Source organism: Primulina eburnea, chromosome 4, assembly GCF_022965805.1.
Source record: "Primulina eburnea isolate SZY01 chromosome 4, ASM2296580v1, whole genome shotgun sequence".
Lineage (NCBI taxonomy): Eukaryota > Viridiplantae > Streptophyta > Magnoliopsida > Lamiales > Gesneriaceae > Primulina > Primulina eburnea.
The window spans coordinates 38,216,727-38,449,659 of record NC_133104.1 but is presented as its reverse complement, the minus strand read 5'-3'; the positions used below and the strand labels follow the sequence as shown (position 1 = coordinate 38,449,659).

At 34.6% G+C, this 232,933-nt stretch overlaps 17 protein-coding genes, 4 long non-coding RNA genes and 6 pseudogenes across 34 annotated transcripts; 19 read left to right on the top strand and 8 right to left on the bottom strand.

The window, feature by feature from the left end:
• Positions 1-462: 462 nt before the first annotated feature.
• On the top strand, positions 463-6,753 carry LOC140831157 (CSC1-like protein At1g32090). 2 transcript variants are annotated; one of them, XM_073194950.1, is made up of 11 exons: positions 463-1,024; positions 2,009-2,161; positions 2,913-3,048; positions 3,315-3,416; positions 3,560-3,679; positions 3,817-3,897; positions 4,360-4,700; positions 4,892-5,137; positions 5,263-5,587; positions 5,687-5,920; positions 6,325-6,753. In XM_073194950.1, exons 1-11 carry the CDS (start codon positions 711-713, stop codon positions 6,667-6,669), a joined length of 2,397 nt encoding a protein of 798 aa, XP_073051051.1. In that variant the 5' UTR covers positions 463-710; the 3' UTR covers positions 6,670-6,753. The 2 variants fall into 2 exon arrangements, with proteins under 2 accessions (XP_073051051.1, XP_073051052.1); XM_073194951.1 differs by having other exon boundaries at positions 861-1,024; positions 2,032-2,161.
• Positions 6,754-8,007: 1,254 nt separating this feature from the next.
• Positions 8,008-10,299, top strand: LOC140829853 (uncharacterized). The gene is made up of 3 exons (XR_012117567.1): positions 8,008-8,353; positions 8,868-9,061; positions 10,224-10,299. It is a non-coding gene; the product is annotated as an uncharacterized lncRNA (long non-coding RNA).
• A 1,248-nt stretch (positions 10,300-11,547) lies between these two features.
• LOC140829852 (uncharacterized) lies at positions 11,548-14,305 on the top strand. The gene is made up of 3 exons (XR_012117566.1): positions 11,548-11,768; positions 12,066-13,174; positions 13,582-14,305. It is a non-coding gene; the product is annotated as an uncharacterized lncRNA (long non-coding RNA).
• A 119-nt stretch (positions 14,306-14,424) lies between these two features.
• LOC140829851 (uncharacterized) lies at positions 14,425-15,911 on the top strand. Its single transcript, XR_012117565.1, has 2 exons — positions 14,425-14,589; positions 15,346-15,911. It is a non-coding gene; the product is annotated as an uncharacterized lncRNA (long non-coding RNA).
• Positions 15,912-21,345: 5,434 nt separating this feature from the next.
• On the top strand, positions 21,346-30,592 carry LOC140830276 (uncharacterized; annotated as a pseudogene).
• Positions 30,593-31,125: 533 nt separating this feature from the next.
• On the top strand, positions 31,126-32,877 carry LOC140831156 (UDP-glucosyl transferase 73B2-like). Its single transcript, XM_073194948.1, has one exon. It carries the CDS (start codon positions 31,263-31,265, stop codon positions 32,760-32,762), a length of 1,500 nt encoding a protein of 499 aa, XP_073051049.1. The 5' UTR covers positions 31,126-31,262; the 3' UTR covers positions 32,763-32,877.
• Positions 32,799-45,727, bottom strand: LOC140831155 (protein ENHANCED DISEASE RESISTANCE 2-like). Of its 4 annotated transcripts, none has more exons than XM_073194943.1 (23): positions 45,575-45,727; positions 44,906-45,427; positions 44,597-44,671; positions 44,453-44,506; positions 43,542-43,607; positions 43,318-43,421; positions 42,480-42,547; positions 42,290-42,406; positions 42,115-42,155; positions 41,927-42,027; positions 41,325-41,420; positions 40,868-40,932; positions 40,725-40,796; positions 40,425-40,580; positions 39,549-39,781; positions 39,440-39,479; positions 39,204-39,355; positions 38,986-39,087; positions 38,778-38,822; positions 38,558-38,698; positions 33,771-33,866; positions 33,577-33,678; positions 32,799-33,149 (listed from the first exon to the last, which is right to left on the bottom strand). In XM_073194943.1, the coding sequence occupies exons 2-23, from the start codon at positions 45,047-45,049 to the stop codon at positions 33,027-33,029; spliced, it is 2,193 nt and encodes a 730-aa protein (XP_073051044.1). In that variant the 5' UTR covers positions 45,050-45,427; positions 45,575-45,727; the 3' UTR covers positions 32,799-33,026. The 4 variants fall into 4 exon arrangements, with proteins under 4 accessions (XP_073051044.1, XP_073051047.1, XP_073051046.1 ...); XM_073194946.1 differs by having other exon boundaries at positions 39,204-39,346; XM_073194945.1 differs by having other exon boundaries at positions 44,906-45,417; positions 45,575-45,716.
• An 11,013-nt stretch (positions 45,728-56,740) lies between these two features.
• LOC140831154 (uncharacterized) lies at positions 56,741-59,448 on the top strand. Its single transcript, XM_073194942.1, has 3 exons — positions 56,741-56,930; positions 57,416-57,915; positions 58,740-59,448. Exons 2-3 carry the CDS (start codon positions 57,569-57,571, stop codon positions 59,218-59,220), a joined length of 828 nt encoding a protein of 275 aa, XP_073051043.1. The 5' UTR covers positions 56,741-56,930; positions 57,416-57,568; the 3' UTR covers positions 59,221-59,448.
• A 3,552-nt stretch (positions 59,449-63,000) lies between these two features.
• Positions 63,001-66,899, top strand: LOC140831153 (growth-regulating factor 4-like). Of its 3 annotated transcripts, XR_012117799.1 has the most exons (6): positions 63,001-63,246; positions 63,645-63,963; positions 64,357-64,711; positions 66,022-66,485; positions 66,597-66,754; positions 66,840-66,897. XR_012117799.1 is itself a non-coding variant. In XM_073194940.1 (5 exons), exons 2-5 carry the CDS (start codon positions 63,732-63,734, stop codon positions 66,602-66,604), a joined length of 1,059 nt encoding a protein of 352 aa, XP_073051041.1. In that variant the 5' UTR covers positions 63,001-63,246; positions 63,645-63,731; the 3' UTR covers positions 66,605-66,899. The 3 variants fall into 3 exon arrangements, 2 of the variants coding, with proteins under 2 accessions (XP_073051041.1, XP_073051042.1); XM_073194940.1 differs by having other exon boundaries at positions 66,597-66,899; XM_073194941.1 differs by having other exon boundaries at positions 63,001-63,963; positions 66,597-66,899.
• Positions 66,900-67,404: 505 nt separating this feature from the next.
• Positions 67,405-70,147, bottom strand: LOC140831152 (pyruvate kinase, cytosolic isozyme). The gene is made up of 3 exons (XM_073194938.1): positions 69,747-70,147; positions 68,748-69,209; positions 67,405-68,446 (listed from the first exon to the last, which is right to left on the bottom strand). Exons 1-3 carry the CDS (start codon positions 70,005-70,007, stop codon positions 67,634-67,636), a joined length of 1,536 nt encoding a protein of 511 aa, XP_073051039.1. The 5' UTR covers positions 70,008-70,147; the 3' UTR covers positions 67,405-67,633.
• Positions 70,148-84,546: 14,399 nt separating this feature from the next.
• On the top strand, positions 84,547-90,229 carry LOC140831151 (protein Brevis radix-like 1; annotated as a pseudogene).
• A 2,918-nt stretch (positions 90,230-93,147) lies between these two features.
• Positions 93,148-101,146, bottom strand: LOC140831150 (cyclin-dependent kinase F-4-like). The gene is made up of 18 exons (XM_073194937.1): positions 100,950-101,146; positions 99,332-99,728; positions 98,686-99,254; positions 98,518-98,596; positions 98,330-98,398; positions 98,158-98,247; positions 97,934-98,072; positions 96,901-97,003; positions 96,771-96,823; positions 96,630-96,696; positions 95,883-95,991; positions 95,418-95,483; positions 95,168-95,236; positions 94,959-95,025; positions 94,763-94,879; positions 94,155-94,186; positions 93,936-94,017; positions 93,148-93,594 (listed from the first exon to the last, which is right to left on the bottom strand). Exons 3-18 carry the CDS (start codon positions 98,691-98,693, stop codon positions 93,389-93,391), a joined length of 1,356 nt encoding a protein of 451 aa, XP_073051038.1. The 5' UTR covers positions 98,694-99,254; positions 99,332-99,728; positions 100,950-101,146; the 3' UTR covers positions 93,148-93,388.
• Positions 101,147-103,297: 2,151 nt separating this feature from the next.
• Positions 103,298-106,994, top strand: LOC140831148 (uncharacterized). 2 transcript variants are annotated; one of them, XM_073194936.1, is made up of 4 exons: positions 103,298-103,411; positions 104,987-105,158; positions 105,357-105,644; positions 106,216-106,994. In XM_073194936.1, the coding sequence occupies exons 2-4, from the start codon at positions 105,012-105,014 to the stop codon at positions 106,831-106,833; spliced, it is 1,053 nt and encodes a 350-aa protein (XP_073051037.1). In that variant the 5' UTR covers positions 103,298-103,411; positions 104,987-105,011; the 3' UTR covers positions 106,834-106,994. The 2 variants fall into 2 exon arrangements, with proteins under 2 accessions (XP_073051037.1, XP_073051036.1); XM_073194935.1 differs by having other exon boundaries at positions 103,302-103,411; positions 104,976-105,158.
• Positions 106,995-110,035: 3,041 nt separating this feature from the next.
• On the top strand, positions 110,036-112,602 carry LOC140831147 (uncharacterized). 2 transcript variants are annotated; one of them, XM_073194933.1, is made up of 6 exons: positions 110,036-110,093; positions 110,360-110,445; positions 110,677-110,772; positions 111,874-111,977; positions 112,045-112,181; positions 112,363-112,602. In XM_073194933.1, exons 2-6 carry the CDS (start codon positions 110,386-110,388, stop codon positions 112,443-112,445), a joined length of 480 nt encoding a protein of 159 aa, XP_073051034.1. In that variant the 5' UTR covers positions 110,036-110,093; positions 110,360-110,385; the 3' UTR covers positions 112,446-112,602. The 2 variants fall into 2 exon arrangements, with proteins under 2 accessions (XP_073051034.1, XP_073051035.1); XM_073194934.1 differs by lacking the exon at positions 110,036-110,093 and adding an exon at positions 110,110-110,253.
• A 1,112-nt stretch (positions 112,603-113,714) lies between these two features.
• LOC140831146 (replication protein A 70 kDa DNA-binding subunit A-like) lies at positions 113,715-117,447 on the bottom strand (annotated as a pseudogene).
• Positions 117,448-122,720: 5,273 nt separating this feature from the next.
• Positions 122,721-125,348, top strand: LOC140831145 (hypothetical protein At1g04090-like; annotated as a pseudogene).
• A 475-nt stretch (positions 125,349-125,823) lies between these two features.
• On the top strand, positions 125,824-133,914 carry LOC140831143 (uncharacterized). Its single transcript, XM_073194931.1, has 5 exons — positions 125,824-126,218; positions 127,028-127,158; positions 132,207-132,329; positions 132,554-132,681; positions 133,596-133,914. The coding sequence occupies exons 1-5, from the start codon at positions 126,002-126,004 to the stop codon at positions 133,885-133,887; spliced, it is 891 nt and encodes a 296-aa protein (XP_073051032.1). The 5' UTR covers positions 125,824-126,001; the 3' UTR covers positions 133,888-133,914.
• A 197-nt stretch (positions 133,915-134,111) lies between these two features.
• On the bottom strand, positions 134,112-137,988 carry LOC140831144 (protein CYCLOPS-like; annotated as a pseudogene).
• A 3,386-nt stretch (positions 137,989-141,374) lies between these two features.
• Positions 141,375-144,314, bottom strand: LOC140831142 (ATP-dependent Clp protease proteolytic subunit 4, chloroplastic-like). Of its 2 annotated transcripts, none has more exons than XM_073194930.1 (3): positions 143,830-144,314; positions 142,167-142,671; positions 141,375-141,659 (listed from the first exon to the last, which is right to left on the bottom strand). In XM_073194930.1, the coding sequence occupies exons 1-2, from the start codon at positions 144,270-144,272 to the stop codon at positions 142,185-142,187; spliced, it is 930 nt and encodes a 309-aa protein (XP_073051031.1). In that variant the 5' UTR covers positions 144,273-144,314; the 3' UTR covers positions 141,375-141,659; positions 142,167-142,184. The 2 variants fall into 2 exon arrangements, with proteins under 2 accessions (XP_073051031.1, XP_073051030.1); XM_073194929.1 differs by having other exon boundaries at positions 141,375-141,669; positions 143,830-144,313.
• An 8,933-nt stretch (positions 144,315-153,247) lies between these two features.
• LOC140829850 (uncharacterized) lies at positions 153,248-154,498 on the top strand. 2 transcript variants are annotated; one of them, XM_073193132.1, is made up of 2 exons: positions 153,248-153,438; positions 153,661-154,498. In XM_073193132.1, the coding sequence occupies exons 1-2, from the start codon at positions 153,285-153,287 to the stop codon at positions 154,389-154,391; spliced, it is 885 nt and encodes a 294-aa protein (XP_073049233.1). In that variant the 5' UTR covers positions 153,248-153,284; the 3' UTR covers positions 154,392-154,498. The 2 variants fall into 2 exon arrangements, with proteins under 2 accessions (XP_073049233.1, XP_073049234.1); XM_073193133.1 differs by having other exon boundaries at positions 153,270-153,438; positions 153,670-154,498.
• A 7,737-nt stretch (positions 154,499-162,235) lies between these two features.
• LOC140831141 (uncharacterized) lies at positions 162,236-166,089 on the top strand. Of its 3 annotated transcripts, none has more exons than XR_012117798.1 (9): positions 162,236-163,153; positions 163,264-163,453; positions 163,583-163,660; positions 163,907-164,270; positions 164,398-164,510; positions 164,792-164,956; positions 165,079-165,218; positions 165,311-165,731; positions 165,824-165,974. XR_012117798.1 is itself a non-coding variant. In XM_073194927.1 (9 exons), the coding sequence occupies exons 1-9, from the start codon at positions 163,050-163,052 to the stop codon at positions 165,984-165,986; spliced, it is 1,410 nt and encodes a 469-aa protein (XP_073051028.1). In that variant the 5' UTR covers positions 162,238-163,049; the 3' UTR covers positions 165,987-166,089. The 3 variants fall into 3 exon arrangements, 2 of the variants coding, with proteins under 2 accessions (XP_073051028.1, XP_073051029.1); XM_073194927.1 differs by having other exon boundaries at positions 162,238-163,153; positions 165,639-165,731; positions 165,824-166,089; XM_073194928.1 differs by lacking the exon at positions 163,264-163,453 and having other exon boundaries at positions 162,239-163,153; positions 165,639-165,731; positions 165,824-166,089.
• A 1,590-nt stretch (positions 166,090-167,679) lies between these two features.
• On the top strand, positions 167,680-171,660 carry LOC140831140 (protein root UVB sensitive 1, chloroplastic). The gene is made up of 7 exons (XM_073194926.1): positions 167,680-168,541; positions 168,629-168,904; positions 169,538-169,594; positions 169,782-169,980; positions 170,124-170,239; positions 170,661-170,837; positions 171,302-171,660. The coding sequence occupies exons 1-7, from the start codon at positions 167,741-167,743 to the stop codon at positions 171,590-171,592; spliced, it is 1,917 nt and encodes a 638-aa protein (XP_073051027.1). The 5' UTR covers positions 167,680-167,740; the 3' UTR covers positions 171,593-171,660.
• A 1,773-nt stretch (positions 171,661-173,433) lies between these two features.
• Positions 173,434-175,877, top strand: LOC140831139 (probable carotenoid cleavage dioxygenase 4, chloroplastic). Its single transcript, XM_073194925.1, has 2 exons — positions 173,434-174,871; positions 175,394-175,877. Exons 1-2 carry the CDS (start codon positions 173,460-173,462, stop codon positions 175,752-175,754), a joined length of 1,773 nt encoding a protein of 590 aa, XP_073051026.1. The 5' UTR covers positions 173,434-173,459; the 3' UTR covers positions 175,755-175,877.
• Positions 175,878-193,757: 17,880 nt separating this feature from the next.
• Positions 193,758-196,318, top strand: LOC140831138 (uncharacterized). The gene is made up of 3 exons (XR_012117797.1): positions 193,758-194,454; positions 194,563-194,593; positions 195,421-196,318. It is a non-coding gene; the product is annotated as an uncharacterized lncRNA (long non-coding RNA).
• A 788-nt stretch (positions 196,319-197,106) lies between these two features.
• LOC140831137 (probable carotenoid cleavage dioxygenase 4, chloroplastic) lies at positions 197,107-199,489 on the bottom strand (annotated as a pseudogene).
• A 1,868-nt stretch (positions 199,490-201,357) lies between these two features.
• LOC140831136 (WAT1-related protein At4g19185-like) lies at positions 201,358-205,483 on the bottom strand. The gene is made up of 7 exons (XM_073194923.1): positions 205,123-205,483; positions 204,369-204,431; positions 204,156-204,272; positions 203,791-204,076; positions 202,939-203,094; positions 201,881-202,032; positions 201,358-201,784 (listed from the first exon to the last, which is right to left on the bottom strand). The coding sequence occupies exons 1-7, from the start codon at positions 205,314-205,316 to the stop codon at positions 201,586-201,588; spliced, it is 1,167 nt and encodes a 388-aa protein (XP_073051024.1). The 5' UTR covers positions 205,317-205,483; the 3' UTR covers positions 201,358-201,585.
• A 9,340-nt stretch (positions 205,484-214,823) lies between these two features.
• LOC140831134 (uncharacterized) lies at positions 214,824-218,176 on the top strand. 2 transcript variants are annotated; one of them, XM_073194921.1, is made up of 3 exons: positions 214,824-214,979; positions 216,263-216,555; positions 217,563-218,176. In XM_073194921.1, the coding sequence occupies exons 2-3, from the start codon at positions 216,291-216,293 to the stop codon at positions 217,844-217,846; spliced, it is 549 nt and encodes a 182-aa protein (XP_073051022.1). In that variant the 5' UTR covers positions 214,824-214,979; positions 216,263-216,290; the 3' UTR covers positions 217,847-218,176. The 2 variants fall into 2 exon arrangements, with proteins under 2 accessions (XP_073051022.1, XP_073051023.1); XM_073194922.1 differs by lacking the exon at positions 214,824-214,979 and adding an exon at positions 215,036-215,092.
• Positions 218,177-232,933: the final 14,757 nt, after the last annotated feature.

The window sequence follows — 232,933 nt, the reverse complement described above, 5'->3', positions numbered from 1 at the left end:
GGATTTGAGAAGATGAATCTTTAATGTAAATAAATATAATTACAATATATATACATATACATACATACATACATATATATATATATATATATATATATATATATTAATTTAAACGGGTAATCGGGTCGGGTGTGGGTCGGATTATATCAAACCCGCCTCCATACCCGAACCCGAAAATCCCCATACCCGATTACCCAATTATTTAATCGGGTCTAAAAATCTCTCCATACCCTCTTCTATTCGGGTCGGGTATCGGATCCTCCATCGGGTTCGGAGGAAATTGCCATCCCTACTCGATTGATAATTAATTATATAAAAAGGTATGTAAAGTGGAATCCATTTTCTTTATTTGTTTTACCAAAATAGACTCGCTTGACTTTCCAAAACACTAAAAATAACCCATAGATACTCCTACTGTATTCTACTGTATTCCCCTCTGACATCAAATTCTTCCCCTCAGTTACCAAATCCGAAAGCAAACCTCGTTCCACCCCACGCTCAATGGTCCCAAGTTTCACACTTTTTGCCCACTCAAACGCCATTAAATCAATAAAAAAAACCCGAATTTCCAACACCAGGTAAAGGCAATAAATTTATCACAAAGTGGACAACCCATGAACCAAACTTTGTAGCATCTCACCAAGAAAGTATTCTTTCCACAACCTACCTTTTCATTGTCCTCCGTGTAAACCAGAGTGTAAGAAAAAGAAATGGCGACTCTGGAGGATATTGGGGTGTCAGCACTGATTAACATACTGGGTGCCTTTGCATTCTTGCTGGCTTTTGCACTGCTTAGGATTCAGCCAATCAATGATAGAGTTTACTTTCCCAAATGGTACATTTTAGGGAAGAGGACCAGTCCCAGGACTAGGTTTGGTGTGGTGGGCAAATTTGTGAATCTTGATATCAAGACTTACTTCACTTTTCTTAACTGGATGCCTGAGGCTCTGAGGATGAGCGAGTCTGAGATTATTAGCCACGCTGGACTTGATTCTGCTGTTTTCTTGAGGATCTACACTCTTGGGTACTCCAAGATCATTATTTTTCTTATTTTTATGCTTTATTAATATATATTTTCCTCATTGGATTGTTTTGAGTGATGTAATGCTATATTATTGTGGTTGAATGGTGGAATTTGAAGTTTTTAGTTCAATCGTTTGCTTGCTTTGCGGGCTGTGTTATTTGGACTATTGATCGGATTATGCTGTTCCTTTTTCGGAAATTATTTAGTATATTTTTCTTCTGCTTTCTTGGATATGCTCTTTTGTCTTCGTCGAAGATTGTGGAATCTAGTATTGCATGATGTTTTTTTTACATCCACGGCCTGCAACGTTTTCTAATTTTCTTTCTCGTGAATGATTTTTTTAATCTTGATTCTGCTATTTTCTTGAAAATCTAAAGTTGTCCACTGTTAATTGAAAACTTTGGTCCGGAAATTGATGGTTTTGAGTGCGTTTTTACCTTGAAGAATTGTAGCATCTTCCATCTTGTACTTTTTGATTTGTTTTAGGATTTCGTGAGTATCTGGGCTTTGAGTTTGTCATACCATAACTTTGGCATTTTCTCCCCTAGATTTCATTTGATTCACGATATTTTGTTGCATAAAAAAAAATTAGAAGATTTTATCTTTACCTCCAAATTTAGCCACATAAAGTTGAGGGTGCATTATTGCCCCTCGGAAAACCTTCTCGATTTTTTCAGAAATCTTTCGTTTTATTGACATTGTGTATCTATGACGCTAAAAATTTTAACAAACGGTTAACTATAACTCTTGTGAGTCCGAACTTCATGATTCTAGCTTTAACTTGAAAGAGAGCATGTAACCAATGTATATTGCTTGGTATCTTTTGATGTTTATTTATTCTCCTTTAAACCAACATCCTCTTCATTGGAAAAATCGCATTTCTGTGAAATGTGATCTCTTCAGCCTTCTTTAATCTTGAATTTGAATTTCAGTGTTTTATTTTTAGATTATTTACACATTTTTGGTCGTCTTCATAACTAACAGACTGAAAATATTTGGGCCTATAGCCATTGCTGCGCTCTTACTTCTGATACCTGTGAATGTATCTGGTGGAACTCTGTTTTCTCTTCGCCGCGACTTGGTTGTCAGCGACATTGACAAGCTTTCAATATCGAATATTCGTCCCAAATCTTATAAGTAAGTCTCTTGCGCGTTTCATTGAAATACACAATGTAAAATATCACCATCAAAATAAGATACTATAGGCATTTTCAATGTATATGTTGGCAAGGTATCCCTTTTAATTATTCGCACAAAAAAGTCTTTATTGGTCACTCAATCACTATTCAGAGAAAAGTGGTTGAGTTGATATTATAATATCACCTTTCTCCATCTGATATTTTAATATTCCACAGATAAAAGAATTAATCACTTCCGTTTTACCGAAATTCAGGCTTTACTCGGTGTATTTCTTGACAGAACTGTATAGTTTTCACTCTAGTGATCTATCTCCACCATTAAAATTATGAAATTTGGATGCTTCTGTTATAATTTCTAGTAATCATGCTAGAGCATCGAGTTAGCTAGATAGTTGCACTCATTACTTCTCTGAAGTTCATGGTTTGAAAAAAGTTAGAACTTTAAAGAAGATCATTTCACATTATTAAAGTGTACCTTTCATATTTTCACACAGTTGGCAGTAGATATCAATACCAATGCATCTTCTCGTCTCCTCTTTCTCCATCAGTTGTGAAATGATTTACACCATGAACTATTGTTCATTTACAAAGAGTTTGCAGAACATACATACCATGTTTTTCTAACTCGGAGCTGAATTTATATTTAATCCATTCATATTGCAAATTGTATCATAGCATCAAGTGGGGAACGTGGAAAAAATTAAATTTGGTTTCTCTCTCACGAAAGATGCCTTGTAATTGAATTTCAGGTTTTTTATCCACATATCAATGGAATACATATTTACATTTTGGGTTTGTTACATGCTGTATAATGAATATGGTCGAGTTGCTTCAATGCGACTAAACTTTCTGGCTTCACAAGGGAGGAAGCCTGAACAATTCACGGTGAGTTCAGCTGCCATCGAGTTTACAAACTTGTACATCCTTTGGTCGTTCAAATGTGAGTCTTGATTGGTAAAAACCGTGGTATATCATGTATGAGTTATTTTAGATGCCGACGTTGACATTTTCCCATTATGGCACAAAATTTCTGCATTAATGATCAAATGTATTTGTATCTGTATTTTGTATGGTAATTAATGAAATATTTTCATGTCTCAACAAAAAGGGAAAAAAAGAAGAAGAGAAAAACTGACTTGCACTATCCTCAGGTTCTTGTTAGGAATGTTCCCGGTGCTTCTGGACGTTCAATATCTGATAATGTCGAGACTTTCTTTCAGAAAAATCATCCAGATCACTATCTATGCCACCAGGCAATGAACTTCTGCTTTCAAATTTTATTTTTTGAAAAGATTTTTTCCAAAACTCTGGTTCTGACATAAAATCCGTTTACTATTCAATCAATTTTTAAGTATTTTTCATCTTTTGTTGACTTTTGCTTTGTTTATTTTCCCAGGCTGTATACAATGCTAATAAGTTTGCCAAAATGGCTCGAATGAGAAACCGACTTCAAAATTGGCTGGACTTCAATCAACTTAAGTTCGAGAGACATCCAGACAAGAGGCCAACCAGAAAGGTATCCTCCTTTCTCTTTAAAATCTTTGAAGTGAAGCATTATGAGAAACTTTTAAGTATTCATGTGTGGTATACTATTTCTGTAATTGCTTTACAGCTTGACATGTTTGTACTGTTTCCCGTGTTCTTGTCTTTCAGAAAGGCTTCTTTGGACTTTGGGGTGAAAGGGTTGATTCTATCGACTTCTACAAAGAGCAAATCAAATATCTTGACAAAAAAGTAAGTTGTACTAGGTTGAAATCAAAGAATAAATTCTACAATCAGATTTGGTATTATTAAGATTATGATATATCATTGATTAAGTTGATTGTAAACAGTTGTACAGATTATTTTCTTATCATATTTATCATCAGTTATTTTTGCCTATACAAAGAAATGCTGATTGGTATTTGTATGGATTGTATTCTATAATTAAGTACAATCAAATCATATTTCTATGGTAATCTGTAACTAATTACGACCAAGACCTACATACCATTGTATAGTAATTGTTTTGGCCATCTGATCGTGGTACCTAAAGTAAAGGTTTTTATGGTCGACTCGGATATATCCTATGCTGTCACTTCGTCATTGCCCAATGTTTTTTACTGTTATTCAAAATTCAACCATCCTTATTTATTAGTTCTAATTAAGACAAACTGTTGTTTATATTCTGATGATTTACTTATCACTTATCCTCAGTTAACTTTGGAGCGTCAAAAAGTTCTGAAAGACTCTAATTCTGTCACACCAGCAGCATTTGTGTCATTTAATTCAAGATGGGGGGCAGCTGTTTGTGCACAGACACAACAAAGCAAAAATCCTATTCTGTGGTTAACAAATTGGGCCCCTGAACCCCGGGATGTGTACTGGAAGAATCTAGCTATACCCTTTTTTTCACTTAGCATTCGAAAGCTTGTGATATCAATATCTGTATTTGCATTAGTATTCTTTTACATGATTCCAATTGCTTTTGTTCAATCGTTGGCTAATTTGGAAGGGCTAGAGAGAGTGGCTCCTTTTCTCAGGCCCGTAGTTGAATGGTACGTGACCATCAAAACAAAAAATAAATACATAAAAAGCAAGACATGCTTTTCTTCTTCCTATCCTCGTGAGATGAAATTTTTTCATGGCCCATGAGCGAGACTTGATTTCTGTATAGCCAACTATTTTTTGATATGATTCTTTGTCATACTATACAATTTTGTAATACATGGATGAATCTGTTTTGCAGGTCGTTTCTCAAGTCATTTATGCAGGGTTTCGTTCCTGGTCTAGTCCTTAAAATCTTTCTGTATTATCTTCCTTCAATTTTAATGGTCATGTCAAAAATAGAGGGGCACGTAGCATTATCGGTTTTGGAACGGAGAACTGCCGCAAAATACTACTACTTCATGTTAGTCAATGTGTTCTTAGGCAGCATAGTAGCTGGAACAGCATTCCAGCAACTTCACGCTTTCCTTCACCAATCAGCTACCCAGTAACGTCCTTGCATTTCTTTTGTTTAGGTTATATATATTTTGTGAAAATCAGAATCATATTTTCCACTTTGACTTTTGTTTTGATATATGTTTTATAAGGAATGAATCTTTTTCCGGGTTGCAGGATCCCACGAAACATTGGTGTCTCGATACCAATGAAGGCTACTTTCTTTATCACATACATAATGGTCGATGGCTGGGCCCGTATTGCCTTTGAAATTCTCCGATTAAAAGATCTAGTCATTTTTCACCTAAAGAACATGTTTATAGTAAAAACCGAAAGAGACTTAGACAAGGCAATGGACCCTGGAGGCCTTGATTTTCCTGAGGCTCTACCTAGTCTTCAGTTGTACTTCCTTCTTGACATTGTGTACATGGTTGTCACTCCTATACTTCTTCCTTTTATACTCGGATTCTTTGCCTTTGCATATTTCGTTTATCGTCATCAGGTTAACACTGCTAGAAAATCACTCTATTTTTTACTCATTCTAAATTGAATAATGTTCTTTGTACTCAATTTTATACATTCTTCTCGTATTATATTCCAGGTGATTAATGTGTATGAACAACAATACGAGAGCGCTGCTGCGTTTTGGCCACACGTTCATACACGTATAGTAGCTAGCTTGCTTATATCGCAACTGCTACTATTAGGCCTATTAAGCACAAAAAAGGCAGCAAACTCCACTCCTCTACTTGTAGTGTTACCTATATTGACTCTAAGTTTCCACAAGTATTGCAAGAATCGATTTGAACCTGCATTCAGGAGGCACCCTCTTGAGGTAAGATTGTAGATGTGATATCCTTGGTGCCAACCCATAAATCAAACGTTTTTGTTTGGGATCAATAATTCTCCTTGTTGTGCCACTTGATTGTCTGTGCGACACAATAATCAAAACACGGTGTTTGATCTACTTCTAGTTTAAAGATTCGAGTTGCATTGTTAATTTGTTATCACTCTTTTGGTACAACAAATACTCCACATTATAATTGTATGTCACATGTTCCGTATGAGTTACGAGGTGGGTCGCCTATGTGTCATTATGTTCAAACATGATACTTGGTACTTAAGTTACATTTACCGTCAACTATGATTTTGGGATGGTGACAAGGCTCGATTCTATAATTTTGAATCATTGGCTGATAAATTTTGATTGATCGATGTTTCTTTCGTTTTCATCTGCAGGAAGCCATGAACAAAGACATACAAGATCATGCTTCTGAATCTGATGTCAACTTAAAATCTCTTTTAGCTGATGCATACTTGCACCCGATTTTCCAGTCATTTGAAGAAGTTGACTTGGTTGAAGTAAAAGTTGAGAAAAACCCGGATGATATTGCCAGCTCTTCTCCAAGCTCGCTTAGTTCTCCGTCCCCTCAACATGCTCATCATCTCGAAGATGAAACATCAGACAATGTCCAACGTTATGAAGTCGAACCGCCTCACACCACCTATCATTATGAAGTTGAATCACCAAATTACATGTATGGGTACCACTTTGAATCGCATTATCACGGATATCAGTATTGAAGTCTCATATATGTATTTAGCTTCTTTCCCCCTTTTGTTGATTCTTGTGCAATGCAAATTGGTTGCTGTTTGTATTCATTTTTCCATCTATTCGTGGAGATTTTTAACTTTGGAAATGGCTAATTTTTAAGACAATCGACATCCCAATAATTTTTTTTTTTAATTTTATACCACATTTTTTAAAAATAAGAAATTTAAATATAAAAGCACAGAGTTCTCCTGAGTCGGCTATGAGCTAAACATAGTCATGTAGCTTTATTAGCTTTGCTACAGGCGTGCCTTTTAATATTTCAATATACATTATTTTATGTTGCCACTTTACAAGTGTCACGCCTCGGGACGGGGGTTGGTTGACACCGGCGTTGCTCTCAAACTTACATTCGAAAGTAACAAGCCTCGGAAGTACGAAATTCAAAAACCGGTCTTTTATTCATAAATACTGAATATATCAATGTCTGATACAAACTCCAATAATTAATGTTTTACAGCGGAAATGTAAAACAAACCAGACATCATAATGTCTTACATCATAATGTCTTACAGACGCAGCAGAAAACAACATAAATAAAACTGAGAATTAACAATCTTCTTCACCAGCCCCAGAACTGGATCTGCTCCTCTTCTTCTAGCCTTTCTTCATCGTTCTTATCTGAGATGTTTTGGTGGGTGAGTGATATGGTTGTCACTCAGTAAGCGGGGGCGGGAATAACTCCGAGTTTTCGAAATCATTTTCATACAGAACAGTAATACGAAAATATACAGAAATTCTTATTTTCATAACAGAAATCAGTGTTCAGTGTTCAGAAATCAGTAATCGGTATTCAGTAATCGGAAATCAGAAGTTTATCAAATAAGCACTGAGCACATTCGTGAATTTCATGACTAAACTGATATCAGTCCCCTATATGTTCTCTCTTCTAAGGGTTGAGGCCGGTAATCAGTAATCAGTAATGTTCAGAAAATATATTCCTACCATTAGTTCACTAAGTTTCAGTGCTTCGAAATCAGATAACAGGATTCAAGAATATACTTTGCTTTAAAACAGAAATCATCAAACGGTTTTCAAGATATTTATACATAAGCCCACTTACTGTAATTCGCTTAAAGAATTTCGGTTGAGGTCTGGAAATCTGCTTGCCTTGCTACTCGATCTTACAGCTTCGAAAATGCACCCTCTTAGCTCTAATTTCAAGTGATAATTCAAGATTTTGGTAAACCAATTCAGCTGTTTGAGGGTGCTATTTATAGGTGAAATTCTGACTGTTGGCCTCCCAATTAAGGCCATAATCGGACATTAACAATCTTTACTTCGTGTTAAATGCTTCAGTTACAAGTTTAAGCTGAATCAGTAACTGTCTGCTGAAATTCGCTCTTCTGCTGCTGGATTCAGTCTGCTGGATTCTAATCTGCTGGATTCTGGTCTGCTGGAAAATGTCATCTTCTGAAATATGAGTTGCTGCTGATATTATGCTATCTGCTGCTACTGCTGGAATTTCAGGTTATCACAACAAGATTCCATGCTCGATGACTATTAATTTTTTATGCCGCAGCATATGATAGTGGAGATTATGCTTAAGATTACTCAACTTTTTTCCAGCACTCACCCGTTTTCTGCAAACATATTCCTTTCTGAATTTTCAAACCTCAAGATGTTTGAATGTTGGCTATGCTATGTCAAGTTATGGTACGTTTCCCAATTTCAAATCCAAAAATCTAGTAAAATAAGGTGCTTAGTAAAGTTTACACTTGATTAAAATATGGCTATCCTGTTTGGAATCTAGGAAAGTCACCCCTATCTATGTCCTAATTTTGTGTTGTATCTTGTATTGTCAGAGAAAACCCACTCAACTTCAAGTGGGAATTTTCCAGGTTAATTATTGTAAAATTATCTTTGCGCGCATTTCACAGGCTTATTCAGTTGACCATGGTAAGTCCTACGCAGAATCTTTTGGTAGAGGCAACGGTGAAGCTTTCAAAGTCTGTAATTTCCCCCACACACACACCCATATGTATGTGTGTCTTGGCATGTTGTTTGTCTTCCGTGGTTCTTGATTGACTCCACTGTTCCTTAAATGTTTTATTTGCCTGTATCATGTAGGACAAATGTGGTTTGTTATTGGAATATCGTTTCTCCAATAACTGACAATACCGGAACTTAATGACAAAGAGAATGATTCTAATATTATTTGTTCATGTAGGTATAAAATCAAGTGATTAAACTGATGTCTTTCGCGGTCTCGAAAGTTTCACAACCAGCTGTTCATTCTGCACAAGTGTTCAACCAATTTGAAGGACACCCTTTGATGCAATAATGTCTCCATTGTCTATCCTATTGAGACTTGTGAGTTTCGAGTGAGAGAATGGCAGAAACCAGCACTCAGATTCTAGAAATGTCACGCCCCAGGACGGGGGTTGGTTGACACCGGCGTTGCTCTCAAATTTACATTCGAAAACAACAAGCCTCAGAAGTACAGAATTCAGAAACCAGTCTTTTATTCATAATACGAAATAAATCGATTGTCTGTTACAACTCGAATATTGATGTTTTACAGCGGAAATGTAAAACCTGACATAACAGTGTCCTAACAGGTACAGCGGAATTAACATAAACATAAACTAATACCAATAATCTTCTTCACCAGCCCCAGAACTGGTTCTGCTCTTCTTCTTCTAGTATCTCTTCCTCGTTCTTGTCTGAGATGGGTTTGGTGGGTGAGTGATATGATTGTCACTCAGTAAGCAGGGGCGGGAATAAATCCCAGTTTTCGAAATCGTTTTCAACAGAAACATTAAAACAATAATATACAGAAAATAGTATTTCCATAACAGAACTCAGAATTTAGAATTTACAGGTTTCAGAATAAAATCAGAATTAGTAAGCACTGAGCGCGTTAGTGAATTTCATGGCTAAACTGATATCAGTCCCTATATGTTCTCTCCTCTAAGGGTGAGGCCAGAATCAGAATTCAGAAATGTTCAGAATATATATTCATACCATTAGTTCAGTAGGGAGTTTCAGTGCTTCAAAATCATATATCAGAAATCAAACATGCAGAACTGAACTTTAAAACAGAATTATCAAACGGATTTCAAGATATTTATATATAAGCCCACTTACAATAATTTGCTTAAAGAATTTCGGTTGAAGTCTGGAAATCTGCTTGCCTTGCTACTGGATTTTACAGCTTCGAAAATGCACTCTTTTAGCTCTAATTTCAAGTGATAACTCAAGATTTTGGTAAAACAATTCAGATGTTTGAGGGTGATATTTATAGGTGAAATTCTGACTGTTAGCCTCCCAATTAAGGGCTATAATCTGACATTAACAATCTTTATTTCACGTTAAATGCTTCAGTTACAAGTTATGGTCTGAATTAGTAACTGTCTGCTGGAATTTCGTGTTGCTGCTGGATTTTATCTGTTGTCTACGGCTCGATTTCAATCTGCTGGAAAAATACCAGCTTCTAAAATATTAGCTTCGGCTGGAATTTTTAACTTCCGCTGAAATTTGCTAGCGGCTCCTAGTGCTAGAATTTCAGATTCTCACAAGAAAGGTCGAAAGACTTGAGAGGAAGGTGAGGTTACACCGGATGTTCAAAATGTGGGAATGAAAATTCAGAGAGGTGCAGACAGGGACGGATCCAGGATTAAAAGTTGGGGGGGGGCTTGAACTCAATATGATAAGTTATATATTATTAAAAAAAATTTACATTATATCGTTCAACGAAGTTGTGCCCTACGAGATTTTAAAACATAAAATTCATCAATAATAGATTTTACATCAATATGTTTAGCTAAATCTCGTTCAATATAGAGTGTCAAACAATCGGTAAGAAAGTCATCCTCCATTTTATTGCGAAGTGCCGTCTTCACATGCTTCATTGCTGAAAAAGCCCACTCAGTAGTGGTAGTAGACACAGGTAATGTCAAAACAAGATGAATCAATCTAGTCAACATAACATAAACACTTGACCGTCCACTCTCGGTCAATTGCTGACACAACTCAACAAGTGTAGAAACCTTTAAATTCTGCATTACATCAAGTTTATAATGTATCAATTCATACTCCAAAGCAACAATTTCTTGAGCTGTGAAAAATCTCCAGGATAAAACTTCTTCGCAAGCTTGCAAATATCATCACTGTTAAATGAGTCAAATGAATTTTTAGGATCTAAAGCTGTACTAAGAGAAAGAAGTTCCACCGATGACTCATTGAACCGAGTATTTAACTTCATCAAAATGAAATCTATTGCTGCATTAAAAACATCAAAGTGGTAATGATGTTCTATTGATGTTCCATTTTGAAATAGTTCAAGTTATAATCCTAAACAAGAATAAAATAATTATTAAACAAATAAACAAGTAATAGTCAATCAACAACTCAACAACAAACAATCAAGAAACCACAAATCACGCACAGAGAAGCTATAAAAAACAAAATAAAAAATGTATAGCCGATTCTTACATGGATTGTTGTCTTGCCGATGAGCAATTCGATTTCTTCGGGAGTCCGCAATTCTATTCTGTCGCTAAAGGGCTTGGGACTTGGGAGAGAAATTTTGTAGAATTGAGGTGGGGTGGATCAGAGGATATGAGATGAATTTGGTCTCATCCTCGTAAATGGACGGGACTTGATTGGACTAAGACATTGATGTACGACGATTTTTAAAACAACCGTTGCTATTAGCCACGGTTTTTCAAAAAACAGTAGCTAATAGCGACTGTTTGAATTAAAACCGTCGCCGATCCATATCGGCGACGTTTTTACTAAAACCGTCGCAAATATTAGCGACGGTTTCTGAAAAACCGTCGCTAGAAAAAAAAGTGGGCTGGGCTACAGCCCAGTACAACCCTTGAATAAATCCGTCTCTGGGTGCAAATATGTATAAAGCGTATGGAGGATTCGAAGAGAAGCCAACTAAGGGAGAAGTTCTTGTTTGGTATTTGTATGGATTGTGCTCGTGTTTTGTTCATACCGTATTGATTCCTATTGTGTTCCTGCTTATCATCAGCCAAACGATGCCTGGTGCACCGGAGCCAAATCAAGGTTGGTTGAAGAGCCATAATGGTTTGAAATGCAAGCAGAGTGAAATGCAACTGTAAGTTATAGGAAGTAGTTAACTTTTCAGAGTTTGTTTCAAGAATTTGAGGAGGGAACAGGCGAATAAACTTTTCCAAAAATGATGCTTATCATCTGTGTTGTTTTTGGATCTTGGGAGTAAAAAAAGATTGATTTATTTCGAGAATTCCAAGAAAAAGACATTCAAAACTATACATGTTCTATGATTCTTGATGTTTCTGGCCGGTTCGAGGTGTTTTATTTTGCTTAGAGTTCGGTTTACCAAGAGAGACTATTGTTCAAACAGAAACACTAGTTTTCATGTCTTAAATTACAGATATGAAGGGCTGGTATACCGGGCAGTTGAAGTCGGTAGCCTGAATTTCTCCTCACTCCATTGGACTTCAATTTCTTGGATCACAGGACTCATTCTCTCAGCACCAATTCTGGGCTTTGTTTCAGTAAATCTTGACCATGGTCACAACCCACAGCAGATAGCAGGGGCAGCCAGAGGCAAGCATTTCCTTGAGAAAAAAATTATGTTGAATTCCAACTATTCCCACGCTGAATTTCCTTTCGCAAACTTGAATTTCCTGAATCTTCTTATAGCAATCCCATCATATCAAAACTATTTGTTTGATGTCATGCTTAATATTAAAAATTTCTGGATCTGTCTCTATCCACATGCATCGGAGCCCTTTTCTGCCTTCCAGCTGGATTCTTCAAAAAGTCCTGGATCTTCCCACCGTACATTGCCGCGACCGTGGCAGCAAGAACAGTCGTAGGAGCCACCCATGCCCGTACCTCGGCCTGATGATCCGTGGATTCACGGGATCCACCATCCGTAAACGCCAGTTTGCCGACAGAAGATCATTTGGAAGTTGGCTATCTCAATACTCCACCGCAGCAGGCTGCTTAGGAGCAGCAAATAATGGCTTCTTTTAATATCACATGCTTAGCCAATCTGATCACTTTACTGCTTTGTGGGTTGTCTCGATTTTCAGCGGCTTAATATGGGGTATAGGAATGATCCACACTTTCAGCACAAATAGAGCTACTTCAAGTTATGCAGATTGGCTATCGAATTCAAATCCCCTGATCCATGTTTTGTCTATTTTCAATTATCCTCAAGCACCAGGGAGTCTAGCAGGAGTTTTCCACTCATCTTTCACTACAACATGCATTTTTGCCGGAGGGTGGCTTTATGCAATAGGGTAGCTATGCATAAAAACTGAGAGCATTTGTATCTTTGGTTAGCATATTTCTTGTGCCCTTTATTGTCTCTCCCGTTGGCACATCCACTGCAGCAAATCATGAGGGCAGATGCTGAAAAAATGCAGCTTCTTGGGTTGACGTTCACTTCAGGGTTCGGATTCTATTATAAGACGAGCATTTGGAGCACAGGCAGCATTCTTCTTTTTGCTGCCGTCCAAGGAAGTGCAGCAGGTTTGTTCTCATACATCTTGTTATATCTATATCTTAGCTATATACAACCAACTATGCGTACTGGAAAGCTGATTAATAAAAAAACACTGGAGCATGCATTCTTGGCTGCTCCTCTGACCGGAATCTGTTCTTGAAGTTAAATAAAGAACACAGCTCTGCACCTCTTGTTAGGTCCCTCCCAGATATACACAATTAAATGCCAAAAAAAAAACCATGACTAGGCCGATAGCCTTTTCCCCACATTAACTTAATACATGAGCCCAAGAGAAAAGGTCAAATTGAAGAGTTGTAAGAGATTCTTATTGCTGTAAGTCAGTCCTTAACTGCCTGCTTTTGAAGTCGAGGTGGGATTGTCATAATTTACAAAAAAAACTAAACATATACTTCAAGAATCATGCATCTTGCAGTGCCACCAAACTCACAAGTCTAACAGGCCTGCTGCACGAATTCGGAAGGGTCCTGTAACTGCTCACCGGCAGGCAAAGAAGGCGCGTTTTCGGTATGGTTCTTGTGGGCTAGGGCTCTCGGAGCTTGCGCTGGATTTGCTTTAGCAACTGCCCTGCCTGGAAAGATTGGAAAAACATTTGGAGTGTCATTTTGTGCTGGAATGATTGGAATGATCATTGTAATATTTGGAAACATAAGCAGTTTCAGAGGAGCCAAAGCTGCAGGGCATGTAATCAGAATTCAGAAGTGAGAATGCTTCACCACTTCATGAACATGAAGTTGGGAGTGATCGTACGAAAGGATCAGTTACAATGGAGGATCCAACTCAAAGGAAGGTCGAAGTTTGAGCTTTGCTTCTTCTTGTTTTTCCTTTCTCCTCTGTTTTTCTTTTGGATTTTTATTTTTCGTTTAGTTTTCTTTTAATAAGTTGCTTATAAATGTAATTGTTTCTTGCAATACGAAGTGGTTTACACAATAATGGTATTCAGAAGAAAAATTAAGGCTTTAATTATTTTTATTTTTTTGTTTCTATTGAATGTTATAATTTATTTATATCTTTTTTAACAAACAAAAGCTTCCATGAATTTTATTTTCTAAAATATTCCTCTAAACTTCTTACCTCAAACTCCCAATATAGCCACACAAATCCATTTTTTCTCCCAAATTTTGCTGATTTAGAATCCTCTTGATCGACACACATACAAACACACAACCAAGACTTTTCCTAAAAAGGGGGGAAAGAAAATAAGAATTCGTAATACAAGAAAAAATCAAATAAAGACCATTAACGTAGTCAAATCAAGCAAGATTCGGTCTTTTAATTAAACCTCATCTTCCATGAAATGACTTAAAATAATCCAGACCAATCATTTCCTCCTTTTTAAAGGGTTTCCCAATAAAAGCTCTTTTAGAATTCTCGTTGTAATAAAACATAAAAAAGGGGAAATCCAGTGCTCCTAGAAAGGGAGGTAAGTTTTCTTGATGTTTTTAATGTTAAAATTCAAGGTTTTCCCACTACAATTATTGCATGATATCATTGTTTTGGGAAGAATATTAATCATTTTCTTATCTAAATTGAAATTATTCTAGGGAAAAAAACTTGTGTGAGACGGTCTCACGGGTCGTATTTGTGAGTCGGATTTCTTATTTGGGTCATCCATGAAAAAATTTTATTTTTTATGCTAAGAATAACACTTTTTATTATGAATATGAGTAGGGTTGACTCGTCTCACATATTAGGATCTGTGAGACGGTAGACCCACTCATTATTATACATGTGTGCATGTTTGTATTACACATCAAATTCTGGTTTTTGCCTTTTACATGTTAAGGAATTTTCCTTTCAGCAACTCAAGAAATTCCCTGTTTTAATATATATTATAATGCAATTGGTTAAAGATAAGCTTCGGGTAACTATACAGAATGAGATTACATTTTTCAATAGTATGTCTCTTGAGAGACGATCTCACGAATCTTTATCTGTGAGACAGGTCAACCCTACCGATATTCAGAATAAAAAGTAATATTCTTAGCGTAAAAAGTTCTCATAAGTTTTTGCCTTTGAAAATTTATTGAACGAAAAAATGTTATCAAAATGATCGGATGGTCATCACCCGCCTGAAGTAGTCGAATAAACATTTTTTATAGATGTGTTCGAATTCACGTTAAAATAAAAATAATTTATTATAATAAAAATAAATAAATAATGGGACAGTGAAAACCAGGAACCCAACAAAATCTTGGAGGAAGAACGAAGGCACGCACCGTCGCCATGCACCACTTGGCTGCCAACCCACGTGCCACCATCTTTCTCCTCTTCGCCGCCGCCTTCCTCCTGCTTTCCACCCCGATGATGGCCAAGAAAAATGAGAAGACGATCTCGATAACCAACATCCACCCGAACTACCTCAGTCTGCGCTGTTTTTCCTTCGAAGACAGCTTCGGCGTGATTCACTTGAAGTCATGGCAGCAATATAAATTCAATATCAGCATACGCGTCTTCTATCCCTCGGCCACCATGTTCAACTGCTCCACCAACATGGGAAACTTCGTGGCCTTCCGGTACGACTACGGCTGCAGCGACGACAAGTACACGTCGTGCGATTGGAGGTTCAATGAGGACAGCGCATACCGTTTCGAGCCACAATGGGGAAATTGGACAACTTATGATTATGATCCCAATTATGAGTCACTCATTAGAGGTGGAGTCATCAAAGGCTACTATGCTAACTGATCAGTACACAGACTTACATATACATATACATATATATATATATATATATATATATATCTGTGTGTGTGTGTGTGTACATTATTGTCATTTGATGAAAATTTTTAAAAAAAAATGTAATAAATACTTGTTAGCTACGTACGTATATTTGTAGATCATGAATTGTAATGGATGCACAAACTTATATGACGATGCCTTTATTTGTTGAGTGAGTGTGATATGAAGATTTTCAAGTTTACGATTGTATTATTACTAGTATAATGCATTGCACGTAATATCAATTATATTATAAAAATTAAAAAAATGATTTTCTAAAAAAAATGAATCATTTTGTTATTTATCTGGGCTTAATTTCTTGTCATATTAAACGATTTATAAGAACTTATATAACTTACTTTCAAAATTGTTTTCCAAATTAAAATTCAAACAGTTGATTTTATGTTATACAACATATTCAAACACCACATATAAAGTACAATAACCTAAAAATTAACCAAATTATGGATTTATCAATGTCATAATCTGAAAAAAAACGAAGCATATTAAAGACAAATAATTATCAATTGAAAATTACTGTGAGTAACTCATAAAAATAATATTAAAACAAATGAAATAGTAATATTGATAGTAAAATATAACTTATAATATTTAATTTAATCTCCTAAAATTTTTTATTTTTTATTTTTATAATTCTGTATCATAGATAATAAATTCTATATATGGATCTTTCATAGACTAACATTGATGACTATTAATTTCTTGTTAAATAAGTTTTTAAAATAATAAATAAATCAACATATATAAAGAAATGCACATTCAAATAAGCTTATATGATAATATCAAATAAACTCATATGATAATTATTAAATATATATTTTAAACTATTGGTACAATGACATTTATCCACACTTTTATAGGTATATAGATTTATTACTTAATTAGAAATTGTACTAAAAATATAATTACAAAATTACAATAAAATCATTAAAAAAAATGTAAAGAGAAAATTAAAAGGATAAAACATTTAAATGTAGTATAAAAATGAGTTATTTGATAAAATTAATATATGAGTTACATTCTATTATTGAAGTGTGTATAAAAGGTTAATTTTGTCATTGCACAATTAGAAAACAATGCCCTTTTATCCACACTTTTATTTTATTTATTTATAGATATATAGATATAGATTGAAATATAACAAAATAAGTAGACGTTCATATATATTTTTGTGATACTATAATTTATTACTTAATTAGAAATTGCAATAAAAATATAATTACAAAATTATAATAAAATCATTGGAAAAACATGTAGAGAGAATTAAAAGGATAAAATATTTAAATGTAGTAGGATAAAATATTTAAATGTAGTATAAAGATGAGTTATTTGATAAAATTAATGTAGGAGTTACATTCTAATCTTGAAGTGTGAATAGAAGGTTAATTATGTCATTGCACAATTGGAAAACAATGCCCTTCATCCACACTTTTATAGGTATATTGATTACTGATATTTCCTCACACACAATAAGATATAAGTTTATATGTTTTTATTTTTATTTTCTAACAGAAATGAAATTATACCTAAAATACAACAAGAAGAAATAAGACTCACTTAACAAAAGTCTAAATTCATTAACATCATACAAATACATGACTCAACAAAATATGATAAAATAAAAAATATGTCGCAAAATGATCATAAAGACAATGATACATCACCGAGTAAACCTTCTTTGTTCATGTGGTCTCGCAAATTTGTGTTCTACCATCCTTTTTCCTTTGAATAGGAAAACTTATTAGTTGTTTCAATAATAATCATGATAATATTGTAAGGCATAAATATACTAATAAAATATTTTTGCTTATAAGTCAAACAACTCAAAATTATGTTAACAAAACATAATTCAAAGGCTAGTTAATGGGTCTTTTGCAGAATCATCAATTGTGACATTTCTTATGACACTGACCACACTTTGACATTTGGAGTATTGCTTGCGATGGTATCTTTTGAGTTCTTCTTCGGCCCGATTGGCTTCAAACATCATAAGGATTGATTATAAATGTGTTGTTGCCATTGGATTCATGCATCTTGAACATAGGTATCAGATTTAGGAGTCTTTTGTAAGTTTCACGATATAACTGTATCGTAAAGTATTTGTCACAAAAATCATATAAAAAAATGATTTTGACTCTATTGCACCACATGAGTGCTTGCATGGAAGTCTATTAAGTTGTCAGGCTCTACATGAACAACTCGTATAATACAAAAAACAATAGATGATTTATCTCCATCCACAACATTAAAACTCCAACCACATGCCTTACACACTTGAAAACTATGAGATTCAACATGTTTTTTTTTTCAAGAACATTCTCTTTTGATGGACTCAATCTTTTACCCATCCTCATCATCGCTTTAAGTCATCTGTGCATCATGCCTTAATTTGAATGTATGTGGTCCATCATGCCCACAATAGGAAGAAATCGTGCAGCTTTAACCCAACTATTCCAGAACTCAAATATATTATTTTTTTTATTATACACTACAAGAAAAACGCCATACAACAACACACATACGACAACGGTTTTTGTGCAAAACCGTTGTCGTAGAGTTTTTCACAACGGTTTTAGCCAAAACCGTTGTCTTTTGGGGATCAAAGACAACAGTTTTTTGTCAAAGACAACGGTTTTAGGGTCAATGACAACGGTTCAATGAACCGTTGTCTATTAGCGTGTTTTTTTTGGAAAATAAAACCGTTGTCGAATAACGTGGTTTTTGGACAAACAACAACGGTTGGGGGAGACGGTGTCAAATTTAGCGACGGAATTTCAAACAACCGTCGCTAAAATTAGCGACGGTTTTAAAATAACCGTCGCTCAAATAAGATCAGCGACGGGTTTGAATAAACAGTCGCTAATTATAGCGACTGTTTCAAATCAAACCGTCACATGCTTAAAATTAGCAACAGTTTCATGCCATTCGTCGCTAAATTTAGCAACGGTTTTTAAAACACCGTCGTCATATTTCGCGACGGTGTAAATTCCAACCGTCGCAAAATTAAAACATGCGACAGTATTTCAAAACTTGTCGCTAAATTTCGCGACGATAAAATCCAAACCGTCGCTAATTTAAATTTTGGCGACGATTTTACAACAAACCGTCGCTAACTCACTATAAATACCCGTGTTCCACTCCATTTTCTTCACAACACTTAACTTTTTCTCACTACTTCACAACATTTAATATTTTTCAACACTTAAAATTTTTTTCACTACTTCACAACACTTAAAATTTTTCTCTCATACACAATTTTATCACTTCACACAACACTTAAAATTTTTTTTCTCATACACATTTTTATCACTTCACACAACACTTGAAATTTTTCTCTCATACACATTTTTATCACTTCACACAATACTTAAAATTTTTCTCTCATACACAATTTTATCACTTCACACAACATTTCAAATTATTCTCATACACAATTTTATCACTTCACAACACTTAAAAATTTTTTCTCTTACATTTAAAACACTTAAATTTTTTTTCTTTTACACGATTATAGTTTCGATTGTTAGTTTCTTTTAGATTTATTAAATTATTAAAAGATTTTTTTTATTTTTCGAAACAAATTAGCGACGGAATTCATGATTAAAGACCGTCGCTAAATGTTACGACGACGACGGTCTTTATATGCTGACCGTCGCTAAATTTAGCAACGGTTGTTATATGTAGACCGTCGCAAAATTTAGCGACGGTTATGATTAAAACCGTCGCTAATTGATTTAGTGACGGTTTTAAATACCGTCGCAAATTCTTTCTACCACAACGGATAAAAACCGTTGTCGTTGAATGGACTTTCAACAACACTCTCAGTTACAACAGTTTTTAAAAGGCTACGACAACGGATAAAATCCGTTGTCGTTGCCCGTTTTTCTTGTAGTGATACCCCGTCGATTTCCAAAAAACCATGCATTTGCACAACTTTCTAGAGAGGAATTGACTATGAAGTCTCTTGCAAGTGACATTGATGTTATTATTTGTTAATGTGCTTTTCAAACTCTTGCCTTGATGGGGCATATGCAGCTTTTTGAACAAAGATGGCCGATATTTTGTGTTGTGAAGTGAGTATCTTTGCATGAACTATATTAAAAAATAGAGAAAAGATTATAAACTAGAATACATAAAATAATATTTTAAAATGTTTCTTAACACAAATATACAATTGCTTACAAACCTGTTTCACGAAATTAGCTATTTGTGATGATTGCTTGACAATATTAACTCAACATCCTTGATTATTCCAGGATGCCTATCAAATAAAAAAGTGTACTCATCGAACCACATACATTATGTAAATCAGAGCATCTATAAGTTTGAAAGAAAATCATCCCCAATTATCATCATTTTCAGCATTCATTGAATATGCTAATGTAAAAAGATCCTCATTTACATCTTTTGCAACAACAAAAGAATTTCCCTTGTATTTATTCTTTATGTGAGTGTCATTCAAGAAAACCAATGGCCTACATCCACTGACAAAATCATTGCACATGCATTGAAACATATGAATAATCGTTTAAATTTATTACTACAAGGGTCAATTTCACACTTAACAATATTTCAGGATTAGTTTATTTAATGATACTACAATATCATCTTAATCTATAATAAGACCTATCATATGCACCATGAATGTCATGCATAGCCATTCCTTCATTTTCCAGACCTTGTGGTAAATAAGCTCAACCTCATATTCTCTTTGTATATCTTTCAACATCATGCATGGTTGATACGATGAATCTCCCCTCAATCTCTCCATCACAACATTGGAAACCTATGCAACATCAGCTCGGGGATGTCCTCTATTATGAATATTGTCATCTTCACATGTATGTATTAGATTACATTTTCTAATGCCAAAAGATTGTCAGCTTTGTGTATACAAGATTAACCTTCTCATTATCAATTTTTCTATATGAAAAATAATGACTCGTAGCAATTGCATAATTTTTAGAATAAACTTGAAATCAACAACATCCTTTAATATTTGATCATTTTCACAGATGCAACTACGAACTTCTTAACAAAGCAACTTCAAGATGACCATCATTACTGCTCATCGTCTCATCTTCAGATTCAACCATATTTTAAGTAATTCAAAATTTTGTTAACACTTCCATTTTGTACCTTTTACACAATTATTACTATAAGACACATAAAATAATACTTGTGTTCTGGATAACAATGCAAATGATCAATTATTTTACAAACATAACTAACACATCTAGATTCACAAGAAGCACACTCACAACAGATCTTCATGAAGCATACGATAAAAAAATGTTATCGTCAGTAGTTGCACTCTGAAAATGCATTAAAAACCAAAAAAAAAAACATCAACAAAAATTATACCCAATTTGGCCTCTCATTTGGTCTTTTTTCAATGTACTCATGTTAATATTGTCAGTCTCATAGATGTGTAAATATGGGTCATGATACGAACGTCATCATTTTCATTCAACGTCACATAGATCTTCTGATGGGGGCTAGATATTGCAAAGACATAGTTTGTGGAGAAATATCTTCACATTTTCTCCCAAATAAGAAATAGCTCCGTCAGACTGAAGCCATTAAAGATTGAAATCATATAGAGTTCATTTTTAAACTCACAGCTACCCAAGAATGAAAAATTTGATGATCCAGATTCCATTTTTCCAAGAAATCAAACAAAAACATGTGTCAACTTAGTGGTTAAAAATTTTATATGGAAAAGATTTACTAAATACAGAATTATAAACAAAAATATTCACACAAAATTAGAAAAAAATGATATTTATAAACTTATTCATAAAACATTCATCAAATCTAACAAAAATCTTTATAAATCCACTACTAGCATATAAATATACACACAAGACTATATAATCAAAATACAATACCATCGACAAAGTAAACTGATAAATAACATATGATTTAATAACACGTCATAAAATAGAATTGTATACTCTTTCAAATATTGTTTGTCCTTATCTAATATATTATGGTGAAAATGTCTTGAAAGAGTGAAACACAATTTAATTTGCAAATTCTTAAGCCTTTATGTTTGGCTACATGCCAGCTTGCTCCATGCATGTAGAATAGAATTAGTCAACTTATATAAATCGAAACTCTTCATTTAATATATTAAAAACATATTATGATATAAAAATACTAAAACTTTAAGAATTTCAATTTCTGAAAATGATAATATGAATAATATTCAAAATTGCGACAACGATAAACTCAAAGGAACCCACACTTAAAATTTCTAAAAAATAATATTTGCAATAGTTTAATTAACAGACTAAAGAAGACACTGAATTGGCACTAAAGGACAACAGGCAGCTGATGGTCAGTCACTTCTTCTTCTATTATGTTCTTGTTATGCATTTGTGTTGGTCCCATTTACAGTAATTTGAGATAATAAACTCGAAAATAAAGAATAAACTGGACACTGAGATTACGTGGAAACCCCCTAAAAATTATTAGAGTAAAAACCACGGCCAAGATGAAAAGAATTTCACTATAATATTTTGTGGTGTAAAACTTACTCACTGTATTCCAAAGAGAACACACACTCTCTTAATGCAGGAGAACAAAACACCTCACAAATATTATAGAACTAAGCACTCAAATGCTTATAAGAATGAGAGAAAACTCGAAGAAGGGATGATTTGAAATGAAGGAATGAGGCACATATTTATAGTAAAATTTCGAAGTGTGAAACCGCGTATAAAACACGTTCCGTCTGAATATCATTCGTCAAAAGATTGCAAAAACGTGTTTTTTTCCGTTTTCAAATTCTTTAGCCCCATTGAATGCTACCATCAAACAAATGCATGTGCAATAAATTCATTTCCTGTACTTGCCGACATTTCTCCCACTTGGAGATTTGATTGAGAATCAAACACACCTCCATACATCATTTCAATCTTGCCATTCTCTGCTGCTTACATTTCCGCTAGGCCACTTGAGGATCTACACCACTCAAACTTAACAGTGTCACTGGCTTGGTAAGAAAATCAGCTATGTTATCCTTTGTATTGATCTTCTGCATATCCACGCTTCCTTCTTCTACTACTTCCCGCACAAAGTGAAATTGTACTTCCATGTGTTTTGTCCTGGAATGAAATGCTGGATTCCTTGCGATGTGAAAGGCACTTTGACTGTCACAAAACAAAGAAGCATTATCTTGTTTGTACCCGATCTCCTCTAATATCCTTTTAATCCATATTGCATCATTACAAGCTTGAGAAGCTGCCATGTATTCTTCCTCTGTTGTAGATAACGCCACAACTGTCTACAATTTTGAAACCCAGCTTACAGCTCCCCATGCAAGTATAAACACATAATCAGTAGTAGGTTTCCTCTTATCAGGATCACCTGCATAATCTGAATCGACATAGCCCCTGAGTGTAATCCCATCTTCCATAACATAATGCAACATTCGAGGTACTCTTAATGTATCTAAGGATCCTCTTATCAGTGCTCCAATGCTCTCGTTCAGGGTTCGCCATATACCGACTAACTGCTCCCACTGCTTGAGCAATGTCCAGTCTTGTACAGATCATGGCGAACATCAAACTTTCCACTGCTGATGCATATGGTACTCGAGACATCTCCATCCTCTCTGCTTCACTGCTATGACATGTCTCAGAGGATAACTTGAAGTTAACAAGAAGAGGGGTCGATATTGGCTTGCTATCTTGCATGTTGAAGCGTTGCAAGACTTTCTTCAAATAATTTTTCTGGGGAAGCCAAATCTTTCTGTTACTTCTGTCTCGGTGAACTTGCATCCCTAGAATCTTGTTTGCTGGTCCCAAGTCCTTCATATCAAATTCCCTAACCAGCTGTACCTTCAATCCTTGAACCTGATCTTTGTTGGGGGCTGCTACCAACATGTCATCCACATATAACAGCAAAATAATATAACTATCACCAGACCTCTTGAAATAAGTACAAGTGTCTGCACTCAGTCTGTTGTATCGAAGGCTCATGATATAGGAATCAAATCTCTTGTACCAACACCTTGGCGCCTGTTTGAGACCATATAGAGATTTGTTCAACCTGCAAACCTTGTTCTCTTTGCCTTTTTTTCCGCAAAATCTTCTGGCTGGAGCATATATATTTCTTCTTCAAGATCTCCATGAAGAAATGCAGTTTTCACATCTAGTTATTCTAGATGTAGGTCAAACACTGCACACAATACCATCAGGAGAAACTATCTTATTGAAGTCAATGACTTCTTTTGAGCATACCTTTTTACCAACAATCTAGCACGATGCCGCTCCACTTGGTTATTCCCATCATGCTTGATTTTATAGACCTATCTGTTTCCAATGGCTTTCCTTCCTCGTGGTAGTATAACAAGATTCCAAGTTTTATTCATGTCTAATGCCTCCAACTCTTCTTGCATTGCTATCATCCACAAGGATACATCCGAGCTTTGAGTAACCTCGTGGAAACTCGATGGCTTACCATCCTCTGATAATAGACAATATGCAATATTTCTTTCAGTGATATAATCAGAAAGCCAACCTGGTGGTCTTCTATCTCGAGTTGACTGCCTCACATTGAAAACCTCAGACTCAACATGTTCTTGTTCTTCGTGCTCTAATACTGCTTCACAAGAAACTTGACCTTAGTCCGTCTTATTTTCCACCTAAAAAATAATAGTTTCTGAATTCGGTGTGCCTTTGTCTCCCTTTACTTTATCTTCCTCAAAGATAACATCTATGCTGATGACAAGCTTGTGAACAGTAGGATCCCACAAGCGAAACCCCTTTACTCCATCAGCATAAACCAAAAAGATACATTTTCTGGATTTCGAATCCAACTTCGATCTTTCTTTCTCATTGTACAAAACGTACACAGGACTTACAAATGTATGCAAATGAGAATAATCTATCAGCTTCCCGGTCCACATCTCCATCGGAGTCTTCAGATCAATCGACACTGAAGGAGAACCATTGATAATATAACAAGCAGTTTTGATTGCTTCCGCCCAAAATGACTTTTCTAGACCCACAGTCCTCAATAAAGCTTTTGTTCTGTCCAACAAGGTTCTATTCATCCGTTCCACCACTCTATTCTGTTGAGGTGTATAAGCCGTCGTGAATTGTCTTTTGATGCCCTTATGTTGACAAAATGCATCAAACTCGTCACTGGTATATTCTCTTCCATTGTCAGTCCTCATAAACTTGATTTTCTTTTCATTATCAAGTTCAACCCGCGCTTTGAAATCTTTGAAGATCTGGAGAACATCTGATTTCTTCTTGATTGGATACACCTGACATCTCCTAGAGAAATCATCCATGAACGAGACAAAGTATCTCGCTCTTCCTAGAGAAACAACTGGTGCTTGCCAAACATCCGAATGAATCAGCTCCAATATGATTTTGCTCCTGGCAGTAGAAGTGTCAAACTTTAATCCGTGTTGTTTACTTGTAACACAATTCAAAGGTAGTGACACTTTTGTAAGTCCCGGCAGCAGCTTCCGTTCTGAGAGAATTTTCAACCCTCGTTCTGACATATGCCTGAGCTTTCTATGCCATAACACTGTTAATTCTTCTCCTGACCAATTGATGCAACAGCTAGTTCTGACTCTTTGTGTGTTTCTTCCAGAAGTACATACAGATTTGTAGCAACTTTTTCCACCTTCATAACCACAAGCGCACCCTTCACAATTTTCATGATCTCGTTCTCGATACGAGTTTTTCACCCAATGTCATCCAATTGCCCCAAGGACAAAAGATTTTTCTTCAGTCCCTTCACACGTTGTACCTCATGTATGGTGCAAATGGTGTCATCAAATATTTTAATTTTGATAGTGCCGACCCCAGCGATCTCTAAGGCATGATCATTTCTCATGAATACAGATCCTCCTGAGACTGATTCATAATGATCAAACCATTCTCTCTGAGACGTCATGTGCCATGTCGCTCCTGAATCCATAATCCATGTGTCACAAAATTTGTGTATGTCTTCTGCAACGGTTGTTGCTTCGCTGAATAATATTTCACCACTGTCTGAAGTACTGGCCACATTTCCTTGAGAACTCTTCGCGATACTCATACACTCTTTCTTGAAGTGCCCTTCACCGCCACATTTAAAGCAGTAAATATTTTGCTTCTTACTTCTCAACTTTGATCTACCTCGTCTTTGGCTCCCACTGGAGTCACGGTCCATAAATATTCCTCTTATCATTGGTAAAGCCTCTGTCTGCTTTGAAGTTACCAACCTATCTTCCTTGTTCTTACGCCGAATTTCTTCTCCGAGAACCACAGTTAAGACATCGTCGAATCTTAGAAAGCCCATAAGAATATTGTTGGTTATGTTGATGATAAGTTGATCATATGAATCTGGTAGACTTTGAAGTAGAAGCTCCGCACGTTCATTTTCCCCTGTTTTATGCCCCATGGAAGTGAGTTGGGCAAATATAATATTTAATGTGTTGATATGGTCGGTCATCGATGAGAATTCCGCCATCCGAAGAGTATAAAGCCTTCTCTTTAGGAAAATCATGTTGTATGACGACTTGACCTCGTACATCTTTGTCAGAGTATCCCAGATAACTTTGGTTGTTTTTATCTCAGATATACTTGTAAAAACTTTGTCTGCTATAGCCAAATGTAAATTGGCAACAACATTATCATTCATCTCATTCCACTTTCCATTGTCCATAATTTCCACCGGTCTATCTCCAATAGCCGCCAAGCAATTCTCTTTTCTTAAAACTACTTGTATCTTTATTTTCCACAGCATAAAATTGATTCCATTGAACTTTGTTATCTCGTACCTGCCAGCCATTATGTCTACAACAATTTAGTAAACTGGACAAAATAATCATGCCTTAAATAAAAAAAATCTCAAAAAATCTTTTCTGATGTGGAAGATCAGTCTAGGCTGCAACGACATACCATACTCAGAATTTTAAAAATTTTAAACCAAAGCTCTGATATCACATGTTGGTCCCACTTGCGGTAATTTGAGATAATAAACCTGAAAATAAAGAATAAACTGGACACCGAGATTTAAGTGAAAAACCCCTAAAAATTATTAGGGTAAAAACCACAGACAAGATGAAAAGAATTCCACTATAATATTTTGTGGTGTATAACTCAGTCACTATGTTTCCAAAAAGAACACACACTCTCTTAATACAGGAGAACAAAACACCTCACAAATATTATAGAACTAAGCACTCAAATGCTTATAAGAATGAGAGAAAACTCGAATAAGGGATGATTTGAAATGAAGGAATGAAACACCTATTTATAGTAAAATTTTGAGGTGTGGAACTGCATATAAAACACGTTCCCTCTAAATATCCTTCGTCAAAAGTCTGGAAAAACGTGTTTTTTTTCCGTTTTCAAATTCTTCAGCCCCATTGAATGCTGCCATCAAACAAATGCATGTGCAATAAATGCATTTCCTGTACTTGCCGACAATTTGGTGATGATGTACTAAGTAAACAAACATTATCTATTCCAAATTCCAGAGTTTGTAAGCAACAATTTCTGCCACTAGAAATTGAATTTCCCACTGCTGGGTTGGATTCTGTACCAGGAAAATCTTCATATAACTGTTTTTATTCCTTTTTCTTTTTCTTATCCCACGTTGTTTTCATGATCCCTGGAAAGTATTTAACTTCTAACGTTTGACCGACTTAATCAGTTTGTGTTTTTTTCAGGTGATGGCGAGGGAGGGGGATAAATGACTGGGAGTATGCAACTTCTTCGTGAGTTCTGTGACTTTTTCATTAGTCTGGAGAAAGCCACGCGAACTAGAATTGTAGGCGAAGAACTCGTGTCAATGCTTTGACAGATTTCATAACTTTACTTTCTGCAGTTTTCTGGTGTTACAAAAACATAGATTCATGTAATATGGGACCCTGGTCATAATGGTCATAAAAATATGCTCCATTTGTCCAAATTATATTATGTCGACTTAGTAAATGGTTGTGTCCTTTCATCTAGTGTTGGTAGAATTTGTGTTTTGTAAATTGTGTGGGTTATGTTGGTCCCAAAGTAGTTGAAGTTAGCGATCATTCTTCCTCATTTTGCTTTATGTTAAATTAGAGCCGGTGATTCAAAAAATAACTAGTGGCATGCTCAATGACTTGATCCAAGTTAATTTGGCATGCCTCTATTTTTCTTTGAGTTTACTCTCTGTGTCTCCTCTAAATTGCGCATGTGTGCCTCTTAACAGTGGAACGAAGCTCAATCACCACCACCTAGTTAATTTCTAATGCGACCCCTTCTTATTATTTAGCTTTTTTTTACTTTTCTTATGCTAGTTGTTTGATCATAACGTTTTTCGGATTTTAATAATATGAGTTCATCCTTATCTTTTTTATCTTTTGGGTTTTCATTATTGATGATGCCCGGCTAGATTGGGTGAATTTGGTTGGGAAACTTACCGAGCACAGATGTGTACTTTACCTGTGAAGATTTTGACCTGATGGGATGAGTTTGGCCTGATCTGATGGGATGAGCCCAGGTGGTCAGGCCTGATAGATGAGCTCGGGTGGTCTGGCCTGATCTCCGGGGTGGTCTGGCCTGGTCTCCCAGGTGGTATGGCCTGCCTTGATGGGATGACCTTGAGTGGTCTATCCTGGTCTGCCCTGGTGATCTGGTCTGGTTTCCTGGGTGGTATGGCATGTCCTGGTCTGCCCGGGTGCTCTGGCCTGGACTCTCGGGTGCTCTGGTCCTGCGTTGGTGTGATGACCCCAGGTTAGACAATCTGCATACAATCAACAAGATAATATCAGTAGGGCGTCGGAAGGATTTTCGGCATAGCCACTCCGACGATCAAGTCAGTACAAAGTTCACCAAGTAGAGAGAGCATTTATTGAATGCAGTAGATTGTCATGTCTCTCAAATGAGTATACCTAGGTATTTATAAGGGAGAAGATGACATCGATCATAGTGTATGTACATTGTTCCTGATTAGACATATGCTCATGCCATGTCTTCCGACAACTGCCCATGACATGTCCTCTAACGACTTCCCATGCCATGTCTTTTGTCAGTAGGCATGGTGACCCATACTGGTGAGCCCAAACTGGTAATTAAGAAACCTAAACTTTGGTCGGGAGTGAGGACATTGGTCGGATGAGAGGACCTTGGTCGGGCTAGAGGACCTTGTCCAGATGAGAGGGCCCTGGCCGGGCTAGAAGATATTGTCTAGGCAAGAGGAACCTAGCCGAGCTAGAGGACCCTGTCTGAGCTGAAGGACCCTGGTCGGACAAGAGTACATTATTCGGGCGAGAGGATCTTGGTCGGGCGAGAGTACCCTGGTAGGGCGAGAGGACCCTGGTCGGGCGAGAGTACCCTGTCCGGACCAGAAGACCTTGGTCGAGCGAGAGGACTCTATCCGTGCTAGAGGACCCCGGTTGGGTTAGAGGACCCTGGTCGGACTAGAGGACCCTGTCTAAATTTTATCCATGCTCTACTCTTTGGAGCAAATTGGAATTTGGCTGGGTTAAGTTTTATATTTCCACCCGAGTCCAAGAATGACCTAAGTCCTTTCCAGAGCATCAATTACGAATAGAAATTAGAATGTTGATGTTCCATAATCAGTCCAGCATGTGTTACCCTAAATTATTTTGTGCCTCATTCAGTTTCCTAAACCGTACAGTTCTTCCCAGAAGCTAATGAAGTAACATTTGCACGAAAATCAGCATTTTCTGGAGCTTCTGTGAAGCTAGACTACTTAACAAAGCCATCATTATTTCAAGATTTTGGCTTCGAATCAAAAGTTAAAATGCCTGACTGTGTGAAGCCCCAAAGATGAACTTTTCCTGGACGGATATCCGTATTTCAAAGTTAATGGTGCCCCTTTAACACCCATTCTCCTCTATTTGAATATTATTTGAAGTGATTCGTGCTTGATACCTCTGTTTTTTTCTGTCAATAAATGCTTGTGGTGGAAGAACTGTATAAAGAAGCTGTGGTGAACACTGCTCGAAGACTGATTATTTTCAATGGGCAACTTAACATAATAAGATCTGGTTGTATCCTTCTCTCTATAACTATATATTAGTTCTATGAATCTTCTTAGCAAGTACCATGCCTCGTGGACATGAATATTGCCTCGGTAATTTACATTTTGCGTCTCGAAAATTCAGTAATTTATACAGTTGCTAAAGATTGCTGTTCAACCCTGGACATGAGTTCATCAACCTGAACCTATTAAGTTGTTTAAATTTTCTTTTCATTTGATACATGACAAAATTATCTACAATATTCCCTGACAACCCTGAAGATGATCCACCATTTTTCTATCCAAAACTGGCTGCACTTTCTCAAACATTATTTCCTAAGTTGGAGACTGTCTATTACATTCACAACTTTAAAGGAAGAAATGAAGGTGTCCTTGTTCAGGTATAATGCTACCTTCCCTGACTACTCTTCTTTGTTCAACTTAGAAGTTTTTTCTTCTTGTAATAACAGTTACAACGAAATAAAAATCCCCAAAAGATGAATTGTGGATAGTGAAATTTTTACATAGAATTTTTTTTGTAAAAATTGTTTTCCATAAATTTTCTTGGTGGGAAATTTTTACGTAGGTATTATCCAGGACCATGGACAGTTCTTAGAAAAGTGAGAAACAAACATGTTTGTGTGCATCATCAACAACTGATGCCATCGCTCAAGCAAGTTGCCTAGGAAATTCTTCCATCAGCTTGAATTATGTGTATATTATATTTGGCGAGTTTTTTTTCCCCCTCTTTCTCGAACTTCTTCGCGGGCACATTGACAAGAATATTTTCAGTGCTGAAACTACTCAACTATATAAACCCATTGTCTGATCATTTTCTAGTCTCTTTTTATATAGATAATTTTTCTCCGTTACAGAAAGATGGAAGCCAAGTAAAAAATATGGCGATTGATTACGTTTTATTCGTAATCTAACTTTTCGGCGGATAACCGAACTAGCGGCAAGTGTCCTAGAGTCTAGAATTATATGGAAACCAACTCCCAACCACACATCATCACATTTAGTTGAAAATTTGTCTTCGTTCTGACAACCAGGCATCGACACCAATGTACGATAATATAACTTTAAATCTTACAGACGGCGAAATTAACACCTACACATAAATTTATTTTTATATGTAATAAAGACTATCAGGACATTCTACGTGTCATGCAAAATATGTCGACACAAATTGAGACAATAAATATTATGACATATAGGACGAATACTATTGCGAAGAGTGGATATTCTGTCTCGTATGTGCGCTATAAAGGCGTATGTTTGTATCTTTCTTCGATGCAATTCATTCGTACCAACTACTCAAAGCTTCGAATTCTTTACTTATCCGCGAAGTCTCTGTGTTGCATATTTACGTAATAGATGGGAGGAGTTATTGCTGATATTTTGGTGCTGCCGTTTTTCGGGCAGGGCCATCTGAACCCGTCGGTGGAGCTCTGCAAACGCCTCTCTTCTTGCAGCAATTCTAAAGTCATTTTGATCATTCCTTCTCATCTTTCTTCCTCCATTCCTTCCGCTCTCCACGAGAATAACCCTTCCATTGAACTGCTTCAGATCGATTTGTCGAATCATGACGGACCTAGATCCGCTCACGGTCACAGCCCAGATCACGAGCTCGGAAATCGGAAGATGGGACAGGGGATCGAGAGATTTCTGGCCGAGAAATATAAAAGGGTTACGGGTCAGTGCCGACCCAGCTGTGTGGTGATGGACCTGATGATGAGCTGGAGTAAGGAGATTTTCCTGAGAGAGAATATACCCATCGCCTCCTTCTTTACTTGCGGTGCAGCTTCCACTGCAATGGAGTACGCTGCGTGGAAAGCCCAAGCGCATGACATGAGACCGGATGAGACCCGGGTGCTCACCGGGCTACCCGATTGTGTGGCGCTTAAATATTCGGACACCAAGAGGCGAAGCCTCGGAGGCCCACCACCACCACCTGGAGAACACGAACCAGGTAAGCATGGTCCGGACTTTGGCCTTCGTGACCCGGGTCAGACACCTCGTTGGCTGGACGATGGAGATGATTCCGCAGCTTTACTGTTCAACACGTGTCATGAACTGGAAGGCCCGTTTCTCGACTACATATCCAAGCAAGTGAACAAGCCGGTACTCGGGGTCGGTCCGTTGCTACCGGACACATACTGGAAATCAATCGGCACAGTGGTTCACGACCGAGACAGTAGATCAAAGCGGAAATCGAATTACACCGAGGATGAAGTTAGCCAATGGTTGGACTCAAAGCCAAGTAAATCAGTCATTTATATAGCATTTGGCAGTGAAGTTGGACCCGATATGGAAGAATATGAGCAATTAGCAGATGCATTGGGAGATTCAAAATGGTCATTTATATGGGTAATCCAGCCGGGTTCGGGCAGACCAAAACCACCTCCATTGGTTGGTGAGAAACAGGGTTCAGATGACAAGGATGAGGGCTTCTTTCCTGTAGGATTGGAAGAAAAGGTTGGAAATAGAGGGATAGTAATCAGGGGCTGGGCGCCTCAGTTACTGATCTTGAGTCATCCGTCCACCGGTGGATTTCTATCACACTGTGGGTGGAATTCGACTGTGGAGGCGATTGGGCGAGGTGTTCCGATCTTGGCTTGGCCGATTCGGGGCGACCAGTACTACAATGCAAAACTGGTGGTGGATTATTTGAAGACAGGAATCATGGTTGCAACTGGTGATAGTTTAACAAAGATGGTGAAGAAGACTGATATAGCTCAAGGGATTGATAGCCTGATGAATGACAAGGAAATCCTTAAGCGAGCTATCAATATAGAAGGTAAATTTGAGAGTGGCTTCCCATCGAGTTCTGTGGCTTCTATAAAGGAGTTGATCGAGTTTGTAAGCAACAATTAGGTGGGCATGTTCTATGTTATATGCGATAAGATAATATAGTGAAATATTGAGTTTCCTATTTATACAAAAGGTACTGTAAATTAGTGACTTTTCTATGTATGGTTGGTAACAAATATATTTGAATTTTTATGCACAGAAAAATGTTCCAATCTCTAAGACAATGAGATGTTGCAATTTTTCAAAGAAAAAAATAAACAAAATGAAGCAAAATCAAGACCAGAAAACCACTGAATCTGTGTCGATTTCCTATGTATTTGGCGAGGATCATGACTCGACTGGATCGGGAGGATCCGAGTCAAACTTCGGAACGATAGCAGAGGATAAGTCGAGATGACAAAGTCGGACGGCACCTATTAGCCGCTCTGGCAAGTCTTCCGTTGTATTGGCCTGAAATGCAACAAGTTATACATCAGCATTTCACAAGCTGTATGATCAATCAACCCAATTTTAACCCTGATCTTAACTGGAATTCTGCATAGTTGATATAAGTGAAAACACTTGACATCTAAACATAAGAACAAAAAAATGAAAAGAAAACAAGGAAAAAAAGAAAAAACAGCAACACACAGTATCTCATTTTTTGAAAAAAAACTTATATTCGCATCCCCATTTTTAATGAAACTTCATCCCAAACAGAATCTGTTATTTGATTATTCTAGATCAACGCAGTATTCTTTAGAATTAAAAAATACCACCTAACATAATAGTTTTACCTTGATCAGCATACAAAGTTATAAAAATAGTCAACCGTACGTAGTTCAGTCTCCAATACATAAGCAAATGTAAAGAAACTCAGCAGTTCAGATGCAAGTACCTGGACAAGAAAAGCCATGTCGATCACAAGTGTGGTAACAACACCAATTACAAGACCCAAGACTCCATTTGCCACAGTTGAAGAACCGATATCAACATCAATCTGTACAACGGACAATTATGTAATATGAAAATTCAACCTGGTGCTACCATTATTGCGTATGAAGTATATGGATGATACGCGATGAATCTTACTTCTAAGTACTTGGGACAACGGATATAGTTGCAATCAACCACTTTTCCTAGTAAACATGGGGAGCTTCCAACACTCTGGCGGACAATCCAAGAACCCTAGTCGATGCACAACACTAATTAATAATGATTTATGAAACATGATGAAGTTACAAAAGCATAAATGTGTTTGTAAAATTCATTTCACCAGAAATGAATATCAAGGGCTTGCAGTTTTGATGAAGCACGAAACATGTAAAGGTTTACCCATCGTTCAAGAAACGAAGAGAGCAACTTACAATTCTTCGAAGTTATGAACATTCCAACACAAAATAAAAATAAAATAAAATAAAATACATCCAAGAAGCTGAAGCCGCCTATTCTGTACCTAATTTCACAATACGGGAAACAAGGAAACGAAAGGCAACCTTGGCGGTAATAACCGTTAACGATTGAACATTCCAACTACGCAAATTTTGAAACTAAACATGACAGTATGGCTTAACCGAAGGAACAATATCGCTAAGAACGGACAACCATAATTTGGAGGATAAAAGAAAAGGTGGATTTATGGAAAACACTCCTATGTAATGGAAATGAGTTTGTGTTGTTTATTATTTGGTTTGATCAATTAACGCAAAAGTCACATATGCACTGCTATTTAGCAAATATTTGGTATTTCGACAGTAGGTGATCGCATCACATGACAGGGTCTAAGGACCCCCTCACTTACTATGTTGAATTAAGAAGTGGACGTGTGATCTATGGAGGTGGTGCAAAAAGGAGAATTGTTGGTAAAAGGGCTTTGAATGTGGATGGACTTCTAGAACTTCACAATGTGCTATATTTGAAGGACTCAACTCAAACTTAATAAGCGTTAAACAACTTTGTGACGAAGACTTATATGTTAAGTTTGATAAAAATAATGAAAAGTTTTTGACAAAGCTAATGTTTGTGTCATGTCATGTCAAGTACAAGATCGGCTGATAATTGCTATCAACTGGATGAGGATCATGTTTGCCGATATACCAAAGTAAGCGAATTGGACTTGTGACATCAAATGTTGGGGCATGCAAACTTCAAAACATTGAAGAACCTTAATAAATATGATTTTGGTTTAGAATGGTATAATTCAAATGGAATTTGTTGAAACTGAACTGGCTGATATTTTCACAAAACCTTTAGACTTCGAGTGATTCTCCAACCTTCGGAAGTTTCTCAGCTTGTGTGCGCAATTATCACTCACGCGTGCTGTCGTGGGTGTTGCAGCACCTATGACAACACCTTACATACATGTACTTTTGTAGTATGCTAGACATATAGCATATATATCATTCATTATGTTTTGTGTAAACTATGTACAATGATGGCTATTTCTTGGTGTGCTCTCAGTTGTTCAAACTTTCAATCAAGTAATGGAGTGTGGTTTATGCTCAATCTAAGTCATCAAGTAGTTGAGAACGTTCGTGTATTCTATGATCTTGTCAACTGTGAAAAAGTGGGTTGGAAAATTTGAGCAAAATGGAGAAAAACTGAAAAGATGAGAAAATAAAAAAATATTTTAGAAGAAAATGGAAAAATCTATCTGGAAGAGTCTTATGAAGACCGTTTTTCCAGTGTGGAAGCTACCACTTCTAAGTCAAAAAACAGATGGAACAAATTTACAAATGATGATTAACTCATCTCTCAACTCATACCCCCTTATTCTCATTGTTCTTCTTCAAAAGTTCTTGTCGTGATTCTTGCGATTTCATTATCTGATTCAATCCCTCTACTATTTTCATCTATAATCACTTGTCTTTTATCTCAAATGGCATGATGTAGGTATGATCCCCTTGATCTCCGCAGCAAGATGGCAGAAAGTTTGGCTGTTCCACCAAGTGTGACAACACCACCCACAGAAACACATATTGTTGTGAACCTTCAATTGGTTGTTGTCGAAAATGATCCTATTATGATTGAAATCATTGCCCCTGAAAAACCGGGCAATGCAATTGATTTGACAACCCACCAGATTATGGAATGTTGTGCAGAGTTTTTTCCTCCTCGTCCACCTCGAAGAAGATCAAAGAGACAAGCAGGTTATGATTCTTACTTTTTCCCATCCAAGAAATTTAAAGGGTCTTCCTCTTCCAAAAACCTGTTGGACCCAATTTCTCTTCTGGAGATGACTCGAATGATGAGGATTTTGAGTTGGTCGCAAGACCAAAACCTGCTGTCGTTGCGAACAACACAACATCTTCTACCGCTACTGTTCAATAATCTTTTGAAGAAGAACCAAAGGATGTTCCAGGACCTAGTGATCCTTTTGATTCTACTGAAGATGAACAATCCTTCGCTGAGTTTCTTGCTCGCTTAAACGAAGAAAAAGCTGCGAAGAAAAGCACCTCTGATGATGAAGAGTGTGATGAAGATATGCTACAAGAATTTGATGACAATCGCTCAAACCTTTCTGACAGTTTCTCTTCTAAATCTGATTTTAAGTCAGAGATAGTGATGGTGAAGAAAACGAGTCTGTTGATGATGTTTTTGATATGGCTTCCGATGTTGAGGCTGATGTTGTCAATACCGAAGAGAACATTGACTATATGGACTATGTTGTGAGCACGTCCTTCTCCACAAAGTTCTATTCTGAAACTGCTTTAGCTTTGTGGCCACTATACATCAATTGGGAATTTATTGAAGAAAAAAATATTGATGTGGAGGATTATAAAAAACAGAATCTAACTGTTTTCTTCAAAGATCGAGAAGTGTTTGTTACTGTGAGCACTGTGAATCCCTATGCCAGAAAACTTGTTCTGAAATTTTACTGGAATCTAATATCCAGTGTTGGAGATGAAAGATTAGTGAAGTTTGGCAGGGTGATTGTCTGTGATAAGATTTCGATTTTAATCTCTCAGTGATAAATATTTTTTATCACACCCAGCTGGAGATGAAGAATAGGAAGTTACACCTGATTTCAATGCCATGGCTGGTATTCTTACTTGCGGACTAATCAAAGGTTTTCTCAATCATCCCAAAAGGATGTTTGTTACAAATTTAACTTCATTCTATTTTATTTTATTTTATTTATTTTGCACAAGACCACAATCAGAAATTGGACTCCTTCCACCAACGTTACAATGGTTACTAAACCACAAGTCATTGTTCTCTACATGATAGGTAATGGTAGTACCACTTTCAATTTTGGCTGGATAGTATTCAACACAGTTATGGAGTTTGCAGATGGACGATTCAAGTCCACCAAACTACATTTTTCCATCCATCTAGGGAATTTTGGAGTCCTAAAGATTTGTAAAGGATAGAGATGACGAACTTTCTGATGTGGGTGACCAACTAAAGATAGCACCTGCATATTTCAAGGGAAACTGGAAGGTTGATCTTCCCTGGTTTGAGCCTGGTGTTTCCCAAGATGTTGGCAACATGGGTGCTTCATCATTTGGAACTAAACCAGCTAAAGCTAAATCTGTTTCCAAGGATTAAAGCTCAAATAAATTTTGGTCGACAACAAATTCAGACCAAAAGAGAGGTTATTGCATTTTATGAGTCCAAGTGGCTGACTATGAGTTGTTGTTGGAAGTAGGTGTTCATTTATTTGCTGAACAAAAAAGAGAGTAGAATCTGAAGCTGCTGATACAAAAAATGGTTGAATCTGATGCTGATCTTGATGGGGATACTGTAGGAGATGGTTCGTAGTTTGTTTGGATTTTCTTTGATTGTTTTTATCTCTGAGTTCTTAATTTTGTTTGTTTAATTATTTTTTGTGTTAATGAAATTTCACGTGTTACAACACCTATTTGACAACAATGCACTAACATGTTTAAATATTTAGGGGAGAAAACTATTTAACTTAGGAGGAGCTATTATACAAACGGAGATAATGCATATCAGAAAGATAATATCATTTTTTGGTTTTTCCATAAAGGCAAAAAGGAAAAATTGGAAGGACTATTTTATTCATTAATTAATTTTTCTTTGTTGATAATATTGTGATATTCGCATATGGAGTTCTGACTTTATAGTTTATAGACTATAAGATTTGCTAGAATATTGATGTTTATGATAAGATCTCTAGATATTTTATTATTGTTCAAAAGAGTTTATTTACTAATGAAATTATTGTTTCCATATTTGTGTATGACTCTATACAAGGAATAAACTCTATGACAAAGGGAAGTCTATAAATAAGAGATCATTGTTGCTGCGTGCGTGTGGTTTTTTGAGTTGAAGGAGAATAGTGAAACGCCACAGAAAAAGCAAGGAATTACCTTAGTGAATTAATAAAGAGCTCAAGCCAAAACGTATTGAAATGTTGTCGTAAAATGTTTAGAACATTCAAATCACAACACCTAATCAGTGTTTTAATTAGTGTTGTTTATTCGAAAACTTCAGCTTCACGTATGTTGCATCCGTAGTTTTGATTATAAGATTTCATATATAAGTTTGGATGCACTTTGATCCCTCACTTGTTAAGGGAGTTGGCGTTTATTGGTTCAATAATATTGATTTTTGTAAACTGGTATGTGCTTTTGTGAATAATTTTGCCCTGAGGCGCACACAACACTTAAATCTGATATACACAATCTTATTATTTTTGTACTTTATATTAACCAATTCTTTCAATCTTCTTGCAAATAATTTATATCCATACTGTTAGAAATAAATTCTAAGTAGTTATTAGCGACAAGAATGATAAGATCCATGATATCAAATGTAGTTGGTTCTTTCAACAATTATTCTATCAACATACATTAGTCAACACTATAAAAGGAGCAAAAGTTCTCTAGCCAAAGGAAGTAAAAGAAAGATACCTTGGGTACTGATGGAATAAGTTTCAGTCTACTATTGCGGAACTCATCATCCCCATCGACAAACCGCTGCAAGAGGGATCCCGATTCTAATTCTTTAGCCACAAAATAAAAAATCATGCTGTAATGAGTCGAGCCAGGTACCTAAATGAACTGATTTTATCAATCTACACACCATCAAATAAAATATCAGGCATTGAAATCAGGTGTATAATCAACTAACTTGTAAGTTGAAAACAATGGTGAAATATCCTCTCTCTGATGCAACCTAGAAATAGCAAGACAAGGTCACTTTGTAAGAATAAAAACTTGGTAAAAAACTGAAAATCAACTCAAAATTCTTGCCCCAAAAAATGCAATCACGAAAGAATACATAGTATAGTAGATTAACAAAATGAATTAATGAAGCACACAACTCTGGAGAATATTACTTGTGCTGCACAACCATGCCGTCTTGCGACATGATCCATTCTCTTTGTATCTTTGAACCAGTCTACAGAGACAAGATCCATAACAGGTTTACCTGCAAGAATCTTAAAACAAAAAGTGTAGTAAAAATGCGGTAAGATTGATATGATTAAATTATGCCGCCTAAAGAAGGAATTTGATATGTACCTGCAATCAATAAATAAGCAAAGATAATGAATACCTTAGATTTGTCATAGCAAAAATGCTTGCTACGAACTCTGAAGTTGTTTCCATCAGATAATGTCCAACAGTCACGAGCCTTATCATTATCTTCACGTCGAAGATTACCAGAGAAAATGGATGAATCTATTTGGTCTCGAGGTTCTTCATAAGCTTCAAGCAAATAGAACGAGTAACTTGCAGTGTATACTACAAAAAAGTCTGTATATGCAATGTGTTACTGAATGCATTACGTACCAGATTCTTTGTCTTCAACCTTAACCGCATATGGTGAATCCTGTCATGCAATTCAAATGATTAAGGAAATCAAACACAAATATAAATCTCATAAACATTATAGACAAACCTCTTGATCAGCATGTTGCAAATCTTCATCTTCATCGGAGTATTCATCCATCAGTAAAGCATTTCCATTTGCAGCGTGTATTTGATCAAGAGAAGGACTGCGACGATGAATAACGGATGACTCTAATTTCTGGCTTTTCTTTGAAGAACTGGAAACGGATGTCATATTAACCATAACAGGAATTCTAGGAGCTACGGTCCTTTCATCAGTTTGAGCAAAATACTCTCGCAGTCCTGTGACAGATAAAACCTGAACATATTCACCACCACAGCAAACAACATGAAATTCACTCTGGAACTGATACTTAAGAAAATATACCAGGGTCTACAGAAAAAGTGGTTAAATTATGTCTACTTTTCCAGAGGTGTGTATGAACAAATAGCATTAAATCTCAGTCCCAAAGTTAAGAATATAGGCAATCGCATTATTCACATAGCGTCAAACTCAGAGTGCAGGTTCAAAAATATCTAAACTGCATGATATAAAAAAAATCATAAAACAAAATTATAAGCATGCCTTTGAAATAGCTTCCGAGGAATGGGAATAAAGATAATGGTATCAGACAAGACATTTTAGGCACAAAACAACTTTTCATTCTCTTGGACATGATGCCTTTTTCAAATAGCATTTCTATACCCAAAAGATACTTGGATTGACAATTCATTCAACACATTACGGACTTGCAGCAGGATCCAAGAGGTGCAGCACACTAACCACTTAATTTTCATCCACCAACATCACAGACATTTATTAGAATTAGAATGGTCGAGTAAAGTGAACGTTGAGAATGATAAATTATTGAGACCGTAGAACAGTATATGAAACGCGAGACACCTAATATATTGCAGGAAGATAAATTTAGGCATAAGATCTCACCGGCAACACCATTTAACATTTGTAGTAGACAGTGTTGCTGAAATGATGACATGTAGCCCACTCCCCAACCTTTAAGGTCAATCTGCATGAGATGCTGGACTTGTGTTCTGGGCATTCCGTTACAAGGTTTCAGAGGTGAAATATTGAATCCTCCACCTAAAATTAGAAGCAAACAAGTGTTTCAGAATCCAATAACACATTATATAAAGTTTATGACAACTATATTTAAACATACAGCATAGATAGAAAATAATCTTCAGAAAACCATTATGCAATCTAGTAAAATAGCAGTGCATTTACTTTCAATATGAGCTCGCACAAATCCTGGTTGTGGACCACAATTTGCGTGCTTCCTAGAACGGAACAACACAACTGCACAATAGAAAATGGTGAAAACAAGGAGAGTTAAGCGAATGAACAAGGACAAGACCTCAAACCTTTACCATAACTCCCATCATCATTTCTCCTCCAGTAACGAACATAGCAGAGGTCGCGAGGCCAGACAAACCTGAGTTTGGTACACATTATACTGAATCACTCTATTAATTGCAAAATGTCGTATGTATAACACCTTCAAATCTAGCGAATACATTAAAAAAAACAACACAACATTTTTGTTCAGTGAGAAACAAGTTGCAACCTTCAATTCCAATCAGTTTGGAACTATGCAAACCACATACTCTCACCAGCAAATATGAGAAGAAAATAATAAGCATATTTTTTTTTGTTTACCATAAAAGCAGAACAATGGTAAAATATGAGATAGAGGATTACCATGAATCAAGGGTATTATCAAAGGATTCGTAACCCATTTGACAAGTTAATGTTTAACTAATGTTTTGTTATGCTGATATTGGCACAGAAAAACCAACAACATTAATAATAGAAACCCAAAATTACATTGGAAACCAGTCTAATTGGAGCCGATGGTAAAGGAGAGCTGTATGTCCATCCACTTCTTCGACCAAGCTACCATACTGGAAACTACAATCCCACCTGCATAACTAATAAACTTCTGTTAACATTAATCATAAAATCTGAACTCCAAATTAATACACCATGTAATAAACTTGAATTTGCCTTAAGTTTATTTTTTAAAATGATTCCACGGAAATTTTCCGAGCTTATTTTTTTAAGCCAACAAAAATTTCAGATCAAGGAAGTAAAGGAAAATTATTTTAATTTCATTGTCTAAATTCTAGGAAGTTTCACATATATTTTGGAGAGTGCTTCATCAATGCAATTCAATGCGGTGGTTTTTATGAAGAAAACAATTAGTTCTCACTAGTCAACCCAGTCACGCAAACACATACCTGTTTATCATGAGCAGTTAGATGATTCAAGACAGATGAGTCACAAACAAATAAAAATTGTTTCATGATTCAAAGGAAGTGAACAAGGTTTTCAAAAAATTAAAACAGATACTTTTTCAACAGTTAGCAAAAAGCCAATAACAGGAAATAATCAGAGTAAGTGTTGATTTGAGAATAAAATGAACTTACTCGCATCTTTTCGTATCCATGCGCATTACTAGCTCGAATATTTCTTCGCAGGTAGCATCGACCACCCCAACAGCTTTCATTGCTCTACTACAACTCTTCGGCTACATAAAAAACTGTAACACCATAACATATCCAGTATCTACCAATGCATTTAGGCCAGAAACATCAAAAAATATAAGAGAGCATACAAGAAAATCCACTTCAAGAAGCTCCTCAAAAATCCGAAGCCCTAAAATGTACAAGAAAATAAATAATCATGATAAATGCCACATTCTTCCATTTTCAACTGCTAAAAGGTTCATACAGTTCCATTCCACCACTACAGTGGTACTAAATTAACATAACATTGGAACATCAACACACCGTTCTGGCATTGCAGAAGGCGCCAATACTTTCTAGAAAACGTCTGACTGGTAGAATTATGAATGGCCAGGTCTGAATCTAATTCCTTTGTCCAGTCAAAAATAGAGTCGGGGGGACCTGGACGTGAACATTGGTATTAAATTTCATCCGTTTCAACAAAAACCAAGAAGAGGAGGTCAACAGTGAAGACCGTTTCCAATTGTTGTTCTGCGTGTCAAACTTCGGTTAGGATAGCCTTCATCTTCAGCTGCACTACCCCTGCAGCAAATAATGACCAAGCAAAGTAAATCAAGTGGAGTATTATCAACAACAACATCCATCTGAAGTAGTTCAGATGTGCAGCTGGATGATTACATGTACAGGGGAATAATATGCATAACAGATTTTTGAAGGCCTCCACAAATTGTTAGCTTTCCACTTAAGAGAGAAGGAACAACTCTAGCTCTAAGCAATACTGCAGTTCGCATGTAGGAGATTGGGAAACTAATTGGAAGAAACATTTAAAAGTTGGTCATCAGTTTAAAATAGATTTTTTACTTGTAAAAATTGATATGATGCTTCTATTTATGGACCAATTTTAAGAAGAGATCCTAGATTGAAGAGGAAATTAATGAGAACTAAGAATAGTTCTCACAGGCTAAAAACTCCAGACAACACTGAGGAGCATGTGGGATTTCTCTCTTAAATCATTGCTATTTCACCACTCACGATTTTATTTTCAGGCCTCCAATCCCCAAAATCTTCATGTCATCAATTTTGGCATTATATTTCTATATTTCTATATTTCATCCAAGTTTACTTAGACTCATTCGCAAAGAGAAATCGCTGTTGCTAGTTAAAAGCTATTCCCTGATGTCTTATATAGATAATGTCTAAAATCTATAATTGTCCATTTCAAGCATCTAGAGATCTTTATGACACAATAAGACGGCCTTCCTGAAACAATCCTTTGTCCTTCAAAAGCTACTTCTCACCATCGGATCTACGACATCTTCTATATAAAAATTCAAAAATCACAAGACACTTACTGAATTTCATGGTCTGGTGATGAAGTGTTCCTCCAGTTATCCGTGCCGGATTTATATTCAAAAGAATGGTATTTATTACCACTAATAGCTTGTGATTCTTGGTGCTGGATGCCACCAACATGCATAAGTCATTAAGCTAATTTAAGCACAATATTAGGCTACCGATCATTTTATGTAAGAGAAAAATTATGGCTATTGGGGAGGTGGCGAAAAGATAAGAAAACCTGATCGATTACGTATTCAATCTTTTGTTTCCAGATGAGTGCATCCTGAATGTTGAAAGCTGCCATCTGGAGCAAACAATATTAATAGGTAAAACAAGATCAGTGCCAGCACTAAAATGCTGGAAAAATTACCCATAGAACTAGATGAGAGACCTAACTGTAGTACTACACAAAAGCTCAGGAGAATCTGGAGCTTATGTTCATACCAGGTTGTGTCATGAACTGTAACTTATAGATGAAAAAATTATTTCCATAAATCATTACTTAAATCAACTGTGTTTGTGTTGCTTAAAAACTGGATTGCATGGTAAGCCCTTATTACGATTTCGAGGTTGAGTATCACATGAGCTGGTAATCCTTTAAAAGTATGTATCATGATTCACAAACACTGTCTTGTCATTAAATATAATCCGTGGTGTTTCAAACACTATACTGCATAAATTATTTGATACAGTTCCCACTTTTCGGCTTAATCACACATTAGATGTTGCAAAAGTGTCTTTTCCAGGATGAACAAGCCCAATATTATCTTCTACTCCAAATATTTTACGTAAATATTCACATTCTCAAAAGAATTTCTGGAGATCGTTGTTTGCACATGGCCATTAAGAGAAAAGACACTATCAGAACAATAACTTTTCAGCGGATTAATCTGAAAAATGCCAGCAGACACTATTATTCTAAGAGCACTAATATAAGTTTTTTTCTGTGATCTGAAGACGAATATCATGAAATTATATGATCAAATCATTAACAAAAAGCTCCCATCAATTGTATGGCAGGAAAACGAACACATGTACGTGTGAATAAAGGTAAAAAGATGGCTATAATCTCTAAATGGGATCTGGAAAATAGTTGATTACCAAAAATACAATCATGGCAGTATCAATAAAATTCAAAGCACAACCCACCGTCATTCGATTGTACATCTCTTTTTTGTTGAAAACCGACAGAACGTAGACCATCTGCCAAAAAACAGAGCTGGCAATTATGAAAATATATGTGCTACATTTCGGTTGCTCTAATATGTGTAGCAAATGTAAATCACAGCTCACATGTCCATGATGTGTCTTCAATCCCCGGTCTTCTACTCTACAGTTTCCATCTATAAGAAGAGTCTTCGTGGGTACCTCATCACATAAAAAAGAAAAGGTGACTAGAAAGATCACTTCGATGCACTGTATTTCTTGCAGTCACCTTGTTAAGAAATAAAAGACCATATCTAGTTTTGTCAATCATCTACACATTAACTAGAATACTAAATCTATATTTACATTTGATCTCATTGTGGCAATCAATTTGTGACATAATTATTCGTCAGACACCTCTATACTAACAGACGTTATCTCAAGGCATTTATTTACCATATTGTCTTGGGGCTTCTTCTTGTAATAGGCCAACACTTGAGACTCGAGCACAAAATATCGCATGTGAATAAATGATCTCCCGATCTTCCTCCGTCCATACCTCGCCATCCATCCTTCATACACCACCTTCGAATTGGACATCTCCACTCAATTCACACCAACTTCCCTCCAAAAATCACTCAGTCGCCACACTGTTTTTTTCCTTATTCTTTAACAGTCATTTGTATACATACTCCTACAATTCTCTTCAAAACAGCCTTCAATTCCAAGGATTTGACAAAAATCACGCCGCCTCCTCACTGTAAAACAAAAAAAAAAGCGAGAAATTCGCAAATATTACTCCGCGGATCTTCGTGAAACAATCTTTTTCCTTTCCTTATCTTAATCGCTCAAAAGAAATCTTCACCGCAATGTTTCACACATATTCAGAAAAACTCCCATTCGCATAAACTTAAACAAAAATCTTCTCCAATCATTCCCGAAAACCTGCGATCCAATCCTCCGCAATCCTGAAAACACCTGAAATTTCAAAAACAAAAACGAGAGAATTTCCAATCGTGCACTCAAACGCATGTGCTAGCATCCAGTAAATTCGAATCACATGTATACGTAGAAACAAACACGTGCAAAAAGAGAGATATGGCGGGAGCAGTAAATAACACATACATTCGCAGGTGACAGACAGACAGACTTCCGTCAGAGATTTGCAGAATTCCTAACGTGATCTGATTTATTAACGGTGATCGTTGGATATATTCAACGGATATTATTAGGCAATGATTTGGTTTTTAGCCACCTGTATTGACACCATGTCTTTACCCATTTCTGCTCTCTGTAGATATATTTGAAAAACAAACCTATGAAATTACTTCTAGCGTTGAGTATGTCTAATGTGAGACATTTTCATTAATCTTTATCTTATCTGTGAGACGAGTCAATTCTACTGATATTCATAATAAAAGTGATACATAAAAATTAATATTTTTCATGAATGTCCCAAAATAAAAAATTCGTCTCATTAAATACGAACTATGAGATCGTTTGACACAAGTTTTTGTCAACAACTTTATGGAAAGTTATAAAAATAACAGTAAAACTTCTATGGATTAATACTCGATAAATTAAAAACATCTCTGAATAATATTTTTTCTTTGTTCTGACTTGAGTCAATTTGCTAAATTAATAATTTCGATATGCTTAGTATAATAAATTAATATTTCTCTAAAATAAAGTATAATCTTCTCATTATTATTATACAATTTAATAAATATAACACGTATAATTTGAATACGATTTTTTTTGAAATTATATTTTCTTATATGAAAATTAATTAATGTAATAATTTATACTATCATTATTATATTTCCTAATTTTTGTTCCGGCTTTCTGATGTAAAAATTTGTTCATCCCTATCGGCCCTTCTTCCTTTCTTCACCGGGAGTTCTAACTTCTGCCATCTCACTCAGATAACAATTATTTGTACAATTAATTTTTTGTTTTTAATATTTCCAAATTCTGCTTCCAGCTAACAATTATTCATACGATTAAATTTTCTTATGTTATTTATCATTATTGTTTTTGTGTTATCTTAATATTATCCATAACTAGTACTGTAATTCTATTTGAGTGATTTTGTTTATTTTGTTTAAAATTGTAGTCTATAAATATATTAGTCATTAATTTATTTTATATTGGTCTATTTGTTTTTTACGTAAATATATATTTTTTAGTTATATATATTTATTTTATATATTGCAATTTATTTTTAATTGTTATTAGCTAAGATTTTAAACTAAAGAAATCTATGAATGTCTAGTAATTAGTGTTAGGTTTGTTGGATGGATGTTACTTAATTTTCTTTGACTGTAGGATTTCATCATGGATCAAATTTTTAAGATATATATATATATATATATATATATATACTAGGAACGAACACGTGCGATGCATGTGGGTGACTAACAATGAAAAATATAATCACGAGAATTACATAATATTTAAAATCGTTTGAATAAAATTTTGTTTATGAGTGTTTATCAATCTAAATACATAAAAAAAAAACAATATATTATGACAATAAATCATATATATTCACTTATTTATATGGAAATTTTCAATCCGCGTGATTGTAATATAATGACAGCTCTCTTAAATCAACAAAAATATTTTTCATCCAAATATCATTCAAAATGAAAAAGAATAAAAATAAAATTAATAGAATAGTGAATTTTACCAAAATCAAAACCACAATGTACTTTAATAGAGTACAGAAAAATGTCAAATAAAATTATCTTAATTTACTAAATTATCATAATAATGTTAAAATAAAACCGTTAAAACTTGTTATTAAGTTAAATATCACTTATGATTTTGCTAACTTTTAATCCCTTGTGGATTTTATTTATCTTTCTATGTTTTTTTTAAATACATAGTATAGATAATTAATTTTATATCACAATCAATCATTTATAAATTAATATTGGTGATTAATAATTTCAGTGAAATAAAATTTTTTAACATAATATCACTCAAATAAATATGTGTAGTAAAACACATATATAAAATAATATGTAAATACTCAATTAAAAAATATCATATGTAAAATTGTAATATATAACAAATGATAATAAATTATAAATATAATTCATATTTATTATAATGATTATATTAATTAAAAAAATTATCAGGATTATATCATAAATTTAGTTCAAACGTAGAAATTAATTTTCATTCTTTTTAATTTATCATTACTTTTTATTTATATGAATAAAGTTGAAATAGATCAAACTAATCAAATTATACTGTAAATAAAATATAAATTTTTTTTTGCAAAAAAATCATATAGAATTTACATGAACTCAATGTTCATTTTCATTGGAAAAATATCATAAGATAAATGACATTTACTGACATGAATTTAATAAAACTTTTAGAAAAGTGTAAGCTTGAAATATATATTGAGATATTAATTAAATATCATAATTTAATAAAATAGTGTAATATTAAGGTATTTTGTAATATTTATCATTAATTCAACCAAATAATGAAATAAGGTTATTATCATTTTCAATCACAATCCTTAAATATATTTTTCTCAAATAATTTACAACACGTTATTAATTTAGTTAAATTATCATAATATTAATCGAGTTATACCTGATCACAAATCAAATGATCTCATCCTAAAACAAACCAATATAATATCATAACCACACTTTACCTCAACTATTTCATCATGACAAATTTTGAGTAGAGGTGATAATGACAATCATTTACCCACACATATGCTCCCTTGAGTTGCAATAATAATAATAATAATAATAATAATAATAATAATAATAATATTATTATTATACTATTTATTAGTAATCATGACTTAGTTAATGTGGTGTGGTACATGAATAATATTTAAACAACATGAACAATTTTGAAATTTAAAAATGAGGTTAAAAGTTCTTGATGTAACAAAACTAAAATAAATATAAACTAATATACAATTCGGAATATGAGAACTTAAAATGACTATCAAAATAAATCATCGGAAACTAATATAATCTCATAATTTTGTGAAAGATGATAAATTTATTAAATAGATTAACTGAACTGTAAAAAAGAAGGAAAAGAAATGGTAACAAAACACAAACCATCGATAAATTAAATTAATTAAATCAAAGAAACTAACGTAACATCAAATAATTAAGTTAAAAAACTAATAGAAGGAGAAAAATAGATAATCACTAAAAGATCCAATGCATTAAACAAATTAATGTAATAAAAGTAAAATAAATATACACTATATAGTTTGGATAGGGGAGCTCAAAATAACCATAAAAATACATCCTTAGCGACCAAGATATAATCTTCAAATTTTGTGAAAAGCGACAAGGAGTAACCGAACTCTGAAAAAAAATAATTCCGAAGAGGAAAACTTAAAATTACTATCAAAATAAATTATTGGAAACTAATATAATCTTATAATTTTGTGAAAGATGATAAATTTATTATATAGATTAACCGAACTGTAAAAAAGACGAAAGAAAAAAATGGTAACAAAACACGAACTGTCGATAAATTAAACTAATTAAATCAAATAAACTAACGTAACATCAAATAATTAAGTTAAAAAACTCATAGAGGGAGGAAAATAGATAATCACTAAAATAAAATGAAACACTAAAAGATCCAATGCATTAAACAAATTAATGTAATAAAAGTAAAATAAATATACACTACATAGATTGGATAGAAGAGCTCAAAAAAACCATCAAAATAAATCCTTAGAGACCAGGATATAATCTTTAAATTTTGTAAAAGTGACAAGAATTAACCGAACTGTGGAAAAAAAACAAGAAAAAGCCATGTAGAACTGCAAGACGGAAAAAATAGAAATAAATTCAATATTTTCAATGAATATTAATGCTCATATATTAATAATAAGTAATTAGTTATAGTTATTTAAGACAAGCAAAGAAATTACAAGTTAACCCATATAAGAATACAACTTGATAAGCTAGATAAAGAAGGTTAAAAGTTCTTGATGTAACAAAACTAAAATAAATATAAACTAATATACAATTCGGAATATGAGAACTTAAAATGACTATCAAAATAAATCATCGGAAACTAATATAATCTCATAATTTTGTGAAAGATGATAAATTTATTAAATAGATTAACTGAACTGTAAAAAAGATGAAGGAAAAGAAATGGTAACAAAACACAAACCATCGATAAATTAAATTAATTAAATCAAAGAAACTAACGTAACATCAAATAATTAAGTTAAAAAACTAATAGAAGGAGAAAAATAGATAATCACTAAAAGATCCAATGCATTAAACAAATTAATGTAATAAAAGTAAAATAAATATACACTATATAGTTTGGATAGGGGAGCTCAAAATAACCATAAAAATACATCCTTAGCGACCAAGATATAATCTTCAAATTTTGTGAAAAGCGACAAGAAGTAACCGAACTCTGAAAAAAAATAATTCCGAAGAGGAAAACTTAAAATTACTATCAAAATAAATTATTGGAAACTAATATAATCTTATAATTTTGTGAAAGATGATAAATTTATTATATAGATTAACCGAACTGTAAAAAAGACGAAAGAAAAAAATGGTAACAAAACACGAACTGTCGATAAATTAAACTAATTAAATCAAATAAACTAACGTAACATCAAATAATTAAGTTAAAAAACTCATAGAGGGAGGAAAATAGATAATCACTAAAATAAAATGAAACACTAAAAGATCCAATGCATTAAACAAATTAATTTAATAAAAGTAAAATAAATATACACTACATAGATTGGATAGAAGAGCTCAAAAAAACCATCAAAATAAATCCTTAGAGACCAGGATATAATCTTTAAATTTTGTAAAAGTGACAAGAATTAACCGAACTGTGGAAAAAAAACAAGAAAAAGCCATGTAGAACTGCAAGACGGAAAAAATAGAAATAAATTCAATATTTTCAATGAATATTAATGCTCATATATTAATAATAAGTAATTAGTTATAGTTATTTAAGACAAGCAAAGAAATTACAAGTTAACCCATATAAGAATACAACTTGATAAGCTAGATAAAGAAGGACATATAGAGAAATTCACAATTGGAAGTGGTATATTTATATTTAATTTAAATTTAATAAAATAAAATAATAAGTAGATAGTTATAGTTATTTAAGACAAACAAAGAAATTACAACTTAACCCATATAAGAATATAACTTGCTAATCTAGATAAAGAAGGACATATAGGGAAATTCACAATTGAAAGTGGTATATTTATATGTAAGTAGATTTAAATTTAATAAAATAAAATAATAAGTAGATAGTTATAGTTATTTAAGACAAACAAAGAAATTACAACTTAACTCATATAAGAATATAACTTGCTAATCTAGATAAAGAAGGACATATAGGGAAATTCACAATTGAAAGTGGTATATTTATATGTAAGTAGATATATATATATATATATCACTAGTTAATTTTTATATATGATACAATATGATATATAATGTTGGAGTGATATATGATAGTGGTTTACATAGACAAAAGATTTATACATTAAGTGTTATCTCGACAAATAAGTTAGATAAAGCTTTAAGGGTGCACCGATCTGATAATCTTATAACAAAATAGTGTGAAGATAAAGTAATGCATTATTGTGTTCTTGTACATTTAAATTATACGGATCTTTATGACATTATTCATTGTGGATTTTTCAAATATGATAGTCAATTAATTATGACTTTCGTTGAAAGATAGTATCGGGAGACGCATATATTCCATCTTCACGTTGATGAGACACCAATAACATTGCAAGATATTGAGTTGGTATGTGATCTAAATATTAATGGTTTTGTTGTCATAGGTGTCCATGAGTTTTTTGAGCCAAATGTTTGGCAAACTTAATATGTTGAATTGCTGAGTTTTCAGCCACATATAAATCATTATAGATGTAAAAAATTAATGACATTAGCTCTGGATCAATATTGTAAATCAAGTTTGAGTAACGAAAATAGCCCAAATTTGGAGGTGGAATGGTATACCATTGATGATTATTGAAAGATATATGACACTATGACCAATATATAAAATTATCGGAACAGTGTTCATGCCTTCATGTAAATATATCAAATAATAAAATAACAATATAAATAAAACATTATAGGGTGTGTTTGGTTGAGTGGATTAACTAAGGATAGATTAATAGTCCAATATTTATCGTTAAAATTTTAAGTTGTTTTAATAATCATTTTGACCCGGTTTAAGATCCAATTTTATTAATCAAATAATTATCCATAAAATTGGATCTTAAACCGGGTCAAAATGATTATTAAAACAACTTAAAATTTTAACGATAAATATTGGACTATTAATCTATCCTTAGTTAATCCACTCAACCAAACACACCCATATGAGTATTACAATTAAATATAAAATTCACATAATTTAAAAAATACGTTATTGTTTTTATCAATATTTTATATTTACATATTGTTACTTGAAAAATATCATAAGTTTTGATGATAACAAACGATATAGAACTGTTTCAAGATCTAACTGATATTTATGTATATTCAAAGATTTCTAACTGGACAATATGAGGTCAAGATGGACATCATTCTCAACAAGATTCAAGTTGAACCGTATTAGTCAAGCTCCATTCCAAACTTTAATCGAACCGCATCAGAAACTCAAATCGAAAATTGGTTCTTGCTGGTAATGCTTGTTCCATCAAATCTATCAGATAAAGTACCTGCCTAACAACTTGTGGTCCATTTAACCTCACCGAATAATTAGCATTTAATTACATATGTGATCCATTTAAAATTTATTATTATTATTATTTTATCATTCCTAATTTGGGCCTATCTAAAACAGGGTTATTTGACTTAAAATTTAAAAATCCATCAAACCATCCAAACATCGCCGCCAGGGAAGGCACACATCGCACGAATATATAAAATCTGAAATCTAATTTAAATCGCACAATACCAATATAAAATCCATTTATCCCAATAGTCAACCCAGAAAGCCTTTTTTTTTTTGTCCTTTTCCAATCCTTGAAGTCTTACTCATCGTCAACTCCTTTGCTTTACCTAATGCATCCACAAAATAAAACAAAACCTCATTTAGGGGTGAGTGGATGCCCAATATATATATATATATATATATATATATATACATATATATATATATATATATACAGTTTCGATATCCTGCACACCTACCGTGCACACCTATGTGAGCACCGATGAGGTGTCACTCATCTATTGGATGTGATGAAATATAGAAAAATTGCGCATCCAATGGGTGAGTGACACCTCATAGGTGCTCACAAAGGTGTGCACGGTAGGTGTGCAGGATATCAAAACTAATATACATATAACAAGTGCATATATGTAAATATCAATATGCGAAAGTAAACATGGATGCAAGCCCACGAGCAGTAAATATGTAATCGTCAATGCATTGCGTCAAACAAACAGATGATACTCCATCATGACCAACACAAACACAATGAATGGTGTGGTCACCCGAAGTCCATCCGATGGAGTAAACACTCACCTTAGGGCATGAAGGAACACATCCAATCATGTGAGCCCAAATCATATAATGGTCGTTGTCAATGATATATGTACTACCTAAACAACCGAAGGACCCCAACATACTGCAATTCTGATCCGAGAGGCCACTCGAGATAGGTTTTTTTCAAAATTAATTTAATTTTAAAAACTTTTTTCAAAAATAATTTAAAAAAAAACGTTTTCAAAACTACTGTAATCCGGGCTGAAGCAGATGCATCATATGATATTAGCGACGGAAAATATATCCAAACCGTCGCTACGTAGCGACGGTTAAGTAAACCGTCGCTAACCCGTCGCTAATATTAGCAACGGTTTAAACCGTCGCTGAAATGGACTCAGCGACGGTTTGTAGAAACCGTCGCTAAATGCGCATAATTTTCTAAGAGAATTTTGCGCGGTGCGAAAAGTCATTTTTGTTGTACTGAAGACAGAGAAAAAAACAGACAATAAATTCATCAAAAATAGGGGTGTTCATCGGTCGGTTCGGTTCGGTTTTTTATTCCGGTTTTCGGTTTTAAAAATATATAATCTGATATCCGAACCATTTTTCTTCATATCGGTTCGGTTTTCTATCAAGACGGTTCAGTTATTTCGGTCGGTTAATTATATTTTTATATAATTATTTAAATTAATAATATAAATATATTGTGAAATATAATATGTTAACTTTCTACATGTTTTCTTAATAAAATCTTTAAATATAATGTCTAAATTATTAAAGAAAACAACAATTAACTAAAAATTGTTCAAAATAGTTCTTCATTCACTAAATATCATATCAAAAATATAAAAAAAATTATTAATTTAATGAAATTTCGGTTTTTTCAGTTTTGACATATATAATCCGAAATCGAACCAAATAAAATTCGGTTTCATATTTATATCCGAATTACAAAATTCGATTTTCGGTTCGGTTCGGTGTTCGATTTCTTCGGTTTGGATTTTCGTTTTTATCCGAAGTTTGAACACTCATAATCTTCACTACAACAAAAATGGCTTTTCGCAGCGCGCAAATTATCTTTCCGTAGCATATAATGCAAGCCACAAAGTTGCAAGCCGTTGAAAGTTCAAGATTATCTGTAGCGTATATGTGCACGATGTTGATAGAATTATGCATAGCGTGCGTAGAGGTAGGTATCTCGAAATTAAAGTGTGCGTTATAACAACAAACAAGTTGAAATTGTCATATCGATGATATTGGATCGTCGATCGGGATTATGATGAGATTAATATAATGGGGCATGGATCGTGGGTTTGCAAGAGTATAAGCTCATCATGCGAATCTATTAAAGTTTCAAATACGCATTTAGCGACGGTTTTGATCGGTTACCAAACCGTCGCTAATCCCTTTTCAGCGACGGTTTAGAAAAGGTCGTTGATATTAGCGACGGATTAACGACGGTTTTTTCATCCGTCGCAATATAGCGACGGTTTGGATATGTTTTGCGTCGCTAATATCATATGATGCTTTGTTTTCGCTCCGCTCGCTCGACTAATTTCTTGAGCCTTGAGTGTAAAATAATAACTTGCAATGTCTCCCATCAAATTTTGATCGTAAGGGAAGTTATTGAAAAACTATATATGAGAAGCATACCCCCTTAAATTCTCATATATTGGTGGACCTTTTGGCTAAAAATGGTCGACGAGCTCGTTTAACCAGCTCGAAAATGAACTTGTTTAACGAGTTCAAAAACGAGCCCGCTCAACGAGCTAAGCTAGAGCCAGAATAGTTAAACATGATAAACGAGCTATTAACGAGCCGAGTTCGAGCTATTTGTGATCTTAATAATTTTAAAAGAGTCTAGCTCAAGCCTCATGTAAAATATCGAATCAAGCTCGAGTCTATATATACCTTAAACGAGCAGAGCTCGAGCCTGAAACCGTTCGACTACGCTCGATTCGTTTATATACCTAGTCAAAATGAAGTCATCTTCACAGGATCACGAATATATACTCGGATCTAAATTTTGGCAAGCGAGTGGGACGAGATCTGCTCTGGAATCTCAAATTCTCTCCATTCAACACTTTTCTCGAATGAAAAATGAGAGAAAAGTTTTCTCCATCCAAAAATCCTTCCATGCATAGGTTTTGAGGTGATTCCGACGAATTGGTGTTGGGGCTCCACCTTTCAGGCTCTCGAGCACTGGACCAACTGTCCATTCCAACTAGGGTGGCACCTGGACTACTGCCCGGGGAAGCCCGAGCGTTGTTTTCGACATTCCGAGTACATTTCCGAGCTTCTCTTGGTCCATTGACGTCGTATAATGGTCGATATCAAATTCCCAAATAGTTTAGCATGCATTAACTAGATTTTAAGAAACAGACTCCGATTGATATTTTAAAAGAGATAAATAATTATTTTTGAAATTAGATTTTAAATATTTCATTAACTTTAAAAAATTTTCAAATAATTTCAATATATAAAATAATTTTTATCTTACACACACTTGTACGTGCTGAGTGCGCTAGTTATTATGATTAAAGAGCAAGAACATATTATATCAAAGAAACCGATACGAGTCTTCTGATTAGAGTAGATAATGATATATTGTAAACGTCATTTTAATAACTAGCTAAAATGAAGCAAGTGTGATGTACGTAAATACCAATTATATGATAACAATTAAAATTTTTATTTTTTAAAAAATAATTTGAATCATTTTGTTATTTATTTGAGTTTAATCTCTTATTATATTAGACGAATACATTAATTAAGAACTTATATAATTTAATTTCGAATTTTTTGCCAAATTAAAATTCAAGTTGTTAATTTTATGTTATGTAACAAATTATAATTAGCACAATATATAGAACCAAATGAACTAAAACAAGTTTTTAAAAAATATATATATCGAAACACCACGTATAAGGCAAAATATCAATGCATAAATCATAATTTACATAAATTAAGCACATTAACGATAAATAATTATCAATTTAAAATATCGTGATTAACTCATCAAAACAATATCAAAACTAATGAAATAATAATATTGATATTAAAATATAACTCATAATATCCCATTTAAATAATATTTAAACACTTACATATTTTTTTTATCTTTTGTTTTTAGATTTTTATATCATAGATAATTAATTTTATATCAAAATTGATCTTTTACAAATTACATTGATGATTATTAATTTCTTGTTAAATATAATTTTGAAAATTGAAATAATAAATAATTCAACATATGTAATGAAATAGAATAGAATGAAATGTTAAATATTATAATGAAGGAAAAAAAGAGAAAAAATTCAAAAGTATAAAATCATAACCATAAAATATGGTTAATTAATATTAAATATTAATTAATATATTAAAATATGAAATTACCAGATATATTACTTAATAATTAAAATAAATAAATGTACGAAGAGTAATTAAATCCATTCACAGTTAAAAAAATTTCAAGCCTCGCACTGTTATAAAAATAATAATAATATGTGCCGACTTGTAAAGAGATGGAGTAGGGACTCTAATTAAACTTTTGCAGGTAAACTTTTGCATTCAATGATATCTTTATAATGAGTGAGTCTCATGTGAGACTGTCTCACGGGTCATAATCCATGAGACGGGTCAATCCTATCCATATTCACAATAAAAAGTAATACTCTCAGTATAAAAAGTGATACTTTTTCATGGGTGACCCAAATAAGAGATCCGTCTCATAAAAACGACCCGTAAGACCGTCTCACACAAGTTTTTGCCCTTTATAATTGCCGTCTCCTCTTTTCAAGGCTTGGACCCCATTCAGCTTTCACCGTTCCCAATCAATCAGTACAAATTTGTTGATTCACTTCTTTTTCTTGAAAATTTCGCCTAAAGGGCCTTTGCCCAGTTGGATTTTGCTCGCGATTATGCAAGAAACCATATGCTCTAAAGAATACAAGCATGTTTGTTGATGCTGGTATCTTTCTTCTCTCACAGCTCTTTTTACAAGAAATTTACAAATCCGGCGAAACTTTAAAATTAATCTTGTAAAAGTAGGAGCTTTTTTAAGTTTTAAATCTATTTGGTTATTACTTTAGAGATTCTGTAGCTCTGAATTATGAAGTCTTTGTTTGGGATATCCTTGCTTCCATGAAACATATATAGATCTTTGTTACTGTGTTTTTTTGTCTTTGATTGTTTTTCTCTTTTAAGTAGAAACTGTTTGGCTAATTGGCGGGGTCGCCTATAGGTGCAATGTTGACTTAGGCTTATTGATGGTAATCCTCTAATAGTATACAGATTTATCGGGTTGAAAATTGTCATACAGATTTAACCAGCTTCCATTAAAATAAACTCCAATTCCACTCCTTTTTTAGAGGGTTGACATGAATCATGTGTAATTATTGGTCGACATTTCCATACGTCGTGATAATTTATATTTGAGTGATTTTCTATCAACAGGTGGTGTGAAGCTGAGTTCAGGCAATCTTGAAAAGGAAACACGATGATCTTGCTTTGATTTCTTGTTATCGAATTGATTTTTAAATTTGAAAGGTGATAAAGTTGGATATATATTGGTCTTGCTAGAAAATTGTGTTGGTGTTTCTGGGGAAAATGGGTTCTTTCCGAGGGCATATTGTACCAGGGACGTTGTTTCTTGTCGTTGGGATATGGCATATGTGGTGTTCTGTGGCCAGATATGTATCAAATCCTAAGTCGTTTCGATTTAGAGTTTGGAACCCTGTTCCAGGTTTTAATGGGAGGATTAAGTACTTAGAGCTTTATGTTGTTACAATTGGAGGATTCATTGATCTGTGCATAGAATTTTTGTATTCAACGCATCTCAAGATCTTTGTTCATGGAGGCTTGAATCCTTCTCATATGAACAACTTCGAGCACTCTGGGATGCTACTCATGTTCTTCATCTTTGGTATCGTCGCACTGTTTTCTGAGACGACTAGGTGAGACTTCTTATTTTGGTGATATATGTCATCGCTATAATATCCAGTAACGATGTTGTAAATGTCATTTCTTCTGCAGCCAACTGATTAGTTTAATAGTAGAGCTCTTGGTTTTTCAGAATTAGATTTTGATCATGTCCTGTTGACTATATCCATCTATGTTGAAAAAAATCCCAGAAATTGCAGATACATAGGACTCGGAATTTCAGAATCAGAATATGTTTTTGTTTCATTCTTCTTTAATTTGTAGAAACTTAAAGTAGACTCATAGCTGTCAAATACTCAAATTCTTTTGGAAAAGAAGGTAATGATTGATGAGTATTGTTATAATCACTTTTCAACGCAACAGAGAAGTGAGGAGGACAGTACCAACTTGGGCAGTTTGCTTGGCATTTGAAAAAATTCGCCAAAAAAAAAAAACTTGGGCTGTGTTATCAATGAATGATGAATTCTCTAGTCTCTAGAACCCTTACTCTTGCATATTGGACACGATGCGATAGAGGCCCCTGTTATTGCTTGAGACTCGAATATAATTTTAACCATGTTCAAGTAATCAAATCCGCTACTGGTCTACTGTAAATACCCGTGAGCTATATCTAATACTCATGGACTTGATGCCACTGAAAAGTAAAAAGAAGGTAAATTTCTTACCTGATTAACCAAACCTTAGTATCTACAACCAAGAATTATTGTGTTAGGATATGCCAAATCTTAGAACTTTTTGGCCCCTCTGTATATATCATGCAGACATTGTTTTTCATTTTGATTGTTAAACTTTTACTAGCTATCAATTTCATAACATTACACTTCCTTCATTTCATCAGTTTTCTCCCTTTGCCCGATGGAGCATTAAGCTTGATAGCTTCAGCAGCTTTCACCGCAGAGTGTCTCTTGTTTTACTTCCACTCTACGACCCACAAAGGCCTTGAGGGATGTTACCACTTCATTCTAGTACTTCTTATATCCCTCTGTATACTATCTGCAATAGCAGGAGCATTCTCGCCCACCAGTTTTCCAGTTGATTTATGCAGCGGCATTGCCATTACACTTCAAGGCCTTTGGTTCTATCAGACTGCATTCGCTCTCTACGGTCCAATGGTGCCAGAGGGATGCTGGCTTCAGGATAACGAGATCACGTGTCGATCAACTGAACATGAGATCCATGGCGAGTTGCTTGCTAATTTCCAGCTATTTGTACTAGTTTTTTGCGTTCTTGTAGCAGTCGTGGGTGCATACATTTTCGCAGAGATGAGATTGAATCGTACTCCAAATCTTGTGAACTCGCCTGCTTCATTGGAACACTGAGAACACGCTCTCTATTTTACAATATTGAGCCTTCTTCTCTTTTTGTTTGGCACAGGTTGCCACGGGTTCCATGTGTGTCAGACAAGTCATAGACCAAACTTTATAGTGTACGACAGTACCAGGTAAATAAGTCCTGACCAGATTGCAATGTAGACCAGGCCACAGTTGGGTCTGGGTCAGACCCGTCGGTTTAAGGTCGGTATATTGTGAACCCATGGTCCGGCCAAGTTACGGGTGAACCCGTATTTTTTTAATAAAAAAAGATTGTTATTTGATAATAACATTTAAATAATAAAAATATATAAATTGAAAAAAGCTTGTAATTGTATAGTTATAAATAGTGTTTTAAGAACCGACCAAGATCTATTCGACCAGGAATCGGTCACGAGTCTTATTCGAAACACCCTAAAAACCCGTTTTGGTGGTCGAAACACGTAAAAACCGATTGAACCAAGTTTTCGAACTTTTTTCGAAATATTAATTTTAAAATCTTAAATTTAATATTTTGTTATATATATTATTATTTGGAATTTAGAATTTTTTAAAAATATTATTTAGTAATAAAATAATTTATTTAATTATTGTTTTTGTTTCTAAAATATATAACTATAATTGTATTTTGAAATTTGAATATATGTAATAGTTATTTAGAAACTTTGGTAAATATTTTTTTTTGTATATTATATACATGTTATACATATGTTTAGATTTTAAACTTGAATAACTATATATTTTTATTATTTATATACACATTTAAAATCTTTATAATTTAAAATATATTAATTATAATATTATATTATTATTTTATATAATATAATGGTTTTTCGATCTGATCATCAATTCAGCCGGTCTGATCGAACTATTTTTCAAGCTAAACCGATTTGATCACATGTCCGATTATGAAAATATTAGTTATAACTATAGGGTGTGTTTGGTTGATGTGATTAAATAAGGATATGTGGGGACCCGGATAGATACAATATCAGTATATAACTCAGTTCAGCGCCTGTTCTGATTAATACTCAAATCAAAACATGATCTGCTCAATGCCAATCGACATATGGTACCACAATACAATCTCAACCAATACCGAATCTGATCAATATCAATTTACGGATGTTTCGACGGCATAACAATACAGTCATGATAACCCCGTCAGTCCAAACATCACAAATATAATACCAGACTTCGTAATCAATATCAGTACACTCATACGCTCAATAACAATACACATCTGATATAAAATCTCAGTCAAATCGACCCCAAAAATCATAACAATTACATAACCCGTCCGTTCTTCAATCTGACTTCGATTCTATGATGTCTAACATGACAAGAACATCATATATGAATCATATTCAATTCTGAAAATAGCATAATGTCAAAACATATCAAAACGTAACAAAACTTACGTCCAGTTGTAGCCTACGTTGATAGGAACTCGATACCATACTCGGATTCAAAATCAAACGGACGGATTCCTCGCAAATCGAATTCTAAAATCAAGAAGTAAACTTCCCCTCAATTCTCGATTTTGCTGATTAACGTTTGTATGCATATATATATATATATATATATATATATATATATATATATATATATATATATATATATATATATATATATATATGCAAAACTCGTGCATGATAGAAACGTGGCATATTCTTGTTCTGCATGACTGGCGCATATGAGCGCTCAAAGTCCGCGCATATGCGCCGGAAGCCTTATCCAACTACTGGACTACTCGCGCATATGCGCGCACAAAAATCGCGCATATGCGCGAGACCTACTGTCTCGTGCCCTCTACCACTCGCGCATATGCGCGCATGTGCGCCAACCGTTCTGCCCTGCATGCGCCGTTCACGTCGCGCAGATGCGCCGAGCATTTCCTAGGCTACTGGATACCTCGCGCATATGCGCGCCCATACGCCGCGCATATGCGTGGGGTCTTCTGTCCACTCTGCGCATGGCTCGCGCATCACGTCGCGCATGTGCGCGAGCACACCTCTTTGCACATATATTTCACGTCTTTTCTCACCTTTCCCAATCCACTCCGTTTCGTCTATAATTTCCTTGATTAATCAATAAATCATTTCAGATTAATCTCAAATTACGGTAATTATACTCAAATCATTTCAATTACGGTAATCCAATTCTCGGGCCTTACAAGATAGATGAATAATCACATACTTATCTAATATTTGGTTAAAATTTTAAGATATATTAATAATCATTTCGACTTGATTTAAGACCTAATTTTATGATTAATTATTTGATTATTAATCTAACAAATTAAGTGGGATAAGTTATTAAATCACCACAAATTACATTTTTATCCTCTTATCTCTTATGAAGATAAATATTTATTAAATTCTAATTTTTGTGGTTTAATGATTACCGGTAATAGGGCAAAGAGTAGGGCGAAAAAGAGAGGAAAGGAAATGGAAGAACAGAAAGGAGAAGAGAAAGATGGAAGAACGATTAAGATGGTAAGAATAGTGATAATTATGTAAAAAAAACAAAATATTAGAATATAACTAACTTTATTTAACATTAAAATTAATATTCAAAATATTACTATTATTTTAATTATTAATTATTAATATTTAATTATCTATCAAATTATTTTAAAAATATTTATAATTATTTTAAAAAAAACAATTATATTGTAATTATTATTAAAATTTTATTTAACATTAACATTCAAAATATTATTGTTATTTTAATTATTAAAGTAAATACATATTTACAAATTTATTTCTAATAATATATATAAATTAATTTTAATAAATGTAAATTATAATTATAAATATTTAATTATCTATCCAATTATTTTAAATATATATATTTAATTAGCATTTGGGGCATTTTGGTCATTACAATAAAATTTACAAAATTAATCCATCATTTTAAAATCATACCAAACAACATGTTATTTATCCCACCATACTATTAATCCATATATCTCATTTTTTAATCACTCTAATTATTAATTATTTACTTATCCTATCACATGTACCAAACACAACCTTATAGTATAGATATCTATATTATATTATTAAATTTGAGATCTGCAGAGTAACTAATTTTTTTTGTCGTTGTCTGTTTTAATAATTATATATATTAATAAAGTGTTAAAATTTTAATGTAAATCACGTGTAGTTTAGGAGATAGAACCTTACTTACTTTTTTTTCTTGTTTTTTTACGAAATTAATCATTAAAATCAGGTAAAAAGTTCAAATACAAATAAAACAATCATCCTCACGATGATTGGAAAAAAAAAAGACCTACAAATGAACTTTACTTTTCTAAACATCAAGTTGTAGGTTGAATTCGTAATTTTTTCTCATTCTTTTTTCTACTTATTTTTTAATTCATATATCAAAATTACAATGTTGTCCAACATTATTTCTTATAATTATATTTTGATTTTCATTTAAATATAAATTAAATAAACTATAACTCGGTGTACTAATTATACATTATAGATCTTTAATCATATTTCAAATCAAACTGATCATATTTGTATTTTTTTTTCAAAAAATTGTCTATAATTAAACCTCAAACTCAAAATCTCGCACCAAATTCATAATCTTGATAGAATATCATCGAGCTTGTGTCCTGTCCCGACGACATAATGTAGATCATCATACAAAATCACGTGAGGGCAAACATCATTGGACCACACAAACAGCCTCGACCCCACCCCAATCCCACGTTGCCTCCCACCACCCGTCCATGCTTCCTCCAACATCAACACACAAATATCCCACCTTCTTCATCATTATCACTGAAAACCCACCATTTTCCATTATTTACTTCACCAAGAAAATGTTCCTATCATTGTACTGAACTTGAGGTCACCAACACTCTCATCTTTAAGTCTCATATTATTATTATAGCGTCTCTATGTACTCGAAGATTCCATCTTTTTTTGTCTTCCTTCAGCAGCTGCCCACTTTCCTCTCTGATTTTGAGGTTCACTTCCCATGTTTGGCCGAACCCTAGATCCGTCCCTTCACTAGGTGAATACACACTCTGTCTTTTTCCTGCACATACACTGCAAATGGTGTCTATTTGTTTGTGTTTTTATGGTGGTGTTCACGTTTTCTTGATTTTTCTCTGACTGCAGCTTTTTTTTTACAAGCGCTTGTTACAGACTTACAGTTATACAAATGTTTGTTTGTGTCTTTTTGAACCTGAGTTCAAATACCAAGTTGTTTTTCTTTTTCCTTTTCCCTTTATCCATTATGTGGAAGCAGCTTTTCTGGGAAGTAAGAAATTTCTTATCTTGGACCCCTTTTCTCCATTCCCGCAAGGATAAATAGATAAAGCAATAGGTGCACAAAAAAAGTAGCCACCGTGCACTTCTTCGTGCTTTTTTTTTTGTGACTGATTGTGATTTTTCCAATTCTTGATGCAGGTTAGGCGAGAAGATAAAGGAGGATAATTTATTTCTGAAGTTACAAGTGTCATTTTTGAAGGAGGGTTGAGTTAAAAGAAGGTAAAAATGAGTGGCACGGCTTCTGCACCTGCGGTGGTGGGGGGAGGGGGAGGGGTAGGGGAGGTAGTTTACGGAGGGTATAGGCCACCATTCACAGCAGTGCAGTGGCAGGAGCTGGAACACCAAGCCATGATATATAAGTACCTGGTGGCTGGACTTCCAATCCCACCGGACCTCATTATGCCGATTCGCCGCAGCTTTGATGCCCTTGCGTCCCGTTTATTCCACTATCCTTCGTGTAATCATCACCCTTTTTAATCGATTTCATTCAACATTTGGTTCAAAGAGACATTCTGACCGTGTCTTGATATTGACAATTGTTTAAACTTAAAGACAGAAATGGAAGTTTAATTGTGTATGAATGAGATACAGTAAGTAGTGGATTTGATAATGGTAGGGAATGAATTTTGAATTTTTTTTAATATCAGCTTGTTTGTTACAACATTGATGCTGTGGCATGTCTTATACTGTCGGTTGAGCTTATGCTACATTGGGTGACAGTGTCGAACCTAGTGCATGTCATTGGGTGCATAAAAAAACGTAATATAAGATTAGAACATAGCATGACACAGTACAGAGAATATCAGACAATCTTATTTGGTAAACTTAAATTTGGGCATTTGTTTTGTAGCGGGCTATTGTTCCTACTATGGGAAGAAATTTGATCCTGAGCCTGGAAGATGCCGAAGGACAGATGGGAAGAAGTGGAGATGCTCCAAAGACGCACATCCAGACTCCAAATATTGCGATCGGCACATGCACCGAGGTCGCAACCGTTCAAGAAAGCATGTGGAATCTCAATCTACCTCGCAGTCTTTGTCAACTGCGATATCTCACATCTCTACTGGAAGCAACAATAGCAGTGGAAGCTTTCCAAATATGTCATTATATTCTGTTGGTAGTTCTGAAGAATCAGCTCTAGGAAGAAATGTGACGAAGCTGCAGATGGAGCCTTTCTCCTATGGGATCCATAGCAAGGATTTGAGGTACTTTTGTTAAGCCTAGTCATTTGGTTAGATCAAATTAGTATTGTGGCTTATAGCTGTTGCGAAGGCACAAGTTTTGAAACTAAAAAGCGATAAATATGAGGAGTGAAAACATGTTTTTGAATGTTTAGTAAAAAAAGTACAAGTCAATAGAAAAATGTTAGAGAGGGAGGTGACCGGGTTTGCCACAGTAGCTCCCTCGAATGGTTTTGTTCATTAATAGAAATGGGAGGATCCATTCTCTCACATCATACCGCTACCAAGCAAATAACAAGAATGGAGTTACAGACACTGTCACACTGGTTATGTGATGAACGTGAGGAGCATACACCTAGGAGATGGCTGGATCATAGGAAGTGAATTTTTGCTATGAATCCTCACCATGAACCTGAAGAGTGCTACTGTAGACTTGAAGTATTGGGTAGATTAGAAGATTAAATAAACTAACTAGTTACGCAACATGCCATGGTGGTTGTGGAATTTCCTCTCTTTGAACATAATTAACACCATTTTTGGCTGACTAAATCGTGCAGTGTGGAGCCATTGGTTTGTTACCTGTAGGGGAGTGAGTAGGTGGGCGTGATTTTTTTAAAAAAAATTGATGCCATTTTTCCACTTATTGTGTCCTTAACTTTTAAACAGAAGTTGGCCTTGGACCATTTTCTCTGCTCCTATTTCTTAACCAAGACTTGCAAGCTAGATGCGAGGAAGTTGAATGACACGAAGCAATGCATGCAGAATGAAACATATTTCTATTCAAGTGGATTCTCTTGTTTTTTATAATATCAAACCTGGGATGTAAGAGAGAAAATTTAAGCCTCACACCCATCCTCACATTTGAAAATTAAACAAAAGAACTTTCTGTTTATGGTTGTGCCAGTAGGCAATAGTTAGTCATAAAAGTTAAGAATCAAAATCTAGCATTCATAATTCTAGTAATGACTTCTGAGACAACTGTCTTTCTCTTGAGATATGTTTCACAGTAGGGTATAAACTATAAACATAAATATTTCTCCCCCCATGACCTGAAGATTTATGACATTGGATTTAAAAATGGATTATTTGATGTTCTCTCCTTTATAGAAGTAGGCTGGCTAGAAGCTTGGCCCAGTTTTTTGGTGTCTATCAGGAGCTATTGACCTTTTTTAATGCATATTCAGCTGTACGGGCATGTCCCCATTGATTTACTTTTGATGAGCGCATCAACCGGTGCATCCTTGTTCTACTTGACTAAGCTTGTGCTCCTTCAAGGAAGAAGTTTGCTCTACCCAACTGATACACTTTTTGGTAACAAGATTTTTTACGTACAGGTACCTCCATGGATCAACTTCTCATTCTGATGAGCATAAATTCTCCCCGGAAGCTTCTCTGGGTTTAGGCTCTTGTGCAGGTAGCGGAACATGGTGTCACTTGCCTTCCCAAGTTTGTCCGAGCTCTTCATTGAAGCAGAGCTCTGATTCCCAGTTTTTGGGACATTCCTCTTCTCAAGAAATCATGCCACGTGCTTTTGAAACCAGTAACGATGCCATGGCAAAACAGAGGGAGCAGCACCGTGTTGTTGGGAACGAGCTTTGTTCACTGGGGCAAATTAAGCAGGAGCATCAAAATCTAGTGCACCCTTTCTTCAGCGAGTGGCCCACGACCAAAGTGTCATGGTCCAATCTTTATGATGAAGATGGGTCCGACAAGAACGTCTTCTCCTCTACTCAGCTATCCATGTCGATTTCAAGGGCGAATTCTGAGTTTTCAACAAGGAGCTCTTACTCCCCGAATGGTAAAGTTGAAATATTTCTAGTTAATCAAGATTTGATATTCTTGCAACATATTAAGATAAAACTATCGTAGAGCTGAATGACTAAATTTACGCTGATTCGATAACATGCAGACACTTGAAGGGAGGGGGACGATTCAATCAAATGCAGCCAGCTTAATTTCCCTCGTTACTCACTTATACATCGTGTACTTCAAGAGTTGAGATACTTCTATGAGATTCATGTACCGTGATTGTTGTTGAAGTTGCTCAGTTCTTAGTCTTGAATAAATGTTTCCCGACTCCACCACCTCTGATTTGGCTTTAACTTTTAAGCTTCGTGGGATCAGCTGCGAAACGTTTGGAAGTGTAATTAAGTCATTAATTACAAGCTTTTTAGATATTTTACCGACTTGAATTTGATCTATCCCAATATTTTTATGTGCTGAATCTGTGTTTGTTATGAATTTAACATAGATTTGCCTGAATCACACGTACTTCGAAGTATAATTTTTTCCCTCCTGGTAACATAGTTTAAAATAAATTTACCGGTGATTATGATTTCTGAAGACATGAGTATATATTTAGAAATAACTGTGCAGATACAATTGATTTTGGAAAAAAAATTTGAATGAGAAACTTACACAGCATGATACAGTACTTCTATTTCTTCGGATGGTTTTTTATTACAATTACAAGATATGAGTTTCTACTTGTCCAATTATTGATCGATATATGGCCGTTTTATTTTGCAAGGGAAATTAAAGAATTTATTTCAAACAAATAATGAGATTAAATGGCAATTTTGTCACTCTTCCGAGGTTTGTTTTACAATAAAGAAACATTCGCTAATTTGTGCGTCACCACATGTATATAATAGCCAACCAAGCAAAAGGTCGGAAAAGGAATGCCTCCATCTCTAATGCGTAATGTAAACCCCATATAAATTCAAAGATTCACTCAATAATTATTGCAAAATTACATCAAAAGTTCAACCCCATAGGCTTGATGAATATGGTGGACAATGAATCAATCCATATTGTCCTAAAGCAGAAGTAAAGACTTAAAATATAAAGCTCATGTTATTACTCACACGGTGTAAATATCATAAGCAAGAATCAACAGCTAGAAGTTCGTGAAAATTTAAAACTCACCATCATTGTCACCCATCATCACTTGACAGTGACGATCTTAATGATAGATGAAGTCCCAATACGGTGGAGGGCCACGACAGCGTCTCCCACCTTGCAGAGTCCTTTTGTTTTAGCGTGCTGAAGAGCAAACTCCAGAGCTTCCTCAGTTGACTCCTCGTGAGAAGCCCTAGCAGATCCTGCACAAAGAACAGGAACAAGTCCTCTGAATATAAGACTGTGCCTGGCCGGAGATTCGTCACTGCACGACCAATCAAATGAATCGGTCTTTATTTCAGGAACCACCACTGACAAAATTGGCATGCCTGGCCTGTATTTAGCCACTAGCTTCGCAGTACTGCCTCCTCTAGTCAGGACCAAAATAAGAGCTGCTTTAGCTGAATTAGCTGTTCGAACTGCTGATGATGCAAGGCTCTCCAATGGGCTCATGGGAACTGGTGCATTTGCCAATATTCGTTTAATAGCATCACTGTAATCAATTGTGCTTTCAGCTTCTATGCAAATCTTGGCCATGGTACGGACCGCAAGATCTGGATAAGCTCCTGCAGCAGTTTCACCACTGAGCATTACGCAGTCTGTACCATCAAGAACAGCATTGGCAACATCTGTGGCTTCTGCTCGAGTTGGCCTCGGAGACTTGATCATTGATTCCAACATCTGTGTTGCAGTGACCACAGGCTTTCCTTGGATATTACACTTGTATATCATCACCTTTTGAGCCAAAAATATCTTCTCTATTGGAATTTCCATGCCCAGATCACCACGAGCCACCATGAAGGCATCTGAATTGGTTAAAATTTCATCAAAATTCGCCACCCCTTCTTGATTTTCAACCTATAGAAAGACACCCAATTTGCACACATCAGTTGCCTCTAGGCAGAGCCAGGCCAGAAACCTCGTCAATGTAAAATGCATGCTTCACACAAAACAAAACGTACATTCTCTAAAAGAAAGTAAATTTGTATGTAACACTCTGGCAACATCACAAATAAAACCAAAAATTAACATAGCTATACTTGCATCATTTTCCAGAGCGTCCAAACTAGTAAGCTAGTAAAACAAATTATGCGTGGCTTGCACAACAAATAATTTTCCAAGCTTCATATATTACAGTGCCGAAGAAACGAGATCACACCTTAGACATGAGAAGGATGCTTTTGGCATGCTCACCCAGCAATTTTCTGACCTCCACCAAGTCAGAACCTTTTCGAACAAAGGAAAGAGCAATCATATCAATTTGATTTGGAACTCCCCATTTCAAGATATCTTCTTTGTCTTTCTCTGTCAAAGTTGGGAGATCCACAATAACACCAGGAAGGTTGACATTTTTCCTTTCACCTAGAACCGCAGTGTTCTCACAGCGGCAATGTACTAAGCCTTTTTCTTTGTCACAAGCCAAAACAGCGAAGGTGATAGTGCCGTCAGCACACAATATAACACTACCAGGCTTTACATCCTCTGCCAATTTTTTGTAGCTCATGCAGATCATTTCCTCATCACCTTTGATGTTGTAGTCAGTGGTTATTGTGATCTCTTGTCCCTGCTTCAGTTGGATAGGCTTGGCATCTTTTAAGAAACCTGTTCGAATTTCTGGACCCTGCATTAAAATAAACATTACATTAAGCTGCCAAATACGAGCAATGAGGGTATATAACCAGGTTAAACTCTACTGGAATCCCTATGGCTCCACTAGAATAGTCTTGAGTCACACACACACAAACACACACACAAATACTAACGCCAAAACAGAGAGAGAACATCAGATTGATATTAATCATTTGTTCAGTAACCAGAAACAAAAAAAAGACTACCGCTGAATTAATCCTTCAGTTTAAAACCCAAAAGAACACAAAGCAAGGAAGGACTAGACATAAATCAAAGCTAAAAACTAATAAGTCTAACATATAAGACCAAAGGGAAGAAATATTTTCAAAAAATAAACGATCCTGGTACGGAACCGCAGCGCAGACAAACATAAAATTGAAATGGAAAAGTGTAAATTTCGAGCAGGAACAAAAGACCAACCTAAAGGCTGGAGAAGAAAACAGTAAACCACGGAACAGATAAAACAAACAAACAAACACATAAACAAACAAAAGGAATGTAAAAAATCGAATGAATCTAACAAATAAACCTTGGTGTCGAGCATGACGGCGCAGAGTATGCCGGTGTTGTCCATAGCCTGGCGGAGGTTATTGAGTGTCTCCTGATGATATTCGTGAGATCCATGCGAAAAATTGAATCGAGCGACGTTCATCCCCGCACGAAGAAGCTTCTCCACCATGGGAACAGAACGAGACGCCGGTCCCAGCGTGCACACGATCTTCGTCTTAGGCCTGGCCACAATAACATCATCTCCACCAATTTCCACATCGTTGTTCAACTCCATCTTCATCTCGATCGATCGAAAACCTTGAATCGAATGTTCTCGGCAGATTTTGGCAATAAACAGAAATGATTATGGAGCCCGGGCGGCGAGTAAAAGGTTTGTAAAGCAAGGCATTCGTAAGTCTTGTTTGGATTGTTGGTCGTAAATATTTTCGATTTTCATCAATATACCAATATCCACATTCCTTTTTATAAAAATTAATAATATTAAAAGTAAAAATATATAGTAAAAATTAAAAAACTCAAACTTATAAAATATACTAAAGAACATACTTTATAAATTTTCTTCATTTAATTGTATTTTTTCTTCACAAATTGAGATATTTATTTATAGAATTTCTTTAGAAATAATCCAAAATATAAAAATATCATTACATATATCATCACACACTAATTTCCAATATTTACAACTCTTATTTTCAACGTTCAATAATTTCAACTCTTATCTTCAACACCCTCTTATAATGATGATCATGATACAATGACTGTCTTCATTACGTGTTTTTATACTGTCTCATTAAAAACCTTACAAGAAAAAACACATTTGGATAAAAACTATAGTAAGAGAAAAAAAGTACAGTCCCGTAAACTCTCCATCATGTTAACACGAACAATTCTTTAAAAATTTCGTAGATTGCGCATCCCAATATTATATATATGTTTTCTGAACATTGTCGTAGGAAATGCCTTTGTGAAGAGATTTGATGAGTTTTGACTTGATTGAATGTAACAAATATCAATAACTTTGTTTTTCTCAAGCTTTTGGGTGAATGCGAAGAAATTAAGGGGAATATGTTTAGTTCTATCGTTTGATGTATCCTTCTTTTATTTGAGCATCACATGCAGCATTATCTCATATAGTATCAGAGGCTTCTTGTCGAATAATAATCCACATAAGATTTGGATATGTTGGATCATTGATTTTAGCCACACACATGCACTACTCGCTTCATGTAGTGCAATAATCTCGGGCTGATTTGATGAAATTGTTACGAGTGTTTATTTTTTTGAACGCCAAGAAATTGTGGTGCTTTCACGATTAAATACATCTCCGGTTTGGGAACGTGCCTTGTGTAGATCAAATAAGTACCCAGCATTATTATGACCAATTATGCTTTGATTGGTATCTTTTGAATACAAAAATCTCAAGTCTGTCGTTCCTCGTACATAAAGGAATATATGTTTAATTTCGTTCCTGTGTCTCTTTGTTGGATATGAGCTAAATATTGTCAATAAATTTACAGGATAAAATATATCAGATCTTGTACAATTTGCAAGATACAAAAGGATACCAATAGCACTTAGATATGGTACTTCTGTACCAAGAATAACTTTATCTTCATATGGACGGAATGGATCATTTTCTATGTTTAATTATCTAACAACACTATTGGAGTATTTAAAGATTTTGATTTATCAATATATCAGGTGTAAGGACTGTAGGTCCAAAAACGTTACGTTTATTTAACGAATCTAATTCAACTTAGAATGCGTCTTTCCATTTTATCTGGTCCTGATTTTTTCATTCACCAATAGATTTTGGTTCGCGATCTTCATTGTCATTTATGAACCAGGATATCTTAATCGATCATGTCAATTATTAATATTGAAGAATTATCAACTTCTATATTTGATTCAATTGGACTTATATGTGTATAATGCAATCCAGTATGGAGCATTGGTAGTTTTTCAACTACATATTTCTTTCCTGATTTATATGTGGTAAGACACATATATTTCTCATTTCCTTCACTTATTGTCTAAGTATCATATCCATGGAAATATATGTCATTAAAATTCAACAAATTTCTTTTCGATCGTGGTGAATACAAAGCATCATTTATGAAGAATTTTGAACAATTAGGTAACAAAAAATGTACTTTACCACAACCTTTAATCAAGTCTACCGGACCTGATATTATATTTGTCATTGTTTTTGTTGGTTTTAGTTCCAAAAATATCTTTTATCTCGGAGAATAGTGTGCGTTATACCACTACTAGGTATGCAAACTTCCATGGGATTAGCTCCTCGTTTAGCTTTGTTCATAGCATTTTCCATATTTGAACGTAAAAAAAATATACAATGAAAAAAATTACTGACAATACATTTCTAATTTATTGAAAAATATAAAACATATCATAATTATACAATAAAACATTAGCATATGAACATATAAAATTCTTTACATTTCTATTCCACCAATATATTGATCATTTTTCGGAGAAATCATTCGAAAAATCTGCAGCATCAAAATGAATTGAATCATTCAAATGGTCATTGTATTCAGTTAAGTTGGTCTCTTTTTCTTTTCTTTTTATTGATTCATTATAGAACTTACAAAGGTGTTCGGGGGCTCGACAAATACGAGATCAATGTCTTGGAGTGTCGCATTTAAAACATGAACTTTCAAATCGTTTTGAGTGATTTTCATTAACACTCATTTTCTCATTATGTCTTTTTAGTGGGTTGTTCGTGACGTCCTTTTGAGATGAGTTATAGAAGTAACTATCTCGATTGTTTTCAAAACCATAGCCGCGACCGCGACCACTTCCACATTCACGTCCATGACCATGACTTCGATTTCGATCTCGACCAAACTTTGTCTTTCAATTTGATTTTGGTTTCCAGATTTAATTTCATTTTTACTTACAGCATTTACTTCTGGAAAAACTGATGATCCAGTGGATCGGGACTGATGATTTCTCATTAACAACTCGTTGTTTTTTTCCGCCACAAGAAGACATGCGATAAGTTCAGATTATCTCGCAAGTACATGCACTCTATATTGTTGTTGTAGAGTTATAATTTATGCGTGAAAAGTGAAAAATATTTTTTCGTGCATTTCAGATTCCGCAACCTCATGTCCACAAAATTTTAATTACGAGATTTATTCGATAAATTACCGAGTTGTAATCACTGACTTTCTTAAAATTTTGGAATATTAACTTATTAAATTCATCACAGGCGGTCGGAAATATAACTTCCCTTATATGTTCAAATTTTTCCTTTAATCATTTCCATAAAACAATGTGATTTTTTTCAATCACATTTTAATCATTCATCAAGATGTCGACGCAAAAATATCATAGCTTTTGCTTTTTCTTGTGATAATGAGATATCATTTTATTTAATAATCTCATTTAGACCCAATGACTAAGATGTATTTCTACATCGAGAGTCCATGACATATAATTTTTTCCTGTAATATCGAGCGCAACAAATTCGATCTTTGCCAAATTTGACACGGTGTTACTATAAAAATAACAATGCATTTTATTAATTAAGTTTTAAATTTATTAATATGACAATACAAAGTAACAGATAAACTATAAGTACAATCATTCTTAAAAAAATAAAGAAAAAACGCGATGTTGATATTCTCTGATAAATACAAGAGTAGTTATTATAAAAACCAAAATAATTATACAAAATAATCTTGAAAGAGTCATATTCTTCTTTTTCGAAAATTTTGATTGAAGAAAATTTTTAGAGAGGAAGAGTAAGTTTGGAGTTATTGAATGTGTTTATAAAATCATATTTATATGGTAAAAATTAGCCATTTATGACCGTTACAAAATCTTAAAAAAATGTATGTATATTTAAATTTATGGTAATAATATGATGAATATAATGTTAATCATGTATAAATAATTATGTATATCACACCACATTATTATAATGAGGTGTCAGGAACTCCTTTTATATAATACTGTAACATTATACAAATATATATATATATATATAATTAATATATAGCACAATAAAAATATATAAACAATGGAATGGATAATCATGTCACGTTATTATAATGAGGTGTCGTATACTCTTTTTATTAATAACATGATGTTATTTAAATATATATATACAATAATTAAACGGTAACACAATAAAAATATATAAGCAGCGTAATAATATAATCATATCACGTTATTATAATAAGATGTCATACACTCTTTTTATATAATAACATGATATTATATATTAAATATATACACAATAAAAATAAATAAAATATAAAATAAATATTCTTACTTTTTAATATTATTATCTTTTTCATGTGTTTTGGAGTTAGAAAAATATGGAGAACCTTCGAGTATCGTGCTAATAACGTGTTAAAAGTAAAAATTTTGTAAAAAGTAAAAATCTCACTCTCACAAAATATAGTAAACTATAGACATATTTATGAATTTATTTTTGGAAATAATCCAAAAATAAATATATCTTTACGTACATCATCACATAATAATTTTCAATATTCACAACTCTTATTTTCAACATTCAATAATTTCAACTCTTATTTTCAACAAATAATAATATATAAAGAGTAACCATTTTTTTATCTCTTAAATAGGATATATTGTTTTTTTAATATATATCATTGTGGATTATTGATCTATAAAAAAATATTTAATTATTTTGTACCTATTTTTCAGTTATTTGTCCTCTCTAATTAACAATATATAAATAAATGTCACATGGTCATAAATAATGGAAAATTCTAAATTTGGGCATCCATTATTTATTCAGCAGAAATGTAGCACCCTTTTTCATGTATTCATAGCCACTTAAATTTTCAAATTTAAACACAATTGATCATCAACATGCAACAACCCTGTAATGGTTCATTAAGGCTATTGAAGTGAGACTTTTCAGCTACTATATATTCTCCCTTCGTAAATAGAGCTCAAACCAAGAGGTTCGTTCGTTTTGCTTTGTTCCATGTTATGAATTAAAAAAAACGCACGGTTATGATTCGAGTTTGATGCGATATATGATTTCTGAATTATGATATTATATGACCGTGATGTGACAGGTTATAATAATTGTTACGTGACTCATTTTTTTTTAAAAAAATAACATTTAGAGAACTGTTCAGTAAACCATGAAAAATAAGATAAATTTCATTGTTATATGCCTAAGTTATGTTCATGATAAATTTATGCTTTGTTATGTTGTGATTTTTCGAAAATCACCTGTATGAGTATATATAATTGTTATTTATTTGTATTCGATCGACTCACATTAGTTGAATGTTTCACAAAATATTTACATTTTATTTCCCTCCTCAGATAAGAATGAATATCGGTTAGATGAAGATGAACAAAATATGTTTTGGGTTAGTGATGAAGATTGATCTCGAAGTTTATACACTTGTTCTAGTTTTTTTTTTCCCATTCTCTTTCAATTATAAATGCTTCTGCAATCCGTTTCGTTTTTGCATCGGGAAATTTGGCTTCAGTCCCCAGCCGCCTTTTTTCTTTGTTTTCAATCCCTAGGTACTTTTTTAGTACCACATTTCCACATGAAGTGTACCACATTTTGTATGAAATAGTACCACAATTTTGTGGGTAGGGAGTGAATGCAAAGAAATATTATGATTGGGGATTTTTAAATAACTTCCCCTTTTTGCATTGTAAGTACAATTATGATTAAGGAACAGATTGAATTTTGACTACTTGATATACTACAAGACTTATTATTTGTAATATTTAATTGTTAAACAATATGGATGTCGATGCGCTCCAATTACGAGGTGTGACATTCTTCCGAGCGGTAAAGTAGACCCTACTCCTGCGGGCAGTGCCCGCAGGGTAGATCTAACGGCTCGGAAAAATTTGAGCCAATTTTTTTTTTTTTTTTATACATGGTGGTGGGCCCGGATCACTCATGTGGAGTGATCCGGGCCGTTCTCTTCCCGTGCAACAGGGTGAAATAATCCCTTCCGAGTTATGTGATGAAAATTTAGCTTTTACATCATCTAGAATATTTGATTCGAAATCTGTCCACTTGCAACTCTGACTTTTACTTATTTTAGGTGGGTTAATTGATTTTGTCGAGCGCTTATGGCACGTTTGGTAGCAATATCTCAAGTTTGTGATGATATCTCGATTTTGTAAACCGTATTTAAAATTGTATTTAGATTGATGGATTTGAAGTCAAGGATAACAAATTCATTGGTTTGTTTAAACAAATCTAAAATAATTATTTTTTTAGTAATTGAAATTCATTCCAATACGAAGCCACGTCAAAACCAACGATCATATCTTTTAATTTAAATTCTTATTCAATTTCGTACATTGATCCTTCGACGGCGTCAACGTCCATAAATTGCTAAATGTATTATCCCCTGCTGCGCGGCGGCTTGCAACCGCAAATGGTGGAAAGTGGAAACCTAGGACAATATTTGATACAATTTTATTTAAATAAATTGCCATTTGCCACGCAATTATTCTAATTGGGTTGGACCGCTGAAACCCATTGAATCTTGGCCCGTGTTACTAGGCTGGAACAGGTGACTCCCAAATTATATCTTACCGGGCCAGAAGTTTGCATAATACATGTCCATGACAGCTTTCGAATTTTCTAAATATGGATATGACAAAAACTTATGTGAGACGATCTCACGAGTCGTATTTTGTGAGACTGATCTCTTATTTGGGTCATCCATGAAAAATATTACTTTTTATGCTAAGGCATAGTTTGGTACACATGATAGGATAAACACGTGGATACCGTTTGGTACGATGGATGAGATGTATGAAGGATGAATAGAAGTGTGATAAAAACATGATGAGATATGAATGAGTAATATATAATGATGAATAATATGTTGTTTGGTATGTTTTAAATTTTGTAGGATTATTGTGTTTATTATTACATAATCTCTTAAATACCCTTGTCAATTGCACAAATGCCTCTCACGTAGAGTAGTGTTTTCTTTTGTTGAGGAGAAGGGTATATTTGTCAAATTGCAGAGATATAACGTTAATCCACCTCACATCCCTTGAGCTTGGAGTGATTTTTCATCTAACCCATATGTAGTAGTATCACGGGCCATGAGATGATAGTTGGTTACCACAAAATTGAGAAAAACATGGGATTATTAAAAATTTGTTCTCATCCCACTTTTATCCAGCATACCAAACAGTATCGTGATATATAATATAAGGATAAGTCAAGTATAAATAAGATGTAGGATATTATATTTAATATTTGATATGATTTTAATAAGAGTGATTAAATTTATATATTAGATTATAATGACAAAATTAACCTTATCATAATAAATTTTATAATTTCAAAATTGTTGCTTGAGTTCATATTTTTTATCTGTACATGTGCCGATAGTACTTGTATGATTTATTTATTTTTACCTAATTTTATATATTATATAATATGATAATTGAGCCCTTGATTTTTTGAGTCAAGTCAAATATCAATTTTTAAGGTTAATCGAGTGATAATAATAATTTTATTGAGATTTATAAAAATTATTTATATAATTATCTCGAAATCATTTATATAATTATCATATTATATAATATATAAAAATAAATAAAATATTTATTTGATTTTAATTTCTACCTACTAGCATAGATTTATAAAAAAATCATTATAAATTGAGGGTAGTTAAGTCATTTGTAGTGTATTTTATCATTTGATTAAAATTATCACACCTTCTATTAGAGATATTTTATCCTTCTAAAAAATTATTTATCAAGGGCCCATGATATTATCATGAGCTTTTTAAAAAGGTACCAAACATGGGATAAGGAGGATTATTTATCAATCCCTCTCTTATCCAATGTACCAAACTATGCCTAAGAGTATTATTTTTTTTATTGTGAAAATCGGTTGGGTTGACCCGTCTCACAGATAAAAATTCGTGAGATCGTCTCACAAGAGACATACTCTATGGATATTCGATCCTATTCAGCTCATAGAAAAAATAATATTTTTTCATGATAAATATGTATTGAGTCCATTTGTCTCAATAATTTAGGCCAATAACTCATTTCACAAGAAACCAACTCTTAAATTTTTTGCACTTTGGCACATATACCCCCCCTTTTACTAATTTTTTCTGTAATTTTAAAGTGAAATTTACTATATCGATAAAACATTTCAATTGTTTTATGTTGCTTGTCTAGTTTGCATTCACACCATTTAATTGTTTGAGTGATTTGTATCGAATATATTTTAAATTCATCACTTTATTAATTTATATAAATGTAAGGATAGTTGTGATATATTTGACATAAAATAGTGTCATTTGAAATTTAAATTTCGAATTTATTCACAAATCAAATCTCTCCGTTCAAACAAAATCTCTCCATCCAGAACACAACCCTTAGTGGCACAAAATTTGAAGTCACGTAGAAAGGAAAACATTACAAAATTATAGGAAAATTCTATTAAAGTCAGCCTCCTCCATAACCAATCTCTTCTTTTTAACAATTCTAGTGGCACAAAATTTGAAGTCACGTAGAAAGGGAAAGCACGTGTAATAATATTAAAAGCCATAAAACCAACTATGGGAATATGAAAAAAAACTTGTGTGAGACGGTCTCACGGGTCGTATTTTGTCAGATAGATTTTTTATTTGGATCATCCATGAAAAATTATTACTTTTTATGCTAAGAGTATAACTTTTTATTGTGAATATCGGTAGGATTAACCCGTCTCACAAATAAAGATTTATGAGACCTTCTCACAAGAGACCTACTCTAGAGAATAAAAAAAGAATTGTAACTGAGAAGATTCATTAATTTAAACAAATGTAAAATTATACGGTTTTATTAAAAACACGTGATCTACTATGACCACTGGAATTATATAAAAGAAATGGATTTCGAATAGTTTTATTGTTTAAAATTAAATAATAGGTAAAATTTTAAATTGACATATAGTTTTTTTTTACACATTAGTAATATAAATTAGAAAGAATTTCAATTTCACCCCATCATATTAACATGTTATACTATATACTAAACATATAAGAGATGAATATGAAATTTATGATCTTAGTTATCTAAAAGACAAAAAACATTTGAAATCCATAGATTTGAAATTCATGAATCCAAACACAACCTAAATATATTTTCCTATAATATTGATATATATATATATAATATATATATATATATATATATATATATATATATAAAACTTGGTTATTAAGTGTATAGTATATATATATATATATATATATATATAAAACTTGGTTATTAAGTATCATACTATACAACATTATTGGTAATAACCAATTCACTTTTACAATTCAATAAATCACTTTTCATTTCATCTTCTTTCCTATATATATAACATATGTATGTATGTATGTATAATATATAAATGTTTGCTTTTAACCACCAACATTCCGAAGGTTAAATTAAAGTTAAAACTTGGCACTTTGCTTTTTCATGGTTTTCTTTCCTAACTTTTATGCCTTCATTCAAATTAAGATTTTGTGGGTCTTTGTTTAGTTGGGTACTTTGGAACAAGGGATGGTGTGATCTTAAAAATTGCTCTTTGATTTTGATCTCGGTAAATCGGGTGAGCTGGGTCGGACAATTTATTGGATCGAGCGTAAAAGTGAGTACATCGAGATGTGTCCAAACCAGAGGTTTTTCTCTCTGGAAAAGCTGGTTCTGACCTGGAGACACGAAGATAATCACGTGAATGGGCGCCAGAGAGGTGTCCGACGTTGTCACTCTGATGCTAAAGTCAGCAGATGAACGAGGAGAACCAATGTAGCAAAGAGAATATTATGACAATGGTGTATGAAATTCTAGAGAGTAAATGATTTGGGTAATATATATGTGAATGAATATCTAAATGTAAGCAAACTTGATATTTATAGCAAGAAAGTCAATGATGACCTTGTTTTCAGTACTTACTTACTAATTATGACAAAATGATTGCTCATACCCTATTTGTTGACACCAACTTTTTTGACACGCCAAACTGTCTCTTTCGTCCAGTCAAATCCATATGATTTTGAAGGTAATGATTACCAAGATAATATATTACATACTTATGCACTCGAATGCGGTACTATTATCGAGGTATCCCGGGTAGAATACCATCATCCGGGAACTCGTCTGAAAGCCCGAACTTCTAGTAGTCCATGGAGATGATTTTGCCCGGCTATTATCGGATTGGCCCAAAGATTTCATAACTTGATTCAGGACCCGAGATCATTCAAAACCCCTGACCCGGGCCTCCTCGAGGGTATCACTCTTCTTCGGACAAACCAAACAAGCTAGGTTTGTGACCCGTTTGGTTTTCTAATTCATTTTGATCATACCAAAAGTTTTTTCAATTATATTTCAAAAAAATAGTGGACAAGATCCTAAAGATGAATATGTGGAACATTGTAAAACATAGAAATAACAAACAATGTGAGCGTTACAGGTGCTAGAAATAGGTTATAAGTGTTTTAAAAAATTAAAATAATCATTTTCGTCATATCTCGTGGCCCAAATGTGCATTGTCATACTAAATTTGAAAGCAACTTTTTTATTAAAAAAAAATCTAATGAAAAAATGGAAAAACCAAATATGTTGGGTACAATAATTGTTTCTACTGAGAGAGTGATCGATTGTGGCACTTAAGCTGTTATATAGTTTAAAAAGATTTGAATTGCACTGTTATCATCAACTATAACTTTTGGTAAAGCGGTATACACTCAGTCTTACAATCAATATCCGATTCAATGTCACGTGTTCGATTCTCATTGATTGCAAAGAGTGCAATTATTGTGAGGGAATCAACAATAATTGTCTATACTATGAGAATAATTTGACTGTAACGCTTGAACTAGTATATAATTTAAAAAGATTTGAGTTGCATCATTATCACCAGCGAAACGCATTTGGTACTACAAATTTAAAAAAAAATTATATTCTTAATTGTCCAAATGAGCTAAAACTAGAAGAACAGGGCAATGTGCCTTGCCTTAGATATAAGAGAGGAAACAATGGAAGTCTTTCTTGAACCACTTCAATGTACTTTTGAAAATCGATATAATCCGACAAATACCAAGCCAAGCTAGCTCGATAGTCGTTGATAGGGACTCAATATCCACTCCATAATAAGCAAAGCGCGTAGAAGGTAAGGTACCACATCTTCGGCCCGAGTTGTATGAGGCAGAAACTCGCCGAGAGACCAAGCTTTTGGTTCGTGCCTGTTTACTTATTTATTTATTTTACTACTATTTTGTGTTCGTTTAATTTGAGTTTGTGGCATTGCTGAAAACTTGGGTTTGTATCAAAATTAATTTAACATTGACAAAATGACATTTGGTGAGAATGAACCAATGTTCCATCAGATGTTATATCTCAAATTCTAAATGTGAATGGATGGATAGTGCAACATTGTCTTACATTCATTACCCAATCAATTTTGAATTAAAGGCCGCTGCTTCTAGTTAACCCTACACCATGGACCCATATGCACTTACCCAATGGGAAAACTAGCTAGTATCAAAATAACATTACCCAGTTTTTAATTTTTTTTACATGGAAGTCAAAATAAATTTTAAACAATATACATGAATTTTTTTAAATAATACATTTTTTTTTTCATTTTATTCAAATATATCTGACTAAATGTACTTACCATTATATAAAAACGAGTTTCATAAAAAGGATTGACAAAAATTTGTGTGAGACGGTTTCACGGATTGTATTTTGTGAGACAGATCTCTTATTTAGGTCATCCATGAAAAATGACCAGTTTCACAGATAAAGATTTGTGATATCGTCTCACAAAAGATCTGCTCAAAATGATTTGCATTGTACACTACAAGAAAAGTATCATAAATTATTTTATTGAATAATTTACTTTGCTAATTAACACAATAGATCGAGATGCTTTATTTATTTAGTTTTTAAATATTTAGTTAAGTGCCAAAAATTCAATCCACTCCATTTTCACACCATCGGGGAAGCCCGTTTGGCAAATGGGAATAAGAAACAAATAAAGACAAAAGGAGGACTCGAGAATAATAAGAAAGTTGCTTCGTAGACTGATTGATTTGAAATTCGCTACCAAACAGGTCCGTAAATATTAGATTGGAAAGATGTGAAGAAAGCTTGGAGCGAGCGAATGGAGGGATGGCTATTGGCTTTTTCGATCTTGACTCTGCTTTTCTCGATTGTTGCTGAGATCTCTCAAGTCAGCAGTCACTCACTTTTTATTTATTTATTTAGGTTCACACACCATGTGTGAGTTATATTCTAAACTGAGTGTAACTGGATTGAGAGATTTGAAGCCGTGAATATATTTCAAAATCTATTCGACTGCTTGAACGAGTTTATGTTGAGTGAATTTCAAATACGCTTCTTTGCGTACGTAGATGTAATAGTGATCGTGATGGATTTGTAATACATCGATCTAAGATGAGTGTCGTTTCAAATTCGTTCTTTTCATATTTTTAAATCAAATACTTTTATCGACCAGTTCATTAATCATGATCTAATCATTCTTTTTGAATCATACTGGACACGATCCAATTAACCAAACATATTTAATTCTTTGCTTAAAGATATGTCATTAATTAGCCCAAAGAATAAAGTTGAAAGAAGACATCCCACAACTCTAGTTAAAAAGCTACTCAAGAATATGTTCTTACCCCCATCGATCTCTCCATTGTTATTATATCGAATAAACATGCATAATTTGGTAACAACCGTGAATTGGGAGATACTTCTAGTTTAAATCACAAACAAATTACACCGAGTTCGAGTTCATGTCTTCGACACTGATATTTCATGTTATCGGATATTTTACGCTAGCTCAAACGGTGTTTAATTTGAAACCAGCATACCATATGCATATAATCATAAAGTGATATTGAAAACATTGTCTGTGTGGGAATATGATTAAAGTACGTCGGCAGAATATTTTTTAGAAAATATAAACTTTGTTAATTCTATTTTTATTCATATATATATACATGGATTATATTATCGATGCTCTACTTACAAGGTAAGACGAGCGTACTACGTACGTAAGAATCGAGGGGCCTGCATGTCTTCTTTTCAGAATCTCTCCGATATATATATATATATATATATATATATATATATATATATATATATATATATATATATATATATATATATATATATATATATATATATATTTGATATCTTAATTATTCATTGGACTCGTTTTTATATTTATCCATAAGATGACACACATTTATTGAATGTAATGAAGTATATCTAAATTATACATCAAATATATGAGTATAACCTCATTTGTTGTAGGTAAAAACTTGTGTGATACGGTCTCATGAGTCGTATTTTGTGAGACGGGTCTTTTATTTGGGTAATCCATGAAAAAATATTATTTTTTATCCTAAAAATATTACTTTTTATTGTGAATATCGGTAGGATTGACCCGTCTCACAGATAAAAATTTGTGAGACCGTCGCACAAAAAACTTACTCTTTGTTATGACAGAAACACATAAATGAACACAATAAGCGGACAACATATTAAAACTATATATATATATATATATATATATATATATATATATATATATAGGGATATATAAGTAAATAAATTTATTTATATATCAAAGCAGTCTATACAAACACAATATTGGGCATATTCAAGAAAAACAAAAGTTCCAAACATGAGAAGCATGCTAGCTGGTCTATATATAGAGAAAGATTAAATATGAACGATGTATTTGAAATAACATTTATCTTGAGTGTATTTCAAATTCATCGTAATTATTATTGTATCTGTATATATCAACGAGAGATAAATTTGAAATTCAACCAACATAAATTCATTCAACTCGATCTGAAGATTACATCTAGTGTTACTTAACATTGAAAATTAACGATTTCTCCATAGGTCAACGAGCTTGAGAACTCGAACGAACATGTTAGAGTCGAACATTTTTTTTTACATTTGGTATTTAGTCATTTTCGAAAAGTCTTAATTTGTGAACGTTCTTTGTTTAGTGGACTAATAATTCCTAATTTGTAAATTTATTTATAATATTAAATAACTCTGACATAGAAATTTGTACATTTATTTATAATATTAATAAATGTACAAAAGCTGATCACGTTTTGTTACGTTGAAGAATCTCTTTATAAAAAAATATATTATAAATTTAATTAATTTTTCTTTTAATTTTTTTGTTCACTTTTCAATCTCATTTAAAATACCACATCCATTTTATTTCAAACTCAAATGAAAATAAAAACATCTTAATTATCTGCGCTTCATGTTAATTTATTGTTAATTTTTATACATGCAATATAGCATACGATTATATGTCCTGTGAGACGATCACATAAATTTTTATCAGTGAGATGGATCAACCATGTTTATATTTATAATAAAAAATAATATTTTTATATAAAAATAATATTTTTATACAAAAATTCCAAAAAAAATTATTTTATAAAATTTATTGATAAAATCGTTTTACATACAAAAGGTTAGTGATAATGGACATAAAGTATGGTCACGTACGTACATGCGCCCAACACAGATTGCCTCACGAAACAGGTGGGCCCCAATTGCCACCCGGTTAGCACAAACGTCCGATTTAAACGACCCCACCCAATTATTCTGTCTCCGCGTACAACTTCCGAACCAGGGTGTACAACTTTGATGCAGTGTTTTGGTGTTCCAATTTCCGTTAGATAACGACGGGATTTGACGGCGTCACTTTCCTATATAAATACCAAAACACAATCTCACACTTCGTTCTCCTTCCTTGTCTCCATTCTCGTTCTTGTTTCCATTTGTGCACCAGAGAACAAATATTTCCACACGTTTATTCGTAATATATATCTATTTATGCCGGGAAAAAAGATTCCCATTTTTCGAGCCACCCCCGCCGTTAACAGAGCTCCGTTCGCCGCCGCAGCCGCAGCCATGTGTCGCCGGAGAATATTTTATTTATTGATGATTCGTTGTAGCTGCATGAAGCACTGGAGAATATAATCGAGAGATTCGATTCAATTTGCTTATTCCCGGGCTAGCTACCAGCTGTTATTTGATTTTTCCGGAAGTGGGATTACCTTGTTTTTCCTCCTCCTCCTCCTCCATGTCAACATGCTTGTAGCAGTAAAATTCAACAGATTATTGGTTTCTTTGCCACCACTGCAAGAATATCGATCCGACTCTTGAAGGGTTGGTTCTGTTTTCCTAAGGTAAGACTCTAAAAAAAGTTGGTGATATCCGAAAGTTTTTCGAAATTCTTGTTCAAGTTCTGACATCTTTTACTTGAATTTTCTACTGTGTTGATTAAGGTTGTGAAGAAATAGAGATTCCAGAGGAAAAGTGAATTATTATAAGGTCCGTATGTCATGCTCACTTTCTTCAATCCGGGCCAAATTTAGATTTCTTGAAATATTCAAAGAAATAAAATTCAAACTTTTCAGAAAATGATTTAATTGAATTGTCTGTCTGAGTTTTGAGGAAGCGCTTTCAAAACGGGACAAATTTCTGCAACCTATTACAACATCCAGTACTCATTTATTGAGTCATGTTTCCCAGTCGCTTCTGGTCCCTTTTATTTAATAATTTTAAATATTATTGGTTTGGAATTATTATATATTCAAGAAAAAGGACAAAGAATGATTGTGGCTCAAGCATAAAAGCGAAAGTAGGTGATTGCGCTTGAGTGTGATCGATAATTTTTTTTTTTCAGAAATTTGGACAGAAAATCCATTTTTATTTATTCTTCGTGTTCATTAAAGGGGGGGAACATCAGACGCCACTTTGGAACTTTGTGTTCAATTATTGGTTCTTTATGTTTAACATGCAAACTACTATTAAATTATCTTCCTAATTAACCATTCATTTATTTATTTTAATGTTATGTGCAAGAGATTGAGTACCCTTTAATTTTTTCTCATATTTTGAGACTTTTGGACATGAAATCTTGAAATAATAATGTCTTATCAATGTACTAATTATAGTAAAAGAAGGAAAGATAATTATTTTTGTACTTCATTAATTAATAGTTTAGGAGGAGAAGAATATAGATATAGTTGAAATCCAAAAACGACAAAAACTCGTGTGAAACGATCTCCAGGGTCATATTTTGTGAGACGAATCTTTTATTTGGATCATCCATGAAAAAATATTACTTTTTATTGTGAATATCGGTAAAGTTGTTAACTTATTTCAATGAAATTACGTAAATGAATGGATGGATTTACAGGTGGAAAAAAAAGAAAGCAAAAGTTAAGATGCTGACATGTATCACTTGCTCAAAGCAAAGGGACGATGATGAAGAGGATGCCCCGCGTGGGACTCCCTCTACTAAAGACGCTGTCAAAAGTCTCACTACACAGGTTCTTCACTTCCACTTCTTTACCCAACATGTACATAGTTTTGTTTTATGGAAGATCTTGGATGCGGTAGCGAGTGTTGAGATTATATCGCTAAGTCGCATTATCACCATTTTCCGTCAAATGATCAAAGGATGAGACATTGATTGATTGTATATGTTCAAGTTCTACGAATAATATCATATAGCCATATTAGATACATGATATCGAAAATGCCAAATGGTGGCAAGATAAAAACATGAACTTAGCCTTAGCCATTCATTCCCGATCTATCCCATTGCCCATTGGGGTGAGAAGGAGAGTTCCGGCAAATCATGGATCTCTGTCCAAACAAGAAGGTTTAGTCCTATAATCCCGTTGATGTACAAGTGTTCTAGCGTTGGTCGCTTTTTTTTTTTTTTTAATGTACGAATTTGGTCATGTGTTTACTTACTTTTGTCGCGACTTCAATTTTGTGGGGCCATTCTAAGAAACTTTTTGTGGGTCCAAGCAAAAATTTGAATCTGGGACGTACTGTGCTGCTACGTGTTTCTTGGTTTTAGACTTTTTTGCCTTTAGGCCTTGTTTTCATTAAGAAATATGAGTTACTTCAATGGATGTGGATTGCAAATACCATTTGAAATTTGAAAAGTAGACAAATTCTGCTCCTTTTTTTAGGATGCACTTTGGTACCTGACTTGTTAGTTTGAAAACGGATAGGTTAAAATCATTCGGGAATCCAAGGATGCAAAACTTCTCTTATCAGGTAGGTCGATCGAACCGATCCAGCCGATCGATTTGGAACAAATAACAACCAAATAATAACTATGTTTGCAATTTTGCACACCTGCAGAGTTAGAAACTTTGCGCGAGATATGGAAGTTTTGAAAATTTAGGGAGGAGGAGCAATATTAGGCATATGCAATACATAAAAATAATTAAAATATAGACAGATGATAATCCTGCCTGGCTCTCTATTTCCACCCCGCTGGTTGAAGGCGACTCTTCCGGTCACAGGAAATGGCTTAAAGAAACATGTGGGGTGTGTGTGACACAGTTTTATTGGCAAAGAAAATGACTTTAATTGAAAGGGGACATTGTCACGCCACTCCTCGGATCATGTGTCCGAAAATCTTGATTGGTCCCATAATTTCTCTTGGCCCTACGTCAAACTTTTCTCTTTTGCAGCTTTCCATGCATTTTGATCATCCTTTGATACGAGGAATTCTAACTTGTAATAATATATATAATGGATTTTAAATTTTTTAGTGCTTTAACTTTATTGAATTGACCAGACTTAGCACATGAACTGAGCCAGGGTTCAAGTTCTTGGCTGGCTTTACCTTTATTTCTTTTCTTGTTTTCGGTAACAAGAATATATTTTTTATAACTAAGATTCATTTTGCTTGAAGGGTTCCTGTTTTAGTAGAACTAGAATGTCTTCATACAATATTGATTTTAAAAACATCGCATTAAAAATATTCTCGAGTTAACCGATAAATAACATCAAGACACACAGTCGGTGGTATAACATAACAGTGTCATTATGTACTTCAAATCTCAAAATTTATTTGCTTTGGTACCAATCTTTGATCTTGAATCAACTGCTCCCAAGATTCTATGAGAAACTGTGAATATTTTAATGGAATATATATATTTTTGTGGGGATCTTCAGAAAAGACAGGACATGAATACATATGGAAAAAACTCATCCTTGACGTGGAGGAAAGATTTTATTTATTTATTTCGAGAATTTTATTTTGAATCAATTCAAGGAACAGTTTTTGTAGACTCAGGAGTACTAGAGCAATCAAAAAATGAGATTTAATCAGATCTATCAGTTGCTTTGGACTTCACAAAGCAGCTATTTAGCCTGTAATGTAAGTGTCAGTACTTTGTGCTGCAAAGCTGTGTGTTTATGGGACTAGCCAAATATGAACTGCTTTTCAGGCATATTTCTATGTCAAATCTGATGAAGTAAAAGCCATTACTCATTTAATTCCAGGCTGCTACACTGTATAGTTTTCTTGGGGACCCCGTGGCACAAGGGAAACCCAGATTTGGTTGTTCAACAATATAATGCAAAAGCTTTTGTCTTGTTTTCCTTACATTAGCATTATGAAATAAAAGTATCAGTTTCTATCTCTGTACCAAGTATCTTGAGGTTGGCATGACTGGGTTTCTTCGGAGAACTCGAGGTTTCAATCTAAATCGTCAAAATCATATGCATTTGACATGAACCATGTGAATTCAAAACTATACAAAAATTTAACCTCAATTAGAAATATAGCAGGCCAAAAGGTTGAATTTTTTGACCTCTACATGCTTGGAGAATGCGTTGGACTAGAATCATTAGTTATTACACATGACTAGCCCGTTTACTCTGTGGTGAACGAGGGAATCAATCCGCATGTCTTCATGTTTTCTTATTTGTTAAGTGGAGTAGCCTACTAAAACTAAGGAAATTTTTTCATGATCAGATCAAGGATATGGCATTAAAAGTCTCAGGATCATCTTCGAAGGGTAAGCCAGGCCAAACAGATGATAATTTCAAGAGAGGACAAAGATCTTATCCCGATTTCGATACAATTTCCGAGGGGGTTCCATATGGATATGCCCAGCCGGGAAGCTCAAGTTCGACACCAGCTTGGGATTTTACAAAATCAGGACATCGAGCTAAGAGACTTGATTCAACATTCACGGTATTTGGTGGCGACAGAACCACCGGTGGACTAGAATCTTTCTCAGCTCGTGATGTAGAAATGGCACCCGAAAACGATAATGAACCGAAAGAATGGATGGCACAGGTGGAGCCTGGTGTTCAAATCACTTTTGTGTCACTCCCTCGAGGTGGGAATGATCTTAAACGAATCCGTTTCAAGTACGTATCAATTTAAAACATTGTACAAGTTTTGGAAACAATATATATACCATTTGATATTAGATGTATCATTACTGCTGTAACATTCCAAATTGATAGCCACTTCACCACTTAAAATCGGACAACATAGCCAAATGGACGTTGATTTTAGTTTAATTTGATCAAATTTTATTTGAGTCTATATTAATACAAGATCGCGCCTGCTTAACATGTGTTTCAAGCCGGGAGATGTTTGATAAATGGCAAGCTCAGAGATGGTGGGGCGAAAACTACGACAGGATAATGGAGTTGTACAATGTTCAGAAATTCAATCAGCAAGGTCTCAACACTCCAGGGAGATCTGAGGATGGAGTAAACTCACATTATCTTTTCTTGAATTTTGCTCTTTTTACTCTATAATGATACTGTATATTAATAATTCAAACTCTTCACTTGCTATTATTGCAGAGAGACTCGACATATTCTAGGCTTGGAACTGCCTTAGAAAGCCCTCGAATGACTCCATCCTGAACAGAGAATGGACTCCTAGGTACAACCTCCAAGGCAGCAGCCAATATTACAATCCCGGATCGAGTGCTTACCCCAGCTGTGGCATGAAAAGTGAGATGTCAATGGAAGCTTCAAGAATGACAACTTCTTCAAGAGACGAGGCTTCAGTTTCTATTAGCAATGCAAGTGACATTGAATCTGAGTGGATTGAAGAAGATGAGCCTGGTGTTTATATTACTATCAGACAACTTGTTGATGGAACCAGAGAACTTCGTCGTGTCAGATTCAGGTAAGTAAGTTGTGAACTCATGAAATTTCCAGAGTTGTAGGTTGAAAATGTCTGAATTTGAGTGGTTTTGTTGTAGCCGTGAAAAATTTGGAGAGGTGCACGCGAAGCATTGGTGGGAAAGTAACCGTGACCGGATACAAGCTCAATATCTTTGCTAGTTAAGTCAGAGGCAAATCAACAGCGGAACAGATACATACAATCTTAACTTTAGAAGAATCAACTTACAAATGTTCATTTAAAAAAGTTGTAGGCGGGATTTTCTGTGTAACTAGTTGCTTCTGTTCAGGTGTTTTATGGGCTTTTTTTTTTCCAAGATTTCATTGAGGCAGTGCCCATTTTTTTCTTCTTTTTTCTTTCTGGTTTAATTGGTGCTAATGACAAAAGGCAGACATTAGATTTCATGGTGTTTTACCATCTTTTTGTATGGAGCAAATCCAGTGACCACGGAGCATGAAAGTATCACAATTGTATATCTTGTCCCACACATATCACACTACGGGTATGTTTGATATGGATGATAAGCAAACGATAGATTGTTAAACTAATGTTTGTCTCATTTTTTATGGGTTCAATTAATCAAGAAGCCCGTGTAAAAAAAACCTTACTTGGTTGAAAAGACATCCCTTTGTTTTGGGTAGATTGACAATCTACTTCCTAAAATATAACATAAATTACAAATTGTTACAAATATCGTTTTATATACCAAATTGTCATCAATGCTAGTTTAGGGTATTTTTGTCTCAACAACAAAAAATGTATAAGGGTAGAATTGATAAATAATCCCTCTTATAACATGTTTGGTACCTTTTTAAAAAGCCTATGATAATATCATGGACCTTTGATAAATAAATTTTGAGAAGGATAAAATATCCTTTATAAGAGGTGTGATAATTTTAATTTAATGATATACATTACAAATAACTTAATTAGCTCCAATTTAAATGCATTTAAGTTAATGTTAAATGTTTATTAAATACATCATATATAAAAATATAGATACATATATATACACACACAAATGTATATATACACACATGTATATATATATATATATATATGTGTGTGTGTGTGTGTGTGTGTGTGTATTATATAACGTAATTTAAGAATTGAGATATGCAATTACAAGATCTTGATAACAATGAAATATAAGTTTTTGTGATAGGGTTAATTTTGTCATTACAATTCAATATATAAATTTAATCACTCTTGTTAAAATCATACCAAACATTCAACATATTATCTTATCATTATATTTAACCTTATACTATATATCACTTACTTATCATATAATATGTACCAAACTGTACCTATATATCATTATCTTGACTTTTGTCATCAATTCAATTAGATAGAATCCTATCCTATACACCAAACATACTCGAGAACAATTTTATCAATAACAAAATAATATTTGTTAAAAAATCAGAATTATTACGATTTTAGAGTTACAACTCCAGAAGATGCAAACATTTTTCCAATTCGGGTATTTGACGAGATATAATTAGGTTATGATGCGGCGGTTCAGGATTGATTTCATCCTACATGTAGGGGCACTATCCCCATGATAGAATGAAGGGCCTAAATTTAGCCACATATACATGAGGTCCACTAATTTTTTTCAAATCGCATATATGTGTGAATCTTGTCTATCCAAATCATATGGGGCACTGCCCTCACATGTAGCATCGAATCAACCGCAGTTCGGTATGCTGGATAGTACGGATTGTTTCTTTATCAGCCCACGTACAATGTTCGGCTCGTTTACTAGCAGTCCAAATAAAATCTCAAGGCCCGTGATTGATTCATATTTCTTGGGAGTCGTCATTTCTCGACCCCTCGTGAAAACGGAACGGTAACAAGGACAAAGGAACAAAATTATTTAAGAGTGGGTCTCATGTGAGACCGTCTCACGGATCTTAATCTGTGAGACGGGTCAACCCTACCTATATTCACAATAAAAAGTAATACTCTTAGCATAAAAAGTAATAATTTTCAATTGATGATCCAAATAAGATATTCGTCTCACAAATATGATCCGTGAGACCGTCTTACACAAGTTTTTGCCATTATTTAAATACCGAATTATTAATCTGTGTTCTTTATTTAAATTAAAAAGAATTAGAGTTTTGTAATTCTAGACTAATTTGACTTGATCTAATAATAAGATTTATTTCTAGACTTGGTTGACCTAATCTACTCTTGGTATTTATCTACCATGATTTGTTTGTGATATTTATCTTTAATATATAATATCTTATATTTGAATAGAGTCGTATTCCTAATAAACTCTTGTTTCCATGTTTGTAAATTTTTTTTTATGAAAAGATAATTAAGTCAAGATATGAAGACATTCCACAAGTATTTGTACATAATTTAAACCTGGTCTCTATTTATTCAAGTTATATTTGTGTGTTAAATAATTAATTTCTGCTGCATGTTATACGGTAGGGTTGACAACACCAGAGCACAACACTAACTTATGATACACACAAAATATTAATTTCATGTACGTTTATGATCAAAACCCCCTCACCATCCATCTTCAATAAGCAACCTCACCTCTTATTCCCAAACATAAATGTAAACGAGTTCAATAGAACCAAATATTACTAAAAATTTAATGTTCGAATTCGGCTCGAACTCAGATCAAAATTCGAAATTTTAATTTTTTTGGCTCAAGTTTGACTCGAATAAAGTTCAAGTTCGCATTCGGCTCGAAATGTTCAAATCTATTCGCGAACTGTTCAGATTATCACTCGAATGTTAAGGTTCGAAAGCTCAAAACATCCGAAATAATATATATAATATTATATTAATAAAATATTAAAACTCTCAAATTATCGAACAAAATAATTTTGACTCCAGTTTGACTGAGAAAAAAATTGAACATGTTCTAATTCGACATGTTTGAATACAAATCAAATATTTATTGAATCAACGAAAAATTATTGAATCGACTCAATTTGTTCAGAGACCCCCTCCCAAAAATCATACTCACACACAATTTATCACATTACAATAATTATTTTTATATTTTGTTATCTTAGCCAAGTTACTATCACTCAAATCAATCGTTACTGAAACGACAACCCACGATTTCTGGTTTTTAAAAATTTATCAAACTGAAGTTAAAATCTATTTACATTTACTATTTCAATGCATCAGATGTTACATATTATATTCGCCGGTGACCTTTTTAAAAACAGTCACCATTTTATTTATTAATATACAATCTCAAAGTTCGTTCATCATATTTAGATATCACTGCTACCAGCATTACTCAGTAATTCAGTATTGAGGCCTGATTAGAATAAAATGTTTTGACTTCGGACAAACAGAGACCAACACAAAACCAATCAGAAGACCGGAACCCAAATTGCACAAGGAGGAGTCAAATGTTATAGATAAATCAATGTTAAAGATAAATCTAAGCAACACCCAAACTTTGTGTTACCAAGCAAACAATTCCACAAAAGTTAGCAAATAACAAAATATCAAACCCTCACAACCTAGCAGAACAAAAATTATAACACGGAATTGAATAAACTTTAAATGAAAGCACATTAATAGGCAGACACAGGATAGCATCGACGGATGGGCTCAAACAGAGCGATAGCTCACAATTTTATTCAACCCGCCACTTTCCTATTATAAGGTCGTCTAGGAAGTTCCGAAGCTCGTCCAAGAAATAATTCTGATGGCCCATGCCAACCTCCAGCCTTCATAGGTGGGGGAGGCACAGATGGCTTCACAAGTGATCTACCAGAGCCCACACTCATGTTTGCCAACTTCTCAGTCGTATCAGAGATTGCACGAGTCTTTCCCCCGTTACCAGCTGCATTGCCGCAAGTAGAAAGAATTCCGTTCAAAAGTCAAAAGGATATTCTTATGCAGATTATTTTTTCATAGAAAGATAAGATTCTCAATGAGAAATTCCAGCTTCAATTATCACACTATCTAAATCATCCAAGCATTATCATATTATTATTAACAACCAGACTGGCCGGCAGCTATATGGAAAATATTATGTTCACAACCGACCCTGATAGAACAATAAGTAAAAACGAAAAGACACTGGCCAAAATTTTCAAAATGAAATATTGTTAAGGAAATCAGGCACCGCTCAAGATGTCCTCAAACCCTCTCGTCAAATAAGTAAATGATGTTACTACTTACATGGGCCATTCACGCCAGGCGGTCGATACCTTGGCTGTTGCTTCACATGGTTCTTCAGACTCTTGTCATTTTTAACCATATCCTGTGTCACAGGGAGGATAAACTTCAGAACATTCATTTTATATAAAAAACAAAATATCTAAACCACTCATACAAAACTATACGACACTATTTACCACTCATCCAATATACTCAAGGATAATCATCATTCCAACTAACCTGAGTGTTCATATCCAACTTCCTTTGCACACCTGCGGGTAAAGAAATAGAAGAGGTTACAGTCCGACGCATTCGAACAGATCATGCCACCCACAAAACACGAGCATACATACGATAAAGAATTATTTTAATCGGTATAAAACCCAGTACTAAGAAAGATGAAGGCAACACAATCACAAAGGATACTCCCCAACCCTCCCCCTGCCTCAATATTATCATCTCTCGCTTCCACGAAACAGTATTTATGATCCACACAGGTACAGAAATATTAATCATCTTGAAAAGAAAATTTTATGCCCCCCACAACAGAAAATTTTGGAGATTGGCATCTCCCTAAAAATAGTTTTAAAAATATGACCTGATATATATGTTATTAGCTTTACCAAGGTCATAAATTTTAAAAAATTGTTGTATGGAGCTTAGATTTTACACAGCTCACAGACTTTTTTCTTCAATTTTTTCCTCAATCTCAATAAAATATGTTTAAATTTTATCTTGATCGTTTGATTCTTACCATTTGTCTATCTCATAAGAGCACAAACCTGCATGTCCTGGCCAACTCTTACTCCAAATCAACAACAATTACTATTTTATTAAAAATATTATACCTGCACTCAAAGATGACTGGGATTTGGCAGTGTATAAATTGTTGCTGGGCTTTGGGATTGATAAACTAGCTGCATATCTCCTCCCGCATTTTTGCTCCAAAACTCCTCTTGTTCCCACTGCAACAACTCAAATCTTAACGCCTATGCCCTTAATATTTATCAAAGATAGAAGAGAGTATGACAATCAAACACTAACCAGAAGGAGGTGTTTTTGCAATGGTAGCTGCTTTAGCACGCAATGATGGTGGAACATAAAAGCAACTCTGAAGATTGTAAAAACAAATCTTATCATCTGAGAACATTTAAACATGTTGTACGTACAATCAAGCATATAAAATCAAAATCATATTTGTGTCAGCCAAATTTTAAAAAGAAGGGAAGTAAAAAATGATTAGAGTTTGATACCTGGAAGAAGGGGTGTTGAAGAGCCTCCAAGGCGGTTGGCCTCTTGCAAGGATCCCATGAACAAAGTGACTAACAAACAGGAAACATAATTCAAAAGTTAAGTGGCAAAAGAAAAAATTGATTCTAAGAAATAACAGGTTTCACAAATATGCGTTCATCAGTTAAAGCAATATTCGGATATGTGAAAGTTCACAGAACTGTCGGGGAGGGAGGGGTAGATGGAGGGAATGAAGACGAAATAATTTCCTACTGTGATAAGATTAATAACATCCTCGCTGACACCTGGTATCAATGACGAAAGATGGACCCCAGCGACCTGCCACATAATTATATTAGTATACAGAAGTAGCTTCAGGACTAATCACCAAACCATTGTCCCGTCGAATAAAATAGCAAAATATGAAATGAAAAATGTTTGGAATGAATATTCTGGTTGAAGTGCTTTTACAATTAGGAAAGCACACAAATCAAATGCTCACAAGAGCAATTTCTCTAGCAGCACTTCGTTTCATTTTGCAAAAAAATTACTGATAAGGATATACTGATTTTCTTGATATTAATTTTATCCTTATTCTAGAAAATTAGATTTAAACAATCAGAAATATTGTCTGAAATATCGTGAACCAATGTACACAGAAAATGATTCCCTTAATGGAGAACAAATAAATGCTCCTGACACTATTTATTGGCATCTGGAGAAAAATGTAACACTCACCAGTGGGAACTGGTAACTGATGGCATTAGCAAGTTCAATCCCCTCAGGCCATTCATTATTGGTTGGGCTGCCTATCACACAGCATATTTTGTAAATTTCATCTGCCTCACTGCACCAAAAAAATAAGAGAACATTAAGGCAGGTTAGAATTGTCATATAAGAGACAGATAACATGCTTGGAAGAGATGAAACATCTAGAAAATTATATAAGTTAGTGATGATGGCAACTAATTGGCAGAAAGGAACAAACATATCTTTAAAGGAAGTAAGGAACATAATAAAACGTATCTCAACTGTAAGAGACGCCAAATCCTAGGTTACACTAAATATCATTTAGCTCGTTAATGAGGGAAACCTATTTTAGCTGAAGTAATTAATTATGTCGATTAAATTGTGTCAAGGATTACGTATTTGTGTTGTAATCTAATCTCAAAATATGGATAGGAAGGTATCTCGTTATCCAGTTATGTTTGTTTTTTTGCGTTTGCTGACACCAAGGTTCACAATCTGTGCACTTTTCCACTTTAAAAATAGGTAGGAGTATAAAAGTACTTGGCAAGACAAGGTGATAAAAAAAACTAAGAAACTATAGCAATTTACAACTAGACTATGAGACAATAAAAATGACATGAGTCATGACTATGAGAGGCATACCATTCGGGCAGACATCAATTGCCACAGTCTACCAATCTAATCAAATCAAATTCTAGAAAAGAATAAATAAGAAGGCCTCTGAAGAAGTATAACCTTGAGCCTGGAAATAGAGGACGGAGTGTGCATAATTCAGCCATTATAGCACCCATTGCCCACATGTCTGGAACGAAGAAGAGAAAAATTTTAACATCTCATGGGAAAGTGTTATAAGGAAAACTTTTCATATATACTCACCAACCGGTGGACCATAAGTTGGTGACTGAAGCAGAACTTCAGGAGCTCGGTACCTGCATATCACAAGTTACAGCAATCTACACGAACACTAGAATAGAAATAAATAGAAAAGAAGAGAATAACCACCCACCAGCGTGTCGAGACATATTCAGTGAATGGAGGTCGAGAATTGATCTCACGAGCAAGACCAAAATCGGCAATTTTTATGACATCCTTTGATACTAGCAAATTCTCTGACATAAGCATCAACCAATAAACGGGATGGTTAGCAAAATAACATTGATCAAAGTATCACTTCGCGAGGGTTATTTTTCAAAAACAAAATTTGACCAAGGTTATTTTCCAAAATTTTCACCAACAAACAGCAAATAAATATACTAGGAAAAACCACATCTAAAAAATATGCAATGCATCGATCAAACAAATTCAGGATTAGTATGCAAAAATGAGCTGGTTCGCAAGCTATTCAATCTAACTCAAATATTATTCCATTCAAAATTATCGCACTCTACAGAACTCGACAATGTGTTCAAACTGAATTCAAGGCCAGATTATCTTGTCTGATGTGCTCATGAGTTTCAAGTTTCAACATTTTTTAATATTTTGTTAACATGCTCCAAATACACGTGCTCAAACCTGAATTCAAGTCATTGTTTGAAAAGAGCTCAATAATTAAGTTTAACCAAATGAGTCAAGCTCAAATTCGAACTTTAAGTCAAGTCTAAAATAATCCGATTTCTAACTATGGGCAGATTAAATTTTTTTTACTCAACCTCAAACATGAAAAATTAGTAATATTTCACTTGATTCAATTCATTTGGATTCCACTCTAGATGATAACAAATAAATATTTTCCAGCATGTACACATTACAGTTGCCAAATGACTTGAGGATCCACAAGTCCGTAACATAATGCATAAAAGAAATATTTATCGCACAACAAACCAAATGGAATTGAACCGAAGTTTATACTTCATCAGTTATTGTAAATAAATTCATCAAAGAATTCATAATCAAACTGAAAAAATGTAAGACCAAGTGAACTGAGAATCAAAAAATTAGCCATGTACCGAGCCCACAAGGTCGAAAAGCTGATATTATCATGAAAAGCTCCAATCTCAAGTAGGTTACAGTCAAGTTGCAGATAATAAACAAGTCTTAACCTGGCTTTAGGTCTCGATGAAAGTATCCTCGCTGGTGCATGTACGCGAGACCTTGAAATACTTGGAAGCACCAGTTTTTCACCTCGGTTTCTGAAAACAGCTTTCCTCTGTCTTTCATAAGCTGGTATAAATTGCATTCCTGAAAAAAAGTAACACATAATGAGAGTCTATATGTAGTAAGAAACTGGCAAAACAGACAGGAAAACCAAATAGAGAATGCATACCATGTACTCAAAAACAAAGTACAAGATATCATTTTCCCTAATTACTTCCTTAAGCTTTACGATGTTTGAGTGGCTCATTTTCCTCAGTGACTGACAAAAAGAAACCTGTCATTTAATCTCATATATAAAAGGAGAACTTAAAAACCAACAAAAAATGCAAATACTCAGTCACCTTGACTTCTCTCAGGCTCACACATTCTTCCCATGAGTAATATTTCTTCTTCATTTTCTTAATTGCCACCTATCAAATGAATTAGTTGTGTCAATTTCAATTTCAAAGTCTGATTTTCAACTTTGAGAGCAGGAATTGATTCAAAACAGAATGTGCCACAGTAAAAGTCAAAACTAACATAAACCTACCACTTCACCAGATTGTTTGCTCAAAGCTCGCCATACAGTTCCAAATGTGCCATTACCAACTTCCCTTATGATCTTGTATCTGCATGGGCAAATATTTAGAGGTGAAAACAATAAGAAACAAATTAATAATACGTAAAGAAAAGATTCAGGGTTTCACCTGTGAATCACCTTTCCATTTTTTGTGGTTCAACTTGTGGCACTATTACTTGGAGAACAGTGAGTAGACAACAAAAAAATTCAGCTTATAGATTCACTAAATTACTTAATATAATAACTAGAAAGGCCTGGCTGATTCAGCAATCTCCACCATCAACTTTCTAGCTGCACTCCACTGTGAGCAGGCCAAAAGGATTATGTTGGACTGGCTTGACAGCCTTATTCAGGAAGTATACCACATCAAAGACTTGAAAGGGTAGATGAGGCGGAAAAGGCGGTGAATATAAGGAGCTGCATACCATCTTGATAACTTAAACTAAACGATTGCGTCAGGTTCTACCGAATGAATGTATACTGTCTCTAGACACGAAGGTTTACCAAAATTTCCTGGCAATGTTAAAATACTGAACTTGATGCAAACCTTTGGCCAACAAAAGCTTATCTCATTCAACAGTTCATCTTTGAGAAAGTGAAAAGCAAAGTTCTGATAGAATCACACTCGGAACAATTACAGAGCAACAAGCTAACTAATGCTTAATCACACAAAAAACCGCCTTTTCGTACCCTTGCAGAAGTCGGCCCTGGTATAAAAAAAAGAAAGAAAATTGATGCCAACTACATGATCATCATTCCATATGCTCAAATGACTAGGAAATACCTCAGAAATTGGTGATCAAAGGATCTCAGATGCATGTTGTATCTGCAATGCTCTAGCAACTATATGATTATTCAAGAAGGACAAAAGAATGGGAACCGGCAGCATAAAAAGCGTCCAGAACAAACAGTGAGAGCAGCCCCTTGTAGAACTGCTCCAAAGTTCCAACAGCTATTTTAGAAGAAATACATGTTCGGTTTCCTGTGCTGATCATTTAAGAAAAGCTGTTCACTAAGTACAATTAACGAAGGAAATGAGAAGAGATGCTCTGAGGACAAAAGCCACCACTCAAGAATTTCCTGGAATGGCAAAACCCGGTGCTGGTAGCAATTTGACCAGAGGCTAATGTGCTCCATGTCCTAGATAATTTTAATCGGTTCGAATTAAAACCTAGCACAACCTGAAAGCATAAAGAAACAAACTAAGTTTGCTACTTGGAAACCTATATGCAGTTAAAATAGCTTCAGGCATACAGCGTACATGGGGATAAAGTAAAACATACACATACATTAAACTGACAAACGTAAGCAACAATAACATGGGGATTTTCAATAATAAGATCGACAAATTATGTATCTATTGCTCATTTCCAGATAATAAAATCACCACCTGGAAGTAGAAGGGGACTTGAAAGAAATCAGAAGCTAATGAAGTATTACAATAGGTATACTGATGTAAGACTGAAACCATTCAGAAATAATATAACCGTATACGACAAATATATGTAGCCCAAGTTCAGTCCTTAACTTGGCAGCATTTTAACTGGTTTTCTTGTATAATTTAAAATAACATATCCAAAAATCAATAGGCAGTCTTGATTTGAAAAGCCAATCATATTCTGCTAGAGAATATACTAAAACATTGCAAAACCTTATAGCCTCATGCCTAACCCAAACTTCATTGAGATAATATGAGTCACAACACTGAGCACCGCAAAGATTCAAAACTAACCGATAACAGAACATAGAGGGGGGGGGGGGGGGGGGGGTGTTTAACACATCAAATAACCCACCCATCACACAATAGGAATAAACATTAGCATAACATTCACACAAACATACGCAGATAAAGATGAGGAGAACAAAAATATCCAAATGCAAACAATGTTAAAAAGGATACTTCATGTAAATATTTGCATTGAAAACAGTAAAACCATATCCTATAGAACCAAAAATTCAAACCCACGCTTAAAAACTACTGCAAACATCCTACTCTTAAATTTAAAACGAAAACCTATAGTAGATCCCAGGATATTCAATACAAAATCCTCAAAAACAAAAGCCAGATCTGACCAAATCACACCATGATTATAAGCACACGTCGTACATACATACACGCACACAGGAGACCAACATGGGGAATGAATTCCAACGTATAACCCAAAAAGAAGGAAACCAAACATCCAAATTCAAACAATACCACACCGAATTCTAAAAGCGTACACAAACGGGAAACAATTGCAATCAAATCACCAATATCTCACCCCCAAACATCAAACAGAAACCTACACCAGATCTTCCGAAATCAACACAGAACCCGCGATTAATCGAAATCAGATCACAGCCCAGTAATTACAGAAGAAATACACGCGTGTATCGATATCAAACAGAGGAGTAGATACCTGCGAGGAGGACGGCATAACCTAAGGAAAATAATCCGAGAGATGCCACCCTTAATCCCGCTCTCTGTCTCCCTCCGCCGAATGATTTGATTTACCGGCCTCGTGACCACCGCCCCTTTGAATGATGATGACTTGGGATTTGGTTTAAATAGGGGAGGGTCAAATGTGAATCTTAGCTTTGCGGGCAAGAAATTGGGCAAGGAAAACAAGCCTACGATATAATCTAATTTGGGTTACTTTCCTAAGTATTTTTTATATCGATAAAACTTTGGAAAATAATAGTTTCCAAGATTATCGGTTATTATCTTTTTAATGTATAATCAATCGCGAACTTATATCTCATCTGACACTAATATTTCAAATTTAATATCAGATTTCGAGTTTAAGATTCACGTCATCTCCGGTTCAAAAAAAGAAACCATTTACAAACTACTATTTGAATATTTCAATGAATAAATATATAATGAGTGGGTCTCACGTGAGACCGTCTCACGGATCATAATCTGTGAGACGGGTCAACCCTACTCATATTCACAATAGAAAATAATATTCTAAGCATAAAAAGTAATACTTTTTAATGGGTGACCCAAATAAGAGACTCGTCTCACAAATATGACTTGTGATATCGTCTCACACAAATTTTTGCCATATATAATTAATACTACATGTTCCATTTATTAAATTAAATTATAATAATATATCGATAAGTTCCTACTAGGTTTTTGGTATTAGGGTCTTGAAAAATTAATTTCGATATATATTTATATATATGAAATTTAATTATAATAATATATCGATGAGTTCCTACTTAAAATTGATTTATATATATATATATATATATATATATATATATATATATATATATATATATATGTTGCAGCAAAGTAATTAATGAAAAAGGTGACGGCAGATTAGATCACTTAAAGACTGCATGGCCGCCAAAAGGGTGAAAATTTACGATTTGGTCGTAAATTATTTTATATATATATCTTTAAGGTGTGTTTGGTTGGGTGGATTAAATAAAGATAGATTAATAGTCAAATATTTATCGTTAAAATTTTAAGATGTTTTAATAATCATTTTGACCCGATTTAAGATCCAATTTTATTAATCAAATAGTTATCCATAAAATTGGATCTTAAACCGGATCAAAATGATTATTAAAACAATTTAAAATTTTAACGATAAATATTTGACTATTAATCTATCCTTATTTAATCCATTCAACCAAACACACCCTTAAGTGATCTAATCTGCCATATATATCTTTATTATTATTATTATTATTTAATACGTGCTTTTTATAAGTAATTTTTTTAAAAAAATTCAAAGTAAATTTAAAACCAAGTTTAAAATCAAATTTAAAATTTTGTAGTTCTTAATAAGTTTGTAATTTTTATGCATAAATTTGATTTTATGTGCTTTTAAAAAGAGAAGAGGGAGTTGTTTGGGGATTACAAAACAAGGCACACACAAGCAATATTAATTTTTTTTAGAGAGATATTGCGATCAAATTTCAAAATTATTTAATTTTCTGATAAGTTTAAACATATTGCATAGATTTGAATTTTAAAAAGTATGATACAATTTAGACAAATTACTCCAATAAATTAGCTAAAATAAACTAAGTAGTTTTACCGATACCTATAAAATGTGATATTGAAAATAATAAAAAAAAAAAGAATTTTAACAAATTGTGTATTAAATAAGAGTCCCTTACCTAATTTTAACAAATAGTTTAGGTCACATGTTGAGGTGGGAACTTCAATTGTGAGGCCAAATTGTCTATATTTGAAATTTTGACTTCAACAAAAAAAGAATACAAAAACTCTTAGGGTGTGTTTGGTTGAATGAATAAATAAGAAGATTAATAATCAATATTACGTTAAATTTAAGGTTTATAATCTTTGCCGATTTAGAAGATCAATAGTATCCTAAAATGGATCATAAAACGGGCCAAATATTATTAACAATTTACGTAATATTGACAAATACATTTATTTAATTCAACCAAATACTAAAATTCTAATCAATCAGGAAAAAAATTATTATGTAAAAATTATTTTAATATTTGATATGAGTCCGACATGAATATAAATTCATAAACCTTGTAAAAGCAAATATTTATGGAACAAATATTTTTTGGTATTTTTAATTAATTTAACAAATGTTAATTGGGCTAACAGAATGCCACGTGGATGGTTTAAGCATTCACCGGATGGCCCAAATCCCCACCAAACCCATTCTACAGGTGAGGTTTCGGTTGAACCACTCATTGGACCGGCAACATTAAGTATCGATTCCATTTGACCGGTTGAACAAGTATCCAGTCCTAAACGTGCCACGTGCTCCTCGGTCAGTTACAAAAATCCCACCACACTTTCTTCCTTTCTGTAGTCTCTGTGCTGACCACACGTTTCCCACTACGCCGGAGCTCTGGTGCAGCCCCCCCTGATCTTCAGGTAGAGTCATTATTCCTTCCGCATTTTCTTTGATTGATCTCTGTTCTCTTAATTTTGATCTAGCTCGATTGTAGTGTTTCGATTTTCTTTACTATTTGTCCATTTTCACTGAAGTCTGAAAAATTTATGCTTTTCGTAGTTTTTTATGTTGCATTTTTTGATGGATTTTGATTCAAGCATTGAATTTAGATGTTCATGGGAAATTCCGTCCGATAGTTGATTTTACAATGTAGTCCATTTGGTGCGTGTTTTCTCATCTAGTTGCTTTATTCATCGTTAACTTTTGTTAGTCAATTAGCTATATCAATTCATATATTATTACAGTTGATCGCTACTTTGCTAAAACATTGGTGTTTTGTTATACTTTCAGTGGGAGTTTGTCCAAATGTGTCTGTATTTGGAATTCAGTCCTTAGAGTTGGAAATCATGCAAAGTGTGTTAAATTTGAACCGAGTGCAATGCTTTGGACAATTGTCCAGAGATTTATACAAAACGAGACGATGCATGGTAGCTATACTTCAATTGTTTTTTAGGTTGGCCACATATTGTTGCGTTCACCGGATGAGTTATTTATTTGTTTGGGATCTAAACACATCATAGGACTTGAGACAGTTGTATAGTGGTTTATTAACTTCAAAATTGGTGAGGCTGCATCATTTCCCATTATTTCAGTTGTTTATGTTCCATCCTAAATTACAGTAATGAAAGGGGGAAGGTGCTAGGTTCCTTCGGATAATCTACTTCTTGCTCAAAGATATAATAATCATAGCTATTGTTGCAAAGCAAAATGTTTACTTCTATGCACATTACCTTTCCCATATTGGCTACACATTGAACCCTACTTGTTTCGAATTTGAGATCTTCACTTGGGCTTATTGCCCTGACATTTGTTTTCCTTTTGAGAGTTAATGCAGTGGAAGTGATAACTGGGGAAAAAGCTTTGATTGGGTCAGTATCAAGAATGTCGCTGTTGCTTACATTGTAGGCTAGAATAAAATGTTTGCGCCGAATGTTATTAGATGAGTAAAAACTGTCCAAAGTAGCTGCCGTAGGCATCGGTTTTCAAAGTATGGGTAATATAACATGTCCCACATTATCTCCACTATAAAATGTGGAGTTGTTAATAAGCCAGAGGGCCACTTCCACTTAGAGGCTTTTTTTTAGGCTTTAGCTCTTCTCTTAAGCTTATCGTTTAAACTCGCATCTTCCAATTTCTTTGACTTGTAGAATAATGAGGGAGGGGAGTCAATTTTTTTTCTATATATATCCAAACTTCTGGATTTTCGTCCAGTTACAGTTCGGAGATGGCAGTTGGCAAATTTCATTTTTTCGATAACAGACTAAATGCTTTTCCGAGTTTTTGTTCCTTTTTTAGGATCTAGATATTTTAGTTTGTTGCTTTATCTATTTGAACATATTATTTATTATTGCCACTCTTTGACGAGCGAAAGAGACAAAGTGACACTCTTTTCAAGTCACGTGAGCGAGATATTGAATTTCAAATATTTATGAACATGTTGACTTTCTGTGATATTATTTTCATTTATAAATGCTAAATAAGCAGAAAATTTTCAGCTGCGGATAAATAGCTCTGAGAAGAATGTCAATGGAATTTTTGTGCAAGCGGCTGAATGAGGATACATCTGATTGTTATTTGAGCAAACAGGACATTCAGAAATGTCCATTCTTGAGGAACATCGATCAGCCAACCAACTTTTCGTTTTCTTCTCTGAATTTTCCCGCTCCTGTAAGTTCTTCTTGTTTGATTTTTTAAACAACTCTTAGTTGTCCATCCATTTTGAAAATATTTCAACTTAAACACAATTTTTATAGGTTCCTTACTCTTTTCTGTTTTGTATTCTACTTCTCACTATCTTTCTTTTCTTTACTGTATCATAAGTACAGCTTTATGACAGCCACCGTCTTTTATTGTTTATATTTTCAGTTGAGGGGAGCCAGAGGCCCAATATTTGAAGATGGCTCCAACTTTGATTTGGCATTCAAAGTTTTTCACGGGAAAGATGGGGTTGTTCCTCTCTCAGGAAACTCACAACTTCCTGTTGACAATCTTAACACAGATGCTGTGCGAGAATTCAATCCTTTGGCCTCAAAAGCTGCCTCCATCAGTATGTCAGCATTTGGACCAGGAGGGCCCTTTGGTTTCCATTCCTTTTTTGGGAAGATTCAGAATAAGACGCCTGAGTCATCAGGAAAGGAAGAGCTGTCATCTAAGGTATGTTCTTTGGGAACCATTCTGTTATTGCTCCTACAAGGTGATACTAATGAAAGTTCTGTAAAGAATTTAGCTTATAATCTCGTTGGTGCTGTAAAAAACAGTCATACTGAAAGCTCTGATGCATTCACATTCTGACTTTCTAAACTTTAAGCAATCAATAGTTGGATGTTGAATGTGTACTTTCATTTCATTTATCTTCAAAAAAAAATTATTAAATACGAATTTATCTGATGTTCTTCACACCTTCTTTCTTTGATGATGTGCGCACCTTCTTAAATTGATGTTGATGAGAATTGTCCTTACGTTTGTTTCTTCTGTACATATCTATACATTCCTAGAACACGACTAAATGTTTTAGCTTTTAGTTTGACGATATCTATACATTCCTAGAACAGGACTAAATGTTTTTAGCTTTTAGGTCTATTCAAACACTTGTTTAGTGAAATACTTACCAGTTCAGGTTACTAATAAATGGTTTTTAGCTTTTAGGTGTCTGTTCAAACACTTGTTTGGTGAAATACTCACCAGTTCAGGTTACTAATAAATGGATCTTCCATATGCAATTTAGGGTGATTCTTCGAAGCACGAGACACTCGGAAACGAGTGGTTGAAAGCTGGAAACTGTCCAATTGCCAAGTCCTATAGAGCAGTGAGTGGAGTCCTTCCCCTCGTGGCAACAGCCCTTCAGCCACCACCTGGAATCAAGCTCAAATGCCCCTCCACAGTAGTCGCAGCTAGGGCTGCCCTCGCCAAGACTGCCCTTGTCAAAACCATGCGTCCACAGCCATTACCTGCAAAGGTATTCGTGATAGGCATGCTAGGCATCATAGCTAATATCCCACTGGGGGCTTGGAGAGAGCATACCAAAAAGTTCTCACTATCTTGGTTCACTGCAGTGCATGCTGCAATCCCGTTCATAGCCATGCTCAGGAAATCTGTATTGATGCCAAAAACAGCAATGGCCTTGACTGTTGCTGGTTCAATACTGGGGCAGGTCATTGGCTCGAGAGCTGAGCGCCTTCGACTGAGAGCCAAGGCCGAGAAGGCAAATCTCGTGACCAAGGTGACTGAGGCTCCTGTGAGTGTTGGTCGTTGTAGTGAGCAGGGAAATGAGGGAATCATTTGGGATCCACTCTTAGAAAAGTTGTCAAAGACATCATCGTCACCTGCGGGCGTTTGCTTCTGAGAAAACCTCAATTCTCTCAGAAAAGTTGCCAAAGACACCATCGTCACTTGCAGCCCTGTGTTCTTGAGAAAACCTGTGTATTAAGGATGAAATTAATATTGAATTTATGCATATAGAAATTGTGTTTCAATTCGCGTGTAAAATAAAAAATGGTTTTGTAATTTTTTCTGCTTGTTTGTCTCATGCAAATTACGAAAAGGAGTGGAGGACTTAAAGCGAGTTCAGGTAATCTTTCATCTTGAATTAAAATATTTATGTAATTGTTTAAAAATAAAAATAATTACGAAAAGGAATGGAGGACTTAAAGCGAGCTTAGCTAATTTTTCATCTTGAATTAAAATATTTGTGTAATTTTTTAAAAATGTAAATATAATTTATGAACTCTAATTCAATTAAAAAGACCGACAACTCGCAGGAATATTTCAACATATCTCATGGGATACTGTCTCATGAGAAGATCAAAGGTCCAGTTTTAATCACAAATATACGGGGTCCACCAATTCCTATGCAGGGTCCATCAAATTCTTTAAAATCAACTGTCCAGATCCTGTGGGGACGACCTAACCCAAATCGCATCTTTGCATTTCTGAAACTATCTTAGAAAATGATTTATGATAAATAAATAAAAAATCATAACTTCAAGCTTAATTATTTAATAGTATGAAATAATTACACATTAAATTTGTATGGCATCTTGCATTTAGTTAAGACTCATAATTTTTATGATTGATTTATATTTTGTGACTGCATATAATCCATTTGAATAATAAATTAATGTTACACTCGCAGTGGTTATGTAGGTTGTACATCTTTTTTTATTTTATAAAGAATTAGGACTTTATAAAAATTGAATTTCTACTGCTTAGATTATGATAGCACAACTTATTGATGAAAAAAGTTTTAAGATAACTTGCACCCGTGATACTTTGGCTTAGTCCTTGGAATGTGTTTACAAAAATGTGGTTTGATATTCTTATCCAGTTGTTCTAGTGAAAATGAGTCGAACACTTGGAAAGCAAGAATGCAAAGTGAAGTTGTTCATTTTTTTCAACAATTGTGAAACTAGTGCTTTTATATATCTCTGGAATATTATTTTTTTTGCTTAAAATGACAAGCTTGCTATTGTGGCTGAAATCACAATTAAAATTCATTCTTTAAACATGGATGACCTCTGCTCAAATTATAGATGTTGAAACACACGCACACATTTTTGTACTTGAACTGATTTTTTTCTCGATGACTTCTTGGTTAACTGTGTGAAAAATATTTGGAGGGATATGGATTTTTGGTTGATGTTGGTACCAATTATTTTCATTGGTTTGTTTTTTTTTTAAAAGATCTGGAGTTGAATTTTTAAGTTTTTAAATAGAAACCGTTATTTTTACATTTTTTATTCATATTGCTCATTTTTAACACTAAAAAAAAGTTTGTGACGGTAAAACCGTTGCTAATTTCGTCAGCGACGGATTTTACCACTGTGACTAAGTCGGCCGTCGTTGACCTTTAGCGACGGTTTTATGTTAATTATTCTATCACTAAATTTAGCAATGGATTTATTAGAAAAAATGTCGCTAAATTCCGTCGTTAAATTTAATATTTTTAAAAAATAATCAATATTTTTTTATATTTAAAACTGTATGTATCAATATATTTTTTTGAAAATTTATTTATAATATATTTGAATATTTATCAAACATAAATTAAATCAAAATGTTTCGAAAAAGAACATTAAACTAATATATTGTCGAACTGAATTCAATTGATATGCCATTAATTTTTTTTAAATATATGGATTGAATATATCCAACTAAAAGTGTTTTTAGTTTAAGCCTTCATTAAGTATATTTAGTTTTAAGTTTTAGCTCATCTACAATTAAATACATCAATCTTAGTTCACGAGGAATGAATTTATTCCAACAGAATGATAAAAATCTTCATAAAAAATATCTTTGATACCTTTTGAAGTAAATAAATTAAGGCAAACCTTTTAGTCATGTATGTACATAGATATGACATTTTTAGTAATTTAAATTTCATTAAATCAATTATAGTCACGTAGATATATTACAACGATAAGTTTTAGTTCTTATGATTAAAATCATGTAATTAATTGTCAAGATCATTCTTAAATTTTTATAATTATGTTGTTAATAAATCCTTTGTGACATTTATGTGCCTTTAACAACATAATTATAAAAAATTTAGCTATTATATTGGTAATTAAATACATAAATTTTAATTCACCACAAATGAATTTAGTCCAAGAGAAATTATAGCAATATTCATAAAAAAAATATCTTTGATACCTTTTGGAAAAATTCATGACAAAATGTCAATTTTAGTCATGTACATATGAGGTGTGACTTTTTTAGTCTTTTAAATTTTAGATTTCGTTAAATCAATTAAAGTCATGTAATTATTTTATAACGATCAATTTTATCATTTTAATCAAAATCATGTAATGAAATTGTCACGAACACTATTCAATTTTTATAATTACGTAGTTAATAAATCATGTGTGACATTCGTGTGTCTTTAACAACGTAATTATAAAAATTTAACAACTATATTGATAATTAATTATGTGATTTTGATGAAAATCTAAAAATTGATCGTCATTAACACAATTACAAGATTTTAATTAATTCAAAAAAAAATACGATTAAAAATGTCACACGTCGATTCATACATAATTAAAATTGACATTTTATCACAAATTATTGTTTAATCTGCTTCTTCAACATTATCTACATTTTAGATGCCAAAAGTGAGAGAAAATGGGAAATGTTAAAAGAGTGAGTCTCATGTGAGATCGTCTGAGACGGGTCAACTTTACCCATATTCACAATAAAAAGTAATACTCTTAGCATAAAAAGCAATACTTTTCAATAGATTACCCAAATAACAGATCCGTCTCATAAATTAACCCGTGAGACCGTCTCACACAAGTTTTTGCAATGTTAAAAATATTGTAGCCAAAATTCTGAAAATAAAATAGGAAAAGTCAATACTTTTCTAGTAGGTTAATGAAAGGATATTTTAGTCTAATAAAAATAAACACTAATCAAGACAATATATAAATATAAATATAAATAATAAAAAAGGAGTTTGAAAATCAATTTAGGATTAAAAAAAATCGTGAATCCTTATGGGCTTGATTAATCTGAGCCCAATAACAATGGCCCATTAAAGTATTTCCCCGACCAGCTTTGCTATATCCCCTAAACCCTCTCAAATTCATGACTTCTTCGATCGTCAAGGTATTTTTCTCACTCTTTAGATTGTACAAATTTGAATTTAGTCATGATTTTTGGATTGTTGTTGCAGTCGATTCTTTCGCTGTTCATTTGTTCGTGAACCTCAGGATCCCTCATTTCTGATTATAGCGTGTTTTTTTAACCATGTTTCTACCTTTCTTAGGTGCGAGAATGGAGGTTTTTTTTTCAGTTTCGTTGTAGATTGATGTATGTAGCTCTTTAACAGTCATTTGGCGATTTACTTTGTTTGTTGGATTGTGCCTTGGCAGAGAACCTTGTATAGGTTTAGGCCGAAATGGGTTGGAAAGCTGCCCAAAAACTCATTCATCACTGGAAGATTCTGAGAGGCGATAATGTGAGGAGATTAAGGCTATTTTTATTGCTCATTATTGTTATTATTATTTCTCAAAATCTTGTCTTTAACGGTGGACCAGGATATGACAGTAGGGGAACATGGACTTCGAGTGAAGTTTATGTAACTTCATAAATATTTCAGTATCGAATTTTAAATTTTCACTTGAATTTGTAATTGCACGCCAGTGTACGCATATTTGTTGTCTTGTTCCTTATTCTTCCTTATTTTCAGGTTATGATAATTAGGGGTAAAGATAAAGGTGAGACAGGTCTAGTTAAGCGTGTAGTTCGCTCTCAAAATCGTGTTATTGTCGAGGGCAAGAATTTGGTAAGTATTTTCGTTAATGTGTTCAAAAAATTTGTGTTTGAAGTGTTAATATTTTCCTTAAACTTTTTTTATGAAGAAAGCAAAGCTCGAGGAAGCTTCTTTTATTGTATTATTTAGATGTAATCATGGACGAGATAGCAATGTAAATGAGTGAATAAAATGGAACTCCTTTGGTTTTGTCATGAGCATCTCCAAATAAGTTTCAATTGAACATATGTATGTCAAACTGCATTTGTGATATTACCTTTCTATCTACTCTTCTGGCTGGATGTGTGGTATGGGAGGTAGCCCCGTCCTTTCTCATATCTTTGTGAGCATATTTTACCTTTTTCATTTTTTGTTGTGGTAGATATGTGGTAGTTTTTCCCTCAACTATATGGTTCGGCTTGTGTCATAAGTTTCCATTTTCAAACAAGGATGTAATTATTGATGGTAACGATTTTCCCATTCATATAATTATTGTCATGTCTTCTTATTTTGTAATACTTAATAGCATTCTAACTAAAAACATTATCGGGTTCTAATTATTTTTAGCATTAACTAATTGCTTTAGAACTGTTTCTAGTATTACCTAATTGTGTTGGACTATTATTAGTATTCTATTGTTATATCCACTATCCAGTATTACCTAAATGCATGAAACTATTATTAGTATTCTATTTGAGTTTGTGAATACGATTCAAACGATCAGTGGTTCTTAATAATATTTTCATAATTATCACTATTTCTCTTTGCAATTTTATGTTTTACACAAGTTTTTTGAAATACCAAGCGAAATTAAACAACTAAGAATACAAATTGCAAGGAAAATTGGTGCTGCATATAAAAATCTTGTTAAGATTGATTAATCTGAATTCAAATAAGATACTTAAATAGAATAGTAAGAACGGTTCTAACACAATATAGGGAATACTAAAAATAATTCGAATGCAATTGAGTCTCTACTGCTATTAGGTAATTTAAAAAATAGTTCGAGAAAATGAAAAAAAAAGTATAAGATTCCAATTTTGCTGGGTTTGTCTACCTTGACACTGGCTCACTCTTACCTTTTGTTTTTTATTTTCTTTACTTATCTCCTTTCTACTTATTGTCTCACTGCAGGTAAAGAAGCACATTAAGCAAGGGCAAGGTCATGAAGGTGGGATTTTCTCAGTAGAAGCTCCCCTTCATGTCTCAAATGTTCAGGTTATTGATCCAGTCACCAGGTGAGGAGACAATTCCTCATCTTATTATTTTAATAAATGAAATCCTGGTTCACATTTGCTTTTATAGGAAGCCCTGTAAGGTGGGAATCAAATACTTAGAGGACGGTAGTAAAGTAAGGGTTTCAAGAGGTATTGGAGCATCAGAATCCATAATTCCTCGTCCAGAGATCTTAAAGATAAGGAGCACACCTAGGCCAACAATTGGTATATTTCAGATTTATGCACCTTCATAAAACCTGCAGCAACATATTTTATAATAAAGCTTAAATTGTAAATTTTGTTTTCTATCAAGATCAGAATGCTAGATTTTCTACTTGCATCCAAAAGGGCCAAGTTTTTGTTGAACTATGTTGCAGTATGGTTGATTTATTTTCTTTGCGTGCAGTCGGTCCCAAGGACACCCCAATGGATCTGGTCCTGGAAAAGACATATGATACTAAAAGTGGCATGGGAATGCCAGATCTTTAAGCATCCATTTGCTCTTTCAAACTTCTTGCAGAATGGAAGCATGCTGATGGTTAGGGTTTCGTGATTGATGTTTACATTTAAACTGTTCCAACATTCTGGCATTCATCCATTACATTTTGGTGATAATTCTTCAAGCACTGGCGATTCTACTCTCTCATTAATACTTTCATTGTGTGGATCAATCTTCACATACATGAAGCACGAAAACGATGGTGCTGTTTGACTCAAAAATGAAAGATACTACGTGTACATAAACAATTCCCATGGCCACTCGAAAATAATGATCACAATAGGTTAACAAAACAAGATCATGTTCGTATAATAATAGTATGTGTGAGTTCAATTTGAATAGGTGTATTTTTAGAAGTACATTATATGCTCTTATGATGCCAACTTCATACCATTGATAGCAATAGATATAGATAATGCAAATCTTTTTATATATACATGTTAAGAGTGTGTTTGGCAAAACTTATTTAAGACAACGTATGAACGTATAATTTCTTGCATTTTATAAGTTGTTTTAGGAGTTTATAAGATGTGAGTTTTATTTTAAAAATAAGTCAAAGTGTTTGGATGAGCTTATTTTAAACATGTTAATGTGTTTTTATTTGGAGAAAAAATATTTAATATTATTGTAAATGTGTATAAGTAAAATGTTGATTAAAAAATTGTAGTTAATAATTTACTAATAAAAATTTTAACATTTTTGTTTCTTGTATCATAATAAAAAGATAGGACGAAGTTTTATTTATTTCGACAAAAATGAAATTATAAAGTGATAGTTTAAAAAGTGAGAATAATGTAGAGATTTAAGAAGATATATAAAAACATTTGAAAAAATAAAATGTTAAAATAAGATCCCTTTTTGATCAAATTTATTTCGACAACTTATAAGTTTTTATTAAATTTTTTTTATCAAATAAATTATGAGAATTTATAAGATCTAAAATTAGACCTTAATATCATATATGAGACACATCTTACCTTGTCCCATTTATCCACCCCGACTACAAGTTTGCGTCGTGAGAACCCTCACGTATGCCTGTCCCAACCTTTCAGAAGGCAAGGCTAATGCCCATCATATTTAGATCAAGCGCGCAGATGCCCAAAATGTGGAGATGGGAGTGCTCCCCACAGCAAACCCCCCATACACCACCCCCCCCCCCCCCCCCCCACAAATTATATTACACACGCAAAGGTGTCCGTATATCCCCCCTCTTGACTTACTTTATCATTCTAGAGTCTGCATAGTTGAGGGAAAACAAAGAAAGAGAACATGCAACGATTCACGTTTCCCTTGATCTCGGTTCTAAAAGAGATTGTACAGAGAAATCCAGATTGATAGGAATAATTAAAAACAAAATGTCAATAAAGTTCTTCAAAAAAAACAAAGCTACACAATCTGACACGAGTTCATGCCACAATCTATCCATACTCCACTTGTTATTTCTTAAACAAGATAAACCCTGTAACCAGCAGGAGGACAGAGCACGAATCTCATGCTTCTTCACTTAACACAACCTAATTTATGTACAGCAGAAACTCAAAACCCGCCAACATATTGCTTTGATGCCGTACCATATCTCCCAGGAGTTGCATTACCTGATACCATAAGCTGGAGGAACATTGCTTGAATTGGGACAATCCTTAGCCCAGTGTCCAAATTGATGGCATTTAAAGCACTCACCGGATGCACCCCCAGAACTCGCCCCTGGGGTTGACTTATTGCCAAAGCTGCCTCCATAAGATTGTTGCCCTGGACCACTCATAACACTAGGACAATTTCCAGAGCTATGACCACTAGCACCACAGCTATTACAACTCATATACATACCAACAGAACTAGTAGGGGGAAGTCGTGAACCACTATACTGATTAACGTACATGCCCATCTGACTCGGTGTGTCTCTTGCCACATTGATGTTACTTCCACTGTAGTTCATAGCAGATGCTCTCGATTCTTTGCTTCCACTACCAAATCCTCCACCGTGATTCAGCCCAGATGCTGAAATGGGGTTTTCACTTTTAAGAGGTAAAGAACCCGAGTCCTCTTCTTTGAACTTGGCAATGGAGTCTAGAAGATATTTGGTCTCTGTTTGGAAGTTCACCTTATCTGCTTTGACTACTGTCGACTTGACACGCTGTTCATCACTAAATGTCTCTTCCTTGACTTTTAACTTGAATGTGAATTTGGTAAACAGAACATTACGTACAAGTTCAGAAAATTTCTCATCATCTTGTTCTTCATATTTCAAATAATACAGGTCTTTTGCTGATACGCCCAATATCTCCTCTCCTGTTTCCTGAAATGCAGTCACCCATGTTAACCCAGTGTGATCCTGGATTTGCATCTGGAGAATATATCTATAATCGCATTCATCAACTAACTGATCACATCTGTCGCATCTCCATTTCCCATCTCCGTTGTTTGTAACCTTTTTGTTGCACTGACGATCCCCGATCATGATGGGGCATGCAGTATAGCAAAAGTTGTCCACTTTCATGAACGTGAGGGTGGCAGAGACTGTGATCCAATCAGGCTTCTCGGAAGTCCCTAATTTTTCATCTTTAATCTGAGTTACAGTTTTCCGTGTATCAGGTCCGGACAAAATTTGTTTCCCTGGATATAGATACAGCAGTGGTATTTTTTCCCTCGTTGTCGAACCATGTTCTGAGGTTGTGAGCTTCAACAAAATCTGGCTCTATAAACAGCTGACTAGCGGAAATGGTTCCCACAGATTTTCCATTAAAATCATTCACTCTACCAGATTTCACAGCCAAAACAGGAAATACCCCAGAGTCGCACATGTTCTGAAGTGTTTGACCTTCGGCATTGCAAAAGTTTCCCCACAAAGTTAATTCAACACTTCTGCCTGACATGTCTTTGAGTTGGAGTGTTCTTTTCTGAGTTTCTTGACCATTTTTTCTCATTATCAAGGTGGATGGACTGATAGAAGAAACAACAGCAATCACATCCACTACACTGTTGTTGTCTAGGCCTTCCATGTCACGTATGGGGAGAAAATGAAATTGCTGCTGTGGGATGGTTTTATCATCATCAGAGCAAGGCTGCACAATTGAAGTACTCTCCAGAAAAATCTCATGATCATTACGTAGGTGATTAAAAGTTTTCTGAGCAGGCTTCAGCGAACCTTTAGAAATCATATAAACTCTACCAGGCTCAATTTGATGGTAAAACTGATCTGCTACAGCATTGAAGCATGTCACTCTTATTTCTCCTCCTTCAGAATCAAGAAGATCAAATGCAAATACTTTACCATCACCTCGAATATTGCTGTAGTGCTTGAGTTCCCCTTTGGCTGTCACTCTGGCCTTAATCGTCCATCTTCCTTGGTAAGGATTCAGTGCAGCAATAGGAATAATTCTAGGAGGAGCTTCATTTTTAGCGACAGGCCCCCTGTTGGAGAACATTGGAGGCGGTTGATGATGAAGTGACTGAGGCGGCCTGACATAATTGTTAGGAGCCCGAGAAATCCCAGAACCAGATTCTGATTTCGGATACTGCTGAGGTGCATTCATTGAACCATATCTGCTAGAGTCAAGATTCCTGCTGGAAGAATTATAGGAGTGTGAGACTGCGTTCCGGCCTTCCATCACAGGAGGAGTATGAATTTCACTGCCCACATTTGGCTTTGAAGCTGAACCGGGTGCATAAAATTGTGCACCACTTCCAGAAACTGGCTGATTTGTTGGCTGAATCTGTGCTGTCGGTCTAGCAATTGAAGGCGCATTTCCGTCATTTTTGTTTGGATATTGCTTTGGTTCACCAATAGGGTCACATTTTTCTAGTATCACGTCAAGATCAATAATGATTATAATCCTGCACCAGTTTAGGGGAAAAGTATAATACACAAACTGAAACATAACATTAATTCACATGAAGTACATCAGAAACAATTTTTGGGAAAGAGGAGCATACATTACATTTTAGATTAGTATCAATCAATTCCTCAAGTCCGTGTCAATTGCAATTATTGATACGTCAAGTCCTACAATAATAAGATTCTTGCGACAATAATAAGATTTCTTGTCGCAGTTATTTATATAAACTACTCCAATGACCAAAGTTCCTGATCCATTATTGCAGCACTCTTCAACTAACATGTTAAAAGAGTGTAGCCTGACAGCATGATTTACTACTTAATAGTTTCAAATGCGAAAAAACTAATCCTTTAGTCAAAAAAATCAAACGAATCAAATCAACCAGAAGAAACCAATAGCTTATGACAGTTTTAAAAAGAAAAAGGTAAATCGTAAAAACAATCAGTAAAATACTGGGAACATAGTTAACTTAAGAATTTCAAATTCAAACGCTAAAAATAACCATCTTAACCCAAATTTAGAATTGCACAAGTACTCAATTCCTTTCCTTTACTGGAAAAGGCTAAATTTTGAGACGCGTGTGACTTCTTTCTTTACCTCGATGTTCAACTGCCCACCACCCCACCCAAAAAAAAAATTCGAGGCACAACAGAAACTGAAATGAAAACCCCAAAATCAAATAAAAAGTGTAATGGGAATTTCGAATACTGACATGCGATTCTGAATAAGATTACAAACGAACTGCGTCAACTGCACAATGGAACCTTTCTGCAGCTTTTCAGACCGTACCAATTCGTTCCGCTGTGTCGCGAGCATGCCTTGCTGAGTGAACGTACCGTCCGACAACAAGATCCGATACCGTTCGTTGTTATTGTTCTGGTTCTGTGTATTCACCAAACGTATGTCGGCAACTTGAAGCACGGGTTTTACGTCAGTCCCCTGCGCTTCGCCACTCGATAGCAGCGCAATTGAGCCTTCCGTCAAATTAATCGGTGGCATATCGTTGAAATCAGCGGTTGTTATCAGAAGAACAAATTTATTAGTTGATCTACTATGTGGATTCTAGGGGAAGATTGGGAGTTTTTGAAAACCCTAGGTGGAGGAGAGGAGGGAAGACGAAGAGGCGCGAAAAAAGTGAAAATATAAAGTTGGAGTGGAGTGGCTCTTGGGCTCTTGTTGTCTATTCTGGATGCATAGACCGAACCAAATAAAATAGGTTTTTTTTAGTGGGGTGTATTCAAGGCGAGATTTAATGATTTTCAATTATTTTTTTTAAATGAATATTTATGTAAATTTGATAGATTTTTATTGATTTTTATAGAATCACACGGATTTTTAAATAGAATTTCATGGACTTTTGTAAATTTTTTGCAAGAATTTTGATAGATATTTGTAAATTTTTTGATTAATGATATAAATTTTGTATTTTTATTTATATAATATATATATATATATATATAATTTCTTTGAACTAATAATTATTTAACACAAATAATATTTTCATTTTGAAATAAATTTACTTATTTAAAAAGTAAATATGTTTAATATATGAAAAAATCACAATTCTATTTAACAAAATCAAAATTTCAATCCCCGTGACTACTCAACATGCATAGATAATTAATCAATAAAATTTTAATTTATAAGCATATATATAAATTTAAATCAAAACATTATGAAATTTGATAAAAATTTAAGCAGTTTTTTAATTAAAAAATCTAAGTTTTGTTATTGTTAATATGATCAACGTCACTCCACATTTGATTTGCTATAATATCCTTCCATGCATTTGCATTTGCTCGTTGTTGTTCTTCAGTGTCAAATATTTGATCAAAGTTGTTATCCTCGTAAACTTGTTCTGCTGAAGGTCGTGGAAATTCATTATTTGGTTCAACTGGAAATTCATCAAATCGACACTCCTTTCGAAGAAAATTGTGCAATCTGGCACAAACTATTTCGGAGATTTTTTTAAAAATACCCAAATCCGAAAAAATCGAGGATCTCATCCCCGTTTCGGTTTTTCCTTGGGGAAACTTGTCATCCCTAACCCCTATTATGTCCAAGATATATTTGCTTACATTAGGGAACTAATAAAACTTCATTTCCAACAATTTTATTAAATGAAAATTCATTTCCTTAAATTAATAATTGAAATACCACTATTTTATCTCAGAAAAGAGAAAAAATATCACCACTCTAAATTAATCTTCACCATCATGTATCATCATAATCATTATCCTCTCATTTTTTTCGAATTACATTTGCTAAGGTTCGAAGCTACTAATAGAAAATTTGAATTCGTTTTCACTACATATTTATATCTTAAGATTTTTCTTATTATCGTTTGAAAAGTAAAATCATGTACACTACTGATGAATTATATATATTGGACATTAAAAAGTTACTAAATTTGAATAAAATATAGTTACTTAAATATAATAATATTTTCCAATTCAATTGATTATTACGAGAAGGTTATCAATAAGTTATATTTATACCGTACCTAACTTTTTCCTTTTTTTTGTTAATTAAAAATAATAAAATTTAACATTACAAAATGGTGATGCATGAGATAATAAATAATAATGAGATGGTAATAACAATGGATGCCACCGTTCTGTTTTCTATGATATTTTTAAAGCTGGGTTTTTTAGCTTGTGCTCACTTGGGAATTTTTTTTTATCTTGTTGTTATTTTCTTAGTTTATAATTTATACATGTAGTGATAATCTCGAGGACATTTTGCAAAATATATTAGAATGAAGTTTTGTTTCATAGCTTGTTTATAATGCCTTTGGAACTTTTCTGAAATTGAAAGCTCCTACCATATGAATGCACAAAATCATATTCTTGTTTTATGTATAAGGTCTGCGTTTACTGATACTTTATTTTTCGAGAAATCAACAAACATTGGCTTAGTTCAATCATACCTCTGAAATTCGAGGAACTCTCAACTTGTCTCTATACAGGAGAAAAGCGTCATCTTTGAATGAAGAATAGAGATATATGAATGAGAAAGATATTTTTTTAGATTAAAGTCTACCAAAATCTCTATGGTGAGTAGAAGACAATTTTTGAGTTTCTATAGTTGTACATAGAGTTTTAAGGTTTGTACATAAAGAATTATATTAGAATCATTGTAAATCTATGGAAACCTATGGATTTTTATAGATTTCTAAAAAGTCTAGTTTGAATACCATTAGACTTTTTAAGACTTTAGAAAAATCTAATTTAGATACCACTAAACTTTTATAGAGTTTATAAAAGTCTATGTTCAATAGCTCTAAACTTTTAAACTCTACAAAATTCAATAAAAGTAATTAAATTTTCAAGATTGAATATACACGTCATGGAAAATAACAGACTATTATTTATCACATTGAATTATTTTCAAAGAGACGGGAAAGATTAATTTATGGGGTGAAAGATAGTTTTTGTGAAAACAAATTTTCATCAATATTATCCGTTATGATTTCAGAATCAAATGTATAATACAAATGACAAAAACTTGTGTAAGACAGTCTCACAGATCGTATTTTGTGAGACTAATCTTTTATTTGGGTAATCCATGGAAAAAATATTATTTTTATGCTAATATATTACTTTTTATTTTAAATATCGGTAAGGTTGACTCGTCTCACAGATAAAAATTCGTGAGACCGTCTCACAAGAGACCAACTCAGTACAAAGTTATTTAATGTAATAAAAATAAATTTGAATGTAAGCTTTTCGAATTAATCTTGATTAAGTTATAAAATTCAGAATTAATATAAAAATGGTATTTTACGATTCGATTTTATAATTTTTTACCGCATAAATTTATATAATTAACTTTTCATTCTCAAAATATTTTGAACTAACATCATCAAAATAATAATTACTTTAAAAATACTTTCATTTTATATTTATGCGTATATCCACAACAGACATAATTTATTACTACAACTGGTATAAATTATCAAACTATTTTTTAAGATATTTTTTATTACATTTGAGGTGCGGTTCTTGATGTTACTAGGATTTGAACTTTAATTATAATTTGTTTTCCTATAACTTATACAATTTCACTTTTCATCTTGTTAACACGATTTTGTATTTTTAATCGTATAATTTGCATGTTTTTTTTTTGTTTTTTTTTTTTTTCATTTTTTGTCTTGTTAACGATAAATTTAAGTTTTTCGTGATGTAACTTATATGTTTTTCTATTTTGGTCATGTTAGCGATGGATTTGCATTTTCGATATCGTAACTTGCATTTTTTTTTTTTTTTTTCCATTTTTCGCCTTTTTTTGGAAGATGTGGATGTTAACATGACTTTTTGAAAAAAAACTTGCATAAGTATCGTTTTTTTTTTAAAATAAAAATTATTTGGAAAGAAACACAATGGACCCTGGTAAAATAGGACAAAAAAAAAAAAAATACAAGTTACATGACTGTAATACAAATTCTCTGTTAACATTACCAAAAATAACTAAAAAATTTATAAGACTAAAATGCAAATGCACCATTTGCAAGACAAGTTATGAAAAATTGCAAATTATAAGACTAAAAATGTAAATTTTTCGTATATAATTATTTATTATCTATCACTTACTAGCTTTTGTGTAGGCATTAATACTTTGGTAAAAACTTGTGTTACACGATTTCACGTGTCGTATTTTGTGAGACGGATATTTTATTTGGGTCATCCAAAAAAAATTTACTTTTTATGCTAAGAGTATTACTTTTTATTGTGAATATCAGTAGGACCCGTCACAGACAAAGATTCGTGAGATCGTCTCACAAGAGACCTACTCTAATACTTTTTAGAGATAATCATACATGTTTTATGAAATAAAAGTTTTGTGGGTCTTTTATATATACACACACACCTAATATTAGATATGGACTCCTCCGTGAGGACCGTTTATTTATTTGAACACGTAAAAGTGTGAAATCGCCAAACCATTATTCGACAATTAACACTTATACGGCATGGCACCAATCAATTCACAAAATTATATATTCTTCCTCATTACTTGTATTCATCGTCACGCCACATTTTCGTTTTTATCATGGCTAGAATTTTCTAAACCATGATTGAACTAATATTGACAAATAGAGCCTCGAGCTTTCGAAAAATAAGACAAAATTTTATGTATAAAAAATAAGTCACTCGAACTACCGTCCGAACGGAGCAGCACATGTCTCCGCGGGTGTCCTCACCACCACTCTCTCCATTTAAACAATCATAATTGTTACATAAATCATCCTATTTTTTTCAAAATCATGACTAGGTTGGTGATGTTTGTTTGGTTGAATAAGGGATCACATGCAACAACGTAGAAATAATGACCATTAGAATCGTTTAATTTGAACCAAACATGTTTTTCACGTAATTATATCTCCGCCGTTATCGTCTAATCATGTCTTTTTCTTAACATTATTTTTAAGAATATAGTTGTGATCATCATCATCATCATTATTATTTTTTACGTTTAATACAATGGTTGATTTTTAACCATAATAAATTGTAATTTATCAAACAAATTAAAATGCACGTGTGTATAAAAATACAAAATTTATCATTTATTAATAGAAAATGGCTTTTAACCTTTTTATTTAAATAATTTTCTTACAACAAAACAATCAATGCTATAAATCGTGGTGCAATTTAAACGTTTTTTTTTTAATTGAATATGAAATTAATTTTGATGCATCTTAGGAATTTTAAAAGCCAAATTGTAGTAAATGTGATGGATAATTAATTTCTTTTTATAGACTCTAGGTTGAGTTTAATTCTAAAAGTATGTAATTATGGGCGTAAATGGTAGTTAATGAGTCAATTTTTCTTACTATATATAAACTGATGTACTGTTGGACCTAAATAAATGAATAGATTACGAAATGTTACGTTCAAAATATGTTAAACTGTTATTAAATCAAATAAATATGATTAGAGTTCATATAGTTTCACTTTCATGTCTTAAACTACCCACTAATTTTTTTTTACAAAAGTAATATGTATAATTGTTATTAAACTCAATCGGGTTAAAAAATTCATATTAATCAGCATTTTGAGTTTATATTTGGTTAAACATGAAATGGACAAAGAAATTTGATTGTTAAATAACTAGAATTTAGAGGGAAGTCAACTTTACATATTACAAAGATTATTTGAATCATAGTTTGTGAAGGAGGTTAATTCGAGTAGGTGAAATAGATGAGCACTGGACTAATTGTAAGGAGTTCGATTTTCTTATCAACACTTTTTTCGGACAAACATGTCGGACAACGTTTGCCTAGTGATATTTAGCTGACTAGCGTGATTTGTTGATTATTGCATTAGACAAGAATTTATCACGTGCAAGCTGAAAATAATTATACGAATCATCATGAATAGTACCAAAAACATATATCATAATTTTCAAATTTATTTATTGAGCGGCTAAGTGGATTGGCCGGTTATGGCTATGCGTTTGGCTGAGTTGTTGGTCAAAACCAATTACACCTGTTTTCTCCCGTCGGGTTCGAATTGTAAGAATAAATGGAGTCCGCACTTCGTTGAATTGAAAGAAATTTATTGGTTTCCGTTAATTCTTTTAGACTTAAAAATTAGGTAACCGTTAACTTTGACTTTTTTCTTTATTTATCCACAGAGAAACAATCATTCTGCCACCCCAATTCAATATGTAAGAGAGAGAGAGATCACCGATCACGGCACGCAAGTACCAAATACCGGTGATGATTTTCAACATAAATTCAGCTAAGGAAGCAACAACTTTGTTGTGTGGGAGAGACTAGTGTGCATATATTTTGAAGATGAAAAGATTGAATCTTGATACCTGGAATATGTTTTTGAGCCGTCTGTTTCTTTTCCATTTACGCACATGTATCCGCTCCAGCAATTTCAGTGTTTTCTTTATCGTCATGCTGAGATTATTGGTGATGGGGAATTGTCTGAGTAGCAATGAATCTTCATCAGACATGGGATCAAGTAATTCTCTGCCTATCGACACCATTTTCAAGCTTCCTTCTCCACTGCCCTCTTGGCCTTCAGGTTCGTTATTTCTCAACTCCATTTCAGGCATTCAGGTAACATTAAAACACCCCACATTGGTTTTATAAACAGCAGGGAAATGACATAAACGTAGGAATCTTTTCTTTGTAATGTATAAGTTTTTGGGTTTCAAGTCTGGCGTTTGTAGTTATGACCAAACCCAAGTGGTTTTGTCGAAATTGGATGAGCGAAAAGAGTGATACGAGAAAGACTAACCAGCTTTAGATTTGACAAATTGGTGGGTGAAAGTCATCCAAAATTTCACGAATGAACAATGTTAAGATTTCAAATGGGGTCGCAAAGTTGTTGTGAAGTAACATATCGACTTGATAAATGACACCACTTGGACTAGTATTTTGGGTTTGAAACTTCTAGCATGGTATCGCTTTCACCGGCTATGCGGGCCTTATGTTTGGTTTTGCCTGAATGACAGGTGGTGGCTTTGGAAGAGGAGTAATGGACATAGGAGGGCCTTCAGTTGCTTCAAATATCATCTTTCAAGAAAATCGGGGTAACATATACCGGAGGACCAGACAATCTAGGGGTGACGTTTTTTGAGCCATCTCCAATACCAGATGGTTTCTCGATGCTTGGTAGCTATGCCCAACCAAATAATCAACCCCTTTTTGGTTGGGTTTTGGTGGGAAAATCTGATGCAAGCGATCAATCAGGCCAGATCTTGAAGAGTCCAATTGACTACACTCAAGTTTGGGTTAACAGTAGCCAGACAAATGGATCGGAAGACACTGCTTACTTCTGGCTCCCAAAACCATCCGACGGCTACAGAGCCGTCGGGTATGTCGTTACATCGTCCCCTGATAAGCCTCCTCTAGACAAGATTGCATGTGTTAGATCCGACTTCGCAGATGAATCAGAATCTGATAACTTGATTTGGGCACATAATGGATTGAATATACATGATTTACGACCAAATAACGGAGGGATGGCAGCAGAAACACTTGGCACAGACACATTCTTTATCCAAGAAAACACCGCCAATGATACTTCTAGTTCCATCCCACCTTTATCTCGTCTGAAGAACAACAATCTCAACTTATCTTCCATGCCTAATCTAAGCCAAGTTGAAGCATTATTCAAGACATATGCGCCGTATATTTACTTCCATCCCAAAGAGATTCAACTGCCCTCTTCAGTAAATTGGTTTTTCAGCAATGGTGCATTGCTATACACAAAGGAGACGAGTCAAGACCTGTCCCAATTGAGCCCGATGGCTCAAATCTTCCGCAAGGGGGCTCAAATGACGGCGCATACTGGCTAGACCTGCCAATTGATGAAGAAGCCAGAGAAAGAGTGAAGAAAGGAGATTTGCAATCCGCAGAAGCTTATATACACATCAAACCAGTGCTTGGAGCAACATTTACCGACATTCAAGTGTGGCTATTCTACCCCTTTAATGGCCCCGCAACAGCAAAGATAGGAATATTCAAAAAAATTTCACTCGGGAAAATCGGAGAACACGTGGGAGACTGGGAGCATTTGACGCTTAGAATCAGCAACTTCGATGGGGTACTAACAAAGTTTACTTCTCCGAACACAGTGGGGGTAAATGGGTTGATTCCTCCGCTTTGGAATTCCAAAATGGGAACAAATTCGTGGCCTACTCCTCGTTAAACGGTCACTGCAAGCTATTCCACCGCGGGGCTTTTTTTACAGGGGGCTGGTAATATTGGGTTGAGGAATGAAGCTGCAAAAAGTGGAATCGTGATGGACACCGGGTCCAGGTTTTCGGTGGTGTCAGCGGAGGAGGTGGTTGAGCCGCCGTGGCTGAACTATGCCAGAGAATGGGGTCCTAAAGTAAATTATGATTTCGGCAAAGAATTGAGAAAGGTGGAGAAGCTGCTGCCGGGGAAGAAGCTGAATCTGCTGCCCAATGAAGTTTATGGGGAGAAGGGACCCCTTGGCCCAAAGATGAAAGATGTTTGGAGTGGCGATGAAAGATAGGGATATTTTTTAAGGAAGCAATTATTTTTTGTTTTAGTATAAATAAAATGAAGGATAAAAGATCTTTCATACCTAATTATCAAATTATAAATATTATTTAAGACCTCATCATTACTTTATTTTATTCATAAAAATAATATAAGTTTTTTTTTTATATTTTAAAATATCGTGAAAGTTATTTATATTCATTAATCATATCATTTGATCTAATCAGAATGTGAAAAATAAAATAAATTTTTTTTACGTGGAAGTCGAAAAATGATGATGTACATGACACCACCTTAACGATTTATACAAATTAGTAAATGAATCAAAATAATTCGAAATAAAAATTAGTGAACTAAGAACAAAAGTTTAATGAGTTAAAGTTTTAAATGTTAATGTATAAAAAAGTGATTTCCCTATGGTTACAAGTGGAAGAATTTGTTTTTGTTTTTTTTTAAGAGATCTAAGTGGACATTTGTTTTGTTGAAGGAATAAGTGGACAATTTTGAGAATAATAAATATTATTTTTTATTACATTCGTTGACGGGCGATGGGTTTGACCCGCACCTACAAACCACACGGTGAATACACAACGGTAAATAAATAGAGCGAAGTCCATTTTAGCGTCCACAAAGACCCCCGATCACCGGATGAAATCGCCGGTGACGGTGAATTTCACCGCCGGATTTAGTGCAGCCCACCCATAATTTATCTTAGAAAATCCCCATGGATTCGCATGAAATGGAGGAGGAGCGGAGGAAAAAGGAAAACGCTAACGCCAGTGTTCATCGCATAATCTTGCGTTCCTGTTTTGCTCTTGCGTTTTCGTTCTTAATATTTCTGTTAATCTTGTTTATCATACTGTATTTAGCGGTTCTGATTGGAAATCTATCGATCTGGTGCCCGATCTCCGTCTCCTCCCAGTGTAGAATAGTGTCCAGCAGTAAGTATCTGCATTTCCAAAATTTCAGCCTATTATATTTATTTATTTATCATTGAATTTACGTAGAAAGTTTCAAAGGATTGAAATGTCAGTGGATTATGATGGGGCGTGTTAAGGGAAAATCATTGTCTTCACCAGGCAATTGCATATAGAAAGAAAGATAAAGATTGAGTCTGCTTGCTTGACGGACCTGAGTAGAACAACTGATTGGATGGTGTCGGTTAGAAAATTTAGGGATACTACACAGTACATATTGGAAGGATGAGTTAGGTCCCTGGAGTCATCTGCTGCTGTTAAGTCTTTGAAGGGCTTTTGCAGCTGGTTGATCTGTGTCTCATGTAAAAATTTATCTAGTCAGCTATCATTAACCAGATTTGCTTTCGAAAGGGGGAGTTCCTACTGGGAGGTAGTCTTTGGCTCAGCCACCATTATCCGGGCATTAAATGCAAACCAGTTTACTTGTCGTAGATATTCAGAGTTTCTACTTGGTACCTGATTTTAGAAAATTTTGCTGATACGATGAGATGTATCGATACATAATATATTCGACGATGCTTGTATGATCTCCTCTTGCGTTATCTGTAATTAATATGTCGTTTCATGCAAGTTTCTTTGTCAAAAGCAATATCATCAGCTTGTTTGCATTTGAACTTCCTCCTTGCCACTCGAGATTTAACTGTTTTTCTAGTCACTTGGTGAAAATCCACCCTGGAGTATCATTTTAAAGTGAAAGACTGACTTCTTTATGGTGAGGGAGAACACAGTGAATGAAGGCCCCACACTTATCACTGAATTGCATATCTTTTCAGGTGTTGATCTGAGGTCAACAAAGGTCTGTGAATTAGGATTATTAAACTACAAAGCCAAGCACGTGTTCTACCCATTTGAGAAAAAAAGATATCGATGCCATTATGATTACTATTGGGCATCTATTTTTAAGGTAATTTTTATCCCTTCTTGCATAATGTAATGGTTTATCACCTTTCGAGGTGTTGACTTTTTACTACAACTAGTACGTAGATGGATTCTAAGAAGAGTCTGTTAATTTTTTTAACATTCTACAATTGATCAAAAATTGAGTGTGAACGGAATGTGTATTTTTTTTGTAAAAGATATGCTTAATGATGAGTTGTTTTCCGGTAAATTTTCTTAGTGTCTTGACTGCGAAATGTATATGTTTTGTAAGAAATATAACAAACTCGAAGGATTGCTGTGCAACTAGTTTTAGTTTAAATTATAGGAAATAATTTTAATTTCATAATTAATAGTGATAGAAATTGTCGAATTTGTGATATATTTCTGAATTGTGGTATGTCAAGTGTGGGCCCCCGAACCGTAATTCGATCATTACCTTATACCTCGATCGGAAACAATCTTTTAATTTACAAAAGATAACAAAAATATGAATTCAACATAAAAGTCACGGTCTTGCTAAACCAACTTTTTCATTCTCAATTTCCATCCTATTCGGAGTCTTGTAATCCTGTATGTGGAATTTATCATAAATAGAAAGAAAATATAGGATAAGTCGTTGGGGACTTCTTAGTGACGGAATAAAATTGGGCTTATATATTTATAACAAGTCAAACAAACATTTAATAGTGTAGTATCGATATGAGATGATATGTATCAGTATCAACGTATTATTATAAAAATATCTTATCAAGTGTGTTGTTTGGAAAGAAGAAAAATTTCGAACATTCGTTGCATTCCTCTTTCTTAATCATGGTGATAGTCTTTACAAGAATATATAACAAGCTATTAGGATAAACTAATCTAATCGGAATAATTTAAAATACAAGTGTAGATAGATAAGTTCTTGTCACTAAACTAAACTAATGATAAGATAAGATTCGTCTTTTTTTCACACACACCCTCAAGCTGGATCATATGGGTTGATCATGCCTAGCTTGAAACACAAATCTTCAAAGTTAGGATGAAATAGATCCTTTGTCAAAATATCTACCACTTGCAATTTAGTAGGGATGTAGCTAAGATTGATGGTCTTATTCTCAATCTTCTCGCTAATAAAATGACGATCCACCTCAACATGTTTCGTCCGATCATGGTGGACTGGGTTTTTGGATATGCTAATCGCTGCTTGATTATCACAAAACAGTTCAACTAGACACCTTTCTTGCATCTGTAGTTCACTTAACAGTCTTCTGATCCACATTCTCTCACAGATTCAGTGGGCCAATGCTCGAAATTCTGCTTTTGCACTGCTGCGAGCAACTACAGGTTGCTTCTTGCTTGGTTGCTTCTTGCTTGCCATGTTACTAGGTTTCCCCACACAAAAGTACAATATCCTGATGTGGAACGTCTAACTGTAGGAGATTCTGTCCAATCAACGTCACTGTAAACTTTGATTCCTCGAACCGTCATTTTTCAGAATATTAAACCTTCTCCAGAGGGCCCTTTTAGATATCTCAACACCCTATATGTTGCATCCATGTGTTCCTCAGTTGGGCTATTCGTGAACTGACTGATGACGCTCACCACAAATCCAATAGCTGGTCGTGTATGTGTCAGATATATAAGTTTTCCAACAAGCCTTTGATATCTTCCTCTGTTGATTGGATGACAATCCTTTTTCAAACTAATCTTGATATTTGGATTCATTGGAGTATCCACAGGTTTGCATCCTAGCATGCCTGTTTCTTTCAAAAGATCAGTAACTGATGTGTGGGTTTGATGCACAGACAATGGACGACTGGAAGCATCCATCTTGAGAATATACAATCTTGCAAAAAAATCAGCAATGCCAATCTTCCTCCCCGATGCCAAATCCTGGAAGACACAAGATTCAAAAGTAACTTAGTCATGCAGCCGAGATCGCGATTGAGCTTACTCACTGAAAGCAGATTGCATGTGAGTTTGGGCACAAATAAGGCTGACTGTAAGCAAATATCAGGAGTTAATTCGACAAACCCATAGTGAATGGTTGTTGTGCGGGTGATGGGGACTTTGGGGATTTCCGTATTAGCACGTTTGTCTCTCGCAGGCTTCCGGTCTGGGGCTTCCCATGAATATTCCAGCACGTTTCTAGTGTATGCGTGGGCTTACGACATTTAGGACACCACGGGCGACCTTTGTGGAATTGACCAGAGGTGGCCGATTGTTGTGTAGGACGCATACCACAAGGGTCCGCATCATAGGAGGAAAAGTTGTGATGGGCAGCCAAAGCACATGCATCAGCGGATGAAGCTGGAGATGACGGGCCCAACATAATTTTACGGCGACTCTCCTCATGGCGTACATCCGAGAAGACTCCTTTGAGGATCGGCAAGGGTTTGGATCCCAGAATCCAGCCGCAGACATCATTGAGAGAGGAGTTGAGGCATGAGAAGAACTTGAATATATGCCTTGTTTCAACAATCTCAAGGTAGCGACACCCATTGTCAGCACACGCCCACTCAAAGGTCTCGAACAGATCAAGTTGTTGCCATAGTCGGGTAAGAGAATTGAAGTAATCTGTAACAGAAGACTCCCCTTGACTCAGTTATTGGAGACTACATTCTATGGCAAATAATTCAGAGGTGTTGTCTCGTGAAAAATAGGTTCCCGAGCAGCATCCTAGATCTCTTTGGCAGTGCGATAGAGGAGGAAGTTTTCGCCGATCTTCGTTGTCATGTAATTAATCAACCAAGGCATGACCATATAGTTTTCCGAATTCCAGGCCCTAAACTGAGGGACGTCTGCTGCCGGCCAAATTGTTTTCCGAAGAAAAAAAGTCATCATTCCGTCTTCCACATATAAACGTGAGAACCGATTGTGACCACTGGAAGAAGTTTCGGCCATTCAAGTTGTGACAAATGATATGGATAGACGGAAAATCATTAGCAGACGAGATGGTGGGTTTGGATTTTGGAGGCATGGCCATGTCGTATTTTGTCATGCGAGATGGAGGCTAACTGGTACCATGTAGTTTGGAAAGAAGAAAAATTGGGAACATTCGTTGCATTCCTCTTTCTTAATCATGATGATAGTCTTTACAAGAATATTTAACAAGCTATTTAAATAAACTAATCTAATCCTAATAATTTAAAATACAAGTGTAGATAAATGTGGATGCAAAATATTTATACATATAAACTCTTTTGTTACAATATATAATTTTATTTATTATTAGTATTAGTAATATTATTACTATCCATTTATTAAATTTTGATTAAACACCTTAAAATTTTTGGGGTGTACATCAAGTCTCTATCTGAAAGTACGATATGATCTCATCAAATGCCAAGGACTGTGCAACAGTAGCCCACTCTAAATTATAGAAGTATATATTATGTAATTGGTGAATTACTATCTCCCCATGTTGCATGGATAGGGGTATGAGTATCGTATCGAATACGATATGGATACGACGATACGACAAATTTTAAAAATATAGATGATTATTAAAAAAATTATATAAATATTATATATATTTATATAAATGTAGTATTAAAAATTGTAGAGATATATATATTTATATAAATATATTGTAGATATATATATGTGTGTGTGTGTGTATATATGTATATATAATGTACAACTTCATTGGAGTTATTTAAGAAGAAAAGACCAAATTTTTTTTGCCGAAACTGATCTAGAAACGTATTCCTCCTTGTCCATGGTGTATTATAGTCTTATCCAAGACGTATTCCTATTGGTCAAACCTACAAAAAGTCAACGATATAGATTTTGTCGTATCTAACACGCGTATCGACGTGTCGTATCCGTATCCGTGTCCAATACTTCAGAAAAATTAAGAGTATCTGTACTAATAGGTATCTCCAATTAGCTCTCACTTCTACATCTGTTTTTATGCTTGACATGAGTTCCGATGAACAAACTCCAACGAGCCAATCACCTCAAAAACAAATATCCATATTTTTTCATTTACTCATACATAATTTATACGCTAAAATTCCTCTTTTTCTTGCTATATATATAGCTTCTATTCTATGTTCTGCAGTAGCTTTCTTGTTGACCTAACGAATTGGTGATATGAAAACTGTTCTCACTAAGAATTGAAATTTTCGTTTTCTTTATTTTTTTTCATTTTTTTATGTTTTGACTCGGGACTTGTTTTCCTATTGGATTCAAATGCTGAACATGTGCATGCAGTGAGTTGAACAAACTTTGTCATGATGTCAAATTAGATGTGTACTAAAGATCATGGGCGGAGCCAGCATAGGCCCAGTGTGGGCTGCTGCCTACACTGGGCCAAATTTTTTTTCTATATATATATATTTATTTATGTCTAAAATTTTAATTTGTGTATGCTATTATTATGTTTAGTTGTCTACACTGATCCAATTTTCTTTTAATAATTTATAGACCCAAATTTTAGACTCAATTTTTTACTTGTTATTAGTATCTAAGTATACACTCTATATAGTCTTCTGTATGTGTTTTTTTTTTCGAGTCACGAACGTCATATACTTTGAGTAACAAGCATTCCAATTCATTTTAATTACTGATTAATCTTTCATAATCTCTAAAAAATCTAAAATATTACCAAATTTTAGGTTCGTTGTTTCGCTCAATGTTTGTCGATCATTCAATTGTTTTATAATTCTATGCTTTTTCCAACCGATAATGAATTAATGCTTATTTTTCGAATGTATATTTTATATCATATTTTGTTTTGATTTCGGATTTTGTACACGTCGTTGTTCCTCATTTTTCTGACGTTTTCCCATCAATTATCAATGTTACTGGTTGTGCGTAACTTGTGTTCAAACTTTATGACACATTATTTTTAGCTGTCGATTAATTATTGCTCTCTTTTTTGCTTTATTAATTATAATATATGGTTGCCTACGTTGAACCAAGATCCTGGCTCCGTCCCTGCTAAAGATTATGGAAAATATTTATTATTTGTGTATAAGAATGACTGAAAATCCGATGAGTCGTTTTTTTTCGTATTTCCAAAACACGTGATTTTATTTTATCAATTTTTTTTTATTACGCATTATTTGGTGTTTCTGTTTGTAGGTAGAATATGTAGATCATTCAGGCCAGGCAAGATATGCATTTGCTGAGGCCCCAAATGAAGCCCTCCCATCCAACTGTAGACCCAATTTTGGTGCTGCATGGTTGACAAAAGATAAATTTAAGGTTCATATTTACAAAGCAACCTCTAATAAAAAAAAAATATTTACAAAGCAACCTTGATCATTATGGCGTTGTATTGTCATCTAAATTATTGAGTTTTCCACTTCGGGAGTTTGTCTCAAGTGGCTTTTAAAAATCCGAAGGCTCATTATAGCTTAGTATATTTTTCGTGAATATTGTCTTGCATGTGTTTAATGCATCCATACTGACTGATTCGCTTGTTTCAGGTTAATGAAACTTATCAATGCTGGTATACACTGGGGATTTCTAAAGTGAGCATGAATCACAAAGGTTTATTTGACTGCCAGGCCCAGGATCCATCTACTGTTGAGATGCTTAAACGCTATTCCATGTTGTAAGTAACAGGAAACTATTTCTTTCTTATGTTTAATGTTAATTCGCGTTTAGAGGAAGAATCTTAAAGTACTTGGTCAAGATTCTGGATAAAGCTATTTCTTTCAATGTCACCGCAACATATATCTTAACTGTCTGGAAGATCGATTTTCATTAGTGTGAAAAAGACAATGATTAAAGTACTTGGTCAATATTCTGTATAAAGCTATTGCCTATTGATGATAATCAATGTATGCATTAGAAATTGATCTGGTTGCATCAACCAGGGCAATATGACTAAACCTTTATTAGTGTTGTAAAAGACTCTTTAAAGTTGGAAAGTCCAGTGGAAAAAAATATAGGAGATATACCAAACGGATATGGTCAAAAAAATATAGTAGATATGCCAAAAGGATACGACTAAGTTCAAAAGTAATAATGTAAAAAAATAATCAACATCAGACCCAGAATCACGTCAAATTATTGTCGTTTGAGCAGTTCCAAATTTCAAACATGGGCATCAGTTCTCTTTAATTTCATGAATGTTTGCACTTTGCGTCGAGGAATTAAGTTTGATCTTGATTGGATTTGCATTCCATCTAACTTCAAAATGGTCAATTGTTTTCTTTTAGTCCAGTTTTTTGGTTAGGCACTATGAATGGTTTTTCTGTTGAGTGGTCTAGTATTCTTTATTCTCATAAAGTTTGTGTGTACTGGTGATTATTGGTTCTGAATTTGAGTTTGTCTAGTTTACGTTCTTTTTCAAAAAATGTTTATACAAATTCTTTATTCCTCTATTAATTTTTCTTCTCTTCAATGTTTTTTGGTTCATGTTAATTATGAAATGGAAATTTATTTGTCGATAACTCCACTATATGGCTTTTCAATTGTCTGCTTTTGCTTTATTATGTATTTATGATGCTCTTGTCATTTTAGGTTTATAAGGATGTCAAAGTCCTGGTTTTCCAATGGGGCATCGTCAATAAGATGGTGGAGATGGGACATGATTGCTGGACTCATTGCTGGCTTGGCAACTTCTTTTTTATCCATTACCTTGGCTGCATTTCTGCGGCAGTTTATCTCTATCATCTACCGTGTCTGTTTGTCTAGGATATCCCTTCCATGCCCAAGTATCATTCTACTTAAACGAGCTTGTTTATTTTTAGTGTATTTCTCCTTTATGAGTTGGGTTACTTTTCAGTATGTAAAAAGACTTGGCCTTTCTTAGTTATATAGCAGTTCACATCAGGAGGCACTCACAAGTGGATCCAATAGCAGGGGGAAGGGGGTGCAAGGAGCCCCCCACCCCCCAACGAAAAATATAAAAGTGTAATCATTTTCGAAAGTGGAGTTTTTGCATACTCCCGAAGAAAATGTTGAATTGCCCACCTTCTCCTCTAGCCTCCACCAAGTACATTTTATTCTTGGGGTCAATTTGTGGAGGTGCTCCTCTTCCAGTAGTGCAATCTCTACAACTGCCAGAAATCCGATGAAATAATGTAACACTTTTGCATCAGTAAAATTTTATTTATCTACCTAGATCGAGTTAATTAGCATTAACTAACAAGGACCATTGTAAATATGTAGCAGCTGTGTTGTGCAATATACTTTAGTTCTGAAAATTTCAAGTAGATAAAGTTACTTAGGACTATTCTAAGCAATTGTATGATTCTTCTGTGCAATGACAAACTTAGTTGTGACAGCTTTTAAGGATTTCCATTGAACAAGAGTTCTTGAACATCCAAAATATGGGTTATTTTTTTGTTTGACCATTTTATGTTATAGACATTTGAAATATAAGATTGTAACATTTTGCAAGTCATTCTTCTGGTTTTGGTATGCTTCTTCTTTGTTGATATGATTCAATCAAATAACTTGTTAATGAATCTGTTATTCTTTGGACAGTTTTATTGAACTTAAATTCTGTTTGACATAATATTGGACAACACAGGGGCCCTGAATTGACAGGAAATTGATGTCATGTTATATTTGAATTTTAAAATGCGTAGCACTTGGCGGAATGAGAGTGATGCTAGTTTATGCAGGCCATGAACCTTCCGAATTCCTCCCTTTGTTCGGGTGCAGGACCGGCAATCAGGAGCAAACTTACCTGTTAGAGTTTAAGATGGTTCAGGTGTTGACTGTTAAAGGAATTGCATGAAATCAAAATTACTTTGGCATGAAACTAAAAGCATGTTCTAGATAAGTTTGGTAGCATTGAGACTTTCAATTTCAAATAGAGCGCAGTGGATGTGTGAAATCCATCTCGTGAATTCCAACAACCTTGAAGTTAATGCTTGACTAGTAGTTTCCCTATCTATTCCTGATTTTTAGTGGTGCAGCGATCAGAAAATAAATTAATAGCATCCAGACCATGTAGTAATGTACAAACTCTTGATTAATTGTTATGTTTTAGAAATACATGTGTTGTATGCTCCGCTTGTAGTCTTACAGAAAGGTTGGTGAAAAATACTAACTAGAAAGAAGCCTCACATCTTCCCTGTTTCTGCAATTATCCTCTCAATTCTTCAAGAAGTCTCTCCTTCTCTTCACCCAAGTCCTTATTCTGTTTCTGTAGTTCTTCAATCTGCTTTGTCTGCTCGGAATCCTTTCTGAAATTCATTAAGATTGTAATTTCTCAGAAAAGATTGCTTGGTATTATTTTCTGAAAATGTATTCTCTTGAGGCGCAACAAGGAAATTTTAAACTTGACAGCTTGTCCGCCCCTGATAAGACGTCGCCTGGGGTTTGGTTAAAATTCTTTATAGAGACTTCTGGGGATCAGTTCAAAATGGCATGCGAGGGTGGACATAAAATTGTAGGTAAAGAAGTATATTGGAAGCATTCAGTATGTCTGTTGTTAGCTTACCTATTCATGAAAGCCAAGTTAAGTTTTAGTGAACGCACTTCCTTCTCAAGATTTTCACATCTCTTTAAAATTGATTGCATCTCTGAAGGAATTGGTGGTGTTGAACTTCTTTCCTTTGCTTCCGCCATCCTTTATTTCTCAGAAAATCAGTACGAAATGCAATGCATCATCAAGAAACTTAAAGTAGTACGGAGAATACATACTTTCGTGAACGATCGACTCTACGCTTTTTTGTAGGATCTCCTTTCTCAACTGCACAAAATAAGGTACCCGGTAAACTTATATCATTGGTCATTTGGTCCAACAAATGGATTTGAAGATTTGTGTTTTAAGAGAGTCGTATTTGACCTGAACATGATGAGTTCACAGATCCATATCGAATCAGCCCTCGTTTCTGTTTAGGATATAGAGTGCAACTATTAAGGTTGGAATTGGCAGTAAACACAGCAAGATCTTTAGTCTACGCTGGAAACTATCAAATCTAGAAGAAAATCTTCATTCACAGGGGTGGTTCTAGGGGAGGGGGCTGTGTCTCCGACTGGTTTCTTGGGTCGGTTGAGAGACTTACGACGTACCTTTTGGCTGTCTTTCGAGTTGTCATATGTGCATTCCCTGAAATCTGGAATAAGTTAAAAGCAAAATTGTGTTAGTATGATATCCTTTTCCTTAGAACACCACACACGGCAGTTACTTCCATTCTGTAAAGATTGTACCTTAGTTCTTGAACTGTTTTCTGGACTCCTTCCATTTCCCATTTGAGACCTAGAGCTCTCACAAAGACTAGGACCCTGAGCTGAAACACAAGGATCTTCGCAGATCTCGAAACCATTTGAGATCACTGGGGCAGCAGCCGAGGATTCACTTTGGGATGGCTCCCGAGATACTGTTCTCATCTGGGTCGTCAGGTTCACTGGATCCATAATACCTTCCAACAATGACTCTTCAATCATTTTTAGGACTCCAGCTTCCCTGACTCCAATTGTGGATACATTTTGAAAATTTCCATGATTTTCACATCCAAAAACCCCTCGCTCCTGATTTAAGCCTGTGTTTGCCAAGATTTCAGTTCTGTAATAGCCAAAAGAACTGCCATCCTGCAGCTTCTTTTTCGATCTGGTTACTGAGTTTCTTACGTTCTAGTGTACCCTTCAGCATGCTCACTACAGAGGAGATTTGATCAATGTTCCCTATTTGTTGATCGTGGAACATAGACGACGATGAATGAGATGGAGACATGAACGGGCTGTATTGGTTTTGAGTCTGGCTTGTAGGTACGATATTGAACTCATTTGCTTCTGTTTTCTCTTGCTTGAAATTGTTAGCACCATTTCCAGATACACTGTGCATTGCCTCCATACCTATATGTGTATGTGAATTCTGCATAGCAGCATATCTCCTCCTTCAAGAAATTGCGTAACGTAATACATTTACTAGAACGAAGATGCTGCGGAAATGTATCTTATCCGATAATTCGCGAGTGCGTACCTCAACTCAGAGGACCTGCTCCTGGTCACGGGTTGAGAACTGTGAAACCAGGCCTGCAATTAAGTTTACCAAATTGCTTCGTTTTAAATGTTTTATTTGATAACATACTTTCTTTTGAAGAAATCTTATTACCTTTGCCAAGAATAGATTACTACCCTGCAAGCCATTTTCAGCTCCAGGCCTGTGGAAGTAGATGCAACAGTTACCTTGATAGTAAATGGAACAATTCAAGAATGAGAAATATGGGTCTAGCATATTCAAGCAGGGTCGATCAGGCTTAGGCAGTCGCCCCGCCACGATTGTTCTGTGAAATTTTTAAATTTCATCAATAAGATTCCTTGCAAAATGAGACAAGATTCCCACTTGTTTCACTAAATTCTTGGATTTGTTTATGTGTTCCAGTAGCAGTGTCGACGCAGTAAAAACCTGGTTGGATGCAAATCATCAGGCAAGTTATCAGCAACAGAAGTGGTTTGTGTAACTCGAGAGTTATCTTCTGCCTTTTTCTGACCTATGCCCCCAATTTGATTAGTCAAACACCCTAGCTCAGTCGATATCCTGCAATTTTACATTATCAAATGCATCAAGACGAACCCAATCTCCCCCTTCAATTCCATATACAAATTTCCATAAGCACAAGTTTCGGCCGAATGTTGTCCCCCTCCCCTACTAACCTTCTGGATGCTTGCCGAGGACGATGCCCTGCATATGTTGGATGACTCCCATTGTTCTGGTAAACGAACGTGCTTCTCTTTAGACACAACTATATATACCTAATTCTCAACTTAAATGATCATATTCTGGAAAATCTAAGAATTTTAAACATGATTCTGATTCGAGAAACTAATGCAAAATTTCAACATAAGAAGATTATGCATTATCACTTGCCTCTCCATTACTGAGCCAGCTTTTGAAGAGTTCTTCGCTGTCTGTTCGGAAACTCTCTGTAAGATTCTTGAATCCCATCATCTCCATATTAATAAACTCGTTTAGGCTTGAATAATCTCATGATTGATTCTTGGAATCAAGGAACATATTCCTGTTCAAGATTCCGGTCATCCATATTTGTCATTTAGTTTGTGAATTTGTAGGACCGAGTGCTTACCGCTTTACCAAAAGTTATAGCTAGTGGTAATGGTGCAACTCAAATCTTTTAAACCGCACAGCAGTATAAACACCATGGTTCGATCGCTCTACCAAGCAAGGACAATTATTGCACCCAACAATCTCCCTCCCAATAATTGCACTCCTTGCAATCAACGGGAATCGAACCCATGACCTTGGCTCTGTTACCAATTGTAGGACCGAGTGCTTACCGCTTTACCAAAAGCTATAGCTAGTGGTAATGGTGCAACTCAAATCTTTTAAACCGCACAGCAGCATAAGCACCATGGTTCGATCGCTCTACCAAGCAAGGACAATTATTGCACCCAACAGAATTATACTGGGAAACTTGATCTTGCATTATAGTCTTTGTGAATGAGTCAACTCAAGTCAGAGATCAAAAATTTTTTCGCCCAGAACTCGAACTTAGATAAAATTGTTGAAGGATCGCTTAAGCTCAAGCTGGGTTGCGACGAGAAATTAGACGAATTATAATTATAAGACAATCGTGCATATGATAAATTTAATAGATATTTTTTTAGGTAATTGTATATATAATTCATCTAAAGAAATGTCTTTTAACATAGGTAGTATTAGCAAAAATAACGATAAAATGCTCATAATTAAACTACTCCATCAACTTTTAAATGATTAAATGATACGTATGAAACAAAGCTCAACGTAATATGAGTTTGAACTGAGCGTATCCATGACCACCTCCCATTTTGAGTGTGGAGATGTCATTCAGTCCAGTTTTGAAGTAATGTATTTAAGAAAAAAGATACAACTAATATCATGATGTGTTTTGGTTTCACAAGTATTCATGTAATTTGTATTATGTTTTGGTTCTTGGTTTTTTTTTACGGAGTGTTGACATGACGTCTTATACGTCAGCATTTCCTGATATAACATCAACTTTTCTCGGAATCATGTTAGCATTCTATGGTGACATGTCAGTTTTTCGAGAAAACGTATCAAAAGTCAAAACATAACCTAACTTACATGGAAAAAAAAAACTAACTTTCAATAATTATTAAATCAAAAACAAAATAGGCAAACTTAGAGGACTATTTAAAAAAAATTCTTACTTAAAAATGTTTGGTTTGACTTATAACTCATCATGCACCGTCTCCAATTTAAGATAATATCTTATATCAAATACTCAATTGTAACAAACCTCTCACAAATTTTTAAAACTGTTTGGAGTCATAAGTTTCACTTCTCAAAGTAGCCGGTTTTATAGTTGAGTATTTTAATGAATATCAATTCTACAGCTCTAAATAAAATCTTTACATTGTTGTCCTGTAATATTTTTATTGTTCAAGTAAAATATGTAGATTGGGTTAAATGGTCTCACTCCCTGTCAGATTAGTCGGTTCCTCGGGTACAATCTACATATTCTGCTTGAACAATAAAAATTTTACATGAGAAACAATATACTCGAATTATATCTCTAGCTACTCGAATCGATCAAATTGTTATTCAAATCAAATTATCCAAACCGATTTTCAAAACATCAATCGAAAAATCAAACTCTTGAGTTGCTTATATTTTTCCAAAAATAATTATGCAACAATATATATCAATATATATATATACATATATATATATATATATATACATATATATATATATATATATATATATATATATATATATATATATATATATAGAAACAAATTAATATATGCGCTATGGAGTAATACGTTACCTATACTTTTACGGTGCATTTGGTAGTGGTGATTAGGTGGGTTTATTTTTTTTAACTCACCTAATCACATGTTTGATAATGGTGGTATGGGTGATTAGGTGTGTTTATTTTTTTTAACCCACCTAATCACATGTTTGATATGAGTGATTATTTAATCAAATATATCACTCCTATGAATGATTATGTTATATTAGGTGTGATAAAATCTCTAGGATTATTTATCTCACTCTTAATCCATCATATTTTTCTAATTTTACCCTTCTCCTAGATCCAAACTCACCACCACTTCCCTACACCGACCGGCGGACCGCCGTCGCCGCACACAACGACCTCCGTCAACCACCATCAACCGCCGCCGCCGACCGCCGCCACAAAACTTGAAGGGCAATTTTGTTAATTAATCAAAAGATTATTATTTATCTCATTCTTAAAAATCATATCAAACATAATATTATTTTATCATTATCTACTTCAATCATTATTTTTATCATTTTTCTCTTAATCATTTCATTATTTTATCCTATCCTCCAACCAAACGTAGCCTTACGTTACGAAAAATATATATCTGGGACGGCCATGAATTGGGGTGGGTTCCTAATTTTTATAATCAATAATAGTGACATTTTATTTTTTATTAAAAAATAAATAAAATTAGGACATGTTTCTTGACTAGAAATTGCAATGTCCGGAAGAATATCAAAACCTACATTGACTAAATATTATGAAATTCTATAGGTTTTGAAAATATATATCAACTAGACCTGAGAGACCACCATATATGCACCACAGAGATTTATTGAAAGGAAAAAAATTATTAAAGTACATTTTTCTAAAAATAATAATTTTGGTGATCTAATTTTGATGCATCGATTTTACACCCCAATATAAGTGATCATTTGATTAAAATTCATTACATATTATACGATAAAACTATTTAAATTATGGTAAAAATTTGTGTGAGACAATCTCAAAGATAGTATCTTGTGAAACAAATCTCTTATTTGGGTCATCCATGAAAAAATATTACTTTTATGCTAAGAGTATTACTTTTTATTGTGAATATCAGTAAGATTGACCTGTCTCACAGATAAAGATTCGTGAGAGCATATCACAAAAGACCTACTCTTAAATTAATGACAAAACAACCATCATTTGGTTTCATGCACTTGGAAACATTAACTATTTACAATAATTAAACAAAACATTACATAAGTTTTAGTCAACTAATCTTATGTGCTTGAAAAGCATTAGCTATAAGAGTTGAATGCAGTCCTTTTATTTAATTAAAATTTTAAAACTTTCAATCAATGAATCGAGTTATAATATAAATAATATGATATTTATGGACACATACTTGGTTTTTTTTTGAGTTGAGGACCTGGAACCCAAAACTTTATTAGAAACTTAAAGATTTTGGTATCAGATAATCTATAAACTGAACATGGGTAGTTGAACCTTGCATGAGGGCAATGCAATATACTTGCACACGCGCAAGTATTCCACGCAGCATGCCACAAGTCGTGACATCTAATGGGACACAGAAGAATGAAGTCTAAACATTGCTGCATTCAAACATGAACGACTTTTCATTCTGCATTCTCATTCATAACAAATACTGGACCCAGTTTGTCGTAGAAAAGCAGAATTGGGTACATTACATGTGTTACAAACAAAGTATTGATGAATCAGAGACAACGAATCAGTCACTTTTACACTATTTCTGGCCACAACTGGAATTTTGAATGCTGAAGCAACCCTTCCCAAACTTGGAACCTGTGAAAAGGACTCTAAAGACGAATGCTTGATTTGTTCATCACTTCGCCACATAAACCTGATGCCATCTGGTCAAAATATACAACAAAATGAATCCCTCAAATATAGTAGCATAAGACAGTGCATTAGCAGCTTCTTGAATAGATACAACTGCTTCAGTACACTATACGATAATCAATTGCCAGTCTAAAGGATCTCTGATGAAAAGACATAAAGACTGAATGAATTTTGTTGTGACTAGAATCATCGACTCTCTCTCAAAAAAATTGGCAGATATCGAAAAATGTGCTTGTAGAAGTTATAAAATTAACCTTAACAGAAAGATACAAATCATATAAGCCATTGGTAAGTGAAATATGAGTGCATCAATATACAAGCAGAATATCAATAATTTTAGCCACTTTTAAAATTCTCAAAAATTGTTCTTTAGCTCAATGAGATAATAAATTTAAAACAGGAAGTCAAGGTTTCATTTGAAATCTTAAACATCTGTAAGTACATGTGAATCCAAGGATGTTCAGCACCAAGTACAGAAGCAAAAATGAAATTTATAAAGGATGTTTACCCAAAATAAATGTCCAGACTAATATATCTCATCATCAGGTATATCGGGTGTTAAGAACTTTCTAGGATCCTTGCTGATCTCCTCATAATTGAATGTAGAGGGCTTAACTCTTTCTGGGACAGGCTCAAGTGGAATAATGCTATCCCTATCAATAACTCCATCTATTAAGCCATATTCCACTGCTTCAATGGGGGACATGTAGCGATCTCTATCAATATCCTTTTCAACTTGTTCAAATGATCTACCGGTGCAATCAGATATAATTCCTGTGACGTTCTTCTTGTTATGCATTACCTCCCTGGCTTGAATTTCCACATCAATTGCTTGCCCACTAGCACCTCCGAGTGGTTGGTGGATCATGATTCGGGTATTAGGCATTGCAAAGCGCTTGCCTTTAGTGCCACCACCGAGAATAATGGATGCTGTTGATGCTGAAATGCCAAGAGCAATTGTGGAGACATCGGCCCTAACTAGCCGTACAACATCAAAGATGGCCATCGTAGCGCTGGAGTAAAAGAATATATGTGAATGAACTTGGAAAGAATTAGAAAATATTAAGCCTAAACCACAACTAAAACCTATTCCATTAGACAATGAATTTGAGATAGAGTTAAATCAATATTTAAAGTGTGCCTCCATCCAATGCAGTCACATTTAGCTATAGTTCAAGTAGCAAAGACTTGAGGCCATAAATATGGGATAACTTATGCTGGTTATCAATCAATACTGGTAAGATAATTTAGATTGATCATGACTCGATAGATATTAAAATGGAAACGAGATCAATCCATTGTAGGAATAAACCATCACTAATTAAGATAACTGAACTACTGTGAGCCGAATAAAAACTCTGATTTTTAAATCAATACAAAAAATGTACTACGTTCCCAGTATTCTCTAAATGGAAGGGTTAGACCAATATTTTGATATAAGGTAGATACGGGGGCAAGCGCAAAGTTGAAGCACCTAAAACAACAGAGCATAAAAAAAGATCCAGTGACATGTGCATCACATTATACCACCAACTCCATTTAACTGGAGCACGAGAATGGTGAAAATAATGAAAAGAGCATAATCATTGAAAGATTCAAAACATATCGATCACATTATATAAAAATAAATCAAATATACGTAGTTTTAGAAGAAAGAATATTCATATGAAGCCAAATTCTCCTACAGATAGACCACTACATCCACTCCTTCAACCTATCTTTCAACTCAAGAAATAATGGTACAAATTGTTGGCCTCTCACATTCAAAGTTACTGACTTTCTCCACACAATCCATCAGGAGGAAAAACCTGAATATGCCATCTTAGATACGCACAATTATGGACTAGCACAAACATTTGGCAACCCAGAAATAAGAAGCAATGTCAATCTACCAATATAAATGCACTCAATCATATTCTCGCAGTGACTCTAATACCAACTCATACTATATATTGGTCATTCAATCCTCGTAACAAGTACACATGGAAACATAATCCACCTTGTGACTAAAGCTAATATGATTTTGGGATTCCCATCTTCAGATCAACTGAAAAATAACTAGTAAAGACTGAAGCCAAGTCAGCCATCTTTCTTTGGCCATGTAATAAATTGCAAAATGAATTAAAAGGACTTCATAAAACTAAACCAATGACAAATTTGCATACATAAACCTGAGAGAGCCACCAGACGAATTGATGAACAGCCGGATATCCTTGGTCGAATCCTGAGCGTCTAACAGTAACAGCTGACTGATAATTGAATCAGCGACAAGATCATCAATACTGCTCCCCAGGAAGACAATGCGCTCCTTGAGCAACAACCCCATGGCGTCAGAATCGGCGCCACGCATGGCGGTGGCGGGAGTCTGAGGGGAAGAATCCGTGAGATGGAGCAAGAGGGATTGCTCCGATGGAGCCGCGACCGAAGAGCCGAGAGTTTGGTGGTTGCAGGAAGCGAGGGAGCATCTGAGGGGTAACGTTCGGTGGCGGGTTTTGGAACGGTGCAGGCAGAAAGCAGTAGGTGGTGTAGTTTGAGGGCCCGGGTGGTGGCCGTGGCAACTGGATGCGGCGGAGAAGTGGTGGGAGAACGGCGCAGAGAGGATGAGTGAGTCCATGGCAACACTCGGGATAAAATGTTAGTCACCGGAGATTGGTTGCAAATTGGGCATAAAAGAAGTATTATTGGGCTTGGGTTCCTCAAATTGATAAATAAAAATGAGGCCCAATCGTATATATAAAGCCCATTATTTCAATGAGACCCATTAGCCCATAATTTCAACGACATAAAAACACCACGATTTCTAGTTTGAAATCAATCTTCATTAATATAAAATACTATATAAATATGTAAGTGATAAATTTGAAATACATGCTTTTTCTTATCTAAATAATAAAAATATATTTGAAATTTATAAATTTGAAATCCATTAATTCAAACACGATTTTAATGAATTTGTTGATTTATAATAGACATCTACATTTTAAGCCATTCACTAATCAAATGTAAATTTGATATAGTTATTGGACATTATATATTCAACTATATTAAATTTAATATTCGGTAGGTACCTATTTTCCACATGAATTTGATAATGTTATTTATACTTTAGTTTATGTTACATGCACTTCCATCTTAACAATAAAATTACTTATTATATCATAAAATGAAAGATAAATTATATGAACTGAACCAAATCAAACTGAACATAATGAAAAATCTAAAGTTTGAGTTCTATTTGAATAGATATATTTGAGTTTGATGCGAAACTCGAAATATTTAAAAAAAATTTGTTCAAGTTTGGTATGAAATATTCAAGCACATTAGCGAGTTATTAAAACTATTGGTTAAATAAATAAATACTTGAAAGATAAAAATATGTTTTTTTACTATATGAAAGATACAAAATATGTTTTTTTTACTATATTTTTATAGACAAAACCTTGTTGAGACAGTCTCACAGGTCATATTTTGTGAGACGATCTTTATTTGGGTCATCCATGAAAAATATTACTTTTTATGCTAAGAGTATTACTTTTTATTGTGAATGTCGGTAGGATTGATCTGTCTCACAGATAAACACTCGTAAGACTGTCGCACAAGAGACTATTCATTTTTATATTATATTAATAAATTATCAAAACTTCTTTTAAAAACTTACGAAAGTTCGCAAATTGTCAAATAATAAAATTTAGACTCGAATTTGACTCGAATTCAATGAATTCAAATAAGAATAAAATATCTTTCGAGTCGGTTTCATTCAGTAACTCTTAAGAAGTCATATATAAAGTTGGGCAGTATTCTAATGCAACACCGTTGATAGGCATTTTGTACGGAAGTAGAAACTGGTGAATTGGAAGGACTATTTCATTCAAGAATTTGTCGTAAAAAAATAGGGGACACAAGTATAAATTGAAATCATAGTTATTTCAATTTTGGGAATTTTTAGATATAAGATTTTGGGATTTATAGAAGTTGTAAATTTGGGATTTATAAATTTAGGATTTTAGAAGCTATAATGTTGGGTGCAATAATTGTCCATGCTTGATAGAACAATTGAACTGTGGTGTTTGAGCTGATGTGCGGTTTAAAAAATTTGAATTGCACCATTACTACTAGTTATAGCTTTTGGTAAAGTGACAACCGCTCGGTCCAACAATTGGTATCAGAGCCAAGGTCACGGGTTCGATTCCCATTGATTGCAAGAAGTGCAATTATTGGGAGAGAGATTATTGGGTGCAATAATTGTCCCTGCTTAGTAAAGCGATCGAACCGTGGTGCTTGAGCTGCTGTGCGGTTTAAAAGATTTGAGTTACACCATTACTATTAACTATAGCTTTTGGTAAAGCAACATTTAAATTGATATAGTATCTATGCTATATATACTTATTCTATATCATACTTTATTATTAAGTTTGAAACACCTAAAATAACTAACTTTGTATCAATATAAATTTTTTAAAATAACAACAATATTATTTTAAAATTATAAAAAAAAAACTATATTTTTATCTAATATAAGATATTATAAAAACATTCTCTTGTCAATGTCCTACCTACTTTCCAGAATTTTAAAACTACTAAAATATTTAGGTACCATTTGTCTCGGTGGATGAGAGACGGATTAGATGACACATATTGTCTCATCCCTTGTTCCTTTGTCTTATTCAGAAAAATAAAATGTCCTTGGGCCCGACATTGATGACTAAAATATGAGTACAAGATATCACACTAGACACTTGAGATGTATTCTCACATCTTGTATATTATTCTAGATTTTTATGAAATATCCCCATACTGCCCTGATTAATTGTACTGAATTTAGGTAGAAATAAAAAACCGATTAAAATAAGGAAAGGACCCTAGATCATAAAGCTCGTTCGGGAAGGAGAAAGCTGAAGAACAAAGAAGTATGAAATAGTGTGAGCCAAGAAGAAGATTAAATCGCTTTCCGATAACAGGGTTGATCGACTGAGACGCTTTTGGAGAAGGCATTGTCGAAATACAACATATCTCGTCAAAAATACTTGTGAGATTATCATATTTCAGACGAACAACCTAATTTTTGTGCTACGATTTTTTATTGTTTGTGGTATATTTCTCTTGAATTGAAGTCCATGCTCCCAGTTGAAACCTTTTCTTATTTTTGTATACTTTTTTTCTTCTTCTTAATCTTCCAAATCATTAATCTACAACCAGTTTTGTTCTTTCTTATGTTCCACATCCTTAACCTCCACGATTTGGTAATATTTTTGTACATTTTCATAAGTAACGATGTGTACGTTGACTTCTTCAATTTGTTACTGCATGGTTACTCAGATTTGGACATTCATATGGATTATACATAAACTTTATACTAATAATTCATGATGTCACAGACATCTATCTGTCATGGGTGAAGAAGATGGATACATACAAGAGTTGATAGTGTTGCAACAAATTATCATATTTTCCTTTGTGTTCGTCACCATTGTATCGCGTTTCTACACCAAGTTTGTATACAAAACAAAGCATAGGACACATAGAAGACATGAAATGCATGATGATCCTGAAAGAATAAATGCTCAAGTGAACCACTTACGTAGGATTATTGACATAGGAAATGTCCAATGTATTGTCAATTTGCGAACGACTCGTAATGCATTCGCACGTCTATGCTATCTCGTAACCCATGTGGGTGGCCTAGTGGAATCTAGGTATATACGAGTTGAGGAGAAGGTTACCACGTTTTTTTTGTCTATTTTAGCACACCAAAAGAAAAATAAAGTTATTGGCCATTACTACCTATGTAGTGGGTATACTGTCAGCACTCATTTTCAGAAGTGCTTAGATGTGTTTTGAAACTACACCCATTACTTCTCGTGAAGCCAGATCCAGTGACAGAGAATGCTCAAACGAAGCTTGGAAATTTTTCAAGGTACAATGATTTATCCTCGATTTAGTAAAAATTTGGTAGATACAGGTCCTTTCCTTTGTTTTTAAACTACACCCGTTATCGTTAGCTATTTGAATTGTCGTCGATTATGTGTTTTGACAATCTTTGCAGGGTTGTCTTGGAGCATTGTATGATACCTACGTGAATGTTCAAGTACCTAATAAAGACAAGCCAAGATACCGAAATATACTAGTACAATGGCTAACAAGTTTAAGAAATCTGAAAAAATTCGTCGGGTGGGGAGTGATCATGAGTAAGAAGTATTGATACAATCATTGAAAGAAGCAATTGCAAATGGCTGGAAAAGTGAGAACGATTTCAAGTGTGGCTACTTGAATTTCCTTGGGAAGGCAAAAATGAAAATATTCCCAGGGACCGACTTACGAGGCTGTCCACACATCAACTCAAAAATTCATGTATGGAAAAAAAATCATGGCACATTAGTAACCATGTTGCGTAGAAGTGGAATGGGGTGGAATGATACACAAAAAATGATCGAGGCGTCGGATGAACGTGGGACACATTTGTCAAGGTAACGTTTACTTGAAAGTAACAAAATTGTTTACTTTTTTATTTTACATTACAAATTATGTTTGTAAGATATTAAATTTAGAAAATTGATTCTATTTTATTGAAAAACAAATTGATAGATTAATAGTAGTGCCAAAACATAGCGATTCAAGTCATGACCACATTATATATTGGTGTGAAATATTTGGATTTGATCGTACAACAGGGAGAAGAACATCGACCTTCGCAACTGCAGTTCAAAAAGTTCTAAACATTGACGATGTCATAGGAGCTGCATGAATATAGGATTCGAAAACATACCTTTGAACATGGAGGGTGGGTGGTGAATCTAATTATGTTGCAAATACGACCTCATTCACAGCATCGGAGAATCAAAATGAAACTAAAAAGAAACGAAAAAAAGCATTGCAAGGTGAAGAATTATTTGTTGATGCCATCAATAACTTTACTGCTATGACAAAAGAGGCAATAGCTGATCTTGGTAAACGTCTTAGTCACGACTATGAGATCGTGATGCCTGTTTCAAAGGATGTACTGGATGTGTTACAAAAGATTCCTGGACTAAGCAGGGATTGATAGAGAAACCAAAGAAGTTAGCATTGTTCTTCAGTCTTCACGATGATGGAAAATTATCGTTTTTGCGAAGGATTACTAAAACAGATTGACAGTGCTGTGTTGGTACTATCTTGTTTCTGTATGTGTTACCTTCCCCTTTTGTTGATGTTGTATTTCAAGATATGTATTTCGCTATGTGCAAGTAACTGTGCTACATCATGATATGTGTCTTCCACTCTTTTTCAACATATATATGGACTTATTTAGGGAAGATATGTGATATGGTGTTGATATAATTTTCAGGTGAGTTGTTTTTAGTAATATTTGGTTAGCTTTCCATCCGTCATTAATTCTTGTGTTTCCCCCAACCTCACTGCATGTCCTTAGATGTGATAAATTGTATTATTGTTACCAATCCAACTTTATGTCCATGGTAACTTGTTTTTTACATACACGAGACATATTTCATTGCACACCAACTCCTTCTCTGTGCATGGAGAATCGAATTCTAAGCAAAGTTTTAGGCAACCATGTAATATTTTTGTCCAATTGTTCTTCTCAATGTGGTTTGAAAGATTTTAAATAAAAGAAGAAGATGATGATGAACTTGTAAAAAATATGAATGTCTTGATAATATACAGTAACAAATCACTTCCTCTCACTTCAAAACACTGAATATGAATGTATAAAGTTATTCTTTTGATTCAGTTGCTTTTGTCTCCATCAGAAATGATAATTTGAAGATTGCAATCACACATACTAAAATAAAAGGCATTAATAATGAAAAATGCTTAAGAAACATTATGCAATTACATTTGTACTTAATCATTAATAAGGTGTGAGCAAACCTTTATCATAAGCTTCACAACAATTACACAAAAGCAGCACATCAAACTAACTAGTGCCATCTAACTACGATATCATATATACATTGTTGGGAAGCCACAAATACACAAAAAGAGGTCATACACAACATTATAGTCAATATCCAACAAGAATCTCAGCCACAGTTTTTCATAGGTGAGCAACTAGATTGTGAGCTTTGGATATCAGTTTGTTTTCCATCGCACTCGTTACCTCCACCGCCCACCATGTTTGGCACATTGATGCAATCCAAAGTCTTCATCCTGCTTGCTACAGTCGGCAGGTTCAACATTGACAAGCACATCATTCTTTGCTGTCAGCCTCTCCTTATCACATGGGGATTTTTTTTCTGCACAAGAAACAAATACATCTTGGACACTATTGGATTTTTTACGTTTAGGAGGTGATGGTAAAATCTCAACTTCATCGTCTGAAGTGAGATAAATATACCCGAAGTCTTCTTTCCAATAACTGGGCAGCAGGTATTTCCAACTACTTGTAACACTGTCATCACTCATCAGAAGCTTGTGTCTTTTTCTTACTCATTGTCTCGTTGAAGTAGACGAGGAAGAATGATATTTCAATATAATATTAGGTCTTTTCTGTGCACTTGATCTCATTTGGTTATAAGCTTTAAATAGAAAACTTGTAGACACAACTAACTCATTAATGCCAGCCAAAACACAACAATCAAACTTGACTTAATTTGATTTGATGCATGGAGTTATAAGATTCTGCACGAAATGAATATGCATTCCTGTAGCACATCAAGATCAAATCTTTTGGTTGTTGGATAATGTAAATGCATGTAATAATTTACAAAGTTACTTCATTTATATAAATGCTACACGGACACATTTTCTGATGGAAAAGATGACCGATATGACAGTTACAAAGATCATAGGTAGGAAAATAGACACATGAAAAAAAAATTGGTAGATGCTACATTAATAGTGACAAATACATGACATCTGAAGAAGCATATGCACCATCTTAACAAATCTGGTAGTTGGTGCTTAATATCAATTAAAATATTACATCGGATATCACAATGTATTAGTAGACCGAATAAAAAATGAATATGCATTAGTAATCTGCATTAAAATCCAGTGTCATGGTTGGTGGATGTAAGCAAATGTAGATATCTTGCATTAACTTGATTGAAGTACAAAGATTGTTACATTAACCTTAGTTTTTTTCCAAGGAAAAAAAAACTGCGACAACTCATGTAAGAAGCAAGATAGGTCAAATATAAACCCACGATAATGATCCCAAAACATTAGCAGCTTAAATGATCCAAATGCATAGTGGTATAACACAGAAACAAGTTAAGCCATGCAACTTACTTGGACACAATTAAAAGTAATATTACTAAAAGGATGACACAAAGCAATGGGGAAAAACAACCAAAACAACAACATATTTGCTCTCTAGTTAATTTTGGGGGTGGTCGGACCTGTGTTCGATGTTCGATGTCGATGAATCATCTTTGTTTGACGACTCATTGAAGGGAGGCTCATTGTGCATGTTTTTTCTAATATCAAAGTTGGTCGATGGTGCACCACTTGACACACTTCCGTTAAAAGTTGGTTCCATATTAGGCATGCTATGGAGTTCATGGAATTCGTCATACCATATAAATTTGTTTGGATGCTTCAAAGATGTCGGGCAGATGTAGTAATACTTCTTGGGACGGCTAGAAAATTCTACAGCCTGCCTTAGAATCATTATCCCATGCCCGCACTGACATTGGGGTGAATTTCGTAGGTCCATAACAAACTGTATAGTAAATGTTCAAAATCATATATCAAGAAAATTGCATTGAATAAGAGTGTATTGAAATGAAACTATCGAATAAACAAAATAATCAAACTTGGTTCGTCTCCAAACCCGTTTCTTCACTAACATGCTCAACAATAGTGTGTCAACGTCAAAATTTTCAGCTAAATAAGTTCGCTTGACATATTGTGGACTGCTTAAAAGTTTACACATCATCTACATTATTTGACATCTATGAACTAAGATAACCATTATTCTTACTATGGAAGATGTTATAAAACTATCATTGGTCGTAAACATCCGTGCGCTGAACATCGGTTAACAATAAATTGACACTATTACAACATAATTAACAATATCATCCAAATTATGTTATCCCTAAATCAAAGTTGAAAACAAAAACACTAAGAACAGTGGGAAGAAGTTTTGTCAGAAAAAAAACTACATGAACTGATGAAACAATCACTTCTACTTAAAAAGCTGAAAATGTTACAAGATCTCTAACAAAGACACAAGCTTCACAAACCTAGATTGAAGTCGAAAGCCCAAGAAAAATGCAACGAAGAAATGAAACAAAAACAAGTTGCAAGTTGGAAGCCCATTGTTTTCTTCGCCACTATTGTTGATTCACAAGCTGAGCTAATTTAATGTTTGCAAGAGAAGGAGAAATAGAAGGTGACATGCAAGTTTGAGCAAGTGATTTCGAAAATGGGAAAGTGCTTTACTTGCAGAATAATTGTGAAAGTAGAAAAAGAACTGTACACTTATTTCGAAACATGTGCAAGGGCATTCTAGTACTTACGACTGATTTTATCGTTTTCTTTTATTTATGTGTGTTTGACATCATATATTTTTCGCACGTTACCATACACTGTATAACATATCATATACAGTTTAGTGATCCATATCTTAAGTCTTACTAGCACTAATATATCATATCCTTGGTTTAATCAATCACACATATCAAACGGTCTCTTAATGTAATCATTGTCCAAAATTTTAAATTATTATATCATTTCTAATATTAAAAATTATCATCAAAAACATAAAATAAAAGTTAAAATTAACACAAAAATTATTCACATATATACACGCAAAACACATTAAATGATATTTGATTTTTTATGATTACTGCAATTGAGATGTAAAATAATATTTTATATTCATATATAAATATGGAACAAAATTGCGCCAAAAGACTCAAAACTCGTTGGCAAAAACTTGTGTGAGACGGTCTCACAGATCATATTTTGTGAGACAGATATCTTATTTATGATCATCTATGAAAAAATATTATTTTTATGCTAAGAGAATTATTTTTTATTGTGAATATCGGTAGAGTTGACCCATCTCACAGATAAAGATTCGTGAGACCGTTTCACATTAGACCTACTCAAATCTTTTTTATCTTACGTCTGAAACCGGTTAATGTGGAATCAATCCAGTCCGTTAATAGGATCCGGTAAACTCCAATATTGTTTGAACTATTTTTAAAAAGAATTTTGATATTTTGTTGTTTAATAATTATCACATGTAGTCTGCATATAACAAATAATATATTTAATTTTCAAATAAATTGTTTGATAAATTATATGTTTAAGTACACATTGATTGAAAATAAATAAAACTGATTTTAATTCGATCTGAATATGTTCCTACACATTTCTAATTCGGTCAATAATATGATCAAATCATGTACAACCCGTTTCATTTTGACTCGTTTTTGGATTAGATAATATAAAAAATCCGATAAATATGAAACCGGTTTAATCCGATATTATGTTAAATTGATTTGGTTCAACTACTATATAATCCAAAACCGATCCAATCACATCTGGTAGCATGCCTGTCGTATGATCCCATTTTCCTGATATATAAACAATAGTAACTACTATTTTAAAACGAATGGCGGAGAGAACAAAGTATCGATTCACGAAGTTCGATTGGGCCAATTAAAAGTTTGTAATGGGCTACTGGACTAATGAACTAGTGGGCTTGGGCATTAAATTACATTCGCCTGGCTTTGCTGTTATGTCCCTCGTTTCTTCTCCCCCGTCGAAGCCGCGACGTGGCTGCGCCACGGCAGCTGTTAGCCCATCCCGAAGTAGCGGCGGAGGCGGTAAGCGAATATTTTTTTCTATCCTGTATTTATTCTTCTGTAGTTCTTCAGTCTACGTTGTCTTCTAGTTTTGAGTCAAAGTGGGATTGGGGATTCGGAAATGTGATTGAAAAAAATTCACAAGTAGCAAATTGGAATGCTTTTATGCGTTTAAGATTATCATAACTTTCGTTGATTACTTGAGAAGTCAGACTTTTGATTGCTTATTGTTATTATTCTTAGCTGTTACAGGAATGAGTCGATCCATTGGAGCTCTTTCCCTTAAGCGGCAAAGGCCTGAAACAGATCCCCCAGGCCTGGTCGATGCTGAACGTGCCATTCTCAATTCAATCAAAAGCAAAAAGGATTTGGGTATCTGGGTAAGAGACATCAAACTAGATACCAAGCTAACCGATCATGTAGTGAACAAATCACTCAAGTCTTTGATAGCTAAGAAATTGGTGAAAGAGGTGATCAACATCCAGAACAAGGGGAAGAAACACTACATGGCCTTCGAATTCGAGCCTTCCAAGGAGATAAGTGGAGGCGATTGGTACATAGATGGGAATCTTGACAAAGAACTTATTAACGTACTCCAACGGCTGTGCCTAAGGTACATGCTGGCTCAGAGGGTTGCTACATTGCAAGGGATTCATAACGAATTGAAGAAGAACCCAGTGGTGAATTTCGAGCTCTCTGCTCAGCAAACTGCGGAGATACTGAATTCCATGGTTTTGGATGATGAGATTATAGAGGTGAAAAGCACTGGATTGGGGGATTATCATTCGATACCCATCGGAACGATTTGCTACCGAGTTGCAAGTGGTGCCGGGGCCGCCAAAGGCTCCAAGGTTGGTGTGTTTGCTTCAACTCCTTGTGGTGCTTGTCCCCGGATTAGTATTTGTACACCCGATGGCGTAGTTTCACCAAGTAATTGTGTTTATTATAATAAATGGTTAGACATTGAATTTTGAATCCTTAATGGTGTTTGTCTCATATGTAAATGTGAAGATAGCAATTTGATCCCTTAGTGTGAAGGTCAGTTTCTTGTGTTTGGGGAATCAAAGCGTTTCATTTCAAACTTGAGGGATTAATCTTGATTTAGACGCACTTTAAACAGCATGCTCGTTACTCAATGTGTGCCATAAATGGGGATTTTCAGGTGGGGTAAATTTTGAGTTTCAATAGACAAAATTCGTAATGTTTTAGAATCATACATAAAATTTGTGAGGTCCGGGGCTGAAGAGGACGAAGGTGATCGTCAGTGTCATGAGGTTGCACGGACAATAAGCGGCTCTTTACAGGCTTATAGGTGAAGGTAACTGAATAGACCGATCTTACATCGAAAAGATATGGATTCCAAAAACTATTCAGGTATGAGACGATGCAGTTGATGAGTACTTAAAAGATTTGATATTTAGTACTCATATAAAGAAGGTACGCATCTTCTTTTCTGGAACTAATCACATAAAAACTCTAAAGTTAAGCATGCTTGACCTTGAGATAATTCTGGGATGAACGATCATTTGGAAAGTTTCATAAGGTGCATGTGAGTGAAGACATAAACACGTTTGAAAGATTCGTCGATATAGTGAGGATATTCGTCGAATCTGAGACGTTACAAAATGAGTTTATTTAGTCATATAGAAAAAAAATAACAGTAATAGATTATAAGATGACAACAATGATTTAGCATTAAAGAGAATCAAGAAACAAGAAAAATGTGACGAGTTTAGACCAAATAACATTTGGGTAACTTTACAAAAAGAAAGTGCGACTTATACGCCTGACTTCTGCGTATGTTATTGCGAGGGTTTCAACATTACAAGTACACTGAACTGTTAAAAATATATCTATGAAAGAATGACTCATAAGAATATCGGCTGTCTTATAAATGGTAAGTTGAATTTCAGCCGGTGGTTATGTAATTTTTACAAATTTGAGTAGCCCTCAATTGGTAAAATGAATGTAGACACCGACCATTATAGCCAACACCAATGTCCCTGATTGCCTTGACTCGTCGGATACAACCCAATGGAGCAAAAAGAAGAAGAAAACCAGCAAACATGCCCATCCAAGCTCTTCTCCGTTACAGTTTAAAGAAGGCAAATAAGCTGTCGTCGCCAAACATATGATTAAAATCAAGACAAGAGGTCCAAGAAGCATTGTTGTGACCGTATAGGAGACAAGTACTAGCACGAGAGGTAATATAATCGAATGACTGGTTGAATAAAACGCGAGTAGTAACACAACAGGTATAAACACCACACACGTGAAGATTGCATTTTCTGAGTCAGAGACTAATGGGAGGTTGAGATTGATCGCGGAGGAGTTGCCCCGGAGGAGAAGGCCTAGTGCCACCACTAGAAGAAGTGGGATTATGGGAGACGGCCCTTTTGAAGTGTTGGAAGCATGGTCAAATGAGTCAGCTGTGTCACTCATTATGAATCAACAAACCAAGGCAGGCCGTGTTAATTACTACTTGTGAAGTTTTGGTTATTGCACTTATTGGTGGAAACTTTGATTCAAGAAATATATATAGGAATAGGAAAGTGGGTGCCATAGCATATGTATATATTGGGAAAAAATTATATGTTTATGTAATTTTCTATAGTTAATTTCATTGTTTTGTCACGATTTTTAAAGATATCAATGAAAAGAATCAATTTTAAAAGTTGAAACGAGATTTGGATGATAATCATACGAATAAACGATCTTTGTATTTCTACTGGAATTCGGGTGATTGTGTGCATTAAGGGAGGAAAAATGGCATATTTTTAGAAGATAATTAAACGTCAAGAATCAGTATCTGATATGCATGTAAACTCAAAGTAAAGGCTGAGTTGTGCATGACTCCAAGGAAAGTTTCAAATGCATGGGACAAATAACTTGTGATGCCATAGATTTGACCTTTCCAGACAAAAAAATAGGATTTAGAACGAGATTTTTGTCAGTTCTTGTGTCTGGCCTGCGCCTAATTACTACATACGCCATTTGAAATGATCAGAATGTGCATATTTAAACTGTCTTGCCATAAAACTGCAGCCTTCTTTCTGGAGTAAGCTTTTTCTTGGTGGGCATAATGATGATTTTAACCCTCCAATATAAGAAGTTTCATTTGGACAGAAATGTGGATCGGACAACTTGGAGAAGCACGGTATGCTTGTAAATTTCATTTCATTTTATTCTTATAGTTAAACAACTCAATGTTTCAACAGGATCGCAAACCACGGTAATCGACTCATGACCAAGCGAGAAACGCAACAAAAACATCAAAAGTCTCCATCTCCAAATCAATCTGTTATACGCTTACTGGATCATTCCATCTCTCTTTTGTAACAAATCTCACCTTTAGACGATTACGATACTACTCGTATCTAGTATTCATTACATTGATAAACCTGATTTTTATCAACAAATTTGTGGTACTACTTTTAGAATCCAATCCCGGCTTTTCATTTCTACGGGGGTAAATGATTATAATTATGTTCCCTTGTGCTCAGAAACATTATCCACGTCTGGAATATGGTTCTCACTTTCTGCAAAAATGTGAGAATCGTTTATATCTTTCGAAGAAAATACACCATTTGATTTAGAAATCCCGGGACATAAAATAATGTAAAAAATAGAGGATAACTAAATGAAAACCATACGCAAAAAAGTTACTAGAAGAGCGGGTTACCTATAAGAATTTGGAATTGCTATTCACTGGCCAAGACTAGTTCTGATATTTCACTTTTCGAAGGCGTTGAGGTTTCAAGAATCTCTCCATAACCCATGCATCAATCTCTCCATTTCACTTTTTTTCAACTCCATGAAAAAAAGTTGCCAGTAGTTTCACATGTAAGCATTGGTTTGGTCTCTTCCATACACCTTCGATCTTTGATACCTTCACTGTGACAAGAAGACTGACATTCAACAACATATGTTGTCATAAGATATCCTCTGTTCATTTTCCCACGTCGGTAGGATAAATAACCTAGGAATTGTACATATTGGTTTGGAAAATCCTCCCCCTTGAGCTAGCTTTTGGGTTGAGTTAGGTCCAAATTTCAATCTTAGCATGGTATCAGAGCCCGGGTTTCACCGTTAGGTGTTGGACTGCCTATAATTAGGCCACCCGTTCTGCCCATAATTAGGTCATTTGTAAACTCCACGCTCCAGATGTTCATTCCTGAGCGTGAGAGGGTGTGTTAGTTGTCTCACATCTGTTGGATAAATAACTTGAGAATTTTATATATTGGCTTGGACAATCCTCCCCCCTTGAGCTAGTTTTTGAGTTGAGAGTCCAAGTTCCAATCTTAACATCTTCCATTACCATAGTCATATTCATCTCCAGCATCTTCAAAGAGAGAACCAATATAATATCTAATTTTTTTTGTATTGTGAAATTATAATATGTATATATGCATTCTTGTTAAGGAGCAATGACATTCGACCGAGGATTTGAAATTCAAATCCACCTAATATTTCATTCCGAATAATTCAAATGTGGCCCCAAGTAAACTATTGAATAAATCTAACAATTTTTTAAATTTTAAGGATCCTTTTGAAATGTCGTAAAACTTCCAGGTCCTTTAGCTAATTTCCACCTCACGACCTTGTCGTTTCTTCCACAAACATTCTTCAACAAACCAATCAATGAGAAATTGAGATGGCGTGGGCAGGCGAACGTCCAAGTGAGATGACTCACCCCCTATCCATTATATGCCTAATAAAATAAAAAAGCATCTGAAAAATTTATTAAATTAATGTCAAATCATAATATAAAAATATTTATATCCATATAAAAAAATTATATTATATATATATTAATATCTTATTATAGTTTAGATCTTTTAATTAACTTTTTTTTAATTAATTATTAAACTTGAGATGAAATTACGCTTATATGCTAACTCAATTTTCAACGAGTAAGTCTTGTAGATAGTCCTACGAATCTTTATCTGTGAGGCAGGTCAACCTTACCAATAGTCACAATAAAAAGTAATACTCTTAGCATAAAAAGTAATACTTTTTCATGGATGACCCAAATAAGAGATATGTCTCACAAAATACGACTCGTGAGACCATCTCACACAAATTTTTGTCATTCTCAACATAACAAAAATTATTAGACAAATAGTCATTTTATATGCCCTCTTCTTTCTTCTTCTGTCTTTAGATGTTTTATTATTTATTAAAATAACACTTATTTTGTGTCTTCTATGTTTTTTTATTTACGAAAATGTCACTCTGTCTTTGTAAAATAAAAAAAAATTCTGTATCTATTGCATTTTGATGCCTATTTATTTACAAAATGTAATATGTTTTTCATTTTTAAAAACTTACCATTTGTTATTTATTTTCTATTTTTGTTTTCATTAAAAAAAATTATACAAACTAGTGTTAAGAACACTGATCAATAAAATAAGAGGCAAACCTTGTGTACGTACTTTTTTTTTAATATAAAATGACTAATATCTGTCTCTTGTCAAATGGATTGGCTCGTCCTATCACCATCCCTTAATAATTGGATAACATTATACACGTTTAAAAGTAGGTATACAATGAGAGGTATTCGATAAGAAAAATAAGTGAGAAGATGATAGTTGTTGTGGGGCCTCTTCGTCCAGGGATGTCAATTCGAGTGAGTTGAGTGTGTTGGTTGAGGTTGAGCAATAGTACTATTCAAAAATTGTTCAACCCGAATCGAACTTGAATCAACCCGAAAACTCTCCATCCAAACATGAATTCGAATCAACCAAATTAACTCATCAACTCGTATAATCCGATTTTGAATTTTTTTAAGAAAATTAAATAAAATTAAAAATATTAATAATAATATTTTAATTTAAACATATAATAACAAAAGTTCTCTCGTATATGTGATTTAAATTCGAAAGTTTAATCGTAGAAAAATAAAATATATTTACAAATCAAATAAACAATTATTTAAAAAATAAAAAAATGTTCAAAATAAATATTAAATTATGAAAATTTATCATATAAATATATATAAATATTTTTCCAGAAATAAAATATATAAAAAATGTAGGTAATATTTATTAATTATATATATATATTTTTAAAAAAATTATATTTTAACCCAACCCAAACCAACTCGATCATTTTTTTTAGGTCAGCTCGGGTCCAACTCGATCTGACCTGAACACGAAAACCCCAAACTCAGACCCAAACCTTATTTTTTCAGGTTGAAACGTGTCGAGTTGGTGGGTCGTGTCGGATTTTGACACCCTTATCTTCACCAATATAATTTTGAATTATACTAATTTATTTTTATGGAAATTTTTTTTATATTAAAAATATTAACTAACTTTTATTTTGAAATTGAATTTTACCACAAAATAGGAAATAATCTCTTATTCACTTGAATTATTTCCTAGATGAGTGTGGGTGGTAGATATAGAGCTAGGTTAAATATTTTAGGCAAAAATTTGTGTGAAACGATCTTACTAATCGTATTTTGTGAGACATATTTTTTATTTGGGTCATCCATTAAAAAAATATTCATTTTTATGCTAAGAGTATATTACTTTTTATTGGGAATATCGGTGAGATTGACTCATTTCAAAGATAAAGATTCGTGAGACCGTCTCACAAGAGACCTGCTCAATATTTTAATAATGTGACTTTATCTCTCTTTGAGCAATTTTATGCTTCACCCGTTGAAATATACTCGATGTAATATTTGTTGTTGATTTTCATGGATCTCACATGATGAAATGTGAGACCCATGAAATGCGAGACTAGAGATGACAATGAGACCGGACGGGGATGGGTTTGTCGTCCCCATCTCCGTCTCCGAATTTCATGCCTACCTCCATACCCGTCTCGATCTCTTTTTTTCAGGTTCGGGGATTCCTCGAGCCTGAAACTACAGGGATCAAATCGTCATCCCCACCGTTATCCTCGTTTTATAAATATTAATGTGACAAAATAGATTGGTCCGAAACAAAACTTATTATTATCTAATATTATTGGTATTTAATATTAATAATAATAGTATTATTATTTTTTTAAAAATAATATTATTATATTATTAATATTAAAAATATTAATATTTTTATTACTAATATTATTTTCGATGCAGGTTCGAATATATTTCAGAGATTTTAAAAAAATTTTGAACCCGAAAAAATTATAGATCTCCGTCCTTATTTTGAGTTTTTCCCATTAACTTCCAAACTCATCGGAAAAATTGTCATTCCTACATGATACCCAAGAAAATCAACCATTATCAGTCCACAAGGTGTGTGGAGATGTAACAATCCAGGTGGGGATATAATTTCCCTCTTTCTTGATTCAATATTTTTATATTATCTTCTTCGTTTAATAATCTATTAAAAAAAATAATGACCTTATCCTTGCACAAGTATTTTATAATTTTTATTCACACTAAGTATTCCTAATACCATTTCTTTAATGTCCAAATCAATATTATGCCCATTAATATACTCCTTAAACATTGTTGGGCCATGCCATGTATCACTCCATCATCCACCAAATTATGCTATCTTAGAGTTATTATAAAATCACTTTATGGTATTACATATCTTTCCCATTTACTCTCATTTGGCAATAATGATAAAATTAAATTTTATATATATTTGTTTTATTCGATATTTTACTCAAATTTATAAAATTATTATAATAATATGTCATTTTATTAGATAAATTATATAACTACACACACATCAGTCGTCAATTTATCTCACAAAACAATGATTATATATCAAGAACATTATGTCACATCAAGTGAAAAGTTATTGACATTTTTTTTTCTCATTTCTAATTATGAACATAGCTAATTACATAGTAACATATATATTGAAGGTCACTTCATGTGTTGCATGCACATATTATTTTACAATAAAACTTCATTGAAACTCGGTTTTACGTATCAATTGTATGAGATAGATTTTTAATCTGATCCAGAATCATACTTTTTATCGTAGATATGAAACAAGTTGACTAATTTTAAAGATAAAAATTCATTAAAATCATATCATAAGATAACTACTCAATCTAAAATATGTTAATTGATGACTTACTAAAATTGATATGTTTTGAAATCTACGTTTCTGATTTTTTATCAAATTATATTTCCGAATTAAAAATCTATTTTTATATTTCCCCATGGAGCCACTATTTCTATAAGCAAAATTTTGTGTGAGACGGTCTCACGGATCGTATTTTATGAAACGGATCTCTTATTTGGGTCATCCATGAAAAAATATTACTTTTTATTGTGAACATTTGTAAGGTTGATCCGTCTCACATATAAAGATTCATGAGACCGTCTTACAAGAGATCTACTCATTTCTATATTGTCTTTATATTTTGAAGGCTTCAAAGTTCAAATAACTACTGATATTCATCAAAACCCAAAAATAGAATTCAAATTAATTCGATGATATTTATAAACAAATATTCATGCAGTTTAACGACACAACGAAAATTATTTATTACAGAACCAAATATTGCGAAAATCCGAATAATATTTATAAATTATTATTTCCCATATCCGATGCCGGGATACGAAAAAATATACGTATTTCTTTAAATAAGTAAAAAAAAAAACATAAATTTCATCCTTGTCCAAAAGATTCTCAGGATTATACTCGTAACTTGATGTAGAACTTTATAGGATTTTTAAGTAAGAAAAATTTTCTTGAGTTCAGAGAAGAACACGTTTCATCGAGGTGGATTGGATACCACAGGAACCTTCGTTTACTGCAAATTTGTTTTTTCAGTGCATAATAAAATAATCACACACAGACACACGTAAATGGTGATTAGTGAGGTAACGAGAGATTATAGTCCTGATAAACTGTAGGATGATCAGGTTATCTCTTCCCTATCCATTTCTTTTGGCTCCACCATATAAGCTAGACGATAACAAAAAACAGGGACCCTCCTTCCAAAAAGTGCACACAATTGTGAATTTCCTCCCCCCACTGTCAGACAAGATTATATATAAGCACACAACAGATGGAGGGCCTGTGTATCGGATGAGGGAGATAGGGAGGAGTTGAAGAATTAGAGGGAAAAAGATTAAAAAACAGAATTGGGTTTTACTTTTTGTGGATTATTTTGGCTGATGCTAGAATTTATTAGTTACAATTCTATGGATCTGGGGAGTTTCAGCGTTATTATCAGTGCCAGCTTCCACTATATGCATTGTATTGCTTGCAGTTACTTTGCTTCGTCATCATCATCTTTGTCTGTGTCTTCCTCGTGTTTTGGAAGTTACCACTCAGCACCCGGAATGGTCTCTGTTAACCCCTCATTTAAACCCTCATCTCCTAAGATTTCCAAAGCTTTTATCTTCACTGGTTTTTGACGAGGAGAAAGCTTTATTTTTTGAGTTTTCTTGATTGCTTGCCCCTCTTTACTTCTTTTTTGTTTCTTGCGGGATTTTTGCTGCTTTTTGGCGTTTTATAACAACAGTGTCGCCTTTTGAACTTAATCTCAGCAACCGTTTTGTTTTGTTTTTTCTTTTCTTGAGAAGCTGGGGCTTTGGAGGAGAAATTTCAAGAAAATCCGGTCTTGTGTGGACATCCTTTTTGCGATTGTTGGGAATTTTAAATATTGCCCCCTGTCCTAATTATTTAATGGGAAATTGAAGAATGATGTGTGTTTCTTTCCCTGGGTTTGGTAACCAGCACATAATGATTACTGGAGGGATCGACTTATCTTCTGTCGCTATGCCGCCTTTGGGAACTTTTGGCAGGTAAAATGACGATTTTGAGTTAAAAGATTTAATGGGTTTTGATGTATTTCTTGTCCTATGGCGTATTATTTATAGATTTGTTGAATGTGACTTTAACTTAGCATCATCAGGTATGATTTTGATTGTATTCATGGATGTTGGAGTGCCTGTGGCAAAGGGAAATTGAACTATATGACTGCTAAAACAGCTAGAAATGCTGCAGTTAAAAAGATGAATCCGAGCCTTTCACCTCTGGCTTCTTGTAATGTGGCCGTAGCAGCCGTATCGTGTAATTCGTCGAGGGCCAATTTATACAAGGAGGTTGAATTAGTTTCTTGTGATATCTTCTTTTGTTGAAACCAGAGTGAAACTTAAATTTTTATATCCTTATAAGTCTGGACGGTTGTGGAATTATGTGAAACCTTGATTCATATGTTTATGATATGTCAGATTCTTGAGGCTGCGAGAGTGAAATTTACTCGGGAGATATGTTTTCAGTCCAAGGACAAAGATATCTCACTTGCAAAGGTGATTCTTGCAATATTCTTCTGCTCAAGAGTATTCATGCTCCATGATTGGAGTAATTGCTTCTACGAGCAATTGTGGAATGATTTACAAGTTTGAGAATTTCATGCATCTAATAGACAAATATTTTAGATTTTGTTTTTCCTCTTGATGGATTTGTATAAGGAATTTTTTTGTTTGGGTTTTTGTATTTAAAGGCTGGGTTTGCTGTTGTTGATTGTGTTCCTTCACTTGGAATTGGTTCTTTAGGCTTTGCTTTATGTGGCTGTTGAAGATGAGGCATTGTTGGCTTTTAACCGTGAAATTGACGCCCATTCAGTCTGTAATGAACGAAGAGAGATGCCATCACCGTCTACCATGCAATCATGGAACTGTGTGGAAGCTATTCCAATAGCCGGAAAGAATATGAATGAGTGGTTGATTGAGCTAGACGCGATATCAAGGGAAGTCGAAGCTGAGCTTGTGTCGAGAGATATAGGATGCGATTTAGTAGAAGTTTTGGACGCTGTGAACAAAGTTCTTTTCGAATTGAGAGGTTTCAAAAGGTCGCCTGTACTAGTAGATTCAAAGTGTTTGTACTTGCACACTGTATTAAGCTCTGGATGCGCAAGTGGTAAGGTTCCATCAGTATATGTTTGAGAATCATTAGATTTCCTAGTTTATGTGAACTGTGTTACTTCTGATATGTTCATGGTTAGAAGTCAAGATTTCCCCTGAAATTGTTGGTGTAATTTTGACAGCAATTTTGCTAAGTGTGATTTACATCGAAGTTTGCCGACGACTTAATCTGACCATTGTGGGATCTCGTGTTGGGGAAGATTTTTTGATATGGCCCCCAACCAGGAACCCTGAGGTACGTTAGTTTTTCACTTATTTCGGTTGGCATGCAGTGGTTATCCCATATAATAGCTTGTGTTTAGTTGCGATAATTGTGTGATGGAGCATTTGTTTTTTGCTCAAAGTTATAGCTAATTGTAACAGTAATTAAATATTTTAACCATACATCAACCCAAATGCCAAGTTTTGACGATTTGCCATATATGCTACCCTATAATTTGGGGAAATTATTGCTATGCAACAGTTTTTTTTTCGTTTTTGTTTACAGGATCTGATAACTAAATCTTTTATATGTAGGAATTATTCAGGACAACCTCTGGACATAGCTTGTTCGGGATTGTTAATGGAAAGTGTGTTGACGACCCTCGATCTAAGGCCTCAGACATTAACAGCAACTCACTTTTGGGGCTGGATATCGCAACAAATCGAGACATCATTGGGATTTCTTTGGCCAATTTGATTGTGAGCTTTACTTTTAGTTTATTTTGTTCTATGCTTGGATTTCTTGCATTACACTCAAGAAATGACTCCCAAATGTAGTATGCTTCTGTCCACCAGAATAAAGAAGTAAATATGTATTGCAGAGGCTCTACTGGAAGCGTGCTTCAAAAATGAATTATGGGTTGATGTTGACTTCTCCACTAAGACCGTTTCATAAATCTGAAGGCAAGTTCAATAATGACAGGGGTTCGAATGTGCCTTTGTTGCGGCCTCAGGAGTTGAGGTAGCGCATCATTGTACTCTCTTCAGTATCTTGATTATTATTGTCCTCTATGTGTTCTGATATTACAGGTGCCTATTTGTCTTATCCTACAGGTTGAGATGCATATATGGCAAGATTGGCCTGAGAATGACGAAATTGTGAATTCTGACTCATAAATTCTCTCAAAATATTAAAATCTAACATATAGGATTTATTTTAACATATTATATTGTAATTCTATAACCCTTTTCTTTGAATTAAGAGTTTCAAAATGATTTGTCATATCAGAGTTGTTACTTGACATTTGCTCGTGGCTGGCGGAGGAGATGAAATTTTTGTTCTCTTTTCCATGTTTCTTAGTGTTGTACCTTTCCTTGAGTCAAGAAAATATGTCCTGTAATTTGTCCATCACCCTCCATTTATATGTTCTTCACTTTCTAGGCTTGCGATCATGGCTTCCGAGAGATTGCTTATACTTCAGCCTCATAATTGGGCTCTGAGACGTGACTTTGGCATGATGCTGTTCTATAACAGGTATGAATGCGGAGCCTGTTATTTTTGGGCCATCTCCCCTGTGGTTGCGAGTATTTCCCCCGTTTCTACAAAACATCTTTTACCCCTTACAGAGAATACGAGGAGGCAGTCCAAGAGCTTAGTATCTGCATGGCATTTGCACCGGAGGAAGAGGCTGAAATTTTAGAGCGTTTTGTAGAGAAACTAAATCTGATGCAGCTTGAAACGTCTTGGAAGTCGTTGGGACAAAAAGGAGGTTGGCTTACAGTTCCTTGACTTGATCTGTAATATGCTGTTGTCTTAAGTACGTCCAGTAGTAGCTCGCCCTGTACGATGTTGCCTTGGATTAAACTTCTGCTGTAACCTTTGTTTCTTCTGATGAATAAAACACCAAGTTTGATTCGCATGGTTTTGGGACATCATATGCAAACAAAGTAGAGATGCCTCCTTATCCGTTATCATGAACTTAGAATATCATCTCTAAACGAAATCTCTCTCCGCGATGTGCCAGAAACCTATGGACTCAATGCAGTTGCTAATTGTAGAAGCAAACATATGGATCAATGTGCTAGTTCCATTTGATGTAACCAAAACTCTCTGGTGTAGCATTATGTATGCTCGATATATGTAACCAAAACTTCACCCATTGTCTTGTTTCTTATCCTTCTCTGTTGATGGATGTAGCTATTTCTGACTTATCTAATGAATAGTTTGGTTTCCTCTAAAAAAAAAGAATAGGTATTATGAGTCTGTTTTGAACGTAAGATCATGAAACTCGGTAGGAAGTGTATCTTATATTCTAAACAAGTTCCTAGCATATGTGATGTAAATATCATGTTTAATAAATAAGGGTACGAGGAAGTCCATTCACACAAAATTTTAAACTTCCGTTGTTGTACCTTGTGTTCGAGAAAACGATATTCTAACAATGTACGAGAAAATGGTATTCCAACCGTTCTTCGGTTGAATAATGAATGCGTTTCAACTCCCACAAGAAAGCATATCCTTTTCATATTTTTTTTAAAAAATATAAAATGTAAAATGTTGAAGATATTCAGGTGATCATCATCGGACGGTACTGAAAATAGGGTATTACATTTTGAGTAAATTTTTTAAAATATTTTTGGCTTATCATTATAACTTTGCGAAAGATCGTGTTTGTGTAGAAATGATTAAATTTATAGACAGTATAAAAGCAAAAGACAAAAAAAGAAGAAGAAGTAATATTTGAAAATAAAAATGAAAAAAATTAGTTTGTTTTTAAAAAAATATAATGTTTGATAAATAAGTAATTTTCAAATTATTTTTTTAATAAAATTTAAAAAATTTATTCATATCTCTCTTTTCATTTATCTGAATGAATGTAAATTGTAATTGTGGATCAGAAAAAAGCAAAAACTTGTGTGAGACGATCTCACGAATCGTATTTTGTGAGACATATATCTTATTTGGGTCATCTATGAAAAATATTACTTTTATGCTAAAAGTATTACTTTTTATTGTGAATATCGGTATCCGTCTCCCAGATAAAGATCCATGAGACCGTCTTACAAGAGATCTACTCCATGAAAAAATATCGAACACAAGAGTGTCCAAAAACAATCATTTACTTATCAAAATATTATAATCATTCTTGAAGAATCAGAATCGACATGAGATTATTTTTAGATTATAATTAAATTGGACATAAGCCGAACAAAGTTGAAGTTAAGCAACGCCCAAAACTATTTTTTAAAGTAAAAATGAAGTATCATTTGTTTTTTTGTTTTGTTTTTTTTTTTTTTTATTTTATTGCGAACACTTCCTAAAGTCAAGGATGTTTTCCATATAGATTGTTTGTCGGCCTGTGTTTGTTCAATGAAATCATATGTTGGGCCAGTAGGTTGTGTTGTCAGCGGGCTTTTAGCCTTTGGGCCTAAAGTCAAATCTGAAGCCCATTGATAGCTGAATCGGAGAAATTTACGAAATGGCTTTCGGAAGGCGCTCGCCATCACAACGAGTTACGCTTCTTCTGCACACGCATTGTAGTTATGAATTGCTCCCCCGCCGGTAACCACCATTTGTTCCTTCGTCCTCAAACTCTTCCGTCGCCCTACCCTGACACCGCCGCCGCAACCATCGCTATATATGATTCCCTTCTTGGTCAGCACGGCTTGGCTAAACATTTTCTCCTTCATGTCGAAACCCTTAAGCAGAATAACTTTACTCCGTTGGTAAATGGTCGGCACTCCATCCCACATCTTCACCATCATGCCAATATCAGAGATCATGGAGGTGGTGCTGGCGTTGGTGGTGGCGGTGCCGGAGGTGGAGGAGGAGGTGGAGGTCGAGGGGATGATTGGAGTGACAATTTCTTTAATTTCAACCGAAACTCGTTATTTCTCTTGGCTTCTCAGTTCAAATTCACGAAAGAAGACGACCCAATGTGCTTAATTTTGCCCAAAATGATTTCTTTTGTCCTAATTTCATTGTCCGCTTCAGCAAGCTACTTCATCCTTTCATCCTCTGCAGCACGTGCAAAGACAGATGATCTTTCGGGAAATGGTGAGGATATTGTTTGTGAAATCAGGGGTGGAAGGAGAGTTGAGCTGGTACCTGATTATGCCAAGGACGAGTTCATTGTACCGAGAAAATGGTGGCCTTGGTGTGGCGAAAAGTCGAAACCATCCATGACTCCCGCGGATGTTTGGATGAAATTTAGGGACCTGGTTGCGACTTTGATGCTTCCAGAGGGGTTTCCGGAGAGTGTTACAAGTGACTATCTTGAATATTCTCTCTGGAGAGGAGTTCAGGGTATTGCAGCTCAAGTTAGCGGTGTGCTTGCTACTCAGGTAGTAGATTTTTCCGCCTTTGGTGTAATTTGCTGAAGTATGTCGAGTGTCCTTTAGAATTTTCTGATTGGTCACTGTTATGTTTAGGCTTTGCTTTTTGCAGTTGGATTAGGTAAAGGGGCTATTCCAACTGCGGCAGCTGTGAATTGGGTCCTGAAGGATGGGATTGGGTATGTTAGTAAAATTTTCTTGTCAAAATACGGGAGGCATTTTGATGTCAATCCGAAGGGTTGGAGGCTATTTGCTGATCTTTTAGAAAATGCTGCCTTTGGATTGGAAATCTTGACCCCGGCATTTCCTCATCTTTTTGTTCCAATTGGTGCGGCTGCAGGAGCTGGTAGGTCCGCCGCTGCATTGATCCAAGTGAGTTTCAAAATTTGAAAGTGCACAAAGATCACATCCATAGTCAGTGAGGTATCAAGGACATTATAATCAGCCAAGACTCTATTCTAATGATTCAAGGTCTTACCTCTATAAAACAATGTTCTCTGAAACCTTGTCATGGTGTGAAATCATTATGTTCGAAACAGTACCATGTTCAATTCACTTAAGCCATATTTTCTTCAATGCTCGTATTAATGTGGGTTGTGTAAATCTATTTTATGTTTCCGTTACATCAATGAAACAATTGAGAAGCTAAATGGTTAAATCCCTTGTTATACGAGGGAAGTGTAAACTTATCAAAACAAGAACTGACATTTGCCATTATCATAAGTTTCTATATTTGATGAACACAACTAAGAGAAAAAATAGTAGCGTTGCAACCATCTTAGTTAATGAGTGGGGAAAAGTTTTCTGGATTCTCTTGTTATATTATTATGTGTTATATTATTATCTTAGAATTGTAGGCAAACATATCATTTTTATTTCTTCTAAGGTAAATTAATTTGGAATTGTTTTTCATGTTGGACTATATGTGTGTACGGTGTCTTTCATGGATAATTTGAAATCTCTTTTGCAATAGTTTTCTTATCAGACAACTTTTACATATCATAGGCGTCCACGAGGAGTTGTTTCTATGCTGGCTTTGCTGCTCAGAGGAACTTTGCAGAGGTAACATCTTTCGTTATCCTGTCCAAATGTCAATCTTTTTGTTCATCTGAATTTTTTACTTGTTTTCATGATAAAACAATTCTCATATATACAGTAAATAAATTCAAATATATGATTGCTGCATTTACCCTGTTTCTGGCAGAGTTTCTCTTTGAAATTTACATCTTGAAGGATACGCTTTTGACAGGTGATTGCTAAAGGTGAAGCTCAAGGAATGGTGAGCAAATCTATAGGAATTCTGCTTGGCATAGCGTTAGCTAACTGTGTTCAATCTTCGACTTCTCTCTCCCTTGCTTCCTTTGGTGTCATAACTTGGATCCACATGTTCTGCAATCTGAAATCATATCAATCCATACAGCTCAGGACTTTAAATCCATACCGCGCAAGTATTACCTTGTCCTTTTAAATTTCCTCCCTTTTTCCCTGTGCAACATCATGACAAATTACATTAATATTTTTTACCTTCTCATGGCATGCTTTACTATCCTTTTGAAAAGTAAAATTTGACATGTCCCCATGATTCCAATAGGCTTAGTCTTCAGCCAGTATCTGCTAAGTGGCCTCGTCCCTTCTGTTAAAGAGGTCAATGATGAGGAGCCACTATTTCCAGCTTTTCCGCTCTTGAACATGAAGCCTGCATCTGAAGTAAGTTCTTTCTCAAATTAATGCTCCTGTTTTTCGCATAAAATGTGAATAGATCGCAGAAGTAATGTTTCTTTATAAACGTAAAGCTCCATGGTTTAGTTATCTCATAATCCATCTCTCTTTTTAATAGTTTTTATTCAAAGGTGATAGATATCGACTGACCATGTACCACTATTATCCTCAGTGTTTAGGAGTGTTTGATGTGTAGCTGAAAGTTAAAACCATTGAATTTTCAGATGCGGAAAAATTTGGGTCTGTAAAAAAGTTTTATGAAAATTTGTGTAGATTCTCTACTACAGCTGCATAATATCTGTAGTTTGTCGAATTGGCAGGTTTCCTAAATGTGAACACTTAAAAATGGTTGCTTGGTAGGATTTTGGCATGCGCTGACGATCAATATGTTATGTCCTGTCTTATCCAGGAGCAAGATGAAGTATTGTCTACAGATGCAAACAATGCTGCTTTCCATATTGACCGGAGATTGCAGCTTGGTTCCAAACTCTCTGATGTCGTAAAAAGTAAAGAAGATGCTATCGCCCTAATCAATTTGTACAAGGATGAGGGTTATATTCTGACAGAACTCGAAGGAAGATATCATGTAAGCCTCCCTGTTCTCAACGCCATTTATCTTATTCTTAACGAGTTTGTTTAGTCTTTGTTGAATTCACATGTTCATCTCTGATTAATGCAACTGTCACGTTGTTAGAAAGACTGCTAAAAAGTGGCTCAATAATAATAGTTTTATACATCAACATGCCATATTTCATGTAAGCCGCAAGCTGGGAAACATTCGTCCTGAATTAATATTCAAGGTACATCCGTTGATGATGGTTGGATATGGGGGCAACAGAGAGGCTAGACCAATTCAGTTAAATATCATTCGAATTGCACTCCAGGGTATTTCGACTATTGACTACCTTGATGTCATTTTAGAAACCATTTCTTTCAGAAGTTTGAGTTGACGAGAAATGACTCGATAGTAGTTTTAAATTTTAACAAAGGTGAAGTACGACATTACTGAAATAGCAGCGCCTAATATATTTGTTTTCTGAACGTAAACAGGTGGTTCTCAAAGAAAGCTCATCCGCACAAGACATGCTAAGATCAATGTTTCAGGTCAGCTATCTGTATTGGCTGGAGCAAAACGCTGGAATCAAACCGTACACGATGATTCACGACTGCAGGCTTGGGGGGCGGCTTCAAATATCATTGGAATATGTACAAAATGAATTCAACCATGTCAAGAATGACAGTGCGGTCGCCGGTTGGATTGTCGACGGTCTCATTGCTAGGCCATTGACCAACCGGGTTCGTATTGGCAGCGACCCGGCATCTCTACCCGCTAAAAGATGAGCTCAACGTTTTTTCCCCTTTTTGTATAAACAAATGTAGCAAATGGTGGTGAATGCCACTACTCTAAAGATCAATAAGTGTTGAAAATTTACAAAGTGAATGCGCTCGACGGACAGGGAGTAGCGAGTGTCAAATCTCAAGAAATTAACCATTAATTTTTGGAGCCTGGAAAATCTTGGGAGAGAATAATTACCCTGAATAAATCTGTATCACATCACGACCCACTTGAACAACATCAATTTGCAAGTGAAAAGTATTGAAATTTTTATAAAATTTCCATGTAATCAAAGGTGTTGCATACTGATTATATATGATAAAATTTATTTATTTTTCGAATTTTCCTATGCCGTTTGGCCACTAATAAGTGTAGAGTACTGTTGTTTTCTTGGGAAAAGTTGACATATAGGAGAATTCAGCCACATAAAGTGTGTAGCTCGCTGATCGAATTTAATTGAGTTGGACAAGTTGGGCATGCACATAATTGCAAAGTGGTCCCTTGTGGTTTTCTTTTTCAATTGAACTGTGAAAGGATGAAATATGATGAATATTTTGTGTGGGTTCAATTTGGACCAATGATTATATTGAGAAAAATAATGATGATAATATCACTTGTGAATTTGGGAGGTTTAAATTAGCAAAAGTTAGGCCACGAAACTTTCAAATCAAGTGGGAGATTTCCATTTTAAATCACGGGCCTACAAGATTTTGATCACAAATGAAAATTATTTTAGAGTAATTTACTGGTAAGAAAGCTTGTAAAATTTGAAGGTAACTATTACTATTAATAAGAATATAAATGATACAAGCTTTATTTAAAATAAGATAACTAAATCTAAGTTTATATATATTATAAATAAATCTTTTCGACTGGATCAGAATATATTGAAAATGACTTATGTGGGGATATTTTTTTTATCATTATTAATTTTTATTTTTAACGAAACAAAGGAGTGGAGCTAGAACGAGACCAGGCACAGATTTTTCATTTTATAAATTATTATGTTTGTAGATAGAAAGAATAAGGGATATCTCAACGATATTGGATGGATTTATGTAATTATAATTATCTAATAATTGTAAAAATATTTCCATGCAAACAGCCCTTTATCAAGTCAATTCGAAATCAGTATTTTATTGTTAAACCTTTTTATAAAGTAACTGAACTGATTTTTTCACATTTTTAGGGATGTGAGGGGGGTTTGTGGAGGCTGTAGGTTTGCCATCCTTGTTCTTGTTCCCTCTTGGAATTCAACTTCTCGTTCCGATGCTCGCTTTTTCTACTGAACTCAAAATCGCAAAAATCAAATCATCATTCATGTTTTAAAATATTAATATGTTAAAACGAAATCTCTGAAACAAAATTCATCATTATCTATTATTATTATTAGTGATAATATTAATATCAGTAATAATAATAATGTTATTTTATTATTATATTATTTTCAGGATGGGTTCGGTGACGATGATAGTAATTTCATATCCGTTTCGAACTCGAAAAAATCGAAGATCCACGTCTCCACTTCGGATTTTCCCCGCAAGGCCTCAAATCGGTGAGAGAAATTATCGTCTCTACATATTTTACAAAAACCCAAATGTTGAGTAGATATATATTTTAAAATATGTATGTTGTGTTAAACGATTTCATATATGTATAGATATTCGTGAAATGAGTTAATTATGTTTATATTTGTAAGGAAAAGTAATATTTTTTTAATGAATCGAATAAAAATCTATTTCATAAAATTGATTCGTAAAAATATATGAAAAGTTTTATAATATGAATATAAACGTTGGTTAATACAAAAAATATCTGGGTATAGATATTTAAGTTATTTCATCTTCGTTTCTCAGTGGATGATAGAACACTATGGATTTTCTAAGTTGTCCAACTTTCCATCCTAAATTATCTACAAAGCCCAAAAGATCCATCTCCATCGGTAATTATCCTCGCATTTCATGCGTCAGGATTGAAGAAAAGCCGCAGACCGCCACCGAAAGGCCACAGTCTCAGCTGCTCAAGAAACCAACCCCACAATTATCCACCACCTACACCGCCCCCACGCCGCCGTCTCCAAAAAGACCAGCAGATCCGCCATCACTCCCGGCCACTATCTTCAATGCAGCAGACAATTTCATCAACACCTTCATCGACCCTCCTCTCCGCTCCGCCGTCGATCCAAAATTCGTATTGTCCGACAACTTTGCTCCGGTGCACGAGCTTCCTCCGACACCATGCGAGGTTGTAGAAGGCTCTCTCCCACTGGCTCTCGACGGCGCGTATATCCGCAACGGCCCTAATCCTCAGTTCCTCCCTCGCGGACCCTACCACCTCTTCGATGGTGATGGGATGCTCCACTCCATCAGAATCTCCGAAGGCAAAGCAACACTCTGCAGCCGTTACGTCAAGACGTACAAATACAAAGTAGAACGCGAGAAGGGATTCTCCGTCATCCCGAACGTCTTCTCCGGCTTCAATGGCCTTTCCGCCTCGGCGGCGCGTGGCGCGCTCGCCGTTGCCCGTATACTCGCGGGTCAGTTCAACCCCACCGAAGGCACCGGCTTAGCAAACACCAGCTTGGCTTTAATTAGTGGAAATCTCTACGCCTTAGGTGAGTCCGATCTCCCCTACTCAGTGAAAATAAACTCCGGTGGAGAAATTCACACGCTCGGCCGCCATGATTTTGACCGAAAGCTCTTCATGAGCATGACAGCCCACCCCAAAATCGACCCCCAAACAGGCGAAACCTTCGCTTTCCGGTACGGCCCCATGCCTCCATTTCTAAGCTTCTTCAGAATCAACTGCAATGGAGAAAAACAACCCGACGTTCCCATTTTCTCCATGAGCAGCCCATCTCTCCTCCACGACTTCGCCATCACAAAAAAATATGCTATATTCAACGAAATACAAATCGGGATGAACCCAATTGAGATGATATCCGGCGGTTCTCCGGTAGGTGCAAATCCAGGAAAAGTTCCGCGACTTGGCGTTATCCCCAGATACGCCACCGATGAATCGCAGATGCAGTGGTTTGAGGTCCCAGGGTTTAACGCGATTCATGCCATTAACGCATGGGATGAAGTTGAGGGGAACACGATCGTACTGCTGGCGCCAAATATTTTGTCGGTGGAGCATACATTAGAAAGGATGGATCTGATACACGCGTCGGTCGAGATGGCGAGAATTGACCTCACGACGGGGTTCGTGTCGAGATTCCCTGTGGCTACGAGGAATCTGGATTTCTGTGTGATTAATCCTGCTTTTGTGGGCAAGAAGAACAAGTACGTATGCTTTAACCTTGAATTTAAGATTTTTTAGATTTTACTAATCATATCTGTTTTTTTAAGAAAAAATAATTTTAATTATGTTCGAACATTTAGCTGACTGTTAAAATTTAAACATATAACATTATATCTGAAATTTTAATTTTCTTAATAAGTCAATATGGTTCGATATTCTCATGTTTTAGACATCAATATTTTTAGTATCACATCATCATTTTTAAATGTTACGTTAGTGATTATTAGATCAAAATAGTCGGAATGTATCAAAAACAAACTTTGAAAATTTAACGGACAAAAACCAAAATGAAATAAAATAATTGACATAAAAAATTCCGTTAAATCAAAGCACTTTCATACAAAAATACTTACTGAATTGTAGCAACGATAAAGGTACAATCTTTTTATCTAGACAAAGAATTTTGTGATAAATTAGTGTCAAAGCTTGATTATTGTACTTAGAAATCAGGGTGATTTAATTAGTTTAATAAATTTGACTCAAAACGAAAATAAATTTTGTAGGTACGTGTATGGGGCAATAGGGGATCCAATGCCTAAAATATCAGGGGTTGTGAAACTTGATGTTTCAGTGTCGGACGGTGACCGCCGTGACTGCACGGTGGCAAGCCGGTTGTTCGGACCAGGTTGCTTCGGTGGAGAACCCTTCTTTGTGGCTCGGGAGCCTAATAATCCGAATGCCGACGAAGATGATGGATACTTGGTGACTTATCTACACAACGAAAACAACGGGGAATCAAGGTTTTTAGTCATGGATGCAAAGTCGCCGGAACTTGACATTGTTGCGGCCGTGAGGCTACCGAGCCGGGTTCCTTATGGCTTCCACGGGCTCTTTGTTAGAGAGAACGATCTGATCAAACTATGAAACCGATGAGTCAGAAATTTCATAGTGTGTTAAATAGCATATCGGATTATGTTTTAAAAAATACAAAACAGTATACTAAATTTCAGAAATAATGGAAATTTGTAGATAATTTGTATCCTTAAATGGCCTCTTATTCGGCAATCACAACATAATAATTGTATGATTAAATAAAAGATTGCATATAAATTAAAGTGAGTCTCATGTGAGACCGTCTCACGGATCTTAATTCGTGAGACGGGTCAACCCTATCAATATTCACATTAAAAAGTAATACTTTTACCATAAAAAGTAATATTTTTTCATGAATTATCCAAACAAAAGATCTGTCTCACACAAATTTTTGCCTATAAGTTATAGAGTATAGTTCATAATAATCATATTGTAAAACTCAAATATTATATAAACCAAGTAACAACATAAGAAATAAGTTTCGTTTGCTCTTCCGATGAACAGAGAGAATGACTACTCCTAAGCCTATCAAGTTAAACGAATACTTTATGAACAAATGAAAATAAGTGAAGTAGAGAATAAAATGCGCAAAACTTGTTTCTAGAAGCTCAAATGTTAATATCCTTCTGCGTCTTCCTTTATTCTATTATCATAAGTTAAACACTTCGATATTGACAGCTTCTGTTAACATCCATTTTAGATTGAATTCAACAATGTCAATTGAAACTTGTAGTATCAACTTTTTTAAAACTTTATACGGATTTTTGAATATATTGACTTTTCTGTTAGTTACAATAACTCACTCAAATTATAAAATGAATACGAGGATAATGTGGGTATGAATAAAAACAATGTGATCTCTGGAAAAAAAATATGATCAAACTTTAAGTGTGTGCTTCAAGATATATTCAACAAAGTTTTGAGTCAATAGAAGATGATAGATTGTAGATGTGTCCAGAGAGTTTGCGGAATCCCGAGATGGCCTATTTATAGGTGAAAACGAACGTTTCAAAATTTTAACTTCTATAAATCACTAGTACTGATCCCATAATTGAAATCATACAAGATGTCACGTGTCTTCTTTTATGTTCCAAAATTAGCAAGTAACAATAAATGCTTATAACACGGACAGTCAAACGGTCATAATAATAATATTATGACAAATAAGATTGAAAAAAATTTCTGTTGAACCAAAATCATCAGTAGAATGATTAAATTTAAAATTTGAAATCAAATAAATTGATTTATATTGATTTGTTTCAAATTAAACTATTTTTGGTGAATTTTTTTTTTAAAAATAACACTTTATTTTAATATATATTTTAAATTAAATATAAAAAATTGAAAGTTATTAAGAAAGTTGTTTACTTTATTTAAACGTCACTGATACTTTAAATAATTTGAGAGTTTTTATCCGAGATTCGAATCCAACTCGAGCCCAAAGTTTCGAGCCAAAAGAGAACCTAAAACCACACAAAGATTGTTAGAGGGGCCCGTGAAGGTGTTTTGGCATAATCCCTCCAACTTTAAAGTGAGAACCGTGAACAAGTAAAGAGACGAGTTGCGTCTCTCAAAATGAAAATAACAAATTTCAAATGAAATGAGTGAGCCTCATATTTATAGGAAGAAATGTAAGAGACTACGCATATATATGTAGTAAGGCCTATGTGCATGTAACCCACACGCTTCTCTACAAAGAGCTCACACTGCTAGGGCAAGCGCAAGGGTGAGCTCGCTCGCCCAAGGGGCGAGGTTCAGGTTAAGGGCAAGGCCTTCATAGATGAGCTCCTCACCCATGCTACTCCTCCGCTTCTCACCTCATCGGCTCTTCCCTAACTCCTTAGCACGTCCTCAACTCCTTAGCAAATCCCCGATTCCCAAAACTCCTACAAGCTCATCCTTATCTTTGTCATCTTCTTTAGCTACAATTGGTACAACCAACTTCAACTACTTCATTCACCTTCCACACCCTAACTCCTAAAGACACCTCTTAGATCTTCTTCACATTAGTCATCTCCCTTAGCTACAATTAACACAACTCCAACTTGCCTCGTCTCCACCACCTATTCTCATGGGCTGAGCACCCAAACCACCTACGATTGACACAACTCCAACTATTTGCCATATATTGTATAGTTTATTTTTTGTAAAAGTACGTGATACTCACGGAAAATTTAGAGTCCGCTGCCAGCAAGTGTCACTAGTACAGACTCAGGGTTTTGAAATTGTCTCGAGCCTGAAAACACGAAAAAGACCGTTAAGAGGGGCCAGGAGGGTGTCCTGACGTAGTCCCTCCGACGCTCAAGTCAGTGACTGAGGATATATGAGGGGAGCAGTTAAGGGTGATGCTGAAAACAATATAGTGAATAATCTAACTGAACAATCAAACCTGATATTTATAGGAGGATACCTGGGCTCTTGATGAGCTTGTCTTCCATCTGGCCAGGGACGAGCCAAGAGTAGTTGGCCCATCTATGTCTTCCATCTGGGCTAGGCCCATCCATGAGATATCAGTATGCATGGTATCTAATAAAAAGATCTCACATTGTATATTGTAAATTGTATAATTTTCCATTAATAAACCTTTTGTGAATCTATATATTTCTTTTATTATTTTCAACAATAAAACAATCCAAGTTTTTCTATATTTTAGCTTCCAAATCTTCTCTTTTAAAACACATTTTTTATGCGTATATATATATATATATATATATATATATATATATATATATATATATATATATATATATATATATGCAAACCAACATATTCAAAAAATAATTAAAAATTAGTATACTAGTTTTGAAATATTAATTTCAATCAGAACATACAAAGATATTATTTCTTTAAATAAAAAGAGTAGGTCTTTTGTGAGACGCTCTCGTGAATTTTTATCTGTGATACGAGTCAACCCTACCGATATTTACAATAAAAAGTAATACTCTTAGTATAAAAAGTAATATTTTTTTATGGATGACCTAGATAAGAGATCTGTCTCACAAAATACGATCTGTGATACCGTCTCACACAAGTTTTTGCCAAATAAAATTACGTTCATAGTCATTTAACTTACACATTGTTCTATTTTTTTTATTATGTTATCATCAATCCAATGTTTTAGTCCACAAATTTGAAATAAACAGATCTTTATAATATACAGTAAAATTTTTTTTACATATTAAGACAAAAATTAATTAAACTTTATGATTTTTCTCAAAAAACAATTATCGCTTTCACTCGACAGCCAATTTTTAGTTGGTGAAGGGTACGCGTGGATAGGAAGGGTGAGGCTATGTTCTACCGAATAAAAAATCAGATGCAGCACAGCCTGATCCGAATTTCTTATAAAATTTGTTGTCTACCTTTTTGCCAAGAAAAATATCTTAAACTGTTCATATTATAGATATCAATAATCTTGAATAATCATATTAATTTGTTACCATAAAAATATTCAATAATTTTGAACCTCACAAAAAAAAAACATATTATATATATTGTGAAGGGAAATAATATTTCCGATTTTAATTGATATATTTTGTTGAATATATTTCCCTAATATTATGTTTTCCTTGTTGATTTGATTGTGTATAATATTTAATTATGGTTTTGCCTTTCTAGATAATTATGTTAAGATTTTATTGTGATATGATTTTTTACTTGAATTTAATTTTCTATTGATAAGATTATGTGGAATATTAGGTTTTATCTTTCTAGATATTATCTTTGGGATAAATATCTTCTAGATATAATATTTATGATAATGATTTACATGATATGGTATTATTGATTTGTTTCTAATAGAATTCTTGTTTACCATATCTTGTAGATTTCTTTATGGAAGATAAACTCTAGGAGATATGAAAGCTATATATATGATGTGATCAACGTGAAGTGATGGTGGGAAAATAGAGAGAAGATTGTAGAGAGAGACTAAGAGAAATTCATAGAGTTTTAGTGGAGGAGTTTTTTCATGGGAAAGTTTTCGTGGTGCTCTCTCTTCCTCGGTTAATATTCACTCACTTGTGCACGTTCAGAATTTCAGAGAAAATCCTATTCAAGAGGCGTGCTGCGTTTTGAAGAGTGTTGATCCCGTGTTACTCTTAGTGTTGCCAACATCTACAGACAACATCCGTAACGATGTTGACTGAAGATTACATCTAAATTGATCGTGTTTTTCGGGATCAAGTTTTGCTTTCTTGTTAACGTTTTAATATTGTTGGTAGTTTTAGAAAGCTTTATTTTCTCAACTTGTTGAGAAAATTGATTTTTGTCATAATCACTAGTGATAGGTTTTTATGTAAACGATTTGGTTTTTCTAGTGATTAATTTTTGCCATAAGGCACCGCACAAGTATTTATACTTGTGCATATTTAACCTTGTCCATCGCATTTATTTCAAGCGAATTTGTGTTACAAACTTTAATATTCCGCTGCATTAAGATGTTGTCTGAGATGTTGTAACATCTGACACAACATCTAATTCTGATAAAACACGAATTGACTTTTTTACATCATATTCTGATATTGTCATTATTTTTGATATCTGTCGGACAAAATAATCCTTACAAGTGGTATCAGAGCCAACTCTTGATATACTAAGTGCTGATTCTGGTTTTTATTTTGTTTTGACAGAAATATTTAATGGACACATCACTTGCAAACGGAGCACTTCGACCACCAGCTCCTAAACCTCCTATCCAACAACAATTTCGACCAAGGAATGAAGAAAATCGCTGGTTGCAGGTGAATCCTTCAGGTGTTGCCCTAGGTGTTGCCACTCCTGGCCGCAACATCTGTAAAAATTCAGTATGTTTGAACTCCACAACTTCTGGAAATTTGAGTGGAGATGATGGATCAGAGGCTGATTATGAAGAACTCACTCTTGAGAGTGTGCAAAAGCTATATGAAGAGCTGTTTGAAGATTGGACCAAGAGAAACAAGTTGAACTCAAGTCTCATGAAGGAGAACGTTGAACTAAAAGCCGTAGTTGCCAAACTTGAAGTACTTTTGAGCAAAAAGGATTTGGAACTTGGTAAGACCAAAGAAGAGCTTCAAAAGGCCACAGAAACTTTGTCCAAATTCAATTCAAGCACATCTAAGTTTGAATCCATACTTTTGATGGGAAGAGATGACAAGAAAGGCTTAGGCTTCAAAGACAGTGTGTTTGAGATTGGTGAATCTTCGAAGTCGACTATCTTTGTGAAGGGAAAGGATGATACATCTCCACAACCACAGTCCAAGTCACCAATCAAAAGCTCTTCATCAAAAAGACAACCTGCTGCACCAATTTCTAAGAAACGAAAACGCAGGTATATATGTCATTACTGCTTTAAGCCTGGTCATATCAGGCCCTACTGTTTTAAGCTCAGGGATGATCGCATGAATCAAAAGTCGAGCCAGATGTTGCCCCGAATGTTGTCCAACACTTTCCGCAACACCTCCCACCATCGACCTACAGTAAGACAAATTTGGGTACCAAAGGTAAAAACTCACTGTAATGTTGTCTATACTTCATTGAAAACTAATACTGCAGATCATTGGTACTTTGATAGTGGAAGCTCAAGCCACATGACGGGATTACGAGAATATCTCACCGATTATGTTGAGCAAAAATGTGGTAGAGTGACATATGGAGGGAGAGCTAAAGGAAAAATTGTTGGAAAGGGTACTTTGAATGTTGAAGGACTACCAAAGCTCTATAATGTGTTTCATGTTGAAGGATTAAATTCAAATTTGATAAGCATAAGCCAATTGTGTGATGATAATTTGCATGTCAAGTTTGATAAACATACTTGTGAAGTTTTTGATGAAACTAACTTGTGCATTATGACAGGTACAAGGTCTTCGGACAATTTTTACCAAATAGGTGAAGAACTTTCATGCAAACATGCAGAAGTTAGTGAACTCGACCTATGGCATCAAAAACTTGAACATGCTAGTTTCAAAACCCTGAAGAATTTGAGTAAGTACGATGTTGTACGAGGTATGCCTAACCTATCATTTAGTACACCATATCTTTGTGGAGACTGTCAAAAGGGTAAGAAAACTCGCGTGTCTCATCACATGTTGCCCCACTTTGGGACAACACGTTGCCTCGAATTGCTACACATGAATCTTATGGGTCCCATGGAAGTGGAAAGTTTTGGAGGTAAGAAGTATTCATTTGTTTGTGTTGATGATTTCTCACAGTTTTCATGGATAAGTTTTATTAGGGAGAAATCAGACACTTTCAATGTCTTTAAAAAATTGGTCACAAGGATTACAAACATTCATAAATTGAAGGTGAGAAAGATAAGGACTGACCATGGTAAGGAATTTGAAAACTCCTCATTCTCATCTTTTTGTGACAAAAAAGGTATTTCACATAAATTTTATGCTCCAAAGACACCACAACAAAATAGGATAGCCGAACGTAAGAATAGAACACTTCAAGAAATGGCAAGAGTGATGTTGACTTCAAAGTGTATTTCAAAGCATTTTTGGGCAGAAGCCCTTAACACCGCTTGCCACATTTCAAATAGGGTGTATTTGAGAAGTGGTTCGACTATAACATCGTATGAGATAATTATGGGAAAGAAGCCTAACCTGAAATATTTTCATGTTTTTGGTTGTGTGTGCTATGTTTTGAATGACAAGAATAAACTTGCAAAATTTGATTCAAAGAGTGATAAGTGTTTGTTTTTGGGATATGCAACTAATAGTCGAGCTTACCGCATGTTTAATTTACGAACTAGGACTATTATGGAATCCATTAATGTTGTTTTTGATGACTGTGCAGATTTGAAAAAGAAAACAGCTGAAGATAATGTGGAAGACCTACTGGAAATTCCAATCATACTGAAAAATGCAGATGTTGCCCCAGATGTTGCAACATCTGACACAACACTTGACACTGAAGTCACTGAAGCTGAGGACAGAACGAATAACGATGATGGACAGAATATTCCAAGTAAAATTCAGAAAAATCATCTATCATCTCAAATAATTGGAAGTATGCATGAAGGTGTCCAAACTCGAAAGAAAGAAAAAGTGGATTATCGAAAGATGGCTGGACTTATTTGCATGAGCTCCTTATACTCACAGATTGAGTGAATATCTACTGGTAATTGGATTCAAACGAGGTGAGGTAGACAAAACTCTTTTTATTAAGAAATCTAAAGGTGAGATTTTTATTTGTCTAGTCTATGTTGATGATATAATCTTTGGTTCCTCATCTCAAAAGCATGCTGATAATTTTGTTCCTTTTTGTGTCACTTTCAACTGCTGAATCCGAATATGTGGCAGCAGGAAGTGGTTGCTCTCATCTTTTGTTGATGAATCAAATGATTGAATACTATGGACTTTCAAGTGAAACTTTAGTTGTATACTGTGATAATTCTAGTGCAATAAACATCTCAAAAAAAAAAAATTCAGTACAACACTCTCGAACTAAACACATTGACATTAGACACCACTTTATTCGAGATTTAGTAGAAAAAGGATTGATTCGAATTTAATTTGTTGGTACAAATAACCAACTGACTGACATATTCACAAAATCATTAGACTTTGAGAGATTCTTTAACCTTAGGAAATCTCTTAGCATATGTTCAACCTAATCATACATTGATATTGTCTCAGATGTTACAACATCTTGGACAACATCTAACATGCATGTGCATTTTTAGGCATTAGACATTCTGCATTTCTCATTCATACTGTTATATGATGTGTTATCACTATGTTGCATAAATCTTCTGGTGCACTTACAATTTCTTGTTCTATCTAAACTTAACACACTTGGATATGCTTAACAATCTGATTAAATCACAAAATAGTTGAAGGATGATCATGTACTCCATGACATTGTCTCATACGAAAAGTGACTTGAAAAGATTGAGTAAAAAGAAAAATCAATTATGCATATGCTTTGTATCAGAAGAAAAGATGGGAAAAAGCTACCTAAAAGAGTCCAATGAAGACTGTGCTTTTAGTGTGGGAGCTACCTCTTCTGAATTTAATACAAAGGGCAAAAATAGAAGAAAATGGAAAAAGCTACCTAGAGGAGTCCTAAAGAAGACCGTTCTTCTAGTGTGGGAGCTACCACTTCTATGATCAGAAAGTTGACAAGTCTTTAAGTGTGAAGAAAAAAAAAATCAAAATTGTTTTTCTGGAATTGTGCGTGTTGTCAGAAGATGTTGCCAACATTTGTGCCAACATTTCTTTTCTGAACATATCTCATATTTGTTTTCATGTTTCTATTCTGTTACATTCTGTTATTAGGCATAAATAAGTCATGCATAAACATAACATTGTGAATATTGTTGGTCAAGAGGGTATGCGTATTTCAATAGAGAAAATTTGATGAAAATCCGGATTTTGCTAGAAATCCAATATTTGTGATTTTTTATGGTTCGGTGGTGTTAATTCGATGTGTGCTTCAATTCTGGAATTTTTTGAAATGATTCTTGACGCAATTATTCAGTAATTTTGGATAGTGATTACTCGCTAAAGTTGATTTTGTCTCTTATGAGAACTTAGTTTCTGACTATTGTCTGGCTATGGAGGTGGATGTCCATTCTGGACAAAAAGGGGGAGAAGATGCGACTCAAACTCAAGGGACTGTGAATTGAAAGGATCACATGATACCATCTATGATATGAATCTTGACACGAATAAATAGCAAACACGATTAAAAATAAATCGCACCCTCTATTCAATTACGATATTAAGATTCGTGTGTTTTTCCCGATCTTTTGAATTAAGTAATATGTGATATTCACCTCTAAACTAGCAAGAGTTTAGCAACAAATAAACACGAGGATAAACAATCGAAAACTATACGAACCTTCGAAGAACTTTGCCTACGACAATCCGCACAAGCAACGATCGACAAACGCCACAAAGTTAAAAACTTTGATAAGTTTGATTTGATTTGACAAAGCTTGGCTTTGAAAAAGTTAAGAGAAAATTCTCAAAAGTTTGATAAACTCAAAATATTATGTGTATTCTGTATAATTTTTCGTCCAACATAGTCAATATATCAAAAGATACCATGCAATCTAGTGTCCCAAAATAATAAAACTCTAGAAAAGGAAACAAATCCGCGCAGAAAACGCTAGGCACGGACCCAGACACGGAGGTCTGCGCGGATTTGTTTCTTTTTCTAGAGTTTTATTATTTTGGGACACTAGATTGCATGGTATCTTTTGATATATTGACTATGTTGGACGAAAAATTATACAGAATACACATAATATTTTGAGTTTATCAAACTTTTGAGAATTTTCTCTTAACTTTTTCAAAGCCAAGCTTTGTCAAATCAAATCAAACTTATCAAAGTTTTTAACTTTGTGGCGTTTGTCGATCGTTGCTTGTGCGGATTGTCGTAGGCAAAGTTCTTCGAAGGTTCGTATAGTTTTCGATTGTTTATCCTCGTGTTTATTTGTTGCTAAACTCTTGCTAGTTTAGAGGTGAATATCACATATTACTTGATTCAAAAGATCGGGAAAAACACACGAATCTTAATATCGTAATTGAATAGAGGGTGCGATTTATTTTTAATCGTGTTTGCTATTTATTCGTGTCAAGATTCATATCATTTGGTATCAGAGCGCCAGGTTTATTGAATTCAAGTAAATTATCTTGTTCTTAAATTGCAGATCAGTATTATTTCTTCGAATATTTTCAGATCTGTTTTGTTCTATCGTTCTTCGTATTTTTTTCGTGAATCTGTGATACACGAAATTTTGAGTCCTTTTTTTTTTTTTTGAATTTTCGGAGTTCAAAGAGGAAAAAAAAAAAAAAAAAAGTACAAAGATTCCGAAAATTCACCATTATTTCTTTTTGATATATTGTTCTATTGTCTTCATAGAGTCATATTCAATTGTCTCACACAGTCAAAAAAAAAAAAAAAATTTCCTATATTCGAATTTCTTGTCTACACAGTCCAAGTGAGTCGGTCGCATTTGTTCACAAGTTTGAACTTTGATTGTTTGATATACCCACAATACAAAGCTTGAGCACTTCCAAGAGAGCTTTCAAAATTCGAGTGATACACTTGAGTGAGAGTGACTTTTCTTTGGAGTGAACGGTGAGTATTTGTTGTGAGCATACAAATAAAGAGGTAAAAGACGAGTGAATTTCTTTGGAGTGATCGTGAGCATTTGGGTGAGGATTATTTTATTTCTACTAACCATTTCTTGCAGGTACAACTTTGAAATTAAATGGAGAGGGAGGTAGGAGATAGTTCGAATTCGGGGGTGTCCAAAGCTCATCTAGATGCGTTGTTTGGGGATTTTAGTAGAGCTATGGCGACCCAAATGGAGTCGTTGCATGAGAGGTTGGGTAAACTTGAGGTTAGTGTTAGTGGGGGTAAACCTAAGCCTAGAGATTTGGGTAGAGATGATGAGGAGTATGATCTAGGAGGAGGCGATGAGAGTCAAAATGAGAATTGGGGTAGGAATGGGAGAGATAGAGGATTTGGTAGAGGAAGAAGGGAAGCCATGCGGGGTAGATATGAGGAGACTAGGGAAGATGGTCACATGGGTAGCATTAAGATGAAGATCCCTTCATTCCATGGGAAATCTGACCCGGAGGCGTACCTAGAATGGGAAAAGAGGGTAGAGTTCGTATTTGCATGTCACCACTACTCTGAACAAAAGAAGGTGAGGTTGGCGGTGGTTGAATTCTTAGACTATGCTCTCATTTGGTGGGATCAATTAGTGACCACTAAAAGAAAGTATAATGAGAGGCCTATTGAATCTTGGGATGAGATGAAGAGTGTAATGAGGAAGAGGTTTGTGCCTAACCATTACTATAGGGAGATGTTTAAGAGGTTACAAACTTTGAGGCAAGGGTTGAAGAGTGTTGAGGACTACTATAAGGAGATGGAAGTACTCATGATTAGGGCAAATACTGAGGAGGATAATGAAGCAACTATGGCTCGTTTTCTTTGTGGTTTGAACAGGGAGATCCAAGATCAAGTGGAGCTTCGGCACTACTTAGATCTAGACGAGATGGTGCAAATGGCCATAAAGGTGGAGCAACAACTCAAGAGGCGAGGAGTTGGCCGCATCAATCAAACCGGAGGTGCATCATCTTCTTGGAGATCAAATGTGGGGAAGCGTGAGGAGAACAAAGTGGTGGCCAAGCCCAAATTTGAGACCAAACAAGAGGCGCCTAAGCAAGGAGTCCAAGGTAAATCTGAAACTCCTTCTAATCGCTCTAGAGATGTTAGATGTTTTAGGTGTCAAGGGATGGGTCATATTTCTAGTGATTGTCCTAATAAGAGAGTCATGTTCTTAAATGATTATGGTGAGTATGAGTCTCAAAGTGAGGGGGATGGCGAGGGTAGTGATGATGATATGCCGGAGTTGGAGGATCCCGATGAGGGATATGGGGCGGTTGTAGGAGAAGCTCTAGTGACTAGGCGAATCATGAGTGCCCAAGTCAAAGATGAGGAAGTTAACCAAAGAGAGAACTTGTTCCACACTAGATGTTTTGTGAATGGTAAGGTGTGCAATGTAATCATCGATGGGGGTAGTTGCACCAATGTGGCTAGTGTTGAGATGGTTGAAAAATTGGGGTTGCCTACAATAAAACATCCTCAACCATATAGGCTTCAATGGTTGAACGATTGTGCGGAAGTGAGGGTTAATAGGCAAGTTCTAGTGTCATTCTCAATTGGGAAGTACAAAGATGAGGTTTTGTGTGACATGGTGCCCATGCATGCTTGTCATATCTTGTTGGGTAAGCCATGGCAATTTGATAGGCGAGTGACTCACGATGGGTTCAAAAATAAGTACTCGTTTGTCTTGAAAAAAGAAACAGTTGTCTTACTTCCATTGTCCCCAAAGCAAGTATTGGAGGACCACTTGAAAAAGAAAAAGAGAGATGAGGCCGAAAAAAAGAGTGAACTAAAAAGTGAGATGGCCTTTGAAAACAAAAATGAAGTGGCTGAAAAAAAGAGTGATCAAAAGAGTGAGATAGCCACAAAAACAAAAAAAGAGAGGAAAGAAAATGAGAGAAAAGAAAAAGAGAGGAAAGAGGCCAAAAAGAATTCTTATATGGCCCAAAAAGGTGAGGTAAAACACTTGTTGCACACACATGAGCCACTTGTGTTAATTCTTTACAAGGAGATCCTCCTTAACACAAGTGATATAGCCGGATCCCTTCCGAGCATTGTTGTTTAACTATTGCAGGAATTTGACGATGTATTTCCGGAGGAGCTACCTCAAGGCTTACCACCATTGAGGGGAATTGAGCACCAAATTGATTTGGTGCCCGGGAGTGCCTTGCCGAACCGTCCAGCTTATAGGAGCAATCCGGAGGAGACTAAGGAGCTTCAAAGGCAGGTAAGTGAGTTATTAGATAAAGGTTATGTGCGTGAGTCCATGTCACCTTGTGCGGTGCCTGTTTTGCTAGTCCCTAAGAAAGATGGCTCATGGCGTATGTGTGTAGATTGTAGGGCAATCAATAACATAACCATTAAGTATAGGCATCCCATACCTAGACTAGATGATATGTTAGATGAATTGCATGGTTCTTGCATTTTTAGCAAAATTGATTTGAGGAGTGGCTACCATCAAATTAGGATGAGAGAAGGTGATGAGTGGAAAACTGCTTTCAAAACTAAATATGGGTTGTATGAGTGGATGGTTATGCCTTTTGGTTTAACTAATGCACCTAGCACCTTTATGAGGCTAATGAATCATGTCTTGCGTGCACATATAGGTAAATTTGTTGTGGTTTACTTTGATGATATCCTAGTGTATAGCAAGAATCTTGAAGAGCATGTTCAACACTTGAAACTTGTACTAATCACATTAAGGGCTGAAAATTTGTATGCTAACTTAAAGAAGTGTGATTTTTGTACAAACAAACTTGTGTTTCTTGGTTTCGTTGTGAGTTCACAAGGTATACAAGTTGATGAAGACAAGGTAAGTGCCATTCGAGATTGGCCAACGCCTACTACTGTTGGTCAAGTTCGAAGCTTTCATGGTCTTGCAAGCTTCTATAGGAGGTTTGTAAAGGATTTTAGCACATTGGCGGCACCGATGACGGCGGTCATCAAGAAGAACATTCCATTCTATTGGGGCGAGGAGCAAGAGAAGTCCTTTAATATTATCAAGCAAAAATTAATTAATGCTCCTTTACTTGTGTTACCTGATTTTGCTAATACTTTTGAAATTGAATGTGATGCTTCAGGTGTAGGTATTGGTGGCGTGTTGATGCAAGGAGGAAGGCCGGTGGCGTACTTTAGTGAGAAGCTCAATGGGGCAGCGCTGAACTATCCCACGTATGACAAGGAGTTCTATGCACTTGTGAGGACTCTTGAGACGTGGCAGCACTACTTGAGGCCTAAAGAGTTTGTGATTCATACGGATCATGAGTCTCTAAAGCACCTCAAGGGGCAACAAAAGCTGAACAAGCGGCATGCTAAGTGGGTGGCCTTCATAGAGACATTCCCCTACATGATCAAGTATAAGTAAGGTAAGGAAAATGTAGTGGCCGACGCACTATCACGGAGGTATGTACTTTTCTCTACTTTGGAATCTAAAATATTGGGGTTTGAACTTGTTAAAGAGTTGTATGTGCTAGATGATGATTTTAAGGAAGTGTTTGAAACTTGTATGCATGGTCCACATGATAAATTCTACTTGCATAAAGGTTTCTTGTTTAGAGAGGATAGATTGTGCATTCCCAAGTCATCGATTCGTGAATTACTTGTTAGGGAGGCACATGGGGGGTGGACTAATGGGACACTTTGGGGTGGCTAAAACTTTAAGTGCATTGCATGAGCATTTTTATTGGCCACACATGAAACGTGATGTTGAGCGTATTTGTGAGAAGTGCATAACTTGTAGACAAGCTAAGTCTAGGACACTACCACATGGATTATATACACCACTTCCCGTCCCTAGCGAACCTTGGGTTGATATATCTATGGACTTTGTTTTGGGATTACCTAGGACAAAGAAGGGGAGGGACTCTATATTTGTTGTTGTGGATAGGTTTTCTAAAATGGCACACTTCATTGCTTGTCACAAGACTGATGATGCATCTAATATTGCGGACCTATTCTTTAGAGAAGTTGTTAGGCTACATGGCATGCCTAGGACCATTGTGTCGGACCGTGATGTTAAATTCCTAAGTTATTTCTGGAAAACACTGTGGGCTAAACTTGGCACTAAATTACTGTTTTCTACGACCTGTCATCCTCAGACTGATGGTCAAACTGAGGTAGTTAATAGGACGTTAGGAACTTTATTACGTGCTATTCTCAAGAAGAACTTAAAGAATTGGGAAAATTGCTTGCCATTTGTTGAATTTGCTTATAATCGTTGTGTGCATTCTACTACTAGCTATTCACCATTTGAAATTGTATACGGGTTTAATCCTTTGACTCCGTTGGATTTGATGTCTTTACCTGTGAGTGAAAGGTTAAACTTAGACGGTAAAAAGAAGGCTGAATTCGTTAGGAGTTTGCATGAGAAGGTAAAAGCCAATATTGAGAAGCGAAATGAGCAATATGCTAAGCAAGCTAACAAGGGGAAAAAGAAGGTGGTATTCGAGAAGGGCGATTGGGTGTGGCTACACTTGAGGAAGGAGAGGTTTCCGGAGAAGCGACGCTCAAAGCTATTACCTAGGGGCGATGGACCATTTCAAGTACTTGAGAGGATCAATGACAACGCCTACAAACTCGACTTGCCAGGTGAGTACAACGTAAGTTCTACATTTAATGTTAGTGATTTGTCGTTGTTTGATGTAGGTGATGAGCAAGATTTGAGGACAAATCCTTTTCAAGAAGGGGAGGATGATGCGAACGTGGACGTCCCAAGGAAAGCATGGGATCCTTTGCAGTTGCCGGAGGGACCAATCACGAGGGGTCGACTAAAGAGATTCAAGGAGGCGCTACAAGGAGTCATGAGTAAGCCTGAAGAGGTCGCGATGCATGGGAGTACGTTTGGAGGCCAACGGAAAGTCGTTCAAACATTGGTGTTGCTTACCGAGTCTGGACGGACCAGTACACGGACCTGCACACGGGGTCCGTGTCCTTCACAAGCTGGGGAGGGTTTTTACAGTGGCTCCACGGACCTGGAGACGGACCCAGGCACGGGGTCCGTGCCCTTTGAAGTTGGCGAATACAGTGCCTACACGGACCCGTACACGGAGGTGAACACGGGGTTCGTGTCCTTTGATCCAGATTGAAGATTAGTACAGTATGTACACGGACCCAGACACGGAGGTCTGCACGGGGTCCGTGCCTAGCGTTTTCTGCGCGGATTTGTTTCCTTTTCTAGAGTTTTATTATTTTGGGACACTAGATTGCATGGTATCTTTTGATATATTGACTATGTTGGACGAAAAATTATACAGAATACACATAATATTTTGAGTTTATCAAACTTTTGAGAATTTTCTCTTAACTTTTTCAAAGCCAAGCTTTGTCAAATCAAATCAAACTTATCAAAGTTTTTAACTTTGTGGCGTTTGTCGATCGTTGCTTGTGCGGATTGTCGTAGGTAAAGTTCTTCCAAGGTTCGTATAGTTTTCGATTGTTTATCCTCGTGTTTATTTGTTGCTAAACTCTTGCTAGTTTAGAGGTGAATATCACATATTACTTGATTCAAAAGATCGGGAAAATCACACGAATCTTAATATCGTAATTGAATAGAGGGTGCGATTTATTTTTAATCGTGTTTGCTATTTATTCGTGTCAAGATTCATATCAATCTATCTGATATCTTTACTTGATTTCATTTTTAATATTCTGCTCTGTTAAAGTTCTGCTTCCCTTATGTGATTCTGTTTTAATGAACTGTTAATGATTTTTGCAGGTGTTGTCTCAGGTGTTGCCAACACGACGAACAACACCCGTACTAACTTGATTTTATTCAGGGGGAGAAAAATTCTCATATTAAGGGGGAGTTAATTGGAGTTTAACTGAGAAGCTGAGTTTGATTTGATTTTGTCCAGAAAGGCAAAAAGGGGGAGATTGAAGGGAAATAATATTTCCGATTTTAATTGATATATTTTGTTGAATATATTTTCCTAATATTATGTTTTCCTTGTTGATTTGATTGTGTATAATATTTAATTATGGTTTTGCCTTTCTAGATAATTATGTTAAGATTTTATTGTGATATGATTTCTTACTTGAATTTAATTTTCTATTGATAAGATTATGTGGAATATTAGGTTTTATCTTTCTAGATATTATCTTTGGGATAAATATCTTCTAGATATAATATTTATGATAATGATTTACATTATATGGTATTATTGATTTGTTTCTAATAGAATTCTTGTTTACCATATCTTGTAGATTTCTTTATGGAAGATAAACTCTAGGAGATATGAAAGCTATATATATGATGTGATCAACGTGAAGTGATGGTGGGAAAATAGAGAGAAGATTGTAGAGAGAGACTAAGAGAAATTCATAGAGTTTTAGTGGAGGAGTTTTTTCGTGGGAAAGTTTTCGTGGTGCTCTCTCTTCCTCGGTTAATATTCACTCACTTGTGCACGTTCAGAATTTCAGAGAAAATCCTATTCAAGAGACGTGCTGCGTTTTGAAGAGTGTTGATCCCGTGTTACTCTGAGTGTTGCCAACATCTACAGACAACATCCGTAACGATGTTGACTGAAGATTACATCTAAATTGATCGTGTTTTTCGGGATCAAGTTTTGCTTTCTTGTTAACGTTTTAATATTGTTGGTAGTTTTAGAAAGCTTTATTTTCTCAACTTGTTGAGAAAATTGATTTTTGTCATAATCACTAGTGATAGGTTTTTGTGTAAACGATTTGGTTTTTCTAGTGATTAAGTTTTGCCATAAGGCACCGCACAAGTATTTATATGCATATTTAACCTTGTCCATCGCATTTATTTCAAGCGAATTTGTATTACAAACTTTAATATTCCGCTGCATTAAGATGTTGTCTGAGATGTTGTAACATCTGACACAACATCTAATTCTGATAAAACACGAATTTACTTTTTTACATCATATTCTGATATTTTCATTATTTTTGATATCTGTCGGACAAAATAATCCTTACATATTGGAACTATTTATTATATTTATTTTCAAAATATTTGGAATTTTCTCGCAGTCAGATGAATTGATCAATTTTTTTTGAATATTTAAATTAAATAATATGAGAAAAATAAATAAAATACAAGAAAAATTTGAATTTGTGAGTGGATGGCCGAAGAATCGAAGACAAACATACCAATGAATATTTTGTTTTAATCTATAAATTAAATAATGTGAGAAAAATAAATAAGGTATAATTATCTGAAAACTTGAATTTGTAAATAATTTTAATTATTATTCTTTATATCATTGCGTTGAAGTAGTATAATATTTAGATTTAATATTGATACTTTCAAAAGATCACAAACTTTACTTTCATGTTAATACTCGTGAAGTAGCACGACTTTACAACTTTTTGTTTTATGTTGATGTCCTTGAAAAACACAACACGAATTCATATTGATAATCTAGCCAAATCTATAATAAAATTTAAGATTTAAAATCAGATATTCTCGAAGAACATTGATTCTAGATAAAAGATCTATTATTATTGTACATAGTTTCTGATAAATATTGATATAAGATGAAGATTTGTCACATTCATAAAAGAGTGGGTCTCATGTGAGAGTCAAGACCGTCTCACGGTAACTAATCTGTGAGACGGATCAACCCTACCCATATTCACAATAAAATGTAGGCAAAAATTTGTGTGAGACGGTCTCACGGGTCGTATATGTGAGACGGATCTCTTATTTGGGTCACCCATGAAAAAATATTACTTTGTATGCTAAGAATATTACTTTTTGTTGTGAATATGGGTAGGGTAGACCCGTCTCACAGATTATGATCCGTAATACGGTCTCACATGAGACTCACTCTAAAATGTAATACTCTTAGCATAAATATAATCTCTTCGTGGATAACCGAAATAAGAGATCCGTCTCACAAATACGACCTGTGAGACTGTCTCACACAAGTTTTTGCCTTCATAAAAAATATCAATATAAGGTCTAGAATTTGTTGATATTAATATTAATATTACTTTAAATTTAAGATTCCTCAATATTGATAATGAAGAATGATATAAGATCAAAGATTGTGCCATATTTTTTCCCTTCATGGATTATCTATCTTTTTATCATGGGATTTTTCAGCTGTTACGTCTCTCTTGCTTTAGCATGTATTGAGGTTTTACGGTGAAGGCTTTTATATTAAGAAGTAACTCTGATTGGAATGAAGAAATAATCAATTTCCCCATTTTTTTTCTTGGTATATGTCGAGTCCATTCATCGCCATAGCTCGAAGCTTTCTAGCTGCTGCATTGAAATCCCGAGCTCTAGCCCTGTTAATGTGAATTGGTTCTTCTGCTTATTTGGTTGATTATAGGCTTTAGTTTCTATATTTTTGTGATGATTGCGATTGTTTCTGTTATGGGTTGAATTTTTTTGGATTACTCTCGTCTCCCGATTGCTTTTTTCCTCTGTCTCCATATGGGCAATAGTGAGCTATTGTCCGGCAGATTTAGCTCAAACTGCAGTAGCCCATTTGTAAAAACCAAGCCTTGCTTATATACTGTCGTGTTGATTTTAGTGTGGTGAAAAGATGGGACAGACTTTGTTAGATATAAGTCTGAGCATGGGAACTTGCAGAAACTTCTACTTCAGCAAAATTAGTGAGCAAGCTCCCTTTGCTAACGGGTTCCCTTGGCCTTACTAGCTTTAATAAATCCGGCAAGTCTACATATACATGATTTCACTACTCTGTGGCATTATTGTATTTCAAGTTTCCCAATTTCATGTTAAACTAATACCTGAATGTTTCAAGTTTTTCTGATGCAGTTCCATTATTTTTGGAAATTGTTGACCATAGGTGCAGGGCCGTGCCTATTAGGAGGCAAATGAGTCCAATGACTCAGGCCCATCTCTTTTTTGGGGCCCAAATTTTTTTTAAAAAAATTATTATATATAATACTAGTTATTAGATAGTCCAAAACCAAGTATTTATTAAATAGAACTTGCTTAGCATGTTATCGATTTATTCTCCAATCTTCCCCAATATTCATCTGCAGACAAGCCTTAATCGACTCCAGTCGTTGCGTCGTCTCTAGGTTTGATTGAAAGATCCGTGAGGAGCTGTAAGTTTATTTTCTTGTATTTGCTTTATTCGAGCTTCTAATTTTTTATTGTAGTTTTTTACTTTCTTCGGGGCTTTATGTGGTATCTATAATCTACGTTTTTTGACTGAAATTTTGGTGGATGTAATGCTTATCCGGCTTTCAAATGCTCATGTTGCTTATAAAATCTTGTTGACTATCCCGGTCATAGTAGCAAGTGCAGAGCGAAGTTTCTCAAAGATAAAGCTCATCAAAACTTTTTTCCGATCAACCATTTCACGAGAAAGATTAAATGGATTGGCTATGTTATCGATTGAGAAAGAAATTACTGAACAACTTGATTATACTGACTTGATTAGTATTTTTAATTCTAAAACTATTAGGCGTGTTGTTTTTTAGTGATCATTTTGGACATATTTGATATATTTATTCTTTTAATTTTTTATATTGTCTTTTGACGTATTGATTTAATTTGAAAAATAGCTATGAGACGAAAAAAAATATAAACACACATTATGATTCGGAAGCATCTTTTTAAAAGTTAGACTCAGGCCCAAATATTATAAGGATCGGCCCTGCATAGGTGTGAGTGACCTCTTCATAATCGGAAGCAATGGCGCCATCGATCTTGGTCAGGGGTGAGTCATCTAATTTTTAAAATGGCCACTCTCTCCAATGTTATTTGCTTTTATTTTATATTCTCCGTTCCTTTCTTTCTTCAAACGTGGTGGTTAAGGCAAGTAGGAAGTCAGTTCGACAACTTCAATATTGTGGTTTTAGGCAAGTAGGAGGAAAATTTGCTTAACTCAAAGGCTTCCGCGGTATGCAATGCGCGCTGCGCTGTCCTTGTTACTTTCTGCAAAGTGCACTATGCGCTCTCGTTGTTCTTTTCTGCAGCATGTATCGTGCGCTGTCGATGTTATTTACAGTGGCGTGACAGTCGAGTCGAATAAGAGATCATTCTTATAAAATTTATCTCCGAGACGATCTTAAAAGAGTTTGTGGCCATCTGGAGGCATGGAATTTCATTTGATGCATCTATTCTAAACAATTACGATAACTAATCCAAAAAATAAATTTTAAAAAACTAGTCTTTCTTGCTTCTTAATAATTCTTTTTATACTTGTGATTTTTGCTCTTTTGAAATTCAAACAAGCGTAAACTTTGAATTTATGTGATGAAATGATTTGTATCCTGGAAGGTTAATTCTTTGAGAACATTTACACAGTTTATGGAGTAACTAATATCTTTAAAAAAAATTGATGGTCTAACATAAACGAATTTCATTGCCCACACGATCATAAATACACACAACATTTTTATGATTGGATTTGTACTTTATATATGTGTGTGTGTGTTAGCTACAGGATATGTATTTTGATGATTTTGAGTTCTTTAATGCAAGTAATACGAAGAATCGTCACTAATTAGATGTAACATTTATACTCTGACGACGAAACCCAATGATCAATCTTGATAACAAATAAGTGAGCAGGTATTTTGTGAGACGTTTTCACGAATATTTATCTGTGAAGTGGGTCAACTCTACCGATATTCATAATAAAAAGTAATACGCTTAGCATAAAAAGTAATACTTTTTCATTGATGACCCAAATAAGATATCTGTCTCACAAAATACGACCCGTCAGACAGTTTCACACAAGTTTTTGTCCAAATAAATTGATTACTTGTTTGCTTTATCCTTAATGCTATTATGTATATGAGGGCTAAGTAGAAAATTTATCAATCCTCAAGTCAAGAGTTAATCTTCCAACTATTTTAAAATTCATAAAATCAATATATTATTTTTCACTCTAAATATAAATTGGATTAATTTGTCTCCCATATATAAATCTTGTAATATTCTCAAGTTAGAATTGCTCGTTTAAATTAAACGAAATCTTGATGCATGTAACTCGTTTTGATTATTTTTGAAAGATCGAGAACCGAATATACCAAAATTACGGGTATGGAATTTATTTTTCACATAGGTATTTTCGTTTGATTCACAAAAATACATGTACTGGGAAAACTGGGGAGTAATTTTTTGTTGACCTATCCCAAAACCCGGTGTTTGGTGGCCTGGAATGAAAAATTATAGGATGGGGGTGGGTTTATTTCATCATATCCATGTGGACATTGTCCTCATGATAGGATATGAATGACCAAGATTTGGTCATGCATATATAGACCCACTTTTTTTAAAAAAAAATAATATGTGTGGCAAGATCATGTCCGTTGAAATTTAATGAGGGTGATGCCCAGATAGGTAAGATCTCATCTACCGGGGGTGGGGTGACTAAATCATTAAAAATCCAATAAAGTGATTAATTACCATTAATTTGGTTGCAATTTTTAAGGTCGCCCTCACGCACAAATATCCCATGGAACCCGTAAGGCACCCTTTGCGGTAGCCTAACAGCAGCAACTATCTCCAGAGTAGGAGATTTTGCATCCATTACAATAAATTTAGATTCTAGTGTAATTTCGTTATGTACAAAAGTAACTAGATACCCATCGTCTTCTTCTCTCTCCGGATCATTTGGTACGAAAATTGCTTCGCCACCATAACAATTGGGTCCGTATAGGCGGCTAGCCACCGTGCAGTCGTTGGAATCTGCTGTAGAAAGTGACGAGTCAATTTTTACCACACCTGATATCTTCGGCATCGGAGCCCCTAAAGCAGCATAAATGTACCTGCAAAGAAATATTTAATCCATCGGAAGATTAAGATCAAGTGTAGACACATATGATTCACAGGTTTTTGGGCCGGAGCCCAATAACTATTTAACCAAATAAAGGCCCATAAATATTTAGAAGATATCTTCTGAGACGGTCTCATAAATCTTCATATGTTAATTATTTCTCAAAATTTACTGGTCTCTACCATATGGAGGTATTTTTTTATATATTTTAAATGCACCGAAATGTTAATTTGTTAAAATTTTGGGTCATCAATAACAAATATCCCACGTTTTTCAAAAGTGAAGCTATTTCACGTACCTGTTCTTTTTCCCTGCATAAGCCGGATTGACAACAGCAAAATCAAGATTTGCAGCTGACAACGCCCGCCTCGTCACGATCCTCTCCTTCACATTTATTTCAATTCTTTCCAAGCATGCATGAACCAAATCCGTTCGATCCAACACATGTTCCACCGCCAACACGTTTGGCGCCACGACGACTATGGTCTCCCCGCCGCCGCCATCATCTTCATCCCATGCATTCACTGCGTGGACCATGTTCAACCCTGGTACTTCAACCCACCACATATCACTTTCATCCACCGATTCTCGAGGAATGATCCCCAATCTCGGTACTTTCTTAGGATCAACGCTGATTGCAGGCAGCCCTTTAAGAATGTTTTTAGGGTTCATAACGATTTGTGTGTCGGGAAATATGGCGTACTTTTTGGAAATAGCGAAATCGTGAATCAGTGAAAGTTCTGGTAGAGAGAATATGGGCACTTCTGGTTGTTTCTCCCCTTCTTTGTTTATCTTGAAATATATCAAGAATGGCGGCATGAACGTGATGCTCTGTCGGAAGGCGAATGCTTCCTGGGTTTCCACGTCGATTTTCGGGTGAGCTGTCATAGTTGTGAACGGAGCTCCGAATGATTCGTGGCGACCCAGAGTGATTATATCTCCATCCGGGGTTATTTTGATTCTGTACGGAAGATCAGATTCTCCGAGAGCAAAAAGTTTCCCATCAAACAACGCCAAGCTTGTGTTCGCGGTGCCGATTCCATGTTTGGGGTCGTATTCTCTGGCTAGAACGCGGCCGAAAGTGACTGCGCACCTGGCGATCGAAGCCGCGAGTCCATTAAAAGCGGAGAAGACATTGAGTATCACCGGCCTACCAATTTCCCGCTCCACCATGTACTTATAAGTCTTGATATAACGACTGCAAAATGTAGCTTCCCCGTCACGAATTCTGATCGAGTGCAGCATTCCATCTCCGTCGAAAAGGTGGTACGGGCCGTCGGGATGAACTGAGGATTGGGTCCGTTACGGATATAAGCACCGGTGAGGCACGACGGAAGGGTACCCTCCACAACCTCACATGCGGTCGGAGGAAGCTCGTCCGTGGGATAAAAGTTCCCATGAAAGCACATGCTTCGGATCGATGGAGGTCCGAAGGGGAGGATCCATGTATTTACAGATGATTTGATCTAGCGAACTGAAAATAATATTGGGTAAAGATTGTTTCGTAACTTTAGTCGTTCTTCGTTCAGTCTGATCATCGGAAGGAGCCAACTTTACTGGATTCAGAAATCTGGTTCTTGTCGGTATTTTGTCTATTTCAACAGATTGAATCTTGAATCGAACAACTTGTGATCGTGGGAGTGAGGGAGTGAGAGTGAATTTTTGAAGGAAAGATGAACAGAGGCTTTCCATTTCTTTTGCAAATATATATCTAAGTTCATTGGTTGTTTATATATATGTATATTAAATTGACAGAGATAATCAACAAAACGTGTTATTCAACACCACATGTTTGAGTAAAAAAAAGAGAGAAAAAATCACAAATTGATATTTTTACAGGTACGAAACTTTTGAGTGTATATTTGAAGTCAAATATGCTAACTACCTATTAGAAAATTCGTGTGGAAGGAGCAATTCATACATATTCCCTCTTTGAAAACCAAATGGTTAATTCATTTCGACACAATGCGACAAGTTTTTATGACTCTATCTAAAGATACAACTTTGTAGAGTCTATATACACCACTTCATTGAATTATTTACATCTCCATAGATAGAGACTTAAAGTTCCCCTCTCAGCCTCTTGTTCGAGTTTCAAACGTGCAAGTCACCCATAAATCCACGACATCGGTCACCACCAGTTGTAGTTTTGGCACTCAGGGGAGGATGCAACGAGGACCGACAGTGAGAATTTTCCGCTGCCTCTCTCGTTTAGAGTAGGTCTCTTGTGAGACGGTTTCACAAATATTTATCTGTGAAACGGCTCAATCCTACCAATATTCACAATAAAAAATAATACTCTTAGCATAAAAAAATAATATTTTTTTAAGGATAACCCAAATAACAGATATGTCTCACAAAATACGACCCGTGAGACCGTCCCACACAAATTTTGTCAATCTTTATTATAATGGTGTTAGTTGGCTATACTGATTGTATGTAAGAGTATGACAAAAAGAAAATCAATATTTGATAAGTTCGATTTTTTTTAAAATAATTTAATCTTTATCTTGTCAAAATGTTTATATTTTTTTTATTATCCTAAAGTTCAAAGAACCCCTAGTTAAGCAGCCTAATATTCCAAATATTTCATATCTTACAAGCCATGTGACACAAACCTACATTTGGTGGCATATAGTACAAGATGGGAAGTGGAAGTTGCTTGAGAGACTTCTACAAGTCCTCTTAATTTTACACCAAATTTAGTGGTCCAGCATTTGGATTATTCATTCCATTAATTCTATTTTTTTTAATTGTCTGCATTTTTTTTTTTGGGTATAAATTAATTATTAAATAAATATTTTATGTTTTTTTAAATAATAAGGTCAGGCCCAACTGAAATATTATCAAAAATTGGGTCAGATCAGTTTGATACAACAGTGGGTCAAAGCCCAATACAGGTTTCACTCTTACTTTTCATTTTTTATGTTGTTAATTGGGTCAAATACTTCTCTTCCTTGGGCTTTAACATAATCCCACGATTTGTTGTTTGGATACTTTGATACATTGTTACATACATATACACACACACACATATATATATATATATATATATATATATATATATATATATATATATACATATACACTTAGTTACCTTACTAAAAAACTCCTTTAAGTCACTTCAGATTTTATATTGAAAAAAAATCTAAACAAAACATTTTTTTTAAATCGAATAACTCTTCTAAATTGAAAATAATTTCGTATCAAATACTTAGTATTATTTGATCAAATTAAAAATAATAATAATAATAACATATGCAACGTGTGTGCATCTTTTATTAGTATAAATAATGACTTCTATAGATAATACAATGTATTTCTAGGTTATACTTGAATGGATGAATTTGAAATCTTTATGTTCAAATTTTTGTTGAGCCGATCACTATAATAATCGAGCTTGACTCGTTTAAGATATATATAGTCTCGAACTCGATTCAAGCTTTTATCATTAATATGGATCTTGGCTCGTTTGAAAATTACAAAGCTTCTGAATAGCTCGAGTTTGGTTTGTTAATATATCACTTATCATGTTTAACGAGTCTGACTTGAGGTCTACTTATTTTCGAGCTCTTTGAACATTCTTAACCAAAATACCAACTAATATGTGAAAATTTGAAGGGTGATTTTCTCATTTTATAGCATTCATTTGTTATTTTTTTCACTAAAACTTCAACGTGAGACAATAAATAAACAATGCATATTGCTAAATTCACGGCCCAATAAACTTAACCCAACAAACTTCTTCCCGGCTGAGAACTCAAGAAATTTTTTTTTGGACTCAACTAATTTTGAGCATGTTAAAAAGTTCGAAGGGACAAAAGTTAGACTTTCGTAAAATTATATCGATTAAAAGGAAACATCTTTAGAATATCCTCTATACTTAAAATTTGTTACCCATCTTGAAAATGAGTAACTGGTATCAAGTTAACATAAGAATGGAGCTGTAACCTTTTCTATAATCGAAAAATCGGGATCTGCCAACATTGTAAGAAACTGAAATCTAGGAAAGATTAGTATAATCTGCACCTGAGACTTTAAAATTAATCTACGATCTTGGGTATTGAGGCTGAAGGGCTAGAGAAAAAGTTTCCTACCTTGTTGATGGATGAATCTTTTTTACCGAATGGTTCTAATGGCCGAGAGGCGTGAGGAAGAATTCCAACAGTCACCTGTCTCTCTCTGCGAGATGCCCATGTTACCAGATAAAGTCCGGCTATAATGAGGAGTCCTCCCATAATGCTGTGACAGTAAAATTCACATTATATCGGTGAGAAAGATTAATTACTCGAACTGAAAAAGTAAAAAAACCGAGCACGTAAGAGCTAGGAAAACAACCTTCCAAAATAAATCGGGCTTCCTAGGAAAATTCTTGACAGGAATGCTGATAGAGCAGGTTGGAGGGGGTTATACAAAGCAACCAAGGCAGGACCAAGAATTTTATTCGACCATGTCAAAAGACCATAGTTCACGGCAGATGCTACGATTCCCTGGAAAGGTAACATAAGATAAGAGAGGTTTTTAATGAATGTGAAAAAGCAAGAAAGATGTTCATTTCAACAAATCTATAATGCTAAATCTTTATAAAGCCCTTGATCAAGATGGCACGTAGAAACCGATTTATCATTCTACTCCAACGAGATAACCAATAGCACAAAGATCCCACTTCCATGGTTTCATGCCCCTTCACTTCTTAAAAGACCAACTCAAACGGTAGAAATGGAAACAAACACCATCATTAAAGTTCATTGAACAGAGAACTGAAGTAGCACATGAAAACAAGAAACTTAGGTAGTTGAGACTGCAAGAAATCCAGCCTTCACTAAAGGAGAAGAATTGCTTGTCCAAAGAAAAATCGTTTTTGTGATCCATGTACAAGTCCGTCTCTGAGTCATTGTCATCCATCAGAACATAGTTTCTAGGTGTTTGAGATAGATGCGTAATACATGCACAAGCAATTCTTCATGTACTAGACAAGTGAGAGATAAAGACCAGAACTCGTATGTAACAGCTCTTTCCCACACGCTAAGTTCTTGAAAGGTTCATTGCTAAGATAATTGACAGCCATATATTCCATTACTACATAATTTGACCAAATATAGATCTACCCTCTCTGCATCGGGGAGTTAGGTGACAAGATTATGGAAATCAATCCCTGCATAACAAACAGTAATATTTTATTAACACAGCACTCAACGGACATCTCAACCATGATCTACGCTTAGGTGGAATTAAGCCTCCTCCACCCGCAGGTAGTGTAATTTGATGTCAGGTTGTTTCAATCTATGTTGAATATTTATAGGAGCTAAGTTTCTTTCAAATCAGGTTGAAAATTTATCTAATGAAATCCTTCAGCTTTCTAGCCGATATAGAAAATATAAAGAGAGAAGACTTACGGCATAGCACACCGCAATTGCCTCAGATTGAGTCAGATTCCAGTCTGTTGACTCATTGGTCATAAAGAATGCAGTTGTTACCATAAAAAGAGCACCAAAAAGGTATGAATAGGCTGTCACTGATATACTTGCTGGATATTTAACTAAAAGTGGAGCCTGAAACAGAAAAGAGTACCTCTATAAAAATCCCATGCTGGTCATATCAAACATAAGGCAAAAGTTGAGTAACAGTAAGAATCAGTTTAAATGCTGATTAAAAATCATTTTCTAATGAAGACGGATCATGACTGCGTTTGGATGGAGAAGCCATTTAAAAAAAAAAACTAAAAATTAATGTTTGTAAAAAAAAGTCCCAAAATTTGGAAATAAAAATAGTAAAACTTGGATAGGCTTCTGTTACTCTTTTGAAAATGGAAAAGGCTCACTTTCGGTAGTATCAAAAGACAAAAATGTTTCTATTTTCACTTTTTAAATCAATACTTACAAAGCACCAACTTAAAATAAAGTACTTTTTTCCTTTTGAGTTAAATGATAAAGGTTCTGAAAAGTAACTTGAATTAATGTTCAGTGATTAATATAAAATTTTATAAAGTCCAAAAAGAACTTGTAATTTAAACTCAGTTGTCTATGAATTCTAAGAAACACCTAAAGGACAGAGAAGTATCATCAAATTATACAAAATTTGATGGTGGTTTGCAGAAATTTGAAGGGAGCATGCTACTATGTATCGCTAGCTAGTGTCGTAGTATATTGACATTTACAACTATGTATCCATCATCTGCTATCACCTTAGTGAGCAAAGTGATATACCTCCATCATATCTCCATAAACATCAAGACCAGTGTAACTTACTTGAATAGATAGATAGGTGGCCATGCACATGCAGTTCCCAATCAAGCATAAAACCCCAAGGTGCCAATTATCGATCCCTAACTCCAACAAAGTCGACATCAACAGACCAGCTGGCTCCGGTTGACCCTTGGCAGTAATTTCGCTGATTGCTGCAAATTCTGATTCCCTATACCCAAACACGGCTGGACCTCTGAACATCGTCATCAGAACGGCACCAGAAACACAAATTAGAGTACCCCCTAACTTTGCTTGACCTTCAGTTTTTCGCAAGTTCACTGTTTCTGTACTGCATGTAGATGAACAACTGATATCTTGAACTAAAAAATTGTTAAGAGTTAGTTCAGAAAACCAAAAGTTGGACTCACCCCATCACTACAGCCAGTATGAATGTAAAAACTGGAGTAGCCGGCTGTATGGCAGCAGCATAAGTTGGGTTTGTGTAGCCTAGACCAAGAAGAAACAAAAGCTGGTTCCCGAAAATCCTAATCGAATCAGATGAACAACCGTAGCAAAAATAAACAAATCACTATCTACACATAAGAAAAAAAGAACTTTAAAAAACTGGAGATTCAACTCACCCAGTTAAACCAAGAAAGAAGAAGGCTATTACAAAACGTCTACTTAATGGTGGTCTTAGCCTTCTGCAGAACAAGTAAAGAATCATTTGTCAGTGATGGATTATTTATATTCACAACAAAATCAACTGACTCATAAAAAGAATTTAGTGCAGGCAAATTACTGGACTCTCTCGCTGATTTTAAGTATTAGTTTAATATTCACACATTCACAAACAGCCACAAGCAGTGCAGATAAGATACACTACTATCATAATTCCTTGGAAAAGATAATTACAAGAAATTATATCATATTTATACCCATCCGTGCTTGTTTTGCGTATCAATCAAACGAATGTGGCTTAAACATACTTGTACACATGAAATTTATATATGTATTTAAACTTGTAATTTAAACTCATTTGTCTATGTATACTCGGGATAAAGCACGGTGGTCCAATTTTTTTAAAAAAATTATATGTAAATTTTGTATAATTTTAGAATAATACGATATTAGTTTGGTTAGATCAATTTAAAATATTAAAAAATTTCAGAATTTAAAATTTTAGCTCGAACGTAACCATATTTCTGGCTCCGTCAAGTGACACCGGTTTTTCACAAAGTACGAAAGCCATAAACACACACCCCACTTTACGCTAGGTGAAATTTAACAAACCGGATTACAAACTCAAATTGCAAGATCACAAACAAGGAAAAAACGCATCGGACTCACCCATGCAAACCCATCAAGAACAAAAATCGTAAATTCATCACTCACTTTTCCCGGAAATAGGCAACTGGTGCGAGAATCGAAAGAGCGAGGAGGTCACGAAAGACGCAGAAAACGAGCTGATTCACGCCAACGTTGAGTGCGACTTTGGTGATCACGTGGTACCCGGCGTAAAACAGTTGCACCACCGCCATCGCCACATGCGCTTTTCTCGCATCTCCGCCATTTGCCGCCGCCGCCATATCCACTACGTGAAAATCACGATCTCATTCCATTCCCCCACTCATTTATGGCCAACAGATTAATGAATTCTTCGAATTGTTAAGGTTCTTGATTGAATCTCTCGATCTCGTATTTTTTTCAATGGAGAAAACTGGAATGAATTATTACAGAAGACTGTCCGTTCCGAAGTTTTGGTAATAATAATAATAATAAGAATGATAATATAATTATATCGATATTAGTATATTAATTCATATCACAAAAATATTATTATAAAAATTAAATTTATCAAAATCTCAGTATATATCGAATACAAAATTTCATAATATAACAGTAAAATCTCGATATAATAGTTGTAAATATCGTTGTAATGATATATTAACGATATTTTTAGCATTATTCTAATAATAATTATTATATATATTGATGGTATTTTTAACATTATTCTAAAATAATAATAATAATAATAATAATAATCAAAATTTAAATATACAAATAACAACATTCATAAATCAGACAAAAATAATTCATGAATTATAAAATAAAAATATATTATAATCGATTTTCATTTTTTTAAATTAAAAACTTCACATTTCTTAACATAATAATTATATTTAATTCTTTCCTAGAAGAACTTCCATTATTATCTAAAATATATATATATATATATATATATATGAAATTTTTAATGCTTCAATTCCATCATTTATTACATCTACAATATAAATTTTATTTTTCAATAAGCATATAGATCATTTTTAAAAATATTTCCCCACAACATCTGTTCCAAGAACTTCCAATAGAAACAATTAATACCGCCCAAATTATTATAAAATTCGTAAAATTATAGTAATACAATTTAAATAAATGGATTGCGTAAAGTTGAATTTAAACCATAGTTACGTCCCAATTGAGATAAGCTTTGGTGATTTTTTATAAATTAATTTTCATTTTTAAAATTTTAAAAAAAAGGGTTCATTGGTTTAATCGCACAGCCTGGATTTTTTTCTCTTGCATTCTTTCACTTATCTCGTCTCATCTCTTTGGAAATTTGCTTTATTATAATAGACAAAAACTTGTATGAGATGGTCTTACGGATCGTATTTTATGAGACACATATTTTATTTGGGTCTTTAATGAAAAAATATTACTTTTTATGCTAAGAGTATTATTTTTTATTACTGAATATCGGTAGGGTTGACCCGTCTCATAGATAAATATTCGTGAGACCGTCTCACAAAAAACCTATTCATTATAATATTGATGAATTACATTATCCACAAGGAAAAATTACATATAATATAGTGATAATTAATTATTTAATTAATTAATTGTTATTCATTTTTGGTGCACAAAAGTATCGTTTCATAGAATTGATTGATATCATACATAAATTTGTGTATGTATAGCTTAAAAATGAGGAAGCCGGCAAGCCGACCCGTCATTTGGACAGGACCGGCTCATTATTTGGACATGTTAGAAAATTGTCTCTTACCGAGGTCAATCCGAATGATCTAACTCATTTTGACAACTTAAACAAGATGTAATTAATTTTAATGTCTAAATAAGTTAATTTTGTTTTTCCCGAATATCAATTTCTGTTTACTATTTTGTTTTCATAGAGAAATAACAAATTAAATTATCCTAAGATGAAATTATGTAGAAAAAGCACCCCATAATTATTTTATTTTACATAGAAATTACAATGCATAGAGTCATAAACTTGAAGTTTGTATTGAAATTTAATATATGGTATACACACACAAATATATATGTAATCACAACTAAAAAAAAGATATGCCATATTAAACAAATTTAGGCTAATCAAATTTTACCTTAGCATTATTATGATTTCCCACGGTTTTTTTTAACCTTTTTTTTTTCTTTTTAAAGTATTTCCTTTCTTTCCACCAATAAAAAGACGAGATTAAATTAAATAAATAGATAAGTTTTTAAAAAAGCTTAATAAATAAACTAAAAAGAATGGAGTCATGACCTTGAAATTTAATCCATTGCAGTCCAATTTCTTTTGGTCTCCTCTAATGATGTGTCCTTTGGTGGTGGGATGTCGTAATTAGCATGAGCATGCCGTAATTTCTGGTCAGCTCCTAGCAATTCTATACTTTATCAAGATTAAAAGAAAACAAGAAACCAGCATATTATATATAAAAGCCATTTTGTTTTCTTTGAAGCAAGAATAGAGCTTTAATGGAGGTACACAAGATTGAGGAGCAAGGGCGGAGTCAGGATCATTATTCAGTGGACTACACTACAAGTAATAAAGCAAAAAAAAAAAAAAAGCATTATTCAGTGTACTACACTACAAGTAATAAAGCAAAAAAAAAAAAAAAAAGAAGACCGATTAAACAAAAACCATAAATAATATTAGAATGAAAATTCAAACGAAAAATTAAAAACGTGTGTCAACAATGATGACGGCTATTGCACGCATCTTTTGACAAATTTTGCATACGCACCCTCAACTTTAGAAAAATTGAGATGCGTAAACCGTTTTTCTTTTGACTCTTGACTCCCGTATTAACTCATTGATGGTACGAGATGCTTATATATACAAACGTTTGAGGTCCCTAAACATACAATCTCATACATAATAATACACCATCTATAGAGAGATAGGAGAGCTTAGAATACTTCAATCGGAGGAAAATCATAATACTTAAAGATGCTTCATTGGCTGGAGGTAACACTCGATTTAGTTTCCGCATATTTGTTTATCAAGTGTATATATGTTTAGAAACATGAGTGTGTTGGTTTTGAGAAATCTCTAACATTTGGTATCAGAGCAGTGATACTTCTGCCTTGAAAATATTGTTTTCATTTTCTGACAATTGGATATCAGGAAAGTTTTGCGTAAAAAACTTGAAGTTAAAAATCAGATAAAATGATATTAAGAAACTTATCTGAAAATTTTGTTCTCGGTTGCACCTTGATGTTCTTAGTTAACTAGTGTTGGATTTGTAGAATATAAATTCTTTCTTAGCTAACTTGTGTTGTATAAATTAAAATTGATTTTTAAACGTTTTCGTTCAAGGTTGCTTTAATAATATTCAAATAAATAGTTAATAGAAGATACTGGATTCATTATGATCATTCCTCGTTATAAAATTGTTTACTCCAATTTTTGACAGAATAATTTATATTTACGTCATGTTAAGAGTCATATTTCCATGGTGATTCCATTCTGATATTAAATTGACATTATTAAACTTCTTACTCGTCAACTCGATTTTTTATAATATTACAATATTCAGGTGTGGTGGATGATTTTTCCTTTTCCACATGAGTTTGATCTCATGTCTCCTCCTCAAATTGGAATTTTTATGTAAAATTCAAGATTTTGTAGTCGTGAAATTTTTTTTGTAATTTAAGTGTGCTAGGATTATTCAATCTTTGGGTATCTATCTTATTATTTTATTTAAGATGTAAGATTTACCAGTTTATCTAAAATTATGTGTATAATTATATCGCTTACAATAATTTTGGATCTCGAAATTTAAGATAATATTGTGTATATATTTTGAAATTGGAATAAATAAATAGATCATGATCTAAGAAATTAAATAAAGAATTTTTATATATAAGCAGATAAATTTTGAGATATAAATTCAAAGTTGAAAAGATTATACCAGATAGAGATCTAAGATTTGAGATGATATTGATATACCTGGATAAATATCAAGCAAGATGATAATATGATTCCTAAATTTCAAAATCTTGGAGTAGTTAATGTAGGATTTTCGAAATAGTAGAGATAGTGAAAATCTACACAATAAAAAATAAAAGGATGGGAAAATTTTTGCCTACCAGATTTTAAGAAAAATCAAAAGTCCTATTTTTTGGGAAAAATTACCATTAAGTTTGAAATTAGACACAAAATTCGAAATTTTGCAGGCTTGGGCATGAGAATATTTAAAAAATATATCCAAGGAATTGATATATAGATTTCGAAATTATCTAGTATCAAGGATAAAAATGATAATTATCCTAACTTAAAAGTTTGATTCAAAAGTTCAAACGCGAAGATAATACACGATCAGGATAGCAACCACCCCTCGATAAAAGGGAGAAGCTCCCATTCAGAATTTACACTGAAATTTTCGAGTTTCCTCTCCAATTTTCGAAATTTCCTCCCAAAAATTCTGCACAAGTCATCAAAATTCTGTACAAGTTCAGTAATTCGTTTATCTTTCGGGTATTGGAAAACCAATCTCCACCGTTCTGAATATGCTTTCATATTTTTCAAATAACATATCCAAATGTTAGTCAAATCCAACGGTTAGTTTTTCGTTTATAGTCTTCACAAGAAAACTGCTAAAATTTTAGGCGGGAACATCATAACTACGGTTTTTTGCCATAAGCATGTTAAAACGACTTCTAAACCGCTGCTGCGTCTTCGAAGCATCAGTTGCATGATTCTTCTATGGTTTTCGAATTCTTCATGTTTTCTTCCAGGTCTAAGATAAATGAGCTTGTTTTAAAGATTTAATTTCGGTTATATGCATTTTTGTTTTTGAAAATTCGATCGAGTACAAATTCTTTTTTTGCCGGGTTTTTATTAAAAATAATTTAATTTTTAAAATTAATTTCAAAAATACTTTAAAAAAAACGTTTGCAAAACTACCTCAATCCGCGCTTATGAAGCGCGGACGCTGCTCACGTGGCGCAGCGTCCGTGCTTACGAAGCACGGATGGTGCTTGCGACGGAATTTAGCGACGGATTATATATAGACCCGTCGCTAAAATTGAATCCGCGACGGTTCTAAAACACCGTCGCTAAATATGAATCGGCGACGGTTTACATTGCGACGGTTTTAAAACCGTCGCTAATTGTAGCGACGGATAAAACCGTCGCTAATGTACTCCGCAGATACCTTCAACTTTCAACAGCTTGCATCTTTGCAGCATGCAATGTGCGCAATGCGAAAAACCATTTTTGTTGTAGTGAAGATATTGAAAATCCGTAATTTTCGGTATCCCGATTTTCGGTAAGTTCGGTATTTTTTTCGACACGATATTTCGGTATTTCAGTATTTTTTCCTACCCCTAACTTCTACTATTCAACCTGGTTTTTCAGTGAGTCAGAGATGACTGACTTTGGTTTGTTTAGGCAGCATGATTTTCGACAAAGACGAAGTGTGAAAATTCTGCTGACTTATAAATTATAGTCAATTTTTTATGAATAATATTAAATGTACCACCAATATATTGTTAGAACGATATTTATAATTATTATATCACGAGATTTTACTATTATATCACAAGATTTTACTGTTATATCGCTAGATTTTGTATTCAATATATCAGCCTAGACAGTCATCCCCGACTCACTGAAAAAACCAGGTTGAATAGTAGAAGTTCCTAAAAAAACTTATTTCGTGATTAATTTTTGTCTGTTTTTTTTTTCAATGTCTTCACTACAACAAAAATGGTTTTTCGTAGTACGCACATTGCATGCTGCAAAGATGCAAGTCGTTGAAAGTTCAAGATTATCCGCGACGAACACGTACATGCTGTTAATAATATTATTAGCGTGCAACGTAAGAAATTTCGAACTCTAAACTTAGCGACGATTTTATCCGTAGCTACAAATAGCGACGGTTTTCAAACTGTCGCAATGTAAACCGTCGCCGATTCATATTTAGCGACGGTGTTTTAGAACCGTCGCTTATTCAATTTTAGCGACGGGTCTATATATAATCCGTCGCTAAATTCTTGCTGCTCCACGTTTGCAGCGTCCGCGCTTACGAAGCACGGACGCTGCGCCACGTGAGCAGCGTCCGCGCTTCATAAGCGCGGATTGAGGTAGTTTTGCAAACTTTTTTTTTTAAAAGTATTTTTGAAATTAATTTTAAAAATTAAATTATTTTTAATAGAAACCCTTTTTTGCCCCTTCTGGTTATGATTGTCGCATGATATTTTTGTTGGTACTGTGAGGATTCAACTTAAAATAAGAGAAAATCTCAAATATGATATGACCCTTACGTGGTGGGGATGTGACTGCTATATGGTATTGGCCCCTTGGAAGAATAAAAATTAGGGACTGATATCAGTAAACTATAGAAAGTAGAGAAATCTCAATGTCTGGTAAATGGTATGCATATATAAAGTAGATGAATTTCAGTGTCTGGTCAATAGTATGCATATCACCATATGATATGAGTCATGTTATGCATGGTCAATGGTATACATATGGCATGAGTCATGTCATACATATTTGAGAAAATCCATATTTTATACAAAAAGGTCATTACTAAACTAATTATTTTTTTAAAAAAATAGAATTTATATATAACATATAATATGAATATATTACACAAATTATGTGTGTTCGCGTTTGTAGTAACTAAAGTTCTCAAAACAAGTCAGTGAAATGAATTGACCTTCAATCCACCACAATTCGTCATTTGACATGTCGACTCTCCATTTGAGCGTGTTAAAATATTGTCAATCTAACCACCTGATCAACCCGTCATAACCCACTGTTTGGTGGAGCCAGCTACGAAATTGCTAACCCAACTGCGAATTTGGCGTGACAGACAAATCAACTGACGGACCAGACTCATTTGAAAGCTATGCCAGCACAAACTATACATTATACATATATACTCTCTATATTATTATTATTATTATTATTATTATTAAGTGTGAGATCTTTAGAGTAACTAACTTTTGATGTCATGGTCTGTTTTAATAATTATATATAATAATAAAGTGTTAAAACTTTAATGAAAATCACATTTAACGGATAGATTCTTTATTTTTTCTTCAAGTTGTAGGTTCAATTCTTATTTTATTCTTTTTATTTTTTTATTTTTTATTTATTTTTTAATTTATATATTAAAATTAGAGTGTAGTTTTTCATTATTTTTTATAATTATAATTTTTATCTTCATTTAAATATAAATTATAAAAAAATCTTATAAAAACACACCATGCGTGGCATGGGCCAATTAAAAAAATAGGAGTGAGACAGAAAGTATTTAAAAAAACAAGGGCTCCGACCTTTTTTAAGAAACAAGGAGTTGACTTTTGATTATTTTATTAACTGCAATTAAACTCTTTAACTTAATTAATTCTCCTCTTTTTTTCTTCTTGGTCGACACACATCTTCCCTCAATTAAAATTTACGAGTTATCTACCTTGTTTTCCTCAAATCGGGATCTGTCGACCCAAACCAATTTAGTCGACCCAAAATCTATTTTAAGAAAAAAAATAAGAGTCCACCCAGAAGAATTGATCGACCAAAATTAAGTTGGTCAAGCAAGATTAATTTTCTTGGTCGACCAAAATTTTGTTGGTCGACCAAACCAAGAAGAATTTCTTCTTGGTCAACCAACATAATTTTGATTGACCAAGAAGAACCCATAATTACTTGATGTGTCATGTTTGTTTTTATTATTAATAATAATAATAATAATAATAATAATAATAATATTATTATTATTATTAAATTTTGTCTGTTTTAATTATCTTATTCTTTTAATTTTTGTTGAATTTTGTAGGATATACCTTTGGCTCGACCCAAAAACAAAGCAACAAGAGTCGACCCAAAAACAACAAGGTCTACTTTGTGTCGACACAACTAAATATGTGATTCATATGTTAAAACATATAATATTATATAACATACTTGTGAAATTATGATTCATATGTTAAAAACATGTAACATACTTGTGAAATTGTGATTCATATATTAAAACATGTAACATACTTGTGAAATTGTGCTTCATATGTTAAAACAACATGTAACATAGTTGGTTGTGAAATTATGATTCATATGTTAAAACATGTAACATAGTTTGAAATTGTGATTCATATATTCATATGTTAAAACATATAACATAGTTGTGAAATTGTGATTCATATGTTAAAACAACATCTAACATAGTTGGTTGTGAAATTGTGATTTATATGTTAAAAATATAATATAATTGTGAATTTGTGATTCATATGTTAAAACATATAACATAATTGTGAAATTGTAGCTCATATGTCAAAACACATGTAACATTGTTGTGAAATTGTGACTCATATGTCATAACATGTAACATAATCATGTAACATTATAGAACATACTTGTGAAATTACGTGATTCATATGTTAAAAACATGCAACATTGGTCAAAAATTAAGTTATTATCGGTCATGTCAAATATATGGATTGATGTGTTATAAAGAGGGTCGACCCAAAAGCAACCTTGATCGACCCAAAATCAACATGGGTCGACCCAGAGATCAACATGGTCGACTCAACCCAAAAACTAAACAACAACAAAATTCCACCTTAAATATTTAAATCGAAATTAAAAAGATCAATATCCATAATTAAAAGATCAATACAATTTCTAATGATTATCAAAATGTTACACGCTAAAAAATATTTGAACTCGGATACAAAAACAAACACGCGATGCTACCCAACATTTTACTTGGGTCGACCAAACATGTTGGATAGACCAACATGCTTGGTCGACCAAGCAATCCCAAAATAGTTTGGCTTGGTCGACCCAAGCAAAAGCATAATTTTTATCTACCAAATATGTTATTTTGGTCGACCCAAGCAATACGAATATTAGTTTCAAAAATAACACAAAAAATTGCATAAAGTTAAGAAGCATTTGGTCAACCTTTGTGGGTCTTCTTCTTCAAGCAAGTCGAAGAAACAAAAGCAATAAATGGAAATAAACGTGAGCATTATTAGATTTTTGTCAGTCATTTGTCCGATTGAGTTTGCTTAGATTGGAAGGCTCTGCGCCGAGAATTGCTGGAAAGAGAAAGACGATTTGCATTGAGAATCGTCGGAAAGGAAATAGAAAGAGGTCGACGGAAGAGAAACCTTGTTTGGAGTCGATTGAATGAGATGTATGGATTTAATATTAAGGGTGTGTTTGGTTGAGTGGATTAAATAAGGATAGATTAACAGTCCAATATTTATCGTTAAAATTTTAAGTTGTTTTAATAATCATTTTGACCCGGTTTAAGATCCAATTTTATTAATCAAATAGTTATCCATAAAATTGGATCTTAAACCGGGTCAAAATGATTATTAAAACAACTTAAAATTTTAACGATAAATATTGGACTATTAATCCATCCTTATTTAATCCACTCAACCAAATACACCCTAAGAGTTTAAATTAATGATATATTTACACTTAAACAGAGAAATATTTATCTTTTACTATTTATTAAGTTTAAGCATATTAGAATAACTGTTTTTGGTGTCTTTGGTCTGTTTTTTGGTTTCCCTATTTTGCCCCTATTTGATATCAAAATTACATTTTTTTTTTTAATTTCAAAAAACATTTTTGTTTTTATTTTTTTTATTACAATTATTCAAATAGCACTTTAGTACCTCGATAATTTATCAAATTTCATTTTAATCCATAAATAATTATAAAAAAAAATTGTACACACGCACCGTGTGCAGGGTAGCTAGTGTAAATTAACTTATCGAATCCCTTTTCCCTAAATTTCCCACGTGGCGTTCCGATGCAGGTCTTCTCGTCATATCAACGCGTGGAGCCGAACGAGAAACCATCAGAAAATAAAGCAAATTCATTTTACTATAAATGCAATACATCAAATGCACTGCTTCTTCGTCATTGTCCATTCAATTCTTGTTCTTACGCTTTTGCCGCACGTCTTGTAGAGCTTTTCAAGGTAACCCACCCATTTTTCTTCCATAAAGTTTGTTTCTTTTTGGATCAGAAGTACAATTTTGTTTGCGTGTATAGATTTTCATTTTGTATAATGCGGTGTTTTTTTCGTTAAATGTAAGTATTCTTGAGTGATAATACATTGTTGGGAAAATGCCAGGATCGTGAAATATTTTAATTTCCTTCTCTTCTCATCGGGATAAATTTTGTGATGATTTACGTGAGAATCTGAAATTATTTGTAGGGGTTTTCTATAGCCATGTAAACCAAAAATATTTATGTACTCTAGGGAATGTAGTCGTGAGATTTAATGCCTTGTTTTTTAAAATAAATTCCTTTTATGTTCTCCCTCATGTATTGGTTATGAAGGAAGTAAAATTTGTGTCGTTAATTGTTGTTTTCTGGTTGGCTTTGGACGAGTCTTGCAAATCGTTCCGGAGGGTGGATTGTTTTGGATTTATATGCTTTTATTGGTTTCTTTACGTACATTGTTGAGTGGTTGTTTTCCTGTTTTGAAATCCGACACTGAGAACTTGTTGGCATATGTCTCATATTCTGGGAAATGTTCGCTTCGACTCCGACCTTCAGGGGCCGGAGCAGACGGCCTGCCATGGTCCTTCCCTTATAAATTTATTGACTTTGATATATTATATATGCACACATAGTTATGATCTTGTCCCTGTATTTTTTTTAAAGCTTTTTATTTTGGGACGGTTTTGCCATTTGTGTCCTTGGTTTGTGCTATAGTGGTAATGACAAGGAGTGCTAGTTGTGTCGAAGTAAAATTTTATGTTCGGATGTTATATTTTACAATTCTCGAACAAAAATTTGAACTATTTTTATTGTAATTGTTTAGCTCGGTAATTTGGTTATCAGTTGGTATTCTTTAGTGTGAACTCAAATACCATGTCGATTGCAAAATGTAATATTACACCTAAGAGGAGATGTGATACCCTTTAATTTTTTTCCTTTTTTATGTATGAAGTAATCAAAGATTTGAAAAGAAGTTTAAATTGTCAGCTTCAAACTAATTTCCACTACCAGAACAATATTTGAAGTCATTTACGATACCGTGAGCTCGATTAAACTTTGTCGTTTGAGATGTGGCTGAGAACCAGGCACTCTCGATGAATATTTTGTGTCATTTCACTTAACAAAATCTGACTGGAATTTGCTAACATGTACTTTGTATTAGCTAGTGGCTAATGTAACTGGCACTAAATTATTTTATGTAATTTCAAATTCAAATTCTTTTATGTTTTACAAGTTATCCTTCTATCGTTCTAGGTATCGATATCAACTGAGATAAAAGAAAATGGGAGGTGGAAAAGACAAGCATGATGAATCTGACAAAGGGCTTTTTTCTCACCATGGCCATTATCCTCCACAAGGATATCCACCTGGACAGTATCCACCAGCCCCCGGAGGCTATCCTCCCCAAGGATATCCTCCACAAGGGTATCCTCCACAAGGGTATCCACCCCAAGGTTATCCCCCACAAGGATATCCACCACAGGGATATCCACCACACGGCCATTCCCCGGCTGGTTATCCTGGCTCATCTGCTCCACACCATTCAGGTGATGTTTAAATGTAGCTTGATTTGTTAATTTCTGTTAAGTGTTGGATTTGTTGTTTGGCAAATTGCTTTGGTTTCTTGTCATCTATTTTTTTGGATGTGTCGCTTTTCGATAGAATTAATATAAGGTCCTTCTGCTAATTCCTTAACTAAAAGTTGAGGTTAAACTGAAAGGATGACTTATTATGTTTGTAGTTTGATAGATACGAGTCACGTAGCCGATCAAGTAGACATGGGTACCATACCTGTCATTTAGGCTTTTGGGTTACGGTTCGTATCTATGGACGTTCAAATACTCAGCCACTCTTTCAATTTCAAAGATGGGATCAAAACCTATTCTTCTTAGCCTAAGATTTTATTCGCAGAAGAACCAGACATTCTTTTTCTCCTTACTATACCTTACATCCTGTCATCACATTCAGATAAAAGGAAGTTAGACTAACTACCAACTACCTCACGCTCTCTCTAAAACCCAGCCAAAAGAGTAGGAGCAGCAGCTGGGGAACTACCATAGCCATCCATGGGAGTCAGACTAGCATCAGAAGGGGCCGTAATAGGAGCATTAGCACTGGGAAAAATTGAATCGATCCAGCCCTGGTAACAAAGCAGTAGAGGTATTTTATTTTATTAGAAAGAAGGCCTTTTAGGCCCGCTAGCTAGGTTGATTATATTAAAAGGTGGTTTACAGCTAGGGACATTCAAATACTCGGACAACTTCTATCCTCCGAGCATTGAATAACCTCATTCAAAACTTGCATTATTATATTTGAAGGCTCTAGAGCTCTTAGACAAGTAGATCCAATTTCGATTAGGGGCATCTGCTTAGAACTATGATTCTTCGATATGGGTTTTCACGTGCAGTAAGGAACCATGAACTGATTGGTTATATTCATTGCATTGTTCTTTGTAAAGCTTAAGTTTGTTGCGCATAGTTAAATAGTATCTCTTCCACGTGTAATTCATTGTGTGTCTGGTTATCCTCTGTTCTTAGTTTCCTTTATGTTGCAGGGGGACCTGGTGGTATTGGAGCGATGCTTGGAGGTGCTGCTGCAGCGGCAGCCGCCTACGGTGCTGCTCATATGACGCATGGCGCTCATGGCATGGGGCATCATGGACATGGTGTCGGGCATGGCATGGGACATTATGGACATGGTGTTGGGCATGGGATGGGCCATTATGGTCATGGGAAGATGAAGCATGGCAAGTTCAAGCATGGCAAATTTGGGAAGCATAAGAGAGGAAAGCATGGAATGTTTGGAATGCATGGAGGGAAATTCAAGAAGTGGAAGTGATTTATTACATCTATGAGTAATCATTGGTTATGGTGACGGAGGTTTATTTTATTTTTTTTCCTGAATTAATTATGACACCTGGAAGTAGCCCAATATACTATAGGCGTTCTCCTTTAGTAGATGCGATAATTTTCCATTTCATATGGCATGTGAACCATTTCGATTTATTTTCAAAATCTTTCCAACATATTCCAGACATTCACATGTATCTCGATTATGTAATATTACACTTTTATGTGTATGCATCAGGCACATTGAATTGCAACATCCCCCGTTAACACATATGATTTATATCCTTTTTTAGGAAACACAAGAAAATAATTTGAGGATCAGTCTATGCTACGCTTGGAGTAAAATTTATATATATATATATATATATATATATATATATATATATATATATATTAATACAAAATTTATTCAATTATTCATCTGAAAACACCAGGGGATGCTCCATATGTATCATAATTCAGTAAGACTCAACTCTTCTACTCGTAAGACTAACCCTTCTAGGAAATAAAACGTATACGTGATTTTTTTTCTGTGTGAGTTATTCTTGCTATAACAAGTTAAAAAATATGTAATATTGGATAAATTTCAATAAAATATTTCAATCAAGATTCAAATTTCAATCTATGTTTGATAATCGATAACTAAAGATGTGAAAACGGGTTGGATAGATCCATTCGTAACGCGCTATTTGGTGGGGCAGGCCATTAGCAGGTTGCGTGTGCCGGGCTGACAAATGGTCAACTCAGTTCAAACCTCCTTGGGCCATGAGAGGTGTGTTGGTTGGCCTAATTTTTTAAAAAAAAGTTTTTTTTTTAAATGCTAATTTTTAATTTTAAAAAAAATTATAAAAACGTTTGAAATGCTATGAAAATGGAAAATAAATATTAGTCAAATACTTCAACCAACATTTAAGAGCATTACTTTGATAAATTAATAATGTATAAAATTATTTAATTAGATAAAATATGAAAAAATCAAAAAAAATACCACAAAAATCAAATAAAACTTAAAAATATATAATTCAAAAAAAGCTTAAAAATACAATTTTATGAAGGAAAAATATCATATTCTGGAGGGTCGGCCTGTCCTACCCTGTCCTGCGCTAACCCATGGTCTGCCCGGACTCAATCCATTTGGCCCAACTCCAAACAGGTTGAGATTTCCCCAAATCAACTCGTCCTGTGAGAACCTGAATTTCCAGCAGTAGCTAACATATTTCAGAAGCTGAATTTCAAGCAGTAGCTAGCATATTTCAGAAGCTGAATTTCATCAGCAACTAAAATTCCAGAAGCTGGTAGTTTTCCAGCAGACAGTTTTCCTGCAGACAGAACCAGCAGATAGATTTCAGCAGCAGAAGAGTTCAGTAGCGTGAGATTCCAGCAGGCAGTTACTGATTCAGCCTATGAGTTGTAACTGAAGCATTTAACATGGAATAAAGGCTGTTAATGACAGATTATGGCCATTTATTTGGGAGGCTAACAGTCAGAAATTTGCCTATAAATAACACCCTCAAGTTTCTGAAATTGTTGTTACACAAATCTTGAGTGATCACTTGAAAATTTGAGTTAAGAGAGTGCCTGTTTTCGAGGAGTAGAAACCAGCAGCGAGAGCAAGCATATTTCCAAACTTCAACCGAAACATCTAGCAAATTACTGTAAGTGGGCTTATGTATAAATATCTTGAAATCAGTTTGATAAATTATGTTCTAAAGTATAGCTTCTGTATGTTTGATTTCTGATATTTGATTTTGAAACACTGAAACTCCCTAGTGAACTAATGGTAGGAATATATATATTCTGAACATATCTGAATTCTGAATTTCTGATTTCTGGCCTCACCCCCTTAGAGGAGAGAACATATAGGGGACTGATATCAGTTTAGCCATGAAATTCACTAACGTGCTCAGTGCTTACTAATTCTGATTTCTGTTCTGAAACCTGTGATTTCTGAATACTGATTTCTGTTCCGAAAATAAGAGTTCTGTATATTGTTTGTATTACTGTTTTTGTTGAAAATGATTTCGAAAACTGGGAGTTATTCCCATCCCCAATTATTGATTGACGACCATATCACTCACCCACCAAACTCATCTCAGATAAGAACGAGGAAGAGTTGTTAGAAGAAGAAGAATAACAACACCAGTTTTGGGGCTGGTGATGAAGATTGTTGTTCTCAGTTCTGATTTATATTTTATATTCCGCTGCATCTGTTCAGATATTATATTTTCTGGTTTTACATTTCCGCTGTAAAACATTTGTCATTGAGTTTGTATCAGACAATGATGATTATGAATAAAAGACTGGTTCCTGAATTTTGTACTTCTGAGGCTTGTTGTTTTATTATGTAAATTTGTGAGCAACGCCGGTGTTAACCAACCCCCACCCCGGGACGTGACACGTCCCATTTCTGTATCGGGACGAACCAACCAGACGGGCTCATCCAATTTTACAAGTCTACTGACAACAACTGAGTTTTAGTATAATATCACTTAATAGTCCAAATTTACGTAGTTATCCTTAATAATATAAAAATATTATTGTAAAAGTTAAAATAATATACATGTTCTTTCCCCTACGTTCAAGCTACTGATCCCTCCTCCCCCTCTTCCCCAACGGAAACCCTCGCTCATCCCCAACGAGTAGATATATGGCCGCGATTTGCCGCGATATCATGGGAGACAGTGATAATTCCCTCCGACCAAAGTCGTTGGTTCCCATCTGACCAAACATTTGCTCGCCCTAGACAGGACAATCGGCTCTCCCACCCCGACCACTTACGACGAATAGCAGGAAGGAAAGGTGATAGAGATGAGTGTTAGTTGTCCCACATCCGTATTATTAGGACTTGCATATATGAGCTTGGACAATCTTCTCCTCTTGAGCTAGCTTTTGGGGTTGAGTTAGGTCTAAATTTCAATGTTAACATGGTATCATAGCTCGGGTTCCACTGTTATGTGTTGGGCTGCCTATAATTAAGCCACCTGTTCTGCTCATAGTTGGGTAATTTGTAAACTTCACGCTCCAAATGTTCATTCCTGGACGTGGGGGTGTTTTAGTTGTCGCACATTGGTTGAATAAAATTCCCAGGACTTGCATATATGGGCTTGGATAATCCCCCTTGAGCTAGCTTTTCGGGTTGAACTAGGTTCAAGTCTCAATTTTAACAACGAGCAAGAGAAAACAAAGAGATTAAGCGGGACAACGGTTACACAATGAACAATGAGATTCAGTGAGATAATTATGTTATTTTTTTAAAAGTTCTTGTCTAGTTATTAAGATTTTTGGAACAATATTTTCGTGTGATGATAATTTTTTGTTTGAAATAATTTTGCTGGAACAATATTATTAAGTGTTGTATTTCAGGTATAGGTCAGGCCTTTTTTTTTTTCTCTTTTGTTTTCGTGGTATGTTTCTCGTGCGCAAAGGTCATGCCCAATACTATACATCAAATCACGAGATTAATTTTGTTGGTTAATCAAGTACTTTTTCATATTCGATGATGAATGAAGAAAATATTTACTTTTTATATTATATCACATGAATACTTCACATCATGTGCATTTTCAATGGAAATTCCAACTAACTTTTGTTTATAATGATTATTCAAAAATTAATCGTATTTTTATTAAAAAAAGATATCAAATAGGCCAAATCAGGTATCTAGTATCCCAGTTTAAGTATTTTGCTTCTAAAATTAAGTACTCACTTGTATTCGATAGTAAGTGTGGAATCATATTTCTTTTTATGTTTTAAATCAAACTTCCTAGTCTTCAAATGAAAGTTGAATAGTAAAAAAAACAAGTTTTGAAGTCTAATATCAAATAACTACAAAATTGGGTATCATTTGAGGCAAATTAAGTACCAATAACCTAAAATTGAGTACATTTTTAAACCATTGCTGGAAAAATTTGACATAGTGTATTTGTAATTGTAAGAAACCACATAATTTGGCCCAACAACATGTTGTTTGGGGTATTCAAATATGAGGGAAAGCAAGAAGAAAACAATGAAAATATGGCTTGTAGAGGCAAGTGTTGAACACTTTCTCCTTAAGAAGAATTTGCCCTCACAATGTGCTAGAGTTTGTGGCAATCTTCTCCCAAGATACAACTACAACACTTGAATAATGAGCACTCAAATATTCAAGTTCTTTCACAAAGAAATGGATGAACTCTCTCTTGAAGAAGAAAGGAAGAAGGAGAATATGCTTATGCTTGTATGTGTTTTAATGTGTTTTTGATTTTCAAAAATCATGCATATAATGTTTTTCAAATGAAAAGACATGATATTTCATTCATAGGGATGTCCCTTGGCCATTGTAACTGATCACAAGCATCAATCAATGCCAAAGGAATGAAAAAATATCAGAAAACGTCTGAAAAACCCGAAGGGACGCGACTGTGCGCGCGCCTGCTCGCGCGCTGCCGAGCAGCACTCGGCAGCACTCCGCAGCGCCTGCCGAGCGCTCTCGCCGCGCGCGCCTGCCACTGTCTCGGAAGGCGCGCGCGCTCGGCCGCGCGCATGGCACTGTTCACCGAGCCATTTTTTTTTTCGTTTCTGTCCCTTACTCGTTCCGACTACTCGTTTGGAATTCTTTCAACATATGAAGAACTTTTTCGAGTTTTATTCAGAACCATCGAACTTAATATTCATTCATTAAGCTTCGTTTTTCTTTTCGAATTTTTCCAATCAAACACATTGATTAATTTGCTTAATTTTCATTCATTAAGCATAAAAATTCCAACAATCCCCCACATGAATGAAATTAATGAATGAATGCTCGTGATGCATAAGAGAGAGTATATACGAAAAATTATCACATCAGGAGAGGTAGCTTTTGGCTTTGAACCTGCCCTAGTGGAATACAATCGGATTTACTAGGCCACGAAGTGAACGTGATGTCTTGAACTTCTTGGCGGTTCATGTAAAACCAGACAACTGTACCCACATGATAACCTTTCTTCCATTTCCATTTTGTGTTATCGGTTGTGTCCGTTTTGGCCATGGAACACATTTGGCTTCATACGTGTTTCATCAAGGCGGCCCGTCCTCACACGTACATAGGTGATCTCCTTGTAAAAGGGTATCCTACTTACCCCGCTTTTGTAAGCTACGGAATCATTAAAAGTACAATACTTAACCTCACTACCTTTGTAGGCAACTTCACTCATTATCTTAGGAATGAGGAGTGATTCCACAAGTTCTCATAATTTAGTTGTCCCATTGAACCAAGATCTTGGGATCTCCAATCTACAAGGTTGGGTTGCCACTATGAAAACTTTATTTGGTAGGTTTTAAGCCCATTCCTCTTGACAGACAGTACATTTGATCTCTATTTAATGCTTTTGTAAGCGAATCCGCTAAGTTATCCTTTGATTTAATATAATCAACAGATATAATTCCATTAGAGATCAACTGTCGCACAGTATTATGTCTTCGACGAATGTGTCGAGACTTGCCATTGTACATACTGTTTTGTGCCCTTGCAATTGCCGACTGACTGTCGCAATGTATCATGATTGCTGGCACTGGACTTGTCCAACATGGAATGTCCTCTAGAAAGTTGCGAAGCCACTCAGCTTCTTCTGCAGCTTTATCTAGCGCTATGAACTCCGATTCCATAGTAGACCTCGCAATACAAGTTTGTTTCGATGACCTCCAAGAGACTGCTCCTCCACCAATGCTAAATACATAGCCACTGGTGGATTTGGAGTCATTGGTGTCAGAAATCCAATTTGCATCACAGTATCCTTCAAGTACTGCAGGATACCTTGAATAATGTAGTCCATATTCTGAGGTGTGCTTTAAATATCTAAGCACCTTTGTCAACGCCTTCCAATGTGCATCACTAGGATTACTTGTAAACCGACTTAACTTGTTAACCGCACAAGCGATGTCAGGTCTAGTACAATTAGTGATGTACATAAGGCTTCCAATAACTTTGGAGTATTCCAGTTGGGAAACTGGTTCTCCACGATTCTTCGCCAAATGGACATTCACGTCTAAAGGCGTTTTTACTGGGGTAGAGTCATAAGCATTAAACTTCTTTAACACTGTTTCTACATAATGAGATTGAGATAGGACTATTGCTTCTGGAGTTCTAAAGATTTTAATCCCTAGAATTACATCAGCAATACCCATATCTTTCATATCAAAATGTTTTGTCAACATTTTCTTTGTACCCTTAATCAACTCTTGGTTATTCCCCATTATTAGCATGTCATCCACATATAGACATACCATCACATAAGATTCTCGAGTGCCTTTAATGTAAACACATTTGTCACACTCATTAATCTTAAATCCATTTGACAATACCACCTTGTCAAATTTTTCGTGCCACTGCTTGGGCGCTTGTTTAAGTCCGTAGCGACTTAATTAAACGACAGACCTTTCTTTCTTGTCCTTTAACAACAAAGCCTTCAGGTTGATCCATATATATTTCTTCTTCAAGTTCACCATTTAAGAATGCCATTTTGACATCCATTTGATGTATCTCAAGGTTATGCAAAGCTGCAATAGCAATGAGTACACGAATGGACGTTATTCTTGAAACTGGTGAATACGTGTCGAAGAAATCATGATCTTCTCTTTGTCTATAGCATTTGGCCACAAGCCTGGCTTTGTATTTTTCAATACTTCCATCAACTCTCATTTTCTTTTTCAATATCCATTTGCATCCCAATGGCTTGGTACCTGGTGGAAGATCCACTAGTTCCCAAGTATGGTTTTGCAAAATAGAGTCCATTTCAGAGTTGATGGCTTCTTTCCAATAAGGAGCGTCAGGGCTAGCCAGAGCATCTTGTATGTTCTTTGGTTCATTCTCCAACATAAAAGTATGGAAGTCTGGACCAAATGACTTTGAGATTCTAGCCCTTTTGCTTCTTCTTGGCTCTTGCTCTTTTGAAAAGTCTTCCAATGGTATAGCATTTTCATTTAGAGTTGGATCATGTGTAGGTACTTGACCTTCATTGTAGTGACCCGTTCCAGAATCACCTACTAATGAAGAACTAAGCATGCAATTAACTTAATTAATAATAATCAGAGATAACAGCGGAAAACTGACACCAAACGATAGTTATACAACCCAATCGAAAATCCAGAACAACTCAACTAAACTGAAATATACGGTACAACCATATCGAAACAAAAAGATACCGAAGAACTAAACCAACCAGCTACTCAACGTCCTCCTCCTCCTCCTTCTGAGCTGTCCAACCTGAGGCCTGCCCCGTGGGAATGGGGTGTCCAAGATAAACAAAACCGAGGACGTGAGCGATAAGAACGCCCAGTACAAAAGCATGAGTATACAAGCCTATATGAAATGCACATGCTATGATATGATACCAGGGTAGTCAAGAAACAGGAGTAACAAAGGATCTCAAAATGCTCAGTCTAGAGGCGCCAAGTGGATAGTGCCGCGCGGTACTCCTCTGGGTCACTGCATCCACTACAAGAACAGACGTGGACCTAAAATGTCCCGGATCACCGAAGCCCTCCGGACCCGTCGGCCACTGTGTACTCTCGGTGTCCATGCGTCCACAAGACAAGACAGGGCTGAGCGGCCCCACAAGATATAGCTTATCTCGAAAGAGATACAGCTCAACAGTAAAGGCTATCTCGAAGGAGATACGGCTCAACATGAAATGCAACATGCATCATAAAACGTGATATAATAGCATGCATCATATGACATATATCAATGCACCACATAATCATGCAACACATATAAGGATGTATACTCGACCAGGATATCTCGGATAGTACTTTCGTACCTCTATCACAGCAAGCCTAGCCTTACGCAACACCGCTAATCAGGTCTAGAACAAGCCTACGCAACAAAAGCATACCGAATGAACAATACTACCATGCTCGACTAGCAAAACCAGTACTACCAAAGGTTTAGGGTTTACCTTCGTCCGTCGACAGCCCTTTGATGTCGATTGCCTCGTAACTCAGGCGTCGCTACGCTACCAATCCTGGCAGCTCTTGGCTATCGCTCGACCGACAACTAACCCTAGAAACCTTCCAAACTTCTCAAATATGAGAGACAACTCAAGAATTTGCAATGCAAAATGAGGAATTCCGAGCACTATTTATAGGCTATGTTCGGATCCACCGAACACACTTCGGAACGTCCGAACTCCTACGTGTCCATCGGCTCTTGACACCTCATGATCGGATCCACCGAACCTACACTTCGGATCATCCGAACTTGCATGTAAACTGACGTGTCGATCAACTCTTGACACCTCATGATCGGATCCACCGAACTCACTTCGGATCGTCCGAACTCTTCGGTGCTACCGAACCATCTTCGGTCCGTCCGATCATGACTATGGTCAAAATTACACATTAAACCTTCTTAATCACCATTAATCCGTTAATTACCCAATTTGGAATTCAGGCTACTACATTCATGCTCCATCTCAAGTTTTCGCTTGCTAGAACCATATTCTTTCCTTTCTTTACAAGGAAATATATTTTCAAAGAATACTGCATTTCTTGACTCAATTGTCATGCCCGTATTCATTTCTGTATTTTCAGATTTGTGCACTATAAACTTATAGGCATTACTATTATGTGCATATCCAATGAATATGCAGTCGACCGTCTTTGGTCCAATTCGCTCTTGTTTAGGCTTTGGTATTTCTACCTTAGCTAGACACCCCCACACTTTGAGATACTTGTAGGAAGGTTTGTGACCTTTCCACAATTCATAAGGTGACTTGTCATTTTTCTTGTGGGGTATCTTGTTCAGGATGTAATTAGCCGATAGTATTGCTTCCCCCCACAAGTTTTGGGGTAGTCCTGAACTTATCAACATAGCATTCATCATATCTTTTAGAGTTCGATTCTTTCTTTCGGCAATGCCATTCGATTGTGGTGAATAAGGTGCAGTCGTTTCATGAATTATACCCACAGATGTGCAGAATTCATCAAATGGTGCTCCGTATTCGCCCCCTCTATCGCTTCGAACTCTCTTTATTTGTTTGCCTAGTTGATTCTCAACTTCGGTCTTATAACATTTGAATGCTTCAAGAGCTCCATCTTTTGACCTCAAAAGATATACGTAACAGTACCTTGTATTATCATCAATGAATGTCACGTAGTATCTTTTTCCTCCTCTAGTTTGTACAAACTTTAAATCACCAAGATCGGTGTGTATTAGTTCTAGAGGAGTTGTACATCTTTCAATCGAGTGGTAAGGCGCTTTGGTCATTTTTGCTTCAACACATATCTCGCATTTGTGTGTTGGATCGACGTGGTGTTTACGCAATAATTCAAGTTTCATTAAACGTTGCAAGGTATTAAAATTTACGTGTCCTAAACGAACATGCCATAAATGAGAACACTCAAGCAAGTAAATAGAACTCTTGTCTTTATTACTTTCAACAACATTTTGGCGTATAGCCATTACATTCAACTTGAAAAGGTTCTCATCGAGATATCCTTTTCCAATAAAATGACCATTCTTAGTCTATACAACCTTGTTAGACTCAAATACTAGTCTAAACCCGTGTTTGACCAACAAAGACCCCGACACGAGGTTCTTTCTTATGTCCGGTACATGAAGTACATCAACAAGGGTTACTTGCAAACCCGATGTCATCTTCAGTATCACATTTCCGGTGCCCACCACCTCAGATGTAGCGGAGTTCCCCATGTATAGTTTTCTCCCGGTCGATGGAGTGTATGTAGAGAACATCCCTTTGTCGGAGCATATGTTTCGAGTTGCTCCCGTATCCACCCACCACTCGTTGGGATTTTCCACCAAATTTGTTTCCAAAATAACTGCAGACAAATTAAGTTCAGAAAAATCAAATGGTACCGACCTTTCTTGAACTACGTTGGCTTGAGGATTTCCCTTCTTTGGCTTCCTACAATCCTTAGCCATGTGATTTGGTTTTCCGCAGTTATAACAAGTGCCTTTGAATTTCTTCTTGTTTAGTGGTTGTTGGCCTTGTTGTGGTTGCTTCTCAAACTTCCTCTTCTTCCCTTTGAAACTTGTTTCAACAAAGTTCACCTTTGCTGCCATTCCACTTGCCTTGGCTTCGGTTCTCTTGCTATCCTCTTCTATCCTCAATCTCACAATGAGATTCTCCAATCTCATATCCTTTCTTTTATTCTTCAAATAGTTCTTGAAATCCTTCCACAATGGAGGGAATTTCTCGATAGCAACTTGAAAAGATTCGCTTAAACTCATCCCTTCCGCATGAATCTCGTTTTCAGCAACGGTGGGAGGATCCTCCTTCAAGAACCTTGACAAACTCAAGGTTGTGAGATAGAATAGCATCTTTTGTTGCCATCTTTTGAACTCCGCACCAGAAAACTTCTCCGGTTTCTCTCCTTGTGCAATGGTAGCATGTGGTGTTGTAGATGTTGATGCCATTGATATTCTTCTTGCAAATGATCAAAAACCAAAGTTCTTCTTAAGATTGTTGTTTGGGGTATTCAAATATGAGGGAAATCAAGAAGAAAACAATGAAAATATGGCTTGTAGAGGCAAGTGTTGAACACTTTCTCCTTAAGAAGAATTTGCCCTCACAATGTGCTAGAGTTTGTGGCAATCTTCTCCCAAGATACAACTACAACACTTGAAAAATGAGCACTCAAATATTCAAGTTCTTTCACAAAGAAATGGATGAACTCTCTCTTGAAGAAGAAAGGAAGAAGGAGAATATGCTTATGCTTGTATGTGTTTTAATGTGTTTTTGATTTTCAAAAATCATGCATATAATGTTTTTCAAATGAAAAGACATGATCTTTCATTCATAGGGATGTCCCTTGGCCATTGTAACTGATCACAAGCATCAAACAATGCCAAAGGAATGAAAAAATATCAGAAAACGTCTGAAAAACCCGAAGGGACGCGACTGTGCGCGCGCCTGCTCGCGCGCTGCCGAGCGATCGGCAGCACTCGGCAGCGCCTGCCGAGCGCTCTCGACAGGCGCGCGCGGCTGGGCGCAGACACGCGCGCCTGCCACTGTCTCAGAAGGCGCGCGCATGGCACTGTTCACCGAGCCATTTTTTATTATTTTTTTTTTTCGTTTCCGTCCCTTACTCGTTCCGGCTACTCGTTTGGAATTCTTTCAACATATGAAGAACTTTTTCGAGTTTTATTCAGAACCATCGAACTTAATATTCATTCATTAAGCTTCGTTTTTCTTTTCGAATTTTTCCAATCAAACACATTGATTAATTTGCTTAATTTTATTCATTAAGCATAAAAATTCCAACGCAACAAAAAATAACAGTTCAACGACAACGGTTTTTATCAGTGGTGGTAGGTAGAATTTGCGACGGTTTTTCAACATCGTCCCTAATAATTTTAGCGACGGTTTTATTGCGAACCGTCGCTAATTAGCGACGGTTAAGTCAACCGGCGCTAATTAGCGACGGTTAAATTAACTGTCGCTAACCTAGCGACAGCCATTGTATCATAACCGTCGATAATATTAGCTACGGTCTTGTATCATTATTTCTGTCGCTACATTGTTTCGAAAAATAAAAAAATTCGTTTAATAATTTAATAAATCTAAAAGAAACTAACAATCGAAACTAAAATTGTGTAAGAGAGATAAATTTTAAGTGTTATGAAGAAGAAAGAATTTTTTTATCTTTTATGAAGTAGTGAGAAAAATTTTAAGTGTTGTGTAAAGTGATAAAAATTCTGTAAGAGAGAAAATTTTTATGTGTTATGAATTAGTGAAAAAAAATTTAAGTGTTGTGTAAAATGATAAAATTGTGTAAAAGAGAAAAAATTTTAAGTATTGTGGGGGAAAATAGAAAGAAAATGGAGATATTTATAGAGAGTTTGCGTGGGATTTTTTAAACCGTCGCTAATTTCAAATTAGCAACGGTTAAAATTAAACCGTCGCTATATGGAGCGACGGATGTTTTAAAAATGTCGCTAATTTTAAACATGCGACGAATGTACTGAAAACTGTCGCTATCACTAGATAAACAGTCGCAGTATGTAGCGACGGTTGTTTATAAACTGTCGCTAAGTTGAAATTAGCGACGGGTTATAAAAACCGTCGCTATATTTAAACATGCGACGAATGTACTGAAAACCGTCGCTATCACTAGAGTTGCAGTATATCGCGACGGTTGTTTAGAAACCGTCGCTAATTTGAAATTAGCGACAGGTTATGAAAACCGTCGCTATATTTAGCGGCGGTTTTAGAAAAGCCGTCGCTAAATGTAGCAAAGTTTGTTTTTAAAAACAGTTGTCGTTTGTAAAAAAAAAACACGCTAATAGACAACGATTTTTAAAAACTGTTGTTTTTTTTAAAAAAAACGCTAATCGACAACGGTTTTCAAAAACCGTTGTTGATTGTCTAAAAAAACATGTATAAAGACAACAGTTCGTAAAACCGTTGTAAAAAAGCGCTGAAAGACAACTTGTCGTTGACACCCTAAAAGACAACGGTTTTCAAAAACCGTTGTCGATTGTCAAAAAAATGCCAAAAGACAACAGTTCATAAACCGTTGTCTTTTGTCCTAAAAAAAACGCTGAAAGACAGAAAACCGTTGTCGTTGACACTCTAAAAGACAACGGTTTTTAAAAAACCGTTGTCAAAACGCACCTACGACAACGGTTTTCACTAAAACCGTTGTTAAAAACTATACGACAACGGTTTTTCAAAAAAACGGTTGTCGTAGACGCGTTGTCGTTGGGCGTTTTTCTTGTAGTGATTCATGAAACAAATTATCAAGTAGTAGAGAAATTTGTCGTCTTTTCTATTTACCTTTCCTGCAGGTGGCAAGTAGTAGAGAAATTTGTCGTCTTTTCTATTTATTCTGCATGTTTCACGTAGCAGAGTTTGTGCTTTAAACCCTACGTAATAGCTAAGGCCTGTTATTTGTATTTGATTCGGCTGCTAAAGTGTAAAGAAGTATTGTTCAATTGCAGTTAAGAGTTTTGCGGGCTTATGTGCTATGTTAGTTGTAGTGACCATTGCTCATGCCACTATCCTTTTCTCGTACCAATTTTATAGATTTCAGAAATTTTGAAGTTGTTCAGTTTGATGTTTTGTTTCTTCATTGGCTTGATTGTTCAGTTTGATGTTTTGTTTGTTCAATGGCTTGAGGCGGAGTGTGCAATACAAGCTATGATTCGATCTGGTTCGGGTTCACAATTCTTAGTTCTTACATAGATCTGTCTGGATGTTGACAGTACTGTTGATCAAATATTTCGAATAATTTGTGAATGAGCTCTAAGATACATTTGCAACGCTTTCTTTTAAAAAATGTTTTCTCCCTCACTTTAGTCACATGAATATGAAATCTCTTGATCTAATGACGTCATATATATATATATATATATATATAGAAACGAAAATTCGATTCAGAACAGACGCGACTCTTCATTAAACATTGCATCCTTTCATGAAAAACAATCATGAAACAAGGTGTTGTTTCCAAAGAGTTGTCTTACCCCTTGTGAATGATTGTATGGTTTCTGAAGAGCTTTTGGGAGCAAGCCCCCATGAGGTGGTTCTGCTCCTCGACCCCCGCAACCTGACCGGACATGTCGATCCCCGTGATTTTTCATGTCAACCTGACCGGACATGTCATCCTTTCATGAAAACCAATCATGAAACAAGATGTTGTTTCCAAAGAGTTGTCTTACCCCTTGTGAATGATTGTATGGTTTCTGAAGAGCTTTTGAGAGCAAGCCCCCATGAGGTGGCTCTGCTCCCTCGACCTCCGCAACTTGACCGGACATGTCGATCCCCGTGATTTTTGCAGCGATAAACATTATTCTTTATCGACAAACTAAATAATTATAATTATGAAATTGTTCTAACAGACATTTCTTAGATTTGTTGTCGTTGGAGGGCGGCCGGAGTTTTTGACATGCTTGGTATCAGCAGGTTATCGGTCAATTGCATCACGTGCATCGCACCATACCTAAAACCCCTTTCCTGTTAGTCTGCCGATCTTCATGCTTAATTTCCTTCCTATCTTTATCGTCTTTAGCTTGTTTGTCTTGTCTAATCTTTGTTCTTTTCAACCTTGATTTTACATTTTTGGACCTTGGTTTTTGTTAGCTTCACCAAGGCTGTTACACATTATAGTCAAACATCAGGTTTTTTGTAATATTATAGTAAGTTGATATCATTCGAATCTCAAAAAAAGGATTTACATGATTCAGTTAAATGTCTACGGATCCAAATAAATCAAGCCTGGCTATAAAATTTTCAACTTGGCCCGAATTTTATTTAATTAATATTCAGAATCACTAAAGATTGGTTTGATTGCTTGAGTAAGAATTGAGGACATTAAAAGCTTTACAAAAACTTATGCAAAATTGGTTCAGTCGACCCTATCTCTACGAGCACTGTCCGCAAGGGTCGATCTAACGACTCGGATTTGTTCGAGTCAATTTTTTTTTTTTTTTTTTTACGTGAAGACGGGCCTGGATCACTCATGTAGAGTGATTTGGGCCGTTCATTGCCCGTACATGCACTGCCTGCACGGATAGGTTGAAACAAACCTGCAAAATTGGAGTATCAACTTAAAATTACTCTTTTTTTCTGAAGTTATGGTAATGCCGATTACCGTTATTGTCATCGTTAATTTCATTTAAGATTGAACTGGAACAAATGGTATTATTTAATATGGCAAAAACTTGTGTGATACGGTGAGACGAATCTTTATTTGGGTTATCTATGAAAAAATATTACTTTTTATGATAAGTGTATTATTTTTTATTACGAATATTGATTAGAGTTAGACAGATCTCACGGATATCGATTGAGTTGAATATTCGACACTGTACTGCACTTCCAATGGGTTCCACGGTAATTCAATAGAAGCTCGCGACCAATTCCCAACTACTCATTTCTGTTAACGTGGCTGAATCTCCAGCGTCTGTTTCCGCTATATAAACACCATCTCGCGTCTTCCCAAACAATTCCATTCCACACATCCATCTCTCCAGATCTATTTATAATGATGATCTATAGGTTCAGTGCTCTGTATCTATGTATCCGCGAGGGACTTCATTTGTTGCGGCGGTCTCTGGTTCGCTTGGTGCAGGTCGGGAACTCTCTTCGCGTACGGT

Coding starts and splice junctions, on each gene's coding strand:
- LOC140831154 (XM_073194942.1), top strand. CDS start 57,569: ATGGGTTCTTTCCGAGGGCATATTGTACCAGGGACGTTGTTTCTTGTC. Junction 57,916..58,739: donor CTGTTTTCTGAGACGACTAG/GTGAGACTTCTT, acceptor TCATTTCATCAG/TTTTCTCCCTTTGCCCGATG.
- LOC140831141 (XM_073194927.1), top strand. CDS start 163,050: ATGATGTGTGTTTCTTTCCCTGGGTTTGGTAACCAGCACATAATGATT. Junction 163,154..163,263: donor CCTTTGGGAACTTTTGGCAG/GTAAAATGACGA, acceptor TAGCATCATCAG/GTATGATTTTGATTGTATTC. Junction 164,271..164,397: donor AAGCTCTGGATGCGCAAGTG/GTAAGGTTCCAT, acceptor TAATTTTGACAG/CAATTTTGCTAAGTGTGATT.
- LOC140831156 (XM_073194948.1), top strand. CDS start 31,263: ATGGGAGGAGTTATTGCTGATATTTTGGTGCTGCCGTTTTTCGGGCAG.
- LOC140831142 (XM_073194930.1), bottom strand. CDS start 144,272: ATGGACTCACTCATCCTCTCTGCGCCGTTCTCCCACCACTTCTCCGCC. Junction 142,672..143,829: donor TCGTCTGGTGGCTCTCTCAG/GTTTATGTATGC, acceptor CTTTTACTCCAG/CGCTACGATGGCCATCTTTG.
- LOC140831152 (XM_073194938.1), bottom strand. CDS start 70,007: ATGAAGATGGAGTTGAACAACGATGTGGAAATTGGTGGAGATGATGTT. Junction 69,210..69,746: donor CCGTCATGCTCGACACCAAG/GTTTATTTGTTA, acceptor ATTTTAATGCAG/GGTCCAGAAATTCGAACAGG. Junction 68,447..68,747: donor GCATCCTTCTCATGTCTAAG/GTGTGATCTCGT, acceptor GTCTTTCTATAG/GTTGAAAATCAAGAAGGGGT.
- LOC140831134 (XM_073194921.1), top strand. CDS start 216,291: ATGGGAGGTGGAAAAGACAAGCATGATGAATCTGACAAAGGGCTTTTT. Junction 216,556..217,562: donor ATCTGCTCCACACCATTCAG/GTGATGTTTAAA, acceptor TTTATGTTGCAG/GGGGACCTGGTGGTATTGGA.
- LOC140831136 (XM_073194923.1), bottom strand. CDS start 205,316: ATGGCGGCGGCGGCAAATGGCGGAGATGCGAGAAAAGCGCATGTGGCG. Junction 204,273..204,368: donor TTCTTTCTTGGTTTAACTGG/GTGAGTTGAATC, acceptor TGATTCGATTAG/GATTTTCGGGAACCAGCTTT. Junction 202,033..202,938: donor CAATTGCGGTGTGCTATGCC/GTAAGTCTTCTC, acceptor TTACCTTTCCAG/GGAATCGTAGCATCTGCCGT.
- LOC140831150 (XM_073194937.1), bottom strand. Junction 98,248..98,329: donor TGAGCCTGAGAGAAGTCAAG/GTGACTGAGTAT, acceptor TCTTTTTGTCAG/TCACTGAGGAAAATGAGCCA. Junction 95,484..95,882: donor TCAGTTACCAGTTCCCACTG/GTGAGTGTTACA, acceptor ATTATGTGGCAG/GTCGCTGGGGTCCATCTTTC.
- LOC140831155 (XM_073194943.1), bottom strand. CDS start 45,049: ATGTCCAATTCGAAGGTGGTGTATGAAGGATGGATGGCGAGGTATGGA. Junction 42,548..43,317: donor TCACCAGACCATGAAATTCA/GTAAGTGTCTTG, acceptor TATTTGCTGCAG/GGGTAGTGCAGCTGAAGATG. Junction 41,421..41,926: donor ATGGATACGAAAAGATGCGA/GTAAGTTCATTT, acceptor TTAGTTATGCAG/GTGGGATTGTAGTTTCCAGT.
- LOC140831147 (XM_073194933.1), top strand. CDS start 110,386: ATGGGTTGGAAAGCTGCCCAAAAACTCATTCATCACTGGAAGATTCTG. Junction 110,446..110,676: donor AGATTCTGAGAGGCGATAAT/GTGAGGAGATTA, acceptor CCTTATTTTCAG/GTTATGATAATTAGGGGTAA. Junction 110,773..111,873: donor TTGTCGAGGGCAAGAATTTG/GTAAGTATTTTC, acceptor GTCTCACTGCAG/GTAAAGAAGCACATTAAGCA.
- LOC140831153 (XM_073194940.1), top strand. CDS start 63,732: ATGAGTGGCACGGCTTCTGCACCTGCGGTGGTGGGGGGAGGGGGAGGG. Junction 63,964..64,356: donor TTTATTCCACTATCCTTCGT/GTAATCATCACC, acceptor TTTGTTTTGTAG/CGGGCTATTGTTCCTACTAT. Junction 64,712..66,021: donor ATCCATAGCAAGGATTTGAG/GTACTTTTGTTA, acceptor TTTTACGTACAG/GTACCTCCATGGATCAACTT.
- LOC140831140 (XM_073194926.1), top strand. CDS start 167,741: ATGAATTGCTCCCCCGCCGGTAACCACCATTTGTTCCTTCGTCCTCAA. Junction 169,595..169,781: donor CTCAGAGGAACTTTGCAGAG/GTAACATCTTTC, acceptor CGCTTTTGACAG/GTGATTGCTAAAGGTGAAGC. Junction 170,240..170,660: donor ACATGAAGCCTGCATCTGAA/GTAAGTTCTTTC, acceptor TGTCTTATCCAG/GAGCAAGATGAAGTATTGTC.
- LOC140831157 (XM_073194950.1), top strand. CDS start 711: ATGGCGACTCTGGAGGATATTGGGGTGTCAGCACTGATTAACATACTG. Junction 1,025..2,008: donor TTGAGGATCTACACTCTTGG/GTACTCCAAGAT, acceptor CATAACTAACAG/ACTGAAAATATTTGGGCCTA. Junction 3,417..3,559: donor ATCACTATCTATGCCACCAG/GCAATGAACTTC, acceptor TTATTTTCCCAG/GCTGTATACAATGCTAATAA.
- LOC140829850 (XM_073193132.1), top strand. CDS start 153,285: ATGGGCTACTGGACTAATGAACTAGTGGGCTTGGGCATTAAATTACAT. Junction 153,439..153,660: donor CCGAAGTAGCGGCGGAGGCG/GTAAGCGAATAT, acceptor TATTATTCTTAG/CTGTTACAGGAATGAGTCGA.
- LOC140831143 (XM_073194931.1), top strand. CDS start 126,002: ATGGATTCGCATGAAATGGAGGAGGAGCGGAGGAAAAAGGAAAACGCT. Junction 127,159..132,206: donor ATTGGGCATCTATTTTTAAG/GTAATTTTTATC, acceptor TTCTGTTTGTAG/GTAGAATATGTAGATCATTC. Junction 132,682..133,595: donor CTTAAACGCTATTCCATGTT/GTAAGTAACAGG, acceptor TTGTCATTTTAG/GTTTATAAGGATGTCAAAGT.
- LOC140831148 (XM_073194936.1), top strand. CDS start 105,012: ATGTCAATGGAATTTTTGTGCAAGCGGCTGAATGAGGATACATCTGAT. Junction 105,159..105,356: donor CTCTGAATTTTCCCGCTCCT/GTAAGTTCTTCT, acceptor TTATATTTTCAG/TTGAGGGGAGCCAGAGGCCC. Junction 105,645..106,215: donor AGGAAGAGCTGTCATCTAAG/GTATGTTCTTTG, acceptor TATGCAATTTAG/GGTGATTCTTCGAAGCACGA.
- LOC140831139 (XM_073194925.1), top strand. CDS start 173,460: ATGGATTTTCTAAGTTGTCCAACTTTCCATCCTAAATTATCTACAAAG. Junction 174,872..175,393: donor TTTGTGGGCAAGAAGAACAA/GTACGTATGCTT, acceptor TAAATTTTGTAG/GTACGTGTATGGGGCAATAG.